The following is a 288,358-nucleotide window of genomic DNA, read 5'->3' as shown; positions in this document are numbered from 1 at the left end:
TTTTGTTTAATGAGATCATGCTTATTTCATGAGTAATACTAGAATTTTCTGTCCTAGTGTCAAGCCTGACACCTGTAGTCCAGGTTTGTTTGCCAAGATTCTAAATTAAGAGATCCCCAGGAAAACATCAAGCCCAGATGGCCCATTTGAGAATGGAATCATGAGATCTCATATAAACCAAATGATATAAGCAAGCACCAAAGAAACCTCCCCAAAACTGTACTAATATTGGGAACACATTTTTATCAATAAAATTTACAAAATTTCTAATTGCCCTCTATTGTTCAAGGGACAAATTCTAAATTCCATAGTTTACACATATTATTTCTTCTTTCATACTTCCCATTGATTTGAGGATTGTTCCTCAATCCACTGTAAACTAGCGTTAGTTCTCAAATATTTGGAACTGCTCTCATCACTAACAACATCAATATGCACTAATGATATAAAAACTCAATGGTAAGTAGGTCCTTTTATTCAGCTCTTACTTTCACTAGACAGTCTATGGAATTTAACACAACTGACCAGGCTTAAAACTTTTTACTTAGATTTTGAGGTGCTACTCCTCCATAGTTCTACTACTTATCTTCCCTGCTGCCTCTGCCAATTCTACTACTTCATATAGGTATGTATGACTATATGCACATGTGTATGTGTCTATCAGTCCCTAGGGTTTCAATATTGTGTTTTCTGTCAAGCTTTCTGTTTTCTTATTTTCTAGATTCATCCTATGTGATTTCATCTACTATCTAATATAGTTTGTATGTAAAGGCATAAAGTATTCACAATGACTCTTAACTCCACTAAGTCAACTTCAACTATCAATTTTCTAAATGGCAATTAGCCCTGTCCAATTATATTCATATGCATTTTTACTGGACAAAATGTACTTTCATGGGAATCAGTTCTTAATATTCATATAGGCTCACTAAACAGAGATTCTGCATTTAGTGTTACAACTTAGGGAGTTAGAAAAGGTTCTAGCATTTGTTTGGTTGGCTGAAACATGGACCAAAAGTTGGCCCACAGTGAGTAAACTGGAAATGCCAGATATGCCTTGGTTTAATGTAGAGGAAGGGAAAAGTGGTGACAAAGAAGTCCACGGAAGATGTAGACAGACCTCTCTGAATGGGCTAAAAAACATGAAGACGTTTATTTGTGCCCTATGGGAATGCTCACCAAAGGGTGACCTCCACAGAGGATTTTAAAAATCAATTGGATAGGATGACCCATTTTGTGGATACCAGTCAGCCTCTTTCCTCAGCCACCAATAGGCTTATGAACAAAGCAGCCATAGTGGGAGGGATGGAGGTTATGTGTGGGCTCAGCAACACAGACTTCCATTCACCGAGGTTATGGCCACTGCTAAGAGTCCAATCTGCCAGCAGCAAAGACCAACCCTGAGCCCCTGATGTGACATCATTCCCTAGGGTGACTAGCCAGCTATCTAGTGGTGGGTTGCTTACACTGAACTGCTTTCATCATGGAAGGGGCAGCATTTTGTTCTTACTGGAATAAATACTTTGGATATGGATTTGCCCTCCCTGCACATAAATGCTTTTGTCAAAACTACTACCTACGGACTTACAAAATGCCTTATTCATTGTCATGGTATTCCACAAAGCATTGCTTCTGATCAAAAAAATTCACCTAATATCAAAAGAAGTGCAAAAATGGGCCCATGCTCATGGAATTCACTAGTCTTGCCTTGTTTCCTAACATTCTGAAGCAGCTGACTTGATAGAACGGTGGAATGACCTTTTGAAGACTAAATTACAGTGCAAATGGCATCTTGCAGGGCTGGGGCAAGGTTCTCCAGAATGATGAATGTGCTCTGAATCAGTGTCCAATATACAGTGCCTTTTCTCCCACAATCAAAATTCACAAATACAGGAATCAAGAGGTGGAAATGAAGAATATATATGGAACACAAAAGATCCTTTAGAGTGTCTCTTAGTATTATCTTGCCCTGTGATTAAGGTCAATGAAAAATTACGAAGGATTACTAATGGCCCAGACTCCTCAGGAATGAAGGTCTCGGTCACCTCACCAGACAAAGAATCAAAACCAGCAGAAGTCCTTGTGGAAATCAAAGGGAACAGAGTGGGCAGTGGAAGATGGCAGTTATAAATAGTAGCTATGACCACATGACATAAATGTAGACTGTAACTGTCTTGAGTATTTCCTTCTAATTTTGCTATGAATATGTGTGTTTTCTTTCCTCTTTTATTTCCTTATATAAGATGCACTGACTCTATATCAAAGTATTTAACAATTGTTAATTTTACATCATAGTATTTAAGTTATAAGACATCAAGAAAACATCACTGAAAAACTTTAACTTCTGTTCTGGGGAAGGCATTCGTGCATTTTCAGTTGTGCACAGGCTAATCGTATCATGTTAGGCAGAATTATGACCTTGTTGTCTTCATGTGGAGACTAAGTATGGTTTAAGGAGATGCACATGGTTGTCAAGTTGTCAAAGGTTTGACTTATGATGGTTAATTCTATGTGTTAATTTGACTAGGCCATGGGGCCCAGATTAAACATTACTTCTGGGTGTGTCTGAGGGTGTTTCCAGATGACTCAGTAGATTGCCCTCCCAATGTGGGTGGACATCATCCAATCCATTGAGGGCCAGAATAGAACAAAAGGTGGAGGAAGGGGGGATTCACTCCCTGCCTGCCTGCCTGCTTGAGCTGGGATATGGGTCTTCTCCTACCTTTGGACTGGAATTTACACCATCAGCTTCCCTGGCTCTTAGGCCTTTGAACTTTAACTAGAATTATGCCACTGGCTTTCCCAGGTCTCCTGACTGCAGACGGCAGACGTGGGGCTTCTCAGCCTTCATAATGGCATGAGCCGTTTACTCTCAATAAAACTGTGTGTGTGTGTGTGTGTGTGTGTTTCCCCTACTGATTCTGTCTCTGGAGAACCCTGAGTAATGTACGATAAATTTTAGAAATAAGATTAAATTTAGTGATTTAGAAGTTTTATTATTGTCTGGGTTCTGGTCCATTTCAAATATGACCCATTAGAGCTTCTGCAATTGAATCCATTTTTGGTCCTTATTTCTACCATTTCCAATTTTCTTGGTTCAAAATTTTTTTCTTGGTTCAAATTTTTGCAGAACTAAATAGGAAAGTGATACTTCTGTCAACGTTTAGTCTATTAAAAATTTTGCCATGTCAGTTTGAGCTCTAAGCTTTGGTTTTTATTACTAGCAGCAGCCTGTGACATTTGCCAAGCAAGCTGGTAGAATAATAATAATGGAATAATGTTAATACTAATCCTAATAATAGGTATACCATTTACTGAGCAGTCACTATGTGCCAGGCATTACCCTAGAGTATCAATTCCCTCAAGTCCTAACAACCCTCTATTATACACAGGACAAACTACAGCACAAAGAGGTTAAGTAACTTGTCTAAGTACACACAACCAGTGAGTGGAAGAATTGGCATCAAAGTGACGATGTCAAAAAAATGCCGCTGTGCACTGTAAACTACCCGTTTCCATTTTTTTTTAAATTTTACACAGGAAAAAAGAAAGTGTTATTTATAAAACAGGGTGTTTTTTTTGTTTTTGTGAAACTGTTTAACTCACTCACAGTGGAAAAAGAGGTGTCAGGAAAGGTGATTGGTACCACAAAGCCCGAAAAAACCTGCAGCACAGGAGGGCACTGCCAGTTCCTTACCAGGACGAAGTGCCAGGAGGGGCAGGGGCCGTGAAACAGGTGAACACTGAGGAGCAAAAATTCCCAGTTCCATGTCTATTTAGGAGAACTGAATATGGCTGGTCTACCTCTTTTTATAGTTTTTCCAGACAAAACAGACAAAAAAACAAAAACAAAACAATCAAAATCCTGAAACCAACATTATAGCAAAAACTAAATACAAACCAAAACAAAAACTGGGCTTTTATGAGGTTGACTTGAGGTCAGGAAAAGAATGAGAAACTTTGGAGAGGAAGAAAGAAAACCATCAAAGCCAGGAGAAGCTCAGAGATTTAATAGCAGCTATCTCACTCACTGTGCCCAAACCTCCACCATTCCCGATGCTGCTGTTTTAAGATGTTCCTGTTCCACTCACTCTAAAACAGTTTTATTTTTTTTTTAAGTTTATGATGAAAATGACGATGATGATAGCAACTAATATCTACTGAGTCTTCATTACGTGGCCGGCACATGCTAAGTGCTTTGTACTCTCATTCAACATTCACCACAATTTCTACTCTAATAATAAGGAAACTAAAAAGACCTAGCAAAGTCACACAGCAATTGGCATCTCTGTTCAAATTGGCGTATGGACTAGAGAGCCCATGTTTTTAAACTTTTAAGCCATATAAGGATTGAAATATTATTTTTTAAGAGATTAATATACTGTTTTAATATGTACTGTTCTAAGAATTAATGGCATAGTATTAAAAATCTAAGCATCTAAAAATAAGCTAAATATCTCACATAACATTCTTATAATAAATTCTTAGAAAAGTTTATTTCATATTCACATTAGTAACCTGGACAAATACATGACTTATCATCAAATGAAAACTGCTACAATTATGATGGCTAATAAGCCAGCAAGGGATAATTTATTCAAAAGTCTACAAATAATGAATGACTTCCCTTAATATCAAATTCACTTGAGTCAATGAATCTCTTTTTTTTTTTTTTAAAGATTTTATTATTTATTTGACAGAGAGATACACAGCGAGAGAGGTAACACAAGCAGGGGGAGTGGTAGAGGGAGAAGCAGGCTTCCCACTGAGCAGGGAACCAGATGCGGGACTCGATCCCAGGACCCTGAGATCATGACCTGAGCAGAAGGCAGACGCTTAATGACTGAGCCACCCAGGCACCCCAAGTCAATGAATCTCTTAATGTTTCTGTGTTACTAGCAATCCCATTCCAATGAAACAAATTGTTTTTAGTAGGTGAAGTCTCTGCCTTTCAATCCCGTATGCTTTTCTGGTGTTACAAAAGTTACAAAGGTAAGATGAATAACGGTAAAACCCTTAGTAATCTTTCTTGCTTGTGTCTTGAGTAAAACAAAAAAATAAATTCTCACATTCAATATTTGAAGGATACATGAGTGATACAGTGAAAAGCAAAAATCTGTATTTGGAGAGGTTTCCTGTATTATGAAGTGAAAAAAAAAATCCAACTGGAAAAAAGGATTGTCTACACAGATGTATCCAGATATTCCCTGAATTTAGAGGCGCCTGGGTGGCTCAGTTGTTAAGCATCTGCCTTCGGCTCAGGTCATGGTCCCAGGGTCCTTGGATCGAGCCCCGCATTGGGCTCTCTGCTCAGCGGGAAGCCTGCTTCTCCCTCTCTCTCTCCCTCTGCCTGGGTTCCTTCTCTCGCTGTGTCTCTCTCTGTCAAATAAATAAATACATAAAATCATTAAAAAAAAAGATATTCCCTGAATATAATTATAAAATAAGCAACTAACTTCAGAACCTGATAATACGTCCTATTCAGGAATCCACACATTTCATGGAACTCTATATTCTCTTTTGTAGTATTTATCACAACTCTAATTAAATAATTAACCGTGCAATTAATTTTTAAAATATCTATCTCTATATATACAAGCAACGCCAGAAAGTTTGGCTGATTTGCTACTGTACTGTCAGAACTAAACTGTGCTTTTCATAGTAAGTGAGCAAACAATTATTTGCTGAATAAATTAGCTGGTCAACTCTTGGTTCAAAAAACAACAATATGGGGTGCCTGGGTGGCTCAGTCAGTTAAGCATCTGACTTTTTTTTTTTTGGTAAGATTTTATTTATTTATTTGACAGAGAGAGACAAAGTGAGAGAGGGAACACAAGCAGGGGGAGTGGGAGAGGGAGAAGCAGGCTTCCTGCTGAGCAGGGAGCCTGATGTGGGGCTCAATCCCAGGACCCTGGGACCATGACCTGAGCGGAAGGCAGATGCTTAACGACTGAGCCACCCAGGCTCCCCTCAATCAGTTAAGCATCCGACTCTTGATTTCGGCTCAGGTCATGATCTCAGGGTCATTAGACTGAGCTCTACGTCAGGCTCCACGCTGGGCATGGAGACTGCTTAAGATTCTCTCTCTCTCCCTTTCCCTCTGTCCCTCCCCCACCAAAAAAAGGAAAGAAAAAAACAATACAAAGTACAGTACAGGGAATACAGTCAATAATAATAACTTTGTATGGTGACAGATGATAACTACACTTATTGCAGTGAGCATTTCAAAATGCATAGAATTTTTGAATCATTATGTTGTATACCTGAAACTGATGTCAACTATGCTTTGATTAAACAACAACACCCCCTCTATTATATACTGTATGTTAAGCATAGGTAGTGGTAAGTGAATGTTGCAAAAATAACCTATAAAATCTATTTGTTTCAAAAATAAAATTTATAGTAGTATGGAATATGGTACATATCTATTGTCACATCTAAAGCACTTGAAAAAACTATTATTACACAAGGCAAGTAGTCCAGACTGGATTCTGTACCACAAAATAAAATCATAGCAGAAAAAAATTAAGTAAAAAATTGTATCTTACAACAACAGTAGCAACAGAGAAACAGACTCATAAATATGAGTGGTTGTCAAAGGTTGGGGGGAGAGGTGGGATGTGTGAAATAGGTAAAGGGGATTAAGCAGTACAAAACTCCCAGTTTTAAAATAAGTCACAGGATGAAAAAGAACAGCATAAGGGATACAGTGAATAATAATGTAATACACTTTTATTGTGATGAGCATTTTGTAATGTATAGAATCCCAGAAACACTGTTGTACATCTGAAGTTAACTTAATATTATATGTCAACAGTACTTCAATTAAAAAGTTATATCTTGCTCTCAGCCTCAGCATATGACCCCAAAAAGATGTCTGTAATCCTCCGTACCACATGCTCCAAATAGCTATTTTAAAAAGAATCCAAGCAATATGGATGTACTATTTAAAGATCTACCACACTGAATTTTTTTTGAAAAATTGGTATATCCTTTTAAAATGATTTGTTCCCAACATCTTAAAAATATATATATATCCTATAAGGCAGAAGGTTGTTTCTGCTTATTTATATACTCAAACTGCAAGATTTTTTTTTAATGCTGAAGAAAATGTTAAGAAAACAATTACTTCCATTAAAGTGAACACTCGTATACTTAAGCTGATAAGAAAAGATGACTACATATGAATGTAAAACGTTTAATTTTAGACTAATGTCAAAATTAGTTTTGGAAGAAAACTTCTGTCCGGATTTATAGGCATATTGATGAACAGTGTTAAAGTGTTTACAAAATATGTAAAGTCATTACTCAATTTGAATTTTTAGAAAGACTTATGTAAACTTACCAATAATTACAAATTAAATGGCTTTTTCTTGAAATGTCACTGAAGTAGAGCTAGAGGTTTAGAATGCAGGAGGATATGTTAAACATTAACTTCCATATTCACAAATACAAGCAATGCACTAGGTAAATCAGGTGTGGGGTAATTCCTAATGCTGCTGAATACTTTTTCTAAAATAAATTATCTAGATCTCACAACTTCCACTGAGAAAGGTTGTTTTTGGTTTATGAACCTTTACTTGTGTGTTCATTTTAAGATTAGTTTTTATTCCTCATATCAAATCCTTGGTGTTTTTTCTTTTTTTTAAGATTTTATTTATTTGAGAGAGAGTGAGCCAGCGAGCAAGCACAAGCAGTGGGGAGGGACAGAGAGAGAAGCAGACTCCCTGCTAACCAGGGAGCCCAACAATAGGCTTGATCCCAGGACCCAGAGATCATGGTCTGAGCTGACGGCAGATGCTTAACTGACTGAGCTACCCAGGTGCCCCAAACCCTTGGTTCTTAAAAGTATCACATAATTCTTTCATGTTTTCTTCTGGAATTATAAGAAAAGGAAGGAATGTCAGAAGAAATCTTTTCTAGCCTCCCCTTAAGTACTTCCTAGTACAAAGGTCCGGAGAACTTCAAAAAGGCAGTCATTTCAGCACTCAGCAGCTTTAACTATTAAAATTCTTGTTTATGCTTAATCCTAGCCAACAAACTGCTGGACAAACTGCTTATTCAGAATAACCTGAATGGCAAAAAAACTTTTATTAACTACATTAAGCAAGACTCAAAAACAGTTGGTTACCAGGAAATATTGTCTAAAAATATATTCATGCCCCACCATACTCAAAAGGGTCAGAGTCAAACATGCAACTACATGAAATATCATTGGATTATTTCTACTTCTGTGGGCTTCATGGAACATGTAAAACAAATACAGAAACAGTTTAATCTTAATGCTTGGTTTTATCTTATGGCTAGTTTAATATTTAATATTTACTGTAATACTACTAAATACTAAGTAGTAAATTTTATTTAGTGTACTAAATACTAAATTTGCTAATAAACTTACTAGATCATTTTTGAAAACCAACAATATCAGGTTCAAGCTATCAAGGTCAGCATAAAATGAAATCAATGACCTGTCAAACACAATCGTTACTTCTGACTGCAGAAATGCTTTTTAGGGGTGCCTGGGTGGCTCAGTCAGTTGAGTGTCCAACTCTTGGTTTCGGTGCAGGTCATGATCTTGGGGCTGTGAGATCAAGCCCCAAGTCAGCTTCTACCTCAGTGAAGAGTCTGCTTGAGATTCTTTCCCCTTCCTCTCCCTCACCCTCTGCTCCTCCCCCTACTGGCATGCATTTGTGCTCTCTCAAAAATAATTTTTAGGGCGCCTGGGTGGCTCAGTTGGTTAAGCGACTGCCTTCGGCTCAGGTCATGATCCTGGAGTCCCAGGATTGAGTCCCGCATCGGGCTCCCTGCTCAGCAGGGAGTCTGCTTCTCCCTCTGACCCTCCCCCCTCTCATGCTCTTTCTCTTCCATTCTCTCTCTCTCAAATAAATAAAATCTTTAAAAAAATAATTAAGAAAAAAGATTTTATTTACTTGAGAGAGACAGAGATAGCAAGAGAAAACACAAGTGGGGAAAAGAGAGAGAAGCAGGCTCCGTGGCTGAGCAGGGAGCCCGATGTGGGGCTTGATCCCAGGACCCCGAGATCATGACCTGAGCTGAAGGCAGACGCTTAACTGACTGAGCCGCCCAGGCACCCTCTAAAATAATCTTTAAAGAAAAAAAAAAAAAAGGAAATGCTTTAAAGAACATCAATGATCAAAAGTAATTAAAAATAAAAATTTACCTTTTAAAAACTGCTGCTCAAAAGTTAAATATATTATTGTGAAATAAGTATGGCCTATCACTGTAACAACAGCATTAAAAATCATTAAAAATTATGGAACATTAAACAAACACAAGTCCATGAATCTGGAGTGATATGATAGTCCACAGTGAGTGAGTATAATAAATTAAAGAGGAAAAAAGAGAAAGGTCTCTTTATAGAGGAACATTAGCTAGTATGGGTAGAAAAAATGAGAAAATATGAAAATCACCATTTTGGAAACCCAGTCAGTGGATGCGAAAACCATTAGGTAAAAGGTGAATAGAGGATAAGATATTTATTTGATACAAAAGTATTTCCCAAAAGATTACCTAATAGTTGCATAGAAGAAACCTTATCTTTACAAGGCAGAGAGGCTGTGATAACCAAACTCAGCATGGTAATCAAACTCAGTATTACTATAGTGGGAACAATTTATGTTATGTGCTTCCAGATTTAAAGCAAAATAAAATTCACAACATTATCCATCATCTAGATGTTAAAATTTTCTAACTGAATCTAATTTACAGGAAATATAACACCATGAAGAACAACTCCAGAAAACGAGACAAGACAACTTGGCTCCATCTGTCAGAAGTCAAAGCCATCCCTTACATTGGTTACTGTTTCTTCTCTCTTTAGTCAGTCTAGACAGAAGTTTATCGACTTTATTAATGATTTCAAAGAACCAGCATTTGTTTTCATGGATTTCCTCTATTTGTTTGTTTTTAGATTTATTTGAGAGAGAGAGCACGCGAGCACAAGCAGGGGGAGAGGGAGAGGGAGAAGCAGGCTCCTCGCTGAGCAGGGAGCCCGAAGCTGGGCTTGATCCCAGGACCCAGGTATCATGACCTGAGCCAAAGGCAGACCCTTAACCGACTGAGCCACCCAGGTGCCCCTCTATTTTCATTTTGTAGTTTTCAATTTCACTGATTTCTACTTTTTATTTCTTATTCCTTCTACTTGCTTTAGGTTGAATTTCCTCTTATATGTCTAGTTTCTTAACCTTAGAATATTGGTTTTGGACTTATTTCTTTTCCTAATATAAGCATTCAATGCTATAAATTTTCCACTACATACTGCTTTAGGTGAATCCTACAAATTTTGATAATGTTGTATCTTCATTTAATTCAATATATTCTAATTTCCTTTGAGATTTTTCTCTTTGATACACGGATAAAAATGCATTAATTTCCAAATATTTGGGGGATTTTTTTTAGCTATTATTCATTTCTAACTGAATGCTGTTAGAGTCAAAGAAGATACTTTGTATGATTTTGATTACTTTAAATTTGGTAACATTTTATGGCCCAAAATATGATCTTTTTAAGTGTTCTATGTGCACTTGGAAAGAATATGTGTTCTGCTGTTACTAGGTAAAGTGTTGCATCAATGGCCAAGCAGGTCAAGTTGGGTGATAACATTGCACAGGCCTTCTACATCTATAATGATTTTCCAACTACTTGTTTCATTCGTTACTGAGACAGGGATGTACTGAAGATTCCAACCATAACTGTGGATTTGTCTATTTCACCTTCCAGTTCTATCAGTTCAGCTTCACACTCCTCTATTGTTAGGAGCACATACATTAAGAGACATATTCCTAAATACATACAATCCTAAATAAGATAGTTAGATCTTCTTTGTGAACTGACCCTATTACTATCATAATTTTCTCTATTCTAGGAACTATTCCTTGTTCTGAAATATACTTTATGTGATATTAATACAGATACTCCAGCCTTCTGCTTAGTGTTTGCATAGTGTATCTTTTTTCCATCTTTTTCCATTTTTCTCAATTATAACTAGTATGTTGTATCCAGCAGTTACAGGCAGACCACCTTGATCCTTCACTCCTGAAAATTCACTGTGAGGGAGTCACCCTCATTAGCTATTATGCTATCCAAATTTCCAATATTCATCTCAATGTGACCACAATTAAGACATGCCCAGCCCCAGCCCCGGGGGGAGGAAGCTCCCATTCTTCTCAGGCTCCTCATACAAAGCTAGCTCACTTGCTTCTGGTCCTACCCTGACCTTAACCAATGGGGTCCAGCACTGTGATGTAATATATTCTCCCTTATTCCCACCTTCTACTGCAATCAAACTAAATGTACTGTGATGTAATATATTCTCCCTTATTCCCACCTTCTACTGCAATCAAACTAAATGTGTTATTTCCTTGAGCCTTATACATACCTTCATTCCTTCATTTCTGTAGTCTCTTTTTCTTTAAACAATTTGAGGCAAAATTCAAATAATCATTTTAAAGTGAACAATTAGGTGGCATTTAGGATATTCAAAATGTTGTGCAACTACCAATTCTACCTAGTTCTAAAACATTTCCCTCAGTCCAAGTAAAACCTCTTACATGTTAAGCAGTTTCTCACCCCTTTCCCACCCCAACCTTCCGGCAAACACCAATCTGCTGTCTGTATGGATTTACCGATTCTGGATACTTCATATAAATGGAATCCTATAATATGCAATTTGTGTCTGGCTTCCTTCACTTAGCTTAAGGTTTTAGAGGTTCATCCATAGTAAAGCACGTGTAAGTATTTCAATCCTTTTTGTGGCTGAATAATATGTCATTGTATGCATATACCACAATTTGTTTATCCATTCTCCCACTGATAGACTTTTGGGCTATGTCCACTTTTTTGTGGATGATGTTGCTACAAACGTGTGTACACATACTTGTTTGAATACCAGTTTTCCATTCTTTTGGGTACACACCTGGAAGATGAATTGCAGGTCATGTGATAATTCTATGTTTAACTTTTTGAGGAGCCACTAATTTCCACAGCGGCTGACCATTTTATATTTCCACCAGCAGTGTACAACGGTTCCAATTTCTCTATCTCCTTGCCAACACTTATTTTTTTTATTATTATTATAGCTATCTTAGTGAGTGTGAATTGGTACCTCATCATGACCTGCATTTCCCTAAGGACTAATGATGCTGAGTATCTTTTCATATACTTGTTGTCCATTTGTATATTTTCTTTAGAGAAATGTTTATTCAAGTCCTTCATTTAAAAAAATTTTTGAGGCCAACTGATATACAATATATTAGTTTCAGGTGTAAAATGTAAAGATTCAGTATTTATTTATATTGTGACATGATCACCACATTAAGTCTGGTTAACATGTCACTATAAGGTTACAAAATTTTTCTTGTGATGAGAACTTTTAAGATCTACTCTCTTATCTTTTAAATATGCAATACAGTAATTACAGTTGTCATGCTGTACATTAAATCCCCATGACTTATCTGTAACTGGGAATTTTTACCTTTTGACTCCTTTTCATCTCATTTCACCTCCCCCTCCCCATCTCTGGCAATCACCAATCTGTTCTCTAGGAGTTGTTTTTTTTTTAGATTTCACATGTAAGTGAGACCATATGGTATTTGTCTTTCTCTGATTTATTTCAGTTAGTATAATGCTCTCAAGGTCCATCCATGTTGTTGCAAATGGCAAGATTTCATTCTTTTTTTGTGGCTGAGTAGTACTCCAGTGTGTGTGTGCATACCCCCCCCCCACTATCTTTATCCATTTATTGTTAGACACTTTAGGTTGTTTCCACGTCTTGGTTACCATAAAGAATGCAGCAATCCTTTGCACATTTTTAAATTGTGTTGTCTTTTTGTTGAGCTTGAAGAGTTCTCTTTACATATTCTGGATGCTAAACTCCTATCAAATATGTAATATGCAAATATTTTCTATCATTTTGTAAGTTGCCTTTTCATCTTCTAGATAATGCCCTTTGATGCCCAAAGGCTTTAATTTTGATGAAGTCCAATTTACCTGTTTCTTTTTGTTGTCCATGCTTTTGGCGTGAAAGAATCCGTATCCAAGAATCCATTGCCAAATCCAAGGTCATGAAGATATATCCATGTGTTCTAAGAATGCTATATGACTTTAAAACCATAAAACGGTTATTTTAAAACTATAAAATCTCTATTTAGATCCATTTTGAGTTAATTTTTGTATATGGTATGTGGTGAGGGTCCCAGTTCATTCTTTTTCATAAGGATATACAGTTTTCCCAGCACCATTTGTCAAAGAGATTATTCTTTCCTCATCGAATGGTCTTGGCACCCATATCAAAAATCAACTGGCCACAGACATATGGGTTTATTTCTGGACTCTCAAAATTTCTACTCCATTGATCTGTATGTCTATCTTCATGACACTACCATATTGTTTTGATTACTCTAGTATTGTAGTAAGTTTTCAAATTGGGGAAGCATGATTTCCTCAACTCTGTTCTTCTAAGATTGTTTTTAATATTTAGGGCTCCTTGCAATTCCATATAAATTTCAGGATCAGCTTTCCCATTTTTGCAAAAGTTAGAATTTTGTAGATCATATTGGGTAGTATTGATATATTAACAATATTAAGTCTTCCAATCCGTAAACATAGGCTGTCTTTCCATTTATTTGTCTTCTTTCTTTCATCAACAGATGAATAAACAATGATTCACAGTTTTCAGTGCAAGTCTTTCACCTTCTTGGTTAAATTTATTCCTAGGTACCACAATGAAATATCATCTCCAATTCCTGGATGGCTATTGCTAAAAAACAAGAAATAACCGCCCCCCCAAAACAGAAAATAACAAGAGTTGGTGAGGAAGTAAAGAAATTTATTAGAACCCTTGTACATTGCTGGTGGGAAGGTAAAATGGTGCAGCCACTGTGGAAAACACTTTAGTGGTTCCTCAAAAAGTTAAACAGAATTACCATATGATCGAGCAACTCCACTTCTAGGTATATATGCCAAAGAATTAAAAACAGGGATTCAAACAGATCCTTGTATGTTAATGATCACAGAAGCATTATTCATAATAGCCAAAAGGCAGAAAACCAAAATGACCGTCAACAGATGAACAGATAAAGAAAACTGGTATAAACATAAAACAGAGTATTATTCAACTACCATAAAAACTAACTAAATTATTATAAATGCTACAACAGGGATGACCCTGAAGATACTATGCTAAGCGAAATAAGCCAGACACAATAGGACAAATACTGTATGATTCCACTTATATGAGTTGCCTAGAAGAGGCAAATTCATACGAGTGCCAGAAAGTAGAATACAGATTATCAGGGGAAGGAGAAAGGGGGAACTATTTTTCAATAGGTACAAAGCTTCTGTTTGGGATGAAAAAGTTCAAGAAATAAATGGTGGTTATTGTTCAGAGTATTGTCAATGTACTTAGTGCCAAGAACTATGCATTTAAATGGTAAATTTATGTTGTATCTATTTTACCACAATTAAGAATAAAATTCCCAAAAAGAAAAAAAGTGAGTGAATATGCTAACTGAAAGAAGCCAGACACAAAAGCCTCATACCTTAATGATTCCATTTCTATGAAATTCTAAAAAAGGCAACATTACAGTGACAGAAAGCAGAACGGTTGCTGGAAGTGGAAAGGTGAACTGCAAAGGGACATGACAAAAATTTGGGGGTGACAGAAATACTCTGTATTGTGATTGTGGTGATGGTTATACAACTAGATACATTTGTTAAAACACATCAAACTATACACTTACATTTGATGAATTTTATTGCATGTAAATTATACTTCAATAAAGTTCACTTAAATAGAGACTTGAGATGGTCTAGCCCTATGTAATCATTTTAGAGGAAAAAAAAAACTGAATCCTTGAATATCAAAAGTCACACAATTAGCAAAACAGTCTGACTAGAATTCAGTCCCACAAATGAAATCTAAAGCTCTTTATATCATATAAAATGACATTACTGGCAATAGAGGGTGATGGTGATGGATGATTATATTGGTAATTTAATATCTCCTCCTGGAATAGAGGTTTGAAACCTTTATTCTGAGTTCTGAAAAATTCATGCGGTTATATTGGAAGGCTGAAATCAAAACATGTAGCAACAGATGTTCACTTCCTACCACTCGGATGCTCACTACTCTGCAAAGCAACTACTCCATTTGTCAAAATTCCAATGAATAAGATTTTGTATCCTTGGATCTTAAACACATTCTGCCCTCTGAAGCAATATCAAAAAAGGCTACTCACTTTTCCATAAGATCACTTCTCAAATATTTGTAAATGACTGTATCTATGATGTTCTCATAAAGTCTTCTTTAGTACAGTCTAAAAATATCCAGAGCTGCCACAGTCTTTCCTACACTGGCCATAATACAGTGTGTAAACAATTCAAACGAGTTTCGGTTTTCAAACAAGAGACAAGACTACAAATTTTCTGCAAGCTACTTAGAATTAAATTGGATCATTATACTTCTAGGAAGACTACATGGGGTGGGGGGAGGAGGGTAAACTGTATTGCATTATTGGCTAATTCCTGATTTCCTGCCAATTAAAATTTCTAGGTCCTTGTTACATAAAGCATCACTAAGACATCTCTCTGAATTTGAAAATTAAGGACAAGGCTATAGATTTATTTCTGTAAAATAACCTTTTATTTTAGTTTCTTATTCTGAATATACTTTAAAAATATTTTGGAATCTTTATTCATTATGTAACATATTAACTACATTTCTTAAATATTTCATGTATAAAATTCTTAAACATACCTTGTATATCAGAGTTTAATAACATTAAAATACTTGGAAGCATAGGTTTAGGAGACAAAGACATCTCTGACATCTCTTTGTTTCAACATGGATAAACTCTTGATATAGTTAATCATACATAAAACCACTTAAGTTTACTACTTTCATCTATATTTCTCTCCCTTAACTAGAAAGATACTATGAGAGTGCCTAACAAACAAAAACTTTTAAAATTTCACTTAGGGCACAGTTTTTGTTTACTGCAGAAACAAAGTCAGTTTGTTTTGACTTATACATAGTAAATTCTCTTTTAAAGAGTAAAAGTTATTTTCTAATTGTTCACAAACCAGATGTTCTAGGAATTTTTAATGAAGTATCATCAAAGTCACTGGTTTTCTTTTCAGATATTTAACCATTATTACCTAAAGAGCTATGTTTTGCCCACCTCATAGCCCTTAGTATCTCTTATTTTCTAAAATCCTTTAAAGACAATAATATTCCTGTATTTTGCAAATTATTTTATTATCTAGAGATATGCATTTTGAAGTTGGAAATTTAACCAAGACTCTGTTACTTTCACCTGTTTTGTACATCACTGCTTTATATATTTGTTTTACATTTTATTATTCCAGTTTAGAAGAACGTCTGCCAAGTGAGAAAAAAATGTAAACAAAATCATAGAGATCTGCATTCTACTTGTTATATTTTAGCTCCACAATGTGAGTCTATCTTGTCCTTGAAACAGCACAGAGATTCTTTTGTTATATTTTATTTTCAAAAGCTTCAGCTCATTCCCATTTTCCCACCCATTTTACTTTTTTCATTATAAATGAACATTCTTATTTTTATGTCCTATTGGTCTCAATATTTGAAAAACTATACAAAAAAACCCTAAAAATTCATGATTCTAATGGATTATGACCGTAGCTCATGCTAAATGCAAATATAATACTATCTTTCCCTATAACAAAATCACATTACACTGATAACTCAGTTTAACCTAACCTAATCCCCAACAGGAACCCCCAATTCTGTTTCGTCTATTTTTATGCTTTGATATTGACACTTCATACAAAGGCAGGACAAAATATTTGCGTTCCCAACGTTTTAGTATTCTTTTACCACCTTTCTATTCATTTTTTGTAATGATCTTCATTTACTTAATAGAAAAAAATAAATTTATTTTATGGTTTTTTCAATTGTCAATTTCTTCTTTTTGCTTTCAGTTTCTGATATCTGTAGCCAGCTTATGATGGTGTTTCTTAATTTTACTGAATAAATGTAATGTCCAATTTGACATCATTCTATTTGCCTTCCTGACCTATATGGAGTTCCAGATTTACACAACCTTTTCTGCCTACCGTTACAATCTAACTCCTGAGAACAGAAAACTGAAACAAGAAATAATATCTTTTTAAAAATAAACAGTTGGCTTTTCTTTTTAGCCCTCATATCCTTGATTAAGATTACACTAGTTGAATTTGCCAGGTGTCTAAGTTGCAAAAGATATCTGAGAACAACTGTTTAGTAACTTGAATTAGTTAACATAATTTTTTAAAAGTTTTGAAATTTTTCCCTTCTTGAAAAAAATGTAAGCATATATCTTAAACCATAATTTGACATCTTGATGTAGGAAGTTAAGGCGGTAGTTTTTCACAAGACATAAATCCCCACATTATCGAAACATTAGTGAGATAATTACATATATTCTCTATGCTGGATAATATTTTATCTGCACAATTAACAAGAACTAGCTGGAGTTAAGACTCAAAAATAACCCATGGCAAAATACCAATATGAAACAGATTTCTAAAACCTAAAAGGCAGGTCTGACAAACATCACTTATTTTTTGTGGCTTAAAATATAATGTAAGAAAAGAAAATATTACCTATTTCTAACAAAACTGTGTGGACAGAGAAAGAACGTTAGAATGAAGAGTCTTTAGACCACACTAAGACCCCTAAGTATTAAAGAACATAAAACAGATTAAGAATTCAATTAAAGTAGAAAACAAAATTACTTAAAACAAGAGCACAGAAATTGTGCTTTAAAAAAAAAAAAAGTTTAAAGGGAAGGGGGATGAGAAAAGTGAGAAAAAGCACTACCGGACTCCTTACCCATTGTTGTTGGTGCTGGAGCTTCCTGATGGTATTTTCAGCTTGCTCCAGTTTAGCACTGGCCTCATCACTCTGCTGTTTGATGGTGGCCAGCTCCCGTTTTATGAGGTAGTTTTCCTCAGCCTCCTGGGCTCTTGTCACTTGTCCCTTAGGACATAATTTGTGTGTGTGTAAAGCAATTTAGGATAGATTCAAGAAAGACTGCCTTTGTGAGGTTTAGTTATTTACTGTGACATGTTAAAAAAAAAAAAAATCACCTCAGAGAACAGAACAGCCTAAGTAATTATTAACCAGCAGCTCATTATCGCTCCGGCAAATTTTGGGCAACTAAATTAAAAAATTTATCTGATAATCTTAAGAACAGTTCTTTGTTCAGTCAATAAAAATTCAATTCATGCAATATTACTGAGTCGTACATGCAGGACTAAAATTTTCGATGTATAATAGTTAATTTTGCAGAATCCACTGATTGACATTTTGGAATAAATACTTTAAATAAGGTTAGCTTTAAAACGTGCAAAAGGTGTTTAATAAACCAAGATAACACACTGTTATCAAAAATTAAGTTTACACGCATATATACCAGCCCAAAAATTATTTCTAGGAAAATGCATGTAAAATTGCATGCATTAAAATGTGAGTTTCTAGGTTTAGGACTTTCCTTAGAAGTAAGTTAGAGAAAATGCTAAAAAAAAAACAAAAACAAAAACAAAAAAACTATACCTGTATCAATCTATCTGCCAAGGAAGCACTTTCCTACAAAAGGAAAAATTCAGATAGAAATTTAAGAGAAAGAAATAAAATAAAGGTGCATAAAATTAGGAATAAGAAGAAACAAAGCATACCCAAATTCCATCTACTTTTCATTGTAATTAAAATAGACATTTAGATTTGGTTTCATGGCTATTTACTGTGTTTGTTATTATTCTTAACCCTTACGAAAAATATATCAAAATAAGGATAGACTGCAGAAAATCATATGCTTCTAGAAGACCAAACACAAATTCCAAGAGGTTTTTCATCATTTGAAACAAGCAAATAGCTTCTTTTTAAAGCATTCTTTTAGTCTTCATGTTTGGAGTCAGCCATATTGTCAAACCACTTATAGGAAAGGGAGAAGGAATTTGAGTACGCAATTCCACTTATAAAGTGTGACAGCAATTTGTACAACAGCAACTTCCAAAGAAGCAAAGCAAGGAAAATAAGACAAATGAAATTAATTAGCTCAACATAATAAACTCTAGCAATAACTCAATAAGTAAATATTTTGGTTACAGAATTTAACTGATATATAAGTATTTACAGAATTCTAAGTGCTAAAGGACAGACCTAGGCTATGTAAGCCAGTAGAAAGGTACTTAATTTTCTAGAAGTAAAAATCCAAACTTAACACTTTCCTATGGCACCTTTATCTTTCTGATGGTTCAGTGAAATAAAAATACTTTCTCTGTGAAAGTATCTCATTCCAAAGATAAAAGACCACCTAAGACAGATATTAAAAACTGAGTATTTAGTGGAAAAATACAATATGCAATTAGAACGACTTAAACACTAAATTAAGCTCAACCTTTCTGCAGTCACCAAAAAAGTAGAATTATCCTCAAAGCAACTCTAATAAGATGTAGGAAATACAGGAAAACTATTTTTGACTTAATATAATATACCTGAAATTATTACACAACCAAAAGACATGAAATAAACATCCTATCCTTGTGTGTGGTGTGATGCTTTCAAACAAAAGACAAATATCCAAACTATCCATATCTTCACATTTTCTTTCTTGATTATTGATCTGTAGATTTTCAGGGAAGATTTTAAGATAGTTGGCAACATCATTTATTAACCTACTTACTCTCATCTTTTGTTTAAAAAAAAAAAAAAAAGCCCTTCCAAACACTAAAAGACTTTGTGAATTCAGGTTTTTCTTTTAATAAACCCAAACTCTTAGACTATACTTTTATTACTCAATATATTCTATAGCATCGAACAAGACTACAAAAGACATTACATCAAAAGCACAGTATTAAAAATAATGCAAAACTTTTCCAGATTTGCCCAGTTATTTTATATGAAACAGAGAGGAAGAAATAGGTAATAATAAGTAGCATCAAAATAAGTCTGAGAACCAAAAGTTTAATTCCTCTGTGTTGAAAATCAACACCATGGTGAATTTTTATATAAGAAATCAGTCAGTCATTCTGACTAAACCTAAAGGAATCCTAGGCCTTAAAGGAATCACTGACACATTTATTATGTGGCTAGAAAGTCAGGGCACCATTTGAAAGTCATTTTTAAAATACTATACAGAATGAATTCTCAATTAGGTTACCTCTAAGGAACGTACTTTTTAGAGATTATATGTAAAGAAAATAAATTATATCAATGTTACTCTAGTAACAACCTTAATTAAAACTTTAACCTTAAAGTTCAAGTACTCATAGTGATCAGTTTTTATTAATGACAAGTTACTTAGTTAAGTAGTAAGCTAGGCAAGCTAAGCAGTTAATACCAGAACTTTGGAGATGTGATAGATTTCCTGAACCTTTAAATAAATAGAAAGTAGTGTGCATTCAACAGAAACTTGCGTAGTTATTTACTTACTTTTTCTAATGTTTCAATGCGCTGTTTTAAAAGTCTATTTTCTGTGCGTAACCTCTGCAAAAAAAAAAAAAAGAAAAAAAAAGAAACAACAAAAAAAAGAGGTTTTGTTTGCAAGCATTCCTGAGGAAAAGATACCTAAATCATAGTCCTTAAAATGTACCACCTTTTATAAATAGGAAAGGTCTAAGGAATGGTTACATTATTGTCTGTCAAACTCTTATAGGTTCAGAGTAGAAAATACAGAGTAAAGGAAATGACATTTATCACTCTAGCTTGATTGAATTTTAAATATAAGCTACAGCACATACAGAAATAACCCCTTTCTTTAAAGTACCAACCATGACTCATGATCAGTATTTTCTTATCTGTCTCAACATCCCCATTAGATAGGAAAGACTCTTAACTCATTTACCTCCTACAAAGACTATCTACACAAATAGTACTCAAATGTTTATCAAATAAACAAGTAAGAAATCTGAAAAATGCAGCTCATAGGATAACTACCAAATTGTCAGTTCAGAACTAGACTAGCCTTCATCTATGCCTTACATATGCAAAACTGCAAAATTCCTTACATTCTGAAAATATAAAGATTGAGTTGTTTTCATCAAATTGATTATTTATGAGTTGTTCTGAACTTAAAAAAATGGAGGCACCTTGCTGACTCAGTCGGTAGAGTATCTGACTCCATCTCAGGGTCGTCAGTTCAAGCTCCACGTTGGGCATGGAGCCTACTCAAAAAAAGATTAAAAACTTAAAAAAAAAATACCAAACTTAAAAAAAAATGAACAGCTCTGATTACTAGCATTTTCCTATAGTTCAAAAAGCAAAACCAGATTTGGGGTGCCTGGGTAGCACAGCTGGTTAAGAGACTGAATCTTGGTTTTGGCTCAGGGCCTGATCTCAGGATCCTGAGATCAAGCACTGTGTTGGGCTCCATACTCAGCAGAGAGTCTACTTAAGACTCTCTTCTCCCTCTGCCTCTCCCCACCTCCCCCCCACACACTCTCTAATAAAATAAATCTTTAAATTACAAAAAAAAAAGTAAAACCAGATTAAAAAAAAAAAAATCTGCACCTAACCATTCAATACCTGACTCCCCAAACCCTATCAAATTACTATTAAGTATTAAAACTAAAACACTCTACATAAAAAAATCATCTTTCTGCATATTCCATCCACAAATTTTCATATGAATCCTGATATAAGTTATCCCTTCATTTTAGAATCCTTCAAGTTACTTCTTCGTTTTGCCATCATTAGAATTTCAAATTCCCCTTACCTTTTATACAAATTTACCCCAGAACTTAATCCAGCCTTCTTCCAATCCTACCATCCTCTAAGTTCCTGCTTTTAAAAATGTTTTCCTCAGAAACTTCTATTAATTCAATCTATCATTTTTCCAGTAAAGACTAAAATATAGTTTATAAAACATATAAAGTCTCAGACCAAGGTAATAAAGATTCTATGAATTATTATATCTTATTAAGTGAACCACAAATCGGAACAAATAAATCCTAATTATTAGAAAGATTGGCAAATTAGATTTTCTTGTTCTATTCACTTAGAATATATTTAAATGATTTGAAATTGGTATTACTTTATGTGTGATTTCAGACTACAAAAAAGCTTGAATTCGGGAAGAAAATGTTTCTCATTTCTTGGCTATTCGTATTATGTGTAGCACAGTGGTCTAGACAAATAAGCAATTATTAAATGCTTTTAAAATCTGCAAATCCAAAGAAAACAAATGTGATTCTCAAAATGTTCTCAACATATTTCGTCAAAAAAATAAATAAAAAATTTTTTATCCTAAAGGACTTATTAGAAAGTTCAACCAGACAATTGAGGGAATATAGTTAATGTTACAATAGAAATGATGCTAAAATATTATAAAATTTAGAACTAAAAACATTTACCTGGGTTTCCCTCTCCATCCCCTTTAAATCTTCTAAAATTTTGCTATAAATAAAAATTGAAATTGATTTCTTCCCCAAACATCTACCCAAATGTCTGAATACCACTTTTTAAATAAACAAATTCTTCATTTATGTGACATCTATTTCATCATAAATTGATAAATATAATAGACTTTATCAGTTATTAAAGGCTATTTCAGGATCACCTATTAAATTTCAAGTATTTCTGTCTTTTTATTGTATTAGTACCACAATATTTGGTAATTATAGCTTTGTAATCCCCTTTAATGTCCGGTGGAGCTAATTTCCCCCATCCTTATATTGTTTTGTTTATCCTCCCCAAACGCTAAGTACTAGTATACTAAATTAGTTGAGAGAGTGGGTTTTGGAGTTAGGTAGGTTTAGGTTCAAATCCTCACTTCAAAATTAACACCTGTGTATGTTACTCAATACCTTAGATTATTCATTTCCTCATCTAGAAAATTAGAGTAATAAAACCTACAATGATATGGGAAGAATTAATGAGACAGCATAATACCAAAAACTTGATTAATGATAAGCATTGCTCATAATATTCTTGAAGTCAGGCCTGAATACTATTTTATAATTTTTGTCTTTTGTTTACAACCATTCTTTAGATTTTTTTAATGCTCTGCAAAATCACAAGGAATTAAATGACTGGATTTGTTAATGTGTATTTGATGGGGGAAACAGTAACTTTATTTAACATAGAGTTCTTTTCATCTCTCCCCTTTATTCATCCTTTTTAAATGCCTTTATGCAAAGTTTTTCAGTGATAATTTGTTAGGTTCTATCCTATCCTTCATTTAGGTGATTCCTAGATGCTTTTATTCTTATTTTAAGTGGAATTTCTTTTTCTAAGATATTTTTGAAATGTTTATTGCTGATACATAGGAAAATTAATGACTAAAATCTATCACTTGATTGAATTCTCATTAATTTTTGAGTACCTGTCTTCTTAATTACATTTGCCAGAGTGAATGAAGAGTGTTTTCTAAACTTTAAAGTGAAAACCATAAAGAGAAAGAGAGATACATACACTTAAAAAAAAAGGAGAGACTTTTGACCTATCAAATTAGAAAAGAGAAAATGAGATGAAGAGTGACAGCAAAAATGAAATATCTAATGTAGGCAAGGTGTTAGTGGAATGGAAACTCGCTGCCAAAAAGAACATACCCTGGAAACACTCTTTAGGAGGTTTACTTAGTGCATATCAAAAGTCTGAAAAATACTAATATCCTATAATTCGATAATTCTACTCTTTACAACTGGCTAAGAAAATATAAGGTGCTGAAAACTTTATATACAAACAAGCTAAATATACGTGCTATTTTTAATCATGAAAAATGATTAGGGGTGCCTGGGTGGCTCAGTCGTTAAAGCGTCTGCCTTTGGCTCAGGTCATGATCCCAGGGTCCTGGGATAAAGCCCCACATCGGGCTCCCTGCTCCACAGGAAGCCTGCTTCTCCCCCTTCCCCCTGCTTGTCCTCCCTCTCTCACTGTGTCTCTCTCTGTCAAATAAATAAAATCTTTAAAAAATAAAAAAGGAAGAAAAATGATTAAAAACCCTAAATATCCCCAAATGGGGGAATTTCAGTTTCTAACAACTCACTTTATTCTTGCCATTTTATTCTTACTCATTTTATGAAATAACTCAAACTCAATAATCTTCCTCATTGGGATAAGCCATTGATCTTATCAACTTTTCATTGTCCCTCACTCTGATGTGCTCTCGTCCCTCTTTACAAAATTTAATTTCCAATCATTATAAATATTCCCTTGCTTTTATCCTCCCCTCTGCCCTTTCTCCCTTAGGAGTCAGCATACTTGCCTGGTAAAACCACTATTCTGGGTTAACATACTGACAACTCTGGGTCTGCACCTATGTTGGTAAATATGACTGAAAAAAAAATCAATAAAGTTTGTTTAAATTAACAATCACTAAATTCAGTTGGACTACTAATGCGCCCTAACAGCAATAATGTATTTCCTTAGGCCATTCCTTCTCTCAACTCTCAGATCCCTATTTCATACTTGCTCCTCTTTCTTTAAACCAGGAACGCTTCAAATGATAATCTTGTTTCCAATTTCACTGAAAGAACTGAAGCATTAAGAACAAAACTTTGCAAGCTCCCACAACCATCCTACCTCTTACCTACACTTTTTCCCATATATTTTAGATTCTCTCTTGTTCTCATGGATTAACTATCCATGCTAAGAGATCAAATCTCCCACCATGCGCTAAATCCTAAACCGTGCTGACCCTAGCAGTTACCCCCTGCCATTCACACATCATCAGTTTTTCCTACTTGGTTATCACCATTAAAACGTGGTTATTTCTCCCACCTTAACAGAAAGTAAAGAAAAACCGAAATCCCCTCAACATCATGATCCTTTCTCTAAGCTACTGTCCCATTTCTCTCTTCTTCATAGCAAATTCCCTGAAAGATATCTATACTCCCTATCTCCAACTTTTTCTAGTTCATTCAAGTTCACTTCTCTGCTCTTTTCCAGCTTATCTCCATGCTGACAAATTCATTATTTCTCCATCCTCATCTCACAAGAACACTCTTTAGCACTGACACTGTAAAATCCTTCTCTTTCTGAAACTCTTTTCTCTTGGCTTTAGGACACTTATACTTCCCTAGTGTTCTCCTGCTTTGCTCTCATCTTTCTAAATGTTGGCTTATGATCCGGCTCAATTCTTGAACTCTCTTCTCTCATCTACACTTATTCCCCAGGTAATCTCATCCACTCTAAAAGTTTTTACTATCATCATTCTGCCAATAACTGCAAAATTTATATTTTGAGCCTGCCCTCTCTTAAATTCAACTCTGAATATTCAAGGCCCTACGTGAACATCTCCTAGGGATCTGATACTTAAAATACCTCAAACTAGGCTCCTGATATTCCTCCCCAAATCAGATCCTCCTGTAGACTCCCCCATCTCAGGTAGTAGGAACTCTATTTTTCCCATACTAAAGACAAAATGCTTAATTCCTATCCCTCTCATACCTCCACAATCAACTTGTCAGCTTTCTCTTTAAAATCTATTCAGAATCCAATCATTTCTTTCTTTTTTTTTTTTTTTGAATCCAATCATTTCTTACCACCTCAGTCCAAGCCACCATCATCTGTTGTCTGCAGTACTTCATCAGCCTCTATTAGTCTTCCTGTCCCCTGCAATATACTCTCAACACACCTTCTCTTCCACTGAAAACCCAAATGGCTTTCCAGGTTCAAAGTGAGAGTCTTTACACATGTTCAACAACACCCTACTCCTGTCACTTTCCTCATCATGTATACTGTCCCATCCACACGGTTTCCTTACTCTTGCTCCCTGGGCACACTCCTGACTGGATTCTACTCTCCTTCCAGATATCTATGTATCTAGCTCTTTCACTTCCTTCAGGTATTTATTCAAAAGTAATCTAGTCAACTTCTCTAAATTTTCAGTCCAAACACTGCCATTTTACTCTCCCTTCCCTGATGTGTTCTTTTCTCTGTTTAACACTTATCCTCATCAAAATATTATGTATTTTACTTTTCTGTTTATTGTTTGACTCCCATACTAGAATGTAAGCTCGATGAGGGCAGAAATTGGTCTATTTCATAAACACATTTCAAGTGCCTAGAATAGTGTTTGGACATGTAGTAGGTTCTACAAATACCTGTTAAATAGATGACTTCTTGAATAAATTATGTTATTGTACCCCCCCATTAGATATTATTATATACCATTAGTTTTTTAATGAAAGTTTGTGATGCCACAGAAAAACAGGCATCTGAATCCTTCTCACATCACAATGCATTGTCTTTTTTGGAAAACAGCACAGTATATATACACTGAAGAATATACACGGGTCTTAGAAAAACATAAATCAGATTTCAAATCCTTGACTTTTACCATTTTCTAGCAATGTGACCACTAGCATATTTTTTGAGCTTGCTGAAGCTCAAAAGAACAAGGATAAGAACCCTCTCATAAGGTTATGAGAAGAATAAACGTAGATGATGCGTGTAAATGACCCTTCACATATTAAGTGTTAAATAAATGTGTCAATACTAACACTTCACACTGACTGTTAAATATAACTCCTGGATGACTCAGATAACATTTGTCATGTTTTCCTTTTTTATGCCAGGCAGTGAATACACAAGTGTTTTTATATTATTCTCCGTTTTTCAACATATCTGGAATACTTCATAATTTTTAAATTAAAAAAAAAAAGAACTTCTGGCCTAAAAACCAGTCAGAATCTCTAACTTTTCCCATTTGCAGGGCTCAAATCTCTACATCCCAAAGCACAAAATTTAAATATGAGTATTTGATAATCAGCTCAAATGTCAGCCTTAAATGGAATGGGGGAATAAAGGTTTTTCTTTTTTAAAGATTTTTGAGGTAACCTAATATAATCTAGAATTTTAGTATTTCTTACCTCGTCCCCCTCAGGTGGAAGATCAATAGATTGGAAGAAGATACTGAGAAAGCTGTTTCTATTAATAAAAAATTTCACACAATAAAATGTAAGATTCTCCATACGAAACAATTTTTATCAAAATCTTTCTGTAACACTTTCAGAAAAGGGGTGGAAAATACTTAAAAGTTACACCTTCTTCAGGGAGCTTCCAGATATAATTCTTAGATAAAAAGGTCCACAACCCAAAGGTCTTAGAATTTTAAGTAAAAAAAAAGAAAGGAAACGTGATCAATGGCTGATTTTTTTACTTCCACATCAAAACATTAAATAATTTGATGATCATACCATTTGCTTATATAAAAAACAGTTTAATATTATCTCTCTGAAAGCTTTTGAGGAGGACTAAGGCAAGAAAGCATTAGTTTAAGAGACTCATTCCCTTGTAAAAGGGACCTTGGGGAGAAGGGAAGAGAGTGTGACTAAGGAAGTGGCATTTCCCATTTTAGAGAAAGCCTCCAATAATACATGGCTAACTATCCATAAATGCCGTGGTCATCTGATTATGACTGAGATGAGCTGCCAGGTCCAAGTGAAAAATCAGACATACCCAAGCTTATATAAAGTAAAAAAAGGTGCAGTCCCACAAAAATGATCATGGTTCTGTCCTTTTTGGTGGCAGGAGGAGTAAAGAAAGAAATGAAAATGGTTCGAGAATAAGAAAAAACTATGTGGAAACAAAATTTTATAAAAGGAACAAACTACCTTTGAGATCAGCAGATTTTATTTACCCCATGTGTTACTAACTTTTTGAACTTTCATTCCCCCCCATCCTCCAGTTTCCTCTCTATAAACGCTTTGTGCCATCTGTTTTCCCCTAAGACACATGGAGCTGGCATTCAAAAATACTCTGTGAGGTATATTAACTGTAACTTTCCCCCAAAACTGAAGTTTGAGAAAAACTGCAAATACAAGCTAAATTGTGCTAAAGATCTTTTCGAAAAGGCCTCTTGGTATTCCTACTATTCATGTGATTTAATTTTAGAAGAAACTTCTTTAAGAGCAAAGATTGTTCATAGAACTGTGACTTTTTTTTTTTTTTTTGCAATAACATAACATGGTGAAATGAACAGGATGGCTTCCCATCCTCAGATTCTTGATTTGCAGTTCCGAATATTCGTGGTATGCGATAACCCATACTCTCTCCCCACTCATCAGGTTGACGTACTTTTCCACTTTCAGTAGGTTGAAGTGGAGGGTATGATTTAATGTTACTCTTACTCATGGTACCTAAAAGAAAAGCAAATGGTAGAGCAGCAGTTGGGTGACAGAATTTTTAAAAAGGAGGGAAAAACATCCACAAGGGTCTTTTCTTTCTCTCTCTGAAAAATGTAGAAGTATCTATTTCCAATTAATAGGGAACACTGACAGAAATGAAAATAAAATCTAGAAAAAGGAGACAGAGGTCACACAAACAAAGGAGAGGTTGTCTCCGAGGAGGCTTTTGAGAAGGACCATGGCAAGAAAGAATACCAATTTCATAAAACTCATTCCCTTACTTGTAAAAAGGGCCCATGGATGTGAGTAGTGAAGAGGTACTTTACAGCAAAGGTGAAAAGACACGGCTAAATAATCATAAGGAAGGTGGTTATCTAATGTCTTGCCAGGTTCAAGTCAAAACTCAGACACATCCATATGTAGAATTTAAAAAAAGGGGGGGAATCACTCAAAACTTGTTTTATTTTTTTTTGTGGGTTTTTTTTTTTTTTGGAAGGGGGAGAACATAGACAAAGAGATAAGAAACTGGATCAGCAAGTCACTGAGTTTCTTCACTAACTCCTGCTTCTACTCATTATCCCCATCCTGAAATATCATCATAAAACCTATAGAACTTTTCTTAATTTCTAGCTGAACAATGCCAAAGATCATCAACTTAGGAACTTCTGGCCTACAGAGGGTACAAATAAGATTTTTAAGGTACACATAGGAATTTATATATCCCTGAAAATTGGCAATCTACCTGTTCCTGTGGAGAGTTCAAAAGTATAACCTTTGCTTAGAGATGAAAAAACTGAATTAGCCAAAGTTTCCTGCAGCTCTAAGGTAGCCATAATTAGTGCTGGTGCAATGATTTGCTCTACTTGGTACACCTCAGACTACACTGCTGTTAGTCTATGCACGTTACAGATTGACTTCTCTGCATTTTTAAAAATATGCATTTAAATGAAGTGGTAATTATCTTCCCCATACAGGTATTTTCTCCTGATGACGCACCAACAAATCTAGAAACAGAGCTGTTCTCACACTAGAATGAAAACCACTTGTTGCATTATTCTGGTTTTTGAAATGTCTATTTTTAACTATTACCTAGTGGGATGGTAAATAAATTTATCAGTAAGTAATAACAAACATCAGTGCTAAATTTGTTACAGGAAATAGATATGTCAACATAACCAAATGACTGACTTTAATAAATTTATGTTTGGCACTTTTAAAAGTTCTCAGATGCTTACTTTAATTTCAACTTGCTCTTCCATTTCTTTAGTTTTTATTGTAGTATATTCCTTTTCAAGCCTAAGAAGGAAAAAAAAATTAAAGATATGTTTTTACTCGGAGCGGAAGTAGTTACTAAATTATAAAACTTAAAACTACTTGCTAACACAAAACATAACTCCAGTAGATTCTTCCAACTTATAACTTGAGATACTTGATATCAGAAAAATCATCTGAATAGTTACATGGATACTTACCTAAAAAACTATTTCACAAATAACAAAAATGAGAACCAGACAAAAATAAACTTTAGAAAGTGAAATATACAGGCATCAAAGAACCGAGTTTACAGATTCTATTTAGCCCTAAACTTATAAAAAGAACTATCTATCATTCTTCATCAGATTAAAATAGTGGTAGTACTAAAAATTGTGTAAAATTTATAATGAGGAAAAGGAACAACTCTTTTTTATTTTTCAAGATTTTATTTATTTATTTGAGAGAGTGAGAGAGAACAAGCAGGGGGAGCAGCACAGGGAGAGGGAGAAGCAGGCTCCCTGACAAGCAGGGAGCCTGACGTGGGGCTCGATCCCAGGACCCTGAGATCATGACCTGAGCGGAAGGCAGACACTTAACTGACTGAGCCACCCAGGCGCCCTGGAACAACTCTTTCTAACAAAACAATTCCTAAACATAGAAAGAATGAGGCAAATATAAAAATCACCATTAAAAAATAATAACAAACAAAAATTAAATAAATAAATCAAAAATCACCATTAGAATTCCCCCACAGGCAAGAAAAATCAATGGACACTAAAATTAGTGAGTAAAAACTGTAAGCAGAGTGTTAAAGTATCTCTCTCAAAATATTTAGATATTACCAAGGGAAAAATAGTAAATTTGTACTACAGTATCCTGACAGCACCTGAGCCAACTAATCAAGGTTAACACCACCAATAATACATGTTGACATCATGCACTGTTAAGATTTACTGAGAAGGGTACCTCACCTCCATGATATCCTTCACAAGAATGTACATCCTCAGTCTAATCAAGAGAAATCATCAAACTCAAATCAGCAAACCCACTGACTGGCTCACTTCAGAAGTATCAAGGTCATAAAAGATAAAGACTGAAGAACTGTCACTAATTGTAGGAGAATAAGAAATGACAAACAAATGCAATGTACTATGTTTGTAACTCTACTGTAAGTGTAAGATTATCTTTACAAAAATTTATAGGCCATACAAAAGTTACTCCCACCAAGTTATTTTCAGATCTTACTCTGGGCCAAAATGTTAATAACAAGTTTAACTACTCCTAATACTAACAAACCTAGGTCCCCCAAAACTTACAGCTGCCGTCAAAAATCAAATTCTCCCTCAAAGGAGAAAAACCTATTTTTTACTATATATAAAATGTCATTTAACTCACAATAACTTTTTTTTTTACTGTGATAAAATACACATAGCAAAATTTACCATCTTAACCATTTTTGGTATAAAGTTCAGTGGTATTAAATACATTTATAATGTTGTACAGCCATCACCACCATCATGTCCACTGTTCTGTTCTTTTCATCTTATAAAACTGAAATTCTATACCCTTAAATAAAACCCCATTCCTCTCAGCAAGTCATGGCAACAACCATTTTACATTTTGTCTCTATAATTTTGACATATATATGGAATCACAAAGTATTTGTCCCATTGTGACTGGCTTATTTTACCTAGCATAAAGTCCCCCAGGTTCATCTATATTACAACTATGTTGAGCATCCTTTTATGTGCTTATCGGTCATTTGTATTTCTTCTTTGGAGAAATGTATATTCAAGTTCTTCGCCAATTTTTGAATCCAGTTTTTTGCTGCTGAGTTTTAGGGGTTCTCAATACACTGTGGATATTAATCATTTAGCCAATACATGCTTTGCAAGTATCTTCTCCCACTTTTGAGAGTGTCTTAGATGTGCAAAATTTTTAAATTTTCATGAAGTTCAATTTGTCTATTTTGTCTTTTGTTACTTGAGCCTTTGGTGTCAAATCCAAAAAGTCATTGTCAAATCCAATTCCAAGCTTTTGTCCAATGTTTTCATCTAAGAGTTTTACAGTTTTAGTTCTTACATTTAAATTTTTGATCCATTCTGACTTATATTTTGCACATGGTATTAAATAAGGGTCCAACCTTGTTTTTCTGCAGGTGGATATCCAGTTTTCCCAGCATCATTTGTTGAAAAGACAGACCTTTTCCTACTGGTCTTAGTACCCTTGTCAAAAATCATTTGACCGTATATGTGAGGGCTTATTTCTTGGGAGTCCTATTCTATTCCATTGGTCTAGATGTCTATTTTTATTCTAGTACCCTGTTCTGATTATGATAGCTTTGTAGTAAGTTTGGAAATCAGGAAGTATGAGTCTTCCAGCTTTATAGTTCTTTTTCAAGATGGTTTTAGCTATTTGGGTCCTTTGAGTTTATTTATGAAGTTTAGGATGGAGTTTTCTATTTCTGCAAAAAATATCATTGGTATTTTAAGAGAGACTTCAGTGAACTCCGTATATCACATTGGGTAATACTGATGTGTTAACAATATTATATTGTCTTCCAATCAATGAACATAGAATATGCTTTTATTCATGTCTTCTTTAAAATCTTTCGGAAATGTTCTACACTTTTCATTGTATACATCTTTCACTTTCTTGATTAATTCTTACATATTTTATTCTTTTTGATGCAATTGTAAATGGAATAGCTTTCTTAATTTCCTTAACTTCCTTTTCATTGTTAAGGTATAGAAATGCAACTAATTTTTTGTGGGTTGACTTTGTAATCTGCTACTTTGCTGCATTCATTTATTAGCTGTTTTTGGAGAAGGGTTTTTCTACATATAAGATCATGCTGTCAACTGAGATAATTTTTTCTTTTCTAATTTGGATGACTTTTATTTCTTTTCCTCTTTATTTCTTTTGCTACTTCCAGTACTATGTTGAACAGAAATGGCAATATCAACGATTCTTGCCTTGTTCCCGATCTTAGAGGAAAAGTTTTTAGTCTTTCACCACCAAGTATGATGTCTGCTGTGGGTTTTTCATATATGGATGGCTTTTATTATGTTGAGGTAGTTGCCTTCTTTTCCTACTCTGTTGAGTGTTTCAATCATGAAAGGATACTGAATTTTGTCAAATACATTTTCTGTATCAATTGAGATGATCCTGTGATTTTTTTTCCTTTCATTCTGTTAATGTGGTATATTACATTGATCAATTTTTGTATGTTGAACTATCCTTGCATTCTAGGAATAAATCCCATTTGGTAGTGGTATATAGTCTTTTTAGTACACTGCTGAATTTGGTTTACCAGTATTTTGTTGAGGACTTTTGCATCAATGTTTATAAGGGATATTTATCTGTAGTTTTCTTGTAGTGTCCTTACCTGGTTTTGCTATCAGGGTAATAATGCTGGCCTCAAAGAATGAGTTAGGAAGTATTCACTCCTATTTTTTAAAAAAGTTTAAAAAGATATTAGTTCTTTAAATGTGTAGTAGAATTCAGCAGTCAAGTCAACAACTTCAGGGATTTTCTTCTCAAGAGACTTTTGATTACTGATTCAATCACTTTACTAGTTATAGATCTATTCTGATTTTCCATTTCTTTGTGATTTAGTTTTGTATGCATGTGCACTGGTCATAATCACTTTTTAAGATATTTTTAAAATTTTTTAAATTTTAACTCCAGTGTAGTTAACATACAGTGTTATATTAGCTTCAGGTATACAGTATCTACTCTTAAATTATGTAGAAAACAAGATTTGGAATTACAAACAAAAATTACATTAATACTAGCTTTTAGACCAGTAATTATACTTTTTTTAAGATTTCATTTATTTATTTGAGAGGGAGAGATAGAGAGAAAATGAGCGAGCAGGGAGAGGTGCAGAGGGGGAGAGGGAGAGCATCTCAGGTAAACTCTGTGCCCAAGCACAGAGCCCAGTATGGGGCTCAGTCCCATGACCTTGAGATCATGACCTGAGGCAAAATCAAGAGTCAGACACCCAACTGAGTCACCCAGACACCCCAGTTTTCTTTAATGTATTAGTCTTAATTCATGTAGAAAACAAAAAGTGGAGTTACAACCCACTGTTACAATAATAGCTTTTATAATTGCCCATGTGTTTACCTTAATTAAGATCTTTATTTCTTTATGCAACTTTGAGTTACTGTCTAGTGTCCTTTCCTTTTACCCTGCATGAACAAGCAGTTCTTCCAATGCAAGTCTAGTGGTAATAAGCTCCCTCAACCTTTGTCTGAAAATGTCTTGATTTTTTTCCTCACTTTTGAGGGACAGTTTTGCCAGATTTGGATTCTTGGTTGACAATTTTTTTCTTTTAGCACTTTGAATATATTGGCCCACTGTCTTTTGGACTCAAAAGTTTATGATGAGAACTCTGCTTGTAGTCTTATTGAGAACCTCTTTTATGTGGTGACTGGCTTCTCTTTTGCTGCTTTCAAGATTTTCTCTTTTACAAGAGTGATTATAATGTATCTCAGTGTGGGTCTCTTTGACTTCACATTACCTGGAGTTCGTGGAGCTTCTTGGATGTTTATATTCATGTCTTTCAACAAATTTGGAAAGTTTTCAGCCATTATATCTTCAAATATTTTTTCTGACCCTTTTTCTCTTCTTCTGGGACTCTCACAATGTGTATGTTGGTCGCCTTTGACTCTGTTCAATTTTCTTTGATCTATTCTTTTTGTTCCTCAAATTCAGTAATTTCCAATATTCTATCTTCAAGTTCACTTATTCTTTTGCCTGCTGAAATCTGCTTTTTAATCACTCTATGAGTCTTTCATTTCAGTTACTGGACTTTCCAGATGCAGAATTTTTTTTGTTTCCTTTTAGGTTTTCTATCTCTTTACTAATATTTCCATTTTGTTCATCTATCTTTTTCTCAATCTTCCCCACATCTTACTTTAGTTCTTTGAGCTTCTTTTAAAGTCTCTGTCTACTTCATCTGCCATCAAGTCTCTTTCAGACACAGTGTCTATTTATAGCTGACCCTTGAACAACATGAGAATCAGAAGGGCTGACACCCCTGGACAGCTGAAAATCTGTGTATAATTTCTGACTCTCCAAAACCTCACTACTGTTGACTGGAACCCTTACCAATAGCATAGTCAACATATAATCTGTATATATTATATACTATAATCTTATGATGAAGGTAGCTAGAGAAAAGAAAATGTTATTTAGAAAATTATAAGAGAAAATACATTTGCAGTACTGTATTGCATTTATTGAAAACAATCTGCATATAAGTGGATGAGCACAGTTCAAATCCATGTTGTTCAAGGGTCAATATTCTTTTCCTTTGGGCCATACTTTCCTTTTCTTCACATACTTTGTTATTTTTGTTAAAAACTAGACATTTGAATCTGGTAATGTGGTAACTGGGGCAATCAGTCTCCCCTCTCCCCAGAGCTTGCTGTTTTTTGTTATTGATTTTGTCTTTTTGATTGTTACAGGCTATCTTTGTGCTGAAGATCAACCTGAGCTGTAAACTGTCTCAGGACTTTTCTGAGCCTTTCCCTGGGCACACACAGTCACTTTCTAATTTCCCCCAAATATGCAGTTGTTTTTGAATGTCCTAGTCTTTCCTGTCTGGCTCCCAAAAGGGGGAAAAAAAGAAAAATAAAGGGAAGAGAAGGATGACGCCCTTTAAGTCTCTTGGTAGTTATTTCAGCCAGAGGAAGAGGGGACTTGCAACAATGGAAAGTGGTGCAACACCAATGGCTGCTCAATTCCTTGCACCTGTGATCAGAAACAGCACAGCAATCACTGATCAGAGCACACAGATCTCTGATATCCAGAAGACAAGGTCATTTTTGCCCACCCTGGTTCCCACAAGCTGCATGAAAGTTGCTCTGGAAATAGAAGCACAGCTGCCTACCATGTGGCTGAAGGGTACAGGATGGTACTAAGGGGTGCTAATGTGCTAAGAGTTGAAATTGACCAAATTAACCACAATTCACCATCGTACCCTTCTCCTAGAAGCTACAAGGCTTCAACAAGCCCGAGAGTTCCAAAAGAGTCACATCAGATTCTGCCACTGCAATTGTTTTCTAGGTGGGAGACAGATTCCTGGTGCCTTCTACTCCAACTTCCCACAATCCTCCCACAAACCTGACTTTTTAATGCAGCTTGTTATGCCCATTTGGAGGCTTCGAAAGACTGAGAAACTTGCCTAAGGTCACACCCCTTGACTGTATACTACCATGTCTCTTACTTTAGTATGTCTAAAAGAATAGGATATCCAAAAGAATTTATAAAAGACTCCAAAGAGGTAAAAAATATTTTGAACAATGGCTGCACTGAAGTTTACAGTCTTCACAAATGCCTACACTTTGAAGTGAATATTTTGTTATGTGTTAGGTGATAAATGTTATCATTACTCACTCATGCACCTAAAACAAAACACTAGAAATCCTCATTTAATCCTTGCTTCCCAATTCAGTCATCAAGCACGTTCAATTCAACCTTCTTAATGCTCTAAAATATATTATTCCCTCTCCAACTGCACTGATAGTGGTTTTTAAATAAACTTTATTTTTGAGAAGAGTTTTAGATCTACAAAATAAGTGAGAAGAGCACAGAGTTCCCATATACCTTGTCCCCAGTTTCTCCTATGTTTTACATTTTACATTAGTATAGAACATTTGTTAACAATTAATGAACTAATATTGATACACTGTTAACTAAAGTCCATACTCCATTCAGATTTCTAAATTTTTGTCTAATGTCCTTCTCCTATTCTAGGATCCCATCCAAGGAATCACATTACATTAAGTTGCCATGTCTTCTTAGGCTCCTCTTGGCTGTGACAATTTCTAAGACCTTCCATGTTTTTGATGACTTTGATTGTTTGAGGAGTACTGGTCAGGTATTTTGAAGAATATTCCTCAATTGGGATTTCTCTTATGTTTGTCCATGATTGTATTGAGGTTATGGGTTTGGAGGAAGAAGACCACAGAAGTCAGTCCCATTTTCATCACATCATATCAAGGGTACAAATTATCACCAGGATATCACTATTGATATTGACCTTGATCAGCTGGCCAAGGTGTGCTTATAAGGTTTCTACAAAGCGACTTCAAAGTAGCTACAGAGCTACATCATTCTCCTTTTATTGGCAACATTTTTAGACCTTCATTATATCTTGCCTTACTTACTAAAGGAACCTCGTAATTGTTCTCTCTACTGCCAGTTTCATAATTCAGTATTTTCTGCACACTATTACTAGGAAGATATTTTTAAAATGTTGATTTGGATCATGCCACTCCCGGAGGCCAACTGCTTCAGTGTCTATCCATTTACCTTCAGGCTACATTTTAAAAGCTTACTAAAAGAAATCAAGGCTCTTTGGAGAAATGACTTGCTCCTGTGCAGGAGCGGGTAAGGGACAAGATGAGCCTAGAGCTTTTTGTTGTCTTAAAATAAGGAAATTCTCGAAGAACCATGGGGACATGTCAAAAGGACGCAAGAGCCAGCTTGAAAGGACTCCTACTGGACAAAGCAGGGATAACTGGAGAATAATGAATTATAATTCACCAAATAAAAAAAGAGCCCACAAATTCACACTTACATAAATAAGTGAATAAATATATTAGAGAAAAGGAAAAGCTCTTCCTTACAGTAGAATGCCAATTAATAAAGAAGGAATGGGAGAGTGAGAAAATCATAAATGGATGTAAATCTGGTGAGGGAAGGCGTCGTAAGAAACAGGATATTATATAATCTCAAAGCATCTGGAAACAAATAATAATAGAAGACAAAATAATTACTTTATAGTAGTTAAACTTGGCAGACATCACCTTAACCCAATGATTACAGATACCATCATCAATTCTGAGGTAAACCAATATCATGCACCCACCGCATGGTTAATTGAGAAGACACATCATTGGTATACCTGCCAAAAATGCACAACCTAAATCTACTCATGAGGAAATTTAAGAAAAACCCAAACTGTGGGATTTTCCACAAAATAACTAGCTTGTACTCTTCAAATATATCAAGGTCAAGACATACAAGAAGAGTGGAGGGAGTGTTTCAGATTAAAGGAGATTGATCTGACACAATGCAATACATGATCCTGGAGTACTTAAAGTGGATCCAAAACCCAGGAGGTGAGGGGTAGGGAGTGGACAGGAGAGAGGATTAGGCAGGGGTCTGAAAGGGGAGACTTACAAAGAGTATTACTGAGACAAGTGATAAAACTTGAACATGCTTTGGGAATTTGGTAATAGTACTGTATCTTTGATAATTTCCTGATTTTGATTAACTATTGGGTTCTGCTAAAAAATAAAAGTCCTTGTTCTTAGGAAGTACACATTCATTCAAGTATTTAAGAAAAAAGGGCACAGTAACCTAACTTACTCTCAAATGGATCCCCTAAAAATGGGTATGGGTTTTACTTACATACACACATATTATTTATAACTTTTTAAGAAGTTTAAAAGTATATCAAAATAAAAATTACAACAACAGGGACACCTGGGTGGCGGCTTAGTCGTTAAGTCTCTGCCTTCGGCTCAGTTCATGATCCCAGAGTCCTGGGATCGAGCCCTGCATCGGGCTCCCTGCTCAGCGGGAGGCCTGCTTCTCCCTCTCCCACTCCCCCTGCTTGTGTTCCCTCTCTCGCTGTCTCTCTGTCAAAAAATAAGTAAAATCTTAAAAAAAAAATTACAACAACAAAAAAACCAAAGCCTAAGAATGACTGCTTGCAAATTTCTTGTCTTAAAGGAACCTCTGAGCCTTTGTACATATTACCTTTCTGCCTAAAATGCCTGCCTTCTCTTCACTTGGCCAACCTCTACCTACTCTTCTAGACAGCAAAAGGTGAAATTTTGAAATAAGGTGATGTCACTTTTGTCAAAAATCTCTAATGGTTTCCCCTTAGACTTAAAAATGTAAGTCTGGTCCGTGAGGAGGCCAACATGTCCAACAGAACTTTACAACAGTGAAAATGTTCTAGATCTGTGCTGTCTAATATGGTAGCCACTAGCCAAATCTAAGTGACAATGAGCACTTGAAATGTGGCTAATATAACAGATGAATTAAATCTTCAGTTTTCAAAATTTAAATAGCCACATGTAGGTAGTAACTACCTTATAAAACAGCCCAGCTTTAAATACCCCTTGCTCCCTACTATGTTTTGGATTTCACTGGCCAACACACTCCTATTTACCTATGCTACAGTCACACCGGCTTTTTGCTATTCTTTAAACATATCGATCACAAAAAAAAAAAAAGAAAAAAAATTTTTTTTAATTAAAAAAAAAAAAGTATCACTCACATTCTGGCCTTAGTCATTACATTTACTGTTCTCTCAGCATGGAATACTATCACATGGTTTGCTCTCTCACTTTCTCAGGTATCTGCTCAAATGGTACCTTATCAGTCTATGTGCTCTATCCTTGAGTGCTCTACCTAAAATTGCACCCCATCACTCTATGTCCTTCATCCTGCCTTATATACTGAATACTGAAGGAGTGAAATGTCATGAATTCTATAATTTACTTTCAAAAAAATATAATTTTATCCACTAAGAAAACAGATGAAGTAAATCACAAAATATTAATGCTGAATCACTATATTGCATACCTGAAACTAATATAACACTGTGTGTTAACTATATTGGAATTAAAATTTTTAAAAAGATGAATATTAACTGTTTAATCTAGATGATAAGCATATGGATATTTATTATTCCAGGGTCTCTCTGTATATTTGAAAAATGTCCCAAATGAAAAAAAAATGGCATATGAAATATGATCTGGAGCTAATGAGTAAACTATTTTTTCCTTCACAAGTTTCATAAAAGGAGAATGAATGCTATGTTGAGGTAGGTTTTGTTTTGTTGTTTTTAAGTCAGAACTCAAAAATACCTTTGTACATTGAAGAAAATGAAACAGAAAGAAGGGATGAAGATAAAAGTAGAAACAACTAGTGGAGCAAGGACGTGGAGGAGATGGAAATAACATCCTGAATTAGCACTGTAAAGGCATAGAAATACTATATTCTGAAAAGGGAAGAAAAGAAATATGGCTAACTCTGTAAGCTGGAAATTATAGGAGAAAAAGTTCAGAGAGCTTGAAAAATGATGGCTGATGAATTAACAAGCAAAAAACCCTGCCAAAGTGTTAGGGCAAAATGGGCACAGAATCTGGGAAAAATGGCAAAGTTTGAAATAATTCCCCATTCCCATGGGGAATGGGATAATTAATCAAGGTCAATAAAAATACACATGAAGTGGCAATGCAGATACAACTTACTGCCAGCAATTTGTTTATGCAATGTTCTCTGACACTTGGCTACATGAACACAGGGTACAAAACATCAGACGAAGTATACTTATTTGGATCAGAGGAAGGCTATTTAACATCAGAGTAGAGATCTTAACGTGGAATAGAGATATTGTATGAGTAAGAGAGTGAAAGAACTAGAGGGTCATAAGTTTGACAAGTAAATAGCATAACCAGAATTTCAGAAATGGGATTATAATGGTGATAAATAAAATCTAAAAAGAAAATCAGTTATGCTGTTCTCTGTAATTAAAGTAAAATGAATTCTCTTTTTGGCTAGTGTGATTTAAATGTGGTTTTACCAAGAGCTGGAAGTTGACATGGCTCCTAAAGGTTTTATCAATTATAGAACAGAATTGCTTTTTGGTCAATAATGTCTCAACATCATGGTGTAATTTCACAAGTAATTTATTAATAATAATAGTGAAAGCTCATAAATTGGCTTGTTTTTGTGAATTAGATCTAATTTTATTTATTTATTTTTAAGATTTTATTTATTTATTTGAAAGAGAGAGAGAGCAAGCACAAGCGGGGAGGAGAGTCAGAGGGAGAGGGAAAAGCAAACTCTCCACTGAGCAGGGAGCCCGATGCGGGGCTCGATCCCAGGACCCCAAGATTATGACCTGAGCCGGAGGCAGATGCTTAACCTCAGACTGAGCCACCCAGGTGCCCCTAGAGCTAATTTTAATAACATAATTCTCACTCATATTCTAATATATTTCCTGGGTAGGAAGATCCATGGGAATATGTCATACATTTGAATGGAATTTTATGTTACAGCAGTGAAGATATATAGTATTGCTATCATTATAAAGTATCTTGTACCACAGAAAATAGTGTCAGGAATGGTAATTATGACCTCTGGCTAAGATTTATTTAAATACCGGAAGCTGGAAGAACAAGAGCTGTCATTCTTAATACCTTTACCATATTTCAAAAAATCTTTGGGGGCCAAGACTGCTTACCTTGGACTTTCATTAAATATATATCAAGAAAAGTTTCATTAGAAAATAATACACAGGGCGCCTGGGTGGCTCAGATGGTCAAGCGTCTGCCTTCGGCTCAGGTCATGATCACAGGGTCCTGGGATCGAGTCCCGCATCAGGCTCCCTGCTCCTTGGGAGCCTGCTTCTCCCTCTGCCTCTCTCTCTATCTCTCATGAATAAATAAATAAAAAGTTTAAAAAAAAAGAATATACAATAAAAAAAAAACTTAGGGCGCTTGGGTGGCTCAGTCGTAAAGCATCTGCCTTCGGCTCAGCATGATCCCGGAGTCCTGGGATTGAGTCCCACATCGGGCTCCCAGCTCGGCTGGAAGCCTGCTTCTCCCTCCCCCACTCCCCCTGCTTGTGTTCCCTCTCTCGCTGTGTCTCTCTCTATCAAAATAAAAATAAAATCTTTAAAAAAAAAAAAAACTTAAATTCTCAATCTATACCTCATGCCTACCTTGTTGGTTAGGCTAATCCTGAACTTAAGTTACAGTCTGGGGTTGAGCAGAAAAGAATGTCAGTGAAGTTGGATCACACCACAGAAGTGGTTTTCAAAATAACAGCACACTCACAGGTTCCTAATTCCAGTCAATGTGGAATGGGAAAGGGGAGTTTCACAGGTAATACATAATGGTCCCAAGCACCACTACTAAGAGAAGTATGAAATTCCAACTTTAATGTTACATTGAAACCAGTACCACCAAATAAAATGCTACAGTTCTATAAACTGAGGAAGAAAACTGCACTTATCATTGAACTGTTTTGACCCTTCTATTTAATCTCCTATATGCTTCAACAAACACCCATGACTAAAAACCAAAATATAAAATACTTACTTTTTCATTTTTTTTGAGTTATATTTGACTTGGTAAGCTGCCTGGATTAATTTGTCTGGACCACCATCAAACTGATGTGGAATGACCTTCTGAAAGTGCTAATAAAACACAAGCAAAGTATAAGAACTACTTAGTGCTGTTTCTTACTGACTAATTAACAGTAAAATCTAAAGACACTCAAGAAATCATGAACTGACCTACCTGTAACATCCCTTCCATGTCAAGTTGCATCAGTTCTGCCTGATTCATTTGAAGAAGTGCTAATCCTACTCGAAACACTATTTCTAAACCCTGTGGAAACACATTTTTATAAAGCCAAACTTGTCTTACTCTCCCATTGACAAAAACTAGTCATTCAAAAGAATACTAAGGTAAACATTTGTCTTACTAGAAACTGGCACACTTTTTTTGTAAAAAGTCAGATAGCAAATATTTTAGGCTTTGTAGGCTACGTGGTTACTGTCACAAATATTCAACTCTGCCACTAAGACCAAAAGCAGACAGAGATAACACAACAAATGGGCATGGCTATGTTCCAAGAAAACTATTTACAAAAATAACTGGAAGGACAGCTTTGGTACCTGAACCAGGAGGGTCAGTACACAAATCACAGTTTCCTGGCTCCAAACTAAACTAATTTAACTAGGTAATATAAACTAATCTTCCCAAGATGTAATTAACAATTAACACTGGGTTTGATTAAGATACTCTAGTTAGTTAGTTAGTTAGTTATTTTTAAGTAAGCTCTATGACCCTGAGATCAAGAATCACATGCTCTCCTGGCTGAGCCAGCCAGCCATTATTAATTCTAATTAATAACACTTTCAAGTGCTACCAACCATTTGTCACCTAACCTGCCTACCTTCTCCAAAATATAGAATAAAAGACAAAAGATGACTACAACATGACAATGACGATTACACCTGCAATATATTCATGGAATAGAAAAAAAATATATTCATTACTTCTTGCTCTTTGGGTAACAGATGCAGAGCAATAATATTAACTGTAAGGCAAATTTCACTTCTCACTAATTCTCACTAAATCAATCAGGAAGTGATACAGAGGTTTGTTTAAGAGTGTGGGCTCCAGATTTTGACTGCCTGTATTTGAACGATGGTTACTACACTACTTATGTGCTATGTGTCCACAGACAAGCTACTTAACCTTCCAGTAAGTCTCAGCTTCCTCATCTATCATCTGTTAAATGTACTAACAGTACTTGATAGGTTTATTTATTTATTTAGTTAGTTATTTAATTGATTTATTTTATTTATTTACTATTTAATAAATATTACTATTACTATTAAACCTATTTACTTATAGGTTTATAGGTTATTACAGGTTTAAAGGAGAATATCAAAGTAAGTAGTTCAGTATGGAACACATGGCTCTCCTTTACTGCTCTCCTCACTGCTTTGCACTAATGATTAACCCAATGATTCCTTTGCTCAGCCTGCCCATTAGCTTACCTCAGACATAAAGATATCAAATATCCTTGTTGCAATTGGTAATGGAAAAGTCGTAAGAAAGATAGTCAGAAACCAGGATGACGCATACATTGAGGTATGAAAACTCTGAGACTGAAAATGCACAAAGAGCTCTGGAAGATGCTCCTAAAGAGAGGAAAAGAATTAATTAAAACACAGTAAAATTGAGCATTTTAAACCAGATTACTGTGTGTATACCAGATAAGCCTATATCAAACACAAAGATCAGGCATCACTTAGAAAAGTTAAGATGTGGGGCGCCTGGGTGGCTCCGTCGTTCAGCGTCTGCCTCCGGCCCAGGTCGTGGTCCCAGGGTCCTGGATCGAGCCCCGCACCGGGCTCCCTGCTCCGCGGGGAGCCTGCTTCTCCCTCTGCCACTGCCTGCCGCTCTGCCTATCTGTGCTCACTCTCACTCTCTGTCAAATAAATATAATCTTCAAAAAATACATATATATATATTGCTTACTATATATATTACTGGTATATAATATATATGTATTAGTTAATAATATATATGTCTACTATATATGTAAATTAACTCCAGAAAGGTAAATATTCCAAAATATATTTTTCACTTGATTTTGATTCCTCTCCTCCTCTTCTGTATACCCTCACACAGTCACTAGACTCTTGGTCTTAAACTAGCAACATAAAAGCCTTATTTTAAGAAAAGATTACAGGCTAGCAAAAGAGTGAGATAAAAAGGGAAAGGTAGGAGAAAGGACTGAAAGAACCAGAACAGCCAAGTCTCAAAGGAAATGAACTGATGTCAGTGTCATAATGTCATGAGCTCCTATGAGAGCATACTCTATATAACAACAGAACACAATAGGGCATAAAAAGGAAACTCATGCAGTTAGGCAATGTGGCTGTGATAGATTTGGCAAAAATGCTTAAAGTCTGAATCTGAAAACTGCAGTCAAGTTCCAGGCTGTGATCTACCTGTAAACGGTATCCAACTGGGAAGTAGGTCTAAATTGTGTTAACCAATCAACAAATGATCACATCATTAAAACACTGATTTTTCAATTGCTATAATGCTTTTAACATTAAATTTGCTTAGCTGTCATTCAAACCAAGATGACACAAATATAAAGGCAATATGCCTTTTTGTTAACACTACAATTTTAGGGGCGCCTGGGTGGCTCAGTAGTTAAGCGTCTGCCTTCAGCTCAGGTCATGATCCCAGGATCCTGGGATCGAGCCCCTCGTCGGGCTCCCTGCTCCGCGGGAAGCCTGCTTCTCCCTCTCCTCTGCCCCTGCTTGTGTTCCCTCTCTCCCTGTGTCTCTCTCTGTCAAATAAATAAAATCTTTATAAAAGAAACAAAACACTACAATTTTACCTGTATCATGCATTCAAACTGGTACATACAAAGGCCCAATTCTGCCATACTTGGTTTAAAAAGTTCACGAAGTCTATAATCTTGCATTAATTTAACAAATACACAGAAAGCTTCTTCTTCTGGCATCTACATTAGGAGGGGAAAAAAAGCAACATAGGTTAATGTTCTGTGATACACAAATAAGCTAAATTCTATTTAAACTAAGTACCCATTCATCTATAAACACTGTTTTAAGTGACCATGTGATACAATGTTAAGTAGCAATCAAAAGGTTCCAATCTCCCATTCTCAGAATGAGAAGTTAAATCTTATAACCTCTGAGACTAACTGCCTCACTTCCCTAATTCATGAATTCAATAAACCAAGATTCATTTAGAGCCAGATACTTCTGTTTTTCTGGGTATATACCAGTGAACAAAATAAACACTCTACCCTCATGGAACTTGAACATCCTACTGCGGGGAGACAGACAATAAATGTAATAAATCAATTAGTATGTATGCCAGATGGTTTTGAGTGCTACAGAAATAAAATAGAGTAGGATAACAGGAAATTCTGGAAGATACACTGCTATTTTATGTGGGCAGATTAGGGAAAGTCCCTTGATAGGGGAGCATTTGAACAGAATACTGAAGAAATAAGGGAGGGACTGAGGAAAGAACAGTCCCGGGAGAATGAATAAAACAAGGCCTTGAAGTAGAATCACAATTGGCATGCTAAAGGAACAGCATATAGGAGACTACTAATTAGGAGGAATTCTACAAGTGCAGTTAGGTTATGAAGGAGAAATACAGGGAACCAAATTACATAGAGTTTTAGAAGCCACTGTAAGGATGTGGACTTTTACCTTATGTGCGATGGGAAAACTTTCAACAGTTCTGAGCAGAAATGTTAAACACATACACAAACTTGTAAAATAAATTTTCAAAGAATCTGTAAGCAAGGTTTAAAAGTACCAATTTCACATTTTATGTATAACTCACAAGAAAAACTCTACCAAATAAGATAATGAATGGAAGAGCTACACAGATATTCTGAATATTTTCTAATTTTCTAATGCTCATTCACTCACATTATATCAATGTGTTTTAAAAGAGGAAACTCAAAGGTTCTCTAGGTATTCTTCTTACTAAAGACTGCTTCTAATAACCTTTTTCCTGGCCTTGACACAGTCATGGATAGAAGTCAAGTGTTACTGTTGGTAAAACCTGTACTTCCTTCCTCCCCACACACACAGCCACAGTTCTGCCTTGGAGACTATTCCTATCAATCCCTTCAAGCCCTACAGCCCCACTTTTTTACTTCACTGCAAGAAGCCCAACAACCCAGAACTCTCATCCCATGTGGTTCTACTGCTCCTTAATCTAACCCTATATTCAGCCTTCCCTAAACCCTTTCCACAGCACTTTCTAGAACTCATAAACTGCCATCCACAAAATATCCTACATACATCCTCAATCTCTCTACCAAATGTTCTTTCACCATTTTCCTCTAACTGAAACTGAGTGTTACTGGAGTGGTTGGGGGTGGGAGGGATGGGGTGGTTGTGTGATAGACATTGGGGAGGGTATGTGCTACGGTGAGCGCTGTGAATTGTGCAAGACTGTTGAATCATAGATCTGTACTTCTGAAACAACGCAACATATTTTAAGAAAAAAGAAAAAGAGAAAAGGGGAGTATGTCAGAGGGGGAGACGAACCATGAGAGATGATGGACTCTGAAAAACAAACTGAGGGTTCTAGAGGGTAGGGGGGTGGGGGGATGGGTTAGCCTGGTGATGGGTATTGAGGAGGGCACGTTCTGCATGGAGCACTGGGTGTTATGAACAAACAATGAATCATGGAACACTGCATCAAAAACTAATGTAATATATGGTGATTAACATAACAATAAAAAAATAAAAAAAAAAAAGAAACTTGTCTCCGCTAAGGTGGCTGTTTTCTCTCCCATAGCACTGGAAGAAGCCAGGGAGTAGAGAGGTATATGTCCTTCCCTACACCTTACTGACTCATTGTCATTGCATTAACTCCCCCTTCTCTCTGAAACAATACCTGTACGTATTACTTATGACTCTTCTTTTTTGTAGTATCTACAAACCTCTAGGTCACTGACCCAAACCCTCCTCATTTTCATGAGGACTAATTCCCTGGCCTAGCAGATCTTTGCCTTCCTTTCCTCCAATGATCCTCACTCAGGCTCTAGAGCCACACCACTTAAGATGCAAATACCACTTAATAGAGTGGGAGAGGCTACGTTATCCCTAGCCCCTCCCAACTTCAAAGTATATAATGGGCCACTCCTCATGACCCCAGTGCAACTCTTTCTGCCCATGGGTTCTGTTTCTGTGACCTTCAGTAAATTACTCAACCTCTCTATTGCTCAGTTTCAACATATATCAAATGGGTAAATTAACAGCACTTATTTCATAGGGTTGCAATGAAGATTAATACACACAGAGTATTTCCAGCTATATGACTTTGCAAGCATATCAGTCACTTATAGCACACTACCTTTTTTCTGTTCCTGTGCTCTTTGCTACCTACCCTGTTACATTTATTCATTCACTTATATCCACAATTACTCTTGCCTTTCTCTCTCAGTAATAATTCCAACTCTACAACTACATCTAGATAGCAGAAAGTGGCTGGGTAAAAACAAAACACTTAACCATGCTGGCCGGTCTCACTTTGAATTCAGGACCACTAATGTCAGTGGGTATTTAATGCTTCTGGTATACTTTATTTCCCTAATTCAATCACTCTCATTCTCCTAGGCCACGATTTCAAACTTCTCTGTCCTCAAGCTTCCATTACCTCCTTCCCACTCAACTCTAAGCTAATGATATTATTTGGTATTTTTTTAAAAACTAGAAGCAACTAGAACAGAATTTTCCCATTCTCACACCACCACAAATACCATCCTACCTGCACTGTGCCCATTTTATAACCCCTAGACTCTCTCTTCTACTGGCCTGAACCTTTAGTTCTGGTCTCATATTTTCAAATGCCCTACTTACATTTCCACTTGGATGTCCAAAAGACATCTCAAACCACTTGTAATTTCCTACCCTGCCATTCCTTGCCCAAACTTCCACTCAAAATCCATATGCATCATCACAATCTCCTTCCTCTTTTACTCCACATCTAATCTTTCAGTAACTCCTGTTGGCTCTAAATTCAAATTATTTCAAGAATCAACCACCGCCGACCATTCACAGCTAGTCCAAACCACTATCAAAAGAGCAGCCCATTGTCTGGACAACTCCACAAGGCTCTTCACTGATGTGGGAAACAAAAGCAGAAGAAAAGTCTCTCCATTCTGCTCCACTGACAAGACCATGACACAGGCAGAGCAATATTCCTCCAGGAACTCAGCTGCCTCGATGTTAATATTTTGCTAAGGACAAAAGGCAATCTTAGCCCAATCCCAGGATCCTGTAAGTCTACTCTAACATATAAAAATTCCTTTGGAAAGTTCCTTTATCTCTACCCCCCAAGATACATGTTGGCAATCATCCCCCAAACATATGACCCACTGATAAACATCTGAAGGGTCTCATGACTAAGGTTTTACTAGACAGGAATAAATGACCTTTACCCAACAATAGCTAGCTCCCTCAAGGTTCTGGAAACGTTGTTTCCAAAACTCCTTACAGACTACAATATCCCTAACCCCTCCCAGCTTCAAAGTATATAATGGGCCACTCCTCATGACCCCAGTACAACTCTTCATGCCCATGGGTTCTGTTTCCGTGTTTTATTAAAAACCACCTTTTGCACCAAAGACATCTCAAGAATTTTTTCCTGGCCATCAGCTTTGAACTCGGTGTTTTTCCTACATCATTCATGGGTCACTCTGCCACCTCCCTGTGCTTTCTTCCTAACTGCCTCTTCCCCGTACAGCATGGAACTGCCAGAGTGATCGTTTCAAAGCATGAATTAGACCATTTCACTCTACAGCTCAAAACACTCTAGTGGCTTCTCATATCCTCAGTAAAAGCCAAAATCCTTACAAGATCCTACATTACATGACCCCTTACTACTTCTCTAACCTCTTCTCCTACCACTACCTTCCCCTTTGCATTCCACCTCTACCACCCCTCATTCTAGTCACAGTGGGAATGAATACATGTTTTTGTCTTATAAGAAATTCTTCTCTTCTGAACATATCAAAAGCAGTTTCATTCCCTTCCTCCTCTGCAACAGCACTGACATGGGAACTGACAATATTTTTTAAAAAGTGAGTTGAAGTAATTGAATAAAAGACCCCAAAGAAAAAAATCAGTGGGCCCTTCACAAAAAGACTGAAACAATGGTCACAAAATGAAAAAGTATGACACCAAGTGAAATATAAATATGAAGAACAATCACCTAGTTGTTTTATAGTCACTCCTTTCTATTAGAAATCTGGGCACTTGAATTTTAGAGCAATCGCGCTGCTACATACTTTCTCTATGACACTAACTTAAAGAGAATCCATGCCTTTTGCAAAGGTCTAATGGTGACAAAATCTACCTAATTTTATATGAGTTATTAAGATACACACAAAACATATAGCCAGCACTTTTAGCTATTTTAAAACAACATGTACTAATTAAGCTAACTCTGCAAAATTTTTTTCTCAGACTCCAAGTTGCGTTGCCAAGCTAGTATGTGGGAGGCAAGAGAGCACAGGGTGTATCAGAATAAGCTTTAGAAACAAAGAGAGGGGGCTTTCTAGCTTATGGCCCTGGGCTAGAAAATTATTATTATGGTAATGTATTAGGGGCCATTGACAATACTAGCTAAGTAAATTAATCACTAAATAAAAGAACCACTACCAGCCTACAGTATCTATCCTGAAGGAAAATGTGATGGCCCCTTTGGATTCCTACAGAGCTAGGTCTGCTGTTACGAGATGCCTAACTCAAGTAAGGAAAAGCTGCTCTTTAAATGCTCAATAGAAATGACTACTGAAAGGTTATTTTGGAGCTAATATGAAAGTAAAAGGCATAGAATTATGAAAAAAAATCACTGGATTGATAATAGGAATGCTTGAGTTCAATAGTAAAAATCCTACCAATACTAATCAATTACAAACTAGGAAAAAACACAATCGTACAAAACCGTCACACCTCGACGTTAACAAATCTAGTTTTGTTTTTATTATTTACAATCCAATGTCACCTAAAAATGGACAATTATCCTACAATTGGTAGTAGTTCTTATGTCATAAAACAAAATAAAAATCTGTCACTTTTATTATAAACCAATGTCTCTGACATCAGGTTTTTGCTACTCAGAAAAGTATGTCACAGTTATAGAGCTTTAAAACTCAGGCAGAACTCTAGGGAAACTGAAGCAAAGAATGGGGAAACAGTTTCAGATTCCTACTCTGCTTTTATCAACCAAGAAAAGTGATCTTGGGCAAGACACTGAACTTTTATTGCATGTCTACTATGTGGCAAACACTATGCTAGGTTTTTACATTTATTATCTCATATGACTTCACAATGAATCTGAAAGTAGACAGTATTACCTAATTAAGGCTCAGAGAGAGACTAAACAATCTAGCCGACATTCACAGAATTCAGTGTAGTACTGAGATGCAAAAACCAGTATATATGACTCAAATCAAGCTATCTCCAAGGTTTCTCTTCAGATTACATTTTAGTCTGAGAATAATATAGAGTATGATGGACTTGAAAAAAAAAACTTAAACAAAGGTGAAGAGAAAGCACTACTTACCATTTCCCTTCAAAGATATAAATGATGATCCTGTCCCTGACTTCTGAAAACATCCCACCCGAACCCACTCCAAGATTATTCGATGGTGATGGAAATATGTTATATCTCTGGGGCAGTAAGAATAACTGAGTACCTCTATTTTAGAGCCTATAACAAGGTAGGCGTAACATGCCCTCAACTCTATGACAACCAAAATTTCTGTGTAAATTTGCAAAGATGTATGATATTAATAAGATTTTCATATCAACACTTCAATCATGTCCTCCTTGGTTTGGAAAAGATGAGTCTTTATTAAATACTGACATATAAGTTAAGATTTAAAAGTAGATACAGGCTTTAGTGGAATATTATGGTCCAAATGTAGATACCAAGAAGTTGAAATTTTGTTTAGTGGCAGGATATTACTGCATGTGTTATTTTCAACACTTTTAATATTTTAAATTGCAAACTAAATATCCCTATTTAAATTATGCCTAGGGAAAAATTTCCAGTATCTAATGCTTAATAAAAACAAGGATGATTTTTAAATTCTCCAACTTCAATAAAGAACTTAATCAGATACTTAATACTTGTACAAACTTACCTGCATAAGCAACAATCCAACTATAAAAGCGCTTCCTTGACAGTAACCAACCTCACGATCCACCAAAGAATATGCCTAAAAAGTAAAAAATGTTCAGAATACTTTAACATGATATATTATATCTTCCTTCTCTAAAAACCTAAAAATCGTGAGATAGTGGAGTAAAGACCATGTATTTTTTTAGAAAAGCTTTTGCTTGCTTGTTATACAAGCTATCCTGTGTTTCAAAAGTAGGTGATTTATTATATAAAATTTTCTTTTGACAATTTCCCAATTAGAAACTGACAGCCCCTAAGGACAAGAAAATAAAGGAATTTGTACTCAGTGAAGTAACTAAGTTTAAAAAATGTTTATCTGAGCTAAAACCAGAGTAAGGTTAGGGTAAAGCACTGGAAAAACTGAGATGGTTTAAGAAGAAATTAATTCGCAGAGGTAGTTGAAAGGGAAAGGAATTATGAGAAGAAAAAAGGCAATATTGAAAGAAAAAATTACAATGGCACACACTTTTAAGGGCTAAGAATTTTTAACAGTGCTGGCCACAGTAAGCAGAAAACTTTGTTCCTAGATTGTGAAACTCACAGAAGATAAATTATCCATTTTCATAAATGATCTTTCTATGGTGTATAGTGATTTATAGGTTATTTGATTTCAACCAACTAGTACTATGCAAAGTGATGAATTTTCTAAGTTCTCTAAACTAGACAGTAATGTAGCATCAAAAATAAAGCAAAAATTTTTGCAGAAGAAACTGATTATTGTGCCAAGGGTTCATGCTTCATTATATGTATAATTTCAATCTTCTGAGAATTCATTTCAAAAAATGAATAAATAGAACTTACCTTCATTACATTAAATAAAACCTCCTGTCCAAGGCTATCTTTTTCCTTAAAAAAATTGTGTTCAGGATAAGTTCTAGCAATGTCCCTTCGGATCAATTTTTCACATGGTGAGGTCATTTTCAGGAGTTCTGAATACTGATCCTTAATTGGCATACTTTGTGCACTGCATAAAAGTTGCCAAACTATTGCTCTAAAGTGGTGGGGTATCCCTTTACGAACAAGCTCCTAAAAATAAAAATAAGTAAAATAAAATTTTAAAAATGAACCAGTTAAGTCTCTTACCTTAAAAGCCAAAGAAGACTTACTGGGGGTTGGAATGGAGTAGAACACTTTAACAAATTTATAATTCACAAAGCTACTCTGAATACTAGGGAACCTTTTAACCAAGGCTAAGACTGTATCCTATTCTGTTCAGAGGGTTACAATGCCATGGACAAATTCTTGACATTTCTCCCAAAGTATGGCCTCTAAAGCTACTAAGGAAGTAATTGATAATCTGCAGAGCTGTGAATGAAAGCACAATAACCATTATCTTTCAAAGGGTTGTTTTAGGCAAAAAAAGTTAAATACTGATAAGTCAAAGATATCAGATGTTATGACTTCATTCCTGAATCTATAAAATGTGAGGATTTAATTTCTAAAATAATTTTCAGCTATATATTTCTACCATTAGGATACATCTATAAAAACTGATATGTACAAGTCAAAACTTATATGGGCACAAATAAATGAAAACATATAAAGCAGAGCTCTATTACAGCACTTGGAAAGTACCAGAATCTGATTTTTTAAAATCTTCTATTAATCCATGCCTTGATGCCCCTTTGGAATAAGAGGAAGAACTTCAACAAAGAATACAAATACCTTAACTTGCTTTTCCTTCTTTTTGCGTACATCTTCCCATTCATTAACAATTCTTCCCCAAAGAATCCAAGAATCTTCTTCAAGGTGGCTGAGATTGCTAGAGGCTGATGAACTTGATACAAGGGAGGAGCCACTGTTTCTTCTTGACCCATTTACAGATCTTAAAGACTTACTATCCGTCTCTAACAATCTAAAACATAATTAAAAATTGCTCAAGATCTAATTTCACAGTGATACTTGATGAAGTAATGATGATACTTAGAGCTTCACTCTAGCTATGGTTTTAGAATATGCACAATTTCAATAATATCTGACTGGCATCTATAAAATTACTGCTATTTTTGTCATCTAAGCATAGCAATTTTAAAAAAATTTTAAAGACTATTTATTTGAGAGACAGAGAGAGCAGGGAGAGAGGCAGAGGGGTAGGGAGAGGGAGGGGAAAAGAATCTCAAGCTGACTCTGCATTGAGCGCAGAGCCTGCCACAGGGCTTGATCTCACATCCCTGAGATCATGAACTGAGCTGAAACCGAGAGTTGGATGCTTAACTGACTGAGCCACCAGGTGCCCCACAATTTCAGAACTTGATGGTAAATTATGTTAAATATTTTAGTGCTATTAGTCCCACTATAATTTCCCTTCATCTCCACTAACAATACAAATTAGGAGAAATCTCGTGAGAAAAATAGTTGGGAGGGCTTCAGGAAAAAAGAAACTACAGTTGGAACAGGTATAACAAATTCTATGAAAGAACTAATCCTAATATGTTTAGAATATGTCCTGCGCTAGAAAAAAGCAAGGCAAAGCCGTACAAATCATCCAAATCCCGTCTCTTTTTTAATTTTTCTCTACCCATGTATAAATCTACCCAGAGTGTTTTGTTTGGCCATGCAGTGTTTGTATAAATTGAACAATTATTAATATTAAAATTGGAAGATTTTACTTATTTGTTTATATACACATATATTTATATTTATTTACAATTCTGGGGTTCTCTTGGAGAATAAAAAGATAGGGCAAAACCAGGCCCATATTTCTGCATAGGAACAACAAGGTGTAGCAGAGTAAGAGCTTCTCCCTTTAGATAGAGGACTTTAATCCACTCAATCTCCATAATCCCTACTATCTCCCAAAAACTCAGGCCAACTAACAGCTGTTATTTATCACTGGGTTTGCACTCTCAAACTAAGACCTCTTCACTCTTAAGGCCCTATCGCCTTTGTGTTTCCTTATCTGTTGAAAGATGAATTAAAATAATTTCAGAGATCAATTCTATGACTCACCACAACATCAAATCCATTATTTCTTTTATAAAGACACAGACTATAAAAAAAGTTTGGACAATGTGGCTCCATCACTATAAAGATGTGAATTACATGTCATTCAAATAAGGGTCCTAAAAGATCTATTTGTGTTTTTAACATGACTTCTATTTACTTCCAGTAATTTCTTGAGTAAGTTATCTGCTTAGGATATAAGAAATGCTCCCAGTAATAATTTAAGATAAATAAAAACTAATAAAGGAAAGAAACATAGGTGTCAAACCCTACTGAACAGACCACAGAAACATCCTTTATATTTATAATTTACTCATCCTTATATCCCTGACAGCATTTAACTCAGTACAAAGTACATTAAATATTGACTGAGATGAAATAAAATCAAAATTCCCCTATTAAAAAAAACTTCAAATCCCAAATATGTCATATTCAATAATACAACACAATAACACAAACTGAACAAATTCTATCCTTATTCATGGGATAATTTAATACATTTCCATTTCAATAATTTATATAAAATATCCCAAATATTGCCAGAAACAGAAAAATTTATACAACCAGGCAAATTAAGGATCAACTATTTGCTATAAATATTCTTTATTAGAAAAAAATAATGTTTTACTTAAGTACTGTTTTTTCCACAGGTATTATTTCAGTAAGTCCGCAATATATCCTATGGAAAAATTAGTAAATATATGTAAATACTTTTATGTATGAGTCTAATCCCTCAGAATTCTAAATGGAATACAGAAACAAACTACTGAAACAACCTGAACCTAAGTGCTGTATTTCAGTTCATTATTCATTGAGTGCTTGCTATAGGCCAAGTAACTAAACTATAGCACTACCATCAATAGAGAGACATGGAGTTAAAAAGAAAATAATGGTATTTCCTAAGTTAAATGTAAGTTTGAGATACAATGGAAATATAGATGAAAAAATGCCTAAACAGAAGGCTTTTAGAGAGTCAGAAAGGTCTCAGAGATTGCCAAGTTATAACTTCTGGTATAAGCAGGAATGCCAAGTGCAATCATGGGTGAGTTAGAGAAGAGGGTAAAGCAGTTTATCTTCAAAGGATAGTGAAATAACATAAACAAATACACAGAACTGTAAGAAAAAATGTATAAATGAAGTATTCCAAATAAAGATACTACATTACTTAAAATACTGTCCCGGGGGCACCTGGGTGGCTCAGTAGTAAAGCATTTGCCTTAGGCTCAGTCATGATCCCAGGGTCCTGGGATCGAGCCCCACCTGGGGCTCCCTGCTATGTGGGAGGCCTGCTTTTCCCCCTCTCATTCCCACTTCCCCTGCTTGTGTTCCCTCTCTCGCTGTGTTTCTCTGTCAAATAAATAAATAAGATCATTAAAAAATAAAAAAAATAAAACAGGGGTGCCTGGGTGGCTCAGTCACGGGGCGTCTGCCTTCGGCTTAGGTCATGAGCCCAGGGTCCTGGGATTGAGCCCCGCATCGGGCTCCCTGCTGCGCGGGAAGGCTGCTTCTCCCTCTCTCACTCCCCCTGCTTGTGTTCCCTCTCTCTATGTGCCTCTCTCTCTCTGTCAAATAAATAAAATCTTTAAAAAAATAAAAAAAATAAAATACTGTCCCTACCATGACATATAAAAATGACACAAATGGTCAACAGCCATGAATATAAAAGTTAAACTATTAAAACTCCTTGAAGAAAACAGGAAAAAGCCTTTACCCCTGGAGGAGACAAAATGTGTTAACAAGACACAAGGAAACACTAACCATAAAAGAGAAAATTGATTAAAAAATAAAGTGGACTTCATCAAACTTTAAAACTCTGCTCTTCAAAAGATACCATTGAGAAAATGAAAAGGTAAGCCATACACTGAGAACAAAATGTTCTCAACATATGTATCTGACAAAAGATTAGTATCCAGAATATACAAAGAACTCTTAAAATCAATAATTAAGGCAAACAACACAGCTGTTTAAATGAGTAAGAGACTAAAACTGACACTTTACAAAAAAAGATAATCAAGCGGCCAATAAGCAATCAAAAAACACTTAACATCTTTAGTCATCAAAGAAATGCAAGTTAAAATCAAACTATGTAGGGGCGCCTGGGTGGCTCAGTCATTAAGCGTCTGCCTTCGGCTCAAGTCATGATCCCAGGATCCTGGGATCGAGCCCCACATCGGGCTCCCTGCTCTGCGGGAAGCCTGCTTCTCCCTCTCCCACTCCCCCTGCTTGTGTTCCTTCTCTCGCTGTGTCTCTCTCTGTCAAATAAATAAATAAAATCTTCAAAAAAAAATAAATATCAAAAAAAATAAATAAAAAAAAATAAAATAAAAATCAAATCAAATCAAACTATGTATACATTAGAATGGCTACAATTTTAAAGACTGACCATACCAAGTGTTCCCTGGGATGGGAGCACTTGTAACTGTCATATAGTGATGTCATACCTCAACAACTTTGAAGAACTAAATAATACATTTTCATATGACCCAACAAGAGAAAGACTTGAAGAAAGTTCATAGAAGCTTTAATTCATAATAGTTAAAACCTAGAAACAGCCCAAATATCCAGAAAAAATAAGTGATCAAATTGTGATATATTCATTCATTGCAATATTACTCTGTAATAAAAAGAAACAAACTGCTGATACATATAACATAGATGAACCTTATAAATGTTAGGTTGAGTGAAAGAAGTCAGATGCAAAAAAAGCATATACTACATGATTCCACATATATGAAGTTCAAGAACAAGTATAGTATAGGAAGAAAATATAGGAGTAAGTCCTCATGACTCAGGATTAGGTAAAGCCTTCTCAAAAATGACACCAAAAGCACAAGTGACTAAACAAATAAATACACATAAACACACACACACACAAATTGAATTCATCAAAATTAAAAATGTTTCATACCTTCCTGGATGCCATCAAGAAAGGGAAAAGAAAACTCACAGAATGGGAAAAAATATTTGCAAGCCAGAAGACCTATATCTAGAATATGTAAGAAACTCTTAACAACTCAGTGATAAAGACAAACAACCCAATTAAAAAATGGGCAAAGAACCAGAATAGACATTTTTCCAAAAAAAGTTATACAAATGGCCAATAAGCACATGAAAAGTTGTTCAACATCACTAATCATTTGGGAAATGCAAACCAAAACCATAATAAGACACCACTTCACAACCACTAGGATGGCTGTAATCGAAAAGGCTTAATAACAAATGTTGGTAAAGAAATGGAGGCATAGGACACTAGACACTACTTGTGGGACTATAAAATGGTAAAACCATTTTGGAAAACAGTATGGTAATTCTTCAAATGATTAAACAAAGAATTATCATGTGAACCAGCAATTCCAGTCCGAGGTATATAACCAAGATAAATGAAAATCCATGCCCAAGAAGGGACACGAGGTGACTGCTAATGAATGTCAGTTCCCTGTGGTGACAGCTGCACAAAACTTACACAACAAATGTTCATGGCAGCATTACTCATACTAGCCAAAAAAGTGGAAACAATCCAAATGTCCATCAACTGTTAAATGGATTAAAAAAACACTGGTATAGCCATATAATCGAGTATTATTTGGTCATGAAAGGAGTGAAATATTGGTACATGGACAAACCTTGAAAACATTATGCTAAGTGAAAGAAGTCACAAAAGGAAACATATTGGATGATTCCACCTATATAAAATATCTAGAACTCAGAAAGTAGATTTGTTGTTGCTGAGAACTGGAGGAGAAGTGAGAGGAGCAAGAAGGAATGGACAGTGACTGCTAATGGACATGTGCTTTCTTGTAGTGATGATTATACAACTCTGAATACTTGAAAAAACACTGAATTGTATACTTTAAACTGGTGAATTGTATGTATATGAGTTATAGCTCAAAAAAGTGTTATATAAAAAAAGAACAGGTAAAATGTTTCGATGACATTAAAAATCAGAAGAGAGATTTCAGGGGGGTGAGTTTGCTAGAAAGGGCACAAGGGAATTTTCTGGGATGATAGGAATTTTCTACCATGATAGAAATCATCTATGTGTTAATGGGCATGTGGGTTATACACAAATTTGTCCAAAATCAAACTATACTTAAGAACTGAGCATTTATTTCTGATTGCAAATTATATATCAACTTTATAAAAATTTATAGAAAATACTGTCTGTGGTTAATGACACTAGAAGTAGTGACAATTAGGTGAGAAACTACTGCTTTCTATTGTTGAGAGCCCTTTTAAACTTTTTTTAAAATAATGACTATTACTTTGTAAAGGACTATTTTTTATACATTAAATGTATCTATTTTGTTTTATTGTTGTTTTTTTAAAGATTTATTTATTTGAGAGAGAGAGAGACAGAATGAGTAGGAGGGGCATAGGGAGAAGGAGAGAGAGAATCCCAAGCAGACTCCATGCTGAGCACAGAGCCTGATGCAGGGCTGGATCCCAGGACCCCAAGATCATACCTGAGCTGAAACCAAGAGTCAGACTCTTAACCGACTACACCACCCAGGTGCCCCTAAATGTATCTATTTTGTAAAAAAAGGAAAATATGAACATTATTCCATTTCTTCCTTTTCTAATTTGTTAGTCATTCTAGCAGATTTCAGACTTTTCTAAAGATAAACTTTAGAATTTTTTTCAATGTTATAGGTATAATGAAGAAGTCTTTTCTGTTAGAGAGTTGGAACATTTTCCAGAAGTAATACTTGAACTGATACTGTTAAGACCCTCCCCACTGAGCTTCTAAGTCATGGTACACAGGAAAAGAATTTACACACTCATTAAGAAAATGTAGACTTGGGGCACCTGGGTGGCTCTTTTGGTTAAATCTGCCTTCGGCTCAGGTGATGATGTTAGGGTCCTGGCATTGAGCCCTGCATTAGGCTCCTGCTCAGTGAGGAGTCTGCTTCTCCCTCTATCTCTGCCTCCTTCCCCCTGCTCATGCTCTGTCTCTCTCTCTCAAATAAATAAATAAAATCTTAAAAAAAAAAGAAAGAAAATATAGACTTTACAGAATGTGTAGTTAGAAACAAGTATTTTTTTTTAAGATTTTTATTTATTTGGCAGAGAGAGAGTTAGCGAGAGCAGGAACACAAGCAGGGTGAGTGGGAGAGGGAGAAGCAGGCTTCCTGCTGAGCAGGGAGCCCGACGCAGGGCTCCATCCCAGGACCTTGGGATCATGACCTGAGCTGAAGGCAGACGCTTAACAACTGAGCCACCCAGGTGCCCCAGAATCAAGTATTCTTATCTCTCTTTGCTAAATACAGTGATGAAACAACTCAGGAAGACTCCTAAACAGGCTGCCACCTAGTTTCAATATAATTAAAGTATTCTGACATGGTAGTAGAGGGTGTGTACTACCTGAATATGTCAGCAATTTCCAAAGACTTGAGGCCAGCAACTGGGAAAATGGTAATATGGCATTACTCATAGGTCCTTGGACTACTGAGAAGTCTATTCAAAATGTACTTATTTCCCTCTTTCCAGAGCATGTGGGTTCACTGCCTTGCACAGATTTATTGCAAAAAAAGGAAACTACCTTTCTATTTCATCATAAGTTCCATATGACTAATAATAAGAAGAAATTTATCAGATTCAAGGAAAAGAATACTGGCCCAGCAGGAATACTGTATGCTACAATCAAAGGCATGCCCCATAGGTTTGGGTGGCCTCCTGGACATTTTTTATCTGCCACTGCTATACAGTAATTCACAAGCCCAAATCTATTCATCGTCCCAGAATGCTGCCAGACTAAGACATCAGAGGTTGGATCTTTATTGACTGGAGAATACATAATCCTCAGTCTAAGTAAGCAACTCCAAGTTTTTGTTAGAGTAGCTCCAGCTCTAAGGACAGCATTCAAAATGGCTATAGCCCCACATTATCTGAGATGGGGGTGCTAAAGCTAATTTTCAGTTGGACTTCACTTCAAGTAGCATCAAGGATGGAGCAAGTCTAGGTTTGGCTGCTTCCAGAAGCTTAGAAGAGTTGGCAGAGAAGTGAAGCCCACAAATAGAAATCTGGCAATTATTATAGTCCCCCCTTATTACACTATATGGCTGTAATTGTTCTACTGTATTGTTAGTTATTGTTGTTAACCTCTTACTGTGCCCAATTTATAAATTAAACTTTATCACAGGTACATATGTATAGAAAAAACAATACATACCGAGTTCAGTACTATCCATGGTTTCAGACATCCACTGGCATTCTTGGAATGTATCCTCCATAGACAATGGGAAACTACCACATTTGCGAAAAGTAGACAGTAAACTTTTTGAATACCCTATTGTACTCAGCATATTACTTCCCTATGGGTACCAGAACTAAAAGATCAGGATACAACAGCAACAGGTCATCATGCCATTTGGAAATGTGTAAACTGCTAAGATAATTTACAAAGAGCTAACGAAAGACCTAAGAAAAGCAAAGGTTAAAAAAACTGCTATATAAGAAAAACACTTGGAAAGCTAAATACACTGGCACTTACTGCAGGGGAATCAACTTTCCAAACAGGGATTCAAATATCTCTTGTAATGTTACATCAAAGAAACAGGATATGAATGTACTGGGAGAAAAACAGCAACTAGCAAGCTAGAAGAACAGCAAACCAGTAGCAGCAAAATACTTGCCTGACTCACAGAGTAGTCACTCCCTTCACATCAACATCATCAAGCACAAATTCAAGTCTCAGAGCAAGAGAAACAAAAAAGGGGAGAATTAAGAAAAAACCCAAGGAATTAGCACAGGAAACAATTCAGAGACAACTCACAGTGGGATGCCTACATGACAGGAATCTCTCCAGTTCTAAAAGCATGGGGGTTTTTATTTTGCTTCTGTTTCTTTAAGATGAGGTCTCAGAAAAGGCAAACACAGGAGACTTGTACCTCCCTCCCAAATAACCTGGCCAGAAACTGATGGTTTGGGGATTACTTTTATATAGACATTCCAGACAGACAAGCATAACAGACTTAACTTCTAAGATTTCTTAATTTAAAAACACAATGTGAAGCTAAGCTAGTTACAACAGAAAAAGTAGTTCAATAAATTCTCTTAATTACATCATCTAATTCCTTAAGAAATCAGACAACTAATGAAAAATGCAAAATAATCCTCAATGAAAAGAAAAAGAATAGTTTGTGTGAAGATCTTAAAGGCCTCTCTTATGATTGAAAATACATGAATTTTTTACAGAGAGACTTGAAAAGATTGGTTTTGCTCCCAAGCTTTTTAATTCTTTAATATTCTTGGTTGTATTATAGAGAATATCCTCAGGAAAACAAGGTAATGCTTTAGTAGTAAAATTATAAACGTAAGATGAAAGTTGGATCATCTAGATCAGCCCTGTCCAACAGAAATATACTGCAAGCCCCTTATATCAGTTTAAACGTTCTACTAGCCACATATAAAGTAAAAAATATATATAATTAATTTTAATAATTTTACCAAATATAGTCAAAATACCATCTTAGCATGTAATAAAAATTTAATTAATGAGATATTCTTTTTTTCAAATCAACTCTTCAAAATCTGGTATACATTTTACTCTTACAGCACATAACAATTCAGACCAGCCACATTTCAGGTGTTCAACTGCCACAACTGGCTTGTGGCTACCATACTGGACGGTATAGATCCAGATGTTGGTAACATAAAGATATATAAATTAAGGTTTCAAGGATTCCTGCTTACTATATTTAAAAATACATAAAATACATTTATTTTAGTTTAAAAGAACCCTTATCCATTTTCCTTATTCTCATACCTCACCGCCCAAAAATCTTGTAAAAAGCAAAGAATGTAAAAGGAAATAAACACTGTTCAATGCCAAACTTTTAGACCACACAAATAATGGCCCATTAAAAATTTAAATTAGCAACATTCCCTTCCTTAATTAAAATGCACTGCTATCACACTTGAACCTTACCTTCCTAAATTCATCTCTGCCAAAGCCTTGTATTTTTAAAATGAAAAACACATTTAACACATAGGAAAAAAATAGCTGTCCCATTTCAACTTTAAGGCTATCAATTATTAACTTTCATCAAACAGATCTTTGATATTGTATTGAACCATTTCTTCACATCTTTCTGGGGTTGCCACATGCACTGATACTTTAAAAGTTATCATTGCAGTAAAACTATGGGGAGGAAAAACTTTGATATTTGATATTTTCATGTTTCTTAAATTATCATTTTCTAAAATATTGCCATTTTAATACTTTACTGAATTAAAGAGAGTTAAGTAACATAACCAGAGACCCATTTATTTGGAGAAGAGAACAAAATATCCTAAATAAAAGCATTTTCCTTATATCCCTTATTACAAGTAGTAATTGTGTCTCATAATTTTTACCTTAGTTATGTAACTTACATATCTACATTATAAACCACAGAAGTGGTCAGAGAAAATTTAAGTTATTATTCTTATAATTTTTCCTTGGACTTAATATGTTGGCAGGATAGTAGGGCAGAACAGGGGGAGGAAAAGTTAGACCCAGTGTTTGCCATTTTATTTTTTGTTAGAGTCAGAAATGTGTTTTTCCAACCAGGATTGTTCTAAGGCAAAACAAGATGTCATTACATTCAAACATTCTCTACACATAAATCCTTCCCATGGATTTTGAGTTTTAATGACAAAATAAAAAAAAAAGAGAAAGAGAAAATGAAAGTCTCAAAATGTGAACTCGAAAAGAGTACAGATTTTGAGTAATCCACACAAGAACAAGGGTGACAACCTTCTGCTTTTATTTCTTCAAATTCTTACTTGTCAAAACCTCTTTTCTGAACATCTTTAAACTCTAGTAATTATTCTTTAGATATTAACATATACACAGGGCACATCTGGTATTCCCAAATAAACGGTGAATTACTTGGGAAAAAGTTCATCTATATCCATACCTTACTCACAACAATTTTTAATACAGTGGTTTGTATATTTTAGTTGTACAATAATTGTTGATCACAACCATAAAAATAAATTCAACTCTGGTCACTTAAAACTCAGCACCAAAAGTTATCTTTTGTGCAAACTACTTTTCCATGTAAGAACCAAGTCAAAACTTACGAATACTTTATATCCTTTAGCACTATCTATATAGTGCTTATTAGGCTATTAAAATTTACTGTGACTATATTTCTGTATGTTTAAAATTTAAGTACTTAAGGCATACAAACAACACTTGGCTCCAACGTCTAGTATATGTGCTGCCGAAGTGAGCACAACACTTGGCTCCAACGTCTAGAGATGAACCACAATGTGAGATGAAAAACACACTGGATCGGATTAATGGCCAATTAGACATGGCAGAAAGCAGTATTAATGAACTTGAATACATAGCAGTAGAAATTTTCCAAAAAATGAACAAAGTCTCACTGAGCTGTGGAATAACTTCAAGGCGTTTTAATATTTGTGTAATTAGAATCTCTGAAGAGGAGGAAAGCAACAAAAAAATTTCAAAGATAAAAATGGTCAAAAAGTTTCCAAATTTGAAGAAAACTGTAAATCTACAAGTTCAACAAAACCCCAATATAAGAAACAAGAAGAAAAGTACAGGGGCGCCTGGGTGGCTCAGTCAGTTGATCATCCAATTCTTGGTTTTGGCTCAGGTCATGATCTCAGGGTCCTGGGACTGAGCCCCACTTTGGGCTCCCTGCTCAGCAGGGAGTCTGCTTGTCTCTCTCTCCCTCTGCCCCTCCCCTCACTCACACACTCTCTAAATATATTCATTTAAAAAAGAAAAGTACAATAAGGCATCTCTCAAAATTAAACTACATAAACCAGAGATAAAGAAAAAAAAAAGTCTTAAAAAGAGACAGGGAAAAAAAAGATACATTATATACACAGGAATAAAGATAAGAAAGGATCAGATTTCCCAATGAAAACAATGCAAGACAGAAGTCAATGAAACATCATTAAAGTACTGTGGGGGGGGAAGAACTGTCAACCCACACACAGAAAAAATATCTTTAAAAATCAAAAGAGGGGTGCCTGGGTGGCTCAGTCAGTTGAGTGTCCGCCTTCAGCTTGGGTTGTGATCCCAGGGTGCTGGGATCAAGCCCAGCATCAGGCTCCTTGCTCAGCGGGAAGCCTGCTTCTCCCTCTCCCTCTGCCTTCTGCTCTGCCAGCTTGTGCGTTTACACTCTCTCTCTCTCTCTATGTCAAATAAATAATAAAACATGAACTTTTAAAGAAAGTCCTTCAGACAGAAGGAAAATTATATCAGTTGGAAATCTAGAGCTAAAGAAAGAACCAAAGAGCTCCAGAGATGGAAACTATGTATGTAAATACATGAGATTTTTTCTTATTATTTCAATCTCTTTAAAAGATAATTGGCTTGGGATGCCTGAGTGGCTCAGTCGGTTAAGTGTCTGACTTCAGCTCAGGTCACTGGGATCAAGTCCCACACTGGGCTGCTTGCTCAGCGGGGAGCCTGCTTCTCCCTCTGCCTGCCTCTCTCTCTCTCTCTGACAAATAAATAAAATCTTTATCAAAAAAAAGATAACTGGCTTGAAGCAAATATCATAATACAGCATGGAGTTTACAACATATATAAAAGTAAAATGCCTGACAAACCTACCATGAATGACTAGAGAGGAGAAATGGAAATGTACTATTCTAAGTACTTACACAACATGTGAAATACTATGAGATCCCTTTAAGGCAGATGGTGATAAATTAAAGGTATCTACTACAAACCTTAAAGAAACCAGTAAAAAAAAAACACAAAAAACAGTTATAGCTAATAAATCAACAAAGAAAGTAGACTCATTAAAAAATATTCCATTAAGTCAAAAGTAGGCAGAAAAATAAAAAGGAAACAATATAAAACAAAATGACAGATGTAAATGTAAGCCTATCAATAATCACATTAAATATAAATGATCTACTTTCCTTAAAGTCCAGAAAACACTGTGTTAAATGAAAGGAGCCAGTCACAAAAGACCACCTATTGTATGATTCCATAATGAAATGTCCAGAATAGGCAAACCCATAGAGATAGAAAGTAGATTAGCAATTACCAGTGGCTGGAAGGAAGGTAAAAAGGGGAGACTAATGGATACTTTCTTCTGGGGGGTGATTAAAGTGTTCTGAAATAGGATAGTAGTAATGGATGCACAACTTTGTAAATATACCAAAACTCACTATATTTTTACACTTTAAAATTGTGAATTTTAAACTTATAGAATAAGTTAAAAATACAGTAACAATATGATGAAAATATAGGAAAAAAACAGACGAAATATTAATAATAAAGTACATATCTTCTTGGGTCCATCCCTGCAAGAAGATTGTAATTCTCACTTCACTCCATGAGGTTTGAGTATGTGATTTGCTTTGCCCAATAAAATCTAAGTAGAAGTTATGTGGATCACTCCCTAACCGATACTTTAAGGTATTTCCACTCTCTCTCTTTTCCATTTGCTGCAAGTCTGGTTATTCCTGGATAGGGGCAGGTCGTTGGTCCTGGAATGAAGAAGTGTGGAACAAAGATGTACTCAAACTGCAGCTTGAGATGAACATGAAATATGAGGAAGAAATAAAGATTTGTTGGTGTAATTTTTTTGAAAGTAAATGGTCTAAACATTCCAATTAAAAGGCAAAGATCATTGGTTTGTATTTTAAAAAGCAACACCCAACTACATGCTGCCTAATGGACAAACTTTAAGGATAAAGAAAAAAGAAAGGATGGAAAAATATATAAAATTTTAACACTATTCAAAAGAAAGCTACGATGACTATATGAGATAAAGTAGATTTCCTTTCATAAGATTTATTTATCTTTTAGAGAGAGAGAGAGAGTGCAAATGATAACACGGGTGGGGTAGTGGGGAGGGAGAGAGATAGAGACAGGCTCAAGCAGACTTCCTGCTGAGCCCAACACAGGGCTCAATATCACTACCCCAAATCACGACCTGAGCCAAAACCAAGAGTTGGAACTCCAACTGACTGTGTCACCCAGGTGCACTGAGATAAAGAAAATTTCTTTTCTTCTCTTTTTTTTTTTTTAGGATTTCCTATAAGGAATTATTTTTTAATTTAAATTCAATTACTTAACATATATTACTAGTTTCAGAGGTAGAGGTCAGTGATTCATTAGTCCTATATAATAACCAGTGCTCATTACATCATGTGCCCTCCTTGACATCCATCCCCCAGTTACCCCATCCTCTCACCCCTCTCCCCTCTAGCAACCCTCAATTTGTTTCCTATGATTAAGAGTCTCTTATGGTTGAGCACAGGCTGCTGGGAAGATGGCAGAGTAGGAGGACCCTGGCTCACCTCCTGCCATGTAGCCACCTAGAGAACACACACATCAGCATAAATAACCCAGAAAGCAACCCGAAGACTGGCAGAACAGAGTCTCCATAGCCAGATGTAGACAAGAGGCCACAGTGAAGCAGATCCACTCCCTCCAACTGCTCTTGGCAAGATCCCACCAAAGCAGTGCCACATGCCTGGCAGTGTGCAAACAGCCCAGACAAGGGTCAACACCACTCCAAAGTGAGTCCTGCTCCAGGGAGAGGAGAAGATAACCACACACCAGTCTGACTGTGACTGCAACTGTGGGTTGGGAAGAGGCAGCTGGTCTGATTGGGGGCCCCACCCACCAAAAGCTTCTCAGGGCACAACACAGGGAAAGTGTCCTGCAGTTTGATGCTACTTCATCCCTGGCAAACACCTGGTCTTACTCAACTCAAGCCCAGAACAGCCCCAGATGAGCCCACTAACAACAGAGGCACCAGACTCTGCCCACAACAGGCAGAAAGCCATCGCAGACTGGACTGAAGGCAAACAGAGCTCCACCGCAATGGTAGGACACCCCTATAGCAACACACATAGGAGATACCCCTGAAGCACCATTTTCTGGTGAAAAGGAGATATGGTACTGCAGAGCACTACAGGACCTCTTCTTCATAAGCCACTACTTTCAAGTGCAGGAGATGTAGCTGACTTTCCTAACACATATAAACAGACACAGCAATAGACAAAATGAGGAGACAGAGGAATATGTCCCAAATGAAAGAGCAGAACAAAATCACAGCAAGAGACCTACACAAAATGGAGATAATATGTCTGATAGCAAATTTAAAATTATGCTCATCAAGAATGCAGTGGAGAAGTTGGCAGAGAAAAAAACAACTGTATCCATAACTTAGGAACTAAAATTTCTGGAGGAAAATGAAACATGAGCATGTCCTCATGTTTTTTTTATCTTTAGTTATCACTTTGCAAACACAGTCCTGGTGAGTTACCTAGAACCTTTTTTTTTCTCTTTCCAAAATAAAACTCTATGTCCTGAATTCCACTGGCTCTCTCTTAAAGCAGAGGAGCTTGGCATATTCAAGATTCTCAGTTGCAAGTGACAGAAAACCTTGTACCGACTGGCTTTAAATAAAAAGGAATTATACGGGTTTGCTTCACCAGAGCATCCAAGGGGTGGCACTAGTTTCAAACACAGCTTTTTGGGCGCTCAAATGCCTCCAGGTCCTGGTGTCTCCATTCCTCTTTGCCTCCTCTAACCCAGAGCAGCTGCAGCAACTCCAGGCGTACGTCTCCTAGCTGGGAGATCCCGGTGGAAAAAAGCTCAGTAGCATAAGCCCATAGGCAAGTCTGGGTCTGTCTCTGATTTCACAATCATGATGTGCTATAACAGTCAGGACACTTGGTTCTAGTTCTGACACTATTCCTAGAATTTGTACAGTGATGTTGGGAAGTCATTTGCTCCTCCCACGCCTCAATTGTCTCATTTGCCAAATAAAGGGATAAGATCTCAACAATAAATAAATAAAATGAAGTTATGTCATAAAGATACTTGCTAGAATTGAGAAAGGAGTGTAGGACCTCCCTGCCACCCTCCACCAAGAGATAGGGAACCTAAAAAAGAACCAATTAGAGATATTGAACTCACTAAATGAAAATAAAAAAGAGCATCAGCAACCTGGAGGACAGAGTAAAGTAATCAAGCTGAGCAGATGAGAGCGGGAAAAAATACTCAAAATGAGAATAGACCAAAGGAACTGAGCAACACTGTCAAGAATAACAATCACGACAGGGATCCCAGAAGGAGAAGAGCAAGAAAAGGGGGCAGAAGATTTATTTGAAGAAATAATAGCTGAAAACTTTCTGAATCTGGGGAAGGAAAGAGAAATCCAGATCCAGGAGGCACAGAGAGCCCCCAACAAAACCAACCCAAAGAGGTGTGCACCAAGACACAAAGTAAATAAGATGGCCAAAAGTAGTAATCGAGAGAGAATTTTAAAAGCAGCAAGAGAGAGGAAAGCAGTTATGTACAAGGGAAACCCCATAAGGCTATCAGTGAGTTTTTCAGCAGAAACTTGGCAGGCCAGAAGAAAGTGGCATGATATATTCAAAGTGCTAAAAGGAAAAAAATCTACAGCCAAGAATACTCTATCCAGCAAGGCTTTCATTCAGAATAGAAGGAGAGATAGTTTCCCAGAAAAATAGAAGTTAAAAGCAAAACCAGCCACATCCCTGTCACACACGATGTCATCGGCCTGTGGGTCCCAAATCCACAGTCCAGCCATCCTCCTGCCTGAGTCAGCATGCATGGCCTGCCAGCTGCTCAAGGCCAAGTCAATACACCTTCACCACAGATTGACAAGGATTCAAATTCTTCCCCTCAAATTCCAGCCCCTGTTCAAGTTTGTGCACAAAAGTGGGCATAATTATAACAGCACAATGAAGCAATCCAAAGAGTGACACTAATTCTGTGGAATATATAATGGATAAAAGGAGTGTGCTAGGCTGAGAATATCTCCAACAAGCACATCAAAGAACAATACATACAGCATGATTCTCGTTAGTAAAAGAAACAAACATGGGAAAAATAAAACAAGACGAAGTCAGAAAGGGAGACACCCCATAAGAGACTCTTAATCATAGGAAACAAACTGATGGTTGCTGGAGGGAAGGAGGCAGGGGATGGGTAACTGGGTGATGGGCATTAAGGAGGGCATTGGATGCAATGAGCACTGGGTATTATATAAGACTGATAAATCACTGAACCCTACCTCTGAAACTAATAATATACTATATGTTAATTAAGTGAATTTAAATTAAAAAAAAAAGAACCCCCCCCCAAAAAAAGAAGAGTCTCTTATGGTTTGTCTCCCAATCTCTGATTTCATCTTGTTTTATTTTTTCCTCTCTTCCCTATGATCCTGTTTTGTTTCTTAAATTCCACATATCAGTGAGATCATATGATAATTGTCTTTCTCTGATTGACTTATTTCACTTAGCATAATACCCTCTAGTTCCATCCATGTTGTTGCAAATGGCAAGATTTCTTTTTTTTCTTTTTCTTTTTTTTTTGGCTGAGTAGTATTGGTTTTGGGATCAAGGCAATACTGGCCTCAAAGAAAGAGTTTGAAAGTTTTGCTTCCATTTATATATATATATATATATATATATATATATATATATATATATATATTTTTTAGCTGAGTAGTATTCCATCGTATATATACCACATCTTCTTTATCCATTCATCTGTTGATGGACATCAGGGCTCTTTCCATAGTTTGGCTATTGCGGACATTGCTGCTATCAACATTGGGGTGCAGGTGTCCCTTCGGATCACTACATTTGTATCTTTGGGGTAGATACCCAGTAGAGCAATTGCTGGGTCATAAGGTAGCTCTATTTTCAACTTTTTGAGGAACCTCCATACTGTTTTCCAGAGTGGCTACACCAGCTTGCATTTCCACCACCAGTATAGGACAGTTCCCCTTTCTCCACATCCTCACCAACATCTGTCATTTCCTGACTTGCTAATTTTAGCCATTCTGACTGGCCTGAGGTGGTATCTCATTGTGGTTTTGATTTGTATTTCCCTGATGCTGAGTGATGTTGAGCATTTTTTCATGTATCTGTTGGTCATCTGAATGTCTTCTTTGGAGAAATGTCTGTTCATGTCTTCTATTTCTTGATTGGATTATTTGTTCTTTGGGTACTGAATTTGATAAGTTCTCTATAGATTTTAGATACTAACCCTTTATCTGATAAGACATTTGCAAAAATCTTCTCCATTCTGTCAGCTATCTTTTGGTTTTATCGACTGTTTCTTTTGCTATGCAAAAGCTTTTTATCTTGATGAAGTCCCAATAGTCCCAATTTTTGCCTTTGTTTCCCTTGTCTTTGGAGAAGGGTCTAGCAAGAAGTTGCTGTGGCCAAGGTCTCCGAGGTTGCTGCCTGTGTTCTCCTCTAGGATTTTGATGGATTCCTGTCTCACATTTAGGCCTTTCATCTATTTTGAGTCTATTTTTGTGTATGGTGTAAGGAAATGATCCAGTTTCATTCTTCTGCATGTGGCTGTCCAATTTTCCGAGTACCATTTGTTGAAGAGATTGTCTTTTTTCCATTGGACACTGTTCCCTGCTTTGTCGAAGATTAGTTGACCAGAGTTGAGGGTTCATTTCTGGGTTCTCTGTTCTGTTCCACTGGTCAATGTGTCTGTTTTTGTGCCAGTACCATACTGTCTTGATGATTACAGCTTTGTAATAGAGCTTGAAGTCCGGGATTGTGATGCCACCGATTTTGTTTTGTTTTGTTTTTAATAATCCTTTGGCTATCAGGAGTCTTTTCTGGTTCCATATTAATTTTAGGATTATTTGTTCCAGCTCTGTGGAAAAAAGTTGATGGTATTTTGATAGGGATTGCACTGAATGCATATATTGCTCTGGGTAGCATAGACATTTTAACAATATTTGTTCTTTGTAACTTCCTCAATTTCTTTCTTTCTTTGTATCTTTCCTCAAATATTTTAAAAGCATAGTTTTCTGAGTATAGGTCCTTTGTCTCTTTGGTTAGGTTTATTCCTAGGTATCTCATGGTTTTTGGTGCAACTGTAAATGGGATCGACTCCTTAATTTCTCTTTCTTCTGTCTCCATTGTTAGTGTATAGAAATGCAACTGATTTCTGTGCATTGATTTTATATCCTGCCACGTTGCTGAATTCCTGCGTGAGTCTAGCAATTTGGGGTTGGAGTCTTTTGGGGTTTTCCACACAGTGTACCATGTCATCTGTGAAGAGTGAGAGTTTGACTTCTTCCTTGCTGATCCGGATGCCTTTTATTTCTTTTTGTTGTTGTCTGATTGCTGTGGCTAGGACTTCTGTGTACTATGTTGAACAACAGTGGTGACAAAGACATCCCTGCCGTGTTCCTGACCTTAGAGGAAAAGCTCTTAGTTCTTCCCCATTGAGAATGATATCCGCTGTGGGCTTTTTGTACATGGCTTTTGTGATTATTGAGGAATGTTCCCTCTATCCCTACACTGTGAAGAGTTTTAATCAAGAAAGAATCCTGTACTTTGTCAAATGCTTTTTCTGCATCTATTGAGAGGATCATGTGGTTCTTGTCCTTTTGTCCTTTCTTTTACTGATGTAGTGGATCACACTGACTGATCTGCGGATGTTGAACCAGCCTTGCAGCCCAGGGATAAATCCCACTTGCTTATGGTGAATAATCCTTTTAATGTACTGTTGGATCCTATCGACTAGTATCTTCGTGAGAATTATTGCATCCATGTTCATCAGTGATATTGGTCTATAATTCTCCTTTTTGGTGCGGTCTTTGTCTGGTTTTGGGATCAAGGTAATACTGGCCTCAAAGAAAGAGTTTGAAAGTTTTCCTTCCATTTATATTTTTTGAAACAGTTTCAAAAGAACAGGTATTAATTCTATAAGGTCAATTTCTAAGCAAACAATATTACCCGGCATAAAGGCATTTCAGAGGGCATAACAATCCAAATGTTTATGTACTTAATAATACAACTTCAAATTACATGAAACAAAGACTAAAAGAATTTAAAGAGAAACAGACAAATCCACAATTATAGTTGGAGGTTTCAGTACTCCTCTGTCAATATCTGATATCACAAGTAAACAGAAAACAGCAAAGATATAGTAGACTTAAACATTATCAATCAAATTTAATTGATCAACATTAACAGAATACTCCACCAAACAACAGCTGAATATACCCTCTTCTCAAATTCACATAAAATGTTTACCAAAATAAGACCATATTCAGGGCCATAAAACAAGTCTCAATAAATTTAAACAGCTATTGCTAAAGCAGGGCTTGAAAATAAATGTACAGCACCAAACATTTATATTAGAAAAGACAATACGAGGACAGAGACATTACATAAAAATGTCAAAAATCCCAAGACAACTACAGATCAATATCCACTATGACCATAGATACAAAAATTCTAAATACAATTTTAGATCAAATCCAACAATATTTTATAAAGACAATATATCACGACCAAGTGGGTTTATCCCCAGAATGCAAAGTTGGTTTAACATTCAAAAATCAATGTAATTCACCATATTAAACTATAAGAGGAATACCACATGATCATTTCAATAAATGCAGGAAAAGCATTTGACAAAATCCAACACCTATTTCTTTTAAACTCTAAGAAAACAAGGAAGAAAAAGGAACTTCCTCAATCTGATAAAAGCCATCTACAAAAACCTACAGTTAACATATTTAATGCTTTATCGCTAAGATCAGGAAAACAAGAATGTATGTTCACCACTTATATTCTAATTTGTACTCGAGGTGCTGGCCAGTTGCAGTAAGGTAAGAAAAAGAAATAAAGGCACCCAGATTGGAAAGGAAGAAGTAAAAGTGCTTTATTCACAGATGACATGCTCATCTACATACAAAATCTCATGGAATCTAAAAACAACAACGTAACCTACCAGAACAACAAGTTTAGCAAGGCAGCAGGATACATAAGGCAATATAGTTCCAATCAAAATCTTAGGAAGTATTTTTGTGGAAATTAAGAACTTGATGTAAAATTCACATGGGAACGCTAAGTTCCAAAAGCAGCCAAAATGGGAGAACTAAGTTGGAGGATTAACACTATCTGATTTCAAGACATAAAGTCACAGTAATCAAGACAGTACTGTATTGGCATTAAGAGAGAAAACAGATCAATGGAACAGAATACATCTAGAAATAGGCCTATACATACAATAACCACTAATTTTTGACCAAAGCTCAAAAGTACTTAAGTGAAGAAAGGATAGCCTTTTCAACAAATGGTATAGGAATAATTAAATATGCATATTCAAAAAATGAATTTTGATCTATACTTTGCTCCATATACAAAACTAACTCAAAATGGATCAGACCTAAACATAAAACTTAAAACTATAAAACTTCTGTAAGAACATATGAGTCAAGCTGTGTGACCTTGAGTCATCAAAATTACAGTCCATAAAAGAACAATTTCAAATTGGACTTCATCAAAATTTAAAACTTATGTTCTTCAAAAGATACTATTAAGAGAATAATAAGCTGCAGACTGGGGAAAAAACATTTTAAAAGCATATATCTGATAAAGAACTATATCCCAAATATACCAAGAACTCTTCAAATACAATGGTAAGAAAGCAAACAACGTAATTTTTAATGCACAAAAATTTCAAACAGAGAAGATACGTCAGTGACAAATAAGCACATGAAAAGATGCTCAACACCATTAGAAAATGCAAATTAAAAATACAAGATACCAATACCTGTTAGAATGGCTAAGATTAAAGACTAACCATACCAAGTATCAGCAAGGATGCAGATGAACTAAAAATTTCATATACTGATGGTGGGAATGTGATAAAGTATAGGCCCTTTGACAGTCTGACAGTTAAATGTGCACCTATCATATAAACCAGCCATTCCAATCCTAGGTATCTGCCCAGAAGAAATGAAGCATACATCTATGTATATAAAGGTTTGTATACATAAATAATGTTCATAGCATTTCATAACAAAATGTGAACTACAATATATCCATACAATAGAATATTACTAAGCAATTAAAAATGAACTATTCATACACACTACAACATGGATGAATCTCAAAATAATTATTCTGAGTAAAATACTCCGTTTAAAAAAATACGTATTATTCCATTTCTATAAAATTCTAGAAAATGCAAACTAATCTATAGTAACTAAAAGCAGATCAATGGCTGCCTGGGGATGGGGAAGGGGATAACGAATATGTTCATTTTCTTGACTTTGGTGATTATTTCACAGATATATACATATGTCAAAACCTATCAAGCTGTATACCTTAAGTATGTGTACTTTATTATGTCAATTATATGTGAAAAAAGCTGTTAGAAGTTGTCTCTGTGGGGCGCGGGGGTAGCTCAGTTGGTTAAGTGTCTGCCTTCGGCTCAGGTCATGATCCCAGGGTCCTGGGATTGAGCCCCGCGTCAGGCTCCCTGCTGCGCGGGAAGCCTGCTTCTCCCTCTCCCTCTGCCCGCTGCTCCTACTGCTTGTGCTCTGTCAAATAAATAAATAAAAATCTTAAAAAAAAAAAAAAGAAGTTGTTTCTGTTATTACCCTTAAAGCCAGTGGTAGTATACTTCTTGACTGAACACAAAAGGGGACTCTTCCAATAAGTCTTTTATAGCTGATGGCCAAAAGAGCTTCTGATAATAATATAGTGAAGGGCACACAGGGCCCAGAGTATACATTCTCAACAAACGACTATTCTATTTCATTTCCATTAAGACAGAAGGATACTTCGCCTTCTATGAATAAACTGAATGAAGAGATTTCCCACTCTAAACCATAAATCAGGTATCTATCCTAAATTAAATTACTTTACAAATTAACCAAAGGGGACTAGTTTGAGAGTTTAAATAAAAAATGGTAGTTTTAGGGGCACCTGGGTGGCTCAGTTGGTTAAGCATCTCCCTTCAGCCCAGGTCATGATCCCAAGGTCCCAGGATCAAGCCCCATGTCTTGTCAGGCTCCCAGCTCAGCAGGCAGTCTGCTTCTCCTTCTCCCACTGTCCTTCCCTCTCCCCTCCCCACCCCCCCCGCTGGTGCTCTCTCTCAAATAAATAAAATCTAAAAAAAAGATGGCACCTAGGTGGCTCAGTTGGTTAAGCAGCTGCCTTCGGCTCAGGTCATGATCCTGGAGTTCTGGGATGGAGTCCCACATCGGGCTCCCTGTTTAGCGGGGAGTCTGCTTCTCCCTTTGACCTTCCTCCCTCTCATGCTCTCTGTCTCTCATTCTCTCTCTCTCTCTCAAATAAATAAATAAAATCTTAAAAAAAAAAGAAAAAGAAAAGAAATGGTAGTTCTATTTGCCTTAAAAAAATTCTAAAATTCAGGAACAATTTAGGGAATTTGCTATATTAAGAAAACAAAGCTCTAAAGCTATCTGAGCCAGAAGAAAATTTTAGTACAACTTTAAGACCAACTTCTCCAAAAAAGACTTGAATACTTTTGTTAAGTAATTTTCATAAACAAGGAGCCAAAGACTAGAAAATAAATATTCTTAATATGAGTAAATTTTGATTATGGCACATATATATAAATGAATGGTTGAACTCATATAACTACAGAGAAAGAAAAGCCAAGCAACCTCACTCACCTATTTTGTTCCTCCAGTTTAGCCAGGAGTTCTAAGTCGTCTGGACTCAACTGTGAAGGGGAAGATGGTGAAAGGGCTGGCGTGGATAGTGTGGTAGATGAGGATGTAGTGTGTAACGAGGCAGATGGACTTGCCACCTGACTGGCCATCTGACTGACTGTATGTGATACTGTGTTCTTCACCCATGAGAGAGTAGAACTCAGCTTTTCTGCAACCTTGTCTGTCGCCACCTATGGATAAAAATGAAAGTTGAATATATTTTAGTTTTATTGCATTCATTACCAAGAACATGATAACCCTATTAAGTTTTACTTAATAGCCACCATCACAATAGTTTCTTTGAGGTGATAAAGGTAAAACCTACTTTAGCAACAATTATCCTAACACCTGGCTTTTGGAAAATATTTCAGTTCTGCAACATGAACAAACGAGAACAGCATTTTCCAACTACAGGCTAAAATCCATCAGGCAGTAATAAAATCAATATGACACGTAACGCTAGCATTTTTAAAAATGAAAAAGAACAGAAAATATCAGTGTAAATATATACTGTCTTATGAAATCGTTGTTTCAGTTACATATATGCATTAAAACTATGTACTACCTGTACATATATTTATGGGTATATTTAGTTGGGATGTAAAATCTATTCTTTAGTCAAAAACATTTGAAAGCAAAGGTATTAAAACATGTCCACTGGGTGATGAGGATAGGGAAATGCTGTAACATGATAATTCAACAAAAACTGGGGCTGCTTAGCCTAAGTAAGATGTAAGGAGACCCACGATACCTATCTCCAAACAGCTAAAGAGTATTTTTATAAAAAAGGGACTTTTTCTAGAGGAACAAGATTATGATAAACGGTTGAGTTAGTAGAGTGGGAGAGATTCAAGGCACAATTTTCACATAGCTGGAACTATTCAGAAATAGAATGGGATGCCCAGAAAGAGTAGACATCCCCACCAATGGCTATACTAAAGCAGCTACTAGAAGAGCCAAATGTCAGAAGTTGAAGGTAACTTTCTGTTTTAAGTGGGCAACCAGAATTTAAAAAAACCCTTAAGATCCCACCTGTCTCTTAAGATTAAAGTGAATTACACATATGTCCATAAAGTCATCATAAATTATGCCCATCTCCTAAGCAGATATGTATACAAATGCAGCTGAAAAATAAAATATACAGAAATAATATTCAAACATGGCATTATCACTTCACTAATGAAAAACATAATAGCCATATTTGAATACCTATATAAAACTAAACATTCTTAATGATATGAGTTTACAAAATAAGGTGTTAATAGGCTTTTTAAGGGACTGTATTTTCTAAAAACTAGCATGAAAAGAGCTTCTTGATTGTGAAGTACTTAGATATATAAAAGCTAGAAACTATGACATGCTTTCATGAGCTTTGAGAAGATCTTAAATTTTATGTCACAGGTAAGTGGCTAAAGCATTGTAAATTATTTTCGGATTCAGCATACTCTCAGCTAATCTTAGTTATATACAGCAATTCATACACACAGAAATTAAAATACCAAGGCATACAATCCCACCGAGACTATTTCAGCAAACACTATTCTCCTCATGGGTTGCCCAAGGCTTTTTTTCTCACCTCAGGACATAGATGACTCTCTATCCCTCTGCCCCACCTCCTCCACCTCAACCCAGCAGGATACTTTGATACAAGCAAAGGATAAAGTGGAAAAGGGATTCTAAGGTCACAGTTAAGCAACTCAATATGAGGCTGGAACTTCTAAGACAAAAATTTGATTATAAGTGCTGAAAGGGCCAAAAGTTTTATTAACCTTACAGTACCTCTCATTTTCAGGAACTCATTTTAGAATTTACTTCTCTCGGAAACAGTAGTATAAAAGGGATATGGGGACTCTTACTGTTGAGGGAAGAATCCCCAAGAAAGACAAGCAGGCTACAGTAAGGGACCGAAGGAAAAGCAGCAAGGGGCAGATCGTTTAGGCTTCCAGGCAAAAGAAGTCCTCGCCAATGCACAGACCAGCAGCACAGCTCCTCAGGGCAAAAAGCCAGAAAGGAACCAAAGACTAGGAGCCAAAGTAGACCACAAAATAGCTTATTGATCTTTTCTACATAATTACAACCACAAATTCAATTATCAAGATGGCACTAATTTGCATCCCCAAATCACAGTAAATAGAAAACCTAACACATAAAATTACAGAAAAATGTTACCCCTTATTAATACCATTAATTTCAGATATGCTTACAACTTTCAAAAATTAATACTTCATATTTCCATTATATAAAAGTTCCTTACTAGAGTTAACTGTAGGAAAAGCAAAAGATGCCTACTATCTGCTTTCATTTATTAAAAGAAATTTATCATACCCCTTCTGCACACTGTAGCAACAGGCTTCCATTTAAAGAGTTTGGAATAACGAAGAGCACAATCCTGACATTCTTTCAATTTTGCTGAAATTCAGCTGATATGAGATTCAATCTAGAACTACTGAAGGCTCACTAACTCATCTTCATATGTTAAATACTGAAATATAACCAGAGTATTTAATTGCAGTTGCATTTTAATAAAGTTTAATACTCATAGTTCTAGAAATCCCATAGGACTGATTCATTTTTCATATATCATGACATGTTCTATTTTTCCTTTAACTCTACAGTACTTTTCCAAATCTCCACCCTTTCACCTCTAAATCTTCCCTCATCCTATGGTAAACTGAGGTCATGAAGACATAGTAAATCTGACAATGACATCACAAAGTTCCTGTCTACCTCATAGGGAGGTTATGCATTTATTTTTAAATATGAACATACTTTGAAAAGGTTAAAACCATTATTAAAAATGCTTAGTAATCAGGGGCACCTGGGTGGCTCGGTCAGTTTAGCGTCTGCCTTTGGCTCAGGTCATGATCTGAGGGTCCTGGGATCGGGTCCCACATCGGGCTCCCTGCTCAGCGAAGAGTCTACTTCCCCCTCTCTTCCCTGCTTGTGCTCTCTCTCGCTATTACCTTCACTCTCTCTCAAATAAATAAAATCTTTCAAAAAAAAAAATGCTTAGTAATCAGGCACAAATGACCACACATTGTAGGACTCCATTTATATAAAACGTCCAGAATAGGCAAATCCAGAGACAGAAAGTATATCAGTGGCTTCAAGGACCTAGGGGAATGACTGCTAACGCGCATGGGATTTCTTTTTGGAGTGACAAAAATGTTCTGGGTTTGGATTGTGGTGATGGTTACACAACCTTGTGAATATACTAAATGCCACTGAACTGCACACTTTAAATGAGTGGATGGATTTATGGTATGTGAATTACTATCTCAACTGTAAAAGGGCTTAGTCAACCTCAGGAAACTACATAATATATGATTCCAACCATACCAAAAAGGCAAAACAATCGAGACAGTAGAAAGAGCAATAGTTGCTAGGGGTTGGGAATACAGGAGAGATGAATCCTCTGCCTAGAGCACAGAGGATTTTTAGAATAGTAAAAATATCCTGTGTAATACCATCATGATGGATATGTGTCATTACACATTTGACCAACTCCATACAATGCACAACCAACACCAAAAGTGAACCCTAATGTAAACTACGGATTTTGGGTGATTATAACTGTCAATGTAGGTACATCATTGGTAACACATGTACCACTCTGGTGGGGAATGCATGTTGGGGGGCAGGGAGTATATGGGAAATCTCTGTACTTTCCACTCAATCTTGCTATGATTCTAAAACTGTTCTAAAAAAGTAAAATCTTAATAAAATAATAAAGGTTAGTAGGAATCTTAGATATTACTACAATATTTGAATAGGATCTCCTTTGAAAAACAATCATGGTTCCTCTATTGCTCTGTATTTTATAGTAAGTTATAAGGATGGTTTTAACTCCCAAAAATGACTATTTTTCTTTTTTAATTTTTAATTTTGTTTTAATTCCAGTGTAGTTAACACATAGTGCTATATTAGTTTCAGGTGTACAATATAGTGATTTAACAATTCTTTATATTAGTGCTTATCAAGACAAGTGTACTCTTAATCCCCTTTACCTGTTTCACCCACCTCTCAACCATCTCCCCTCTGGTAACTATCAGTTTGTTCTCTACAGTTAAGAGTCTGTTTTTTGCGGGTGTCGGCTGGTTCACTCAGTAAAGCATGCAACACTCAATCTCAGGGTCATGAGTTCAAGCCCCATGTTGGGCACAGAACCCTACTTAAAAAAAAAAAAAAAGTCTGTTTTTTGTTGTCTCCCTTTTTTCCTGTTTGTTTCTTAAATTCCATATATGAGTGAAATCATATGGTATTTGTCTTTCTCTGAGTTATTTTGCTTAGCATTATACTCTCTAGCTCCATCCATGTTGTTGCAAATGGCAAGTTTTCTTTTTATGGCTGAATAATATTATATATATATGTAATATTATGTAAATATGTGTGTATACATGTAATTTATGTGATTTACATTTTACATTTTTATATTAATTACATAATATATGTAAATATATATATATACATATATATATATAAATCACCTCTACTTTATCCATTCATCTATCAATGGACACTTGGGCTGCTTCCATAATTTGTCTATTATAAATAATGCTACAATCAACACAAGGGTACATATATCCTTTTCAGGTAGTGTTTTCGTATTCTTTAGTGCAATTACTGGATCATATGGGAATTCTAATTTTTTGAGGAACCTTCATACTGTTTTCCATAGTGGCTACACAAGTTTGCATTTCCATCCATACTGCAAGAGCGTTCTTTTTCTCCACATCCTTGCTAACACTTGTTTTTTGTGTTTTTGATGTTAGCCACTCTGACAGGTATGAGGTAAAATCTCAGTGTGGTTTTGATTTGCATTTCCCTGATGATGGGTGATGTTGAGCACCTTTCAATTTGTCTGTTGGCCATCTGTATGTCTTCCTTGGAGAAATGTCTGTTCATGTCTTCTGCTCATTTTTAATTCTATTACATGTTATTTGGGTGGTAAGTTGTGTAAGTTCTTTATATACTTTGGATATTAACCCTTTATTGGATATGTCATTTGCAAATATCTTCTCCCATTCTGTCAGTTGTCTTTTAGTTTTGGTGTTTGGTTCCTTTGCAGTGCAGAAGTTTTTATTTTTATATAATCCCAATAGTTTATTTTTGCTTTTGTTCCCTTGCCTCAGGAGACATATCTAGAAAAATACTGCTACAGCCAATGTCAGAGAAATTACTGCCTGTGCTCTCTTCTAGGATTTTTATGGTTTTAGGTCTCACATTTAGATCCTTACTTCTATTTTTGTGTATGTTGTAAGAAAGTGGTCCAGTTTCATTCTTTTCCATATAGCTGTCTAGTTTTCCCAACATTATTTGCTGAAGAGACTTTTTCTTAACACATATTCTTGCCTCCTTTGTCATGGATTAATTGACCACATAAATCATGGGTTTATCTCTGGGCTCTCTATTCTGTTCCATTGTCCTATGTGTCTATATTTTGTGCCAATACCATACTATTTTGATTACTATAACTTTGTAGTATATCTTAAAATCCGGGATTGTGACATGTCTAGCTTTTTCTTTTTCAAGACTGCTGTGGCTATTTGGGGTCTTTTGTGGTTCCAAATTTTAAGACTGTTTATTCTAGTTCTGTGAAAAATGCTGTTGGGACCTTGACAAGAGATTGCACTGTATCTGTAGATTGCTTTGGGTAATATGGACATTTATCAGTATCTTCCAATTCGTGAGTATGGAATGTCTTTCCATGTATCTCATCTTCAATTTCTTTCATCAATGTTTTATAGTTCTCAGAGTACAGGTTGTTCATCTCCTTGGTTAAATTTATTCCTAAGTATTTTACTATTATTGGTACAATTATAAATGGATTGTTTTCCTAATTTCTCTTTCTGCTGCTTCATTATTCGTGTACAGAAATGCAAAGGATTTCTGAATATTGATCTTATATTCTGTAACCTTACTGAATTTACTTATCAGTTCTGGTAGTTTTTTGGTGGAATCTTTAGGGTTTTCTATATATCATGTCATATGCAAATAGTGACAGTTTTACTTCTTCCTTACCAATTTGAATGCCTTTTATTCCTTTTTTCATGTCTGATGCTGCAGCTACGACTTCCAGGACTAGACTAAAAAAAAGTGATGAGTGGGGGGTGCCTGCCTGGCTCAGTTAGAAGAGCGTGGAACTCTTTACCTCAGGGTTGTAAGTTCAAGCTCCACACTGAGTCTATTCAAACTTTCTATTTCTTCCTGATTCAGTTTTGGGAGGTTGTAGGTTTCTAGAAATGTATCCATTTCTTCTAGATTGTCCAATATGTTGGCATATAATTTTTCATAATATTTTCTTATAATCCTTTCTATTTCTGTGGTATCAGTTATTTCTTCTCTTTCATTTCTGATGTCTTTTTTTTTTTTAATGAATCCAGCTAAAGGCTTATCAGTTTTGTTCAAAGAACTAGCTCCTGGTTTCATTTATCTGTTATACTGGTCTTTGTTTTTTTTCTTTAATCCATTCCATCACCCTGTATCTTTTGATTAGAGCATTAAGTCCATTTACATTCAGAGTAATAATTGATAGCTATGTATTTATTGCCATTTTGTTACTTGCTTTATGGTTGTTTTTTGTAGTTCTCTGTTCCTCTCTTCCCTTGCTCTCTTCTCTCGTGATTAGTTGGCTTTCTTTAGTGATATACTTGGGTTCCTTTCTCTTCTTTTTTTTCATACCTAATACTGGTTTTTAATTTGTGGTTACCATTCAGTTTGTATATAACATCTTCTGCATATAGCAGTCTATATTAAGTTGATGATCACTTAAGTTTGAACCCATTCTTTACTCTTCTCCCTCCCAACCCCCACGTTTTAGGTATATGGTGTCATACTTTCATTTTGTGAATCCCTTGACTGATTTTTACAGATATACTTATCTTTACTGCTTTTGTGCTTCCTACTTTTCTTACTTACTTATGGTCTTTCCTTTCCACTCAGAGAGTCCCGTTTAACATTTCTTGTACAGCTGGTTTAGTGGTCAGGAACTCCCTTAGCTTTTGTTTGGGAAACTCCTGATCTCTCCTTCTATTCTAAATGATAGCTTTGCTGGATAGAGTATTCTTGGCTGCAGATTTTCTCCTTTCAGCACTTTTTTTTTTTAATCAGACTGGGTTTTTTTTAATTTCAATACATATTATTTTTTTTAAAGATTGTTTATTTGACAGAGGGAGACAAAGCGAGAGAAGGAACACAAGCAGGGGGGTAGGAGAGGGAGAAGCAGGCTTCCTGCTGAGCAGGGAGCCCGATGCAGGGCTCAGGGCTCGATCCTAGGACCCTGGGATCATGACCTGAGCCGAAGGCAGACGCTTAACGAATGACTGAGCCACCCAGGTGCCCCTTCCTTTCAGCACTTTGAATATATCGAGGCACTTCCATCTGGCTTGCAAAGTTTTTCCTGAAAAATCTGCTGATAGTATTATGGGGTTTCCCTTGTATGTAACTGTTTTCTTTTGCAAATTTTAAATCTATCATTACTTTTTGCCATTTTCAGTATTACGTGTCTTGGTTTGGACCTCCTTGGATTGATTTTTAACTGCCTCAACCAATAATGTATATCAAAAATGATTACTAAGACTCACTTTTGGAACCCAGCCACCAAGGTGTTGAGAAACCTAAACTAGCCCACACAGGGACCACAAGGAGAAGTCAAGTACAGGCATTCTGGCTAATAGCGGGGGTCCCAGTATCAGCCACTGGACAGGAATGTGAATACACCATCAAATGATTCTAGACCCCAGATGAAGAATCAACCTCAGCCTCTGAGTCTTCCCAGCTTCTCTGCTTCACAGGCATTTTGAAGCAGAGACAAGCCCTTCTCCTAATGCTCTGTCCAAATTCCTGACCCACAGAAACCATGGACATACTAAAGCAATTATTTTAAGCCATTAAGTTTTATGGTGGTTTATTATACAGCTATAGTACCTGGAACAATATATTATCTCACAAAATTAAAATATTTAACAATACTTGAAATGAAATGAAACCACGAAATTAAAGTATAAATTATTAGTAAAGACATCATTCTGAACTTGTTTTTGAGGGGATCGAGGGCTGACACAGTTGAGAAACAACATCTTTTTACATACCTGTAGGGTGATAAAAGTAGATACAAGACAGTACACTAAGAAAATATAAGTAGACATTAGAACCAGAGAAGTAGATTTATGCTTCAGAGGCCTGAGAGAACAGCATTTAATTCAGTTAGGAAAATTTATCATTGATTTGTGGCTCAGAGTCAAATGCATTTAAACCACATCATTACTTTTCCACTGCTATTAAAATGGCATTTTGATTAGCATGCTAAAGCAATGCCAAGAAATAAGAATTTCAAGGAAGCCTTTTGTTTAACAAGTAGGCTGTTTAACAAGTAGCCTTTTGTTTAACAAGTAGGCTATTTTCTTAAGTAAGAATCTTATTTTGGGGGGCATGTGGGTGGCTCAGTCAGTTAAGTGTCTGCCTTCGACTCAGGTCACGATCCCAGGGTCCTGGGATCAAGCCCCACATGGGGCTCTCTGCTCAGTGGGGAGCCTGCTTCTCCCTCTCCCTCTGCCTGCTGCTTTGCCTACTTGTGCCCTTTCCCTCTGACAAATAAATAAAATTAAAAAAAAAAAATCTTGTTTCCTGAGTGATACAGGATATAATTTGAAGACTTTATTATAAATATCTATATTTTCACTACGAGACTAAAATAAAGTAGAAACATTTCAGTAAAGATATACAAAAGAGCTTAGTTCAATGGCAAAGCAGTTTGTAATTAAATTTACATTTTAAAAACTTGGGTCACAGCTATAAAAAGGAATGCAGTACTGACACATTCTTTAACATGGATAATCTTGAAAACGTTATGCTAAGTCAAAGAAGCCAGTCACGAAATACCACATATGATTCCATTTATAAGAAATGTCCAGAATAGGCATTATCTATAGACAAAAAGTTGATTACTGATTGCTTAGGACTGTGGAAGTGGAGGGACAGGGAGCTATAAAGGGTTCAAGGTTTCTTTTTGAGGTAATGAAAAACCACTGACTTGTATACTTTACATGGGAAATTGTATAGTATGTGAATTATATATCAAGGAAGCTTTTAAAAATTTAGGTATGAAAAAATTTCTCCATAAAATAACAGAGCAGATTACAATGCAGGGAGTCCTTGACAACCCTCTTCATCTCTAATCAAATTTGTGTTTTTGAACATGCCCACTTCAAAACCCTCTGATCTGCTCCCCTCTGGACTGGTTGCTGTCTGCTCCTGGTGCTCAACTGTCACCTGGGGGTCTCCCTTCACTGTGTTCCAGGTATTTCCTTCACCTCTCTTTGGGTCGGATAATGTTTCCTAAAACCCTTGTCTTTCTTTTTCTTGATACATTCTCTCATTTTGGTGGGATACCTCCTCTCACAGTTTCCTGAAAGGTAAATTTAAGACACTGCCTATGTGAAAATATCTGTATTCTACTGTAACACTTGAAAATCTGGCTGCATTATAAACCAAATGAGGAACAATTTTCCCCAATTTTTGAAGATATTGCCTCCAGTTGTCTTTTACCTTCCATTATTTTTGTTGAGTCTGAAACCACTCTAATTATGTTAATTATCCTATTTCCCTTCACCTCCGGGAAATTCTCCCTCTTCTCTTTGGTCCCTTAATTGTTAAAGTTTGCAATGAAATGCCTTGATGCAAATATCTTTTTATTTTATTTTAGTTAGCACTTTGATGGGCTCTTTTAACTTAGAAACTCATGTCCTTCAGTTCTGGGAAGTTTTCCTGATTTATTTCTTTGATGATATACTCCTTAGATTTCCTCTTTCTTAAATTCTTATTATTCAACTATTATATTTCTTGGGCTGGCTTTCTGATTCTACCTTTCCTCCCAATTTAATCACTACTTTCCACAAGTGCTCATCTCACACAGCCTTACTTGATATTGTTACCATGCAGGACCCCTCAGTGGTTGAGCACTGGGCTTTCACATTAGAGACCTGGTTTAACTCCAGCATCTCTAATTACTGCTGATATTAAGCCTCAGCTTCTTATTTGTAAAATAGAGATAATAATAATAAAATGTACACAAAGTACTTGGCATATACCTAGCATTCAAATGCAGCTATTTTCCTACTATCATTTTTTCTTCTCTTATTCTCTTCTCCTGGCTTTTCTAACATGTTCTTAGGGTTTTCCTTCTATTTCTCAGGAATCTTCTTTGTTGGATCCTTTCTATGCTTTATCAGATACTGTCCTCCACAAATCTATCTTTGGCCACTTCTTTTTTTTATTCTAGGCTGGATCAATATGAACTCCATACCAGGTTCTAGTCATCTCTACCACTTACTAGCTGTGTGACCTTAGGCAATTTATTTAACAAACTGACGCCTCAATCCCTCATCTGAAAAAAGTGGATTAATAAGCATATCAATTGGGGTGCCTGGGTGGCTCAATGGGTTAAGTGTCTGCCTTGGCTCAGATCAAGATCCCAGGGTCCTGGGATAGAGCCCACCCCCCCCACCCCCCGGGGGTACGCACGCACTCTCTCTCTCTCTCTCTCTCTCTCTCTCACTCACTCAAATGAATAAAATCTTAAAAAAAAAAAGCCTATCAATCCCCTATGCTTTGCATGAAAATTAAACATTTTATGACACTTAGAACACTACCTAGCATAGTAAGCACTCAAACGTTTGCCATTATTACATTACGACTACCTCTACTGCTTCTGCTGCTGCTGCTGCTACTACTACTACTATTATTACTACTAGGATTACCATTAAAAAGGCCCATCCACGTGCTCCTAACAGATCTCCTAAGCTTCTTCAGAGATGTAAACTAGAACTATACATTTCAAAATTATATTTGGAATCTTGCTTGTTTCTTGTCCCCATCTCTAACAGTTTACAAAGAATTATCTTCCTACTCCTCCTCCAGACCTGTTGTTATTGATGGTCTCATGATCAGTATATTACCAACTATGTTAGTCACCCTTTGTTTTCTTTTTATTTGGGGGGGGAGGGGTCCGACAGCAAAACAAAGTTTACTGAGTGATAGTAAAGCGACAGCATGAAGCTCCCGAAGAGGGAGGGGACCCAAGAGGGTTGCCCTCACCCTTTGTTTTTTTTTTTTTTTTTTAAGATTTTATTTATTGATTTGACAGAGATAGAGAAAGAACACAAGTAGGCAGAGTGGCAGGCGGAGGGAGAGGGAGAAGCAGGCTCTCCGCTGAGCAGGGAGCCAGACATGGGGCTCCATCCCAAGACCCCAGGATCATGACCTGAGCCGAAGGCAGCTGCTTAACCGATTGAGCCACCCAGGCGCCCCACACCCTTTGTTTTCTTATATACAGATGCACAGCTGTGTAACTACTGAAGGAAAAATAAAAATCAAAACTGATCTTTGTGACAAGCATCCTTCCTATAGAGGTAATTTCTTAAAGAACTTCACTCATAACTTAAGCAAGAGATACCTGAATACTGACTAGCATAATGAGCCGTATTCTGATAACCTCAGGACATTAAGGAATTGCCAAGAAAAATATACTGCCAAAACTGAAGGAACGGGTTCATTTACAAGTATTTTAGCACCTGTTACTTCTGAAGTCTGATACTATTTAAAATACCTAACTATCCCTACAAAAAAAAAGGAATAGTATAGAAAAAAACTGAAGGAAAGGAATAGAGGTAATGCTTTTTAAAGATTATTTACAAAACATGACAACTTTCAAAACTCTAGGTGATATAATACATGAGTAGTGTGTCAAACTATTAGATGCAAAGTTTAAGAACACACTGAAATGCAGGCTAAATTCACAGATTTTGCTTCATCCAATTAAATCTTAATTTCCAGGCATATACAACCAATTTCTTCAGCTTTTCTGCATATAAACAAAATTGGTACAACCCTTTATAGTTTATAAAATAGTTTCACATAGTTGATCCTTAAAACAGATCTGAGAAGAAGACAGTCCAGTGTTACTCATTTGACAAGTATTTATTTATTCAGAACCTACTCTGAAAGAGTACTTTACTGGGTGTTGAATACATAGGAACATATAGTCATATACAAAATAGACATGTTCTTTCTCAGGGAGCTAGTTAAAAAGTAAAAGACTGAACAAATGCAGAGAAAGATATATGACCTAAGGGCAACCAACAGTAACTTAATCTGATAGAGTGGTTAAGGACTGTCTTTCTCAAGAGGCAATATTCAACTTAAGATCTAGAAGATGAGCAAGAAGCAGTCAGCTGTGCAAAGAGCTAGGCAAAAAAAGGGGGGGTGGGGGGGCGGGGGGGCGGGGGGCTGGCATGTACAAAGGCCATGAGGAATTTAAAAGCTTGGTGGGTTAGAGAAGGGCTGCCCAATACAAATACAAGGTGAACCACAAATACAAACCACATTAGTTATTTTATATTTTCTAGAAGCTATACTTTAGAAAAAGAAAGTGAAGTTATATTTCTTATTTAACGCAAACATATCCAAAACATTATTTCAACAGATAATATTTAATAAAACATTTTACGTTCTTTCTTTAATACTAAGTCTGAAATTCAGTGTATATTTTACACTTATAGCACATCTCAATTCAGACTAGCTACAGTTCAAATGTACAATAGTTACATGTGGCTAGTGGCCTCCATATTGAACAACACAGGTTAGAAAAACTAAGAGGAGACCATAATGGCTAATACATAGTAATTTAAAGGGAAATGTAGAAAGATGAAAAGTCAACCGATGCCCCATCATAAGGGTCTTACAGGAAAGAAATATGGAATCTGTTTGGAGTACAAATGGAAGTCACGAGGGTTTTAAACATGCAAAGAAAAATTTAATCTTTTCTGTTTTATAAAAAAGAGTACTCTGGGACACCTGGGTGGCTCAGTCGGTTAAGCGTCTGCCTTCGGCTCAGGTCATGATCCCAGGGTCCTGGATCAAGGCCTGCATTGGGCTCCTTGCTCAGCAGGGAGCTTGCTTCTCCCTCTGCCTGCAGCTCCCCCTGCCTGAGTGCTCTCTCTCAATCGCTCTCTCTCTCTCTCTCTCTGACAAAAATAAAATAAAATAAAAGAGTACTCTTCTCTTTAAACAACAAATTACAGAGAATAAAAGCAGAAGTAGGGAGACTAGGCAGAGGACTTATAGAAGTCAAGGTGAGAAATAAAGGTTTAGGCTATGGTGGGGGCAGGAGAGAAAAAGAAAATAGATGCATGCAAGAAAGTCAAAACAAATTAACTTTTTGATTAAGTGAATGTAGCGAATGAGGGAGAAAGAAAAATCATGAGTGTAATCTACTCCCACTTGAGCAACCAGTTGTGCAATTTCTGTGACTGAAGGAACTAGCATTCTGTTGTTATCTGGCAGGGGATGCTGGAGTTGATGGAACGGAATCAAGAATTTTTCCAAATATAAAATGAGTTCAGGGGCGCCTGGATGGCTCAGTCGTTAAGCGTCTTCCTTCGGCTCAGGTCATGGTCCCAGGGTCCTGGGATCCAGCCCCACATCGGGCTCCCTGCTCCGCGGAAAGCCTGCTTCTCCCTCTCCCATTCCCCCTGTTCGTGTTCCCTCTCTCGCTGTGTCTCTGTCAAATAAATAAATAAAATCTTTAAAAAAGAATAAAATAAATAAAATAAAAAATAAAAAGAAAATGAGTTCAGAGAGGCTCACACTTACTAATAAATACTAAAAGACTCAAACCCAGATATTCTAAAATTAGATATAATACCCTCTTGCTGGTAATATATTACCTTTCCATAATTCAAAAACAAAAATAATCCATTAGGATGTGGGTAAGTAATGCCTCCTGTACATACACCAGTGAAGTCCTCAATTAAAAGGGTTACAAGTCTTTTATAATTCTTTCATATTTTGAAAAATGAAAAGAAAAAATTGGATTTAGTTAATATCCCTAGGAATCTAAAATTAAAATCTACAGATAACATTCTCTAACCCAAGCTCCAAAGAACAACAGCAAAGTAGAAGTCAAATATCACAGTGCCTAGGTGCCTCGGTTAAGGGACAGACTCTTTTTTTTTTTTAAAAAAAGACTGATTGATTGATTGATTGATTGATTTGACAGAGAGAGAGAGAGAGCACAAGCAGGGGCAGCAGCAGAGGGAGACGGAGAAGCAGGCTCCCTGCTGAGCATGGAGCCTGATGTGGGCCTCCATCCCAGGACCCTGGGATCATGACCTGAGCTGAAGGCAGCTGCTTAACCAACTGAGCCACCCAGGCGCCCCAGGACAGACTCTTGATTTCGGCTCAGATCGTGATCTTAGGACTGTGATAATGGACTGTACATGGGGCTCTGCATGGAGCCTGCTTAAGATTCTCTCTCCTTCTCCCTCTGTCCCTCCCTCACCCTCTCTCTCCCTCTCTTAAAAAAAAAAAAAAAAAAAAAAAAAAAGCAGCCAAATAGCATGACTTCAAAATCAGTGCCAAACCCCTACAGCCAAAGTAGCAGTAGGAGTTCAGAAGCTGACCATAACTACTTTTCAGAAGAAACAAGGTGGTCCTTACATGCTATCTGACAATGACTCAAAAATCTGGCTACCTCAGCTTCAGGAATTTAATATTCCCTCTAAGTTCTTTACTTCCAATACAACTCTATCAATTTCACTCAACAAATACTTAGTAAGGGTAAGTAAGGGGCAGGCATTGTGCAGGATGATGAGTAAGACACACAGCTCCTGTCCTGTCCTATCCTCAAGTACCTCATCACTAATGGAGTGTGAGGAGACAAACATGGAAACAATTACAATACAATATGACAAATGCCACAAAAAAGTATATACAGTTGACCCCTGAGCAACACAGGGGCTAGGGGTGCCAAACCTCCCACTCCCTGTGCAAGCAAAAATCCATTTACAATTGACCCTTTAACAACTCAGATTTGTGGGTGCACTTTATACACACTTTTTACAATACAGTACGATATATGTATTTTCTCTTATGACTTTCTTAATCTCATCTTTTATCCAGCTTACTTTATGTAGTATATAATATATATAACATACAAAATATGTTAATCAACTGTTTATGTTAACAGTAAGGCTTCCTCCAGTCAACATTAGGCTATCAGTAGTTAAGTTTTTGGGGAGTCAAAAGTAATACATGGATTTTCAACAGTGCAGGGGTTCCGCACTCCGTAGCCCCCATGTTGTGGAAGGGTCAACTATACTGTCATTCTTTCTGGCCACCCAACATCTGAATCCCCATTAGTGTTCTAGGATTTCCCACCTAGGTCTAAAAAGTACCATACACTCATTCTCCTGGTCTCCCTTGAAAATAATTCACAAGGATGGGACCAAGATTCCCACATCTTTCATCTGTTACCCTCAAATCTAGTAGCTTAATACACCAAATATTATCTCACAGTTTCTGCGCGTCAGGAATTAAGCTATAGTTTAACTGAGTGATCCTATTCAGGATCTATCATAAAGTTGCAGACAAGATCTTGGCCAGTGCTATCATCTTTGAAGGTTTGACTGCGGCTGGAAGATCTGCTTCAAGATGTCTCCTGCACATGGTTATTGGCAGAAGGCTTCAGTTCCTCACATGAGAACCTCTCTAGAAAGCTGATGAGTATCCTCACAACGTGGCAGCTGGCTTCCCCCAGAACAAATGAGCAAAACAGAAGATGTAATAACTTATATGACCTTGTATCATAAGTCACACTCTTTCATTTTTGCAATAACCTAATTATTCCACAAGTCAGTTCTATTTAGTGTGGAAGGAAACTATATAGAATGTAAATCAGGAGGTGGGGTTATCAGGAACCATGCTAACTACCTTACATAACATATTATGGCTATATATTGTATTGTTTATAAATACATACATATTCATGAGTGTAAAAATGTTATGTTTGGAAGGGGAGGGGGCACTATGGTTACAAGTGCATTTCTAATGTTTTGTTAAGGTGGGTGGTGGGAATATAGGCATTTATTATACTTTTCCTTATACCTTCTGAGTTTGAAATATTTCAATATAAAAAAATCAATGCTCTGCAAAAGTAAATGAATATCTTCAAACACATTATTGTGAGCACATACATTAGTAGAGCTGTTTTGAAGGACTATTTGGAAGTATATATAACAAAATTTACATATACATAAGCTGACTCAGGAATCTGTCCAAAAGAATTATTTGCCCAAATAAATAAACAAGGACGTATGTACTAAAATTAATCACAGAACTATTTCTAACAGCAAACAACTAGTGATAACCCCAATGCCCATCAAAGAATGAGCAAATAAGTTATGACACCACCATACAACAGAATGCAGCCATTAAAAAAAGTGAAATTCCCACTATGATGGAACCAATCAGTTTTTGGTGAAGAATAGTATATGCAGTATAATTTCATTTTTTGATGGGCTACATATCAAACTATTTACAACTACCTCAAGAGAGTGAAAGTTTAGCAAGGAAAATAAAAGCAGAGAAAGAAAACTTTCCTTTTGTGCTTTAAAGACCTCCATTCTCAAATTTTTTTTACTATCCTCTATAGGCATACCTCAGAGATATTGTGGGTTCAGTTCCAGACTACTGCATTAAAGTGAATGCTGCAATAAAGAGTCAAATGAATTTTTTGGTTTCCCAGTGCATATAAAAGTTGTTTACACTATAATTGTAGTCTATTAAGTGTGTAAAAGCATGTCTGAGAAAACAATGCATATACTTAATTAAAAAATATTTTATTGCTCACCATCATCTGAACTTTAGGCAAGTTGTAATCACTGATCACAGATCACCATGACAAATATAATGAAAAGGTTTGAAATACTGTGACAATCACCAAAATGTGACAGATACACGAAGTAATAAGCAAATGCTACTGGAAAAATGGTGCCAATAGACTTGCTTAGCCAGGGTTACCACAAACCTTCAATTTGTAAAAAACAGTACCTGCAAGCACAATGAAGCAAAGCACAATAAAATGAGGCATGCCTATACTTTTGTAATTTCTGTGGTCGTTTTGGTTTTGTGTTAAATAGACTTTATTTTTTAGAATAGTTTTAGGTTCACAGCAAAACTGAGCAGAAGGTACAGAGATTTCCCAAATACCCCTTGTGCTTACACATACATAGCCTCCAATACCAACATACCCCACCAGATAGAATATTTGCTACCACTGATGAAACTAATGACACACCATTACCACCCAAAGTCCATCACTTACATTAAGGTACACTTTTGGCGTTGTACATTCTACAGTTTTGGGGAGATGTGTAATGACAAGTATTCATCATCATAATACCATACAGAGTAGCTGTACTGCCCTAAAAACCCTCTGTGCTCTGCCTCCCCTCCCCTCAACTCCTGGCAACCACTGATCTATTCACTGTCTCCAGAGTTTCACCTTTTTCAGAATGTCATATAAATGTGTCTTGTGTCTAACCTTTTCAGACTGGCTTCTTTCACTTAGAAATAAGCATTTAATGGGAGCCTGGGTGGCTCAGTTAAGTGTCTGACTCCTGATCTCAGGGCTGTGAGTTCAAACCCTGCACTGGGCTCCACGCTGGGTGTGGAGCCCACTAAAAAAAAAAAAAAGTAAAGGAAGGAATGGGGAATTTAAGTATCCTCCATGTCTTTTTATGGCTTGATGGCTCATTCTGTCTTAGCACTGAATATTATTCCACTGTCTTGATGTACCAATTTCTTTATCCATTCAACTACTGAAAGATATCTTGGTTGAGTTCAAGTTTTAGCAATTAGGAATAAAGCAGGTTTTTGTGTGGACATAAGTTTTTCAAATTTAGGTAGGTAAGTACCGAGAAGCATGACTTCTGAATTGCATTCATATAAACTTCTGAATTTAGTTTTATAAGAAATTGCCAAACTGTATTCCAAACTGAGTGTAGCATTTTGCATTCCCACCAACAATGAATGAGAGTTCCTGTGGCTCTACTTCCTTACCAGCATTTGGTGTTTTCAGTGTTCTAGATTTTGGCCATTCATTCCACTAGGAGTATAGTGGTATCTCATCATTGTTTTAATCTGCATTTCCCTATGACACATTATGTGGAGCATCTTTTCATGTGCTTATTTGCCATTTGTAGATCTTATTTAGTGAAGTATCTGCTAAGATCTTTGGTCTATTTTTAAATCATGTTGTGCTCTCAATGTTGAGTTTTAAAAGTTCTCTGAATACTGTGGATACAGTATGCTATCAGATATGTCTTCTGAAAATATTTTCTCCCAGTCTGTAGCTTGGGAGACATTTTTAATTTTAATGAAGTCCAGGTATCAATTCTTTTATGGATCACGTCTTTGATGTTGCATCTAATAAGTCATCACCAGCCCAAGGTCACCTAGATTTTCTACTGTTATCTCCTAGGAGTTTTATAGTTTTGCATTTTACATTTTTGTGTTGGATCCATTTCGAATTAATTTTTGTGAAGGATGTAAAGTCTATACCTAGATTCATTTTTGTGCAGGCAGAAGCCTAATTGATCCAGCACCATGTGTTGAAAAGATGGTCTTTTATGCATTGTATTGCCTTTGCTCCTTTGTTGAAAATCAGTTGACTACATTTATATGGGTCTATTTCTGGGCTTTCCATTTGTCTATTCTTTCACCAATATCCTATTGTCTTGATTATTGTAGCTTAAGAATGTATCTTGAAGTCAAGTAGTATCAGTCTTCCACCTTTCTTCTTCTCCTTCAAAACTGTTGACTATTCTGGGTCTTCTGCATCTCCATATCAATTTTAGAGTCATTTTGTCAATAGCCACAAAATAATTTGCTGGGATTTTGACTGGCATTGTATTGAATCTACATAGTTGGGAAGAACTGACTTTTTTATATATTGAGTGTGCCTATCTATAAACATGGAATAACTCTCCATTTATTTAGTTCTTTGATTTCATTCACCAGAGTTTTATAGTTTTCCTCACACAGACCTTGTACCTATTTCATTAATTTATGTCAGACCTCAAACAGATTTCATTAGATTTATATATAAGTATTTCATTTTTTGAGATGTTACTTTAAGTGGTATTGTGTTTTTAATTTCAAATCCCACTTGTTCATTCCTATATACATAAGAAATCAGTTGACTTTGTGTGTTGACATTTTTTCCTGTAACTCTACAAACAGTCTCTTACTTACAATGGCTTGATTTACAATTTTTCAACTTTCTAACGGTGTGAAAGTGATACACATTCAGTAGAAACTGTATTTTGAATTCTAAATTTTGATCTTTTCCCAGGCTACCAACATATGGTACAAATGCTCTTGTGAAGCTGGGCAGTGGCAGTAAGTCCCAGCTGCCCGTCATACGAACATAAGTAACAACAACTGATAAACTTAAAACCATTCAATACCCATACAACTATTCTGTTTTTCACTTTCACTGCAGTATTCAATAAATTACATGAAATCTTCAACACTTTATTATAAAATAGGCTTTGTGTCATTATGCATATGTTAAATCTTTTGCGGTTGTCCCACAGTTACTGAATATTGTTCCATTTTTCCATCTTTTTTCTTTCCTTTCCAGTTTTAGCAGTTTCTATTGATATCCTCACGCTCAGAGATTCTTTCCTCAGTCCAGTCTACTAATAAGCCCACCAAATGGTTACCACGTGTTTTCTGTTACAATACTACAAAGTCTTTGATCTCTAGCATTTCTTTTTGGTGCTTTCTTAGAATTTCGATCTCTCTTCTAACATTGCCCATCTTTTCTTATATGCTGTCTACTTTATCCATTTAGAGCCCTTAGCATTTTTATCATAGTTATTTTAAATTATTTCTTGGTGTGATAATTCCAATATCCCTGCCATATCTAAGTCTAGATCTGATGTTTGCTCTAGCTCTTCAAACTGTGCTTTTTGTCTCTTAGTATGTCTTGTAATTTTTCTTCATAGTTGGATATGATATACCAGGTAAAAAGAATTGTTGTAAACTGGCCTTCATTAATGTGGTGGGAAGAGAAATACATCAAAATTAAAACCTGTTCTGACCAAAGAGAAGGACAAGTCTATAGATATCCAAGCTCTTCCACCTACATCTTATTTTTTAAATTATTTATACTGCTAGTCTGAAATTGATTATTTCAAGCATCTCAAGTTTCACCATAAGTTTCATAGGAATCCATAAATTCACAGAGAAACTGGCAGGTAGGTGAATGAGAGGATACTGTATTTCTGGGATCATTACTTAAACTACAACTCTGCTTATACAGTATTACAAATCCCAGAGCTCACCAACATCTAGCACCATGCTTTTTTAGTAGGTTTTTGTATAAGTGCTTGTAATGCCAAATGGATCCAGGGAGGTTTTTTCTTATTTGTTTCCAAGATAAACAGCAATGTATCCAACTTAGAAGTACATTCTAAAATGTTTGCTCAAATTTCAAAATAGTCTATGTCAATGTAAACATAAAAAATCATTAACTTTTACCTGTATACATTGTTACTTCTCTTCATTCTTCAAAGTTCTGGAGATTCTGAGCCCATGAAAAACTTGATATTCAACTGAATAAATGTGTGAAAAGAAAAAAAAATTATTTATACTCAACCTTGTTCCAGTAGGATTTAAGGCTGGTACAAATGTAATATACATCTTCAATCTTTTAAGCAGGTTATAACAAAGTATTTTTCCAGGGGCTCAGTCGGTTAAGTGTCCAACTCTCGATTTCGGGTCAGGTCATGATCTAGGGGTCCTCAGATCAAGCCCTGTGTTGGGCTCCATGCTCAGTGCAGAGTTTGCTTGGGATTCTCTCTCCCCTTACCTCTGCCCACCCCCCGCCCCCGGCTGGATTCTCCATCTCTAAAATAAATAAAATCTTTATTTTTTTTAAAGATTTTATTTATTTATTTGACAGAGAGAGAGACAGCGAGAGAGGGAACACAAGCAGGGGGAGTGGGAGAGGGAGAAGCAGGCTCCCCGCTGAGCAAGGAGCCCGATGTGAGACTCGATCCCAGGACCCTAGGATCATGATCTGAGCCGAAGGCAGAAACTTAACCAACTGAGCCACCCAGGCATCCCTAAAATAAAATCTTTAAAAAAAATAAAAATCAGGGGCACCTGGGTGGCTCAGTCATTAGGCATCTGCCTTCGGCTCAGGTCATGGTCCCAGGGTCCTAGGATCAAGCCCCGCATTGGGCTCTCTGCTCAGCGGGAAGCCTGCTTCTCCCTCTCCCACTCCCCCTGCTTGTGTTCCCTCTCTCCCTGTCTCTCTCTGTCAGATAAATAAAATCTTTAAAAAAAAAAAATCAGATCATGTCATAAAAAAAGTATTGTTCCAATTCTTTAAGCATGGGAATAAATATTATAAATAGCAATGTCTTGCGCATTTTGAATATTATCAATAAATATAGGGTATAGATTTTAAAACACAGTTTGTAAATATCCACAAAGAATATCAAACTATGTCCTTCATTTATGTAAGCTAATAGATGTCCAAGAGAGATGGAAGAAGGGAAGATATAGAGCACTGGCTTCAACAGGAATCAAAAAATAGAACAGATATTACAGTGAAAGGGAAAAAAACAGGAAATAAGAGCAACATTGCTGACAAGTAGCCTTCCTTTAAATGTCTACATGACAAATTTCCAAGTTAATTTATGTTCTGTAGGCATACAGTGCATTTCCATCTCTCTCTAATCCCTCCTACCTCTAGAGCTAAATTTCAAAAAAGCGAAATTTGTATACAATTATATACTACTTACTACTGTTGCCACCACCATCATCTACTATATACTTTACTATGTACCAAGCACTGTCACAAGATTTACGTCCATTATCTTATTCAATCCTCACAATAACCCTAATATAGGTTTTACTGATGTTTGTGGTGGTTAAACAACTTGTCCAAGATCCATTAGCTAATAAATGATGGAGCCAGGATACTAACCATTTGGCCCCAAAACAAAAACATCTTGACGAGTGTAAATCACTAAGAGTAAAGTGAGCTAAACCTAACTGTAGAACATAAAAGTAAAAAAATAGTACATCTGAACATGTCATGAGCCTGAGGATTTTGACCAAACAGGGCCTGCCCAAAACCAATCTGATTACCAATTTAACAAGTTAACTAAAATATTGAGATGGAAATTATATTTGAAAATGAAATTGTCAACATATCACATGAAAATTCCTACCTCCTTTGTAAATAACCTATTACAGACTGTATGTAATCTTTTTTTAATCCATGTAATACTAGAATAAAAAGTCTCAAAAGTATCAATAAAAACCTCTTTTATAATTTTTTATATTAACTGGACAGATCTGCATGACAGATCTGGAGAAACATTTGACATTTTCCTGACTTTAACATTATGCACAAAAGGAAACCTTCCCACTTTGTAAACTACAGCAATAGTTTCTAAAGAAAAAAGAAGAAAATGAACAGAGAATAGAAACCAATGGCCACCGCATCATAATTCCATGCCTACGTTGCAAGAAAATGGAATTTTACCAAGGCTACCAACTCCAACTAACCTGTTTACCAGACTTGAGTTTTTTTCAAAAAATCTTCTAAATATAAAATGTCAGTTTGTTGCTAATGTTTTATATTTAATGCTCCAATAATACAAGTTTATGATTTAATAATTGCAAATCTGTATTTATAGTCACTGTTAAAGGACTTTACTAAAGGGTACCACATGCACTGCTCTCTAGTCAACTAAATTCCCTTAATTCTACTGGAGACAGCTCAGAAATACCTTAAGCTACATATAAAGTTAACACACACACACACACACACACACACACACACACACTTCTTCCAACCCACTCCAAACATCTGAGTATTGCTGATACAGGTTATGTGATTAGAACATTTCAAGTGAATGAAGTACTATTCAGTTTTAGCATTTTAAATATTTAAAGTATCTGAAACTGTACTAGATATAACATGCAATTACCCTGAGGAATTAGCATTCATTTAGCGTTTAAAACCTAAGAGCTATACAAGTTCAATTATATTCAAAAATTTAATGAAATATTTTAACTGGCCATTTCAACTACTACCCAGTATTAAAATATTTTTCATGTTTATAAATTCATATATTAATTACAGGTTACACTTACACTTTCTTAAGAAATAGTGTCCCTTTAAACCATCTTGATCAAATAACAAAAATTACCATGAGCTATGGGTCTGAATTAAGTTTTGTTCACGCTAAAAAAATGAAGTCTTATTTAATGCTATACACTTCAGCAAAGAATCCATAAAAGATATCACACAAACCTAGAATCTCTCCTGCTACTATGCCAACCTAAACCATCCAAAGAACAAGATAATATTTTTAAGCACACACAATACATCAAACAACTATCATTGGGTAGATATTATCATTTACCACACTAACATACGAGAAAATTATCTTATAGGTAGTTTTAGTAATCCACTTAGCTATTTTGGTAATTCAAAACTGAAACTCATCTTGCTATCGGACAGATCTTCCTTATGTATTACCTTCCATATAAATTCCATTTGTCCTTCCTGCATTTTTTAGTCTTCTTTTAATAACATCATAATCACAAAATAACAGATGCTATTTATACTGAACATAAAACCCACGCCAGCTACTGCTCCAAGTTCTTTACATCTATTATTTGCATTCCTCATCATCATGCACAGTAAATATGAACACACATTTTCTGGTAAAGAAACAGACCCACAGAGGTTAAGTAACAATGAAAATGACAAGGCAAAATGCTTGTTCTACTACATCATGCCACATTTTTTGTTCCAGCCATCAATTCTTATAATGAAATTATTTATACAGAATTTTACTAGATTCTCAACAAAAACTAAGGTTGTTTTCCTTCACAGAAGGGGAAATTATTATTCTGTAAAATATTTTATTGTATTACCATACTACTGATGTAATTTCCCCAAAAATACTTTTGTATTAAGACTGGGAGGAGAGAATGCTGTCTAAAGTACGCTGAGTAAGGGGCGCATGGGTGGCTCAGTCGGTTGAGTGTCTGCCTTTGGCTCAGGTCATGATCCCAGGGTCCTGGAATCGAGCCCCGCATCAGGCTCCCTGCTCCACGGGAAGCCTGCTTCTCCCTCTCCCACTCCCCCTGTTGTGTTCCTGCTCTCGCTATCTCTTTCCCTGTCAAATAAACAAATAAAATCTTTTAAAAAAAATTAAAGTACACTGAGTAAGAGCACTAGCTAACTAAAATTTGATCCTTTGAGCTGCACCTAAAATTGCTATGGCTGAGGTGCTGAAGTTCACGGGTAAGGAACTAAGTCTGTTCCCTGACCTCAACCTTCCATTGTTACAAACACAAAACTATAAAAAAAAAAAAAAAGGATATATCCGCATACACAATTTTTTCCTGGCAGCAGCAAGAGTATGTACTAAAATACCAGTTTCCCTATGTTTCAATCTAGTCTGAAAAAAGCACAAATTCAGAACAAGTACCTCCTAAAATATATCATATATTACATGAATTTTTTATTTAGTATATACAATATATCAAGCATTATGTCAAGAAGTATGTTAAAGGGTGGCTCAGTTGGTTGCTCAGTCGATTAAGCGTCCGACTCTTTTTATTTCAGCTCAGATCATGGTCTCAGAGTTGTGAAGTTGAGCCCTGTGTGGGTTCCACACTGGGCATGGAACCTGCTTAATATTCTCTCTCTCCCTCTGCCTCTCCCCCCACCTGCTCATGTGCTCTCTTACCCTCTCTCTTAAAAAAAAAAAAGTGTGGGGCGCCTGGGTGGCTAAGTTGTTAAGCGTCTGCCTTCGGCTCAGGTCATGATCCCAGGGTCCTGGGATCGAGCCCCACATCGGGCTCCCTGCTCAGCGGGAAGCCTGCTTCTCCCTCTCCCACTCCCCCTGCTTGTGTTCCTGCTCTCGCTGTCTCTCTCTGTCAAATAAATAAATAAAATCTTTAAAAAAAAAAGCGTGTTAAGCGCTGTCACTGCATACCCAATGTGAAATAAAAATGAATTACCACTATTCTGAAAAATCCTAAAATGGCAATAAGAATCTTCAACATAATTCTCCAAATGGGTTAAACAGTACACAGATCACAGCAAAGTCTTAAAAATTCTACTTTAATTCTAGTCATGTTAATTAATTTAATTACATTGATACTAATAAAAGAAGAGTGATCAAATTATGAGGGAGAAATACATGTTAATCAAAACTGGATAGAAGAATACATATGAAAAATCAGGAAATCCTGGCACAATGGTAAGTATCAATGAAATAATTTTTTAAAAGGTCCTCAGCATCTCAGCAAGGTAAAAGTACCAGGTTCTAGTTACAAGATACATGTGGCCTCCACAAATTACTTAAGCTCCTCAAAAGTTATTTAAGCTCTTTTTCCTTGTCAGGAACTTGAAAAAAGGTTGAAGTGAATGTTATCTCCAATGCTTTCCTGTTGTAACATTCTAGAGTCAAAAGAGAAAACTGATACAAGATTATATAAGCAGATTTTTTTTTAAGATTTTATTTATTTATTTGAGAGAATGAGACAGAGATAGAGAGCATGAGAGGGGGGAGGGTAAGAGGGAAAAGCAGATTCCCCGCTGAGCAGGGAGCCCGATGCAGGACTCGATCCCGGGACTCCAGGTTTGTGACCTGAGCCAAAGGCAGTCGCCTAACCAACTGAGCCACCCAGGCGCCCCATAAGCAGATTTTTTTTAATGCAGTAGTTTCAATAACAGAAAAAAATCCCAAAATGTTACACTTAGAAAACTAAGGTCTTACTCCCTGAAACTCATATGCTAGGCTACAGAAACAATCAGAAGTTTTGGGGACAAACCAAAACAATGAGAGTATATTAGCAAGACTAAATTTACATAGTTACACAATAACCTTAGACTTTCAGAAGATGCCAAAGAAGCATGTAGGATTTTTTAAAAAACTGATAATATTGAATAAAAGAGTTTTTTAAATGTGATAATACTGAATAAAACTAAAATATATTTTTTGTATTTTTTTTTAAGATTTTATTTTATTTTATTTCAGAGAGTGAGTGAGAGAGAGAGAGCACGAGATGGGGGAAGTGGGAGAGGGAGCAGCAGACTCCCCCGCTGAGCAGGGAGCCCGATGTGGGGCTTGATCCCAGGACCCTGGGATCATGACCTGAGCTGAAGGCAGACGCTTAACGACTGAGCCACCCAGGCGTCCCAAAACTAAAATATTATAAACTTAACTACTATGCATAGCCACACCTCTCTAGGTCTCTCTCCCCTGCCATAAGCAAGTGGATCTTCAGCTTAATCAAGTCAGAAGACCTTAGGCCTCAGGCTCTTTGAATTATCATGAATTCAGGCAATCTCTCTCTTCCTCCCAGTTTTGGCTCTCAACTTTCAAACATGCTGCTCTGTCATATTTAAAAATCTCACTGGATCTTATTTAACCCTCTAAGTATCCCTGGTCTCACAGCATCCTGCCACCCCTCATAACTAAGCAACTGGAAAGATGTGTTTATCTTTTCATTCTTCCCTTTCTCACCTCCCACTTTTTCACTGCAATGTGGCTTCTATCCTATCATTTTAGTGAAACCACACTTATCAAGGATAGCTCACCAAGAGCCTCTTTGTTTATCTCTCTACAACATGTGACGCAGTATAATACTCTATCCTTTTATTTATTGTGATTTTTCTGATTAGAAAATACATGTTAAGAATTGAAATATCACAGAAAAAAATTAAAAGTTTAAATACTCTAATCCTACTCTCAAAGACTGCCTGTTAGCAGTACAGTCTTATCTCCATCAAGATTTCTTTTCTTTTTTTTTTTAAGTTTTATTTATTTATTTATTTGACAGAGAGAGAGCACAAGCAGGAGGAGCGGCAGGCAGAGGGAGAGGGAGAAGCAGGCTCCCTGATGTGGGGCTCAATACCAGGACCCTGGGATCATGACCTGAGCCAAAGGCAGATGCTTAACAACTGAGCCACCCAGGTGCCCCACAAGATTTCTTTTCTAAAAAAAAAAAAAAAATCTATACATACACTAACATTTAAGAATATATGTATTTTTTAACTTATAAATTAGATCATACTATATATATTTTTGAGAATTTTTTTAATGCACCTTGATCTTCTGTCGTTAGTATTATTTAGTAGCTTGATTAATGGCCTCCTAGAGAGCTCTTCATCATAATACCCAGAACCTATGAATGCTACCTTAAATGGCAAAAGAGGCTTGGCAGATTAAGTCAAGGATTTTGTGATGAGGAGGTTATCCGGATTATCTGGGTTTGGCACATCTGAAGATGCTAAACTGTTGGCTTAGAAGATGGAGGGAGGAGCCACAAAATGCATGCAGGAAATACAAGGAATGCAATTCCAACAGCTGGAAAAACCAAGAAAACAGATTCCACCCTTATAAACAGCTCTGCCAATACCTTGACTTTAGCCCAGTGAAACATTTCAGACTTCTGGCCTCCATAACCATAAGAGACTAAATTTTTGTTTTAAGCTGCTAAGTCTGTTAATTCATTACAGCAACAACAGGAAATATATCATATACACACATCATATTACATTAGCTGTGTAACTTTCTATCATAAGACTGTACCATATTTTATTTAGCAATCCTTTACTGATGGCTACTTGGGTTGTTTTCAACTTTTTATTATTATATACTAGGTGCCATGAATACCCCTAAACACATCTTTCTACATTTCTGTTTCTCCAAGGAGTTATTCCATAGAGTACACCTACTAGATCAAGAAATGTGAAATTTCAGCATGCCTGGCTGGCTCATTCGGTAGAACGAGCAGTTCTTGATCTCGGGGTTGTAAGTTCGAGCCCCACATTGGGTGTAAAGTTTACTTGAAAAAGAAAAAAAAAAACAAAAGAACTGTGGGATGCCTGGGTGGCTCAGTGGGTTAAGCATCTGACTCTTGATTTTGGCTCAGGCGGAAATCACGATCAAGCCCTGTGTCTCTGCACTTGGGCGTGGAGCCTGCTTGGGATTCCCTCCCTCCCACACCCCCTTACCACCCACCCTGGCCCCCCACCCCCACCGTGCGTGGGCGAACATGCGCTCACTCTCTCAAGAAAATAAAGTGATATTTTATTATTTCTTATTTCCAATCTTGTGTGTGTGTGTGTGTGTGTGTGTGTATGTATATATGTATATATATATATATATGCCTCCAAAAAGGCTCTACTTATTTTTACTCACAGTAACAACATTCAAGCCCTTCTCTCCTTCTTCAAAGTTCTCAACTTCTGTTAAATCAGTTTCCTGATTTATATTTCCTTCTCTAGTGGCTACTCCTTCTGTTCTTTTGCAGACTCCTCTTCATCAGCTCATTTCTCTAATGTCAATGGCTCCCAAAGTTCTCATTCCAGCCTGGCTCTCTCCTCACTACACACACTTTCCAGAGCTATCTCATCTACTTCCTTTTACCCCTACTTACTACTTACAAACAAAACAGAATTATTACCCTCTTTTCCCTCCAAAATCTACTCTTCAACTGTGTTCCCTCTATTAATGACTGCCACATCAATATTTAGCAGCCTATGACAGATACATATCCTCACCCCACATACCATAGCTCTAGAATCCCTAAGACTTTCTCCTTCCCTATCAATTTCTTGAAACAGGAATACATCAATTTTCAACTATATTACTTTACTGTGTGTTTTCCCTATCTTAAGTCCTGTGCCCCACTGTACCAGAATAATCTTTCTGAAACTCAATTCTGATTTGTCACTTAACTAGACCTTTCACAGACTGCTTATTGGACTGTAGAATGGTATAACCACTTGGGAAAATTGTATGGCAATGTCTTCTAAAGTTAAACATACATGTGCCCCATGACCCAGGAATTTCACCCCTAGTTATTTATCCAAGAGAAATGAAAATGTATGTCTATAAAGAGACCAGTAATCAAGCATTCATGACAGCTTTATTCATAATAGCCAAATGGGAGAATGGATAAACTGTGTTATAGGTATACAATGGATTACACACCAACTAAAAAGAACTATCAGTATGTGCAAAAACTGTTAAATCAGTTAAATCAAACTGTTAAAACAGCTGAATTTCAGAAACATTATGTTGGACAAAAGAAGCCAAGCATAAAAGAATACACACTAATTTATTCTATTTTTATGTGAAGTTCAAGAACAAGGAAAACTTATCTGTGGTAAAAAAAATAACAGAACAACAGGAACTAAAAGAACCCTGAGGGATGGGGGGGAGGGAGAGAGATTCACAAAGGCGTACACATTTATCAAAACTCACTGCATTGTATAGTTAAGTTCTATGCATTTCACTATATATAAATTTACCCCCAAAACTTTTTTTTGAGATTTTATTTATTTGACAGAGAGAGACACACAGCGAGAGAGGGAACACAAGCAGGGGGAGTGGGAGAGGGAGAAGCAGGCTTCCTGCGGAGCAGGGAGCCCGATGCAGGGCTCGATCCAATCCCAGGACCCTCGGATCATGACCCAAGCTGAAGGCAGACACTTAATGACTGAGCCACCCAGGCGCCCCTGAAGTAGGTTTTAAATCTTGATATTTGCTTTAAAAGTTTTTGGGGTGGGGTGCCTACTTCACTCAGCATTTTCCCTTACTAGTTAAAAAAGCCTCAAGATTTAAGACAGATTAATCACTTAATTACCCCCTTTTTTTTTTTTACAAAATTATCACCTCATTCAGAAGCAATATATCAACTGTGCCTTCCCCTAGTCTGTAAATTTTGTGAGAGCAAGGATTTTATCTATGTAGAATAGATCACCATTATCTTTCTAATACCTATCGTTATGTTTGACACACAGGAGATGCTAAAGATGTGTTATCTTTGGTGGTTCTTAATGACTTATGGATAATTTTATTTTTTTTAAAGATTTTATTTATTTATTTGAGAGAGAGAATGAGAGAGAGAGAGAGAGAGCATGAGAGGGAGGAGGGTCAGAGGGAGAAGCAGACTCCCCGCTGAGCAGGGAGCCCCGATGCGGGACTCGATCCCGGGACTCCAGGATCATGACCTGAGCCGAAGGCAGTCACTTAACCAACTGAGCCACCCAGGCGCCCGACTTATGGATAATTTTATAACTTCTTTAAAATTCTAGATCACTTACTGATTCATTTTTCCAATCTTGTATGTTACATGTAAATGTACTATCATGCTTGACAACCTTTATAAACCTTGCTCATCTGACACTAGAAAAGAAGCTTCTCCACAGTTTCAAAAAAGCAGTAGTCTTTAACTTTGTGCTCATCTCTTACATGTATTTCAGATAAATATTCAAAGGCATTAGACTTCTCACGGGCTTATTCCCTTAAATTCATTTTCAATTTACTTAAAGCTCTATCTTCTCACCACCATGTCTTCTAAACTATCCTGATTTCTGGTATACTTGAAGATAAATTTTTCTTCTTTCTCTCATGTATCTCATTTAAACATATTATACAATTGTTCATTAAAGCTTTACTTTTATCCAGTATCTATTAACATTACTACCGTAATTTATGAGAATGCTGGATTCATTTCTGACATAATAAAAGATCTGTACCAGGCCAAAAAGGACAGCTATTAATCATTTAAACATCAACTCAGTTAGACAAAATCCCCATCTTCACTTTTACATCAGTGCTTGCACTTTCCTATGAAAAACAAAGAGCAATGATCGATAATAAAGCCAGGTCTGTTCCTATCTCTCATCAAGGTCCCTTCGAACACAAGAACCATCAGTTCCTCAAGGAGAGAGCCCTAATCATGAACCCACAAGACAATGAAGACCCAGATAATAGCCAATTTGACCAGCTTTAGGGAACACTTTTCAGAGTACAACTGTGAGGGTTGAATTAGTACAAAGAACAATTAACAAGCACTAAACCCACATTATCTTTGGTCACTTAGAGGATAAACAGCAAACAGCACAGGCAGGGGAAAGCTCTTCAAGTACAGATACAATTAAAACAAGAGCTGGAAATGGCAACAAATAAACACCAGGCAATCTGAAATAATGAGAAATGGGATGATCCTTTCTGGGCAAACACATATGTCAACAGGTTCTATCTACAAAACATTAATAAACCTCCATGTTTCCAAGAGGAAGGACTAGCAAACCACCAAGATAGATAGTAATAACTGCCAATGTTATCTTTTATTTATATTTTAATTTTATACGCAAACAAAAGGAAAATAATTGGTAGAGGAGCAGAAAGGCCACTGAGAATTGTCGGCAGTGTTAAGCAGACTTTTATATTTCACAAAACTTGTCAAAAATTAATTTGAAGGGCAAAATGGGCTGGCAGCTTTTTATGTTGTCAAATAAGGACATTACAGAAAACAACAAACAAAAAAACCCATAATGTTCGTATGAAAAAGGACATTTTAGCACAGAAAAGGATGGATATAACTTAAAAGTAAGTACTTTAAACTGTATAAATTTAGCCTAAGAGAAAACAAAGAGATTTAAAAGATATAACCCACCAAGGAGGAGACAACAGTGAGCAGCAGATGCCAACACATTTTTGTATAAAGGAAAGCAGATGATGGACTTCCAGGTTAAGTTGGCAGACTGAACACACACAACTAATTTTCCTCCCTCCCCAAAACTCTACTAAAACAAGGATAAAGAAAATGTTGTGTTCTGTTTTTAGCTCATAAACCACAAGGACAGGAGAAAGGAGGAAGAGATGACAGCAATAAAATTTTGGAAGCTGAAAAGAAGATGGAGGAGTGGTAACTGACTTTGTAAAAACAGCCAAATTACAAACCAGCAGTGCTGGCAACTTCGAACAAGCCCAATTTATACCATACAATCCTCAAAAAGCTCGGGGATGCCAGAACAAAGAGGGGGAGGGGAGACTAAAGCAAGAAAGGATCAGGTGAAAGCTGTGAACAGTTAGAAACCTGGACCCCATTCCTCCTCCACGCTACTGAGTGGCCCACCCTCAATGCAGCAGCTGATTGGAGATTTATTCTCTCAAGAAGATAAACCATACATGGTAGAAGACACAGGTATCACAACAAAAAGAGGCAAATTATGTGACCTTATATACTAAATGTTGTACCGCTCATTATTCAGCCCTCTTTCTTGAGTTCTCAGATCACGGGCAACCAAACTTATATCCTCCAAGCACAAAACTGGAAGAGACTCTCTGGGAAATCCGCCCAGACCAAAACGAAAAAAGAGACACTGGAATAGCTTCAAACAGTCCACCTGAACCAATGGCTTCAATCTTGGCCACACAAGGGAATCACCTGGACGACTTTAGAAAATACTGATGTTAATCTATGGGGATAGAAATCAGAATAGTGGTTGCCTCTGGGCAGGGAGTGGGGAAGACAGAACAAAGGATATAAAGGAATTTTCTAAGGTTTTCACAATAGTCTGTATCCTGTGTTGGTGACACGGGAGTATACATGACAAAAATCAAACTACACCTAAAATGTGTGTATCTTACCGTATGCAATTGACAAGCAGAATCTGAAATTTATATAGAAATGCTAAGAGCCACGAACTGCCCAGTATTAAAAAACAAAGTTGGAGGTCTTATACTATCACATATCAAGGATTATACAGTTACATTAATTAATACAGTGATACTGGTGCAAGGATAACAAACAGACCAATAAAACAGAATAGAGTATCCAGAAACAGATACACACTTAAAAGTCACCCGATTTATGAGAAAGTGCCACACAGTGCAAAGGGACAAGTATGGTATTTTTAAAAAATGATGCTGGGTCAAAAAGATATCCACCTGGTTAAAAGTGAATCTTGACCCTTACAATCCATCTGAAATTTACTGTAAATTTTGCACCTTAAATGTGAAAAGTAGAGGCTCCTGGGTGGCTCAGTCGTTAAGCATCTGCCTTGGGCTCAGGTCATGATCCCAGGGTCCTGGGATTGAGCCCCGTATCAGGCTCCCTGCTCTGCGGGAAGCCTGTTTCTCCCTCTCCCACTCCCCCTGCTTGTGTTCCCTCTCTCGCTGTGTCCCTCTCTGTCAAATAAATAAATAAAATCTTTTAAAAAAAAAAAGTGAGAAGTAAAATAAAATAAAACTTCTGAAAGATAACATAGGAAAATATCTTCATATTCCTAGACTAGGCAAGATTTCTTAAATAGGGCACAGAAAGCAGTATTCATAAAGAAAAATAGTAAGTATATTTCACTAAAATCAAGAATGTCCATCTGTCAAAAAAAAACCATTAAAAGAGTGAAAGACAGAATGGAATAAGATAAATTATGTACAGTTTATAGATAGGTGTGTGTGTGTGTGTGTGTGTGTGTATACCTCCCAGAAAGGACTCATATCCAAAAAATTATAAATAAAAAAATAAGACTCACACATCTCACAAAAGACATATAAATGCCCTATAAAAGATAAAACCACAACCATCAGGAAAATGCAAAATAAAATTACACTAATATATTACTGCACCTCTACCAGAATAGCAAAAATGTTTCCAACTGACAAGCATCAGCAAGAATGTGGGGTAACTGAATTACCATTCCCTGCTAATTAGCACAACCACTTCAGGAAAATGTTCAACAGTATCTAATACTAAAGTTTTATTATTCACATACCGTACAAACCAACAATTCCACTCCTAGGTATAAACCCCAAAGAAGAAATATTCTGTTTCTTGATCTGTGATGGTATACTTAGTAAAAATTCTTTACCTGCACTCTTAGGATTGTGCACTTTTTCTGTATATTATACTGCAATAAGTTTTCTAAGTTTCCTTGACACAAAGTTCTCAGAGACCTTAAGTCTAACATTTTAGAACAGAGAAGGAATTTCAGGTTACTTCAAGAAAGTTTACTAATAAAATTTAAAAACAAAAAACAAAAAACTCTACTAACACGTATCAGTCCAGAACAAAGGTAAGTTTTTCTTGAACTTCAAGAAGCACTGGATTTCTTTCGGCGAAGAAAGGAGTTTATCATTCTACACTGTAAACCAAAGAAAAGATATCTTTGCAAGAAAATGCTGCTTTTCAAAGTCACCTCTAACAGCAATGAATAGGAGAAAAGCAAAGGAAACCATTGCAAAAGTTTTGGTTAACTCTTCGGTGAAAGGATGACAACTGGCTTGATCTAAGACGCCCAAAAAACAGACAGACACAAAGAAATCACGGCAATTCTAAAGCAAACGTCAACATCACAACCCAATCTACCGGAAATTCTGCGGTTAATTTGAGGCTTGCCCCGCTAATCATAAAGTGATTCAGTGATGGTTACAAACGCTCTCCAAGTGCATCCTTGGGACTCACCTAGCACACCTGGCTAGCCCATCACCTGCCTGGGGACTCTGCCTTGTGCAGAATCCCGGAGGCCAAATCAAGACGCCAACTTTGCAAGTAAAGGGAGCGGGCGGTCTCACTCCATCAGGACACCCAGAGAGAACGGACTTCTGGCCTCGAGGGCGGGGGTGAAAGGTCAGTAATCCCACAGGATTTGTGAGGAAGCACCCCCGAAGCTGCCCGGTCCCTCCACCTCCCTGGGACTCCACTGGAAGACCCACTGGCGAGTTTCCTCCCCAGCGCCCACGGGAGGAGGGTCCCGGGCCGCCGCGGCCTCAGGGAACTTAGGCCCCGGCGGGGCCGGGCACGCCCGCCCCGCTGGTGCCGCAAGTTTGGTGGCGGCCCCACTCGCCGCGCCTCGGCCCCGTCGTGCGCCCCGCAGAACCCGGGCTCGCGGCCGGTCCGGCCTCCGGGCCCGCCCGGCCTGGCGCGGCGCCCCTCACCTTGGAAACGTTGGGTGGACTCCGCCGTAAACATTAACTTCCCATCCAGCCGGCAGCCTCGCCGCCGCGTCTCAGCGCCTCGGCCCCGCTCCGGCTCCGCGGGCCGCCTTCCCCGCCCTCTCTCGAGCGCCGCGCTACCTCGAGAGCTCAGAGCCGCCACCGACCCTCACCCACCCTTCCGGGCGCCGCCGCTGCTTTAACTACTACCCGACCCCTACCCTGCCCACCCGCTGGCTCCTCCAGGGTCCGGCCGGCCGCGTCAGGAAAGCCCAAGGCGCAGGCGCGGCAGGGCCTTAAAGAAACCGGCCGCCTCTACCGCATAATGGGTTAGAGCAGGTTAGGGGCCGGGCGGCCGGTCGAGAAAAGGAGAAGCCGAAGGGATTGGGCCGTGGGGAACGGGGGCGGGGAAATCCCGCTCCCTCCTCCGCCTCTCTTTCAAAGCGCCGGCCCTCGGCCTTACGAATTGCAGACTTCCCCAGTATCTTGGGCCGCCCTTTGCATGTAAGAGCTGTTCAGGACACACCCCCTCAGGGGCCCGAGAAGACCCCCAGCTTGGAGCTGCTGGCCTCGCGCTACCGCATCGCCCACGCGACTCTCAGGTCGCGGGAACGCGGCGCCGACGCGCAGGCTTCCGAAAGGCCCTGCGAGCTCCCCGAGAGGTGACCTAGGTCACTCTCAAAAACAATAATCAATGTGCAAATAGCACTTGTGATTGCAAATCCCTCTACCTTCAGTCGTCTCGACGCACTGGGTTTATGCAGAGTCCGGCAGGGGGCAGAGCATGGGCACAAATATATGAAGTCCAGCCAGGCAAACATCCAAAGTCAACGAAGAAATTCTTAGAAGTACTTAGTTTGGGACAGAAACTATCTACTAATTCTGATCCAACCCCAAGAAAAACGAGCAAGAAAAATAATAAAGGCAATATAAATTACTTTCATTATACATTTATAAATTACAAAATGACTAATTATCAGCGCAAAAAACTCCAAAATTGTTTGCCTAGAAATTAGATAGCCCCTGGTTATTTTCTGATATAAATTTGCAATCTCCAGAAGGGATTCCACTGTAGTAAGCATTTCAGAAAAAGAAAAACTCTCCATTTTTTTAAAACAGGCTCAGGAAATACTAAAATATAGGAAGTAGAGCCATGCCCTCCACCCAGCTAAAAACTTTGAAACCTTGAAATTTTATGAGGCAAAACTTTTCATAACTTTTAGGTCATGCTGTTATTTAAAGTTAATTTCAATCAACAATTTTATTGAAACAATCCATTTTGTACAGGAAAGTTAAGAGACGCCTTGAAAATCTACTTTTCCCTCCTATATTACATCTATCAGCAAATTCTGTTGATTTTACCTCTGAAATTTTCCTTGAATCTGTTCTCTTATATCTCCTCCATCACCACTCTAGTCCAAGCTACCTGGGTGAGGGTGAAGGAGTGCCTAACCTACTCTTCTAAATGGCTTACCCATATGCACCCTAGCTCTTCTCTCATCTCTTCTCCACACAGAAGGCTATGCGACCTCCTCACTTCCCAGGTAAACCATTCTAATAGCTTCCCATTCTCTTAGACAAAACCCTTAACTAACCAAGCCCTGCAGGTCAGGTGCCTTGCCCATCTCTTCTCACTGCTCAGACTACTGCTGTCTCTTCCATCCTGCTCTGTTCCAGCCACACTGGCCTCATCCAATCCCTCAAAACTTCCTCCCTCCACAGAGCTTGTGCATATGCTTTGCTCAGTGTCTAGAAAGCTTTTCCAGCCTTCATCCTTCTGACCTCAGTCGGCTCTTGTCTCTACCTCTGAGAAGCACCTTCTGACCTCCTCACTTTGGTCCCTTCCTATCACACGGTGCTGAAACTGTAGTTTTATGATTATTTTGTTGAATTTTTATTCCTCCCCTCCACCACTGGACTATTATTACATCCATAAGTCCAGGAGCTTGGTGTTCTTTGGATCATGGTTGTATTTCCATGTTTGTTCAGTATTATTTGTTTAATTGATGAATGAAAATTATAGAATATTAGAACTTGAACTAGATGTGCCTTAAAGATTACCTAAGTCATAGAAAGGTAAAATGTCACAATTTGACATTTGGGATCAGAATCTAAAAGAACTCCAGTTATTTTTTAAACTGATTTTTTATTGTTTTACCTGGGCTGTCACAATATTCTTTGGGTAACCTTTAAAATGGAGTTCTCAGAGCTCCTGGTATAAACCCCTGTATTAATGATAGCTACGGGATAGGCCCACATGGAACTAATAACATCAGTTGCTTCAAGAGAGGAAAACTGGGTGCCTGGGAGACAAGACTTTTGACTGCCCTTTTGTACCTTTTCAATTTCCAATCATGTGAATATATTATCTATTTAAAAATAAATGACACAATAGAGTGCTTACTGTATGATTTTATTTATTTGAAGCTCCAGAAAAGGTAAAACTCAATCTGTGGTGGGAAAAAAAAAAATAACTGGTTGCCTCTGGCAGGGAATTTACTTGGAAGATACATGAGAGAAATTTCTGAGTGATAAAAATGGTTTAAATCGGGGTGCCTGGGTGGCTCAGTCATTAAGCATCTGCCTTCGGCTCAGGTCATGATCCCAGGGTCCTGGGATCAAGCCCCACATCGGGCTCCCTGCTCAGCGGGAAGCCTGCTTCTCCCTCTCCCACTCCCCCTGCTTGCGTTCCCTCTCTTGCTGTGTCTTTCTCTGTCAAATAAATAAATAAAATCTTTTTTTAAAAAATGGTTTAAATCTTGATAGGGATGTGAGTTACAGAGGTGTGTTCATTTTGTCAAAATATGGACAATTAACATTTCATTATGTGAATTTTACCTAAGAAACTATATAAAAATAAATGAAACTTACTAATTAAAAAATAAGCTAACACACGATTGAGTACTCTCCGGGTATGAGTATCAGCAAGGGCTGTACATACGTTATTTCTTTTAATCTTCGTAGTATGGTCATGAAGCAAGTATTATTATAACCTCCTTGCATATGAAAAAACTGAGACTTAGTAAATACCAAGTAATTTGCCCCTATGTATACAACTGGAAAATGGTGAGGCAGGGCTTTGAACCCAGTCAAATGACAGAAAGTAGTTTATGTATATTGTGCACTAGATCAAGAGCTTGGCAATGATTGAAATCATATTCTGTCTTAGGCTTCTCAGTAGCCCCAGTACTTTGCATAGTAGCTGTTCAATGTATTTTGAATGAATGATAAGAACAAGCTTGGTGTTGATTTTATTGGTACAAATTATATTTTTTAATTGGAACCATATATATATAGATGTACATACTTATATGTATATATAAGTATACAAGATGTCTGCTTCCTATATATATATAATGTACACACATGTATTCCAAATAATCTAATCACTGCTGTGTTAAATGCCTGAGATATTTTATCTTAAATGGCCTGAGGAGAGATGCTTATATACCATTAGCTCTGACCCTCTAGCAATCTCCCTGGTTTACCCCTTTCCTTCACTCAATTTATTTGATGAAAGAGCTTACACTTTAACTTTTCACTGAAATAGCTCAATCCAACTAGAGAAGTAGCTAATTCTGATCTTTCACACGTGCTTGAGCACTTGCGTAAGCGAAATTCTACTGTGTGAATTCCACACCAACACCACCTCTGCTTCAGCTCTCTACCTCTCCACTGTTCACACTCTGGAACTTCAAAACAGAGGAAGCATGGGTGCAGTGGGCAGTGGCACCCTCCTTGGAGACAGTTAAACTTGAGGGAAATTCAGTTAGCAAATGAAAAGTTTTCTATGTTCTAATGCTGTACACCCTTGGCATTGATTAGTGTCAACTGCACAGGAGAGGGCTTGAGTTCTAGTCTCTCTAAACCTGGCAAGAGTTAAATCTCAGAACACCATGCTCTCAACTGCCAAAGGTGTTTTATAAGTCAGCCATGTGAATCATTGCTCCCAGGAAGGAAAAGGAAAGGAGACATTCTCCTGAGAGGCAAAAACTACCCAGTATACAGAAGAGGAACTCACCAGGGAGTCAACCGCATCTGTGAACAACACCCACCCTCGCCCTGGGCAGCTGGCATTTGGGGTTTCCTTTGAAAACCAGGGCATCTCAGTCACATTCTAGGATTGCACTCTCCCATACAGCAGCCACTAGCCCCATGTGATTGTTTACATTAAACTTAAAATTTCAGTTTCCCATTGGCACGCACATACTTCAAGTGCTCAGCAATAGCCATATGTGGCTACTGGCTACTATCTTGGACAGCACAGATATAGAACATTTCCATCTCTCAGCAAGTTCTGGCAGCACTCTTCTAGAAAAAGGAGAAACAACACTCCATTGAGACTCCCAGCTAAAGTTCAAAATATCTTGCTTTGGAAAAATGAAGGCTCATGATGAAATAGGGAAAGCCTATTTTACTTGGCTCATTGCTTTCCACAACATGAATCCAAATTCACTGAAGCACCGAAGTTGTGGCCTCTCAATATATTGAGGTTATAAGAATGGCTTTAGCCTCACTTCTACCACATTCCATTGTTTGCAATGCACGTTATCCTAGAAAAGAACATTGTTAAGAGGCACACAACTCTATTGCCATCTCTCGGCTCTTTGTGTGCAGGTAAAGACTAGATCCGCCACAGGTGTGGTAGAGAACCAGCTCTCTGACTCGAGTTAGGATATCACTTTTATACGTGATATTAGACATTCACACTATCAATCCAACAACAGCTATTTTTTTTAAGATTTTATTTATTTTTTTGACATAGAGAGAGACAGCAAAAGAGGGAACACAAGCAGGGGGAGTGGGGGAGAAGCAGGCTTCCCGCGGAGCAGGGAGCCCCATGTGGGGCTCGGTCCCAGGACCCTGAGATCATGACCCGAGCCAAAGGCAGATGCTTAACAACTGAGCCACCTAGGCACCCCCAACAACAGCTTTTAAAATTGAGCCACCAAAGTGGGACATCAATAGAGGGCCAATTTCCATCCTACCAAATCTGCTCCTTTCTTGACTTTCTGAGATAACTGTTTTAAAGCAAGATAAAATTTGGTGCCGCTAAAATAGTAATTCCATGTAAACTATCCAATTATCTGGGAATTAGTAAGTTCTACATTCATGCAAGTGACTAGACTGTGACCTAAAATTTCAGCGTGCTTGCCAAAGATGTGCTTTAACCTCTTTGAGAGCCAATGTTCTCATCTATAAACTGGAAATAATGATAATCACACATACTTAAGCACTGAAGTGACAATTAAATGAAATAATATATGCAAGGCACATAAGCATTCAACAAATGGTAGCTATTGTAATTGCTACTATCCAAAGCCACAAAGCACTAAGGTGCAAAAATAAAAAGATTAAAGATTTTTTTAAAAGACTCTGAATTAGAAAAATTCTGACTCTACCACCTGCTAATTGGCCTTTAAATTCTATAGGCTTCAGTTTCTTCATCAGGCAAATAAGAATAAGAGTTGCCAAAGATTGATGTACTGTAAGATGTGTTATTTCATGTGAAAATCATCTAACAGTAAACTACAAACTTTAGCTAAAGTTAATTAACACTCTGCCCTCACCTCCACAAAAAGGATAAGGAAACTACATTAGGAAGGTATTGCTTTACAATAAAATTAATTTAGCTTTTATTACAAACTGCGCTCCTTAACAACAGAGAAGCAACCCCTGCTGAAGTCATCAGTGAAAGTCCACACAACCTTCAACATTGCCACCAAATGGAATTTGTGAATGAATACTATAGTAACCCAGTCATTTTTCTCAGCTATTCTTTCTACCTGAGAAATTTGAAGCCCTTATGGACTCATCAGGTCTCCCCTGAGAATGTACATTCAAAAAAGATAACCAGTAGCCAATTACAGCAAGGTAAAGAAACAGTATTGAATTACAAAAGTCAGTTACTAAAATACCTTTCTTACAGGTGTGAAATTAAACCTAATGCTCCATAAATTCTTGTTAATCCCTCGAATGGCCATAATACAATAACATTCTTAAAATAAAACTGAAGAAGTGTTAACAAGCTGTTCCTGTGTTTCGAAAACTAAGCAAAGTATATAAGCCCTAACTCAATAACAAAATATTTCCTGTTGCAGTGCTTACATTTTTATAAGTTTTGATATAAAAATCAAACATTGTAGACATTTACCTGTTTCCCATTAGCATTTCTAAAGGCAGCAATCATTTTGTGGAAACCATGATAAGCGGAGAAGACAGGGAGACTGGGGATTTGAATTGAATTTATAGCTGACTCATAGGGAGTGTTTACAATGACATTGCCACTGGGATCCACCCATTTAACACCCTTTCAGTTCCACCTTATACATTTGTTAGGTAGGACCTTTAGGGGAAACTGGGAATGTGGAAGACTGGAAACGCAGTAACCAGTGCTTTTTGGTCTTTTGAGAGACTAATTGATTTTGGTTTTTTCCACCTTTCCTTCCTTCCTCCTTCCCTCCCCACCTTCTCTCCTTCCTTTCTTACTTACTCCCTCCTTCCTTAAATGGCTTGACTTGTCTCAGAATGACAGCTGTCTATGAACTGTTACATTTGGGGTGCTGATTCTGAGACATGGGCTAGAAGCTGCTAAATATTAGGTGGTTTCAGCTCTTAGAATTTGACACTAGACAGTCATGGTAGGATTTACTTTTTGGGTTCTTTTTTAACTCTTTAGCTCTTGGAATACTGCAGGCTATTGTGTTCTATTAATAGATATTGCATTTCTATTATTCAGGGCTATTAATTGAGACTATACTGTGAAATACAGAAGCAAGTGATATGCTTTGTGAGAGAGATCTACATAGACATTCTATTCTCCATTATTCTCCCATTCTCTTGAAAGAGATCCAATATAATATGTTAATTTTAGAAGATTAGCTCTCTAAAATGATAGCTTATTTTTTAGAAGTCTTACCATGAGTTGGGCTTTGGAAGCAGTTTTCATCTATCATCTCACTTAATCTTCACCATAAGCCTATTGTGATCCTCATTTACAAGTGAACCCCAAGCAAGTCACTAAGAATGTTTCATTTATTTACTCATTCATTCATTCATTCATTCACTCACAAACATAATAAGTATATACAATTGTGTCAGGCACTTTCCTAAGAAGAAGGACTATAACTAACACTCACTTCCTACAACATGTCAGCAATAACATTATGTACTGCCACATGAGGCAGCCATCATTAGGCCCATTCACAAGATGAGGAAACTAAGGCTGATCCAAAGTCACAATGATAGTAAAAGGAAAAGCAAAAATGCAAGCACAAGTCTCTTCACTACAAAGCCTATGTTGTTTGGAGTTACAAAAATGTAGTACTGGTGTTCAAGCTCTAGTGTAAGAACATATAGTCTGATGTAGAAGACAGACATATGAACAAATAAATGGACAATAACAATATATTCTATCACATGGAGATATGTTATGGTGGAAACATACAAAATGAGGAGTATCTAACCCGGCTGAAAGAGTTGTACTATTTTTATCTGCTCATACCCCTTTCCATCTTCTATTAACAGGTGCCAGTACCTGACACAAGCTAAACCAATCATGTTACCCCATGACCACACTGACTGCATTAAGTCGGTAGGCCTGAGAGGTTATACCCTGGGATTTTTCAAACCAGACCTGGACAAGTAAAGGCCCTTTGCCTTCTCATTATGAAGCTCTAAGGGTATGAACACAGAGACCCTGGCCATATTCAGAGAAACAAAAATGAGATGGAGAACATCCTGAAGATACTAGAATCCCTGATTCCAGTCAACCCTGCTCTTCCTGAGCCTTATATATAATATATAATACTTATTAAAGCTGGTTATTTTGACAGGTGCTGTTCTAGATGCATGTGATAGCCATCCTCCACTTTGGCCCAGTGATTTTTGCTGCCTGTTCTTCATGCATTTGTACAGACCCTTGCACACTGAATGAGGGCTGGTCTATGTAACCACCTTGAAGGCTAGGTCATCAGGACACTGGAGTTTTTGTCTTGCTCTCTTGGACTGAAAGCTTTGGGGGAAGCCAGCCACCATGTGTGTGGAACTGTATGAAGAAAACAATCCCATCAGCACCCAGGACAAACCTGACAAAACTCACTGAGCCCCCGTGGAAGTGGATCCTTCAGCCTCCACAGGGAAGTTCTTCAAATGACATCTGTCTGAATCTCATGTGAAACCTCAAGCCAGGACCAGTCAGAAAGCTGTTCCCAAATTCCTGACTCATAGAAACTGTAAGAGAGGGGCACCTGGCTGGCTCAGTTGGTGCAGTGTACGACTCTTGATCTTGGGGTTATGAGTTTGAGCCCCACATTGGGTGTAAAGATTACTTAAAAATAAAATCTTTAAAAAAAAAGAAAGAAACTGTAAGAGATAATAAATGTTTATTGTTGTTTTATGGCACTAAATTTTGGGGAGATTTTTTTTTACCACAAATAGCAATAAATAGAATAGCAATAGATAATTAGCCTATCAGTGACAAAAACAGACATAAACCCTGCCTGATGGAGCTTAAAATATAGTGGGAATAAGCAGACAACAAACAGATATGTACTATAAGTAAAAAAAGTATAAGGGTGCCTGGGTGGCTCAGTTGTTAAGTGTCTGCCTTCGGCTCAGGTCATGGTCCCAGGGTCCTGGGATCGAACCCCACATCAGGCTCCCTTCTCAACGGGGAGCCTGCTTCTCCCTCTCCCATTCCCCCTGCTTGTGTTCCCTCTCTCGCTGTGTCTCTGTCAAATAAATAAATAAAATCTTTCTTAAAAATGCAGATAATGTAGATTGAGCAAATCTAAACAGGGAGCCTAAGAGCTTGCATTTCTCAAAATTGCCCAGGTGATGCCAATGCTGCTGGTCTCAAATCAGGAACAGGAAAAGAGAGAAGAAAAATAATCCTTTGCTGGGAGGTGGGAGATGAACTAATGAGCAAAGATATAGGTAAACATGTAGTTAGATCTAAAGAAATATCTGTTTAATGATAATTTGGAGGATTAAGAAAAGGATAAAACTAAAAAACTGGAATAATAGCATTTAGGTTGGGATGACCAGAGTTAAAGTATTCAAGTGCGTTATACTGTTTTGGAGGGAAGATATTAACTTTGGATATTGTTAAGAATGCTTTAAGGGTGATCACAGAAAGAACGGAAATAGACTATGCTATTTCTAAGCTAGTAGAGGGGAGAAAATGGAATATGATAATATATAAGTTAACAACGATTTTTTAAAACCTTAATGTAAAAAAACGAAAGGCGACAAAGAAGGAAAATAACATATGAAAAAAGAAAAAGAAAAAATAGAATTGGAAACAAGTAGAAATGTTACTAATTCAGTAAATGTAAATGGGTTGAACTAGGCTGTTATAGATTGGATTAAAAAATAGAAATAAAATCCAAGATAAACTTTTCACAAGAGACACACCTGAAACATAAGAACATGGAAAGGTTTAAAGTAAAGTGATACAAAAAAGGCAAATTATCAGTGTTAGTAACCTGGTTGTGATATACTACAGTATTGCAAAATGTTATTATTATGAGAAACTGGGCAAAACATAGAAGGGATTTCTCTGCATTATTTCTTATAATTGCATATGCAATTATCTCAATAAAATTATACTTTAAAGCAAATTCATTTCACTTACAAATATTTTTAAAGATATATTTAGGGGTGCCTCGGTGGCTCAGTCATTTGAGTGTCCGACTCCTGGTTTTGGCTCAGGTCATGATCTCAGGATTGTGAGATCAAGCCCCACATCAGGCTCTGCGCTCAGCATGGAGTCTACTGGAGATTCTCTCTCTCCCTCTCCCTCTGCCCCTCCCCATGCTCGCTCTCTCTCTCAAATAAATAAATAAAATCTTAAAAATATATTTAAACAGGGGCACATGGGTGGCCCAGTCAGTTGGGTGTATGGTTCTTGATTTTGGCTCAGGTCATGATTTCAGGGTCCATGGATGGAGCCCCATGATGGGTTCCATGCTCAGTGGGGAGTCCACTGGAGATCTCTTCTTCTCCTTCCTCTTCTACTTCTCCCCCCACCCTATGTACACTCTCTCAAATATATAAATCCTCAAAAATATATGTGTATCTCTATGTAAACAAAGTAATTAAGAACCTTGATTTATTACAGAAAGATAGAAACCTATATCCAATAATTTGAGAATACTCATTCATCTCAAGCACACATGGACCATTTATAAAAATTGACATGGAACATTTCTAAAACCTGATCACTTTTCAGTCAATAAAGCATGTCTCAACAAATTTCAAACAATTGGTATTATATGGAATATTTTCTCTGAACAAAATGCAGTTAAAAGTTAACAAAAATTTTATCTAACTTAAAGATAAAAAGAGAAATCAATTTTAATCCCCAGAGATCTCAGTATTTGAATATGAACTTCTCAGTGACCTATTTTCCAGGGATAACTCTATAGCATGGAAGTGTATGAACAGCTAGCCATCTGTGCCATACAGGTAGACTGAATTACTGCATAAAATGTACTCATTACTTGGGTTGCAGTGAAAAAAGCACAAAAGATATTGGCCTAGAAAAACCTGTACACATGTGTATTGGGAGACAGGTTTGAGAAAGTTCATAGTAGCACTGTTAGTAATAGAAAAAACTAAAAACAAACCAAATATCCCCTGGTAGGTGAATGTATATGGTATATTAACACAATAGGATATTATATAACAATGAAAATTACAGCTCCATACAACAATGTGGATGACCTTAGAGACATAATATTGAGTTACAGAAGCAACTTACAGAAAACATGATAAAGTATGATGTTATTTTTAGGAAGTTCTAAAAACAACTAAATAATACATTGTTTAAGAAAATATACATACCCAAAAAACTATTAAAATAGATACGGAAATGATAAATTTAGCTTAGTATTCTTTTTCTCTGGGGAGACAGGCAGGCGAACAGGACAGGAAAGGAGTGGTGCAAATATGTGTAAAGGTATTGGTAATGTTTAGTAACCAAGTGAAGTTCCAGGTTCAAGTCTGTTTATTTTAATCATTGAATTTCATTACACACAGATGTTCTTTTTTCTTTAAGAAATATTACATAATAAAAAAATTTTTTTAAAAAACTGATTTTGTAAACAAGAAGTAATACTATTGAAATTCCAATTTTAGGGAACAAAAGTATTCAGTGATGTTTCATTCTACTTCAAAGAAAATCCCAGAGTCTAAGATCCTTGATAGGATGGGATCCTTGAGCCTTTGGACGTTCCCATTGTCCTTCCGCAAGAGAAGGTCCCTCTCAGTCACTCGGCACCTAGGAAATATAATTAGGTCCCCTCCTGGACAGTGCAAGTCAGTTGGCATAATTTTTGTTGTCCAAGGCTTCTTTTCTCCCACCCCTAAGGGATCAGTACTCCCATCAATAAGTTACCCTAAATAAAACTCTGTGTAAATGGTATGAAGTGGCTTCAAACCTGCATGCTTCTCATTATTTTCAAAGTGTTCTGATGCTTTGGGTGGGAGAAGACTGTTTTAAAGTTTATTGGGTGGGGCATCTGGCTGGATCAGTCGATAAAGCATGATCTTGGGGTTGTGAGTTTGAGCCCCACATTGGGTATAGAGATTACTTAATAATAAAATATTTAAATAATAATAACAATAATTTAAAAATACAATTTAAAAATAATAATAGAGTTTATTGGGTAAGTCTGCATCCCTCTGGCCACGAGTCTTTTTTTTACCTGATTACAGAAACATTACATATTAATTGTGTAAAATGTGATTACAGAAAAGCAGAGATTAAAATCACTTGTAATCTCATGACCAAATGATATTCACCATTGGTTTTTTGGCCTATTTCCTTTCTGTCTCATTTCTGAGTGTATGAATATCTACCGTTTCTTTGTTTATTTTTAAAAATGAGACCAGACTTACTGATACTTTTAAAGCCATGAAATTGAGTTCAGGGAGTGAGCAGAGATGAAAAAGAGGAGAGGATCAAAGACCGACTCTTTCTTAGGGGAAGATTAAAGATTGGGCATAAGAGGAACTAATGAGAGAGACTGAGAAAGGGCAGCCAGTGAAGTGGAAGGGGAACCAGGAGAGCATAGGTCTGGGAAGCCAAGAGAAAAAAAAGTGTTTCAAGAATACTGAGTCGATTGCTATTGATAGGTCAAGAGAAATGACCATAGGATTTAGCAACATAGAACTCACTGGTGATCATAAGCTCTTTCCAGGAACAGTGTAGGCAAAAGCCTGACTGATGTGGGTCCAAGAAAAAATAAGAGGAAATAAAGTAGAATCAGAGAAACAGATAAATCTTTGGAAGGGAGTAGTCGAAGAAAGTGTTTTTTGTTGGTTATTAAAGCAAGACAAATACCATCATGTTTGAATGCTGAGGGGAAAGATTTCTCAGAGAGGGCAAACTGAGGGTGCATTCCTGGAGAGACACCATGGCATGGGTGAGAAGGGCTGGAGTCTAGTGCCAGAGTGGAAGAGTTAGCCTCAAATGGAATCATGGACAGTTCACCCACTGTTACAAGATAGAAGGCATGTAGATGGGTGGCTCATGGGAATTTGTGGACATTCTTTTCTGGTGGTGCTTATTTCCTGGTGAAATAAGAAGAAATGTCATCGTCTGAGAGGAAAGGTGGAAAAAAATATTGACAGTTTAAGGAGCCAAGAAAAGGTACGAAAGAGTTGTCTAGGAGAGTGAAAAAAATGAATTTACTAGAGAAATATAGTATGACTGCTAGGCATCATTGATGACCTACTTGAAGTTCCCAGTCATGAATTTAAAATGAGGGCATTTGGCATGGTTGTGTGTTTTACCCTAGGCAGGTTGAATCACCTGGATGTAGATACAGAGTAGGCAGTGACATAAATGAGATCAAAACTCAGATTTTGGTCAAATGAACAATAATTTTCAACAATTTTACAGCTGCATTCTCCCTCAAATTATTTCTTTCATGGAAAATAGGATGAAACAGATTTCTAACCTAGGAGTGCTGACAATGCTCTGCCATCTTTGGCCTGCCATCTTGTTCACGTCCACCCAGGGATCTTCCTCTGGGCTACGTGTTCCAGGCCTCTTGCAAGTGGATGTATGCCCTGATTGGAATGAAGGCAGGCTTGTTCTGATCTTCCCTAAAGTTGCTTAGATAACTAGTAGAGATAACGTAGTCTTTTCCCTTCCTTCCCCTCTGACTCTCAGATGGTGCACGAGGCCTGTTAAATGTTAAACCCTTGACCTCACCACAATGACCTCTGCATATCACTTCCTCTATAAAATCTGTGGATTAAGTTCCAGACTTTGAGGAGAGTAGCTGCACAGTGCCTGCATCGTTGTCTGCTTGATCTCCATCAATAAGTTACCCTAAATAAAACTCTGTATAAATGGTATGAAGTGGCTTCCTTAGCTCCTATCCACTGGCATTATAATGATCTTCTTGCTCCACTTTTGGAAAAAATTTCTACGTGGGAAGAAAGTTTCATTGAGTTTTAATTAGAAAATATAAATAGATACTACTGATTATGTACTTGAATTTTTTAAAAGATTTATTTATTTATTTTAGAGAGGGAGAGAGCAAGTAGTGGGGAGGGGCAGAGGCAGAGGAAGAGAGAAACTTACGCAGACTGTATACTGAACACAAAGCCCCATGTGCTCCTCGATCTAACAACCCTGAGATCAGGACCTGAGCTGAAACCAAGAGTTCGACACTTAACCCAACTGCACCAGCTATGTTCCCCTATGTACTTGTATTTAAATCAGAGGATGCTCATTATTTGTCTTTTAGGTTTAGTTATATTTTTTAAATAATCTCTATACCCAGTGTGGGTTTTGAACTCACAACCCTGAGATCAACAGTTGCATGCTCTTCTGACTGAGCCAGCCAGGTACCCCAGAAGAAGCTCATTATTAATCACAATCTGATAAAACTGGAATTTCAGGAAGGTAAAACTTAATGGCAGAACAGATAGAGGGAAAAAATGCTGATGGTAAGTTAGAATGTGACCCATGCTACAAGAAAATTAAGTGAGATAAAATTGGCCATATTTAATCACCTACGCACTTAATATTTATAATGAAAAAAAATGTTTCTCATCGAGACAATCCACACTGGTAGTATGCCTTTCAGGTTTTTGTTTGTTCAAATGGTTTTCAAAGCACAGTAATGTCTTGATTTTTAAGTAAACTTAAGCAATGTGTGAAACGAGTGGTTTTTAGGTCATTTGGCAAGTTGAATTTTTAAAACCTGAATCATTAATATGAGTAATGTCTGAACAAAATCTGGAGTAACTGCTTCATTGCCCAGGTGCAGCAAGTAGTTTGAGTTGTTTTTTTTTTTAAGATTTTATTTATTTATTTGACAGAGAGATAGAGAGAGAGAGAGCACAAGTAGGCAGAGAGGGAGGCAGAGGGAGAGGGAGAAGCAGGCTCCCTGCTGAGCAAGGAGCCTGATGCAGGGCTAGATCCCAGGACCCTGGGATCCTGACCTGAGCCGAAGGGAGCCACTTAACCGACTGAGTCACCCAGGCACCCCTATTTGAGTTTTAATTAACAGCTGGGCACCCCTTGGGACCCTAAAGCAGAGAATTCCAACTCTGATCCCAATCACTATGTTGTATCTATATTCATTTTGGAAACATATAACAGCTAGTACATGACATAAACCAGGAAAGAGTCCATCTTTGGAATACTTAGGTGTTGGAGGAGAATTTTGTTCCCATGCATTTTGTTGCCATTTACCTTGTGTCCAGAGCCACTGAGGAATAGGAGTCTGGGAGGGCCAGACTACCTGCAATGATTCTTTTTTTTTTTCTTGAGTAGGCTGTACACCCAGCATGGAGTCCAACACAGGGTTTGAACTCACAGCCATGAAACTGAGACCTGAGATCAAGAGTCTACACTTCAGGCACTTAACCAAGTGCCTGATTCTTGAACAACATCATTCAGTCTTCAGTCTTACTGTAAAGTCCCTGAGCCATGAAAAAGAAGCAAGTCTGATAGCTCCTCCCAGTGAGTCCCAGAGGGCCACAGTGGAAGGGGCATGGTAGAGCAAGCAACTCACAGTGGGAGAAGATCCTCAGTAACAGTGAAGTGAAAGTTCAAAAGTTCTCTCTCCAGAGGGACCAGGCCCAGCTTTGTGTAGACACTTTGGGTTACACACTAGTTGAGGGACTCCCACTTCCTGTGGAAATTTTAATTGGGTCTAGTAAGCTGTATAGAGGATCCTATTTTTCTTAGAACTTCTCTTGCCCTCTCTTCTTCTTCCACTGTCTCTAGTGGATTTTCTAAAACTTTTGTTTTGATCTATGGCCAAACTATACTACATACGTATACTATACTAGCTATATCAGCGTCCTCCAGAGAAACAGAACCAATAGGATACACACACACACACACACACACACACACACACACACACACACTTCCTTTATTTTAAGGAGTTGGCTTATGTGATTTGGGGACTTGGCTAGTCTGAAATCTGTAGGGCAGACTGGCAGGCTGGAAATTCAGGCAGGAGTTGATGTTGCAGTCTTGAGTCCAAAATTTGTAGGGCAGGCTGGCAGACAAAAAACTCAAGTAGGATTTTATGCTGCATACTTGAGGCAGAATTTCTTCTCTAAGAAGCCTCAGTTTTTGCTCTTTTTAAAAAGGATTTTATTTATTATTTGACAAAAAGAAAGAAAGCACAAGCAGGGGGAGTGGCAGGCAGAGGGAGAAGCAGGCTCCCTGCTGAGCGGGACTCGAGTCCAGGACTCTGGGATCATGACCTGAGCCGAAGGCAGATGCTTAACCAACTGAGCCACCCAGGAGCCCCTCAGTTTTTGCTCTTAAGGCTGATTAGATGAGGCCTACTCACATTATCAATAATATCCTTTACTTAAAGCCAACTGACTATAGATGTTAACCACATCTACAAAATACCCTCACACCAACACCTATGTTAGTGTTTGATTAAATAATTGGATACCATTGCCTAGCCAGGTTGACACATAAGACAAACCATCACATCCCCATAAAATAATTACAAAAATAGCTATACCTTATTCTGTACCATGTATAATGCTAGGCACTTTACATGAACTATACATATATTTTTTATTGGAGTATAATTAACATACAGTGTTATGTTACAGGTGTACAATATAATGATTCGACAATTCTGTCATTACTCATGGCTCACCAAGATAAGTGTAGTCACTATCTGTCACTAACCAATGTTATTATAATATTGACTATATTCCCTAGGCTGTACTTTTCATCTCTGTGACTTATTTTATAACTGGAATTTGTACGTCTTATTCCCCTTTATCTATTTCACCCATCCCCCCACCCATCTCGCCTCTGGCAACCACCAGTTTATTCTCTGTATTTAAGAATTTGGGTTGTTTTTTTTTTAAAGATTTTATTTATTTATTTGACAGAGAGACAGTGAGAGCAGGAACACAAGCAGGGGGAGTGGGAGAGGGAGAAGCAGGCTTCCCGCTGAGCAGGGAGCCCGATGTGGGGCTCGATCCCAGGACCCTGGGATCATGACCTGAGCCGAAGGCAGACGCTTAACGACTGAGCCACCCAGGCGCCCAAGAATTTGGGTTTTTTTGTTTGTCTCTTTGTTTCTTTGCTTGTTCATTTGTTTTGTGAACTATATTATTTAATACAACTCCATGAGGTATTATTAATCTTTCTTTTATAGATGAAAAAACTGAGGTTTAGAGCAGTTAGGCAACTTGCTAAAGTCACACAATGAGTAAGCCACTGAGTCAGGACTCAAACCTAAGCTTGTCTAACTCCTGACAAGTCCAAGATTTAGGAAAGCTCTTTGGTCTCCAACAGATCTCCTGTGCTTGCTCAGTCCCCAAATCTCTAGTGAAATCATGGAAACTACACCAAAGCTGAAATCATGGGAACTACGTCAAAGACCCCACAGGTCTGAGTGGGGCCACCACACTCACTGTGAGCCTCAGTTCTAACCCTCAGTTTCCAAGACCACATGAATTTGCAGAGAAACTAGCTAGATAATTCCAACAGCATGGTTAAGCAATCTAAGAGAGGCAGGTAGGCAAGCGTAACCACCTACTCTGTCTTCTAAGACAACACTTGCAGACTGAGTTTCCACTCTCCGTGTCGGCTTGTCTAACATTGCCCAGATTCATAATCTGCTACAATATCAGGATTTTGCAGATGGACTCTCTTAACTCTGACATTTTATTTATTTTTTTTTTAGATTTTATTTATTTATTTATTAGAGAGTGAGAGAGAGAGAAACAGCACGAGAGGGGAGAGGGTCAGAGGGAGAAGCAGGCCCCCCACTGAGCCGGGAGCCCGATGCGGGGCTCGATCCCAGGACTCCGGGATCATGACCTGAGCTGAAGGCAGTCGCTTAACCAACTGAGCCACCCAGGCGCCCCTTAACTCTGACATTTTAATCAGTAAATCTTTTCGTTTGCCTTTGGAACACTCTTCTCAGTATTTTAATTGTTTTCTCTTTTTATGCTTATCAGAAGTCCATTGCCCCCCATATTTTCTCCTTCATAATAATCTCATTCAAAAACCCCTCTTCTGGTTGCTGGAGTGGTGGGGTGGTGGGAGGGATGGGGTGGCTGGGTGATAGACATTGGGTAGGGTATGTGCTATGGTGAGCGCTGTGAATTGTGCAAGACTGTTGAATCACAGATCTGTACCTCTGAAACAAATAATGCAATATATGTTAAGAAAAAAAAGAAGAAGAAGATAGCAGGAGGGGAAGAATGAAGGGGAGTAAATCGGAGGGGAGACGAACCATGAGAGACGATGGACTCTGAAAAACAAACCGAGGGTTCTAGAGGGGAGGGGGTGGGGGGATGGGTTAGCCTGGTGATGGGTATTAAAGAGGGCATGTTCTGTGTGGAGCACTGGGTGTTATGCACAAACAATGAATCATGGAACACTACATCAAAAACTAATGATGTAATGTATGGTGATTAACATAACAATAAAAAAATTTAAAGAAAAAAAACCCTCTTCTTAGGAAAAGAATATCTTAGAATTATTCACCAGTGTTATGTTTCCCAGCAGTATTTATATTTGTATTTATATTTGAGCAAAATCTTTACCTAAGCAGCTAGATTTCTGATCATGAAACATCACCCATCAGCTGAGGAGGCATTTAATAGCTATGAAGCCTTCCAGTTGCAGTCCATCTGAAGAGTCCCTTTTATCACTTGCCTGCTTTGTTTATGTCTAACCCTATTCAAGAGAAACTCCCTTTGTGTTTAGGCCCTAACACTTCTAACATATTGATTTCAAGAGATAAACCTGAAAACTGAGAAGATGATGAAACAGTGTAAAAAATAGGCATAGGTGTATTTCCATCAATACTATTGATAAGAAAGAACAGTGAGTATTTCTCTAATCCTCACAGTACTCCTGGAGGTAAGTACTATTATAATTGCCATTTTCCAGATAAAGAATTTAAGGGTCAGAGAGGTAGTAAGTGGTGAAGCCATGTCAAAATTGAGAAACTGCTCACTCTAAAACCCAGGACTTAATTAGAACAGGTAAACATCCATCCCAGAGAACAAGATGCAACAGAATAGATCATGAAAACAACACAAATTAGCTTTCATACATATATCTGGGGAGATTTATCAAAGTTAATTCTTAGGTACTCAAAATTCCAGTCTTACATCCCATTTTCTAATAGTTCCCTACTTTATTTTTTTTAATTCTTTATTTAAATTCAATTTAGTTAACATATACTGTTATAGGGGCACCTGGGTGGCTCAGTCAGTTAAGTGTCTGCCTTCGGCTGGGATCGAGCCCTGCATTGGGCTCCCTGCTCAGTGGGGAGTCTGCTTCTCCCTCTTCTGTCCTTTCCCTCTGCTCATGCTCTCATTGTCTCTCAAATAAATAAATAAAATCTTTTTAAAAAGCACATACTGTATTGTTAGTTACTGGGGTAGAATTTAGTGATTCATTGGTTGCATATAACACCCAGTGCTCATCACATCACGTGCCCTCCTTAATGCCCATCACCTAATTATCCCATCCTCCCAACACCCTCCCCTCCAGCAACCCTCAGTTTGTTTCCTTGAGTTCAGTGTTTCTTATGGTTTGCCTCCCTATTTTCATCTTATTTTATTTTTCCTTCCATTCCCCTATGTTCATCTGTTTGTTTCTTAAATTTCACATATGAGTGAGATCATATGGTATTTATCTTTCTCTGATTTATTTAGCTTAGCATAATACCCTCTAGTTCCAACCATGTTGTTGCAAATGGCAAGATTTCATTCTTTTTGATGGCTGAGTAATATTCCATTATAGATAGATAGATAGATAGATAGATAGATAGATAGATAGATATAGATAAGTAGATAGAGATAGATAGATAGATAGATAGACCACTTCTTTATCCACTCATCTGCTAATGGACATCTGGGCTCTTTCCATAGTCTGGCTATCATGGACATTGCTGCTATAAACATTGGTGTGCATATGCACCTAGTAGTGCAATTGCTGTGTCCTAGGGTACATCTATTTTTAATTTTGGGGGGAAACTCCATACTGTTTTCCAGAATGGCTGCACCAGTTTGCATTCCCACCAACATCTGTTGTTTCCTGAGTTGTTAATTTTAGCCATTCTGAACCGTATGAGGTGGTATCTCATTGTGGTTTTGGTTTTGATTCCCCTGATGCCAAGTGATGTTGAGCATTTTTTCATGTGTCTGTCAGCCATTTGTATGTCTTCTTTGGAGAAATGTCTGTTCATGTCTTGACTGGATTATCTGTTTTTTGGGTGTTGAGTTTGAGAAGTTCTTTATAGATTTTGGATACTAGCCCTTTATCTGATAAGACATTTGCAAAACTCTTCTCCCATTCCGTAGGCTGCCTTTTAGTTTTGTTGACTATTGCCTTTGCTGTGCAAAAGCTTTTTATCTTGATGAAATCCCAGTAATTAATTTTTGCTTTTGTTTTTCTTGCCTCCAGAGATGTGTCTAATAAGAAGTTGCTACAGCCAAGGTCAAAGAGGATGCTGCCTGTATTTTCCTCTAGGATTTTGATGGATTCCTGTCTCACATTCAGGTCTTTCATCCATTTTGAATTTATTTTTGTGTATGGTGTAAGAAAGTGGTCCAGTTTCATTCTTCTGTATGTGGCTATCCAATTTTCCCAATACCATTTGTTGAAGAGACTGTCTTTTTTCCATTGGATATTGTTTCCTGCTTTTGTTGAAGATTAGTTGACCCCAGAGTTGAGGGTCTGTCTCTGATTACTCTATTCTGTTCCATTGATCTATGTGCCTGTTTTTGTGCCAGTACCATACTGTCTTGATGATTACAGCTTTGTAATAGAGAAGTCTGGCATTGTGATGCCACCAGCTTTGGTTTTCTTTTCTTTCTTTTTTTTTTTTTAAGATTTTATTTATTTATTTGACAGAGAGAGAGAAAGAGAGCGTGCACAAGCACGGGGGGGGGTGTGTGGCAGAGGGCAGAGGGAGAAGCAGACTCCCCACTGAGGAGTGAGCCCTATGCGGGCTCGATCCCAGGACCTTGGGATCATGACCTGAGCTGAAATCAGACACTTAACTGGCTGAGCCACCCAGGCGCCCCTGATTTTCTTTTTCAACATTCCTTTGGCTATTTATGGTCTTTTCTGATTCCATACAAATTTTAGGATTATTTGTTCCTGCTCTGTGAAAAAAATTGAAGGTATTTTGATAGGGATTGCATTGAATGTGTAGATTGCTCTAGGTAGCATAGACATTTTAACAATATTTGTTCTTCCAATCCATGAGCAAGGAACATTTTTCCATTTCTTTATGTCTTCCTCAATTTCTTTCCAAGTGTTCTATAGTTTTCTGAGTATAGATCCTTTGCCTCTTTGGTTGGATTTGTTTGTTTGTTTATTTATTTATTTATTAGATTTTTATTTTCTTCAAGTAATCTCTACACCCAATATGGGGCTCAAACTCACAACCCCAAGATCAAGAGTCACACTCTCTATCGACTGAGTCAGCCAGGTATTCCTGGTTACCTGCTTTAAAATAAGGTATATTTCTGCAAAAATTGGGGGATGGGAGAGGGAGTTTTAAAAAACAGAACCAGGAGGGCGCCTGGGTGGCTCAGTTGGTTGGGCGACTGCCTTCGGCTCGGGTCATGATCCCAGAGTCCTGGGACTGAGTCCCGCATTGGGCTCCCGGCTCGGCGGGGAGCCTGCTTCTCCCTCTGACCTTCTCCCCTCCCATGCTGTTTCTCTCTCTCTCCCTCAAATAAATAAATAAAATCTTTAAAAAAAAAGAAAAAACAGAACCAGGAGATTCTTTAAGGTAATACCAAAAAAAGCCAATTCTTATGATATGGGTTTTAAATTTCCAAATTATAAAGTTAGGCTGTAGTTACCCTTCCTTTTAACTTGGACTGTCAGGCTTGAAGATTTGTGTCAGGCAGTGCTCTACCTTCCCAAAATAATTATTTTTGAGGATTATTTCAGATTCAACTGGGGAACTCCCTGAGATCTATAAAATCCAATGTCCTAATCAGGGTTTTTATTAATTCCCACAGGCTTATAATTTCATGGTCATCTCTTGTCTTTGGGGGCTTGCTGTTTTTGTTCCTCTTTCATTAATACCTTCCCAGAACTCAGCCTTTCATGAGTTGTCACAAGAAATTCACTTCCAACAACTTCTTGTGAATTTTGGTAGACTTCACTGAAGATATGTGGAGCCATGTAGAGGGGTCAACCCACAGAAAGCCGTTGCTGTGGCTTCACGCTCCTCTGTGTCCCTCCCCCCACCCCTCTCTAATCCACCCTACTCCCTCCCTGAAGAAAAGCAAATTCTTCACCTGTCTTTCTGCATAGCAATTTAGCAAGCTTGCTGTTTGAACATGTCTTTAAGGTCTCACCCTTCACCAGCATTTTTACCAAGTATTTCCTCCAGTAAATACTGGGCTCTCCCTGAGAGGAATTCTAGCAGAGCGAGAGAGGAAAAAAAAAAAAGTATATAGTCTCTCATAGAAAAAAAAGGTTAACTTTGTTATGAGGAAAATAATTTATGATTCTTTAACAAATGTGTCAAGTAATGGTAACAACAAAATGTAAAAAGTCTGTCATCTAGAAACTCATGTTAATTTTACACTCTTGGTGGACAGAAAGTTATTCTAAACTGGTTGGTTTTAAAGTAAAGAGCCATTTTAGAAATTTTTTACCTGGGCCTTTATCTATGATTTAATGTTTTAATGATCACTGCCATAATTAAACAACCAAAGAAAGTACACACAGTAAAATAAAGGCAAACATTCCAGTTTAGTAGAGAAGTTAAAACTATACCTACTTTTACCCATACTGTGCTGATCAGAATCTGTTATTCCAATGTAAACATTGAAACTACAGTGGTTGTGTGAGACTTAAAGTTGGGCAAAGTTCAAAGACTCTCAATTGCATCTACTCAAAAACTAAAGATAAGACTATAACCATCAAGCCAAGACAGGAAGCCAAATGTTGTGGGTCACTGCAGATAATGAACTAGCAATGGGTTTAGGATTTCTACATAGCAGGGGCATGGGACAGACAGCTTTCTGAGTGGGGAAGGTAGGGTGAGGGAAAAGATCTTGAAGCTTCATTTACATGGCACTTTAGAGAAACTGAGAAAATACTAATTGTCTGTATCAATTACTGTGGTACCAATGATTTTGTGCATACTAAACCTCATTCTCCCTCTTTGATGCTCCTTGGCTCTGGGGCCCAAAATGGTCTAGAGTGTTTCTGGTTTGTTAGTTTCAAACTTGAAGCCATCTCAAAATTGATTCAGTCCCTTAAGGTCCTCAAAATATACAATTCACAACTACTGAGCCTCAGCACCCTGAGCTGGTCTTTGCCTCAACCAAAGACTGGCAGCGGGTGTTAATGCATTAAAGAGAGGGACAAAAATTAGGAGACAGTGGGGCCAGGAAATATCAATTCCATGCTAAAGGGAGTGTGTCCATCTGTGTGTTATAAAAGATTGAAATACAAAGGACAGTTGTGGCACACATAGAGATTGTCTCATATTTTAGGGCCAAACTCACAAATGTACATGAATATGATCTGTATAATGTCCATAAAGTCTTGTTCTTACTTCCTGGTTTTAAGATAACAGCACTTTGAATTGTAAAGTCATTTACTGACATCATTAACCACCTTCTCCTCCTGAGGCTTTCACCCCATCCCCCCAAAAACACACACACACACACACACACACACACACACACACACACACACACAGTCAAACTGACCTGCTCCTGCCCTTCTGTTACTGGAAATAAAAGAATCTTGACAAGCCTCTCCCAGCCTTTCATCTCTCTCCTCCCCTTCTATTTCACAGTTTGGGGGCCAGTAGCCAGTAGCTGCCCTCTTGTTCAGGTACACTTGGACGTAGAGGAGTTGGTCATTTGTTCATTTCCCTATTTGCCTTTTGCTTGTTGAAACACAGTTTTCTGTTCTGGCAGCTTTCTGGTTGCACTCCTCCTTCTGGTGCACAGAGGCACTGCAAGCAATACAAAATGAAACATGATCAACTGTAAACTTATATATGTCAACAAATACTTCACATAAAATGGAAAGGTGAACAACAACGGGGGAGGGGGAGAAATAATGTTCTTGTTACATAAAGAACACTTACAAATCAATAGGGGGAGACACTAACAAGCCAATAGAAAAATTGACAAAGACTGCAAATAAGTAGTTCACAAAGGTTGTTCAGGTAGTATTTGCAAAGGCCATGATTTTAACCCATGTTTATTCAGCTGCACAGAAAGAGGAATATTTGAAAACGAAGTCGGTTAAGAATTCGAACATTTAAGATGTACGGTCAGAATACATTTATCAACTTTTTTATTGGCATTTTAATTTTTATTTAACATAATTGTTTAATAATGGAGGAGAAAAAAGAGCAAGAATTCAGTCCTAGTTGAAGTCTGTTTGAAGAGGTGTTTATGGAAAATGGAGAAAAGCCACAGGAGGTAGCACTAGAGGTAAAGTCCGGCGAGAAATTGAATTTTTTTTTTGAGCATAACTAAGCATAACTTTTAACATGAGCCCAAGAAAAGTGCAGCTATTATACAGGACAGTTCCATACACACCAGTGTTTTTGTTGTTATAAATATTTTACAATTTATCAAAGACTGGCTTAATTAGCGAGCAGATTATATTTTTAAAAGATGGCTACAACAATATCGCCCATTCTGCATGTGCTTCTAGAATCATGCCACTCCCCCATTAGGAGGTGAAATCCATGTCTCTTTTCTCTTGGGTGGGCCTTTGTGACTGCCTTGACAAGCAAAGTACTATAGAAATCACACTATGCCATTTTACTTCTACCTTGTTCTCTTGGAACACTCAGTCTTAGAACTTAGCCATCATTCTGTGAAGTAGCCCAGGAAGTCATAGAGAGCCCACGTAGAGAGGAATCAAGCTGCTAGCCAATGCTGAGCTCCAACTTACCAGCCATGTGAATCAGCCATCTCGAATATGGATTCTTCCAGCCCCAGCTGAGCTGCTTTAGCTATTGCCAAATGGAGCTGAAATAAGCCTTCCAAACTGAGTTCTACCCAAATTGCAGATTCATGAGCAAAACAAATGAGTACTATTATTTTAAGCCTCTATGTTTTGAGGTAGATTATTACATACCAATTGATAAATGGAATGATTAGAATAAATGATCAGAGATTATAGTGTGCCTAACATAATATCATACTCAATGTATTTCATGACAAGCTCTGTTCTTCATTCTGAGATTACAGCAGTGATCACAACAGATAATGTCTTTTTTCTCCCTTCATGTAGTAGGAAGGACAGGCAGACTATAAACAAATAAACAGATTTATCATTGCCAGATGGTAATACACGCTATGGAGAAAAAGTAGGAAATGGGGAAATAGAGGACTATTAAGACCATCTAATTTAGATGGAATGGTTAGGAAACACCTTTATGAAAAAAAATAAGACAATTAACTAGAGAGTTGAAACAAATAAGGCAGCACACCAAATGAATATGTAGGGGATGTGCAGTCAAAGCAGAGGGAATAATTAGTTTAAAGGCTCTGAGAAAGGAGTGGCTTAGAGGCCAGTCAGTTGCAATAGAGTAAGAAAGGAATGGCAAGAGTAGAGATGAGGTCAGAGAAACATGGGGTGGGGGGCAGAGCATATGGGGCTTCATAGGCTGTGGTGAGGACTTTGGGTTTGAGGGCAAAAGTGACATATTCTTTTTTCTTCTTTTCTTCCCCCACCCCATCATGATAAGTGTGCCCTTTAATCCCCATCTCCTATTTCTCCCATCCTTCCATCCACCTCCCCTCTGGTAACCATCAGTTTGTTCTCTACAGATAAGAATCTGTTTCTTGGGATGCCTGGGTGGCTCAGTCGTTAAGCGTCTGCCTTCGGCTCAGGTCATGATCCCAGGGTCCTGGGATCGAGTCCTGCATCGGGCTCCTTGCTCGGTGGGGAGACTGCTTCTCCCTCTCCCTCTGCTGCTCCCCCTGCTTGTGCTCTCTCTCTCTCTCTGACAAATAGATAAATAAAAATCTTAAAAAAAAAAAAAGAATCTCTTTCTTGGTTTGTCTCTCTCTGTCTCGTTTTACCTTTATTCATTTGTTTCTTAAATTCCACACGAGTGAGCTCATTTGTCTTTGATTTCACGTAGCATTATACTCTCTAGATCCCCCATGTCATTGCAAGTGGCAAGATTTCATTCTTTTTTATGGCTAAATGATATTCCATCGTGTATATATATGCCACATCTTTTTTATTAATTCATCTATCGATGGACATTTGGGCTGGTTGCATAACTTGGCTATTGTAAACAATACTGCAATAAACATGGGGTGCATGTATCCCTTTGAATTAGTGTTTTTGCATTTTGGGGGCAAATACCCGGTAGTGTGATTCCTGGATCATAGAGTAAGTCTATTCTGTGAAGTGTGATATCTCATTGTAGCTTTGATTTGCTTTCCCTGATGATGAGTGACGTTGAGAATCTTTTCATGGGTCTGTTGGTGACATATTCTGACTTATATTTTTAAAAAATCAGTGTGGAGAATAGGTTGTAAGAGTACAAAATTTGAAGCAGAGAGACCTATTAAGAGATTAATGCAATGATCCAGGTAATAGATAATGGTAGCTTGGACCAGGACATGAGAAATAGTTGTATGTTCTGTGTATACATATATATACATATATATATATATATATATATATATATATAAAGTGTAGCCATGTACTTTGTGGATGTGGAACTTGATTAAAAGAGTGGCATCAAGGGCGCCTGGGTGGCTCAGTTGGTTGGGCAACTGCCTTCAGCTCAGGTCATGATCCTGGAGTCCCGGGATCGAGTCCCACGTCGGGCTCCCTGCTCTGCGGGGAGTCTGCTTCTCCCTCTGACCCTCTTCCCTCTCGTGCTCTCTATCTCTCATTCTCTCTCTCTCAAATAAATAATAAAATCTTTAAAAAAAAAAAAAAGAGTGGCATCAAGTATGACTCTACAGTGGGACGCCTGGGTGGCTCAGCAGGTTAAGTGGCTGCCTTTGGCTCAGGTCATGATCCCAGGGTCCTGGGATCAAGTCCTACATTAGGCTCCTTGCTCAGCAGGGAGCCTGCTTCTCTCTGTGCCTGCCACGCCCCCTGCTTGTGCTCACTATCTCTCTCTCTCTAATTAAAAAAAAAAAAGTATGACTCTAAGGTTTGTGGTGTTCTTTGCTCTGTAGCAAATGCATCTTAGGTACTTGTTCTGTTTCCTCCATTAGAGGAGGAAAGTGTACGCAAACACTCATTTAATGGCTATGGTGTCAATACCAAGTGCCCTTCAAGACACTGTGCCTTTAAGCACAGACTCTCCAAGATGCTGACCACACACAGAAATGCAGGAATGACTCAGACATTATGACCATCACTTTGAAGCTGTCTGTAACAGATATAATTACACCTTTTTAGTTTGCAGTCTTTTCTTAAAGAAGTTGGCCTGGGAGACAGGAAGAATCCGAAAATTGGCTTTACTGTCTTGTGTTATGGGGAGAATCAGCCACAATAAGTTATGACGTTTCTCCCAAAGTACTTGGTTGGCTTTCATTGGGCCTCCATAAATGCCCAAAGTAACTGAAGAGGGACACATACATTATGAGTGTCATTTAACAAGTGGAATCTCAAAGGGATGTATGATGTTAGTCATTAGTTATGTATTTTCAGCCTTAAAGAACAGGCAAAATAAAACTATCACTTTTGATGATTCCAGGAATGATGTTGACACATATTTTTAATTCCCAGGTAAGTTTCTTTCTTTCTTTTTTAAGATTTATTTATTTATTTGTCAAAAAGATTTATTTATTTATTTATTTATTTGTCAGAGAGAGAGAGAGAGAGAGAGAGCACAAGCACGGGGAGCAGCAGCGGGAGAGGGAGAAGCAGACTCCCCGCTGAGCAGGGAGCCTGACGCGGGACTCGATCCCAGGACCCTGAGATCATGACCCGAGCCGAATACAGACGCTTCACCGACTGAGCCACCCAGGCGCCCCCCCCCCCCAGGTAGGTTTCTTACCACCTAAAACACTCCTAGCCAGCTGCTTCTTCCCCCTTGTTTCATACCCCCCTTAATCTTGTGGCAATAAGAGATTTTTTTTAGGCAAGCAGGATAAAGGATAACTGCCTTTAAAGCAGCATTTCTAGGGACGCCTGGGTGGGTCAGTTCGTTAAGCATCTGTCTTCAGCTCAGGTCATGATCCCAGCGTCCTGGGATCGAGTCCCACATTGGGCTGCTTGCTCAGCGGGGAGCCTGCTTCTGCCTCTGCCTGCCGCTTGCCCTGCTTGTGCTCTCTCTCACAAATAAATAAATAAAATCTTTAAAAAAAGCATCATTTCTAAATTTTATCAATCTCTAGACATGTCTAACTTTTTCTTAATGACTTATAAACCTAGTCTTCAGGAAATCACCTAAGTATTACTGACTCATTCAAAATAATAAAAAATAAATACTACTGAATCATTTAAATATTCTGACTTTCATATATTAGCTAAGCCTCTAATAAAGTGGTATTGGACTTCCCAGATTTCTTCTGAGACTGCCTTCTTTAGGCTTCAAGTGTTTCCCTCTTAATTCTAATACCATAGGCTTTATCTGATGAACAAGACTATGTCTCTTAGTTCATACTGATCAGAGTTTTGTAAGTCTTCATTTTTTGGAATTTTGTAATGCTCCAGATTCAGAAAATGATAAGCAGTTTACAAGCTGCAGTTTCACCTTTACTTCTAAACAAAATTCATTGTAGTTAGTCTAAGACAAAGAGTGTTTACATCTTTGTCAAGCAAACAGACATCATGGAATATGTTCCAAAGTCAAATATACAGGCTTATGAATATTGAGAGCCCTTCTTTTAGCAAGTTTAAAGGCAGGCTCAGATCTGAAAATTACACTGATGATAGCCGCCTGTGTTCCACTGTGATTGTGGCAGCCACTGCTTCATTTTTAAAATGAAGGTAATAATCCTATCTACTGGAGTAGTTTTGAGATTAAATGAGATAATGGAAGAAATTCTCAGCATAGACTCTGGCCCACATCAGTAGATGTTTGCTATTTATATTATATCCAAACCCTATAGCCCCCTCCCTTATCCCCACTCACTAATCCACCGGTTGAGTCTGAGTCATTGAGATGATTCAAGTAGAAAAGTACAAGAGGGCCCTGGGTGGCTTAGTTGTTAAGTGTCTGCCTTCGGCTTGGGCCATGATCTCAGGGTCCTGGGATTGAGCCCTGAGTGGGGGCTCTCTATTCGGCGGGGGGCCTGCTTCTCCCTCTCCCTCTCCCCCTGCTTGTGTTCCCTCTCTGGCTGTGTCTCTCTGTCAAATAAATAAAATCTTTTTTTCATTTATTCAAGATTTTTATTTATTTTTTATTTATTCATGAGAGACAGAGAGAAAGGCAGAGGCAGAGGGAGAAGCAGATTCCCCGCAGAGCAGGGAGCCCGATGTGGGGCTCGATCCCAGGACCCTGAGATTATGACCTGAGCCGAAGGCAGACGCTTAACCAACTGAGCCACCCAGGCACCCCAAAATAAATAAAATCTTTTAGAAAAAAGAAAAAAGAAAAGTACAACAGGAGGGGCTCAGGCATTTCAGATCCTATGATCTTTGGTGGGCATGAAGTTTCTTAAGTTCCTCCCTTTGACCCAGCAAGAGGGGCCCTTACCTGAGCTCTGCCCTGGCCCTGCACTTTATAATACCCTGCACATCACAAAACACACAGGGAAGTAAATTTATTTTATGGAAAAGTAAATTTATGAAAGAATGCATGGCTATGTCTGCCTCTGTCACGTAGGACTTGACATTCACCTCTGACCAGAAACCCTAAGCATGGGCCTTGGTAATCAACACCTACCAGTCCCCAGGGAAATGCTACTCCACTTTTCTTGTGCTGTGTCCTTGAAACAAAAGGCAATTGTATCTGAATGTCATGAAGGTTTTGGGTTTGTGTTGCTGTTGACATTTGAAATAGACACTACTTTGCAGTGCAGGAGGATTTGAGTAATGGAAAATATTTTAGGAAAGAAGAAAAAAACAAATTAACTTGTCAAATCCTTTCTTTGTGATAATGTGAACCCTTCAAATTCTGGTATAACAAAGTTTCATGTCTGAGTAGAGCCCAAACTCCATTTTCTTGTTTATCTTTATGTTCCAGTTCCTGGTTCCAGAGGTATTAGTCATGTAAAAACAGATAGATTTGATTTAGATAAGACATGAGATGCTGTAGGAGAGTAAAGTGAAAGAATAGAAGGTGCTCAAATAAAGAGCAAATCAGAGTCTTTGGAAGAAAAGTGAATTTTGAATTTGTGCTATCTAGTTATATATATAGTATTGCTTGCTTTTAATTATATAGGTGTTCAAAACTCAAACACATCTAATCCTTTTTTAAGAAACGATTTTATTTATTTATTAGAGCGAGAGAGAGAGAGAGCAAGCATGAGCGGGGGAGGAGTGGAGGGAGAGGGAGAAGCAGACTCCCCGCTCTGCAGGGAGTCTGATGCGGGGCTCGATCCCAGGACCCCGAGATCATGACCTGAGCTGAAGGCAGACGCTTAATCGACTGAGCCATCCAGGTGCCCCCACCTGATTCTTTTTTAAAAAAAGATTTTATTTATTTATTTGAGAGAGAGAGAGAGAAAGTGGGGGCATGAGCAGGGGGGAGGGGCAGAGGGAGAAGCAGACTCCCTGCAAAGCAGGGAGCCCAACATAGGACTCAATCCCAGGACCCCAGGATCATGACCTGAGCCAAAGGCAGATGCTTAACCAACAGAGCCACAGAAGCACCCACAAACAGATCTAATTCTTAAAAGGATTAAAATTTTAGACAACTTTTTACTAAATTAAATAAAACTGCATGAGAAATATTCAGCAAATGTGACATTCTCATTAAATATAAAGAAATTAGAACAAGAAAACAAAAAAGTTTGCATTACTGTGACAAAGAAAATTCATATACAAATAAACCTGAAACTAATTTCTATGGAGACTATTTTCTAACCTTGATAGATCAGTGTGTAGTCTGATTGAAGAGACACTTGAACAAATTGAGCAATATAATATTTTTGTTGTTCTTTATCACACCACAGCAGTGAAATATTGGGAGAAGAATAGCAAAACCCGTGTGGGTGTGGATACTACTGTAAGAGTAAAAATCACAATAAAAGTAAGTGAGTTATATGACAATAGCAAAATATCTAGTGTCTAGTGTCTTGTATTCTATTAAAAACAATAATTTATCATATATGACACCATTACATTATGAGAATGTGATATGTAAAAATCATGGTTCATTTCCAAATTTAAATAGTGTATTGCTTCAGCATAACAAAATTTCTCCTAATAGAAAAGAACCTCAATGACCCAAGAAAGATTGTCCATTTTGGCATTACTATCTGTATAACACAAATGATGTGATATCTTAGTGATAACAACGTAGAAATTTTGCTGAAATGAAGATATGAAAAAGAACTTTTATGGAATAATATAATTTATTAATTGTGTATATCTTTGTCTTATTAGTCATTCAAATACCAATATCTTATCAACAGAACACCCAGACATAATTATGGTGATGATCATAATTATGTTTGGTTGTCTTTGATATTTTGCTGACTTTCAGTTCCATAAAACCCACAGATTTACACATTTTTTTTAAAGAAATGAAGTTTATTCTTTCATTGAGGAAGGGTAATTATTTTTTCTTAGATAAAAGTACAATGTTTCTAATGGATTAATATCAATGAAGAGGATCCAACCATAAGTAGTCCATACTATTTGCTATTCTTCAGTGTATAACCATAAATTCAAATAAAGCAAAAACCAATTGCAAAGAAAAAAATTTTGAAATAACATAGGATGCTTTTTGATCATAATTATTAAAATTGGTGATTTGAGTACAGAACCAGCTGATTAAGGCAGTAAGTAGTTATCTCAAAATCATAATACGTAGGTAACATCACAGAAATCTTTTCATATTTTGGTGTGAAATCATCAGTACAATCAAAGAAATTGCTGATTTATTGCCTATTTGTAATATGTTTGACATATTTGAGTTTGACAAAATTGAATTCACTTTCATTTAAAATAAAAATAAATATTTCCCACTCCAGCAAGAACTGTTTTATTTTTTATTTTGAAATAATTTCAAAATCACAGAATGGTTTTAAAAATAATACCAAGAATTTCTATATACCTTTTTCCCAGATTCCCCATTGTTAACATTTTAACCCATTTGCTTTATTATTTTCTTGCTCTTTACAAACACACATATATATGTCTATATGTGTATACACACACATATATGATTTTTTCCCTGAGCCATCGCAGAAATAATGCTTATTACTCCAAAATAGTTCAGAGTATATTACCTAAAAAACAAGAATGCCTACACATAACCATAGTGTACCTATCAAAATAAAATTAACATTGATCTATTACTACCATCTAATCCACAGATTCTTTTTTTTTTAAGATTTTATTTATTTATTTGAGAGAGAGGGAGAGCATGAGAGAGAGAGAGAGAGCACAAGCAGGGGGGAGGGGCAGAGGGAGAAGCAGGCTCCCTGCTGAGCAAGGAGCCCCCAGTGTGGGACTGGATCCCAGGACCCAGGGATCATGACCTGAGCCAAAGGCAGACGCTTAACCGACTGAGCCACCCAGGCATCCCTAATCCACAGAGTCTATTCAAATTTCATGGATTGTTCTGAGAATGTCCTTTGTACAAAAGAAATTAGTCTTCCTTTTTATCTTTTTCGTTTCCTGTCCACGATATAATCCAGGATTACGCACTGCATTCAGTTGTCACATCACTTTGGTCTCTTTTGATCTGGAATAGTTCTTTTGTGGTGGTGGTGTTGTTGTTTAAAGATTTTGTTTTTGGGCGCCTGGGTGGCTCAGTTGGTTAAGCGACTGCCTTCGGCTCGGATCATGATCCTGGAGTCCCTGGATCGAGTCCCGCATCAGGCTCCCCGCTCAGCGGGGAGTCTGCTTCTCCCTCTGACCCTCCCCCCTCTCATGTGCTCTCTCTCTCTCATTCTCTCTGTCTCAAATAAATAAATAAAATCTTTAAAAAAAAAAGATTTTGTTTTTAAGTAATCTCTACACCCAAAATGGGGCTCACACTCATGACTCCAAGATCAAGAGTCACACGCTCTACTGACTGAACCAGCCAGGCACCCCTGGAATAGTTCTTTACTCTTTCCTTATCCATCATGATTTCATCATTTTTGAGGAATAGAGACCAGTTACTCTATAGAATGTCCCTCAGTTTGAGTTTGTTTGTAGTTCATCATGCATCAGAGTAGTTAAATTATGTAATCAGATTAAATTACGTAGATTTAGTAGGAAATACTTCTTTGTTCGAATTTCTCAGTGCATCACATTAGGAGAAACACAATTTTGACTTGTCCCATTACTTTTTAATTTTTACCACTTGAGCAAGATTATGTTGGTCAAGGGTGCCAGACAAGTTCCCCTGGCTCCCGGTGTCATCAACTGTATTGACTGAGCCAGCCAATGCTAGCCAAAAACCCCCAGCTGCAACCAAGGGGAATAAGTACATACATTTTTAATTTTAATTTTGTTGTAAAGATTTATAAGTAAGAGGAAGAAGGATAAGGAGGATAAAACATGTTTAATTCAACAATGTGTTAGGTTGCTTCGTAACTTCTAAATATTCAGATGCATGCTATGTGGGCCTTCATACATACTCTTGCCCTAAAACATGCAGAAGTTAGGGGTGGGCCTATTTCCAGGTAGACTTTCTTTCTGATGCTTCCACCCTCCAGGGTAAGCAGGGCCTGACAAAGATATGTGGCGCCTTTAAATTGATGAACCACCAAAATGAAGATCTTTAAGTATTTTCTATAAATACAAATTATATACTTATTTCCTTATGCTTTCAACTGTTACTCAACAAAGACTGAACTACACTTGCCTGTGAGGAGTGTTTTTTGTTTCTTTTTTTTTTTTTAGATTTTATTTATTTATTTGACAGAGAGAGACCCAGCAAGAGAGGAAACACAGGCAGGGGAGTGGGAGAGGGAGAAGCAGGCTTCCCAATGTGCAGGGAGCCCGATGTGGGGCTCGAATCCAGGACCCTGGATTCGAATCCAGGATCCATGACACTGGGACCACGACCCCAGCCAAAGGCATACGCCTGATGACTGAGCCACCCAGGCGCCCCTCCTGTGAGGAGTGTTTTAACATTAATATTGGCCAGAGTGGACTTGAAATATATTTTTCCTGGGCACCTGGGTGGCTCAGTTCGTTGGGCGATTGCCTTCGGCTCAGGTCATGATCCTGGAGTCCCTGGATCGAGTCCCACGTCGGGCTCCCTGCTCAGCAGGGAGTCTGCTTCTCCCTCTGCCCCTCCCCCCTCTCATGTGCTCTCTCTCTCTCAAATAAATAAAATCTTTAAAAAAAAAAGAAATATATTTTTCCTGTTATATAAGAAGTTACATATTGAAACTAGAGGAAATTGGCATCATAATTCTAATTTATTCTAGTGGCTGTTTTTTGGAGCCCACTTAACCTTGTCATCCTGTTTGACAGACCCTTCTTCCTGCTCCGACACCGAGCAGTTTATGCACTGATTTTTTCCTGCTAGAGTAAACATAGGCATACTCATCTCCCAAGAGTAAGTTTAAATTATTGAACGATGGGGGTATATATAGAGTTAACATTCATTCTGAGGATGGGAATATTTTAAACAGCTGTGCCGGTAATTTGTCTTATTTTCCTGGTAGAGCCAGTAAATTCCATTATTGGGCAAAATAGGATTTGTTTTCTGCTTTCCTGAGACCTCCTGAATTGATTAAGATTGAGGCCAAATTAAAAACGCAGATTATTGGTCCCCAAACCAGCAAGTTTGATTCAGTAGAGGTGGGGGATATTCAGATATCTGCATTTTAACTAGTACCCAAATGACTCCCATGCAATAGCCCAAAGACCACCTTTGGAACGCTGTCAGGTAAGGGAATGCTTTGTCTTGAGGTGCTTTTTTTGTTTGTTTGGTTGGTTGGTTGTTGATTGGTTCTCCTCCTTCCGCCGTGTGGAGAAGGAGTCCGCTCATTCCCTGGTTACAATTAGTTTTAAAAGAATGTGGGGAAAAAGGACTTAACAGAGAAATGTTAAGCTGACTGGCTCAGTGATGGAGGGAGGGAAAAGGAATGAAGCTGTCAGGGGTCAGGGATCAGGGGGGTAAAGGGAAGGAGAAAGCAGAGCAGTAAGCTGTTCTTTTATCATTTAACGAACACGGAGCACTTACTGAACGTCAGCGCTTGTGCTAGGTGCTGGACATTCAAGGTGAACTGGGGCAGCAAAGCCCACCCTCAAGCAGTTTACCGGCAACAATGGGCTGAAGCAAGTTTGAAGGTGCTGTGGGGAGGCAGAAGAGGGGCCCCTCACTCAGGTTTGAAGGACTGGGACAAGGCTTCCAGAAGGGGTTCTGTATGCTCGGGAGCAGGATGAGTAGACCAGGAGGTGGTGTCCGGGAGGGGGCAAAAGGGCTCAACAGCAAATATATTTTATTTAAACTTTTTTTCCTATTTACAAAAGTCTTATATTTTTGTTACGAAACAACTTCTTAGCATAGGAAACTGAAAACCTCCTATAATCCTCCCTTCTACTGCTTACCGCCCATCTCTGTGGGAATGCCAGCCAGGAGTTTGGGGACTCAGCACTGAAGGCTTGTTACCGCCCGGCGAAGGCCGGCATCGGTCCTCCCGCCAGCAGGGGGCAGTACAACGCACGCCTAGAGCTGGCGCGCTCTCTCTTCCACACGTCGCTCGCGTGATCGTCAGTGCTACATACTGCGCCTGCGCACGGGCTGAGGCCTTTTCCCCCTAGCGGAGCGCTTCTGGGCCTGCTGGTCTGTGGCGAGCCGCGGACTCTGGTCTCTGTTCCGCAGGATGGTGAGTCGATTTCTGGAATCTGGGCTACGTTTGCACGGGGGTTCCCTGCCCTTGCCCAAACGCCAGTGTAGGGTCCGTCTCGCGCGGCGCAGGAGTTGGATGGCATTGGATTGTGGGCTCCGCTGTGGTGGGGATGCCGCTCCCAGCGTGGCCTTAATGGCTGCCGCCCGGCGCGCAAGCTTTGGGGGAGGGGTTGACGAAGATCAGGATCTAAGGCGGAGGATTGAGGAGGGGGGATGAGTTTAGTAGACAGGCCGCGGGATAGTACCGGGCTGGTCTGCCCGGGCACCGGCAGGCGGGGAAGATTGCATGCAGTTGGTGGTCTCAGACTAGCGGGGGGATGCCTGAGTGGAGACGGGCTGCGGCTCTTCGGACCCATCCACACCTGACTGTTCCTATGGTTTTCTCGGGAGAGTGTCGGTTTGGTGGGTCTTTCAGAAGTGCCTTTTAAACCTAGCAGTCAGCCTGGAGGCTGTGACTTCTTGGGCCCCGAAAGGAAGCTCATTTAGTTTGGTATGTGCCTCTTGTCTCTTTCTCTGGACTGTTGCTGGCAGCTTTTAATGATTTTTGGGATGGGGTGTTGCTTTGGTTAGTGGGGGACAGTGCTGATTTAATCGGGAGTAATTGCTAAATATGCTCTTGACCAGATTAGTTTCGTGGCAAGGGTTTTTGAAAAACGTGCGTGAACGGTGCGGGAAATACGAGGTTAGGTTTTCAAAATGGGACATACGGTGTTCAGAACGAACTGACGTTAGGCAAGATTGATTGTTGTCTAGACCAATGCTTTGGAAAAGTCACTGATGGAAGTAGAAAAGGTGATTCTTGACCCCCTGTGGTTTGAGAAACTGGACTCTATAAAAGTGACAGTTGCATGGGTTCACTCTTGAAGTTAAAGTGTTATTTTGTTACACAGTTAACTCAGATGTCAAAAATACCATAAACAATTAATCAAAGTTTTAAGAACATTCTTTTTTTCTTAAAGGGGTTTGTTAAGGTTGTCAAGAATAAGGCTTACTTCAAGAGATACCAAGTGAAATTTAGAAGAAGACGAGGTATGGTCAGTTACTCATGTTCACAGTATTAGAAGAATCTGCAGTGGAATAGACTTTAAGTTACTTTTTTCTTTCAGAGGGTAAAACTGATTATTATGCCCGGAAGCGCTTGGTAATTCAAGATAAAAATAAGTACAACACACCTAAATACAGGATGATAGTTCGTGTAACCAACAGAGATATCATTTGTCAGGTAAGTTATATTCTAAACTCAAGGAATGGATGGTAAACCTCACCCCTTTAATTCACTGCTAAAGGAGTTGGCAGTTTAATTCACTGCCAAAACATATGTATGGATTAGAAGGTCCCTCTAGTGCCTGGCATTCTAAAAACATTGAGTAGTACTTTTCCTTTTAGTAGGTCTGAAGTTGGGAGCTTGAGAGGGTGGTACTTGAAAATACTCTACTGAAAATCAGCCATGTCTGGCAGTCCTGACCAAAGTCATTTAATCTCATTTTCTAATGGGGGAAAAGAGGATTAGAGAAAGCTACTATGCTATTTTATAGGGGTAGGAGGATAAATTTGAGGCACACTAGAAGGTTCTTGCACATTGCAGTTCCAGTAGAATAATAGAATTTGTCATGGACTAAATCCTGACGTGCTGTACAGCCTTATGTGCCGCATAACCACTCCTCATTGAAGAGGTAGGTAGTTGTGAAGGTTTAATTAGGCTCTTAAGATTGTTTTTATTCCTGCTTATTGTTTGAAGTAAGTTTTGATAAATACGTATAAAGGTTTTTCCCACGTAAAAGACCTCCACAAAGTGGCAGTTTGCTCCTGGAAGCTAGTTTTCTGGGCTTTTACAACTAGAGAAAATTTTCACAGTTAAGATTTGCTCAGTCTTTGCAGGGGGCAGGCACACCTATTTTCTGGGCAAACTAATTTGTTGGTTGTGAAGACAGTGTTCCTTCATACCTAAATTCAGATAACTAAACACTGTCAGAAATATTGGACTTTGATATGCTTAGTTCAAAAGATAAGGTTGAAGTAGTTGGAGATTCCTTTTGACTTTTCACGGTGCCTCTAATTCATTGGCTAATGCAGCTAAGTCGTTTCGGTATTATTAGGAACAACAGTCTCTAACTTATTCCAAAGGCATTTCAGTGTTTACTGTCTATATGGTAATTTTAGCTCTGTTTGTGGCATTATTGTGACAAACATTTACAGAAATAGTTCACCAAGCCATAAACTCATTGATTGGGGTTAACAAAGATTCTGAGTGTTGTAGATTTGTGTCCAGCTTTTTTTTTAAGCCCTTTGAAGAAGAAGGCATCTAGGACGAGTATCAAACAGTTGAAAGCACAGATGACTAACCTGCTTTTTCTCCTTCAGATTGCTTATGCCCGCATAGAAGGAGATATGATAGTTTGTGCGGCTTATGCTCATGAACTCCCAAAGTATGGTGTGAAGGTTGGCCTGACAAATTATGCTGCAGCATATTGTACCGGCCTGCTGCTGGCCCGCAGGGTATGTAGAACATAACTTTTAAGTAATATATTTTGGAACCAGCTCATTTTTTGAGTTGTCTGCAAGATAGATGTTGATACATGAGTAAGATACCCTCAGCTGTGGCTTCTGGGGAGAGCCTACTGTTGAGCTGTTGCTTCCAGGGTCATCAAGGAGGACAGTTTTAAAAATAGAGAATTTGAGGGGGTGCCTGGGTGGCTCAGTCATTAAGTGGCTGCCTTCGGCTCAGGTCACGATCCCAGGGTTGTGGGATTGAGTCCCATATCAGGTTCCTTGCTCAGCAGGGAGCCCACTTCTCCCTCTGCCCCTGCTTGTGCTTTCTCTCTGATAAAAATACAGAATTCGAGGCAGCAGGTCTGTCTGGGGAGGTAGTTTTTCTGTTTTGTTGCCCGGTTGGGTAGATCTAGATCAGTGGAATCTAAACCAAAGAATGATAGCCACCAGCCACATGTGGATATTGAGTGCATGAAATGTGGCTGGTGCTGCTGAGGAACTGAATTTTTACCTTAATTTGAATAGCCGTTTCTGGCCAGTTAGTGGCTGCCTTGTTGGACAGTGCAGACCTTTGCTACTCAGTAGTATAGATCTTCTCTTTATCTGTCAGTGTACATTTAAAATGTAGGCTTCACTCTACCCCTTGGAATATATTTTAACAGGATGTCCACGTTATTTATATACATGTTAAAGTTTGAGAAACAATGTCTCAAATTTGGCAGGGGTGGGGGGGCAGGCATGGGTATGGGATTCAGTTTTTTAATCTTTGCCTCTGGGTGGCAGCATTTCCAGTAATATACAGAAAGATGAAAATGTGATTTTTGCCTTATTTTTGTTTTCTCAGTTACTGATCTTGTGCATTGGAATTGTTAAGCATGCAGCATTGTTAGGGACCTATATCTTCATTGATTATAAATATGTTTGAGTGAGGGTGGGGAACAATGTCATATATAAGAGCAACATGGTATACAAAGTCACACTGTTTGTGGTGAAGCAGTAGCTAGGTGCACTAGCAGAGCAGTCACCCTTACTAACAATGTAGTTGGAGAGTAGAGCCACAAAAGATGTTCTCTTATGCCCAGATGCTTCTAAGATTTTAATCAAATTAAAATTACATGTAACATTTAATATTTGGTTTTTGAGTTATGGTAGCCAAATAGGACTGAAAAAATTATGGAGAATAAATTCCTTGAATAGATATGGTATGGCTACATGTTAATTGATTACTACATAAATCAAGTATGGACATGTAGGAAAGACTCAGAAGCTATAAGACAAAGGTGTGAAATTGAATGTTTGACGTTTCTTTTTGTAGCATCTTAAAACTTAAATTGGTACAGAGGGATAAGTGGATTTTGAAGGAAAATTTTTCTAGGTGTCAGGTCATTAAAGTTGTGACTTGATAATGTTAGAATTGTTTGACTATATTTAGACTGGCTTTTTTGTTATTAGCTCCTAAATAGGTTTGGCATGGACAAGATCTATGAAGGCCAAGTGGAAGTGACTGGAGATGAATACAATGTGGAAAGCATTGATGGTCAACCTGGTGCCTTCACCTGCTATTTGGATGCAGGGCTTGCCAGAACTACTACTGGAAATAAAGTTTTTGGGGCCCTCAAGGGAGCAGTGGATGGAGGCTTGTCTATCCCTCACAGGTAATACCGTATTCAAGGCTTCATTGTTTGGACTCCCAGTATTTCCATTTCTAACTGGTTGGACTATGGAGATTACTGAATGAATCAGTTAAATCAAGTAGCTATCCTTGTGTACCTGCTATATGCTTAGTACTCTGCAAAAGGAACCTGGCAGGGCAGGAAGGAATTGTAATGCGTTTTATAAATGAGATTGAGGTCCAGAAGTAAAGGATTTGTTCAAGGTTGTGGAGCCAGTCGTGGAAGAGCCAGTGTTGAAACAACTAGCTTTTGTGTTGTGGCTTAGTTTTGGTTAGAAATGAGCAACTCCAGTCCACTCCCCTCCCAGTGTATTTTCTTTTCATTCAGAATGAATGTTAATGGAAAACTGTCGACTCTAGAAAAAGAGTTTGAGAAAAGGGTTATGAGAGTTTTCAGCTGGAAGTAAGATTGTAGACCATTCACAGAAGTTAAGTAGGTTTTGATTTGGTAGTTCCTGTGGTTTTGAGTCTATGATTTTTGTTGTTGAGTAGATGCATCTTTAAAAAGTGATTAATTAGCTTTTTAGGGATATTTTAGTGGTTGGTGAATCCCTAACAAAAATTTCTTCTGGCTGTAGGTTTTGGGGTTGGGGAGGTTAGCCTTTAAAATGTAACCTAACTGCAACTTTTATAAGGGTAGGGCTTATGTTTTTGAGGACCTGCATGTCTCTTCCAAGACACCTATCCAATGTGGTCTTGAACAAAATTACTTTTTCTCATGTGCCCTGAGGCAGCCCTGAGAAGGTCTAGGATTTGGAGGGAGCAGTTTTGAAACCCTTTCTTATGTTTATAAGGAGAACTAACTTTAGTGTTGGACACTTGGTTTTCATGGCTTTAAAGGTGTTCGTAGCATGATTTTCTCTTCCTTCCTGGAATTCAGAGATTAGCTGCTGAATGATGATACCCACTAACTGAGCAGTCAGTAGTTGGTCCTTTGGTTGCATATGATGCAATTAATTGTTTCAAGACGGGACTGATGGCAGCTACAGAAATGAATTCCTGCTAGTGAACTGATTTTAATCCTTAATACTAAAATATGAAAAACTTTATTTTAGTACCAAACGATTCCCTGGTTATGATTCAGAAAGCAAGGAATTCAATGCAGAAGTACATCGAAAGCACATCATGGGTCAGAATGTTGCAGATTATATGCGTTACCTAATGGAAGAAGATGAAGATGCTTACAAGAAACAATTCTCTCAATACATAAAGAACAACGTAACTCCAGACATGGTAAAAATTTTAACTAAAATTGCCTGTGTTGGTTAATTTATAGTCAGGTTTACTACTTGGTTTTGGTGGGTACATTAATAGTTTTTTTTTTTTCTTTTTTAAAGATTTTATTTATCCATTTGACAGAGACACCATAAGAGAGGGAACACAAGCAGGGGGAGTGGGAGAGGGAGAAACAGGCTTCCCACTGAGCAGTGAGCCTGATGTGGGGCTCTATCCCAGGACCCTAGGATCATGACCCGAGCTGAAGGCAGATGCTTAACGACTGAGCCACCCAGGTGCCCCACATTAATAGTTTTATTTCAGGTTAGCAGTTAAAAGTTGAACATGAGTATGTTAACAGGTATAGATAGACTCACATAAGCTGTTCTGAAAGTGGAATGACATGAAATTGGGATACTGGGTGAGGGTAAGTTAAAAGTCAGATAGGGTAATTATAAAGAGCTAGACTTACCAACATGCTTTTAGGCCTCAAGCATCTAAATCTAAAGCCTTTGGTGGCTTTTACACATTTGGCTATTCCGAATTTATAGACTTCATTCCTGTGGTCATAGTTAGAATCCTCTATCCTGATAGGAGATGCTAGTTACTAAACTTATTTTGAAGCCATGTGGAAGAAAGGTTCTTTATAGCAAATAAGTTCTATGTTCTGGACTTCCTGAATGTCTCAGGCATGCACGTGGAGAGTTGTACTGATTAGATCACTAGTTCTGCTTGATGTTGCAAATGGGAATTTAATGTTGGAAATTTTGTCAGCCTAAAGTTTTATCTTCAAGGCTATTAACACATTGTAGTAATGGAAGATAGGCATAGAACACAAAAGTAGCACTGGTTTTTATAAAACTTACACAACTATGGAGTTGTGGATAAGTTGATAGTTACATATCAAATGACTGTTCTGTTAGTGCATAATTTCTATTTTCACACAGCTTTGGTTATAAAAATTTTTTGAGAGCATGAGTGAGTGCATAGTGGGGGAGGGACCGAGGGTGAGGTTCCACACCCAGCATGCGGGGCCTCAGTCTCAGGACCCTGGGATCATGACCTGAGCCATAATCAGAGTCAGATGCTTAACTGATTGAGCCACCCTGGCACCCTGTAAAAATTATTTCTATTTCTTTTAAGATTTTACTTACATATTTGAGAGAGAGTGAAAGAGAGCGAGCACAGGCGGGAGCAGCGGGCAGAGGGAGGAGTAGGGAGCCCGATGCTGGGCTTGATCCCAGGGCCCTGGGATCATGACCTGAGCAGAAGGCAGACGTTTAACTGACTAAGCTACCCAGGCACCTGTGAAAATTATTTTTAAATAGAGTTGTAATTGGGAAAAGATCCTTTCTGTTATTTGTATGCTTAGTACACAGTCTAGGATAATAAACACGTAACTTGAGTTTTTGAGCTAGGAAAAGAGGAGTATTCCATTAGTTTATATTAGTAATGCAAATGCACGTTAATTTTCAGAAATCCATACTTTTATGTTACTATTGACAGTCGCCCTCGTTCCCTCTGGTAAATAGATCTTTTACTTGTGACTATAATTTACTTGGCCTGCATAGTTTTTCTTCCTAAGACATCTCTTCCTCTGGTAATGTTAACAGTTGTTCAAAACTTTTCAAATTCTCAAGCTGCTTTCAGATACCGATTTCCTAATGCTCTCCTGTATATGTGATATATTTATCTAGACCACTCTTAGGCTGATGTACTTTTCCCAGCTAGCTCATTAATTTGATCTTTGGAGGCCTTTTATGCATGCCTGCTGAAATCCTCTGCAGACATCTGACATGTCTCCAAGAGAAAGTGGTCTTTACCTAAACTCATGCTATTAGCTACATACATGGTTGTGTATCCTATTTGTCTGTTTTGGAAGGAATGGACCGAGTTGCTTAGATTTATTAAGTGACTACATTTGAAGTCGTCAAATGGATTTGTTAAATACAGTGGAAAGCTATAATAGAATGCTTAACAGAGGTAGAGAAATTAGTTTTCAGGAGGGATTTAGGTAGTTGAGGTCTCCTGCAGTGTTGGCATTATTTTCATTTGCTAAGTTTTACACCAAGTAATTTTAGAGTTGGATTACTTTGACTTATTCTTTAGGGGGCTGTAATTGTTCCTAGATTTAGATAGTGAACAGTCAGGTATTTTATAGCTGTTCATTGTCTTGATCTTCCATAGAATCAGGTGTCATTTGGAGGTGGTAATTGAAACAATTCGAGAATTTCAGCGTTGGTTTTTGATAAGTTTTAGAACAAAATTCTCATTCTCATTAAGGTCTAATTGGATGGGGTTTTCTGGGGAAATTGAAATCTTCTATTTCCACAGACACTTAGTAGTAGTAGATATAAGAGGTCCCTGGTGTGGCAATGCTGGGAGTAGCATTGAAAGACCTATCAGGTACTGATGGAAAATACAAATCTGGGCAATGTGGGAGAAAAAAAATGAATTTATAGCAGTTGCTTTTTGGCCCCATATAGTCTTCATCTTAACATCTTACTTTGTTTTGACACAAATCCTCACTTGAATAAAAGAATTTAGGTCAGACAGTATTTTAAATGAACATACATGTTTTTACAGAAACCCATGAAAATTTTTGAGGGTGACTGAGTTTTTTGAATAGTGTCAGTTTACATTGCCTATGGGTTTCTTAGGAAAATGTGGGCTACATGTAGAAATTTAAAAAGATAACCAGGGTTGACCTAGTTTAGTTCCTTTTGACAGTCTGGTTTAGAGACAAAATAGAACACAGTACACATTATATGACTATATAGGGCATGTGAAATGAAACCAAGTACTGTTTGCTTTGCTTTCTTTCAGATGGAGGAGATGTATAAGAAAGCTCATGCTGCTATACGAGAGAATCCAGTTTATGAGAAGAAGCCTAAGAAAGAAGTTAAAAAGAAGAGGTATGCATCTTACTATTGTCTTTTTAAGAGGTTGGGAGGAGTTCCTTGCCTTGTTTCATCTTACTCAGACTCTCAAGTTGTGCAAACTCGATCACTAGCTCTGCATGATGTTGCAGAAGTGAGGGGAACCAGGTTTGCTAAAGTAATTGTGGTGATAGAAATGTATAAGCCTCAGAAGGTACTTACTGAGCTGACCTATTCTGTCCCAGTACAGTATAACTACCAGTTCTAAAAAAGATTTATTTTTTTTTTTACCAGTTACTGCATTTTTAAAGTTAGATTAAGATCATAAATAAGTATGTGTATTGGAACTTGGATTGTTTTACCTGATCACAGTCTTTTTCAATCAGAGTTAACTATTTTCTATCCTCTATAGCTATGGTTTTTAAAAATTCCATTTATCTCTTAATTTTACTTCGTTTTGTAGGTGGAACCGTCCCAAAATGTCTCTTGCCCAAAAGAAAGATCGGGTAGCTCAGAAGAAGGCAAGCTTCCTTAGAGCTCAGGAGCGGGCTGCTGAGAGTTAATAAACCAAACCACAATTTTCTATGAAGATTTTTCAGATAAAGACAGTAATAAACTTATTCATCAAGCAGCTGTCTGTGTTAAACTCTTATTAATGAAACTGTTGGAAATAACCTGAAATAAAAAAGCAGAGGAGTTGACAGGTTTTTTTCTTTGAGAAACAAGTGTAACTTTACATATCGACTCAAAATTCACACCTGCTTCTCAGGCTTGTTTTCCCTGACAGGAGTTAATCCCTCCAGTTGTATGATGTGCAGCCCTCCCTAAACAGTGTGGCAAGCAACAGACCAACCGTCCACTAGGAAATATTTCTTCCATTCATTTATTGTAACCAGATGGCTGGTGGGAAGAAAAAGTACCTTCAAAGTACACAATTTTAAAATAAGCAAAACTGGTGCTAAATCAATGGCTTTAATTTTTGAGAGAAAGCTGTCCAGTGAAGTTCACACAACTAACATTTACTTAGGTGAAAACTTTGAGCAGAATATATTGGGTCTTCCTTCAGATAAGGTGTTCCATTTTATGGAGATGTTGAGAGGTACATGCCAGATCTTAATAAACATGAAAACATTAAAAGGGCAAATATTAACTTGCATATCAAGTTTACATGAAAAAAATTTACATGCCTCTTAAGAAATAGCCCTTTGGCCAACAGGAAATACTGTTCAAAAATGGAAAATTGTTATTAAAAAGTTCCATGATTTCAGTCTGGCTCCTAATGTCCCACTTCCCCATAGCTCAAATTCAGATACATGGATCTGGATTGGGTTTGATGGCCTTAATGTCTGTTTTAAAGGACTCAGCTCATTGACACTAAGAAGGACCCATCAAATCTAGGATGATGAAAGCTCATCCAGTTTCAGCCTCTTAAAATTGGCAGTTAACGAGGCTAATAACCATTCAAAACATTCTGAAGCCATATAATGTCTAAATGTTTTAAGTCTATAAATACAACAAACCATGCTATTAACCCAACATCTGTTTATAAAGGAGTAACTTTACCTGCTTTGCAGTCTTAATTTCTGTTAATGTGCAAACTTTACCATGCTAAGACTTTAGTAAATGTATAATTATTTTTTTAAACAGCAGCTTCAATGCAAACAATGTTTCCAGCAATGGTATTTTGGCTAACAAATCTACAAAATACTCTCACTGTTGATGTTTATGGAATGAGGCTTTTCACAGCATTATTTTAGGTCATTAGTTAAAATAGTTATACAGTGAATGTACTGGGAAATCTACCAGGGCTTCTAACAGCAGGAATGAAATCTTTGGACCTGTTCATCCTATACCTCCTGCCTTTACTTCAGCAGTCAACATGTATCTTAAGATGATGGCTTCTTAAAACCAGGGGGAAGGAGTTTTGTGTAACTGGCAGGGATTTGAATCAGAAGCCATTTTTTTTTTTTTAATGCTCAAAAATTTTCCTTAGAATTAAGTTTCCTATAATGGTCACAATGTCCAAATGAACTAAGAGTCATTTGTATAGGAAATTTTCTTCCACAGTAATGTTTTTAGGTTATTTAGTATCAAAGAATGTTCCATTTCCATTTGATTTGCTGTGACTTTGAGAGCAATACAAGAATAAAGTTGCTTTTCCAATTCTTCACGAATTTCACTTGGAGCACCACGCAGTAGGTAGTCTTTGAGTAACAGACAGGCTTTTGCTAGGTTTGGTTGTATCACTTCTGAAGTACACTTCATTGTACTCTGATCACAGCTAGTTCGACAATCCGTGCCATAAACACAGTCCAAATCAGACTCACAGTGACGATCCTTTATAATTTCTTTCAGGTTTGTCTCTGGCACAATTTTTCTCATGTCCACCATTTTCAAATCATACTTATCATTATATCCTAGGTTTTTGGCACTAATATCACACATGAGGAAGTTTCCATAGGGGCCGTGGAAAACATCTTCCACAAATTCTAGAAGTCCTATGGCTATTTTAGCCTTTCTAGGCCATGATGGTGTGAACAACTGATCCATGCTTCTTCTGAACCCAGATGGAATAAAAAGTTCAATGACCCATGGAAGGCTTATTCCATAAAGAGAGGTATATTCAACACTTTCCATCACATAGAGATCACCACAGAATCCCATTAATTTGGGGGTATGCTCTTTATCTTGAAGTATCACCATGAGAAGAAATTCATTTAGTTGAAGAAGTGCCCATGCTGACTTTGCTTCTCCCAAGGAAACCTGGCCATCTTTGTCTCCATCAGCCACCGTCAAGATGAGATTAACCAGTTCAGAGAGATTTCCTTGGTCACCCAACTTTGCCTATAAAGGTAAGAATTTAACTAAACACAGAAGCTTTGAAAAATACCTCATATGTAATATACATATTAATTTTATGGGGATTACCATCTTAAGTAATAATCTTGTTCCTGAGTCTCCATAAAGGAACTTAATACATCTCCAAATATATATGATGCTTACTAGGTTATTTAGAAGTAGGTTTTATATAATTGTAGTAAAACCCACTCATTAAGTATATTTAAGAAATGGGCCAAAAAAAAAAAAAAGAAATGGGCCAACCTAGCTCCCATAGCCCCCTGGGCCCTGTTGATACAGATATCCAACACACTAATTATTGTCTTATTCATACATTTACTTGCAAAATTGCAGTGTAATGTGCTCATATCCAAAGTTATAAGAGTCAACTGAATATTATTTTTTCCTATTTTGTAATTAACACATTAACAACTATTTTGTTTAAGTTGTATTATTCCAATGATGAAGGTTAAAAAGTATGTCCCTGTGAAGTTTCTGAGGATAAAACAGTCTGAAAATGTAAACTTAAAAGTAAGATTTTGAATGAAAATATGACACCAATAAAAAAAGATTGTTTCCAAAATGGTACATTTTTTATCTTTTAATATATTTAATCTTTGAATATTTCTTTAAATTTTTTAAAAGATTTGCAATCAGGGTATGAATACTAATTTTAGCCCTTCTCCCACCTTTTAAAAAATGTGTATCAGGTACAGTATCAAACTATAGAGCTGCTCATCTACTTAATGAACTCCCTTTTCATATCTGGACATTTTAGCTATCATAAATAATGTAAACATCCTCCACACATTTTGTTTGAATTTTTTCCTCAAGATGGAGTCCTGGATATAAGTTAAAGAATAGCAACATTTTTATGGCTTAGAATGAGGTCTTGCCAACTCTTCTAGAAGAATGTACCACTTCACACTAGCAACATGTGAATGGATATACTTACTTTAAAGAGACTATAGACCATTTCTTTGAATTTCTGTACAGTAGTTCCCCTTGTTGGCTTATCAAATAGCACTATTTCTTTCCTTGGTTCCAATTCAGTTCCAAAATCAAGATGAAGTGCTTGTTCCATTTGACATTTCACAACACCTGGTAGATTACCCCAAATCCCTAAATACATCTATGTGAAAAAAGAATGACAAATTACTTTTTAGGCTGAATAGAGAACTTTACCAATGTATTTTTAGTGTCTTCTTCCTCTTACAAAAACAAGTAACAAAATATTGAGATTTAGCTTTTTTATGTAACTTTTAGATTATAAAAGCAATTCATGCCTAAATAAATATATTTTTGACCATGATCAATTTTAGTTTTTCCAATTTTTTAATTGTGGTAAAATACTAAAAACAAAATTTACCATCTTAACCATTTTTAGTGTACAGCTCAATGGTATTACATTCATAATGTTGTGCAGCCATCACTACCATCCTTCTGCAGCACTCTCTCCATCTTGTAAAATTGAAACTCTATACCTATTAAATAATAACTCCCTTTCCCCCTCCCCCCGCCGAGCCCCTGGCATCACCATTCTACTCTGTCTTTAGAATTTTGACTACTGTAAGCATCTCATATAAATGGAACCATACAAAATTTGTCTTTTTGTAACTGGCTTATTTCACTTAGCAAGTGAAACTCAAGATTCACTTAGCAAGTGAATTCAAGATTCATCCGTACAGTAGCATGTATCAGAATTTCCTTCTTTTTAAAGCTGAATAATAGTCCACTGTATGGATACACCACATTTTGCATTTCTATTCACCTTCTGATGGACACTTGGATGCTTCCATGTTTTAGCTATTGTGAATAATGCCGACCTGAACTTGGGTGTACAAGTATCTTTTGGAGACTCTGCTTTCAATTTTTTTAGGTATGTACCCAGAAGTGAAATTGATGGATCATAAGAACAGTATATTTTTAATTATTTTGAGGAACTGTTTTCTGAAGTGGCTGTGCCATTTTGCATTCCCACCAACAATGCATAAGGGTTCCAATTTCTCTCCATCCTTGTCAACACTTGTAAATTTCCATTTTTTGATAGTAGCCTTCCTAATGGTGTAAAGTGGTATCCCACTGTGATTTTGATTCGTATTTCCCTAATGATCAAGTGATGCTGAGCAGCTTTTCATGTACTTATTGGTCATTTGTATATCTTTTTTTTTGAGAAATGCCTATTCAAGTCCTTTGCACAATTTTTAATCTGGTAGTTTTTGTTGTTGAGTTTTAGGAGTTCTCTCTCTCTCTCTCTCTCTCTCTCTCTCCCTCCCCCTCTCTCCTTTTCTATTTTTTTTAGTAAATTTTACACACATGTGGGGCACAAATTCATGACCCTGTGATCAAGATTTGCATGCTTTACCAACTGAGCCAGCCAGGCACCCCAGGAGTTCTCTATATATTCTAGATATTAATCCCTATTGGATATATGATCTGCAAATATTTTCTCTCATTCTGTAGATTTGATATTCTTTTGATGCACAAAATTTTTAAATTTTCATAAAGTACAATTTGTCTCTTTTTCTTTTGTTGCTTGTGCCTTTGGTGTCAGAGCCAAGAAATCATTGCCAAATCCAATGTCATGAAGCTTTTACCCTGTATTTTTTTCTAAGAGTTTTATGGTTTTAGTTCTTACATTTAAGTCTTTGATCTATTTTGACTTAATTTTTGCATATGGTATTAGGTAAGGGTCCCACTTTGTTCTTTTGTATGTGGCTATCCAGTTTTCCTAGCACCATCTGTTGAAAAGACCATCCTTTCTCTATCAAATGATCTTAGCACTCTTGTCAAAAATCATTTGACCAAATATGTGAGGGCTTATTTCTGGGTTCTCTAATCTATTGATCTATATGTCTGTCTTCATTCCAGTATACACTGTTTTGATTACTGTAGCTTTGTAGTAAGTTTTGAAATCAGGAAGTATGAGTCCTTCGGCTCTGTAGTCCTTTTTCATGACTGTTTTGCTATTTGGGGGCCTTTGAGATTCCATATTAATTTTTGAGTGGGTTTTTCTATTTCTGCCAAAAATGTCATCAGGATTTTGATAGGAATTTCACTGAATCTGTAGATCACTTTGGGAAGTATTAACATCTTAACAATACTAAGTCTTCCAATCCATGAACATGGGATGTGTTTCCACTTATTTATATCTTTAATTTCTCTCAGCAATGCTTTGAAGTTTTCAATGTAAAGTCCTTCACCTGCCTGGTTAAGTTAATTCCTAAGTACTTTATTCTTTTTGATGCTACTGTAAATGGAATGGTTTTCTTTCTTTCTTTTTTTTTAATCTTTTATTTATTTATTTATGAGAGAGAGAAAGCATGAGCAGGGAGGAGAGGGAGAAGCAGGCTCCCCAAGAGCAGGGAGCCTGATGTGGGGCTTGATTCCAGCACCCTGGGATCGAGACCTGAGCCAAAGGCAAACGCTTAACGGACTGAGCCACCCAGGCACCCCAGAATGGTTTTCTTAATTTTCTTTGTAGATTGTTCATTGTTACTGTATAGAAATACAACTGAGTTTTGTGTGTTGACTTTGTTTCCAGTTACTTTGCTGAATTCATTTATTAGCTCTCACAACTTCTTCCTACATAAAAAGGTTTTTCTACCCCCCCATAAAAGGTTTTTCTACCCCCCATTAAAGGTTTTTCTACCTCCCATGATCTACATAAAAGATCATGTCATCTGCAAACAGATATAATTTTACTTTTTTTTTTTAAAGATTTTATTTATTTGACAGAGAGAGACACAGCGAGAGAGGAAACACAAGCAGGGGGTGTGGGAGAGGGAGAAGCAGGCTTCCCGCCAAGCAGGGAGCCCAATGCGGGGCTCAATCCCAGAACCCTGGGATCATGACCTGAGCTGAAGGCAGACACCTAATGACTGAGCCACCCAGGCACCCCTAATTTTACTTTTTCCTTTCGAATTTGGGTGCCTTTTATTTCTCTTTCTTGTCTGATTTGGCTAGAACTTCCAGTATTATGTTGAATACAAGTGGCAAAAGTGGGCATCCTTGCCTTGTTCCTGATTTTAGAGGAAAAGCTTTCAGATTTTAACCATTAAATATATTAGCTATGGGCTTTTCATATGTGGATTTTATTATGTTAAGGTAGTTGCTTTCTATTCCTAATTACTGAGTGTTTTTATAATGAAAGTGTACTAAATTTTGTCAAATACTTTTCCTGCATCAACTGAGGTGATCCTGTGGGTTTTTTTCCTTCATTCTGCTGATCTAGTGTATTAAATTGATTGACTTTTGTATGTTGAACTATTCCAGCATTCCAGGAATAAATCCCATTTGGTCGTGGTGTATGATCTTTTTAATATGCTCAGTTTGGTTTGGTAGTACTTTGTTGAGGATTTTGCATTAATGTACACAAAGTCTGTAGATTTCTTTCCTTGTACAAGTGTCTTTATCTGGCTTTGGTATCAGGTAATGCTGGCCTCACAGAATAGTCAGGAAGTATTCCCTTCTTTTCAATTTTTTGGAAAAGGCTGAGAAGGATTTAAATGTTTGGTAGAATTCACCAGTGAAGGCAGCCTCAGGGCTTTTCTTGTTGGGAGACTCTTGATTACTCAACTCTTGATTAGTGATTCAATCTCCTTCTAGTTATAGATCTATTCAGATTTTCTATTTCTAGGAATTTGTCCATTTCATCTAGGTTGTCTAACTTGTTGGTGCACAACTGTTCATAGTACTTTCATATAATCCTTTTTATTTCTGTAGAATCAGCAGTAATGTCCCCACTTCATTCCTGATTTTAGTAATTTGAGCCTTTTTTTTTTCTTAGACCATCTAGCTAAAGGTTTGTCAATTTTGTTGATCTTTTCCAAGAACCAACTTTTGGTTTCACTGATTTTTCTTTATTGTTTTTCTATTCTCCATTTCATTTATCTCTGTTGTAAACTGTATTATTTATTTCCTTCTGCTAGCTTTGGGTTTAGTTTGTTCTTTTTCAAGTTCCTTAAATTGTAAAGTTAGCTTGTTGATTTGAGATCTTTCTTGTTTGTTAATGTAAGCATTTATAGCTATGAATACATTTTTTTAAAGATTTTTATTATTTATTGAGAGAGAGAATGATAGAGAAAGAGCATGAGAGGGAGGAGGGTCAGAGGGAGAAGGAGACCCCCCGCTGAGCAGGGAGCCCTATGCGGGACTCGATCCTGGACTCCAGGATCATGACCTGAGCTGAAGGCAGTTGCTTAACCAACTGAGCCACCCAGGCACCCGCTATAAATACATTTTTTAATAGTCTCATTACACAGAAAGATGAAAGGTAAAACTCTTCTGTTTCCATTTCCCTAATCCCATACCCCAGAATTAGTCACTATTAATAAATACAAGATCCATGAGGGAAGTAATCTTATCTATCTTAATCATCACTGAATTCCTAATAACTAAACAGTGTCTGGAATATACTGGGAATAAGAGATTAATAAACATCTGTTGGATGAATGAATCAAAGCATACAAAACTGAAGTATATAAAATTTCCTAATGTTCTGGTTCAAGAATTCTTTTAATAATGCTTTCATTTAAGGTAGAATTAGAGTGCATTATTCTGGAATGTTTATTCATAATGTCCATACCTGATTGTTGGGCTTGGTGGATAAACATTTCCCAAAGTATAGAGTTTCTGTAACACAAAGGCTATTACATGCAGGCCCATCAATAACTCCAGTCTTGTACTTGTCACACTAAAAACCAGAAAACAAAAAAGTAGTTAATAGGAAAATGTTTACAAGAAGAAACATAATGAAGACAATGTAAGGAGATATCTGTATTCTTTAAGATGAAGTTCTATGATGAAAAAGAACTCAGGCTCTGGATTTGGACAGACTTGAATTTGAATCCAAGCTCTGTTCTTACCATCTATATGATGATGGGAGATCTTGCTGGGACTAGGGTGTGCATAGAATTTGGAAGCTATTTTTCCCACTTAACATGGTCTGAAGTGGTATGGTACTGGCTCTGAGATTAGAGGCACTATTTTAAAAAAATGGTTCTGGTTTTAAAATAAAAAAATAAAGTTTAAAATACCAAAATATTGGGGTGCCTGTGTGGCTCAGTTGGTTAATCATCTGCCTTTGGCTCAGGTCATGATCCCAGGGTCCTGGGATCGAGCCCCACGTCAGGCTCCCTGCTCAGCGGGGAGTCTGCTTCTTCCTCTCCCTCTGCTCCTCCCCCTCCACTCATGCTCTGTCTCTCACTATCTCTCTCTCAAATAAATAAATAAAATCTTTAAAAAAAAAACCAAAATATTTAAAAATACCAAAATAAAATTACCTCTGTCATTTGGTCATCCTTGAGACTACCCCAAAACAAGAAAATAAGAAAAATAAACCCAAACTCCATCTTTGATAAGGTAACAAGGTAACCTTAAGGCACAATTAGTGAGGATGGCCTACCAAAGTCATTGAAAATTGCACCAGAGTCCACAGTATGTTGAAATTAAATAACTGCTGTGACTTTAGTTCTGTGTTGGCACAGCACCAAAGAGGCAGTACACCTGAGGAGTAGAACCATTACCCTAATTTGCAATGAAGGTTTAAAGGGGCACAAGCTGTGGGGACTTTCAAGGACTCTGGCATCATGAAGTAGCAAGACAAGGCAGTGCTGAATGATAAACTCCTTCAAAATGTTATCTGTGTTGGAGGCAGTCTGTTAATGAAACGGGTTGAGGGAGAGTATATTATGAGCATCTGCTGGGGAGATAATACTCGCTAAGCCAAAGATTTTTGTCTCTTTGTTCCTCCTTTTTTCTCTTTCTCACACATGACACACATACACACAAACTCTGGGCCATAGCCGAGTTTCACTCCTAGCACAATTCACTGCTCCAGTTGCTTCCTACAAATAGCTGGTTGAGGAAGAACGCTTTTCATTCAGTAATAAGTAATAACCAAAGGAAAATAAGATCTATACAGCAAATCTACAAGAAAAAGGAGGAAAGAAAATGAAAAGCTAATGTTATAAAAAGACATTTTCCAGAAAAATGTTGCCACAAAGCAGACCAAACATAATGCTGTGAATTCAAAGGACTTAATGAAACAGTTTAAAAAACAAGACCTCAAAGCAGAAGAATTGACGATGAGATAACAGAAGGAAATGTAAAATAAGCTAGCAGAATTCAGGAAGAAAAGGAAAAAATCCTAGAAATTAAAACCACATTATAAGTGGGGGCAGGGGAAGGAAGCAGAGAAAGATGACAACACAGTTAAACTTCAATGAGGGCTAGGTTAAGAAAAGTGAGAAAATGGCAATGGAAATTTAAAAAGAACTAAAAATAATCTGAGACAAAATTATAGATACAGAAGACAAAGTATATCCAGCATGTCTACATGAAGGAGAACAGAACAAGTGGAAATGAAAAAATATTCAAAGTACAATTCAAGGCAACTTCATGTAAGTGAAAAGACACTTTATAGATTGAAAGGACACACAGTGTCCCAAGAAAACTGACAGAATGACCCTTGTGACCTATCCCATTGAATTTTACTAGACTTCAAAAATAAATAGTCCTTTGAGCGTTCAGGCAAAAAGATCAAGGCATCTTTAAAAGGAAATAAGTCAGATTGGCCTCAGATTTCTCCATGGCCACATCAGTGGTAGATAATGGTGGAATGCCAGCAAAGTCTTTGAGAAAGGAAGTGTGACTTGCCTGGATCCTAATTTTTCATTTGTTAAAGGGGATATGAAAAATACTTGACTTAGAGCATAGTTATGAAGGGGGCACCTGGCTGGCTCAGTTGGTAGAGCACATGACTCTTGATCTCAGGGTTGTGAGTTCAAGCCCCACGCTGGGCATAGAGCTTCAGTTAAAAAAAAAACAAAACATAAATAATAAAATTATAGCATTATTATGAGATAAAATGATATAATAATGAGTGCAGATCACCTGTGATTTTAATAAGTGCTCAATAGTTGGTACTATTATTTTACATAGCTAAACTTTCAAGTAAAAGGCATCAAATGTTTTTGAACATATAAGGATTAGAAAATATAACTCCCATTAGTGTCTCTTAAAGAACTACCAGAGAATGGAATTTAGGTAACCAAGAGATGAACAAAGAACCTGAACGTGGAAGCCAGCTGAAATACAGGATTGGGATGAAAACAACCCTGGGAATCTACTTCATAATACTTAATAAAATATCTGATAATTACTAGATGCTTATTGTATGTCAGGCACTGTTCTAGTGCTATACTTTCATTATCATGAAAACAAACCTGTGGGGTAGAACCTATTGTTAAATACACTGTAAAAACAAGGAAACAATTATCTGTTAAGTAACTTGCTTAAGGTTGCATACCTAAAAAATGATAAAGCCAAGATTCCAACCTAGGCAGTCTGGTTCCAGAGCTCATTCTCATAATAACTACTGTACATTGTTCAGAATGTTAATATTATAAACTACATCAGTAAAAGTAATAAAATTAACAAAAACCAAGAAGAGAAGATGTAAGAAGATGGAAGGTGGCAAGAGGATTGATTTATCTTTAATATTCAAGGTCAAAAGATAACGTATCTTATAAATCAAGTAACAGAGATAGAAGAATATTCAAAAGTATACCAATGATCACTAATAATAATAATAATGTATTGATTAAAATTAGGTGGAGCAAAAGAGATGAACAGAATTATAATTTTGTCAATGCTTATAATAAGTAGATTTGGTCTAAGGAAATAGAGGATAAAGTACATTCTTAAAAGTTACAGCATAAAAAGCTAAACAGTAGAAGAGCTAAATATAGAATACAAACCTTCCTAATTATCAGAAGAACATGTATAAAATAAAGAAATATACACCATCTAGAGAAAGATACAAACCAAACAAATCCTTAAAAACAGAAAGTAGGTCATAAAATGTGCTAGAGAACTAAGGCATATCTATAAATGTCAGTGGGATAAGTTCATCTATTGAAAGAAAAATATCCTCAGAAAACAGTGTCAAAAAAGTTGAAAATAAAGGATAGTACAGGTATATCAGACAAATGTAAGGAAACAATTAAGTCACAATCTTACACCAGACAAGGTTGCAGTCAGAGGTGGAGAAAGCATTAAATAAGGTTTAAAAAAAAGAAGCCTCTTTATAATGATAAAACACACAATCCACAACAAATATTATTACTTTCGTGAGTTTCTATAAGGCAAAGTAGAATTAAAATTCATTAAACAAAACCTAAAAGAAATAAACAGAAAGGTATTAGAGTAGGAGACCCTAATTCACTTTTCTTAGTCCATGACAGATCAAGAAGTCTATGAAAAAACAATATAGAAGAACTAAAAAACCTGACTAGTAAAGTAGATCTAAATGCCTTGAGAACAGGGTGCCTGGGTGGCTCAGATGATTAAACGCCTACCTTCGGCTCAGGTCATGATCCTGGAGTTCTGGAATGGAGCCCCACATCGGGCTCCTGGCTCAGCAGGGAGCCTGCTTCTCCCTCTCCCTCTGCCTCTCCCCCTGCTCATGCTCTCTCTCTCTCTCACTGTATCTCTGTGTCTCAAATGAAAAATAAATAAATAAATAAATAAATAAATAAATAAATAAATAAATGCCTTGATAACAGCCCTTTCAAATGCCCACGGAACACCTATAAAATTAGACCAAAGCCTTAATACATTCCACTTAGTAGAAATGGCACAAGCAGTATTCTCTAATCACATTATGCTAAAACTTGGAATTAACAAAACATTTTCCATACATAATTAAATAATTCTTTTTTTTTAAAAGATTTTTTATTTATTTATTTGAGAGAGCGAGAATGAGAGAGAGAGAGCACATGAGAGGGGGGAGGGTCAGAGGGAGAAGCAGACTCCCCGCTGAGCAGGGAGCCCGATGCGGGACTCGATCCCAGGACTCCAGGATCATGACCTGAGCCGAAGGCAGTCGCTTAACCAACTGAGCCACCCAGGCGCCCCATAATTAAATAATTCTTGAAAGTCAAAGAGAAAGTCCAAATTGAAATTTTAAGTATCTAGGAAATAACAATAACAGAAACTGAAAATAAAACTAATAATAAAATCAAAGAACCGCTTAAAGAACTCCATCTTAATTATGTTCATAAACAGCAAAGAACAAAACAAATAAGTTAAAAATTCTAGAAATTCGAAAAAAATTAATCCAGAGAAAGCAGAAAGAAGGAATTAACCAATATAAAATAACAATACAAGGATATGGTATGTTCCTGTGGTTGGCAAAAATTCCTCTGACCTTCATTTCCCAATCTTTGCTTTAGATCTCTTGCTCTTTTCTGGTTTCTGCCATTACCTTTTGATGGTTCTTCACCAGAATTCTCCTTGTCTGTCTGGTTCCCTCAGTCTGACGACATGATGCTGCTCTCAGATTAGTCTTGCCCAGCTCTGGTTCTTGGGATCATGCAACCTATTAAGGGCCAACACTGGGCTTCTCTTGTGTAAGGATAGGGATTGTGGATAATTTCTTGAGCTTTTCATCTTGGGGGCTTAAATTTTTCATCGATCCCAAGGGAATAGCCAAAACACAGTCGAGTCTGTTAATTACTCAATTCCTGAAAGGCCCTCCTACCAACACTTTCTACAGTCTGCTGTGAGGATGAGCATAGCCTTGGTGGAGATGGAGAGCCCTGCCCATGTGAAGAAGTACGTGCCAACACCCAGAAGCTGTTGCTCTTCAGCTGTCACTACCAGAGAAGTTCCTGGGTAAGCCTTGACCACGCCTGCTTTCTCCTGTAGACCTGGCTGTAACCAAAACATGAGGTTTCATTCTCATAGGAGGAGCAGAGCAATCTAATTCCTAGACTCAAGTTTGGAGGGACCACATGGGAGATGCTCAATATTTTCTTCCCCAGGTCAACCTCTGGAGATTTTTAGGGAATGCAGAACCATCTGTTTGGTATCTCTGCTTGTAGCAGATGGCCAGCAATTTCACTGTTATGTGTCTTCACTGAGGCAAAGGTGGTGGGAGTTCTGAGGCCTGACTCAGGAGCTGGAGTGAAACCTCCTACAGGTACAGGTTAGAGTTTCTAGTGAATTTAGATCACGTAGACCACATCCTCTGACTACAAAGAAATAAGAAATCAACAATAAAAATAATGTAAACACAGACATGTTCAGAAACTAAAAAGCACATTCCTAAATATTTTTTGGACTAAAGGAGAAATCACAATGGAAATGCAGAATACTTAGAACTGAACAAAAACAAAAGTATACATATTAAAACTTGTGAGATGCACTAAAGCAGTTCTTAGAGGGAAATTTACAGCTTTAAATGTAATGATGAAAAAACAACTGACTGAATATAAATAGTAAGCACTCAACTAAAGAGGCTCAAAAAGACCCCAACAATAACAGAGTAAACCTCCTAAAGAAGTAGAAGAAAAAAAAAAGCAGAAATAAAAAAAAGAAAAAGATCAATAATACCAAAATCTAGTTCTTAAAAAACTTTAACAAAGGAGATAAACCTTTAACAAGACTAACCATGAGAAAAAGAGAAGGCACAAATGAAGATTATTAGGAAGAAAAGGGTAGTGATAGTGAATAATATAAACAACACTATGGCAATACATTTGAAATGAACAAATTTTCTAGGAAAATAGAACAATAGAAAATGATGCAAGAAGAAATAGAAAATCTAAGACCAGTAAACATTAAAAAATTGAATCCATAATGAAAAATCTTTCCCTCTAAAAATAGCAGGTCAAGGTAGTCTGGGAGGACCTCAGGGTGCCATCCAGGATGTAGTACTGTTTTTAAGTGGAAGATGGATAACAACACAAATGATCATTAACAGGAGAATGGCTGAATAAAATGAAGTCTAGTCATACAATGAAATACTATACAGTAATTAAAATGAAAGAACTCAGGCTTGGGGAACCCTCTTAGCACTACTGGTAGGAATGCAATTGGTGCAGTCACTCCGAAGAACAGTATGGAGGTTCCTCAACCAGCAATTACACTACTAGGTATTTACCCAAAGGATACAAAAATACACGTTCGAAGATGTACATGCATCCTGATGTTTATTTGTTTATTTTTTTAAAAGATTTTACTCATTTATTTGACAGAGAGATGGAGAGCACAAGTAGGCAGAGCGGCAGGCAGTGGGAGAGGGAGAAGCAGGCTCTCCGCAGAGCAGGGAGCCCGATGTGGGGCTCGATCCCAGGACCCAGGGGTCACGACCTGAGCCAAAGGCAGCTGCTTAACGACCGAGCCACCCAGGTGCCCCGCATCCTGATGGTTATAGCAGCATTATCAACAATAGTCTAACTATGGAAAGTGCCCAAACGCCCATTGACTGATGAATGGATAAAGATGTATGTGTGTATATATGTGTGTGTGTGTGTGTGTGTGCGCACACACACACACACACTGGAATATTATTCAGCCCTCAAAAAGAATGAAATCTTGCCATTTGCAACGACATGGATGGAGCTACACTGTATTATGCTAAGCAAAATAAGTGAATCAGAGAAAAATACTATATGATTTCACTCATATGTGGAATTTAAGAAACAAAACAGATGAACATTCGGGTGTGGAGAAAAGAGAGAAGGAAACAAATCACAAGAGACTCTTAACTACTGAGAACAAACTAAGGGTTGATGGAGGGAGGTAGGTGAGGGATGGGGATAGATGGGTGGTGGGTATTAAGGAGGGCACTTGTTAGGAAAAGCATTGGGTGTTATATGTAAATTATGAACCACTGAACTCTACTTTTTTTTTTTTAAGATTTTCTTTATTTATTTAATTGACAGAGAGAGAGAGAGAGAGAGAGAGAGACAGCGAGAGAGGGAACACAAGTGGGAGAGGGAGAAGCAGGCTTCCCGCCGAGCAGGGAGCCCGATGCGGGGCTCGATCCCAGGACCCTGGGATCATGACCTGAGCCGAAGGCAGTCGTTTAACTGACTGAGCCACCCAGGCGCCCCTGAACTCTACTCTTGAAACCAATATTAAACTATTATATGTCAACTACTAGAATTTAAATTAAAAAAGAAGAAAGAACTCAGGCTACATAGAACAACATGGAAAAATGTTGAAAACAATGTCAAGTGGACAAAGTTACAAAATGATATGGGCAGTTTAGTACCATTAATTCAAGTTTAGAAACACACAAAGCAATGCTATATATTGTTTATGGACCCGTATACACACAGTGAAAGTATGAAAACATGATGGTAGGACTCACACCCAATTCAAGATGGTGGTTACCCCTGGGGAAGAGGGAGGAGAATGTCAGGGAGGATAAAGAGAGCTTCAATTGTACCTGTAACGCTTTTTTTCTTTAAAAAAGAAACGAAACAAATGTGGCAAAAGCTTGTTACCTAGATGGTAGGTACACGGGTATTTGTCACACTGTTTTCTCTACGTCAACATTATTCTAAGAGCTTTTCGTGTTTATCCCTTTAATCTTCACAACCCCCCTATAAAACAGATACTACCATCATCTCCGCTTTATTGATAAACTAAGGCAAGAGAGGTTAAGAAATTTGCAGGGCAGATGAGTGGTGGTGCTGGACTCAGAAGTCAGAGGGTCTGCCTCCAGAGGCTGTGCTTTTAATTAGCCATTGAGGTAAAAGAACCAGAATTACTTAGTCTTGGAGAGGAACACGTAGAGCAGATTTAATAATGGCTGGGTCGGATGCCCATCCACAGTGTTCCTACTAAGAGGTTCTGGTCACCTTCATTCCCTCTGCACAAGCAACTCAAAGTAGGGACAGGACTTTCATCTTTGTTTCCTTAGGACTTGTACAATGCTTGACACATCATCAAATGTACATAAAAAGTACTTGCTGAATGAATGAATAAATGAACTGTATTCTGGGTATTTATGCAGAAATAGCACATTCTATTATGAACAGCTTCTGGAATAGGACTTGAAGAGCTATTTGCTTCAAATGTCCTGATTTTTGGCTCCTGACTCTTGAGGAACACTCTACTCATAACCCTGCCCCAGGTCAAGATTTAAACATGGCCCTTTCCACAACACCCATCTTTCTAGTGGATAATCTTGAGACTGTTTATTTCCTTCCTGATCCTACATTCTTCCTCCCTTCTTTCCTTATATTCCCAAATCTAACATCATTTATGTTCATGTTACCCTCCCTGGTGGAAAGTAAGATGATTCAAAGGCAGAGACAAGGTCATATTCATCTTTGAACCTCCCCTTGCTAGCACACAGAACAGAATTTAGTATTTTAAGTGTTCAGTAAATGTTTAGAAGATAACCATGATTTAAAAAACATAGTGGTTTTGATTTTAAAGCCTTACTGAGGATAAAATTAATACTTTTCTATAATGCATGAAACATTTAAATCTTTTTTTTTTTAGATTTTATTTATTTATTTATTTGAGAGAGAATGAGAGCAAGAGAGAGCATGAGGGGGGGAGGGTCAGAGGGAGAAGCAGACTCCCCGCTGAGCAGGGAGCCCGACGCGGGACTCGATCCCGGGAGTCTGGGATCATGACCTGAGCTGAAAGCAGACGCTTAACCAACTGAGCCACCCAGGCGAAACATTTAAAAAAGAGAATAAATTAGTGTCTTATTGGTAAAACGTTAAGCAATGAAGACAAGTCTGACATTCAGCTACAAGAATCAGATTCCTGTTTTGAGCTAAGGCCTCAAGCCAACCCTCCATCAAAGAGGTAGTCACAAAGAACAGGCTCTTCAACTTGTGGCTTCCATCACAAACCGAAAGCAAATTTCCCATATGCTTATATGAAAAGTATGGTTGGCCACATACAGTTTGGTTTGTTTTTCAGGCACGGCCATACACACAAACTATAATCACTGTTAGTAATCTGATCTCTTAATTAAAAAGACACAGATTATAAGGAAGTTCAACTTTACAATAGGATACTCAGCAGAAAATATTAAAGGTTTTTCCAGTACTGAGATTTTATTACTCTGAGGATTCTACCATACACCCTGCCTTTGTTTGCACATACCTGGTGGTACCAGAAGATGGCACTCTTTAGCTACATTTTACAAAACCCATTGGCAATGAAGGGGTAATTTCATGAACTGTGGAAACTGTACCTCAAGGGGCAGTAACAACGAACAGATGTGTAAGTGCTAGGTTTTAAATCATTTTCAAAGATCCACGTTCTAAAAATGTACTTTAGACAATCTTGCCAATTTTTTCCTTAGGAAAAAACAGGAGAGTTGGGTTGCCTGAAAATTCTCCAAGTCTGGTCAGCACCCTCTCCAATTCTCCACATTAGCTATTTTAATCTTCACCGTTCTCTGCACTCTCACTGTATCGTCAACCTTTCTTTTTTCCCCTCTTTCCTGAATTCTTCCTCTCAGCCACTAATTGTGCTCATCACACTCTTCCTCTCCCTACACACACGCATATGCACACACAGACGCACGCATATGCACACACACACGCACACACACACACACACACAAGAACCTTCTCCACTCTCTCCTTCCCTTCTATTATAATGTCTGTCATTTACTTTAAAATTCTTCAGCAGACACAGTGTGGTATTTGTGCGTTTATCGTCCAGGAATGCACAGGTGCTCTGCAAGAGTCCTAATCAGGTAATAAAGAAGCACATGCTCCGAGGCAACTACTACACATGCTTCTATTGTCCACAGCTTAATCAAGATCGATCCATTTCTGGGATTTTGTTAATTAGCAAATTAGGATTACATTGGTGAAATTTTTAGCTTGTTAAATATAGGGAATGTCAGAAATGGACTATCATTGCTGAAATTGAATGATTTAAGATATGTGGATTGGCTAAAATATGGGCTATCCCTTACCTTTTCCTAATGGAGGTATAAGAACCAGCTGAAGCTATAACCTTTCTCTTTGGGGAGATACTCAGAGTTAATCATTTTACAACAGAGATTCTCAAACTTTAGGGAGCTTCAGATCGCCTGAAGGTCTTGTTAAAACACAGAAAAATGGACCCCAGTGTCGGAGTTCCGGACTCTCTCTCTCTTTTTTTTCAAAGATTTTGTTTATTTTTTTGACGGAGAGAGAGACAGTGAGAGAGGGAACACAAGCAGGGGGAGTGGGAGAGGGAGAAGCAGGCTTCCCGCCGAGCAGGGAGCCTGACTCCGGGCTCAATCCCAAGACCTTGGGAACATGACCTGAGCCGAAGGCAGACGCTTAACCGACTGAGCCACCCAGGTGCCCCCTGACTCATTTGGTTTTAGGTGAGGCTGAAAATTTGCATTTGGAGCAAGTTTCCAAGTGATACTAATGCTGCTGGTCAAAGAGACCACATTTTGAGAATCACTGGTTCAGAATTTCTAGTTGCCTGATGCTAATTATGAGGGTAATAGAAGCTTGCCTCTGGAGCATCACTGCTTTTGCCTTAAGTAAATCTTTCATGCAAGTTGAAGGAACACCTAAAAGGACATAATTAGAACTTTAATAAATTTACAGACTGATTATATGAAAGGTGTTGTGACTGCTTACAAATAATGTGCTGAATAAATGCCTATATCTGTGGCAGACATCATTTTCATTATAACACAATAATAGGGTTGTGTGGGAGTAGTTAATACTGATACCAAACCTTTTCAGTAGCTACCATTATTTTTCAAAACAGAATCTAGGGAGTGTGCATAACCAAACTGGATGAGGTCAGTTTAAGACAATTTCCCAGGGGCGCCTGGGTGGCTCAGTTGGTTAAGCATCTGCCTTCGGCTCAGGTCATGATCTCAGGGTCCTGGGATTTAGCCCTACTCAGCGAGGAGCCTGCTTCTCCCTCTCCCTATGACGCTCTCCCTGCTTGTGCTCTCTCTCAAATGAATAAATAAAATCTTTAAAAAAATTTTAAAAAGTAAAACAATTTCCCAGCCAAAAGGCAGAATCTGCAACCCAAGGGTCCATCGATGGACAAATAGATAAACAAAATGTGGCATATACATACAACAGATTATTATTCAACCTTGAAAAGTAAGGAAATTCTGAAACATGCTACAGTGTGGATGAACGCTACGGATATTATGCTAAATGAAATAAGCCAGCCACAAAAAGACAAGTACTGTGTGATTCCACTTTTATATGATATCTACAGTAGACACACTCATAGAAACAGCAAGTAGAATTGTAGTTGCCACAGGCTGAGGGGTGGGGGAAATAGGGAGAGGTTGGTAAAAGAGTATAAATGTTCAGTTAGAGGATGAATAAGGTCTGAGGATCGAACGTATAAGATGGTGGCTGCAGTGGGTAACACTGTATTGTATAAATGCGATTTGTTGAGAGTAGAACTTAAATGCTTTCACTCCCATGTCCCAGAAAAGATAAATATGTGAAGTAATGGATGTGTTACCTTGAGGGAGGGAATCCTTTCAGAATGTATATGTATATCAAATCATCACATTGTACTCTTAAAATTTAAATCTTACAATTTAATTTGTCAGTTATACATCAATAAAGCAAAAAAAAGGTAATGACAAACTGAAAAACAAAAAATGATTAAGATGGTAAATGTTATGTATATTTTACCACAATTTTAAAGAATTTAAACCAAACCAAACCAAAACCGACTGATTTCCAGCTCAGCTCCTAGAAACAGTAGTCTATGCTTGCTTATATGCTTGACACTTATTTCCTCTTATCCAAACTTAATCTTTCTTTATTCTCTACATCATTAAGAGGTGCCATCAACCACCCATGCATCTGAGGGAAGAGACAGTGAGTTGTCTTAAACTTTTTCTTCTTCCTCATCCCCCCCTCCCACACTCAACTGGCAATCAAATTATTTCCTTAATATCCTTTGAAACTTTTTCTTCTCCTCCATTCCCACCACCAATGCCATGGTTTAAGCCCTGACTCCTTTGTGCCTGGATTACTATAACAACCATAATACTGGTCTCCTTGCCTCTGATGTCTCCTATCCAACCTACCCACCCTCCACAACTGATGAAATTCTTCTGAAACATTTATCTGACCACTTGCTTCCCTGCTTAAGGGGCGCCTGGGTGGCTCAGATGGTTAAGTGTCTGTTCTGGGACCAGGGTCCTGGGGTTGAGCCCCATCTAAGGCTCCCTGCTCAGTGGGGAACCTGATTCTCCCTTTCCCTGCCGTACCCCTACCCACAGCTTGTGTTCTGGCCCCCTTGCTTTCTCTCTCAAATAAATAAATAAATAAATCTTTTAAAAAAGAAAAGAAAAGAAAACTTCTATGACTCTATACTGCCCTGAGGATAAAAGGCAAACTCCTTAACAGGACATACGTGGGCTTTCATGATTTTGACTGTGCTAATGTGATCTCAGTAAACTGTTCCTCATGCTCTCTGCTCTGGCCAGGCGCTTCCTGGAATGTAGCATTCTGTCCTATCTTTGTGGCTACGGACATGCCTCCTTCTGCTTGTAGTGTTCCATTCCTCAAAATCCAGTTAAGATATAACCTCTTCCAGAAAGTCTTCTGGATGTTCTCAGTTGGACACCCCAGTGAAATACTGCATGGGACATACTTATATTGGAAAATTATTAGTTGCTTATTGGCAATACTTGAGATACACTAAAAAATAAACTCATTGTTTATTTTAAATTAAAATTTAACTGGGCATCCTGTTTTTGTGCATTTTATTTTGCTAAATTTAGCAACCCTACTCCCAGTCTCAATTATGTGCTTCTTGTTTATTTTTCCATATCCTCTACTAGTCTGTAAGCATCTTCAGGGCGGGGACATATCTTATCTCTGTATCTGCTGGTTCTAGTAACTACTGGTAAGCCCGTAACTAAAATAACATGGTGTTTTACTGTTGGTTTGTTTCTTCTAAACTGGCTTTAACCCTTAGTCTCTTTACTGCTTCTCAGAATTATGCTAATAGTAACAAGACCACCTGTTTCAGGATTACAATGACCATCACAAGATATAAGAGAGTGCAGCATAACACACAAAGGACACCAAAAATGATACTATAACCAGTAGCATTATTCTTAGAATAGGGTTTATGTTTGTTAAGATTTGAAATAAACTTGTTTAGTAAATATTTTTCTGTAAATTCACCAAGAAGAGACTGGTAATCTAATTCAAATTGGCATAAAAGAAAACGTTACCTTTTTTTTTAAAGATTTTATTATTTATTTAACAGAGACACAGTGAGAGAGGGAACACAAGCAGGGGGAGCAGGAGAGGGAGAAGCAGGCTTCCCGCCCAGCAGGGAGCCCGATGCGGGGCTTGATTCCAGGATCCTGGGATCATGACCTGAGCCGAAGGCAGACGCTCAAAGACTGAGCCACCCAGGCGCCCCAAAACGTTACTTTTCTTAAAAGGAAAAAATTAAGGTTTTACTCTGAAAACAGCAGGTTCCAAATGGATTCATCCCATATATATATATATTTATGTTTTTAAAGATTTTATTTATTTGACAGAGAGAAAGCCAGAGAGGGAACACAAGCAGGGGAAGTGGGCAGAGGGAGAAGCAGAATTCCCGCAGAGCAAGGAGCCCGATGCGGAGCTCGATCCCAGGACCCTGGGATCATGACCCGAGCGAGCCGAAGGCAGACACTTAATGACTGAGCCACCCAGGCGCCCCATATTTTAAAAACAGAGGATAATAGCACAAAATGAACCTCTCGAGTCAAATAATTTTGATTCTAAGCAAATGCAAAGCTAAATGAAATAATTATGTATTACTATCTAATTAAAACCATAGTTCTAAATTACTAAATTTAGTATATGTTAAGCTAGTTGTTTTAACCAACAAACCATTAGCTCTAGAAATCAGATCTTAAAAGAGACTGTAATAAAATTTAGGGGCTCTTTCATTTTTATTGCTTCCAAGTTAAGGCATGTGCTCTTTCTCTAAAGAAAAAAAAAAAGAAAAGGGGTGCCTGGGTGGCTCAGTCGGTTAAGCATCCGACTCTTGATTTCCACTCAGGTCATGATTTCAGGGTCGTGAGATGGAGCTCCACACCTGGCTTCATGCTGGGCCTGGGGCCTGCTTAACATTTCTCTCTCCCTCTTCCTCTGACCCTCCTGCCCATCCCCCAGTCTCTCTCTCTCTCTCTCATGAATGAATGAATGAATGAATAAAGCATGTGCTCATATAATACAAGGGTTCACTAGAATGGCAGTGAGTGATTCCTCATTATTATCCAGACAGACCCTCAAAACAAACACTCTCAATCATACGGCAACATGCCAGAAATATCACTACTAAACAATGTTGTCTTGAAAATTGTATATAAGAAAAACTTTTCTCCCTCCCCCCGCTCTATTTTTCTTTTTTAAAGAACCCAGCAAACTACACAGTCAAATGGTGCAAAATTTCTTTATGGTTAGGCACCAAAATAGGACTTGCTGAAATAATGAGTGAATTAGTGATTTCTATAATCAGGGAAAATGTACAATGAATTATACAACATATTATAATTAGCTTGGTGGATAAAAGAAAAAAGCACAACTAGAAAAAAATAGATCCTCCCAGCACATCTAATTAGTGGCTGCCCTCAGTTTCAGAGAAAGCTGCCTTTAAACAAAGAAGAGCAGAACACAGTTCTCAGTGCTTAAAACTTCCACAAGTTAACCTTGGCTTCCCAGCATACACCATCCCCACTGTATTTCTTTCTCAGAGTTTTAAGAACCTACTATTTAAAAGGCTATTATGCATTTCACTGGAATCAAGCTCTAAATGATGGATGTGACTATGGAAAGTATCATACTTTTATTAAAAACTGAACATAAAAAACTTTAATTCAAATTGTAAATCAATGTACGATGTATGGAATTAATCCCAGTTTTGGCTCCTAGCTTCCTGGAACCTAAATAAGTTAAGCTTTAAGCCCATTAACCTTATGATACTTTTTAATAAAAATTATCTGTTGGTTAGAGAAAACATCTCAGGTAAATAATACTAATGTTCTATAGTGATTTCCAATGTTGAAATTATGAGAAATATACTTGATTACTAAATTACACTAATTCACACACAGTACCTAATTTATATGAAATACATATCTGAGTTGATCAACATTCTAAATTTGTTTTTAAGACTTACCATAAAAAGACAAAAGAGGAAGATATGTTAATTTACAGGCAGCCAAATGGCCCACCAACCAAGGCTGTGGTTCAGTGGCTACAACTGCATGGTTCTGGGAATTCTCAGATCTAATGTTAGTCAGCAAATTGCTCTTTGGGATAAAAGTGCTAAAGCAAGCCTGGTTTGTAATTAAAAGGAGAAAGACGCTCCTCGAGAGCCTATCCAAATTCTTTCTATTCTCTAAGGCCTACAGAAATTCTATGTCCTCTATGAAGCCTTTCTCTGCTATTTTACCCACAGTGATCTCTGTGTTCATTGAAGCCTTCTTTCTTTAAATTTGTGTAGTACAACTATTTCTGGTACAAACTAAACCATTTTCATCTGATCTGATGGTCTTTGGATGTATCAACTTGGCTAGGCTACTGTCCCCAGTTAATAAAGCAAATAATAATCTAGTTGTTGCTGTGAAGGTTTTTGTAGATATAATGAAGTCCATGATCAATTGATTTTCTTTTAAACATTTTATTTATTTGAGATAGAGAGCGAGAGAGAGCACGAACGGGGGGCAGAGGGAGAGGGAGAAGCAGAATCCCCGCTGAGCAGGGAGCCCAATGAGGGGCTCGATCCCAGGACACTTAACTGACTGAGCCACCCAGGCGCCCCCATGATCAATTGACTTTAATGAGAGATTATCCTAGATAATCTGGGTGGGCCTTATTCAATTAGTTGAAGGGATTTAAGAGAATTACTGAGGCTCCCATGATGAAGAAGAAATGCTGCCTCTGGACAGCAGCTTCAGCCCATGCCCAAGAGGTCCAGCCTGTCCTCAACAACCTACCCTATGGATTTCAGCCTCATCTAGCCAGCCCCCACAATTGGATAAGCCAATCCCTTGCAATAAGTATCTGTGGCTCAGTCGTTAGGTGTCTGCCTTCGGCTCAGGTCATGGTCCCAGGGTCGAGCCCTGCGTCGGGCTCCCTGCTCCGCGGGAAGCCTGCTTCTCCCTCTCTCGCTCCCCCTGCTTGTGTTCCCTCTCTCGCTGTGTTTCTCTCTGTCAAATAAATAAATAAAATCTTTAAAAAGAAACTGCAATATAACTGACATATAACATTATCTTAGTCTAAGGTGTACAACATAATGATTTGATATTTGCGTACATTGTGAAATAATCGCTACAGTAAGTCTAGTTAACATCCATTACCACGTATAGTTACAAAATGTTTTTTTCTTGTGGTAACTTTTAAGATCTACTCTCTGAGCAACTTTAAAATATATAATAATATATAACATATTATAAATAATAATATATAAATAAGTAATAATACAATATATAAATAATAAGTAAATATAAATAATATATAATAATAATAATTTTTTTTTTTTTTGGTGGGCAGCAGAGCCAGGTTTATTGAACGATAGTGAAGTGATAATATAAAGCTCCCAAGGACGGAGGGAGCCCAAAGGGGTTGCCCTACAACACAGTATTGTTAGTTGTAGTCACCTTGCTGTACATCTTCATGACATTTCATAACTGGAAGTCTGTTCCTTTTGACCCCTTCACCCATCTTGCCTCCCTGCTGCCCCCTGCCTCTGGCCAACACCAGTCTGTTTTCTGTATCTCTGAGCTTGTTTTTCTTGTTTGTTGTTGTTTTATTTTTTAGAGTGCACATAGAAGTGAGATCATACAATATCTGTCTTTCTGTCTGACATATTTCACTTAGCATAATGCCCTCAAGGTCCATCCATGTTGTTAACAAATAACAGTAATAAAAATTTAAATAATAAATAATAAATCTCTTAATATGTATTTCTTATGGGTTCTGCTTCTCTGCTTGAATCTTGACTGATACAACTGATTGTATAATGTTGTGTGTGTGTCTTATCTTCCCGAGTCAGATTCAAAGACATAAACTTGAGAAAATAATGATTTACTGAGCACTTATTATGTGTCAAGCAGTGTTAAGCCTTTCAATACATGAACTCATTTTATCCTCACAACTACCTGATGAGACAGTATTATTAATCCCCATTTTACATAAGCTAAGACAAAGCTGTCTAGCTAAGGAATGGCAAAGCTGGAACTCAAACCTGAAGCTCATTTATTCCAATGCTTATGCTCTTAACCACCACAATAGCTATGACCTCATACACAAATGGAGAGAGAAGGAAAAAGATGTAGATATACCGAGAACAAGAAAGCTATGTAGGACAAGATAGACCATGAGTCTTAGACATAAGTAAACTGCTTATCACACTCTGCTGATCACCTATGATATCTGACTGCCATACAGTGATCTGGCTCGGAGGCAATGCTCGGAATGGGACAGCCATAGCAGTTTTCTAGGGAAATTTCTGAATTACAATGTTACGCTTACAGCAACATCAACTATTAAGGTACTTGCCATGGGCCAAGTGGAATCAAGTCAAAGACTTGAGAACCTTCTATATATTCAATAGATATGTGAGAGTATCATTAAGTGATAGAAAGCCATCGTAACTGTTCCAATTCTACTTTATCTCCATAAAATCTGTGATGTGGGCAGGGCCAGCAGGCAGGGATAGTTTTCCTACCTGTACAATGAACTTAACAGGAAGTCAAAGAAATGAAGTCACTTACTAAAAGTCATACAGTACATCACAAGAAAGTGTAAGTCTGGTGCTTTGACTCCGGTCTCGTATTTTTTCCAGTAGACTAACATGATATGGTTAAGCTACTTATTATCAAGAAGTTTTCCTTACTTGATAAATTGTACCTTCAATATCCAAGATTTTAAAATGTACATGATATGACTAAAGTAATGATACAGATTTTTATAAAATATTCATGAAACCAACCATATTTCCTAACCTCACTCCCCTCTTTGGACATTTACTCACTGTCCTTTCTCTTTAAATGCTTTTTGCCCAGATATTCATACAATTGCTTCCTTCTCAACAGTTTCTATTTCAAAAATGACATCTTCTCAGGGAAGACTTTCCCAGCCACTACGGTTCAGGTAGCATGCCCTAGCCATTTTCTACAAAATATTGCTATTATATCCTTTGTTATTACACTTCTTAGTCCCTGAAGTCATTTGTTTATTTGTTTCTGTTTTTATTATACATATTCCACTACAAGAATGTAAGCTCCTGAAGACACAGACTCTGCATATCTTGCTTACCATTATATCACCAGCATCTAGAATAATGACTGACATGTAGTAGGTGTTCAAAAAATACTTGTTGACTGATACTTCTTCTAAAATGGATTATACTTTTTATATGATTGGTATGTGATAGTAGTTATCTTAAAAATAAGTATTAAATGATTAAAAATAGGAAAAAAAAAGAACTAGAAAAAAGTTAAAAGTCAAACTGCCAACTTACAAAGGGAAGGAAAGAACCCACATTGTTAAACTTCAGCAAGTAATTTTTGTAGGGCCTCTTTGGGATCTTCTGTATTTCTTTACAATCTTCCTTAGTCCATCAAGATGAGGATTTTGAAGTAAATCTGTCCAGAGTTTATACACAGGATACTACAAATCCTTTGGCAAGCATGTTTTTGCTAAATGTGGTTTTGAGATAAGGCAGTTTTATATTTTTATATCCAAATTGAAAATCAGCCATCTTATTATATGCTCTGGTTCAGTTCAGCCCACTTAAATAAGAGAACAGACTATGTAGTAATACAGAGGGAGGAAGAAAATCAGTTTAGACTCTACATTTCATAACAGGAATTACCAGGGCCAAAAAAAGTATGTGTGGATATTGCCAACGTTTGTGAAAAGGCCAGACAATTACTTAGGCAGACATTGTAAAACTAAAACACAGGAGAAACAAATTTATTTATTTATTTATTTATTTATTTATTTATTTATTTATTTAATAAATCTGCTATTTTTTTTAAAGATTTTTATTTATTTATTGAGAGAGAGAGAGAATGGTAGAGAGAGAGCATGAGAGGGAAGAAGGTCAGAGGGAGAGGCAGACTCCCTGCTGAGCAGGGAGCCTGATGCGGGACTCGATCCCGGGCTCCAGGATCATGACCTGAGCCAAAGGCAGTCGCTTAACCGACTGAGCCACCCAGGCACCCAGGAGAAACAAATTTAAAAAGCATTACATTTCATGCCAGTAAGGGCTGATTTGGGCTTTAAAAAGAGGTATAATTTGTGTAATATAAAACTTACATCAATATATATATAACTATGGTTTTTCCTTTAAACATCTGCTCTTTTATAATTTGCATAGTTGCATGAATTTTTTTCCCATTCTTTTACTTTCAATCCATCTGCATCATTATATTTTAGATGTGTCTCTTGTAACTATAATTTTGAAAAAATTTTAGTACAGTCTGACAGTCTTTGCCTTTTAACTGAAGCATTTGGTCCATTTACATTTAATGTAATTACCAACATATTTGGGTTGAAATATACTACAGCCAATGCCATGGTAAGTCAGCCATATCTTGTCCAGAACTGGAGCACTCATTCCCTCACCTGTTGGGCATCTAAGTAGTCAACAGCTCTCAGCTGAATTTTTCTTTGGGACTTGTCCTCAGCCTACAATACAGCCTTACCCAAGGTCATGTCCCCTTAAGAGAGGGTGGAAGAGGGTAGAAAACTGTATCCAGTGACTGGTCAGTGACAGGGTATAAATGCCTGGACATTTGCAAGGCTACCCCAGCTCCAAAGTTCCCTGTAGAATTGACTGAGGTCTTTGTTACCACTGTAGTGCAGTTTAACTTCTCTGGTCTATCCTGTTTCCTCACTTCCCCACAGATGTTAATCTCAAGAGCCCAACCCAATAAACATCCTGCAGGCAAATCTCAGTCTCTGAGTCTGTTTACTGGGATTTCAATTTGTGACATCTATCGTCTTATTATGTATTTTGTAATTCTACTGCCTATATGTTCCTTTTTTTTTTTTACTTTCTTGCCTTCTTTAGAACAGAGTATTCTTTTATTATTCCATTTTTTTTATTAGTTTGGAGATGATACATTCTCTTTCTATTCTAGAGGCTATCCTAGAAATAACAATATGCATATTTCAATCAACAAACTCTAAAGTTAATTGAGGGACATTTTATTAATTAATTGTTATGAATAGACTAATTGATATTATCTAGTTGATACTTTTACCCTACTCTGCTATATGATGAGAATCTTAAATATTTTAACTCCTTTTACCATTCTCCCAACTTATCTATAATTGTTATTCTAGGTACCTCATATAAGTGGAATTATACAATATTTGTCATTTAGTGTCTGGCTTATATCATTTAGCATAATGTTTCTGAGGTTCATCCACGTTGTAGAATGCATCAGAATTTCATTCTTTTTAAGGCTGAATAACATTCCATGAATTTTGTTTATGCATTCTTCTGTTAATGGATGTTAGAGTTGTTTCCATCATTTGGTTATTGTGAATAATGCTACTGTGAACACTGGTATGCAAGTATCTGCTTGAGTTCCTGCTTTCAATTCTTCTGGGTATACACCTAAAAGCAGAATTGTTGGATCATGCGGTAATTCCCTATTTAACTTTTTGAGGCACTATCAGGATCATCTGTGGATCTGATTCTACTGTCCATATTTATCTCTTAGTTTTTGATCATGCCATCATGTCTTTTGCCATGTCCTCTAGTTTTTCACATAGTGCCTCCAGAGAGGGTTTCCCTTCCCTTGGGTAGACAGATAAAATGGTAGCTGATCATCTTAACCCAATCAGGCACTGTGCTGAATGGAGGGTGGGCTGCAGCTCTGGTAAAGCTCAAGCTATTTTTGGCTATTCTCCATTCCAAGAGCATAGCCCTCTAGGGTTTTAAATAGAGAGCCTGGGAATTCACTGGGGTTTCCCCCCATTGTCAGGTTCATAACTCTAGGCTGAATCTTGTGTGGCTGCCAAAATGTCTCCTCTGCTTTTCAAAGGCTTTCCAATGAGATGTTTAGGCTCCCATTCTGTAAAACCCTAGGATTTGGCAAATATCCCAACAGGATAACTGGCTGTATGCTTGAGGCTCTCTTACTTTCTACAAAAGCTTGCTAATTCTTGTCCCTAGCAGCAGCTCTCTCCTAGTATACAGTCCTGTTCCTCAGAGCCCTGCTCATGCCAAGTATCAGCAATATCCCTGAGTGAAAAAGAGGCTCCAAAATTCAGCTCACATCACTGAGGTTCTTTTAGTTTACCTTTACTGTTAGGGTTCAGCTCTTTAGGGTATCAGCCCACAGCATGGTGTACCAAGGTCCTACCCTTGGTAGGACCTGGACTAGATTTTTATCTTCCTAACCCCATAAAACTCTATCTTAGGTCATATACCCCAGGCAAACAAAGTCACCAAATCTAGGCTCACCTCTCTCAAATCTTATCCTCTCCCAGATCTGGACCAAGTAATTCCTCACAAGATACCTTGTCAGCTCTTTGAAGCTTTAATGTGTACTTAAGAAATATTTTTTCTGCTTGCTTTTTAGTTCCAATCACACAATCCCTATTAAATGTTAGTTCTATCTTTACACTACTGATCTTAATACTACCAGTTTTGGTAAGTTTTAAGAACACAATTCCCAAATGCAGAGAAACTACAATTTTTTTTTTAAGGCAAGTTTCAGGGAAAAGATATGTTTTAGGCTCAGAAAATGTTTTCATTATTTTCAAATTTTAGTAAGATAACCATTAAATTATGCTAGAATTATTATTATATTAGAATTATTAAATTATGCTAGAATTCTGCTTCCATTTCTTATATAGTGAAACTAAAGGAAAAATCATGAAAAATACTTTAATAATAAAATACTAAAAATAAATAAAATAAAAAATACTTCACAACTATAACTCATTTGTAACAGAATATTCACCATAATATGCCTTATAATTTGAATATTATTATATTAATACACAATAAAAGCATATCTATTTCATTTTGTTTTAATCTCTTATTACAGTATTTCTAACATCACCAGATGATGTTAATAGGTCTTCCTGAGAGTCGCGGGATGGATTTTTTCCTAATCAAATATATTTGCTTTTTCTGGAGATGCACAGTATATATTAGTATATTAAAGATCCTGGGAAGTCCTCAGTAAAGTCACCTATTTATCTTTGTTTAACCTGCTGTTTTCGAATATATCTGATGGCGGACAACTTTTATCCATGGGATACCTTTTAATGTGCCCCAAGACACCTAGTTTGAGAAAAGTGCCCTAGAAAAAGGAAAAATAGACATTTCAAATAGTTTTGGTTATTTTATGTTATTATAATTGATTATATAACTCCTGCTTCTTTCTTCTTCATTGAAGGTAAGCAGGTGAATTTTGTGGGATTTTTTTCTTAGTTTTATTAAACTATAATTTTGTTAGTCTTTTCTGACATAGGGTAGCAGAAAGAATCTGAGCTTTATATAGAGATAGAATTAGGAACAAATTCTGGCTCCACCATCACAACCAAATTCTCTCTCTTAGTCATATATATATAAATTATATAGATTTAATTAAAGTATAGCTGACAATGTTACATTAATTTCAGGTGTACATATTTCTTTATTTGTAAAATGGGCTTGGGGGACTTTCATAGTATTATTTTAAGTATTACTGACCAGTATGCAGTACATTGCCTGGCCCCAGAGGTTTCTATCTTAAAATTCTTTAAGGACTGGGGGCACCTAGGTGGCTCAGTGGGTTAAGTATCTGCCTTCAGCTCAGGTCATGATCTTGGGGTCCTGGGATGGAGTGCTGCATCAGGCCCCCTGCTCAGCGGGGAGTCTGCTTTTCCCTCTCCCTCTGCCCCTCCCCCTCCTCATGCTTTCTCTCAAATAAATAAATAAAATCTTAAAAAAAATTCCTCAATAATCTGGGATGGCCAACTGAAAGGGACATATAAGACTGACACCTTTGAACTTGATTTGGGACTCATTTTTACTAATTCATTTCCCTGATTTTTATATCAGTAATTCTTCCCTTTCCTATTTAAGAAGCTGTAAGACTCCTGGGGAATAATTTTTTATCTTAATTGAGAATGCCTAGAGTTAAACTGATTTTCATTTCCTTAGAACTTCAGGTCTTCCTGTCTTATGTTCCTGTAACACTTGCTATTGCAATCATTATCCTACCTTACTGTATTCATTTTCTTCCCTGCTAGACTCTAAGTTCCTAAGGTCATGATAGCTTGTTCCCTGCTATATGCATATACCTAGCACCATTAGCCTAGGTGAAGAGTAACTACTTAATAACTATAGAATCTTTAATAAGTTATAGTAATTGGGATCCCAACAATCATTATTATAAAAAATGTAATTCTCAGAGGCAATGTTTTGATATTACTTATATCAGAAGATATTAGAAGAAAATAAGGAGTTAAATTTACTGATCCTCAAACGTATAACCAATAATTACTATTAGAAATCTTCGACTGATAGAGCAATTTTCCTGAGATATATCCAATCATTAGGATAGAAATTAAATACAAAATATGTTATATGCTTTTCAGATACATTTTTGGTATTTGAGAATGACCCCATTTATTCAAAAGGTGGGTTCCAGAAAGGTTGCCTGTAAATAATACTTTTATACTCTAAACATTTAAAAACTCATCCGATGTGAGTGAACTCAACTTTTAGTATATTTTAAAAATAATCCCTGTCTGTAATGAGGATGCTCTCACACTAATCTAGTATTATATATTTAGATTTCTGAAGTGTAGATTTTTCAAGGCGTGGAACACTCCTACTAACTTGGTCACACTGAAAAGCTATAAAGTTCAACAAAACCCTAAGGTCGAATTAACTTTTACTTTTTGAAAACAATTATTAGTAAGTATATAAGCAGTAAATATATCATTAATATAGTTCTTCTACATAATCGGAAATCAAAAATACTTACTATTATTTTCTTACAGTCCTTCCCTCTGCATAGTTCTGTATAGGTAGAGTATTGCACATATATAATCCAGCTTCCAACAAAAACCACCAACCAGGAAAAGAAAAGATATTTCATCCGCACATATGAAAAGCGAGCCTGTGAGTAAAAGAGCACATAACAATCATTCGTTCAGCACTAAGTCAGCCTTCACTGTCCTAGAACATGATTTTTGCCCCCCTTCTTGGAAGAACTCAATATATACTCTAGGCTTTCACATGGCAATTCTCCTAGAACAAAGTGTACTTTCACTGAGTCCAAACAGCACTGGTCTTAGAAAAGGAAGCTCCTTGGTCCTGCCAAGGAAAAAGGGAACAAAATACCCTTTAAAATGTATAACCTTTCAAATACCACCAGCATCTAAAGCTACTTAGGAAGCACGAGCACGTGCACCATGCTACCCTGGGCACTCTGTGAGATCAGGTAAAGAGAAACAATTCCGATATACTACAAGCTTACAGAGGAAAATTTCAAATAAGAATCTTCAAGTTCTTTATGGATAATCAGCATAAAAATAATTTTGTTTCAAAGAAATAAGAACAGAGAATTTGGCTATTTGTTGAACGTCTCATAGTGAAGTGCAACCAGAATAAGAAATTAAACTTCCAGCTCATTCCTATTTCTCTGTTGTATTCACTAAGGCTTTACGTTCCTTCCATTCAACCAACCAAACGCTTCACCTAATGGGTACTCTGGAAGCTTGAGGAGCATGTTGTTACAATTATTAAAGGAAAAATAATTGAAGAAGGGTTAAGATACATAAAGAATAAATTACTCTTTGCATGTCAGCTTGGAAAGCTACACAGTGGGATCCTCTTTGCATTGTTTTGCGCCCAGTTCTCTGCTATCTAATTGCAACTTGGGCCAGCTACAGCCTTTTCTCCATCAACAACATAAACAGTTTAATCTTCAAAAGTGTCAGTGGGCAAGATAACTGGACATTTATTTTTTGAGTCTGGAACTCCAATGGTCTGGGTTTTATAAATGGTAAATTTTGGGGGTATGGAGATAATTGAACAGAACAAATTACAGATATGTAAACAAACAATGAAAAGCTACTTTTGCTTTTACAATCACCAGCCAGTTTCTCACACTGGGTAACAGTAGGATACTGTGAGCACTGTGAGCATGCAAAGAAAGCAGAGAGAGATGAAAGAGACCTAAGTGCACCTGCAGAAGACAATGAGTGCAAGGGAAAAACAGACTCAGGAAATACTGAATTCTGTTGGCCCTATTTACGATTTAGATATCTGTCTTTGTGAGATTAACAGATGGTGAATTCCAGTACCAAAAAGCTTTAGTATAACGAATTCACAGTGAAGTGACAGGTCTTTGAGCTTTATTATTAAAATATAAAAAATGCCTTTAATGCAAGCTATTTTTGTATCGCTCTAAAAGAATCCAGTAAAAAGAAAATTCAGACAGAATTCTAAATTAAATCACATAAATGACAATGGGGTATACACTGAAGGGTTTGTTTGAAAGACATTTAAGATTACTTGACCCTACTAAAGGAATCTAGTCATCAGACAGAAATTGATTTGTACCAGTATTATGAAGCTTAAATATGATTAAATGACATAATGCTTATAGAACATAAGCACTATGTTCTATAAGCATTGGGACAGTGATACCCCACATTTTGAGGCACATAGTTTGCAAGGCACTGAGCAAAAAGTCAAAAACACTGTCACTATGATTTGGCCACCACCTTGTTTTTGAACTTGCAAAAAGAAAACTGAATCTGAATCTGATTAAGTCTTTAGCTCCAACTCCCAGTTTACAGGAAATACAGGAGACAGAGGAATATAAGTGATACCTCAGTAAGTGACACTATTGGGATAAAATCAGCAAACTCCAGGCTGTGGAAAATGCTGCGATACAAACAACCCAGTTCCCCAACACGTAAATTACAAGGGAGAAAATAAGGAGAAGATGGGGAAAACTGAAGACTAAAAAATATTTAAGAAATATATCAAATAATCACAATCTGTGGATCTTTTTTGAATCCTGATTCCAATGAAACTGTAAAAAAAAAGATATTTATCAGACAATTGAAAATTTGAAGCCAGGATACCTGACGTTATTAAGAAATTGTTTTAATTTTTCAGGCACAATAATGTGATTTTTAAAGAAAAGAGCCCTAATCTTTTAGAGGCAGACACTGAAATATTTATGAATGAAGTGATATATTTGGAATTTGCTTTAAAACAACAGAGAAAGGAAAAGTAGGTGGGGTATACTTGAAGCAGGTTTGGCCATGAGTTGATAATTTTCAAGCTGGGTGATGGGGGCATGACTTCTTTTGTGTATGTTTTTCTCTACTGATGTAAAATTTTTTATATTACACAATAAGGCATACTTCTACACCAAGACACCTTCTTCCCATACATTCACTCAGCTGCTATTTATTGGTTGTCTATTATGTCTACTATTGTTACTGCCTTAGGCATTTTAAGACCATCTCCAGTTATTGGGGTGCCTGGGTGGCTCAGTCAGTTAAGTGACCAATTCTTGATTTGCACTCAGGTCATGATCTCAGGGTCTTGAGATCAAGCACTGTGTGGGGCTCTGCACTGGGCATGAAGCCTCCCTAAGTTTCTCTCTCTCCCTCTCCCTGGGCCCTTCCTGCCAACCTTCCCCCCCCACTGCTCACGCTTTAGCTCTCTCTCTGTGTGTCTCTCTAAAACAAAACAAAACACATCTCCAGTTGCAAGAACAAATTATAAATCTACCATACAAGTGTCCAATAGTTCAGAGGGTCACTTGAAGGACCATAGCATAGCATGATTTTACTTTCAGAAGTCCAATCTAGCATGAACATCTTATAGGAATTTTTTTGAGGCAGGGTTTTGTGTTTGTTTTTAAGATTTCATTTATTTATTTATTTATTTGAGAGAGAGAGAGAGAGAGCTTGCACACATGCACAGGGGGTGAGGAGCAGAGGGGGAGGGAGAGGAAGAGGGAAAACAATCCCAGACTCCATGCTGAGCAAGGAGCCGGATTCTGGGCTGGATGTGAGGCTTGATCTCCATAGTGACCTGAGCTGAAACCAAGACTCGAGGCTTAACCGACTGAGCCACCCAGGCACCCCCTGAGGCAGGGTTTTAAAACAAGATTAGTTCAATTCATTTTAAAAAGAATCAGGGAAGACATACTATTTCCTTTTTCTTCTCCCTGCCTTGCTCTGCAGCAGGTGTATGTCACAGAGTAAAGGAAAACACCACAGACCTAGTGAGTAGGGTTTTCTCCCAGCATCCAGGTTGGTCCTGTCTTCCCTTCTTCAAGGAGTCTCGTGATGTTAACTGCCCTCTATCAATAATTTCTATTCAGGTTTTTGTATACATGTTTAGTAAAGCTAAACACGTGAGATGTTTTCAAATGCATATGAAGCTTAATACGTGTAGGCAGCTAAGGCTTTTGTATATTTCTCTCTCCTGCATATTCAATTTAATAAAATTTGAAATCATTTTGCTTTTCTGTATCTCTCAAATAGATATATTTTTCGATTTTCTCTGGCATATATTTAAACTGAAAAACACCCTGTGAACCGGCTTGCCTGCTGAGTGCTCGTCATGATACCGAAAGCCAAAAATTTTGGAGAGGAAGTTAGATTAACGGCGTTCCCAGCAGGGCTCTGGGCATCACCTGTTGTGGACATAATGACAAAAGGAGTGAGACATTTTTATTCCAGCACGCCATGGAAAATCACTGTGATTTGGGGGTAACACAAAATAGTTACAAGGACCTTCATGTGTCCTCTAATATCTGCAGATCCTGCTGCTTCACATTTTAAAATAATGATTGAAGAAAAACAGCCATAAATGACATCTCTAGCTATTAACTAATTTTATTTCCCCTGTGTGGTAATCACTAAAATGTTTCCAGTGGTCTGTTCTGTACCAATTACCTAGACAACCCAGTCTTTGATTAAGAAATGTACTTACTGTTTCTGATCTTTTTATTTATGCTGAACTACCCAAAATACTGCCTAGCAGCTTTTCTGTTCTGATTTTTGTGCCCAACTACTAACGGTACACTGCTTTATTTCAAATTATACTCCTGAAAAGCTGATAAGAACTTTAGTAAATACACTATGGCAGTGATTCTCAACTAGAATTACTTTTGCCCCTTAGGGGACACCTGGCAACGTCTGGTGACATTGCTTCATGACTGGGGAGTGCTACTGGTATCTTGTGGGTAGAGGTCAGAGATGTTGCTAAACATCTGACAATGCACAGGAGAGCCTCCCACAACAAAGAATGATCTGACCCCAAATGTCAATATTGCTAAGGTTAAGAAGCCTTGCATTATGGTTACATTATAAAATGAAACCAAAAATGGAGAGAGTCAAAACTGTCTTACGTTGTCATTTTATATTCAATTAGTCTTTAAGGCATCGACTAGTACTAATTAGAAAAATTTAACATCTGCCTGGAAATAACAGTTAGAAGCAGTCTTTATGACTAAAGTAAATGATTAGTAGTATATTAGAGAAAAATCACTGGAGATGGCAAATCTATAAATAATGAAACAAACTTTCTCTACCAATTCCACTCTAAAGAATAGTGATGCTTTTTTTTTCTATATTGTTTGATCTCATTGTGATAACTTTTTGTTTCAAAAGAAATCTGAACACCTTTGATCTTATTTAAATAATTTTACATTAAGTTTTAAAAATAGGCATAAGGTGGCAACACATCAACATTTAAAGCTACTTCCATTGCTTATCTTTTTCATACTCAACATCTTCTGTAAACATAAAGCACGTGGTCCCATTTGCTTTACCCCTGAATACTCCCTAAACAGACGTTCTTAATTTTGAGAAGTAGAAAAAAAAATATCATTATCTTTACTTTTAAGCACAAATATTTTAGTTGACATATTTAGTGGACTTGAACATTCAAAAAACATAATTGATAAGGTTATGACTTACACAAACTCAAATACAATCATTTTATCGTTTGTCATGTTAAAGAAAAAGTTGAGAGACGTGTGTTTGTCTTTTTAGTTAAGTTTTTCGATTACCAGTTACTCTGAAATAATCTTTGAAAATTTTTTTTCCTTATTGTTATATTGACAACATTGTAGCTGGCTAACTTTTACTGCATATTTAGGACTAATCTAGCTGAAAAAAACTAGAGTTAAAATTAAGGATAAATGTCCCCAGATATAACTTTTACCCTTTCTTTAAATATATTCTATTTATAGTAATAGTACTTTTGAAAAATGTGCTAGCTATAAGAAACAGAAATATGAAGAAACCATTTAATAGGGTAAATATTTACTGTACAGCACAACACATGCAGATAAACTTTATTTGGAACGGATCCTGTACCTTTATTAAAAGGGTGTCTCACTACTAGTTGGAGGACTATTGAAAAACCATTAAGAAGAAAGTCTAAATGTACCAAATGTAAACTATCCTGGTGCTAACTTTCACAAACATCAAAAGACAGCTATGATATTCAAAGAAACATTAAAAAAAAACTTTTATGTCATTCCAAACAAGGAAAACCTTGGGTTTTTATGTTAAAAATAGTGAAAAGAAAGGTTCTAAAAATGTCCGTGCTCCCCAGCTTGTCTTGAGCATGAAAATGCTTATTTTTATGACAAAACTTTTAGAGAATTTCTTGTCAAACAGCAATATTAGACTAGTGGTCAGAGGGTTTTTTTTTTTCATCTTTGTAAGAGGTGAATTTTCACATTTATAGGAAGAATCCTAGCTGTTCTCTGACCTAAATTCTAAAAGTTTTATTTGCATGAGCATATTCTTTCTCAGTTTTGATTTTCTTGTTGAAATAAAATTCCAGTAAGGAGCAGATAATTTTCACATTTTCTCCGAATGTTGGTTCCTATTTTTAAAGCTCAGGGGCTGACGGCATCAAAAACGCAAGAACACCTGGGGAATTAATTGCATGGGGTGATCCTTAAGTCTGTGGCTAGTTTCAATAGTACATTACTATTTCAAAGAAGTGTCAAAGTATGGGAAAATGTTCATGATACAGTAAGTGAAAAAAATCAGTTTTCAAAACATGTAGGGTATGTTTCCAATTCTGCTTTTTAAAAAAGAGAAAAAGTCACCAATAGACTGTAGAAACTGCAAGGAAATAAACCAGAATGTCAAGTGTAGCTATCTCAAAATGTCAAGAGTGGTGGGATCATGAATGATTTTTATTTTTCTTCTCTATTACACAGATTTTTCTATAATGAATATATTACTTTTTTAAAAAGATTTTATTTATTTGACGGAGAGAGAGAGAGAGCACAACTAGGGGGAGTGGCAGAGGCAGAGAGAGAAGCAGGGTCCCCGCTGAGCAGGGAGCCCGATGTGGGACTCGATCCCAGGACCCTGGGATCATGACCTGAGCCGAAGGCAGACACTTAATGACTGAGCCACACAGGTGCTCCTGAATATATTACTTTTCTAATCAGAAAAAAACCTACATATTTGTATATAGGTGCTTAGCACATCCATTTAAAAATATATCTATAGGATCTACTGCTCTTTATGAATAGGTAGGCAGCCAGCATTTTACAAAGCCTTGGGAGGGAAGTGTAGCCTCCATTAGCACTCTACATAAAAGAAAAATTAACATTTGCAACAGCAAATGAACCCAGTCATGGGGTTCTTCAGCATACTAGGGCAGAAAGACAGGGGTTAAGAAAGCTAAGTATTCCAATTTTCTATTGCTATATAACATATATGCCATAACTTAGTGGCTTACAACAAGAATTTACATTTCTCATGGCTCTGAGGGTTGACTGACTCAGCTGGTCAGTTCTCTCAAGTTTTTCATGCATTTGTGATTAGGGCTGAAGGCACATGAAGGAGGACTGACATGGTTGGGTATGTCCAACCCCTCAGCTGGAATGGCTGGAACGGCTTCATGTGGCTGGCAGGACTTCTTCAGGGCCTGGTGTTCATGGTAGCCAGGCTTCTTACATGATGGCTGACTAACCCCAGAGCAAGTGTTCCCAGAGACCAAGATGGAAGTGGCATCATTTCTGCCCCACTCTTATGGTATCACAGGGCCAGATGAGATTGAATATAGGGGGTATTCCATAAGGGTATGAATAACAGAAGGCTCTCACTGCGGGGTCACCTCTGGACACTAGCTACTTCTGCAGGATAGAATCAGGAAAGTAGGGTCTAGGGGTGAGGAGAAAAGCAATATGGAGGTCCCAGCCGGAAGAGAGACAATTTTTCTGGCCATTCTGATTAAGGGTTCTTCTTTCTTCCTTAGTAGGGAAGAATTGGAAATTGCAGTTAAAATCCATTAATAGTTTGTGTAGTTGTGTATATTTATGTTTAAGTCGACTGAATATAGTTCTCATTCCATATCATGAGCTCAAAAACTATTGACAAATCTTTAGCTTATATACAAAAGTCTCAAGTTAAAGAACTACTTGAGATATGGTTATAGATAAGTTTCTATATAGGATTCACATTACCTTATTTCGGTTAAGATTCTGGCACCTAGAATGGGAAAATCAGGTGTGCGTTTTCCCCTTTTAGTAGGCCTAAGGCCTACTGGGTCTAGAACTTACTGAAACATACAGTAGTCACATACAAATCTTACATGGGAATCCTACTTGGCACCTAAATTCACTAATATTCACTTACTAAAAATAAAGGTTAGCTAGGTTTTACTGAAACCTGAAGATTAAAAAGCACAGTCCCTTTAAAGTTCAGATTCTGAAGCACATTCTAGAGCAAATTTTATTTGGAATAATTATTTCTAAGGTTGTACAACCCAATATTTTTTAAGATTTTATTTATTCACTTGAAGGAGAGAGAAAGAGAGCACATGAACAGGCACAAGTGGGGGGAGGGGCATAAGGAGAGGGAGAAGCAGACCTCCCACCAAGCAGGGAGCCCGACGCATGAGATGCTGATGCAGGGCTCAAGCCCAGGACCCTGGGATCATGACCTGAGCTGAAGGAAGACGCTTAACCGACTGAGCCACCCAGGCGCCCCTATACAACCCAATTTTTAACACAGTTTAGAATCCTGGATTCTCTCGGAGAACCCAGAGGCTACCTGATTATAATTTAGATGAAAGTTGATTATTGTAAAGGGTTATTAAAAAGAAGTTAATTTTAGTTAATATTTTGTGATACTGATGAACTGCTGGGTTTTCTAGCTTCCCTTCCCAGTATTTATTTTATGGGACTTCTAGGCACAGTGGCAATTAACTATTGAAACCTAACCTCCCTTTGATACATGAGAAAAGCGTTTGTGTATGTTCAAACACAGGGGTGGCCAGGGAAGGGGTGTTGCTGTTCACCTCTGTACAACAACATTCTGCCTTTTATCACTGAAAGGGCTGTGGCTGCTCAGGGAATGTGGTCTGAAAGGAGCTACTGTTCCTATGACCTGAGACAGTGTAGGGATTCTCTTCCCATTGGTTGGTACCCTGCCGCAGTTTTCTAGGAGCCCTAGAACAGACAACTTTTCTTTAAGTTAAAAATATAATAGGTTAGAAAAAAAAAATATAATAGGTTAGAGAGTGTCCACGTAGTCCCTTCTAATCAGACATCTCTGAGGGTAAACTCCTAATTTGTTAAGCAATTAAAATGTAACTGACATATAAAATAGAAACTACATCAGAGATAGAAGAGTCCTCAATAGAACCAGATTCTATTTTTTTGGCATCTCAGAGTACATTAATACCAGAAAACAGCACATGCCCAGTATAGGAAAAAAAAAAAAAGGACAGTAAAAAATTATGTAAATTCCAGTTATAAGATAAGTAAGTCATGGGGATGTAACGTACCGCATGGTGACTATAGTTAATAACACTGTACTGTGGGGCGCCTGGGTGGCTCAGTCGGTTAAACGTCTGCCTTCGGCTCAGGTCATGATCCCAGGGTCCTGGGATCAAGCCCCACATCGGGCTCCCTGCTCAGCGGGGAGCCTGCTTCTCCCTCTGCCTCTGTCTGCCTGCCTGCCTACTTGTGCTCTCTCTCTCTGTGTCAAATAAATAAATAAAATCTTAAAAAAAAAATAACACTGTACTGTATATCTGAAAGTTGCTAAGATAGATTGTAAAAGTTCTTATCACAAGATGGCGATTAAGGAGCATACTTGTGATGAATACTGGGAGGTGTATGGAATTGCTGAATCACCACATTGTACACCTGAAACTAATATAACACTGTATGTTAACGCTACTGGAATTTAAAATAAAATTTAAAAATTAATTAAATAATTAAAAGTTCTTATCACAAGAAAAATGTTGTAGCTAGGTGTGGTGGTAGATGTTAAGTAAACATACAGTGGCGATCATTTTGCAATATATACATATATTAAATCATTATGTTGTACACCTAAAACACCATGTTACACCTCAACTATAACCTGAAAAAACAAAACAAAACAAAAAGTAAATGATCCAATCAAGAAATGGGCAGAAGACATGAACAGACATTTTTCCAAAGAAGACATCCAAATGGCCAACAGACACATGAAAAAGTGCTCAACATCGCTCAGCATCAGGGAAATCCAAATCAAAACTTCAATGAGATACCACCTCACACCAGTCAGAATGGCTAAAATTAACAAGTCAGGAAACGACAGATGTTGGCGGGGATGTGGAGAAAGGGGAACCCTCCTACACTGTTGGTGGGACTGCAAGCTGGTGCAACCCCTCTGGAAAACAGTATGGAGGTTCCTCAAACAGTTGAAATTAGAGCTACCATTCGATCCAGCAATTGCACTACTGGGTATTTACCCCAAAGATACAAATGTAGGGATCCGAAGGGGTACGTGCACCCCAATGTTTATAGCAGCAATGTCCACAATAGCCAAACTGTGGAAAGAGCCAAGATGTCCATCGACAGATGAGTGGATAAAGAAGATGTGGTATATATACACAATGGAATATTATGCAGCCATCAAAAGGAATGAGATCTTGCCATTTGCAACGACATGGATGGAACTGGAGGGTGTTATGCTGAGTGAAATAAGTCAATCAGAGAAAGACATGTATCATATGACCTCACTGATATGAGGAATTCTTAATCTCAGGAAACAAACTGAGTGTTGCTGGAGTGGTTGGGGGTGGTAGGGATGGGGTGGCTGGGTGATAGACATTGAGGAGGGTATGTGCTACGGTGAGCGCTGTGAATTGTGCAAGACTGTTGAATCACAGATCTGTACTTCTGAAACAAAAAAGAAAAAGAAGAAGATAGCAGGAGAGGAAGAATGAAGGGGAGTAAGTCAGAGGGGGAGACGAACCATGAGAGATGATGGACTCTGAAAAACAAACTGAGGGTTCTAGAGGGGAGGAGGGTAGGGGGATGGGTTAGCCTGGTGATGGGTATTAAAGAGGGCACATTCTGCATGGAGCACTGGGTGTTATGAACAAACAATGAATCATGGAACACTACATCAAAAACTAATGATGTAATATATGGTGATTAACATAACAATAAAAAAGTAAATGATCCAGTTTGGTATATTCCTTTCCTAATTGTTTTCTAGTATGTATAAAAAATATATGTCTTTTAAGAAAAATAAAAGTTGGAGTCTTATGTTAATTATCATATCTCTTTTTTTTCACCTAACATACTGCAAACATGTACCTAGGCCATTAAATAGCCTTGTTATTTAAAACATATAAAATTTACATGAATGTAAAACATTTTAGAGTATGGGTGTGCCATAATTTATTTAACCCTATCTCTATTGTTGGACATTTTTATTATTTCCGACATTGTGCTATAATAAAAGTAATAACAACACTATTAATGTAAGTCAGTATTTATTAGTGCCACTCTACCAGGAACTGTTATAAGCACTTTCTATATATTAATTTCCTTAATCTTCATAAAAACTCTATGATCCAATGTGATAAATCGATTAGGGGTGAGAAAACTGTGGCCCATGAGGCAAATCCTGTCTACCACCTGGTTTTGTAAATACAGTTTTATTAGAACACAGCCATCCCATGCACTGATTTCCTGTATAAGGCTGCTTTCAGGCTCTAACAATATAGTTGAGTGGTTACAACAGAGACTGTATGACCAGCAAAGCCAGAAACATTTACTATCTGGCTCTTTATAGAAACAGTATGTCAATCCTTGAATTGCAAATATTCATCCCCTCCCCCTGCCCCACTTTCCCTGCCTCACTGATGTTGGGCTTGGCCATGTGACTTGCTTTGGCCAATGATTCTTAGTTGATGCCATGCAAAAAAAAAGCATATAATTGGACTTGCCTTCTTATATTTCAGACACTGTCAGGAGAAGATCAGTCCCTGGTAGGCCACCTGTCCCAGGAGAGTAAGTGATACTGTAGCTCACCTGAACCACGACCATGGGCTGGAGTGAAGCACAGCCCAGAAAAGCTGAACAGCAGCTGACCTGCAGATGTGTGACTCATTAGATGTCACTGAGTTTTGGGGTAATTTGTTATGCAGCATTGTTGTGGTAGCTAATGGATACTGGAGGGGATTATTATTCTCTCCTCACAAGAATTCAGTGAGTGGGGGACTATTCTTTTTACAGATGGAGAACCTCAGAAAAATACAGAGGTTAAAGCAAGGCTATACTAGGAGTAAGTAGAACCCAGGATGTAAATTGAGGCAACCTGGCTTCAGAGCCTGTACTTTGCTCTATTGCCTATTATATTAAAGATGTAAATATTTGCTGGAGTATCTGATTATTTATTCAGGAGAGATTAAAGTTAGTAAAACTTCTAGGTCAAAGGGTATGTAGTTTCTGTTTTTTTTTTAAATTTTATTATGTTATGTTAATCACCATACATTACATCGTTAGTTTTTGATGGAATGTTCCATGATTCATTGTTTGTTCATAACACCCAGTGCTCCATTCAGTACATGCCTTCTTTAATACCCATCACCAGGCTAAGCCATTCCCCCCACCCCCTTCCCCTCTAGAACCCTCAGTTTGTTTCTCAGAGTCCATAGTCTCTCGAGGTTCGTCTCCCCCTCCGATTTCCCCCCCTTCATTTTTCCCTTCCTGCTATCTTCTTCTTCTTCTTCTTCTTCTTCTTCTTCTTCTTCTTTTTTTTTAACATATATTGTATTGTTTGTTTCAGAGGTACAGGTCTGTGATTCAACAGTCTTACACAGTTCACAGCACTCACCATAGCACATACCCTCCCCAATATCAATGACCAATACATTCCAAAAGTTTTATAACAATTAACATTCACTGGTTTTCCAAATGCATTTATTTTACCTTCCCCCACATCCAATTTTATAGGCAAATTAAAGTTTTAGTTTCATTTCTTTGACTATGGCCTTGATGCTTTTTATATGCTCTCTGAATCTTTAGTATTAGTTGTGGCAAAAGCTAGTCAAATTTTAAAGTACCCCCAAGTTAGGGATGACCTCGGACAAATTCAGATATCTTAAGAGCTATCATGGTTGAATATCTTAGGCCTGACCTAAGTAAATTAAAGAATAATTAGAAGCACAGAGGAATCTAAGATGGACCTTCAGGTTATGTGAGTCCAACGAATGGGAAATGTGACCTTACGCTGTCTGTATCAGAGGACAGAGGTTACAGAAGCATTCCTTCTTGGAATGAACATCACTAACATCTAACTAGCCTCCTTTCAGTTTGATGGTAAAATGTTGATAGTTTTAAATTAAGTATTATTTTAGGGGCACCTGGGTGGTTCAGTAGGTTAAGTGCCTTTGGCTCAGGTCATGATCCCAGAGTCTTGGGATCAAGCCCCCCCGCATCAGGCTCCCTGCTCAGCAGGGAGACTGCTTCTCTGCCTGCCAGTCTGCCTACTTGTGTTGTCTCTCTCTCTGTCAAATAAATAAATCAAATCTTTTTTAAAAATTAAGTTTTTTTATCATTATGTTTTGTTAATTACCTTACATCATTAGTTTTTGATGTAGTGTTCCATGATTCATTGTTTGCATCTAACACCCAGTGCTCCATGCAGAATGTGCCCTCTTTAATACCCATCACCAGGCTAACCCAACCCCCCTCCCCTCTAGAACCCTCAGTTTGTTTTTCAGAGTCCATAGTCTCTCATGGTTTGTCAACCCCTCTGATTCCCCCCCTTCATTCTTCCCCTCCTGCTATCTTCTTCTTTTAATTTTTTTTTAACATATAATGTATTATTTGTTTCAGAGGTACAGGGTATGTGCTATGGTGAGCGCTGTGAATTGTGTAAGACTGTTGAATCACAGATCTGTACCTCTGAAAAAAATTTAAGTATTATTTTAGAATAGCCCTAAAAGTCTGTTTAAAATGGCAAGATTCTATTTTTAAAATATTACAAATCATGCAAACCAGATGGTCATCTCTAATTTTGGAGTTTCTCAGACAGGTGCTAATCTAAAATTGTCCTCCCATTTCTCTTTTTTAATTCCAGAGAAAGCTAAAAACAAAACAAAACAAAAACAAAGCAAAACCTATAGAAAATACTTTCAAGGTAAATGACAGTGATTTTGATCATAGCAATGTTCATTTACAAGAAAAGGAGTTGACTTATAAAGGGAATGCATCGAGACAGTTTCTATATGAAAATGTTTTGCTGGCCTTGTGGGAAGTGAGGCACCTACCTGCTGACAGTTACTTACTGCAACACAAGTACTTAGAGAAATACTTTGCTGGATGGGAAATGCTGAAAAGTAATTACCAAAAAATCCTCATGAAAATACAGTGTTAGAGGGTGAGGGGATGGGTTAGTCTGGTGATGGGTATTAAAGAGGGCACATTCTGTGTGGAGCACTGGGTGTTATGCACAAACAATGAATCATGGAACACTACATCAAGAACTAATGATGTAATGTATGGTGATTAACATAACAATAAAAAATTTAAAAAAAGAAAGAAAATACAGTGTTAGAATTACAATCTATGGTGCTTAGGATAATGGATAGCTTATAAATAATGTTTGTAGTAACTATTGCTACCAAACTCTTAAATAGGCAACATATACTCTAAACACAAAAATGCCAGTGGATTTTTAAAATTATACCAAAGACCAAGCTAACTTGACACTATTTTGAGTATTCAGTTTCTCTTCCACAACCCACTAATTCCTAAAATTCCTAGTTATTAATATGTGGACCATAATAAAGCCTATCTGCTTAGAAATATTAAATCCGAGATTATGTCCTAGATGGGTGAGTTTTAGCAACAGCAAAGAAGAACTGGTTGCTCAGAGCTAGAAAAGGCCTTGCAGATCACATAATTGGAATCTATAATTTTATAACTGAGGCCCCAAATGGTTTGGGATTTGTCAAATATCACTCAGTATATTATGTGACCTTGGGCAAGTTACTAAACTTCCCTGAGCTTTAGTGTCTTCATCTATAAAATGCAGATGTTGTGAAAATTAGACAAAATCACAGACAAAAAATACTTAAAAATTCCTATTCATAGAAGTATAAGTAATAATAATACAGTGACACATATCAGGGATATGTGCTCAAAAACATTTCCCAATATAAATGCACAATGAAAATTGTGGGGATCAGCAAAAAAAGGCACAGTACCTGGGACCTGGCAGTGTTCATTTCTCCCAAGTAAGTTCAGATCTAGCACCCCTGCTCTTTTCACTATGCCAGAGGTCTCCATCCAGAATCTAATAACCCCAAACCAGCCTAGCTGTGAAAGAAAAAGGGCTGAGTTGTCTGTATGGAGGAGCCTAAATTACCTCTTTTTTTTTTTTAAGATTTATTTATTTATTTGTCAGAGAGAGAGAGCACAAGCAGGGGGAGCAGCAGAGGAAGAGGGAGAAGCAGGGTTCCTGCTCAGCAGGGAGCCTGATGTGGGACTCGATCCCAGGACCCTGGGATCATGACCCGAGCCGAAGGCAGATGCTTAACCGACTGAGCCACCCACGCATCCCACCTCTTACTTTTAAAGATGGTCCCTCTGAATTAGAAATGCATCAGTGATGAACCAGTCTAAGCAAGCTCTCATTTGGGCTGCCTCCACTGTACCTACCCTGTGAATGACTAAACAAAAGAGATTAGTTTCCTGGCTCTGCTAGCTTCTTTAAATGTTTGATATTCAAGTACATGACAAAATAATTTAAGCTTCCTAATCTCTATATTTAGTTGCTAGGAGTTTAAGGTATGATTTAAACAAATTAATTGAGAAAATAGCATAATAGAGAAAAAATGTTGCATAGCCCATAAATACTAAAAATTTTTTATATTTTGGGGGAGATTTTTGGGATTCCTTTGGACATTTTATCTCAATAAATATGTAGAGTTCTTTGTAAGAAAAGTAAAAATAACCATTTGTACTGCTTTATGTACATGTATATATAAAAGATTCCCAATAGATATTGATATAATTTAAATTTTTTTCTGGACTCACTTTTCCCATCTCCTCAGCTTTAAGTATTTCCAAAGTGTAAAGGGTGTGTGTGTGTGTGTGTGTGTGTGTGTGTGTGTGTGAGTATACTTATATATAAGTATGTGTTAGTGTATTTATACATATATGTGTGTGTGTATAATTAGAATAGTGTTGAAATTCTAGGTTAACTTAAAAGGTTAGTCTAAGATATTTCTAATCATACTTAATAGGGTAGTTTAGATAGAAAATCAGCCATTATTTTCCTACCTATTTATACTGAACTTACAGTAAAAATTTTATCTTTACTATTAAGCTCCATGTCAAGTATTTTTCTTTAAAAAATACACTTAAGAATATTTCTAAAAATTAAACCAGATCAGTGGTTACTTGATGGGTGACTGATTGGGAAGGATCACCAGAGAAATTTCTAGGGAGATGGAAATGTTTTGTTTTAATAGGGGGTGAGGGTTACATTAGGTAAATGCATTTGTCAAAGCTGATCAAACTGTACAACTTAATATCTGAGCGTTTTGTTGTATATAAATTAGACTTCAATAAGAAAATTAAAAAAATAAATATATCAACTACTGAAATACTGAAAAATGTCTATCTCCTAGAGAGTCCAGAAGAAATCAGGAAGCAACCACACTGGAGTTGTGACCATGAGAAATGGTAGGAAAAGAAAAGGATTTGAAAGATAGGAGGTAGAATGATCAGGATTTCATGGTTAAATGAACATGGGAGTGATGGTGAGGGGGGGGATCAAGAAGGACTCCCAGGTTTCTGGCTTGAGCAACTGGATGGATCATGGTGCCATTTCCTAAAACTGGGAACAATGGAAGACAAAAATATGAGGGGAAAGATAAAAGGATGAGTTCAGTTTTGCGCATGTTGAGACTAACACGCCTGTGAGTCGTGCCAGTGATATTTAGAAGGCAGCTGGATATACACGTCTATGGTTGAGAAAACAGAAGTCAGAGCTGGAGGCAGAGGTTTGGGAGTCACGGGGAAGACTCAAGAGAAAGGCAGGGAAAGTAATAAAACCCATGGCAAGCTGCTATCACTTATAGAAAAAACTCAGAGTGAGAACAGGGTTTAGGGCTGAGCCCTGAGAATCTTCACTAGTTAAATGGCTGGGTGAAAAAGGAAAAGCTATAACAGAGAACATGCAGGAGCAGACTGGTTGGAAGAAAACCAGAAGGATGTTGTAATGTGGAAATCATGGAAAGAGGATCTCAAGAAGCAGAAAGCAGTCCAGTGGCAAACGTGGCTGAGAGGTGACACAGCTGGGGACTGAAAAGTATTCATTGGACTTATTGACACAGAAGTCAGTATTGACCTTGACAAGAGCAACTTCATGGGAGAGAGGCCAGACTGGAGTGAGCTGAAGAGCAGGAGGTATAAAAAATAAAGACAACCAGGTAGATAGTTATCTTTTTTTAAAAGAAAGTAGAGATTTTCTTTTTTTTTTTTTTAAAGGTTTTATTTATTTGAGGAGAGGGAGCAAGCATGAGCGGGGGAGGGGCAGAGAGGCAGGGAGAAGCAGATTCCCCGCTGAGCAGGGAGCCCACGTGGGGACTACACACCAGGACCTTGAGATCATGACCTGAGCCAAAGGCAGACACTCAACCGACTGAGCCACCCAGGTGCCCCCAGATAGATAGTTCTTAAGAGAAATTTGTCTATACAGAGCAGAAAAGCCATAGGGCATTGGCTGGGCTTGAGGCAGAAGTTTTTTGTATTTATCTATCTAACTATCTATCTATCTATCTGACAGAGACAAAGTGAGAGAGGGTACACAAGCAGAGGGAGCGAGAGAGAGGGAAGCAGGCTTCCCTCTGAGCAGGGAGCCCAATGCGGGGTTCGATCCCAGGACCCTGGGATCATGACCTGAACTGAAGGCAGACGCCCAACGACTGAGCCACTCAGGAGCCCTGAGGCGGAAGTTTTTTAAAGCTAAGGGAAACTAGACCTGTACCTCTGAAACAAATAATACATTATATGTTAAAAAAAAGAAGATAGTAGAAAGGGAGAAATGAAGGGGGGTAAATCAGTGTGGGAGACGAACCATGAGAGACTATGGACTCTGAGTAACTGAGAGTTCTAGAGGGGAGGGGGGTGGGGGGATGGGTTAGCCTGGTGACGGGTATTAAAGAGGGCACGTTCTGCGTGGAGCACTGGGTGTTATACGCAAACAAGGAATCATGGAACACTACATCAAAAACTAAACATGTAGGGGTGCCTGGGTGGCTCAGTCGTTAAGCGTCTGCCTTCAGCTCAGGTCATGATCCCGGGGTCCTGGAATCGAGTCCCGCATCGGGCTCCCTGCTCCACGGGAAGCCTGCTTCTCCCTCTCCCACTCCCCCTGCTTGTGTTCCCTCTCTCGCTGTGTCTCTCCCTGTCGAATAAATAAATAAAATCTAAAAAAAAAAAACAACTAATGATGTAATGTATGGTGATTAACATAACATAATAAAATAAAAAAATAAATAAAGCTAAGGGAAACTAGCACATACTTAAATGTCGACAGGAAGTCGGTAGAAAGAGACAGGCTGAAAGGAGTAAGGTATTGACAGATAAACAGCACAAGGTCCCTGAGATGGTTCTAAGGGAGGGGATGCAGAGTAGAGATAAAGCAACAACGGGATCCCCGGTACCCCAAGGGAAGAAGGACAGAATGCATGTACATGTGTGTATACGCGGGTGGGGAGTTGAGATAGTTTTATCAGATAAGTTCTAATTTCTCTGAAATTATAAAACATTTCACACATACAGAAAAAAGTCTATACAGAAAAGTTAGAGAAAATAACATAAAAGGCAGCTCTGTCTCCACCACTAAATGTAAACAGAGGTCAACAGTTTGCTGTATTACTTTAAAACTCTTTCCTAGAAGAAATAAAATGTTACAATCAAACCTAAGTCCTCCCCTTCCCTTCCTCATCTTTCCCTTCATCCTTAGAGGAAACCATTGTCTATAAATTGGTGTCTATCATTGCCATGTCTATTTTCATATTTTTACTAAATAAAGTACATATAATACACAATGCTATGTGCTTTCTGCTGTGAGGCGCAAAGATACAGTAAAAGCCACAGACCAGAGTAACTTACCTACAAAAAATTCACACATTAAAAGCTGCAAGGTCCAGGGCTGGCTCTGACTTCACCCCTGAGTCAGAGTCAGAGTCAGATCCAGGCTCAAGAGGAGGGAGGATCTGCAGGCGTTTCTCGGGAGAGATAATATCGTTCTGCTGTGCATACTCTTGAGAGAAAGGGATGGGGTGACCTTCCTTGCCTCCTACCACAGGAGAAGTCACTACCTCAAAGCATACACCCAGGAGTTTGGAAAGTGGCTGGACTGGACTCCGACATGGACCTGAGAATCTCCAGGTGAAGGTGCTCTGATTATCTGCTTAAGGTGGTGGAGAGGTCACTTAGATTTCAACTAGGTGCCAACTAAGCACCCCAAAAAGGTAGAACAGGATAATTTCTTTGCACCTGTTTTTCAATAACAATCATTTTAAGTGACTTGACTTCAGGCATATCTCATTTTATTATGCTTCACTTTATTGCACTTTGCAGATATTGTGCTTTTTACAAATGGATGGTTTGTGGCAACCCTGTGTGGAACGAGTCTATCGGCACCATTTTCCAAGAGCATTTGCTCCTTTTGTGTCTCTGGATCACATTTTGGTAATTCTCACAATATTTCAAACTTTTATTATTATTATATTTGTTATGGTGATCTATGATCAATGATTTTTGTAATTGTTCTGGGGAACCACTCTCATATAAAATGGTATATTCAATAAATGTTGTGTGTTCTGACTACTCCACAGAGCGACCAATTCCACTGCCGCCCCCCGCCCCCATCTTTCACCCTCCCCTGGGGCCTCCTTATTCCCTGAGACACAATATTGAAATTAGGCCAGTTAATAACCCTACAATGTCTTCTAAGTGTTCTAGGGAAAGGAAGTCACACGTCTCTCACTGTAAATCAAAAGCCAGAAATGACTAAGCTTAGTGAGGAAGGCATGTCAGAAGCTGAGACAGGCTGAAAGCTAGGCCTCTTGTGCCAAACACAGCGAAGTTGTGAATGCCAAGGAAAAGTTCTTGAAGGAAATTAAAAGTGCTACTCCAGTGAACACGCAAATGATAAGAAAGTTAAACAGCCTTATTGCTGATATGGAGAAAGTATTAAGTGGTCTGGCTGGAAGATCAAACCAGCCTTTACACTAAAGCCTAAGCCACAGCAATAGGCCCTAAATCTCTTCAATTCTGTGAAGGCTCAGGGAGGTGAGGAAGCTGCAGAAGAAAAGTGTGAAACTAGCATTAAGTCGGTTCATAATGTTTAAGTAACAAGCCATCTGTATAACATAAATGTGCAAGGTGAAGCATCAGGTATTGACGTAGAAGCCACAGTAGTTATCCAGGAGATCTAGCTAAGATAATTCATGAAGGTGGCTACACTCAACAGATTTTCAGTGTAGATTAAACAGCTTTATATTAGAGAAAGATGCCATCTAGGACTTTCATAGCTAGAGAGAAAAAGTCTGCCTGGCTTCAAAGCTTCAAAGCACAGGCTGATTCTCTTATTAGGAGTTAATGTAGCTGCTGACTTGAAGCTGGAAGCCAATGCTCATTTACCATTCTGAAAATCCTAGGACCCTTAAGAATTGTGCTAAATCTATATTGCCTATACTCTATAAATGGGACACCAAAGCCTGGATGACAGAAGATCTGTGTACAACATGGTTTACTGAATATTTTAAGACCACTGTTGAAAACTATTGCTCAGAAAAAAGTTTCCTTTCAAAATATTACTGCTCTTGGGTCACCCAAGAGCTCTGATGGAGATGTACAGTGAGGTGAATGTTGTTCTCATGCTTGTTAACACAACGTCCATTCTACAGCCCATGGATAAAGTGATAACGTCAACTTTCAAGTCTTACTATATTAAGGTCATAGTTACCACAGATGGTGATTCCTCTGATGGATCTGGGCAAAGTCAATTGAAAACCTTCTGGAAAGGATTCACTGTTCTAGATGCCATTAAGAACATTCATGATTCATGGGAAGAGGTCACAATATCAACATGAACAGGAGTCTGGAAGAAGTTGATTCCAGCCCTCATGGGTGACTTGGAGGGCTCAGGACTCCAGTGGAGGCAGGAACCGCAGATGCGGTGGAAACATTGAGAGGACTAGACGCAGCAGGGGAGCCTGAAGATATAGGCATCTCATGATTCATGATGGAACTTTCACAGATAAGGAGTTGCTTCTTATGGATGAGCAAAAAAAAAAAGGGGGGGGTTTCTTGAGATGGAATCTACTGGTGAAGATGCTGTGAAGATGGTTGAAATGACAACAGAGGATTTAGAATACGACATACACTTAATTGATAAAGCAGCAGCAGGGTTTGAGAGGACTGACTCCAATTTTGAAAGAAGTTCTACTTTAGGTAAAATGTTATCAAACAGCATCACATGCTACAGAGAAATTGTGAAAGGAAGAGTCCATTGATGCAGTAAACGTCATTGCTGTCTTATTTTAAGAAATTGCCACAACCACCACAACCTCCAGCAGCCACCTCCCTGACCAGTCAGCAGCCATCAACATCGAGGCAAGACCCTCTACCAGCAAAAAGATTACAACTTGCTGAAAGTTCAGGTGATGGTCAACATTTTTTAGCAATAAAGTATTTCTCAACTAAGGTATGTACATTTTTTAAGACATAATGCTACTGCACACTTAAAAGACCATGGTAGAGCGTAAACATAACTTCTATATGTACTGGGAAACAAAAAACTTCATTTGACTCACTTTCTGGAGCCATTCCCTTTATTGCACTGGCCTGGAATCAAACCCACAAGCTCTCTGAGGTATACCTGCTCTCGGATTTAGGGGAAAAACTAAGGATAGCTCAATTACTGTAGTTGGAACTTCATATACAAAAACTAAAGAATTAGGGGCACCTGGCTGACTCAGTTGGAAGGGCATGTGACTCTTGATCTCCAGGCCATGAGTTCAAGCCCCATGCTGGGTGTAGAGATTATTTCAATAAATAAATATTAAAAAAAAACAACTAAGGAATTAAGGAGTACATTAGTTTCAGAGCCTATAAAGTGCTTCAGCATTCCTCACCCTGTCAGAGCATTTCCTTTATGCAGTCTTTGTAACTAAAACAGGAGTCTTTGCCTTCTTTGTACAAATAAATCACAAGTGGTCAGGCAGGACCCCTTCATCACAAATAAGAACCAAGAGCAAGTTCCTTTCTGTTTAGTTCTTATTGATTCAGAGCAAGTACATAACTCAGTTTGGTCAAACATTCTTTTTCTCAACACGTGGGTGTTTGAAAAATTTTATCAGTACTTTGCTTTTAAAATTCTCACCTAACCACAAATCCTCTATGCCACAAAGGAATTTAAAGGGCTCCTATTTATTCACCATAAAAATTATAATTCAGTATTTCTCAAAGTGCAGCCCACTGATCTCTTGAATCAGAATCAGGTGATGTAATTTTTTAAAATGCTGGTTGCCAAGACCTACCGCCAGACCTAATGAATCAGAATCCTTAGTGAAGCCTGGGAATATGCATTTTAAAAGTTCCCCAGATTATTCATATTAAATTTAGGGGAAAACAGTTATGGACAAAAGGTAAATAAATAATTTCTCAGGGGAAACATCTTTCTAGTTTACTAAAATGAGATTATATTTAACAACTCCTTTACTGGCAATAGTGCCGGAACAGGAATGCATCATTCAAGGTCCTTTCCATTGCAAGATTTCATAAAATAATAAAGGATTTATTAGTAATACATAACTATTACTAAGAGGAATATGCTATAGTTCTTAAAAATTTGAACCAATAATCTAGTCATTTACAATTAGATTTCTATTTTTTTTTTTTAATCATTGAAGAACCACATGTAGTAGGTTTGTGTATCCTCTGCTACGGTCTAGTACACAGCAGTTTCATCACAACAAGGGTCTCCCACGTTGCCCTTTTATAAACACATCCACCTTTATCCTTCCCTTATTCCCTGGCAGCCATCAATCAGTTCTCCATCTCCACAATTTGAGGAACGTTATATAAATGGATTCACACAGTTGGCTTCTCTCACTGAGCATAATTTCTTGGAGTCTTGCAGGTTGTCATAGGTACCGGCCATTCCTTCCTTTTTTATTGCTGAGTCATATTCCACCATATGTACACACCACAGTTTGTTTAACCACACTTACTGAAGGACATCTGGGCTGATTCCAGTTTTAGAGTATTACAAATAAAGCTACCATCCACATTCCTATATAGGTTTTTGAGTGAAAATAAGTTTTCGTTTCTCTGGAAGAGATGCCCGAGAGTGTCACTGCTGAGTCATAGGGTAGTGACAGGTTTAGTTTTTTAAAGGAACTGCCAAACTCTCTCCCCGAGCGGCTCAACCATTTTACACCCTCCACCAGCAATGTGAGAGGACCTGGTTTCTCCGGATCCACACCAACTGTTGGTGTGGTCACTGATTTCACTTTGTTTTAATCCCTGCACATTTCAAAAATGAGAAGTGATATGTATCAATATAAAGATATTTATGATTTCATCCTGGATTTAGGATGAAAACATTTAGGCTCCTGTCCCTTTTCCAGCACTTACTAACATGGATAAACTTCAACTTAAAACTTATGATAGGTTCATGGAGGTTAGTTTTATATATAATAGTTTTATATATATGTGTGTGTGTGTTATAGTTTTATAGTATATATTTATAGTTTAGTATAGTTTATACTATAGTATAGATTTATAGTTTATAGGATGTGTTTATACAGTTTTATATAGGGTATATATATGTGTGTGTATGTATATGTGTCAAACATTCATGGAATTTTTATTTATTTTTAAGATTTTTAATTTATTTATTTGAGAGAGAGAGACAGAGATAGCTAGAGAGAACATGAGCAGTGAGGAGAGGGAGAAGCAGGCTCCCATGGAGCAGGGAAACCAACGCGGGACTCGATCCCAGGACCCTGGGATCATGACCTGAGCTGAAGGCAGACGCCCAACCAACTGAACCACCCAGATGCCCCCATTCATAGAATTTTTAAAGAGGACAAAACACCTCTCATTATACATCTCAAGAATTCCTTTAGACCTAAATGGAGAAAGAGAACAGAAGTATTCTATGAAAATATAAATGTAATTTTCAAAATACTATAGAATATTAGACACCTGTAAAAATGTTTCACCTACTTGAACCTTCAGGTCCCACATAATCTCCACTCCAAGGGTTGATGAGTTCAAAGGTCTAGAGTCCAACATCCTCATTAAAATTTTCTCCAAAACCCAAGTAGTCATGAAAAGCTACCAGTCAGAAGCTAGGTTTAATAATCAAAGCACATGCACTTTTTTTCCTGATATATCACCAGCCACAAATCATGTATACATATGTGTATATACGGAGCCACAGAGTTAATTAGGCCATTATTTCCAGTCACCTAGCTCATGCCAAAACATATCAGCTTGCTTGCTTTCCTTCCTTCTTTCCTTCCTTTTTTACCTTAGTGACTTGTGGTTTTGTGTGTGTGTGTGTGTGTGCTTTTTTTTTTTTAAGTTTTTATTTAAATTCCAGTTAGCTAACATACAGTGTCATATATTAGTTTCAGGTGTACGATAGAGTGACTCAACACTTCCATATGTCACCCAGTGCTCATTGCCACAAGTGCAATCCTTAGTAAGGGGTAAAATTCAATCTTGACTCAGCACAATGGTGATTTATACAGTTGATTCCCAACCTCCTCAATTGGTGTGTGAGATAGGGTTAGAGGTGGGTCAAGATACTGGTTGCGTCAACCTTAGGCCGGTCACCTCCAGTTGCCAGTAACCCTATCTGTTTGCCCTAGTGCTTTACAAATTATCATTCTCTTTTATGCCAGATGTGAAAAACATGGGGAAATACCATTCTATTCATTTGTTTCCCTTGTTGGAGAACATTTCTGTTCTCCAATCTACAAAGATGGATTCTGAGGCAGTAAATAAGGGATAGCAAAAATACCCAATTTATTCTCCCTATTATCAGTCTCTTTGTATTAATTAGGGTGAAAATGGGTACTGTGCATGCTCCCTAGCATACTTTTTATAAGAGAATTAAATAATCTCTAAAATTCCTTCTAGCTCCATGAACTGTAACTAACTACTTTACTGAACTGACAAATAAGGGCAACATAATGTAACAATACCATATATAAGGATATAAGATATCATATAGCCGGAGGCCTCCATCACTTCTGTCACAGTGGTTGCTGTCAGAGGCTTGCATTTTGCCCCTCTCTGACTATCTCCTCTAGCAGATATCTTTCTTTTTCCTCCTTCCAGGACTTCCTTCTCATTTTGCCAAACTTAGAAAATAAAAAACAAATCATTAGTGCCCTCCTGGAAAAAAGGTAAGATAATTGGCAGTAAGTCTTTAAATCCAACACACACACAAAGGGGATATCTTATCATACAAACTGAGGCATTCAAGCAAAACATACAATTTTTTTTAAATCAAAGAAAATCAGTGAAATGATTATAATATGCAGAGAATATAATATACATTGACACTCCATCCTACAATTTCTTTCATTTATCTTTCTGACTTCCAATTTGGAAAAGAAAGGGATTGAAAGGGTAGAAAAAGGTAGGAACAAAAAGCAATGGCAATGAACAGGTACCTAAAACAGTGCCTCACACATTCTAGGTGATCAATAAAATAGGTGTCAAATGAACTGGATTAATGGGCATGAAAGGTAAGAAAACTTAAAATGTGGCAGTGGGGAAAAAAGCATGAAGGTATTAAACAATGACTTGAACTAGGTGTTTGTATCATCAATACTTTAATTATATATACATGAAGCTCTTGAATATGAATTTCCATTAAAATAGGAATAGCAGGGGCACCTGCATGGCTGAGTCAGTTGAGCAACCGACTCTTGGTTTCAGCTCAGGTGGTAATCTCATGGGTCAGGAAATGGAGCCCCGCAAGGTCTCCGCACTCAGCAGGGAGTCTGCCTGAAGATTCTCTCCCTCTGTCCCTCCCCCAACTCGTGAGCACACAGGTATGCACATTCTTGCTCTCTCTCAAATAAATTTTTTAAATAAATAAATAAATAAATAAAATGATATAGGAATAGCAAGCATGAGGGAGGCAGTAAAGGAATGAGGGAGGAGGAATATGGCAAAGGAGGTCAGGACAGGAAAGAGAGATGGCACATAAGAAAGTGAGCACATGGGGCGCCTAGGTGGCTCAGTCAGTTAAGCGTCTGACTTTGGCCCAGGTCATGATCTTAGGGTCCTGGGATGTGGGGAGCTCTGTTGGGTTCCATGGTCAGTGGGGAGTCTGCTTCTCCCTCTCCTTCCGCCCCTCCCCCTTGCTTGTGCTCTCTTCATCTCTCTCACAAATAAATAAAATCTTTAAAAAAAAGAAAAGAAAAGAAAGAAAGTGAGCACACAACCCACACACTTCACTGGACTTCTGACCATGGTGATTCTGATGTTCAAGGCCCAGGTCTCTATTTTTCTTCTTCATCCTCCTTTGCTCTAACAGTTGGTGCTATGCCACAGAGCACCTGCAGCTCCGCCTCCACCACACCTTCAGGGCAGCAGGACTGGGGACACAGGAGGATGAAATGGCATGCCCAAATGTAGGAGTACATGTATTTACTTAATATTCACAGACTTTAGATCCATGTCAAAGTAGTTTACTGAAGGGAAAGAAAGAAATTCACACACACACACACACCCCACACACATTTATAATCTCTCCCTATAAAATGTGATTATGGGAAAAATATGTATCATTCATTACCAATTAATAAGCATAAAAAGAGCCAAAACACAGTCTAGTGAAGGAAATAAGATGGTCACTCCATTTTACTTGCAATGGATCTCAAAGCAATTTACAGTTTTCTCTAATAACAGTGATGACAATAACAGTAAGAATGGTTGGCATCTATTCGTTATTTTCACCATGCCAACTATTGCATTAAGAACTGGAAGAGGAGGCGCCTGGCTGGCTCAGTCAGTAGAGCATGGGACTCTTGATCTCAGGGTCATGAATTCAAGCCCCATGTTGGGCATAGAGCTTCCTTAAAAAAAGAAAAAAAAAGAACTGGAAGAGATATCACAAGATCACCAGAGAACTCTCATACGTTGCTGGTGGGAGTGTAAAATGGTACAGCCACTTTGAAAAACAGTTTGGCACTTTCTTACACATAGAGATGTCGTCTGACCCAGCAATGCCACTCCTATGTATATGCTCCTCAAAACCTGAAAACCTATGTCCACACAAAAATTTTTATACAAATGTTCATAGCAGCATTACTCACAATAGCAAAAAAAAAAAAATCTAATGTGCATTAATCAAGGAATGGATAAACAACATGTTGCATACTATACAATGGAATATTATCCAACTACAAAAGGGAATTGATGTACTGACATGTGCTTCAACATTGATAAACCTTGAAATCACTATGCTAAATGAAAGAAGTCAGACACAAAAGCCGCATACCATATGATTCCATTTATATGAAATGTCTGGAACAGGCAAATCCGTAGAAACAGAAAGATTAGTGGTTGCCAGCCGCTGGCAGCAGGGACGAATGGGGTGTGGTTGCTAATGGGTACTTGTAAAAAATGTTTTAAAAATAGATAACAGTGATAGTAGCTTTTATTCAACATGGTACTGTAAACCCTAGTCACAGCAATTACAAGACCAGTGCTCTAACCACTGAGCTATGGAGCCCAGTCACAGCAATTAGACAACATAGAGAAATAAAAGGCATCCAGATTGGTAAGGAAGAAGCAAAACTTTCACTATTTGCAGATGACATGATAATATGCATAGAAAACCTGGAAGACTCTCTCAAAAACTGCTGGAACTGATAAACAAATTGAATAAAGCCAGAGGATACAAAATCAATATGCAGAAATCTGTTGCATTTCTATACACCAATAATGAAGCAGCAGAAAGAGAAATTAAGAAAGCAATCCCATTTACAACTGCACCAAAAATAACAAGATATCTAGGCATAAATCTGACCAAAGAGGTGAAAGACCTATACTCTGAAAATTATAAAACATTAATTAAAGAAATTAAAGACAACACAAAGAAATGGAAAAACATTCCATGCTCATGGATTGAAAGAACAAATATTGTTAAAGTGCCTATACTACCCAAAGCAATCTACAGATTTAATGCAACAAGATTTTTCACAGAGCTAGGACAAACAATCCGAAAATTTGTATGGAAATGCAAAAGATCCCAAATAGCCAAAGCAATCTTGAAAAGGAAAAAGTGAAGCTGGAGGCATCATAATTCTGGACTGCAAGTTATATTACAAAGCTGTAGTAATCAAAACAGTATGGTAATGGCACAAAAATTGACACATAGATCAGTAGAAGAGAATAGAAAACCCAGGAACGAACCCACAACTATATGGTCAATTAATCTTCAAGAAAGCAGTAAAGAATATCCAACAGAAAAAAGACAAGTCTCTTTAACAAATGGCGCTGGGAAAACTGGACAGCTATAAGCAAAAGAATGAACTGGATCACTTTCTGAGACCATACACAAAAATAAATTAAAAATGGATAAAGGACCTAAATGTGAGACCTAGACAGCACAGGCAGTAACTTCTCTGACATCAGCCATAGCAATTTTTTTCTAGTTACGTCCCCGAGGCAAGGGAAACAAAAGCAAAAATAAACTATTGGAACTTCATCAAAATAAAAACCTTCTGCAGGGTGAAGGAAAAAATCAACAAAGAATAAAGGGTTACTAGCCAAAATATATAAAGAACTTTTACAACTCAGGGAGCCTGTCTGGCTCAGTCAGTAGAGCAGGCAACTCTTGATCTCAGGGTCATGAGTTCTTTGAGCCCCACATTGGGCATGAAGCCTACCTAAAAAAAAAAACAAAAACAAACAAAAAACAAAACTTATACAACTCAACACTAAAAAAACCCAAATAATCCAATTTAAAAATGGGCAGAAGACATGAATAGACATTTCTCCAAAGAAGATTTCCAGATGGCCAACAAACATGAAAAGATGTTCATCAGCACTTACCATCAGGGAAAGGAAAATCAAAACTACAGTGAGATATGACCTCACACCTGTCAGAATGGTTAAAATCAACAACACAAGAAACAACAGGTGTTGGCAAGGATGTAGAGAAAAAGGAATACATTTGCACTGTTGGTGGGAATGCAAACTGATGCAGCCACTCTGGAAAACAGTATGGAGGTCTCAAAAAGGTAAAACTAGAGCTACCCTACAATTCAGTAATCGAACTACCGGGTATTTACCCCCAAAATACAAAAACACGAATCCAAAGGGATACATGCACTGTTATATTTATAGCAGCGTTATTTACATTAGCCAAGATATGAAAGCAGGCCAATTATCCATCAACTGATGAATGGATAAAGAAGATGTGATTGATACACACACACACACACACACACACACACACACACAATGGAAGGTCATTAAACCATAAAAGACAATGAAAGCTTGCTATTTGCAATGACATGGATGGAGCTAGAGAGTATAATGCTAAGTGAAATAAATCATCCAGAAAAAGACAAATACCCTTTGAATTCACTGATATGTGGAATTTAAGAAACATAACGAGCAAAGGGAAAAAGAGAGAGAGAGAAACCAAGAAGCAGACTCTTAACTATAGAGAACTGATGGTTAGCAGAGGGAAGTGGGTGGGGGGATGGGTAAAATGGGTGATGGGAATTAAGGAGTGCACTTGTGATGAGTAGTGGGTGATGTATGGAAGTGTTGAATCACTAAATTCTACACCTGAAACTAAATTTATACTGTATGTTAACTAACTGGATTTAAATTAAAAACTAAAAAAATAGTGATAGTGGTACAAATCTGTAATTATACCAACCACCACTGACTGTGTGCTTAAAAAGGATGAGTTTTATAGTAAATGAATTTTACCTTAATAAAGTGGCTATTAAAAATTATCACATTTGAAAAAAATCAGATTTGATCCATCTTTAGTAATATGAATAAAGAATCAACCACAACAATTTTCTAATTTTTCTTAAAGATTTTTAAAAATCTTTTTTTTAAGTAATCTCTACATGCTATATGGGGCTTGAATTTACAACCCGGAGATCAAGGGTCACAAGTTCTTCTGACTAAGCCAGCCAGGTGCCCCAAGAATGTTCTTTTTTATAACTTCCTAGGGAAGTTAGGTTTCCTTCTTTCCTAGGGGGTAATTTCTTTGGCCAATGATAGAAAGAGGAAAAGGGCTCAGATTCCAGAATGCTTCCTTCTTTTTCTGTAAAAGTCCCAGAACAAGAATAATCTGAATTAGTTGACAATCTGAAACTTTTCAATAAAAAAAACTGGAAAAATTTGCAGAGACAGTTAATAAAATTTTAACATTCACCCATCATTCCACACTAGAACAACAGCTGTTTTCATTATTCTTTTTTCCCCTCTAGTCATCCACATGTAATTCATTTTATACACAGCTGTAATCAGTGTGTATATAATTTTGTATTCCTTTTCTCATTATACTGTAAACATGCTATGTTGTTAACATGGTTTTTTATAAATCATTTCCAGTGTTGCAATAGTATTTTATCCAGTTGATGTATCATTATTTTCCTAACTCTTCCCCTTACATTGATTTTAAAGTCATCTTTACCCAATTTTTCTGTGTGTAGACAAGCTGTATATAGATTTTTTATATTTCCCTTCTTTTGAATTATTTCCTTAGGTTGTTCCTCAGTGGTAGCATTTCTGGGTCATACAGTATGAACATTTTTATGGCTCTTGCTTTTTAAACTAGTATGAGTTTTTTAACATTATTTTGCGCTGTGGTGTGTATGTATGTATGAACATATAGACAGAAAGGTTAATTTAACAAACATGCAATGGAACTAAAGACTCTACTATTGAATTTGATTTTTTTTAAAATGGATTCACTTTTGGGGCACCTGGGTGGCTCAGTCAGTTGAGCGGCTGCCTTCGGCTCGGGTCATGGTCCCGGAGTCCTGGGATCGAGCCCCGTGTCAGGCTCCCTGCTCAGCGGGGAGCCTGCTTCTCCCTCTCCCTCTGCCTGCCTCTCTGCCTGTTTGTGCTCTCTCTCTCTCTCTCTGTCAAATAAATAAATAAAATCTTAAAAAAATAAAAAAATAAAATGGAATCACTTTTACATTTTAGTTACAAAAACAGCAAATGTTCATTGTGGAACTTAAATAATTTATAAAGGATACAGACAGAAAGGGAGAGGTTTCCTGGAGGACTGATAAAACACATCACCTCCTAAATTGGAGTTTACCTAAGTATGAAATGTGATATAATGATCAGAAGCTCTAGGATGCTCTGCATGGAAACCCTATGGCCTGACAAAAAGTCCACACTAGCTCCATGGAAAAAATACCAAGTAGAGGGCTGTGGGACGTGATGACCACGGGGCAAGGAGAGGATGTTGGGTTAACACATTCCACAAGGAAAAAGGCAGAAGCTACCGTCCATGTTAGAGAGTAAAGAGATGAAAGGGAGGCTAAGATAATCTCAGTGCAGTGTAGACTGAGGGGATTGGCAGAAACACAGCGACCTGTTTCATATAAGCGATAAACAATCTCTCAGGCAAACTGAGTATCTAGAAGTATAAAAATAAAATTAATGTTAAATATACAGAAAAATAAATTTGTCTCCTCTTTATACTATAAAGCTCAAAGATGAATGCTTGTTGGTCTAACTTAGAAGGCCAGTTCCTGAACACAGACTATAGAACATTAAAAAGTTCCTGATTTATAAGTCCATTCCTCAATTTTGCATTTTCTATACTCTGAAAGAAACTGTTTCTCGTAAGCCGAAAATCAGGTTGCCTCTTTGTAACCCTGCACTTTCCTAATCATTCCTATAACCCAATGTCAAGATTATGTTTACATACGGTCTTTATAATTTTAGTTCGCACTAGTCTGTAGTTTGCTTGGTAAGCGCTCTAAACCGTTTGTGTGGGTATATTCCATATCTTCAATAAGATTGTAAACTCCAGGAAATGGCTTCTTTTCATTCGCACCTACCAATACAACGAACATTAAAATGTAGCTAGGTGATCACAGAAGCTTGCTTAATGCTGTAAGGGAACAGGATGGCAAATAGAAATATATGGCTTCGCACTTGGATTATTAATACCACCAGCTATTCTGGATTCTACCAATCTCTTAACGAAACTGGTGCTGAAATGTTGAATACCTTAGTCCTGACAATATTGCCCATTATCTTTGCTTCATCTCCCAGCTCAGCTCACCCCACCCCACCCTATCCCCATTCTGCTGAACTTTATTAGGCAGAGATACCAAAGTATTAATGTTTTTGAAACACACCGTGCTTTTTCACATCTCTAGGCCTTTCACATGTTTTCTTCTCTCAGGAGTACCTTTCATCCACCTGAGCATCTGGATTGTCTTTCCATTCTTTATAACCCACTCTGAAGCCACCTCCTCCAGGATCCCCCATGTCTACCCCAGGAACTGTATGATGCATTCTTCTGTTCTATCTCTATATCTGGAACAAACTTCTATTGTTGCACTAAGTGTACTGTAATTAACCTACTACATGTATTTATTCCATTAGACACAATTCCAGGCTTAGTGAACATTTATCCAGGTAAGGAAGAAAGGGAGGAAAGAATGGAGAAATGGAGGGAGGGAAATGCAAGGAAGTTTCTGTGACCTCTTCTGAGCAGGAACCATGTCTTACTCATCTTCATATCTCCAGGAGTAGGGCAGGTCCTAGGACATACAGCACTCACCAAATGTATGATAAATTGTTTTGACATAAATCTTAAAGGAAAAAAAATAAACCACCTTGGCATGAAATTCTTAATGGAAAAACTGCCATTAATCAAAACGATGTCTTGTTTGAGCCAAATCAATTGTGGTGCACATAAGCACATTAAGGGCCCAGCTTGAGACTCTATGGATCTTAGTGCCAAGAACTAAGCCAGACACTTGGAATTCAAAAATGTATGCGACATAATTCTCTCCGTGAAAGGGCTCATATTTTAGATGGGGAATCAGGTTCATAAAAAGATAATTACCATATAACACGATAAAACCTATATCTAGGACACATTCAGCATATGAGGGTACAAGGAAGAATCGTTCGTTAGGTAGCTGGAGGTGATGGTGGTGGGGAAAGGGGGGAATTCGGGAAAGGCTTCCTGAAGAAGATGGTCCCTGGGCTCAATCTTAAATGACCAAGACATGCCTTCATATGTTTGGTTGGTGGGTTGGCCTGTGAAGGAGACTACTTGCTCTATGGCTCACGTATCCTCCTGGGAAATTACTCATTCATGCTAAAGGAAACTGAATCTTAGGTCAGTGTTGGGAGAGGCAGGCAATACTCTGTCTTCAACTGGAACCAACAGAACTGGATCTCAAAGGACATTATGCATCAGAGCATGGGGGTGGCAGAAGACTTTACCAGAGTAGCCAGGGTGTTAGAGGAAGAAAAGAGGTGTGGGATGTGATGACAGAGAGAAAAACACTCAGGGACCCAGGCCAGAGGAAACGGCTACCCATGAAGTAGCCCAGAAAACTGTATTCCAAGACAGATTTGAGCTGTCCCTGGGGACTCTGACTTAGTTGGGAAAGAGTTTGGAGGAAGCCAGAGTTTCCACAGTTGGGAGGCTAATGCAAAGCCAGAGAAATATTTACTTGCTGCTCTTATGGACACTTTATTATTATTATTTTAAATCCCAGGTTGCTTTGTCCTATGTTGCATAAGAAAAGTATGAGACACTATTCCAGCCAGCAAAGAGTTTCTCAACTGTGTTGAGAAAGCAACTGTTTTCCTTTTTAAGTGGTACAGAAACACACTCAGTATAGAAAAATTGTGAAAGATTTCCCAGAAAAGGAGGGAATGAAAGTAGAAGGCAAAGATGAGGATATCAAACCAAGTCCAGAGGATATTTACAGAAAACATATTTGTTAAAAAAAAAAAACCTGAAGTAAGTGGCGCCTGGGTGGCTCAGTCGGTTAAGTGTCCGACTCCGGATTTCAGCTCAGGTCATGATCTCAGGGTCTTGGGATCAAGCCCCGTGTTGGGCTCTGCACTCAGTGGGGAGTCTGCTTGAAAGGATTCTCTCTCCCTCTGCCCCCCCATCCCCCGCTTGCATGTTCTCTCCAAAATAAGTAAATAAATCTTTAAAAAAAAAAACCTGAAGTAAAATAAGCTGGCAAAAACAGGCTTACTAATTAGGAGAATTTGGTGGTAGAGAGTTAAAAAAATAAGACAGTGTGCTATATTCTAAGTGCCCTCCAGGATGGTAGGAGACTGGCAACCCAGGAACTGAACTCAGGTGGGACAGTGGCTGTGGGGTAAAGTCTCAAGCAGAATGTCTTGGGAGTAAGAACACAGTCCGGAGAAAGATAATGTCTTAGGGCTGGGCGGTAGGCAAGAACTGGATCCAAAGTGAAGCGCCTACTAGATTCTGACAGATGAGGTCAGGGGAGGTGTCTGGAAAGATTTCCTGAGTCAGAAGTAGCATATACAGAGAACTCAAGGAGTCCTCAAGCAAGAGGTGAGCTGTTAACAGTCCCCAGCTGGAGCAGACAGGCTCCCAACAAAAGTGCTCGAAGTTAATTACCTTGTGTTGCCCAGTGTTGGCAGGCAAGGAATGAACAAGTGGAACTAACTGTCCAGAGCCAGCAAGACAGTGGGCTTCTGCTTTTCTGTTCAGTTATCTGAGAAGCAGGGGTGACCTGGTAGGCTAGAGATGGTGCCTGTTAGGTGTGGGTGTGGCTAACGATGTATCCTACCTCCATTTTCAGATGTCAAAACAGGATAGTTGTTAAGAAGCCCAGGCAAGTCATTGACAAAAGGCACAAGGCAAAAGAATTCTGTTCTCAACCCCTTGACTCTCCAATTACCTGGAAATCCATCACACTTGAAGGTCATCAGAATGCCCTCTTATTGTTTACCTCAGGTTGGAAGACATTGCACAAGGGTATTAAGATGTCCCATTTGTCTTATGGTCTGCTTTGAAAATTAAAGAATTTTGAAAGTTGAAAAAGGTTAATATTTTAAATGTTCCCCTTTACACTGTTTTAGCTAATACCATATTTTGAATAACATTTGCATTCTCTCATTTAACTATTTCATGAAATCTTAATTGTTTTTGGTTCTTGTTCCACTATTTTTATGCCCTTTTTTTCTTACTTAGTAGTAGCATTTTCATCAAATTTTTAGTTTTTTTTTCATTGAAAGTAATACATGCTCATTTCAAAAGCTGAAAAATAAAAGAAGCAGAAGATTAAAAAATCATAGTCTCACAGTAATCATCTGTTTAACACTTTGAGGTATTTCCTTTCAGTCTTTTTTTCTGAGTTTATTTTTTCTTTTCTTAATTACTGTACTGTAATATTATTTATTTGAACTTCTGAATCTTGTGGTAAACAGTGCCTGAGGGAGAAGATTTTCTAGATGAATTGTTTGTGCCCAATTACACAATTTTGTCCAGTGGGAATAACAACTCATGAGGAAACTGTTTGCTTTTAAGTTTAATCCAGATACCACAAGATACACATTCTTTCAGACTCATCAGTGTGTTCTCTTCCATCTATGTAGTTTGCTAGGATGAGAACTATACTAAGAACCTGTGTGGCCTTCTGTTTACTGGTAGTCCCCCTTAGGAACTCTGCCAGGCTTTTTATAACATATAATCTGTTCTTAAGTTCTTCATTTTGATTTGTTTTTCAGTCAACTAAATGTTTTTTTTTTCCTTGAAGAGGTTATGTGAATTATCAACATGGTTTTGAACCCTGCTACACAGGAATGTCTGTTATCTTCGTGAATGAAACAAAACGCAGCTAGGCACCACACCGTAGTCACGATCTTCTCTCCTGAAAACTGGCTCACCTTCTGACTTCTGGTATCATTCATAGCTACCAGCTCTCCCACAGTTTTCATCTTTTATTTTTCCCTCTATTCCCAGAACATTTCTCAAATATGTTTTCCACATCATTGCTTCAGTATACTTCACTGTGAATTCTGCCTTTTACTCTCTCCAATTTATATTTTAATTCTGCTATTGCATATTCAGTTTACCTAGATCTATCCATCCTTACTGCCCCCTTCTCATCTCAGCCTTCTTGTTCCTTATGCTTCAGTTCAATACAGGACAGGTCTTCCTGCATCAACAAAGGATAACAGAAAAGTTTCAAAATGTCTTACAGTTCTTATACTAAGTACTATTCAAGAGTTCTTCTTCCTTTAAATCTTCATAATGATGTGCCCCTTCACTTGTTCTAAAAGTTTTTTAAATCCTGGGAAAGGGAGCTAAAATGGCATAGTAGGAGGACCCTAGGCTTGCCCTGTTCCTCGAACACAACTAGATAAACAGCAAATCATTCTGAATACCCAAGCAGTCGAACTGAGGACTGACGGAACAATCCGCACAACTAGAGGGAGAGGAGGCCACACTGTGGAAGGTGGCAGGTGCAGAGATGTGGTTTGGGGGAGAAACAGATCACAGGAGCTGTGGAAGGGAGAGAGCCCTGATCATGGAGAGAGAGAAGAGAGAGAGAGACAGAAACAGAGAGAAGCGCCCGGGGGGATCGCATGAGGAAACCACTTCCCCAAAGCGACTGCATGGGAAAAGAAGAGGGGCTGATTTTTGTGAGTTTTTACAACCAGTGGGGCTCAAAGACTGAAGTTTTAGAGGTCCATGGCGTGGTTAGTGTGGAGCCCTGAGGGCACAGCAGTGCTTCTGTGGAGAAGGGCACATAGCCCAGGGGCAGACGGCACAATCTCAGGATCTCCTGGGATGCACTGGGAGAGATGTTTCCCTCTTCTTGGAGTGTATCTGGGAGACGTGGCATTTCATTTCCGGGGACAAAAGATCCAGCAGGCACCATTTCCCTCCCCTGCCACTCAGCATAGGCTCAGAGACACCTGTTGAGGGCACCTAACCTGGACACTGGCTCTTTGCTGTGCTTTACTCCCAACTCCACACACCTGCACTTTGGTGCAACTGCCCTTCTGGGATAAACCCGCCTCAGTCCCAGCAGAGCAAGACCCTCCCCCAGAGACCAGTGAGGGTCTCCACCATGCCAGATCCCTAAAGTTTGGAGTTTGAAACTCAGCCAGGCTACCTGGGATAGAGTCCAAGGTGCAGTGCACTGCCTGGTGTGCAGATGGCCCAGCCACAGACAGGGTGAAAGCAGGAATCTGAGGGACACCTGGGACACCTGAAAAGGAGATTGTTCACTCTTCTGGGAAGGCATTCCAGATAGCAATGGGCATGAACTCCCCTCTCAGGGGATGAGGGAGGGGGCTGCTGCCATTTGTCTCCCCTGCCCCTCAGCATCAACTTACCGCAGTAAGCGGCACGGCGACAATGGTAGCAGTGGTAAACCACTTACACCAAGCCCCGGCCCCTGTGCTCTGCGGGGGCTGCTTTTCCCAGGCATGTGTGCCTGAGAATAAGCCTGTTTTGACACCTTATTTTAATTCGGGTTTTTTTTTTTTTAAGATTAACTGACCTATTTTAGAGAGAGAGCAAGATCCTCCCCCAGAAGACCAGCACAGAACCCCTGCATGTACTACGTCTACTGACCACAGAATTCTACAAAGCTGCAGCTCTAGTGGTAGTAGCATCAGGTCTCATTTAACAAGCAGACCAGAGCACACCTAGTTAAAACTTGCCACACTCTGGCCAAGGTCCAAACACTCCCCACTGCAGGCTGGAAGAAACTCTACAGACCACTGAGCTGAGGGACAGAGCAGCCAAAACACAGCCGCAGACTGCACACAGCATTTATGCACAGAGACACTTCCTGAAGTGCCGGGCCCTGGACTGTGTATGACCTCTTCTTCATAAAGCCATTACTCTCAGGAGCGGGACACGTAACAGGCTTTCCTAACACAGAGAAGAAGACAGAGACCTAGACAAAATGCCAAGATGGAGGAATTCATCCCAAAAGAAAGAACAAGAAAAGCTCACAGCCAGGGATCTAATCGAAACAGATATAAGTAATATGCCTGATCCAAAATTTAAAGCAACAATCATAAGAATACTAGCCGGGCTTGAGAAAACCATGGAAGATAGCAGAGAGTCCCTTACCACAGAGATAAAAGATCTAAAAACTAGTCGGGCCAAAACGAAAAATGCAATAACCGGGATTCAAAACCGACTGGATGTAAAGACCACAAGGATGGAAGAAGCAGAGTAACAAATCATATAGAAGATAAAATTATGGAAAATAATGAAGCTGAAAAGAAGAGGGAAAGAGTAATATTGGATCACGAACATAGACTTTGGGAACTCAGTAACTCCATAAAGCATAATAACATTCGTATCTTAGGAATCGCAGAAGAAGAAGAGAGGGAAAGGGGGCAGAAGGTTTGTTTGAGCAAATTATAGCTGAAAACTTCCCTAATCTGGAGAAGGAAAGAGACATCGAAATCCAGGAGGCACAAAGAACTCCCATCAAAATCAATAAAAGCAGGACAACACCAAGACATATTGTAGTTAAATTTGCAAAATATAGAAATAAAGAAAAAACTCTAAAAGCCACAAGACAATAGAAGTCCCTAACTTATAAGGGAAGACCAAGAAAGTTAGCAACACCAGATCTCTACAAAGAAACTTGGCAGGAAGAAGCAAGTGGCATGATATATTCAACATGCTGAATGGGAAAAATTTGCAGCCAAGAATACTCTATCCAGCAAGGCTGTCATTAAGAATAGAAGGAGAGATAAAGAGTTTCCAGACAAACAAAAACTAAAGGAGTTCATGACCACCAAACCAGCCCTGCAAGAAAATTAAAGGGGACTCTTTGAGTGGGAAAGAAAGACCAAAAGCAACAGACTAGAAAGGAACAGAGAAAATCTCCAGAGACAATGACAAAACAATAAAATGGCACCAAATTCATATCTAACAATAATTACTCTGAATGTAAATGGACTAATGCTCCAATCGAGACATAGGGTGTCAGAAGGAAAAAAAAAAACACCCATCTATATGCTGCCTACAAGAGACCCATTTTAGACTTAAAGACACCTGCAGATTGAAAGTGAGGGGATGGAGAAATATTTCTCATGCAAATGGATGTCAAAAGAAAGCCAGAGTAGCCATACTTATATCGGACAAACTAGATTTTAAACCAAAGACTGTAACAAGAGATGAACAAGGGCACTATATCATAACAAAGGGGTCTATCCAACAAGAAGATCTAACAACTGTAAATACTTATGCCCCCAACTTGGGAGCACCCAAGCATATAAAACAATTAATAACAAACATAAAGGAACTCACTGATAATAATACAGTAATAGTAGGGGACTTTAACACTCCACTTAGATCAATGGACAAATCATTAAAGCAGAAAATCAACAAGGAAACAATGGCTTTGAATGACACATTGGACCAGATGGGCTTTACAGATATATTAAGAACATTTCATCCTAAAGCAGCAGAATACATATTCTTTTCTTTTTTTTTAATTTTTTTAAGATTTTATTTATTTATTTGAGAGAGAGAGACACAGCAAGAGAGGGAACACAAGCAGGGGGAGTGGGAGAGGGAGATCCCAGGACCCTGGGATCCTGGGATCATGACCTGAGCTGAAGGCAGCCGCTTAACCAACCAAGCCACCCCAGGCGCCTCCACATTCTTTTCAAGTGCACGTGGAATATTCTCCAGAATAGATCACATACTAGGTCACAAATCAGGCCTCAACAGGGACAAAAAGAATGAAATCATGCCATGCATATTTTCTGACCACAACACTACAAAACTGGAAGTCAACCACAAGAAAAAATGTGGAAAGACCACAAATATATGGAGGTTAAAGAACATCCTATTAAAGAATGAATGGTTCAACCAGGAAATTAAAGAAGAAATTAAAAAATACATGCACACAAATGAAAATGAAAACATGATGGTTGGAAACCTTTGGGATACAGCAAAAGCAGTCATAAGAGGGAAGTATATAGCAATACAGGTTTCCTTCATGAAGCAAGAAAAATCTCACATATGCAAACTAACCTTACACCTAACAAAGCTAGAAAAAGAACAACAAATGAAGCCTAAAGCCATCAGAAGAGAATAAAGATTAGAGCAGAAATAAGTGATACAGAAACTAAACAAAACAACAGAACTAGTCAATGAAACTAGGAGCTGGTTCTTTAATAATAAAATTGATAACCCCCTAGCCACACTTAAGAAGAAAAGGACCCAAATAAATAAAATCCCAAATGAGAGGGGAGCGATCACAACCAACACCACAGAAATACAAACCATTATAAGAGAATATTATGAAAAATTAAATGCCACCAAGTCAAATGATCTGGAAGAAATGGATAAATTCCTAAAAACATACAAACTACCAAAACTGAAACAGGAAGAAATAGAAAACTTTAACAATCGATTAACCAGCAAAGAAACTGAATCAGCAATCAAAATTCTCCCAACAAACAAAACTCCAGGGCCAGATGGCTTCATAGTGGAAATTCTACCAAACATTTAAAGAAGATTTAATACCTTTTTTTCTCAAAAGGTCCCAAAAGTGGGAAATGAATGTTGGCTAATTGAATTTAAATAAAAAAGCAAAAACAAAATAGAAATGGAAGGAAAACTTCCAAACTTATCTTATGAGGCCAGCATTACCTTGATCCCAAAACCAGACAAAGACCCCACTAAAAAAAGAGAATTACAGGCCAATATCCCTGATGAACATGGATGCAAAAATTCTCAACAAAATACCAGCAAATTGAATCCAACGGTACATTAAAAGAATCATTCACCACCATCAAGTGGAATTTATTCCTGGGCTGCAAGGGTGGTTCAATATTTGCAAATCAATCAATGTGATATACCACATTAATAAAAGAAAGGTTAAGAATGATATGATCCTCTCAATAGACGCAGAAAAAGCATTTGACAAAGAACAGAATCCATTCTTGATAAAAACCCTCAACAAAGTAGGGATAGAAGGAACATCCTCAACATCATAAAGGCCATATACGAAAGACCCACAGCTAATAGCATCCTTAATGGGGAAAAACAGAGCTGTTCCTCTATGGTCAGGAAGAAGACAGGTATGTCCACTCTCACCACTGTTACTTAACATAGTACTGGAAGTCCTAGCCTCTGCAATCAGACAACAAAGAAAGAAAAGGCATCCAAATCAGCAAGAAGAAGCCAAACTTTCACTATTCACAGATGACATGATACTCTATGTAGAAAACCTGAAAGACTCCACCCAAAAACTGCTAGAACTGATACACAAATTCAGTAAAGTCGCAGGATACAAAAGTCAACATACAGAAATCTGTTGCATTTCTATACACCAAAAATGAAGCAGCAGAAAGAGAAATCAAGGAATCAATCCCATGTATAATTGCACCAAAAACCTTAACACACTTAGGAATAAACCTAATCAAAGGGGTAAAAGATCTGTACTTTGAAAACTATACAACACTTCTGAAAGAAACGGAAGATGACATAAAGAAATGGAAAAACATTCCATACTCATGGATTGGAAGAACAGATACTGTTAAAAGGTCTGTACTGTCCAGGGTGCCTGGGTGGCTCAGTTGGTTAAGCGACTGCCTTCAGCTCAGGTCATGATCCTGGAGTCCCGGAATCGAGTCCCGCATCGGGCTCCCTGCTCGGCAAGGAGTCTGCTTCTCCCTCTGACCCAACCCCCTCTCATGCTCTCTCTCTCTCTCTCTCTCTCTCATTCTTTCTCTCAAATAAATAAATAAAATCTTAAAAAAAAAAAGGTCTGTACTGTCCAAAGCAATCTACACATTTCATGCAAGCCCTATCAAAATGCCAACAGAATTTTTCACAGAGATAGAACAAACAATCCTAAAATTTGTATAGAACCACAAAAGACCCTGAATAGCCAAAGCAATCTTGAAAAAGCAAAGCAAAGCTAGAGGCATCACAATTTATATTACAAAGCTGAAGTCACCAAGACAGCACGGTACTGGCACAAAAATTGACACATAGATCAATGTAACAGAATAGATGACCCAGAAATGGACCCACAACTATATGGTCAATTAATCTTCGACAAAGCAGGAAAGAATATTCAATGAGAAAAAGACAGTCTCTTCAACAAATGGTGTTGGGAAAACTGGACAGCAACATGCAAAAGAATAAAACCAGACCACTTTCTTACACCATACACAAAAATAAATTCAAAATGGATGGAAGGTCTAAATGTGAGACAGGAAACCACCAAAATCCTAGAGGAGAACACAGGCAGCAACCTCTCTGACATTGGCTGTAGCAACTTCTTACTAGAAATGTCTCCGGAGGCAAGGGAAACAAAAGCAAAAATGAACTATTGAGACTTCATCAAGATAAAAAGCTTTTGCACAGCAAAGGAAATAATTAACAAAGCTAAAAGGCAACTTACAGGATGGGAGAAGGTATTTGCAAATGACCCATCTGATAAAGGGTTAGTATCCAAAATCTATAAAGAATTTATCAAACTCAACACCTAAAAAACAAATAATCCAGTTAAGAAATGGACAGAAGACATGAATAGACATTTTTTCAAAGAAGACATCCAGGTGGCTAACAGACACACAAAAAGATGCTCAACATCACTCATCATCAGGGAAATACAAATCAAAACTACAATGAGGGCGCCTGGGGGTGGCTCAGTTGGTTAAGCGACTGCCTTCGGCTCAGGTCATGATCCTGAAGTCCCAGGATCGAGTCCCGCATCAGGCTCCCTGCTCAGCAGGGAGTCTGCTTCTCCCTCTGGCCCTCCCCCCTCTCATGTGCTCTCTCTCTCTCTCTCAAAATAAATAAATAAATCTTAAAAAAAAAACTACAATGAGATATCACCTCACACCTGTCAGAATGGCTAAAATCAACAACACAGGAAACAATAGATGTTGGCAGCGATGCAGAGAAAGGGGAACCCTCTTACATTTTTTTGGGAATGCAAACTGATGCCTCAACAGCATGGAGGTAGTTAAAAATAGAACTCCCCTACAATCTAGCAATTGCACTACTAGGTTATTTACCCAAAGGATACAAAAATAATGATTTGAAGGGACACATGCACCCCGATGTTTATAGCAGTATTACCAACAATAGCTAAATTATGGAAAGAACCCAAATGTCCATTGACTGTTGAATGGATAAAGAAGAAGTGGTAAACACACACACACACACACACACACACACACAATGGAATATTACTCAGCTATTAGAATGAAATCTTGCCATTTGCAACTATGTGGATGGAACTAGAGTGTGTTATGCTAAGTGAAATAAGTCATTTGAGAAAGACAAATACCATATGATATGATTTCACTCATATGTGGAAGTTAAGAAATGAAAGAGATGAACATAGGGGGAGAAAAAGAGAGAGGAGGGGTGCCTGGGTGGTTCAGTCAGTTAAGTGTCTGCCTTCGGCTCAGGTCATGATCCCAGGGTCCTGGGGTCGAGCCCCACATCAGGCTCCCTGCTTGGCGGGCAGCCTGCTTCTCCCTCTGCCTCTGCCTGCCGCTCTGCCTGCTTGTGCTCTCTGTCAAATAAATAAATAAAACCTTAAAAAAAAGAGAGAGAGAGAGAGAGAGGCAAACCATAAAATAGACTCTTAACCAAAGAGAACAAAGTAAGGGTTGCTGGAGGGGAGGTGGGCGGGATGATGGGTTAAATGGGTGATGGGTATTAAGGAGGGCACTTGTTTGTGATGAGGACTGGGAGTTTTGTGTGATGAATCACTAAATTCTACTCCTGAAACTAATATTACACTATATGTTAACTAGAATTTAAATAAAAACTTGAAACTAGAAAAAAAATAAAAAGAAAGAAAGAAAAGTTTTGTTAAGAGTGGCTGTACCAGGGGCGCCTGGGTGGCTCAGTCATTAAGCATCTGCCTTCCGCTCAGGTCATGATCCCAGGGTCCTGGGAGAGCCCCATGTCAGGCTCTCTGCTCAGCGGGAAGCCTGCTTCTCCCTCTCCCACTCCCCCTGCTTGTGTTCCCTTTCTCGCTGTCTCTCTCTGTCAAATAAATAAATAAAAATCTTAAAAAAAGAGTGATGTACCAGCTTGCATTCCTACCAGCAGTGTAAGAGGGTTCCCCTTTCATATATACAATGGAATATTACTCGGCCATCAGAAAGGATAAATACCTACCATTTGCGTCGACATGGACAGAACTGGAGGGGATTATGCTGAAGTGAAATAAGTCAAGCAGAGAAAGACAATTGTCATATGGTTTCACTCATATATAGAACATAAGGAATAGCACAGAGGACCACAGGGGAAGGGAGGGAAAACTGAATGGGAAGAAATCAGAGAGGGAGACAAATCACGAGAGACTCTGGACTCCAGGAAACAAACTGAGGGTTACAGAAGGGAGGGGTGTGGGGGGTGGAGGGATGGGGTAGCCAGGTGATGGCTATTAAGGAGGGCATGTGTTGGGATGAGCACTGGGTATTATATGCAACTAATGAACCATTGAACACTACAGCAAAAACTAATGTTGTACTATATGCTGGCTAATTAAACATAATAAAAAAAGAGAAAAGTTTTGTTGAGTCCCAGTTAGCTCATTTAATACACAGGACCCTTCATGATATTATCTACTCCCTTAGTTTCACAACCCACATTCCTCCAGATGCAATCTTTCCCATAACTAAGGAAAGAATTCTTTGTAATTTCCTGTTCATACCATGCTGCTTCTTACCTCTATGCCTTTTCAGATGCTGTTTTATCTGTACAGAATATTATCTCCTCAAGATATTCATTCCCTAACACACAAACTTTTATCTAGTCAACTGCTACTCACCCTAAAAATCTCTGAGAGGCCTTTCCATCCACTCCTTCCTCCTCCCCAACCCAGAGTAACATGGTCCCTCCCTGAGTCTTGTAACAATCTGTACACACTTTTTTTTTTATTAAGATTTTTATTTCAGGGGCGCCTGGGTGGCTCGGATGGTTAAGCGTCTGCCTTTGGCTCAGGTCATGATCCCAGGGTCATGGGATCAAAGCCCCACGTTGGGCTCCTGGCTCAGCAGGGAGCCAGCTTCTCCCTCTCCGTCTGCCTCCCCCTCTGCTCATGCTCTCTCTTTCTGTATCTCTGTGTCTCAAATGAATAAATAAAATCTTAAAAAAAAGATTTTTATTTCATTTTATTTATTTGACACACACAGAGAAAGAGAGAGAGAGAGTGTGTGTACAAGCAGGGGGAGAGGGAGAAGCAGACTCCCCGCTGAACAGGGAGCCCAATGTGGGGCTCAATCCCAGGACCCTGAGATCATGACCTGAGCCAAAGGCAGACACTTAACCGAATGAGCCACCCAGGCGCCCCTACACACTTCTGACATAGCAAACATCACCCCAATTGTTTATTTACTTACCCCACTAGACTATACACTCTTTGAAAGAAATATGTCTTCCATAATTTAATATTTCTAGTACTTTACTCTTTAGCACATTGTAGGTATTTAAAAAATATCTGTTGAATGAATGGATTAAGAGACATACCCGTTTTTTTACTTTTAAAAAATTAATAGATTTCTTAGAGCAATTTTAGATTTACAGAAAAACTGAGCTGAGAGTTCCCTTCTCTCTCCACCCCCACCCCCATTTACATTAGGGGGTCACTCTTTCTGTTGTATAGGTCTATGAGTTTTGACAAATGCATAATGTCATACATCCACCATTACAGTGTTATACAGAATAATCTCACTGTCCTTAAAATCCTTAGCAGGAGAGGAAGAATGAAGGGGAGTAAGTCAGAGGGGGAGACGAACCAGGAGAGATGATGGACTCTGAAAAACAAACTGAGGTTTCTGGAGGGGAGGAGGGTGGGGGGATGGGTTAGCCTGGTGATGGGTATTGAGGAGGGCACATTCTGCATGGAGCACTGGGTGTTATGAACAAACAATGAATCATGGAACACTACATCAAAACAAATTATGTAATATATGGTGATTAACATAACAATAAAAATTAAAAAAAAAATAAAGCCCCTGAAATGATAAAAAAAAAAATCCTTAGCTCCACCTAGCCATCCTTCCCCACTTCCAACCTTGGATAACCACTCTTCTTTTTACTGTCTCCATAGTTTTGCCTTTTCCAGGATGTCATATAAGTTGGAATCATGCAGTATGTAGCCTTTTTGGATGGTCTTCTTTCACTTAGCAATATGTATTTAAATTTTCTCCATGTCTTTTTGTAGCTTGATAGCTCATTGCTTTTTATTGCTGAATAATATTCCATGGTAACATGTACCATGATTTGTTTATCCATTTAGCTACTGAAAGACATCTTGGTTGTTTCCAAGGTTTTTTTTAAAGATATTTATTTATTTACTTATTTATTTGAGAGAGAGAAAGAAGAGTGTGCATACAAGGTGGGGGAGTGACAGAGCGAGAAAAACTCAAGCAGACTCCCTGCTGAGTGGGGAGCCTGACACGGGGCTCCATCCCACAATCCTGAGATTATGACCTGAGCTGAAATCAAGAGTCAGACACTTAACTGACTGAGCCACCCAGGTGCCCCCAAGTTTTGACAAGAAAGAAAGAAGGAAAGCAAGCAAGCAAGCAAGCAAGCAAGCTCCTGCAAACATCTGTGTATAGAGTTTCAAGTGGACATAAGTTTTCAACTAATTTGAGTAAATGCCTAAAAGCATGACTGCTGGATCATACGGTAAGGGGCTATGTTTAGCTTTGTAACAAACTAACGAACTATCTTCCATAGTCACCATAGCATTTTGTATTCCTACAAGCAATGAATGAGAATCCCTATTGTTCCTCATTCTTACCAGCATTTGGTATTGTCAGTGTTTTGCATTTTAACCATTCTAATAGGTATGCAATGGTATCTCATTATTGTTTAAATTTTCAAGTTCCTAATGGTCTATTATACAGTGCATCTTTTCATATGTTTATTTGTCATTTCTATCTCTTTTTTAATGAGGTGTCTGTTCAGGCCTTTTGCCCACTTTTAATTTGGTTGTTTTTTTGTTGTTGAGTTCTAAGAGTTTTTTGTATATTTTAGATACTAATCCTTTATCATATATGTGTTTTGCAATTATCTTCTCCCAGTCTGCAGCTTGCCTTTTCATTTTTAAAGTGTCTTTTGCAGAGCAGAAATTTTTAATTTTAATGAAGTGCCACTTATAACTTTTTCTTTCATAGACTATGCTTTTGGTGTTGAACCTAAAAACTCATCACAAAACACAAAGTCACCTAGATTTTTCTCCTATGTTATTTTCTAGCTTTATAGTTTTGTGTTTTACATTTGGGTCTATGCATATCAGAATGCAGTAAAGATAAGTATAGTTAGTAAGAATTTTGTTTCAGTTGTGTGTGTGTGTGTGTGTGTACTAGGTTGTGGTATAAAAGGTATGATTCTGAGTTCATTTTTAGTAGAAGTGTGTGTGTGTGTGTGTGTGTGTGTGTGTGTGTGTGTGTGTACTAGGTTGTGGTATAAAAGGTAAGTATGATTTTGAGTTCATTTTTAGTAGAAGGTGTAAGGTCAGTGTCTAAATTTACTTTTCTGCACACGGATGTCCAGTTGTACAACACCATTTGTTGAAAAGACTATCCTTTCTCCATTGGATTGCCTTTGCTCCTTCATGTAAGATCAGTTAAAAGAGACATACTCTTGGTTAGAGCTTTTCAAAGTAGAGATATTTAGTGGCCTACAGCCAGCATTTTATTTTTTTTTAAGATTTTATTTGAGAGAGAGAGTGCAAGAGAGAGAGAGAGAGAGCACAAGCAGGGGGGAGGGGTAAAGGGAGAGAAAGAAGAAGACTCTCCGCTGGCAGGGAGCCCGACATAGAATCTGATTCCAGGACCCTGGGATCATGACCTGAGCCAAAGGCAGATGCTTAACCGACTGAGCTACCCAGGCACCCCAACAGCCAGCTTCTTAAAAAATGAAATGGCCTAGACTGAAGAATATCAGAATGCAGTAAAGGTAAGTATTGTTAGTAAGACTTTTGTTTCAGTTATGTGTGTGTGTGTGTGTGTGTGTGTGTGTGTGTGTGTACTAGGTTGTGGTATAAAACATATTTTTTACTACAGGTTGTGGTTGAAAAAGTTTGAAAGTCAATTGCTCTAGAGAATCTAGAGATGAAAGGACATAGCCATTAGACTTAAATAACTATCTGCCATATTCACCAGAAATTTTCAGTTATATATCTAAGATGTGAATCTAATGGCATTCTTCTGCTTAAACCCTTTAAGATCAAACCCTTAAGATCAACCCTTTAAGCAACAGAAAGTAAAATGTAGTGATGTAAGAATAAATGCAGCAAGGCCATTCAGAAGACTGTTGTAATGAGCTAGGCAAATTATGATAAAGACCTAAAATAAGGCAGTGGCTTTGGAAACAGAAAGGAGATGATTCTAAGATCTGGAGACGCAGGGAGCAGAGATGAGGATATACTGAAAGAGGAAAGGTAGTGATATTTATCAACCCAGGAAATATAGAAAGTGGACCAGTTTTATAGTAAAAGAAGGTAAGTATGGTTTTGGATGTGATCAATCTGGGGTGGTGACAGGGTTTCCAAGTGGTAAAGTCCAGGAATTATTTGAATATTGAGACTTGGAGCTCAGCAAATAAGTAGTAGTGGAAATTGTGAGTATGAATAAAGCCATCTAGGACAAGCAAATAGAGTAAGAAAAATAAAAGGCAAATAATAAGATCCTGGGAATCATAAGCATTTAAGTAGTGAAGAGGAAATGCCCCCCCCGCCCCACATACACAAATAAATACTCAGAAAGGTGTGAAGAGAATCAACACAGTAGTATTACATAAACTAAAGGAAGCAAAACAAGATAGATTTAAACTCAAACAGATCAGTAACAACATAAAATATGAACAAAATGCTGTTAAAAAACAGATTTTCAGCCTGTTAAAAGACAAAGATTCTCAAAGAAAAAAACAAAACAAAATCCAATGATGTGCTATTCATAAGACTCACACCTAATTTAAGAATACAAAAAGGCTGAAAGTAAAGAATGGAAAAAGCTACACTAATCAAATACAAACTGAAAGCTGGTATAGCTTTAGCTGGTACTATAGGTGACAATATAACTATATTGGTACCAGCCAAAACAGACTTCAAGGGATACATCCTAATGATAAAATGAGAAATAATCATGAAATATGGCATTTTGGAATTAACAGGTTCCAATTATACAATCTCAAGATACATAAAGTAAAAATGACCAAACTATATTAGGAAATTGGCAAATTCACAATAATGGTGGGAGATATGAACACCTCTCTCAATAACTGGTAGAATAAGTAGACCAAAAAAATCAGTAAGACTGGAAAAGATTTGAACAACGTGACAACATGATTTGGAAACTTGACTTAATACAGAATATTTCACCCAACACTGCTACATACATGTTATTTTCACACATACATGGAAATTTTTTTTTTTTAGTGCAGAGGTATAAATTTTGTCTCAACAAAATTCAAAGGGTTCAGGTCATATAAATAAGCAACTAAAGCACTAACTGGGAATCCATAGCCTTAAATGCACAGGTCAGAAAAGAAGTTTGAAAATTACAGAGCCATATGATCAGAAGACACCTCACCAAAGAACATAAAAAATGGCAAATAAACATATGAAAAGATGTTCCACATCATATGACATTTGGGAATTGCAAATTAGAACAACAATGAGATACCATTATGCATTTATTAGACTGGCTAAAATTCAAAACACTAACAATACCAAAAACTGGCGAGGATATGGATCAACAGGAACTTTCATATTGCTGATGGGAATGCTAAATGGTACACTCACTTTGAAAAATGGTTCAGCAGTTTCTTACAACATGAAATATACTCTTACCATTCAATCTACCAGTCATGCTCCTTGGTATTTACTGAAAATTAACTGAAAACTTATATCTACACAAAACCCTGCACACTATGTTTAGAGCAGCTTTACTCACAGCTCCCAAAATTTGGAAGTAACCAAGATATCCTTCATTACAGGAGTGGGTAAATAAACTGTGGTACAGTCAGACAATGGATATTATTCAGTCTTAAAAAGAGATGAGCTATCAAGCCATGAAAAGCCATGGAGGGACCTTAAATGCTTATCATTAAGTGAAAGGAGCCAATCTGATTGATTTCAAGTATATGACATTCTGGAAAAAGGCAAAATATAGAGACAATAAAAAGAACAGGGGTAACCAAGGGTTAGGGGGTAGGAGATAAGAATGGGTGGAGCAGGGCGCCTGGGTGGCTCAGTTGGTTAAGCGACTGCCTTCGGCTCAGGTCATGATCCTGGAGCCCCTGGAACGAGTCCCGCATCGGGCTCCCTGCTCAGCGAGGAGTCTGCTTCTCCCTCTGACCCTCCCCCGTCTCATGTGCTTTCTCTCTCATTCTCTCTCTCTCTCAAATAAAGGAATAAAATCTTTAAAAAAAAAAAAAAAAAGAATGGGTGGAGCACAGGGGATTTTCAGGGCAGTGTAACTATTCTATATGCTATCGTAATGGTGGATACATATCACTATGTATTTGTCCAAACCCGTGCAATGTACAACACCAAGAATGAACTCTAACGTGAACTACAGACTTTGGGTGATAATGAAGTATCAATGTAGGTTCATCAATTTAACAAATGCACCACTCTGGTGGGGGATCTTAGTAGTGCGGGAGGCTGTATGTGTGTGGGGTATATGGGAACTCTACTTCCTGATCAATTCTGCTATGGATCCAAAATGCTATAAAAATAAAGTCTATTTTGGAGAGGGAGGGGCAGGGAGAAAAGGGGAGAGAGAAAATCTTAAGCAAGCTCCACACCCAGCACATAGCCCAACTAGGGGTCAGATCTCATAACCCCGAGATCATGATCTGAGCTGAAATCAAGGGTTGGATGCTCAACCGCCTTAGCCACTCAGCTCCCCCTAAAGTCTATTTTTTTAAAAAATTAAATAGTTAAACATACACCTCAAGAAGTTAGAAAAAGAACAGGAAAAAAAAAAAACAACCAAGGAGGTAGAAGGAAAGGAAGAATAGGGAAACTAATAAAATAGAGAACAACCTAAAATAAAGACTAACAAATGAAACTTTTTTCCTTAAAAAAAATAAAAGTTCCGGGTACCTGGCTGGCTCCACCAGTAAAACGTGACTCTTGATCTCAGGGCTGTGAGTTCAAGCCCCACCTTGGGTATAGAGATTATTTAAAAAAATGTTTTTTTTTAATTAAAAAAAATTCCAAGGAGAAATAGAAAATGTGACTAGTTTCTACACTTAGAAACTGAGGAAGGAAAAGGTGTCAAGAAAGCAGGCCTGGTCAACAGTACCCAGTGGCATAAAAAAGTAAACAATTACAATGGAAAACTGCCTGATGACTCTGGCAATAAGGAGATCACTGATTACCTTAGCCAAGAACAGTTTAAGTAGAATGGAATGAAGTAGAACTAGTTTCTAAATGGAAAAAAAATCCTGGAGATGTTAACATCAATGCTAATATTATACATCTGCAAGAAGCTAGATTTTATTTATCTTTACCTTTGCACAGTGTCTCCCACATAGATGCTCCAAACATTATTTGCTGGATTAATTCAGTTGGAAGAGAAAGTATTCCACGTAGAGGGCTCTAAATGCCTGCCAGTAGTGAGAACTGAATTAAGAAGCCTTAAGATTTCTGAACAGATATATAGAGCCTAGTAAAAGTGATGTTTAAAGACTGATCTGGATTTGAGCTTACTTTGTGAGAGGGAATACCGAAGGCAGGGAGCCTACCTGGGATGCTGCTGCAGCAATCTAGGCCCGGCCTTGATTAGGACAGGCCAAATGCAGTAAGGCAAACAGTGAAATCCGAGAGACATTATGAAAATAAAATGATCAGGATTTGTTAATAAGTGGATATGGAAGTTAGGAGAAAAGGATGTTAAAGCTATCTGAAAGACTGAAAAAAATTAAGAAAATGAAGGATGGAGGTCATTGGTGACATACAATGACATTTTAACTGCAGATGATCCCCAATGTCAATGGTACAACCTTACAATGGTGACAAAAGGACATACATTCAGTAGAAACTGCACTTCGAATTGTGAATGTCGATCTTTTCCCAGGCTAGCAGTATTCAGTACTGTCCTCTCTTGTGACACTGGGCAGTGGCAGCCCCAGCTCCCAGTCAGCCACCCAAATATGAGGGTAAACAACTGACATACTGACAACAGTTCTGTACCCATATGACCAATCTGTTTTTCACTTTCAGTACAGTATTCCATAAATTACATGAGATATTCAACACCTGATCATAAAATAGGCTTTGTGTCAGATGATTTTGCCCAACTGTAGGCTAATGTAAGTGGATTCAGCACCTTTCAGGTAGGCTAGGCTAAGCTATGAGGCTAGGTGTAGTAAATGCGTTGTTGACTTACTACAGGTTGATCAGGATGTAACCCTGTCATTAAGTCGAGGAAGATCTGTAAATGCAACTTCAACTAGATTTATTCCTATAGAACAAATAAATAAATCTTTAAGAAATTGATATTTAATTTTCAGCATTTATCTTTTGGTTACAAACTTTCTCAAACAAGTGAATTTTAAATCCAGTTGTTAACTGGGATCTTTACAAATGAATAAAAACCAGTGGAAAATTTATTTAAATTCAAATACTTTTATCTTTATTTCCAGAAGGCAGATAATGGGATAGTTTTGAAATATCCATGGGAAATGCCACAAATAAAAGGGAAAGTTTTTTTTAAACAATTTAAAGCTAGGAGACTAGTTCAAAATAAAAAATTAGCACAAGAAAGTCAAATGACAAATCTGCAAAATATTTAATATTACCTACATATATCAGAAGTTTTCAATATATGTAATCACACACATTGCTCATACAGTTCAAATTCATTTCCAGAATCAGCATACACTGTGGAAGGTTTCTTGCCTTCCTCTTTCCATTTCATTTGGGCTCACCTCTACCCTCAAAACATCTTGAAAGATAGATAGTATTAAACAAAGAACAAAAGCTGTCTCTGAGAATATTTAGAATGAAATAGCTCAGCATTCCTTTTCTTTTTCACTAAACCATGCCCTGCACCACAAAATTAAACAGACATCTCTAGGGATACAGATTTGCCAAGAGTGTTTCTGGCAAAAATAAAATCTGGCCCTTCTCCAGACTTCTATACATGGACAACAGTGGCTGCCCTACAGATGGAGATTGATTGCTGGCTGGCTGGTCTGTGGTTACTTAGTAGTGTCAAGATAAAGAATATTAGGCACAGATCATTTTCATGTCTAAAGACTTCTGACAACAAACTTGCTCTGCTTAATTTCTCACATTCTGCAATAATGAGAGTTATTTACTGGAGAGAGAGTTACAGTTCTAGCCCTCACTCCTTAGTGTACAGACAAGCAAACCAGCGCCCAGAGAAGGTAGGTCATTTGCCCACAGTCACACAGCCAGTTGGGGACAGTACAAAACGGAGGTCTTGAGACTCCCAGTTCAATAATCTTTCCACCTTTCTATTAAGCAGTACTGTCTTTCTAAATAATATTTAAAAGAGCGTGTTGCTTGCATCTTAAACTTTTTATTTAATCTAAAACTTGAATGTTATAGGCTCTTCCTCAATCAGTATTTTACTAGAAATGGCAATATACTTTTATTTTGTGACCCTGTACATAACAGTTTTTAAAAGGACTGTGTATTTTAAGTCCCAGAGTCACCAAAGTAAAATGAGGCTAGAACTGGATTCCAAATTATTAAAACACATCTAAGAAATCCTGTATCTTTAAACTTGGAAAGATTCTTTAAAAATTATGGCCCAATATATTTAAAAGTGCCAGATCACTGGAATCAGGATCATAAGATTAGGAATTAAATCTTAGCTCTGCCAGTGAGTAGGTGTGTGACTTGGGCCTTGTTTCCTCCTTACCTATAAAACAAGCAGATTGGATTGGGATCATTATATTTAGGAATTTATTTATTCCATCATTTAAAGAGTGATTTACTTATTTATCTTAGAGAGAGACAAAGTGTGTGTGCACGCGCGTGCGTGCGTGCATGCGGGTGTGTGTGTGTGTGTGTGTGTGTGTGTGTGTGTGTGTGCAGGCAGGGGGAGGACAGACAGAGAGGGAGAGGGAAAGAGAAGCAGACTCCCTGCAGAGAGTGGATACTGATGAGGGGCTCAATCTCAGGGCCCTGAGATCACGACCTGAGCTGAAACCAAGAGTCAGATGCTTTACCAACTGAGCCACCCAGGCGCCCCTATTTCATCATTTAAAATACAATTCCAGGTAACCTGACGATAAGACCTTTATCTAATCCTTATTATCTTATAACATTGAAACAACAGAGCAAAGAAATAAACACATCGATCCATACTTGATTAACTAAACAAGTTAGAACACAGAAGATAGCTCCACTATAAAAAAGCAGTAGATTTGGCTCTGTACAGAGTCAGAGAGGACACTATCATGAGAAAATGGTAGTACACAGTTCAATTTATGGTGATTTAGATCCCATCTTTCTGCATTCATTTAACCAAGTAGATAGTTTTGAAAACCCAAGTCTAGTTTTTCTGAAAGGGGAACAGAGAAGAACATAAAAGAAGCTCAGAGGGGCTGTTCAGCCTAGCTCTGCCAAAACCACCATGCAAGTACCATACACTCTATCAGATACGAAGAACCCTGATTGATGGCTTTGCCGAATGCGGTTACATATGGCCCTGGATGATTTATGTTCTAGCCTTTTAATGAACAGGTCATTTAGATCTTCTTTTTTTAAATCTACCATTAGGAGAAAGGGCTTTTACCTTCACTTTTCTACTTGAGACAACTGTTAGTTCCTACAGACTATAGGTGTTCAATAGGTGCAACTCACTGTTAGCTACTCCAGGGAAAACCAAAAAGTATAAACATAGTCCCTGCAACCACCAGTTTCCAGGATTTTACAATTGAGTAGGATCATACAAATTTGATGACCTCTGAGTTATACCTATAAAATTAAATTCTCACCAGTTTTTATGTCCAGTTTAATTGCATTTAGGTCCTATGTCTCTGTGCTAACAGACATCAAACACAAGTTCATTTATAAGGTGCTAGAGAAAGGGACTAAGGCATCATAAAGAGCTAATCCAACTGATGGTTGTAAAGAGGAGACAACATGAAAATGTGAGATTATCAAACTATGAGCTGAAACCCCTCCAAGATCCAGCTCATTCGTCAGACCAAAATATTTTGTTTTGATTAAACACTGAAGCTTTATATTCCTTTGAGAGAATAAATCATATCTTGGGGCTATCTGTATCTCTGGTTCAATTTGCCTAGAGCAGTCTGGTAAAGGTGGTTGGGGCAGAGCAGTAAGACTACTGGGTTATCAGTTTTATCAAATTATTTATCAGGCTAATTAACTGATCTGAATTTCTGGGTTTTCCCCTCTGTTAAACTGGGATAATAATACCTGTCTTGAATCATTGAACACTACATCAAAAACTAATGATGTACTATATGCTGGCTAGTTGAACATAATAATAAATTAAAAAAGAAAAAGAAAAAGAAAAAAAGAAAACCTTGCAATCCTCGTTACCATAAGGATCAAAATGAAATACTGTAAATGAAAGTACTCTGCCAACTGTTTTATAAATGTAAGGTGATATTATTATTGAGCTTAAGTTTTCTGAACCTTTCATATAAAGTCCAAAGCTAGATAATGTCAGATCAACATCTTTCTCCAATCACTTCAACTTCCTTGTAGCACATTTACCGGTGACTAACCCATCATGAATGACTTGCAAGTATTACTTCACAGTTACAGCATATTATACTTCTAACTCTCGCAGACATGACTTTCAGCCTATGGGAATCTCAATAAAAATCCATACCTGCTTTATCGTGCTGAAGATCAAACAGCAAATCAGGAAAGAAAAACAGGTCTTAAAATGCTCCTTCCGTCTCTTTTGGGGCTAGGATTGGAACTCATTCTAGCAGTGAATGACGCTGCTTTGTGAAAAATATCAGCAAAGGTCATCTGACCATCCAGTTGGGGGGAAAAATGTCTTAACCTCTCATTACACCACTTACAAAGATCAATCCCAAATGGACTACAATTCTAAGTGTGAACGATAAGACAATAAAGCTCAGAGAAAAACATATCTTTGTGACTTCAGAGTAAATGAAGTATTTGTATCCTCTTAAATAGGACATAAAAACTTCAATCACAGAAGAAATCATTGATAAATTTGATTACATTAGGAATTTATGTTCATCAAGAGACACCATCAAGAGACACCAGCAAAATGACAACCCACAAAAAGGAAGAAGATATAACAATAATATACCTGAAAATGACTCATATAGATTTTACATAGAGAATTTCTGTGAATCAATAAGAAAAATACAGACCATGCAACAGAAATGTAAACAAAAGACTTGAACTTGTGTGACTTTCCAAAAGAGGCTATCCAAATGGCAAATAAACCTCATATCAGTGAGGTCAATCGGAGGGGGAGACGAACCATGAGAGACGATGGACTCTGAAAAATAAACTGAGGGTTCTAGAGGGGAGGGGGTGGGGGGATGGGTTAGCCTGGTGATGGGTATTAAAGAGGGCACGTTCTGCGTGGAGCACTGGGTGTTATAGACAAACAATGAATCATGGAACACTACATCAAAAACTAATGATGCAATGTATGGTGATTAACATAACAATAAAAAATTTAAAGGAAAAAAACCAAAAACAAATGGCAAATAAACCTGAAAAGATGTCCAGCTTCATTAGTCATCAGGCAAATGCAAATTAAAACCACAATGTGATATTATTCTACACACATCAGAATATCTAAAATGAAGATGTATAATACCAAGTATTGGTGAGGATATGGAGCAATGTATGGAATACTCATACACTGTTGGTAGTATAAACTGATATAATCTTTTTCAAAAACTGATTTTAATTATTTGTTAAAACTGAATGTAGGCTAATCTATGACCCAGCAATTCCACTCCAACAGAAATGCTTATAAATATTCACCAAAAGACAAGTACTAAAGTGTCCACAGCTTCAGTATTTGTAAAAGCTAAAAACCGGACGCAAACCAAACATCCATTAACAGTAGAATGGATAAATAAGTTGGAGTATGTTCACACATAAAATACTACACAGCAATGAGAGTGAATATGTATAATTATATGTGACAATAAAAATGAGTCTCACAAATATAATGCTAAGCAAAAGAGGTTAGACCCAAAAGGCATGAGTCCATATATATAAACCAAAACAGTAACAGACAAAACTAATCTCTTCCATGAGAAGTCAGGATAGTGGTTACCATTGCAGGGGGTGGGGGTGACAACATACAGGGGGCTTCTAGAGTGCTGACAAGGTCTATTTCTTTTTTTTTTTTTTTTAGGGGGGAGCAGCAGAGGGAGGGGGAGAGAGAGAATCTCAAGCAGGCTCCATGCCCAGCACGGAGCCCGACAGGAGGCTCAATCTCACAACCCTGAGATCATTACCTGAGCTGGAATCAAGAGTCAGATGCTTAACCAACTAAGCCACCCAGGCACCCCTCAAGGTCCTATTTCTTTTTTTTTTTTAACTTTTAAAAAAAGATTTATTTATTTATTTGAGAGAAAGAGAGAATACAAGCAGGGGGAGAGGCAGAGGAAGAGGGAGAAGCAGACTCCCTGCTGAGCTGGGAGCCCAATTCCAGGACTGGAGATCATGATCTGAGTGGAAGGCAGACAACCATCTGAGCCACCCAGGCACCCTCAAGGTCCTATTTCTTGATCAAATATGCATTTTTCCGTATTCATTTAAACTTTAGTAAAAAGTTAAGAAGCAGTACTTTTTCTTGCTAATTTGTGTTAAGGTTCTAACCTTTCACATAAAAAATCAGTCCCTCCTGAATAAATGCCAAAATAAACTGTAAGGCTTAGTAGCCAAACTGATTTTAACCCAATGGCAGATTAACCTTTAGCAAATTCACAGCTTCACAGAATTAGAGATCTAGTAACAGTCTAGGGTAGGGAATTTGCTCTCTTAGAAAGGCGTTAAAGGGCACCTGGGTGGCTCAGTTGGTTGAGCGACTGCCTTCGGCTTGGGTCATGATTCCGGGGTCCTGGAATCAAGTCCCGCATCGGGCTCCCCTTGCTCTGTGGGGAGTCTGCATCTCCCTCTGCCTCTGCCTGCCACTCTCCCTGCTTGTGTGCGCTCTCTCTCTCTGTCAAATAAATAAATAAAATCTTATATAAAAAAAAGGCGTTAGAAAAACAACGATTTTCTTATCCCTTATCATTGTTCTTTTATGAGCTATAAGAGCAAGGTGCACTACATACATTTTTCCATTTCATTCTTCTAACTCCATGAAATAATTTTATCATCTTCATGATTTTCAGCTAAGGAAATGTAGGCTGAGTATGTTGTCTAAAAGTAAACAGCACAAATGTGGTCGAGCCAGGAACTAAATCCTGGTGTGTCTGACTCCCAAGCTGACGTCCTTAACCACCATTTTATCCCTGCCTCATTGTTATGTCATCCCTGGGGGCTTTACAGCATGGGGTGATGATAATCTTCTTTGGCTTTTGCTTAATCACTTTAGAAGGCTATATATGAACAGAACATCCTCCTAACCTTCTGCCCCCAACCGCCCCCCCACTTTTTAAATAAAGACTCATAGAGGGGATGGTGCCCAGGTGGCTCTGTCTGTGGAGCATTTGCCTTTTGCTCAGATCATGATCTCGGGGTCCTGGGATCGAGTCCAGCGTAGGGCTCCCTGCTCAGTAGGAGTCTGCTTCTCCCTCTCCTGTACTCTCTCTCTCAAGTAAATAAATAAAATCTTAAAAAAAAAAAAAAAAAGACTCATAGAGGGACTGGGCTGTTAAGTGAAAAATGGGTGTTAAGATAGAAAACGCAAGCCACCAGTAGACATACAATACAAATGTATTCCTCTAGAGAATATTATTTTCAAAAGTTATGCTGACAAGTATTGATTATTTAATATGGATGCTAGTAAAGCTTTAATAAAGTTTAGGTTGGCAAAAGAAACATGATTGACTGGACTATTGATCTGTACTTAGCTTCTAATCTCCAATCAGATACTTCTCTGCTCAGAGCACTTTCCCTCATTCTTCTTTGGAAAACCCTAAATTTAAAAAGTAACTGTCAGTTTGTGTCAAAGGTCTATTTCAGGGTTAAAAATCACACCTTGACCTGAGGGTGGTTCCATCATTCTTCATTTATAAGGAATTTCAAAGTTTATTTTTGAACTATTCAACATGAAGATTATTTAACCTTAAATGCCATACTTTATAATAGAGGTAAAAACATACTTGCCAATATTATAGAACTGTATACTTAATGAGTATTAGAGTTTCTCATACAGAGTCATAATCTTAAATCATGAACGAGGGCTACTCCTTACTTTCACCTCTCCCCACACCTAGACTAGGTGAAGCAGCCTCCCGATGGTGCTGTAATCCATACCACTTCCCTATGGAGGCGGCCTGGTGTGAGAATCTAAGCTATACCCACCCGCTTAGATGAAGGGCATCCCTTCATGTCCCTAGACATACATTTAGTACTTGCCCCTTGAAAGTGTTTATACATACAGGAAGACCGTGCAGCCCTCTCTAGCACACGCAGATAGCATCGATCTATATCTCCACTGTGTTATTCTGTCCAGGCCCTTGACTCAAGTAAAAATGTAAACTGTTTTCTTATTTGAAGTTCTACAAAAATATTAGAAGAAACTTTTTCACATTAGGTAGCATAAATATGCCATTTTAAAATTGAAAATGAAAAAAATTTTCTGCAACTTTGTAGTTTGTTAAAGCATTTATCATCATACAACATGACATTTTCTATATTCAATATGACAGAATTTAAAAACAACTGGTCTATCAATTTTGAGAAATCTTTATGTAATGGATATAGTAACAGCTCTCAGTAAGAAAAAATATATTGGGGGCGCCTGGGTGGCTCAGCTGGTTAAGCGACTGCCTTCAGCTCAGGTCATGACCCTGGAGTCCCAGGATGGAGTCCCACATCGGGCTCCCTGCTCAGCAGGGAGTCTGCTTCTCCCTCTGACCCTCTTCTCTCTCGTGCTTTCTATCTCTTATTCTCTCTCTCTCTGAAATAAATAAATAAAATCTTAAAAAAAAAAGAAAAAATACATTGATTTCTTCAAGGTAGTCATAAACATATGCCAAGAGAAATAGTCTGAAGGGAGAAATTGGCCATGTTACTAATCTGACTTCAAAAAATAGGCAAGCACACAACGTAGATGGCCATAATATGCTTTTTAAAAGCCATTCAAAAGTTTATTCATTTTTGGATATCATAACATTTTATGAGGAAGCTAAAGCATTCCTCTTTTATTACTGAAAATACTGTTACTAGGGAGGTAAGAAAGAACTGTCCTATCAACCATCATTATCATCTCACCAGTAAATGAAAAAAATAAGGCTAAGAAAGACAAAGGAGCTTGATACAAGGCAAATCACAGGCTTGAAATGCTAAGGCATATTACTCATCTTAATATCTTGTAACATTAGAATTCTTTCCACTTTTAAGTTCAAAATCACTTCAATAAAAACACTTGCTATATAAGATATTTATAACCCAATACTATCATTTTGTATGGTTAATTTCTATCACCTTTGGGGAGGGAAGTCTACACAACATAATGACTTTCAAATTTATTTGATAGATCTAGCTATGGGCCACTTTTATATTAATCTGATTTAATGGGATCTATTTTAGGTTAATTAATCCTCAGAGATATAAATTCCTTAATAAAGCAGTCAGCTGTATTTTTAAATATTAACCAAAATATACATAAATCATGTTAAGCAATCCATTAGCAAGACCAAAATACCTCACTTTCTGCTTCTATTTGCAGCTTTCAAAGCATAACTCTGCTTCCCTATCTTCCCAAACACCCCCTTCTATTCCATGATATCCCTTTCCTTCACATTCCACTCCTCTATTAACTAGGAAATGATCAGACTAATTTATATATATCAAGTGACTGCAGTTAATTTACACTATAACATTAGCTAAGCCCAAAGTACTGGTATATATTAATTAAGTCAGCTAATGGTGAAATGAAAAGTTTAACCCCCTACTTAAGACTTTATGTCATCAAACATAAAGAGATTTTCTTTTTGGGAGGTGGAAAGGGGACGTCTGAAATCATGCATCATCTAATAGTAGTAGTCTTTTTAGTCCTTTTTAGGATGATGTAGTCCTTTTAGGATGATGAATATCCCTGTCCCTCTGCCCTCCCGAACATAGTCTGCTAAAAACACAACGCTCCGCTGCCTCCCTTTCCTTTTTTCTCTTGCCTGTTTAGAACACAGCAACTGAACTCACCTGTACTATTAAAAAAATAGGCATTAAAGGCCAATGACAGCATCTAAACACAGTACAACACTTCTTCCTTTTTAATCCTACCCTGAACTGGCAGCTCCCAGGTTCTTTAATATTTATTTCAACTACCTCTGGCAACTAAGATTTTGACTTTTTTTTTAAGATTTATTTATTTTAGAGACAGAGAGAGCATGAGTAGGAGGGGCAGAAGGAGAGGGAGAAAGAATCTCAAGCAGACTCCACACTGAGCCTGGAGCCCAACGCAGGGCTCCATCCCATGACCCTGAGATCACAATCTGAACCGAAATCAAGAGTCAGATACTTAACCAACTGTGCCACCCAGGAGCCCCAGATTTTGATTTCTTCCAAAATATAATTTTGGAATGTAGTCCCTTCATCAATAGGGGTAATATATTATTGAAATCAAGTTTTATTTGCAGAACCCCAAGAATATTTTGAAAACCATACATCCCCTCACACATTCTTAAATTGACATCTAAAATTTTTCACCATAAGTTTAAGTAGTTGCAAAGGACTAACTTCTAACATATTGTAAATATCGGTATTTTAAAATAAAGCTGTTACATCACCTTAAATGTATCATTCTATCATCCTATCATGAGGGCCCTGCCTTGTGACCTCATCTAACTCTAATTATCTCCTAAAGGCCACATCTCTAAATACCACACATTGGGGGGATTAGGGCTTCAACATGTGAATTTGGGGGAGGGCACAGTTCAGTCCACAGCAGTAAGTTTTCATTTCTCTGGGATAAAGGCCCAAGGGTTTAATTGCCAGGTTATATAGTAGTTGCATGGTTAGTTTTTTTAAGAAACTGCCAAACTGTTTTCCAGAGTGCTTGTATCATTTTATATTTCTACAATCAATGTATAAATGATTCAGCTTCTCTGCATCCTTGCAAACATTTGGTGTTGTCAGTATTTTTTATTTTAGCTATTCCAGTGATATCTCATTGTAATTTTAATTTGCATTTCCTCAATGGCTAATGAGGTTGAATATCTTTTCATGTGCTTATTTGCCACCTGTATATCCTCTTCAGTGAAATGTCTCTGCACGTCTTTTTCCCATTTTCTAATTGGATGGATTGTCTTTTATAGTTTTGAGAGTTCTTTATATATTCTAGATACTAGTTCTTTGTCAGATATGTGGCTGGCAAACATTTTTTTCTCCATCCGTAGCTTGTCTTTGTATCCTCTTAACAAGGTCATTTGCAGAGTAGATGATCTTAATTTTGATGAGATAAAATTTATCAATTTTTCCTTTTATGGATCATGTTTTTGGTGTCAAGTCTAAGAACTTTTTGCCTAGTTGTAGGCCCCGAATATTTTCTTCACTTTTTTTCCAGACGTTTTATAGTTTTATGTTTTCCATTTATGTCTATGATATATTTTGAGTTCATTTTTATACAAGATTTAGGTAAAGGTTCTTTTTTTTTGCCAATGGATGTCTAATTGCTTCAGCACCACTCATTAAAAAGCTATTCCTCCTCCTTTTGAATTGCTTTTGGGTTCTTTGTCAAAAATTAATTAGGCATATTTATGTGGCTCTATTCCTGGGAACCCTATGCTACTCCAGTGATCTGTGTCTGTCCCTCCACCAGTACCGCACTGTCTTCATTAATGAAGCTATACAGTAAGCTTTGACAGAGGCTTGAGGAAAGGTGATTCCTCCAACACAAATTATTTCTAATGTAATGTATTTTCTGTTTGAAAGTCTTTGGACAGTGTTACATTTTTCCTGAAAAAAATCTGTCTATAAACTAAAACTAAATTTCTCTTTATTTTCTGTTTATTTTATAAATTTCTCTTTATTTTCTTCTGGTTTGCATTTTCTTTACAATTATTACTAACCAATCAATTAAAATATGAATATATTGCAAATTTTGATTTTAAAGACTCTTAAACATAATAAAACCGTATTAAAGAGATGGGTGAGGGGAAGTCAGGTGGCTCCTACCACCAAGCCACCAACGCCCGGTTTGCTGCCAGAAGGAAAATGGCAGATCTGGAGGAGCAGTTGTCTAATGAGGAGAGGACGCATAGAGAGCAGCAAAAATCATTATTCATGCCCCTCCTGGAGAATTTAATGAGGTGTTTAATGATGTTTGGTTACCGCTTAATAATGATAATCTTCTTAGGGAAGGAGCAACTGATGCATTTGTACAGTATAACTTGGACCAGTTTACTCCAGTAAAATTGAAGGTTATGAAGATCAGATATTGATAACAGAACATGGTGACTTGGGAAATGGAGAATTTTTGGATCCCCAAAACAGACTCTGTTTCAAATTTGATCACTTAAGAAAGGAAGCAACTGATCCAAGACCATATGAAGCAGAAAATGCAGTTGAAACATGGAGAACTTCAGTAGACACTGCTCTGTGAGCATATATAAAAGACATTGGGGAGGGTATGTGCTATGGTGAGCGCTGTGAATTGTGTAAGACTGTTGAATCACAGACCTGTACCTCTGAAACAAATAATACATTATATGTTAAAAAAAAAAAAAAGAAGAAGAAGAAGATAGCAGGAAGGGAAGAATGAAGAGGGGGAAATCGGAGAGGGAAACGAACGATAAGAGACTATGGACTCTGAGAAACAAACTGAGGGTGCTAGAGGGGAGGGGCTGGGGGGATGGGTTAGCCTGGTGATGGGTATTAAAGAGGGCATGTGGGCACCTGGGTGGCTCAGATGGTTAAGCGGCTGCCTTCGGCTCAGGTCATGGTCCCAGGGTCCTGGGATTGAGTCCCACATCGGGCTCCCTGCTCAGTGAGGAGCCTGCTTCTCCCTCTGCCTCTCTCTCTGTCTCTGATGAATAAATAAAATCTTTAAAAAAGTAAAATAATATGAAGAGGGCACGTACTGTATGGAGCACTGGGTGTTATACGCAAACAATGAATCATGGAACACTACATCAAAAACTAGTGATGTAATGTATGGTGATTAACATAACATAATAATAAAAAATTTTTTTTAATTTTTTTAAAATTAAAAAAAAGAACATTATCCAAATGGGGTCTGCATTGTTATATGGTTTAAAAAAAAAAAAGATGGACAGAAAACCATTATTGTATGCATAGAAAGCCATCAGTTCCAAGCAAAAAATTTTGGAACGGTCATTGGAGGTCAGAGTGGAAGTTTCCAATCACTTTTTCAACCACTGAAGTGGTTGGCATCGTGAAAATTCAGGTTCATTATTAGGAAGATAGTAATGTTCAGTTAGTGAGTCATAAAGATATACGAGATTCCCTAACAGCATCCAATGAAGTACAAACTGCAAAAAAATTGATAAAGATTGTAGAAGCTGCAGAAAATGAACACCAGACCGCTACCAGTGAGAATTATCAGATGGCGTCAAACACTACTTTCAAAGTTTTACCTTGACAGTTGCCAATTACACGACTAAGATTGGTTGGAACAAGATCCTTAGCTACAGGATTGGCAAACAGATGCAGAATGCATAAGATGAACATTGTATGACCAGATCATTTAGTGTCTTCATTTTAAGAAAAATCATTGCAAAAGTATTCAAAACTGTCAAACTACCCAGTCAGGTGGGCTGTTGCCATTTAAAATCACCGTTATTAATTAGTTTGGTTAGAGCACAAAGCTTAGCTAATTAAACGTTATTTTTCATTTCTTTTGTTCAAAGAGGATTAAAAATCAGTTTACCTTAAATGTCTTTTATTTTCTCTTATACCTCTCTTTTTTACAAGTAAGAGATGATTCCTCTAGTTTAATGATAAAGTTTTTGAAGTGTTTCAAAAATATTTTACTTATTGTAACCCTAAAATTGTTGTCTTCTGGTTTATGAAGTGGGTAACTTTTGATATTTGCCCAATACTTTTTAATGAGATCAATAATGGACATTCCAGTTTAAGGTGGTTGATAGATTTAGCCATGTACGCTGCTGAAGAAATTGTCCACCCTTTCCCCCGTCACCTCTTCCATTTATGTTAAATTGAGATTAGAGGGAAAGCACTTTCTATATCAATTGTGTTTCAACCTTTCAAAAAGAGTTTTTAGCTAGCTTAGTGTTTAAATAAACTTTTTAAAAACAAAACAAAAAAAATAAAACAAGGCCAACATCTAATGCTGTTTTGAGATTCTGCAATGAAATGAAAATACTTATTTCAGAAATACATTCAAAGCTTTTTTTCTTGTGACAGTTACATATGTCCCTGAGTTATTTTTATCATAGAGTCACAAAGGTATTATAACATGGCATACTGTAATATATATAATCCTGAACTCATTAAAAAATAAAGTTAAAAAATTAGAAAAGAGATGGGTGAGGTTTTTCTTCTTCAATTAGTTCACATTTCCATGCAGTGACTATTATTTATCGTCAGGATGAAATAGTGCTTGGCACTAATTCTATCCCTACTTTTAGTTTTCATAAAGGTAAATGGTGAGAAATGCATTTCACCTAAATGAGAAGAGGAGAACGGAAATCTTGTTAGAGCAATTATCTCTCAATTCTTCAAAAATTTTTGAATGATGTTTAAAAAAAGATAACAGTAATATACCATCAAAAATATACTTAATAGTATATTAGTTAATCAGCAAACAAATCAATTAGGTTCTTCGCTCAGTTTTGTGAGAGCAAAAAAAATGGAAACTACTTGAATTGCAAAAGGAACTTTTATCCATCATTACGTGAAATAGTGTCACTTAGTCATCCACTATCTTCACACAGACACCAATCTTTTCAATTTTGCCCTTTGGTGCCCTGGTATTTTTACATCCAGGGACCTTTGTGAGATCTGAGATAGAGCAGTATGCCTTTCTTTCTTAATAGTGTGACAAGGGCAACAGTGAACAAGAAGGGGGAGAGCAGACCCTGCACCTCCATCATAAACACATTCTCAGGCAGAACAATGTTAGGAAAAGTACATGGGGAATTTAAAGATCTACAAATTGGCTCCCTCAAACCATCTATGCCCCATACTCCTGGAAAAGTATACCCAATTTAAAGATAAAAGTTAATGTGCATCTGTAGCCCACCATATCAACACCAGCACAGGGATTCCATGGAAGTGAGCAGTAAATGCTTTTTGATGAGAGAAACTGCGAGAGCAAAATGACAAGCACAAAAATAGCAACACGATATGTCAAAGGACGAACTCCACTTACAAGCTAAGAATTAGCCTGAAGCAAATTAAGTTGTTGCTTAAAGCATAATAATTAAGGCCTTATATTTACCAAACCACTCTGCTATCAGAGTATAAAAAGGCTTGTTTATTCCTCCTCCGTCCTAGGGGAATAAATTATCTCATGAGTCTTTTATTTCATCCAAGTGCTATTTAAAAGCTATGAAATGTTTAAGCAATTCATTACATTAATATAAAAATCTTTATAGGACAGAAGTACGATCAAAACCAAAGGGTAGGAAGCACTGAGTAAAGTGGAAAGGATATGCTGTCTGATGGTAATGCCAAGATCCCAGTTTTTGCCAGGCTATCCCCTGCGCTTTAGTCAGATCTCAGATAACCATCCCTTCCACAGCAAGGTTCTCCAACCAGCTGGCCAAAGAGATGTCCTGACACTCATTAGCAGGTCACCTATTTTCTTATTTGCATTGTGCACATAGCTGCCCAATGTTTTTGTTGCTTATTTTTAAAATTCACTTATTACGTAGCCATCAGTGCCAAAACAACTCCTGAAACTCCCCAAAGCAACACGTGAATTCTGAGAGCAGAGATCTATCAAGTCACTGCTACAAGTTCAGCACTTACCTGATAGAGAGCAGGTAATAGCCTTGTTGACAACAGCCTATAGAAATCAGGCTAGGGCGCCTGGGTGGCTCAGTTGGTTAAGCGACTGCCTTCGGCTCAGGTCATGATCCTGGAGTCCTGGGATGGAGTCCCACATCGGGCTCCCTGCTCGGCAAGGAGTCTGCTTCTCCCTCTGACCCTCTTCCCTCTCGTGCTATCTCTCATTCTCTCTCTCTCAAATAAATAAAATCTTAAAAAAAAAAAAAGAAATCAGGCTATTTTTCAAAACTGATGCTAATTTTAAGACTCATCTTTTTTTTTTTTTTAGATTTTATTTATTTACTTGACAGAGACAGAGACAGTGAGAGAGGGAACACAAGCAGGGGGAGTGGGAGAGGGAGAAGCAGGCTTCCCGCTGAGCAGGGAGCCGGATGTGGGACTCGATCCCAGGACTCTGAGATCATGACCTGAGCCGAAGGCAGCCGCTTAACAACTGAGCCACCCAGGCGCCCTTAAGACTCTAATCTTTAATTGAACAGTTTTCTCTCTTTTTTTTCCAAAATAAACTGTTGCTATTATACAAGACTTTCTGAAAAATTGTGCCATTAGATCTTTATCCCTCTGAAGTTATTTACTCTCATTCTCTTGCCTTACTTTACTGAAATAATTTATAAATTATGCAATGCTCAAATAGACACTGCAGCCATGAAGATAAACAGGTTAGGTAAATATTCATAAGAGAGATAGTTTAAAATTCATATCAGGACTTTTAGTTCAAGATGGTAGGTTGAGGATGTGTGCTTACTACCCAAAGCTTATAAAATCACACTCAAATAAGGGAGACAAAAGAGGCAATAAACCTATGATAGCAAAAGGAAAGAGAAGTTAAGGGGTTCACCAGTGGATGAAGGATACAACAAATTTCTAGAATTCAAAAAGCAGATGGAATTGTGGTGATGGATGAGACAGGCAGAGAAAGACACAGTCACAAGGCGACCTAAGAGTACTTGGAAGCCAAAATGCTTGTTGGAATGCTAGAAGGAATCTAGATAGCCAATCTGCCCAGGGACACCTGATGGCTCTGGGCTCCAGGCCAGCAGGTACAAGGGAGGAGAGAAGGGAAAAGTGGGGCTGAAGACAGTGGGAATAATTGAAGGTCTGTACTTGGAACTGCACTGGTTGGCATCCCCATCTGCTTCCCCCACCCCCACACAGATCACAAGCAGCCTGGCATTAACTGTCGGTCCAAAAGCCCAATAGCTTGAAAGAACAAATGACCTGGGGAAAGCCAAGGCATCTAGTGGGAGTACAGTCTACCCGCAGTAGAGCACTCCTCTAGCACAAAGGCAGAGTCCGAGCACAGGCCTAGAGCAAGCAGGCCAGCCAAGGCCTCTCGCTCTACACAGAGGGCTCAGTCAGCCATCCACACAGGTGATGGGTCTAGCGGGGGGGAAAGAGACCAACTTTTTAAAATGGCATAGAAAATCCACACCAGTTCCTCAGTCCTTCTTTCTAAAATATGAATAGACAGGGGCGCCTGGGTGGCTCAGTTGGTTAAGCGTTTGCCTTCGGCTCAGGTCGTGATCCCAGGGTCCTGGGATCGAGCCCCGCACTGGGCTCCCTGCTCAGCAGAGAGCCTGCTTCTCCCTCTGCCTCTGCCTCTGCCTGCCTGCCTGCTTGTGCTCTGACAAATAAATAAATAAAATCTTAACAAAAATTAATTAATTAAGTGAAATACAAATAGACAACCAGGGACTACCAGGCACATGGGGAAAACAATCAGCAAGAGAAACAACTAAGAAAAACACATAGAAAAAATAATAGCAAAAAGAACCCTGGGGAGAACAAATATAATTAAGGGACATAAGACAACATTTAAGGAAAACTACTATAATCAAAAGATTCAAGAGAGTATTGCACCCATATAAAATAGGAATAAGAAACCACAAAAAAGGAACAAAGAACTTGGAAGAACTCTTTAAATTAAAAATTCTTAGAATTTAAAGGCTGATTAGAAAAGGAAAGTAAATCAACAGATGGTCTGGAAAGCAAAATTGAGAAGTACAGAATGAGAGCATATGGATAAAAATACGGAAATAATAGAGAGACCATAAGAGACATAAAGAGCCAATCCAAAAACAGAAAAAAAGAGGGGAAAACTATTTAAGAAATAGTAGAATTACCCAGAGCTGAAGAAAGACCCAAGTCTTAAGACTGAAAGGGCTCAGTGAGTGCTCAATACAACTAACTGATAAGATCCACATCTATACATTTCCTCATAGAATTCCAAAACAAGTATAAAAAGGAGACCCTGAACAGGAAACACAGGTCACCCAGAAAGGACTGACAAATGGCTTCTTGTCAGCAACAGAGGATGTGAGAAGACAAGGGAACCACGTCTTCACATTTTCTGAAGGAAATTATTTTCAGCTCCGAATGCAAGGTACAATGTAGACAGTTTTAGACAGGACTCAAAGTTTATTTCCCACATATCCTTTTAAAGAACTCATTTCAGGATATATTCCAGTAAAATGATGGAATAAATCAGGATGGTGGAAGTGGATCCTGTGGGAGACACGGGATCCTGAGAACAGTGATTCCGACCCAGGAGAAGAGTGGACAGAAATCCATGGAAGACAGCTGTGCGGTCGCCTAGAAAAGCATTTGGGTACAAAGGGGGATTCCACAGAATAAATACAACTGAGAGTAGAGAAGAACTGAGGCCGTGAGAAAGATATATTTTGCCCGAAGAAGTAGAAGAAGGGGAGGAGGAGGAAGAAGAAGAAGAAAGAAAGGCACTGAGAAATGCCCTGGGGGACAAAAGCACAAAAAAGCTACATTTCAAATATGAAGCAACATGTACCCCGATTATGAGGAATTAATGGAGTATGAGAAAAGAGGACCTAGTTGTTACTAATCACAGAATCTTGAGAGTCCAGGCTTCATTACCCCAGTCCTAGAGAGAAGAAAATGTAACCCTAGCACACAAATTGGCTCTGCACTAAATATTTATAGAATCATATTTTAGGGGATACTATAAATAGAGATGCCCTTCATCTTAGGCCAGAACTAACTTTGATACTTTGGCTTCAAGACATAAATTTCAGGATCCTAAAAGAAAGACTGGCCAAAAGTGTTTCACTCTTATTTTCTATAAATGTGGCACCAAATGATGGCCCGTTCCTACCTGTTCTACTCTCCCTAAAGATGATCGTTTTCTCATTATTCAAATGGTCCAGCACTCCAGAACTAGCTCAGTTCACTTGGATTTGGGGGCAGATGTCAGAACAAATGTCCGCTCCCTAGAGCTGAGCAGGTAACCATCCAGAAAAACAAGGTATATTGACTGCTCAGGGAAGAAATTGTGGCCGATGGTAATCACAAATTATAAGTCTTGTTACTTCATTACAGATCCCAAAGGCTAGGCTTTGAATTTTTACTCTTTAATTGGAATATTAAAAAGTAAGCAAGCATAATTTCTAAGCAAAAAGGAACTTTTTATAGAGAATGTGCAAACATCACGTTCTCTTCCCTCCTGGCAGAAATATGATTTAGCTTCTGGAAAAGGACAAATCCTTGCAGTAATCTGCTTAATAACAAGAGGCATTTGTCCTTGTCTGTTAATTCTACCTGCTTTCCTGACAAGGAGAAAGTAACTTCAGGCTGCAGTCAATGGGTCTCAGGTTCATAAGGGAAACCTTCCTTTCTGGAAAAATTGACAGGTCATGACAGTACGATACTATTTATAGTTTCCATCTTTTAGGTTCAACTTATATGGAGACTTGGTTGTCCTTGGTAACAGGACAAAATATAAAAGTTATCAAACTTGACAATGTAAAATAAGTGTCGCTGACAGAAAGTGAGAAAAACAGATGGAAAAAGCAGCACATGTTCTAATGCCCCTTTTTAAAAATGGAGGAGTTGACAAAGACTGTCATAAGTGGATGAGATGAGAAATAGAGTTGTCCTTATCTAAAGTTACTAAGTTAGGCAGCAGAGGAAGGAAAATTAACTACTATATCAAACACTGGAAGAGAGAATGAGATGACTGTAGTGTTAGAAAGCTAAACATTAATTTTTTAAGTGGAAAGTCAATAGATAATATCTAAAGTTGATCAATCAAAAAAGCAGATAAGGGGCGCCTGGGTGGCTCAGTAGGTTAAGCATCTGCCTTCGGCTCAAGTCATGATCCCAGGATCCTGGGATCGAGCCCCGCATCAGGCTCCCTGCTCTGCGGGAAGCCTGCTTCTCCCTCTCCCTTTGCCCCTTCTCCCTAATTGTGTTCTCTCTCTATCAAATAAATAAATAAAATCTTTAAAAAAACAAAACAAAACAGATAAAAGTCTATTATTTGGAGGAGCGGCCCCAAATCTTTTTGATTGTACAACCCTCTCAGGAAAATATCTTAGAGCCCAAATCCCTGACATTTGTATATTTACTGATTTATGTTCCATGTAAACTTACGACTATACTAATCCATTACATATACATTGTGACTTACATAAAATAGACATTAAAGGTGTATCGGAATAATTTTGAATGAATTTTTATGTAGAGGGAACAGTTATAGTAATAAACCAGAAACAGAAAATCACCAGTTATTCTGACAAAAATAAACATTTTAAGATATAAAAAAGTATATGAGAACAAAGCACCTCCTAGGATGTGTACAGTTTCTAGACACAGAGATATAGCCACCAGGAAACCCCAAAAGACAGAAGGTTCAAAGAGGCTACCTTTCAGGAGTAAAGCTGGGGAGACAGAGAAGTAGAAGGGGAGACATCATTTGCATCATAAGCTCAGCTATATTAGTTTACTCGTTGTATATGTTTTCTTTTGTATAAAGAATTAATCTAGGGGTACGTGGGTGGCTCAGTTAGTTAAGCACTGGACTCTTGATTTCAGCTCAGGTCTTGATCTTTGGGTCGTGAGATCAACCCTGTGTGGCTTGTGGTCTCTGGCTCCTTGTTCCGTGGGGAGTCTGCTTTTCTCCCTCTCCCTCTGACCTCCCCTCTCATGAGTGCTTGCTCTTTCTAAAATAAATAAATAAGAGGCACCTGGGTGGCTCAGTCATTAAGCGTGTGCTTTGGGCTCAGGTAATGATCACGGGGTCCTGGGATCAAGCCCCACATCGGGCTCCCTCCTCAGTGGGGAGTCTGCTTCTTCCTCTTCCTCTACCCCCCCTCCTCCCCACCTCCACTCATGCTTTCTTTCTCTTGCTCTCTCCCTCAAATAAAATCTAAAATAAATAATAACTTCATTAAAATATAATAAAATATTTTTTAAATTAATCTAATCAGCCCCATAAAACTGTCTCTACCAGTGTTTATGCTGATTCATTCATTCAACAAACATTTACTGAACACCTGCTCTGGGCTAGGCACAGGGGATAGAAAAGGGCAACTGACATCTTGGCTCTCAAGGAAATCACAATCTGGGGCGGAAGAAAGCTATGAAAATCAGTGATGACAAACCAGTATCATAAGCGCAGCAAGAGGAGTATGTGCCGGCTATCATGCACACAGTCTGGGGCACAGAAGTGGCACATAATAGTGTGTGGGGTGTTAGGGAGGGATTGCTAAAAGGTCACTTCCTCTTAGAGTTGGCACCTGAAGGACAAGTAGAAAACTGAGAATAAACCAGGTAGAGAGGAATGCAGGGAAATGGGGGAAGGGCATTCTAGGGCAAAGGAGAAAAGGTGGGGGAGGGTAGACAGGCTGACACATGAGCATGGTGTGTTGGTAAGCTGGAAGTTTTTCAGGATTGCTAAGGCAAACGGTGCATGAGGCGGTGGTGGCAGGAATGAAACAGCGGGACAGGAAGGGACCAGAAATGAAGGGCCATGCTCAGAACTCTGCATCGTCTCCTGAAGACGGTAGGAAAGCCACTAAAGGATTTCACTAGCAGGGAGGGAGACTAGGTCAGATGTGCATTTGGGGGAAGATTACTCTAGAAGCAATGTGGAAGATGGAGCTAAAAGGGGTAAATGAGGCAGGAAGGCCATTCTGGGGGCCATTATAGTGGGTCCAATGAGACAGGAGAGAATCATGGTACCAGCAGGAGACAGATGGCCAGTGGGTACAGGAAAAGGTACTCATCATTATTAATCATCTGGGAAATGCTCTTGAGTAACTGGAGAGTATCACTAACTGAAACAGGGAAAGAAGCAAGTTTCGAGGGGGGTGGAATTTAGGTTAGGACATGTTAAATATGCAGTGCCCCATAAGAGACTCTTAATCATAGGAAACAAATAGGGTTGCTGGAGGGGAGAGGGGCAGAGGGATGGAGTAACTGGGTGATGGACATTAAGGAAGGCATGTGATGTAACGAGCACTGGGTATTATATATAAGACTGATGAATCACAGGCCTGTACCTCTGAAACCAATAATACATTGTAGGTTAATTAATTGAATTTAAATAAAAAATGTTTAAAAATATGAAGTGCCATCTAAAGGTAGATATCAAATAAGCAGCCGGAAGTGCAAATCTAAAGTCCTGGGGGAGATGTTTGGCCTGGTGATACAACACTGAGACTCATTAATATTTGGGTTGTAGTGAAACCCATGTGAAGAGCTGCAATTACCCATAGAGACTGTACAAAATGAGAAGCCGGAGAAGGCTGAAGTCCTGGGGAAAGCGGCGAGCAAAGGACTGAAGAGACTAAAGGAAAGGGCAGGAGTACAAGGAAAGAATGAAAGAAGCTCAGGGCAACAAGGAGTTGGTAAACGAGCCAATGAAGAGCAGCTGAAATGACAGGTCATGGCATCCTGACTCAGTAGGGAAAGGAGGGAAGCCAGAGGGGGCTGGCAGACTGGAAGGCACGGGAGTGGCAAAGGCCTCAATTATGAAGACGGTGATAAGGTGGTGGTGGTGGTGGTGGTGAGAGTAAAGAACAGGAATGCAAGAGAGACAGGAGTGTGTGCTACCAGAGCTCAGAATCTCAGAGTGGTTACAGAATATTTTTGAATACATGTAAATACATGTGTACTACACTGCACAACCTGAGTATATGCTCAGGACAAAGGACAAGACAAGGGTAATAAATAGGCTCTGCCTTCGCTGGGGACAAATTTATTTCTACTGGATCAGGTGTGCCTGAAAATGTTGTCAGCTGGCACGTTAGAAACAAAACAAGGGGATAAAGAACAATTCTAATTAATTATGTAATAAAGGGAAGTAAGTTACATTTTAAGAAAGTTTTCTTAGAGTTCATAAAGTGAAATTCTTGTGCTCTTTTGTTTGTGTAAGGGTACAAAAGTTTTAAGAATAGTATGTTGTAAAAGCAAATATTTTTGCATGTGATGTTCAGCAGCGATTTGCATTTTCTTCTTTATTAAATATCCATGATTCTTCCCATAGTAACTGTTGGAGGGATAAATACAAATCTCCTGGGGTGCCTGGCTGGCTCAGTCAGAGCAGTATGCAACTCTTGACCTTGGCGTCATGAGTTCAAGTCCCACGTTGGGTGTAGAGATTACTAAAAAAAATAAACTTAAAAAAAACACAACTCTCTTATAAAATCTATTTTGACAACATCCATCTTTAAACCTAATAGTAATGAGAAAGACACAAATAAAATATTTTAGGAAATAATTTATTTTTTTAATTGTCAGAATTCAGTTGTATTCTTTTTGTGGTAGGCAGAATTCTAAAGATGTCTCCCAAGATTCCCACCCCCTGGTTATTGAATCAAACACTAATCTAGGTACTGCAATAAAGGGACTTTGCAGCTGGAATTAAGGTTACTAATCAAGCGACTTTAAAGTAAATATTCTGGGTTATCTGGGTGTACCCAATGTAATCATACAAGCCCTTAAAAGCAGAAGAGAAAGGCAGAAGAGCCAGAGCATGGGGCAGAGAGGAAATCAGAGAAAGCTGAAGCATGCAGAGGACTCTACCACTCTTGCAGGCTTTGAAGATGGAGAAAGGGAGCCATGAACCAAAGAATGGAAGTGGCCTCTAGAAGCTGAGAACCACCCCAGCCAACAGCCAGCAAGGAAATGGACACCTCAGTCCTACAACAGTGTGGAACTGAATTCATTTTTTTTTAAGATTTTATTTATTTATTTGACAGAGAGAGACACAGTGAGAGAGGGAACACAAGCAGGGGGAGTGGGGGAGGGAGAAGCAGGCTTCCCGCTGAGCAGGGAACTATGTGGGGCTCAATCCCAGGACCCCGGGATCATGACCTGAGCAGAAGGCAGACTCCTAACGACTGAGCCACCCAGGCGCCCTGGCACTGAATTCTGACAATAACCTGAAAGAGTCCAGAAGCCAATTCATCCCCAGAGCTCCAGAAAGTCAACCCTAGTGACACCTTGATTTTCAACCTTTGAAACCTGGAGCAAAGAACGAGCCAGGCCAAACTGTGCCCAGACTTCTAACCTGCAGAACTGTGAGATAAGGCTACAAATGGGTGTTGGTCTAAGCTGCTAAATTTGTGGTAATATGTTCCAGGATCACTGGAAAACTAACACACTTTCTTTAATTACTGACTTGAGATGTGCTCTATCAAGTCTCATTTTCTTGACCCTTAATGTAACTTTGGCCAGAATTCACACCATCTTCCAGTAATACTCAGTTGTTACGAAATCCAGTCTAATTTATTTTCCCCAACCTTTTATTTTGAAAATCTTTAAATCTGTAGAGAATTCAAAAGAATAGTATAAAAAATACCCTATACCTACATTCACCAATTGCTAACACTGTCCTATATTTGCTTGCTTTCTCGTTCTCTCTCTAAACATACATAAATATCTCTACCTCTCCTGCTTTCTTCTTCTCTGTATCAGTGGTCCTCAAACAGGAACAATTTTGCCTCCCAGAGAACATATGGCAATGTCTCGAGATATTTTGATTGTCACTATTGGGGGGTGTTACTGGTATCTAGTGGGTAGAGGCCAGGGATGCTGCTAACCATCCTACAAAACAGAGCCCCACACAACAAGGAATTATCCAGCCCAAAATGTCAATAGTGCTGAGGTTAAGACACCCTGCTCTTTATATATGCATATACAAATAATTTTCCTGAACTATTTATTTATTTATTTTAAATATTTTATTTATTTATTTGAGAGAGAGAGAGAATGAGAGATAGAGAGCACGAGAGGGAAGAGGGTCAGAGGGAGAAGCAGACTCCCTGCTGAGCAGGGAGCCCGATGTGGGACTCGATCCCGGGACTCCAGGATCATGACCTGAGCCGAAGGCAGTCGCTTAACCAACTGAGCCACCCAGGCGCCCTCCTGAACTATTTATAAGTAAATTATCAACACTATGGTATTTTTTACCCTAAACATTTCAGTTTACACCATCTAAAAATAAGGACACTCCCCTAACACAATTTAACAATGATACAATAATACTATCCAATAGTCCATTTTCAAATTTCCCCATTATCTCAAAAAAGTCCTTTAGCACTTTTCATTCAAAAGCTGGATCTAATCAGTGGTACAGACGTTGGTATGTTGATCAAGATTTTAAATTTAGGGGCACCTGGGTGGCTCAGTCGTTGGCCGTCTGCCTTCAGCTCAGGTCATGATCCCAGGGTCCTGGGATCGAGCCCCGCATCGGGCTCTCTGCTCAGCTGGAAGCCTGCTTCTCCCTCTCCCACTCCACCTGCTTGTGTTCCTGCTCTCGCTATGTCTCTCTCTGTCAAATAAATAAATAAATTTTTAAAAAGATTTTAAATTTAATATAAACAAGAAGCTCTAATTTTCAAGCAATTGGGGGCAGGCAGTAAAACTTGTGGTGCCTCTAGGATCTTTAAGTCTGTGACTCTGACACCATGCAGGTCTGAAATGGATGCAGTAATTAATTCAGAAGGTTGTTAGCATATTATAAATCTCTCTTGCAAGAATATCCTCAAACATGATTACTCAGTTCTTAGGACAGAAAGGGGAACTTTGTTTATAATAACCCATAACCCCATTGAAAAGACATCAATCTGAAACAAATCAAGAAGGAACTTTTTCCAAAGAAGACATGAAAATGGCCAACAAGCTCATAAAAAGATGCTCAGCATCACTCATCATCAGGGAAATGCAAATCAAAACCACAGTGAGAAGGGCGCCTGCGTGGCTCAGTTGGTTAAGCATCTGCCTTCAGCTCGGGTCATAACTTCAAGGTCCTGGGATCAAGCCCTGCATGCAGAGAATCTGCTTCTCCCTCTCTCTCAAATAAATAAAATCTTAAAAAAAAAAAAGACCAACAACAAGAACACAGTGAGATACCACCTCACACCGGTTAGTATGGCCACTATCAAAATAAATAAATAAATAAACAAAACAGAAAAGAACAAGTGCTGGCAAGGAGACAGAGCCCTTGTGCACTGCTGGTGGGAATGTAAATGATACAGCCACAATAAAAAACAGTATGGAGTTTCCTCAAAAAATTAAAAATAGAATTACCCAATGATTTAGCAATCTCACTTTTGGGTATATATCCAAAATAATTGCAAGCAGGATCTCAAAGAGATATTAGCAGTCCCATGTTCACTGCAGCAGTAGTCACAATAGCCAAGTGGTGGAAGCAACCTAAATGTGCAGGGACTAATGAATGGATAAGGAGAGGCATGGTATACACATACAGTAGAATATTATTCAGCTTTTAGAAAGAAGGAAATCTGGTCATATGGTACAAGATGGATGATTCTAGAGGACACTATGCTAAGTGAAATAAGTCAGTCACAAAAAAAAACATACTGTATGATTCTACTTATATGAGATATCTAAAGAAGGCAAACTCATAGAAACAGAAAGTGGAATGTGGTTACCAAGCTGGCAGGGAGGGGGAAATGGGGAGCTGCTGTTTGATAAACACAGAGTTTCAGTTTTGCAAGATGAAAAAGTTCCAGACAGCTGTTGCCGACAATGTATGTGTGTGTATATGTACATATACAGATATGTATAAGTTTTTTTATTTCTTTGAGAGAGACAGAGATAGCAACAGAGAGCACGAGCGGGGGAGGAGAAGGAGAAGCAGGCTCCCCGCCCAGCAGGGAGCCCAATGCGGGGCTTGAACCCAGGACCCTGGGATCATAACCTGAGCCGAAGGCAGATGCTTAACGACTGAGCCACCCAGGCGCCCCAAAATGTGCATATATTAACACTAACGTACCATACACTTAAAAATGGTAAGATCATGAATTTTATATGTTTGGAGTCACAATAAAAAACAAAAGGAAAAAATAATCACAATATCAGAATCACATCTAAAACAGATAATTATTGGGGCGACTGTGTGGCTCAGTAGGTTGAGCCTCTGCCTTTGGCTCAGGTCATGATCCCAGAGTCCTGGGATTGGGCCTCACATTGGGCTCCCTGCTCGGCGGGGAGCCTGCTTCTCCCTCTCCTCCCTGCTCATGCTCTCTCTCTCTCTGTCTCTCTCTCTCTCTCTTTTTTTTTTAAAGATTTTATTTGACAGAGAGAGACAACAGCGAGAGAGGTGACACAAGCAGGGGGAGTGGGAGAGGGAAAAGCAGGCCTCCAGCCAAGCAGGGAGCCCGATGCGGGGCTCGATCCCAGGACCCCGGGATCACGACCCGAGCCGAAGGCAGACGCCCAACTGACTAAGCCACCCAGGCGTCCCTCTCTCTCTCTGTTAAATAAATAAAATCTTTAAAAAAATAAAAATTAAAATAAAAAAATTAAAAAGATAATTATTTAATTTCATGAAATATTCAGTCAACTCCTCCCCCCCAAAAGAAATACTTATTTCTAAAGAAAAATTCATCTACTAATATTTTGGGTTTTTTTCCAAATATGTTCACATTACAATATCCTAGTTTTTCTAAATTCATATACTTTGTAGATTAAAATTTTAAAAAATTATTCACAAAATATTTGAATGTCTAGAAATATGTTAAAAATGTGAGACATTTAGCTTTTCAACCAAATGATGTAAAAATATGGTCTTTGACAGAATAAGCAACTTTGAGAAATTAAAACATTGGGGTACCTGGGTGGCAGTCGGTTGAGTGCCTGATTCTTGGTTTCGGCTCAGGTCATGATCTCAGGGTTATGAGATCCAGCCCCTTGTCGGGCTCCACACTCAGCACAGAGTCCGCTTGGGACTCTCTCTCCCTTTCCTTCTGCCCACCGCTCCCCCCGCCCCCCCCGCCGCTCCCTGCATGCACACTCACTCTATCTTAAATAAATAAATCTTAAAAAAATGAAAATATTAAAATGTGACTAACTGCAGAAGGAAGGAAGGAAGAAAGGGAGGGAGGGAGGGAAAGAAAGAGAGAGAGAGAGAGAGAGAGAGAGAGAGAAAGAAAGAAAGAAAGAAAGAAAGAAAGAAAGAAAGAAAGAAGAAGAAAGAAAGAAAGAAAGAAAAGAAAAAACGAACGAACTACAGAGAATACAAAACAACTCTATAATCCATGAAAATGAAAACCAGGGCAGCACTGGAAAGATGACAATGAAGAAACCAACACTGTTACTGTATGCTACAACCTGAAAGTATGGTGAGGATGCAGTTTGTCTGAGAATTTATCATTTGTTTGAGTTCCTAACAGAGGTAAAAAGCAAAAAGCAATTAATGGTAATATAAATGGCTACATTATAATTTTATGCTTGAATTTAAGACATTATGGAATGCATATGCTCTCAATATACAATATACTGACCAGTCTCAGGAAGCTAATCATAGTTTTAGAGATTTAGTTTCAGGCAAACACAAAAATTTAGCTCTGAACAGCAGGTCTAACAAACATGATGAGAACCACACCACCTATCGCCTTTCGGGAATAGGGAACCACCACCTGCTCTAATTATCTTTAGATTTAAAATAATCCTGGAGGCTGAAAATGGGCAAGAAGCCATAACACTCTTAGTACCGTATTTGTCAACATCATCACTTACTTCCAGTTAATCTAGATCAGTAACCCCATCTGGCATTAAATCCCACAAAATAGCCCCACTAAGCCATAAAGAAGCAAACCATCTACAGCAGTCATGTTTGAAAAACAGTACTAGTATAAGCCAAAGAGCCTGGTATCAGAAATGTTAAATAAGAGCCCACACCCTAATTAGAACATGCTATCTATCCATTCCTCCATGACAGACCTACTGATCATATAACTGAAACTGTTAGTCATTTTTAAGAGGATGCCTCAAGAAATATAAAACTTTTGCAATCTAAAGGGCTTAAAAACCTTTAGAAGTACCCACATATCTCAAACTTCAAATTCCATTAGAATTGCAGCAGCTTCTTCAATGCAACAGGGCATGCAGACAGAATGACTAGAATGGAAAATGTGTATAATCTAAATATAGAGAATTGCTCTAAATTGTCTTCACTTTCATTCTTCCAGAACCTAATGATAGTGAGAAGGAAGAAGGTATTCTAAACTAAAACCAAGGAATTATAGGGCTGTGTTATCAGTTCCACTCAGACTTGAGTAAACCCTAAACAAAGTAGATCCTAATTTGTAGAAAACACACTGCTAAAAACAGATACATGCAGGTGTCATTCTGCGTCACTACACCCAGCAGGCCACAAGTAGTATCATAATGGTGTGTGGAAGAAAAACTGCCTGAAAATGGTCTGAACTGGTTAATACACCCACAGTTTCCGATCTCTGATGCAGGACTCTACTCAATGTGCCACAACGGTTAGCCAGCCCAGGAAGCACCGTTTCTCCGGTAAGGTTTCAACAAACTGGCTGGGAAGGATGGAACTCTAAGTTAGTATGCTCTGAGAATGATGCCTGGCCATGAGAAGCTGGTTGCGCAGGTAAGTGTTTGCAAGTCGCAAACCCTCCTGGCCGACAGAGAGGCCCCACAGACAAACAGCACACCTGCACCGCTTCTCTAGAAGAAGTACTCCCTGCATCAAAAAGCTGGCATTGGTCGAATCTGCAACAAGGGTCAGAGAAATGGACCGCATCAATGAGATAAACTCAGTTCCTTTTCTTTTTTTTTCACCGCTTTATTGAGATATGATTCACAAACCATACATTTTATTCATTTAAAGTACGCAATTTGATGGTTCTTACTATATTCATAGAGTGCAACCATCACCAGTCGCAGTTTTAGAACATTCCTATTACCCCCAAAATAAACCTCATATCCATTTCCCCCCAACCCTCCCAGCCCTAGGCAACAACTAATCCATTTTCTGTCTTTATAGAATTGCCTTTTCTGGAGATTTCATATAAATGGAACTATACAATATGTGGTATTTTACAGCTGGCTTCTTTTATGTGTTTAATATTTTCAAGTTTCATCCATGTTACTGTATACATCAGTTCTTCATTCCTCTTTTTTGCTGAATAATATTCTACTATGTGGATATACCACACAGTTCTTCTTCACAAGCCATAGAATCTCTTTTGTTATATAAACAAAGCTTTAAACAGTGATTAGGCCCCCACACTAGCCCATAAATGCCTATTTAATCCATATTATAGCTGAAAATATATCATTAATTGCATAATGCTACAGTTCTCTAGAAGCATTATCAATTACCACAGTGTTATCTGGATCAATAAAAACACTGGGATTGAAAGTCCTTTATAATTAAGTCAACTGCCTAACACTTTCTTCCCCTGTAAATTGTAGGAGGAAAAGAACTTGCAAGCCCTGAAGCATCAATACTTCAGGACATAACTGTTTTTTTACTTCACCCAGTTGAAGACAAACAATAAAATTACAACTATATAAAGCTGGTTTCTGCAACCTCCATCTCTTCTTGCTGGGCCCTTCATCCCTTCCCTCCATCTTTGAAATCCAATTCCTTCTGTACTCTTCACTCCATCCCCTATCCCCAAAACAAAGCAAGATCTTTTACACCTGTTAATTAATGCATCCTCATTCTAAATAAAATAATACATTTACATGAAAATGTTACTTAAACCAGACATTTATTTTCTAAGACATTCTCCCAAAACACAAAATGAAAATTAGTTTCCCTAGATGAACACTTTCCAGCATGAACAAGCTGGTGAGGGGGTAGTTTTTTGTTTTGTCTTGTTTTTGCCGAGAGACCCTCTTGAATCACAGTACGCCCACACCATAACATATTTAGTCAGTCCTCTCAGGGTAATGCATATCCAGAAGGAGGGCAGAGAAAAATAAGGAAGTGTTATCAAAGTTGTTAGGTATGATAATTGTATTGTGATTATGTCTGAAAATATCCTTATCTGTTAGAAATGCATAATAAGGTATTTGGATGGAATGATGTGATATCTGAGATTTGTTTCAAAATACTTTAGTTTGTTGGAAGAACAAGTATTATGAAAATGTCCTTACTACCCAAAGCAAATTACAGATTTAACACAATCCCTAACAAAACACCAAAACCATTTTTCACAAAACTAGGACAAATAATCTTAAAATTTGTATGGAGCCACAAAAAACCCTGAATAGCCAAAGCAATCTTGAAAAAGAACAACACTGGAGGTATCACAATCTCAGATTTCAAGATACACTACAAAGCTGTAGTAATCAAAACAGTATGGTACTGGCACAAAAATAGACACATAAATCAATGAAACAGAACAGAGAGCTCAGAGAGCATGATTATATGGTCAATTAATCTTCGACAAAGGAGGCAATGGGAAAAAGACAGTCTCTTCAACAAATGGTTCTGGGAAAAGTGGACACCAACATGAAAAAGAATGAAACTGGACCACTTTCTTACACCATACACAAACATAAATTTAAAATAGATTAAGGACCTAAATGTGAGACCTAAAACCATAAAAATCCTAGAAGAGAGCACAGGCAGTAACTTCTCTGACATCAGCTGTAGCAACATATTTCTAGATATGTCTCCCGAGGCAAGGGAAACAAAAGCAAAAATAAACTATTGGGACTATATCAAAATAAAAACTTCTGCACAGCACAGGAAACAATCCACAAAGCTAAAAGGCAACCTACTGAATGTGAGAGAGTATTTGCAAATGACATATTTGATAAAGGGTTAGTATCCAAAATACATAAAGAACTTATAAAACTCAACACCCAAAAAACAAATAATCCATTTGAAAAATGGACAAAAGACATGAACAGACATTTCTCCAAAGAAGACAAATAGATGGACAACAGACATATTGAAAGATGCTCAACATCACTCATCATCAGGGACATGCAACTTAAAACCACAATGTGATACCACTTCACATCTGTCAGAAGGGCTAAAATCTAAAACTCAAGAAACAACAAGTGTTGAGAAGGACGTAGAGAACAAGGAACCCTCTTGCACTGTTGGTAGGAATGCAAACTGGTGCAGCCACTGTGGAAACCAGTATGGAGATTCTTCAAAAAATTAAAAATAGCTTTTGGTCTTTTAGTGATGCTGCAGGGGTGGCCGCTGTTCTCTGAGCTTTGCAATGTCGCCCAAGGATGATAAGAAGAAGATGCCAGAAAGTCAACCAAGAAAGACAAAGACCCAGTGAACAAACCTGGGGATAAGACCAAAAAGAAATGATCCAAAGGCAAAGTTCAGCACAAGCTCAATAACCTGGTCTTGACAAAGCGACATAGGACAAACTCTGTAAGGAAGTTCTCAGCTATTAGCTTATAACCCCAGCTGTTGTCTCTGAGAGACTGAATATTCGAGGTTCCTAGCCAGGGCGGCCCTTCAGGAGCTCCTTAGTAAAGGACTTATTAAACTGGTTTCAAAGCACAGAGCTCAAGTAATTTACACAAGAAATACCAAGGGTGGAGATGACCCAGCTGCTGGTGAAGATGCATGAAGAGAGCCCACCAACTATACATTTTGAAAAATAAAACTTTATTAAATTAAAAATTAAAAATAGAATTACCCTATCATCTAGTAATTTCACTCCTGGGTAATTTATCCAAAGAATATGAAAACACTAATTGAAAAAGATATGCGCACACTTTTGTTTACTGCAACATTATTTACAATAGCTATACTATGGAAGCAGCCCAAGTGTCCATCGAGAGATGAGTGGATAAAGTGGTGTGTGTGTGTATGAGTATTATTCAGCCATAAAAAGGAATGATATCTTGCCATTTGCAACAACATGGATGGAGCTAGACAGTATAATGCTAAGTGAAATTAAGTTGGTCAGAGAAAAATAAATTCCATATATGGAATTTAAGAAACAAATGAACAAAGGAAAAAAGAGACCATCCAAAAACCAGACTCTTAACTACAGAGAACAAATTGATGGTTACCAGAGGGGAGGCAGGTAGGGGGACAGGTGAAATAGGTGATGGGGATTAAGAGTACATTTATCATGATGCGCACTGGGTAATGTGTGGAATTGTATCACTATATTGTACACCTGAAACCAATATATAACACTGTATGTTAACTATACTAGAATTAAAAATTCTAAAAAAAATCCAAAAAAACCCCACTTTAATTGGAAGGAGGACAATGGGAGGAGAAATGAAATAAAATACTGATAATTGTTGAGGGCAGGTGATAGGTAGGTGAGAGTTCATTATTCTTTCCTGCCTTATGTATGTATAAAAATTTCTATAGTAAAACAGTTTTAAAAAGAGCAAGAAATTGTTCTCTTCCTCACAGGTAGTCTTTTGCTTCTTCCCTTTTCCTTCATCGCACTTACTGTTGTCATTATACATTTTTGAGATTATTTAATGATTGTCTCTAACTAGACTTTAAGCTCCATGAGGATTACAAAGATGTTTGCTTAGCTCTAGTAGAATTGCTACCACCTCACAAAGTTTCTGGCATGTGACAGGCCTCCAACAAATATTAAGAAAATGACTTAGTCAATATGATAAGTCATTGTGCACCTGGGTCAATACCAATAAATGCTCAATAAATAAAATGGGGGGGGACCAGGAACCTTTGGATGAAGGAATTCAACATATTTACCTGTATGTACTTACCATTTAAATTGACATGCTTTTCTATTTAAAGTGTAGTAAAAATGTCACAAAACGGATTTAACTTCATCTAGCTTGTCCTCACTTTACACATGTGATGTATTCAGTTAATAACTATAATCTCCACTTTATGATATGGAAACTATGGAACTAAAAAGTTTGGAAACTTTTTCAAGGTCATGATGAAACAGAAGCACAAGTGAACAAAGCTCAGCTCTGTTCTCAGGCCTCATGCTGTTCCTAAAAGAACATGATTTTAGTCTCAGGAAAAATAAAACAATAAAAGAGGAAAGGGAGTACTGTATATATTAATTCAATCTTCAGTGGCTGAGAAACTTGAGTAGTATGACAGTCTCAGTTGGAAATATTTTGACTTTGCCCAAAACAATTTCAAGGTTGAAGCACCCTGTAGTAGAGGAATTCTAAAAAGCAGAAGGTGAGGCATTTAGACAATAGAGAACAGAAAAAGATGACACTTAAGCAATGTTTTGTTTTGTTTTTTAACTGGTTAAATTGAAATAGTATAGTGAGGGACAACTAATAAGAAAATTCATATAGAGAATAAATACTAGTACCAAGGCATTAAGACACAAGTCCCCTGGGTTCCCAAATTTTAAGTTTATTTATCTCAAATATAATACTAGAATTAATAATGTTTCTGTTTAATCATTATTTTATATAGAAGTAGCCTACTAAAATATCACTATGCTCCCAAATCCTTTTGAAATGGTTAAAATCCAAGTTCACCTTAATTTAGTAATAGATAATGATGTGCACATTCAGAAAGGCAGAACTGCAAAATGTTTGCCATTAATGGAAACATAACTATTTGTAAAACTAATCTTAATTCAGCCAATCTGAAAGCTCTTGAGCTATGGTGCCAAAACATGTCACAGCCACATTTTTGGAGAACATTTAGAGACAAACTAATCAAAGTCTAAAATAAAGTCCGCCACAAAATCTAAAAAATTAAAATACCTAGTTTTAGCAAAAAACATTTTAAATATCCCAGTAAACTTATTGTGGGGAGAAAATCTGGAAAGATTTTTTTTTTTTTTTTTGGTTCACATAGAGGGTTACAAAGAGGTATCTGGCCTGGGTTGAATTCTACACTAGGTTACTCTACTGCTACTCAAGCATAATTACTACTCTTGGAGCTGCTACAAGGACTCAGGGCGTTCAGGTTTACTCCTGTACTCCTGTATCATGGGTTGTCAAATCATGTTTCCAATTTGCAGTACATCATTCACTGCAGGGTAACGATTTACATATGCAATTTCCAAACAAGAATGAAAGATTTACTTGCCCCATGATGGCTTCTTCTCAACTTTTAAAATAATTTATAAAAGCGCCAGCTGAGCATGAATTCGCATCCCCAGTCTATCAATACCCTCAGCCCTTTAATGTAAGCAGTAAAAGGAGTACTGTCCTCTGAAGGCAGACAACGCTGCTGACCCACGCGAAGCATTGATTTGTAGTTGTTTTTCCACTGGGGTGATGGATTTGCGCTCAGCTACTCACGGTGTCTACTAGGTCCCCCTGGTGACCGACAGTACATGAAAGCAGTAGTAGGGTTCGAAGACACAGACTGGCAGCGGCACAGAGGGTGGAACGGGGAAATCATGAAAGATAAACACGCGAACAGTACACATGACATGACTGAGAATTACGTTTGCATTGCTGGGGTATTTGAGATCGGCACCAGACACTGTCCCCTTTCCTTTTAGAAAGCAAACACCCATCCGCCTCTTTCGGGCTTCGGAGTCCTACCTCCTATTTAAATCACGAGTGTGATGGAAAGACCGAACCAAGAGGCTCGCACTAGACACACGTCGCTTCTCGGGTATTTGGGGAAACACTGATGTGACAAATTGCCATAATTTTCTAAAATATGGTGGAATGACACACCACCTCTCCTACCACCGAACGAAGACACAGAGTCGTGAAAAGCCGACCTGCGGGGCCCACAGGGGAGGGGGAGGAGAGCGCCAGACCAGGGAGCAGCCGGCGCACGTCCCGAGCCCAGGCTGCCGAGCCTCAACTACTAGGGGCGTAGGGTCGCACCCGGGTCACGTCTCGGGGCTCTCGGGATGCTAGGGGCGCTAGGGCGAGCCCGGGCGGGGAGACCCGGGCCCCGGAGCCCGGCGGCCAGGGCGCGAGAGGCGCCGGGGCAGCCTTAGGGGGCGCGGGCAGCGCCGCCGTGGGGTCTGCGGCGCCGGGGCTGCCGGGGAGGGCGCGCCGCCAGGTGCCGGACGGCAGGGGGCAGCGGGTTTCGAGCGGGCGCCGACCCAGGGAGGGAGGAGGGAGGCGGGCGAGTCCCGCGCGGCAAGGGAGGGCGCCCGGCGGGCTCGCCGCCGGCCTACCTGGAGGTAATAGGGTTTCCTTAGCCAGGCCCCCGGACAGAGACTCCTCGCCATGGTAATCACACATCGCCCCGCCGCGCCGCAGTCAGAGGCGGACCCGAGCGCTGGCGACCCGGCTCCCCGCCTTCCCCCTCTTCCCCGCCCCCAGCCCGCCCCTGCCCGCCCACTCCTCCGCCCCTGCCGCGGCGCGCGCCTCGCTCCCCCCGGCCCAGCTGCGGTGACGGCGGCCGGCTGCCTGAGGCTCGGCCTCCTGCTCTGCTTGCCCGGCCGCCGCGGCTGTCAGAGCCGCCGCCGCCGACTCCACAATAAAGGGAAGTCGCGCCTTGCCTCGGCCGACACAAATCCAACTGCGCCTCGCGCTTAAAGGGGAGGCGTGCGGAGGAGGCAGAGGGCGCCGTGGAAGGCCGGGTGTCGCACGCTCCACGCGGGGAGGGGCGGGTCGAGCAGGGTGTGTACCGCGCGGGCCAGAGCGCCGACCCTTCGGACCTTGCGGACCCAGCCGTCGGCTGCCGGCTCCCAGCGCTGCTTCCGCCGCGCCTTCCGCCAGCCCCGCTACTCCTCCAGCTAGGACTGACGTTCCCTTTGGACTGTGCTCCTTCAGTCGGGACGTGTCTGGGCGGGCTGCATGGAAATTTAAGGGAAGCTTGGGGTTCCTTGCATGGAGACGGGCTCGTTCTTCCTCGCGCGCGGCGGGGGGTGCGGCCGGGGCAGGGGGCGTCTGCCGCAGCCCGAAAGGCCTAGGGGCGCAGCCCCTGAGGACTGGGCTCTGCGCTTTGTGGCGGAGCGAACGCGGACAGGGCTCCTCTCCGCTGAACTGAGAGTGCCCCCCAAAGCCATTTCTTCTCTTAACGGCCTTAAACTTTTTTTTAAAATGTACTTAAAAAAAAATTCAAACTTTAAGTTTGTATTGTTTTCAAACATCTTCAATTTTCCTGGCCCCACCCAGGAACCCTGACTCAAAAGAAAAAAAGAAAACTAGTACTGAATTAAATGCAGTCCTGAAGATAGGAGACCTGAGACGTGGCATAACTACTGAGTGAAGGCTACATAACGAAGGGTGTGGTGTCTCTTTTGACAGTGAAGTCCAAATAAGGGAAAAAAGAGCCACCCTAGTGGGAGAACATCTGTTGTTCCGAGAGACGCGAGAGATGCGTAATGAAGGACGGTGCATTTTTTGCTTCTTTTACCCCACAAACTACCTTTTCACGTGATGCCAACACAGTTTAGGTAGCCAGTTAGAACTCATTCTGGCCTGTTGCTCTGAGCAGTGTTTTCTCCAGAAGCCAGTCTTTACTCAGTCGCTGTGGTTTTTACCTAAACCTCGTTCTGGTGTTTTGCATTTCTGGAGGGAGAAAAAAAAAAAAACCAAAAACTTTGCACCTGCCCCTCCCCCAACCCACATACAGACACAGATTTTTAAACCAGGGTGTGTGTGATTGCTTGCAGATAAATCCATTTTTCATTGATTTTCAGTTTGGTTTAAGAGAACAGTAATTTCCTGAGTTAGCTAAGAACGAATGCTCCCTGTTTCATTCATTCATTCATTAATCCAGTAAATACTAACCGAACACCGGGACATTGTTCTAGTTGGTTGGGTTATAAACCCGAACAAAATGGAAATACCCTTGTGAATATTACGTTTTCGGGGTGAAGTAACAAGCAATAAATAAATGTAGCAAATGAAATCAAATAGGGTAATAAAGCTGATAGGGGATATAAAAAAAGAAAACATCAGGGAAGATGAGGGGAACTACAGGTGGTGTAGGTTTGAAGAGAAAGATGGGGAGTTCAATTTAGACATGTGACATTTGAGATCTATTAGAAATCCAAGTGAAGATCTTGAGTAGGTACTTGTAAATTTGAGTCTGGGGTTAAAGATAGTGGCTCAAGCTAGAGATATTTGAGAGATACTAACATTTAGATGATATTTACAGCCATGAGACTGGACAAGATCACCAAAGGAGAGAAAGTAAATAGAGAACCAAGGATGAAGCTAGCAAAGGAGACTGAGAAGGAGCAGCCAGTGAAGGAGGAAAACCAAGAGAGAGGTGCCTGGAAGCCGAGTGAAGATAGTGTATCAAGGAGCAGTGAATGCTTATATGGAAGGACTGAGAACTAACCTTTGGACCTAGTACCATGGAGGCTATGGTAACACTTGAGTGGAGCAATGGGAGAAAATTTGATCCGTGTGGGTTTAAGAAAAAATGGGAGGAGGGAATTAGGATGTCTAATACACACAATTCTTTTGAGAAGTTCTTGACAAAGGGGAGCCCAAAAATGAGCAGTAACTGGTGGTGGAAGTAGAATCAACAGCAGAATGACAAATTGGGAAAAATACTTGTTTTTGATGAGAATGATCTGGAAAAGATCTGGAAGATGAAAAATCAATGTAGGATCAAGAAGGGAAAATTGCTGGAGCAGTGTCACTGAGTGGGAAAGAGTTTGGAATCTAGCACACAAGCGAAAGGATCTTCTGTAGACAGGAGCACAGGCTCTTCTATGGGAACAGGCAAGCAAGTGGATAGGAGGGGTAGTGGGAATCTGTGGAAGTTCTCTTCTGATCATTTCAGTTTTCTCAGAGGCAAAGGAAGTAAGGTCATCAATAGAGAAGTGAAGAAGAGTAACAGCTTTGAGGAGAGAAAAGGTGTGACGTAGTTATCTAGGAGAATGGGAAGATGAATGGACTAGGGAAAAATCATATGCTTACTGAGTGCCATAAGGACTGACTTGAATTCATGGTCATGAATTTAACGGAGATAAGTCAGTGTGGTGGTGCCTTTTTTGTCCACTAAAAATTGGCTACCAGGATGCAGGCTCAGAATAGGCTTAGAATTCTTTTTAATCATGTTTTACCAAGGGAAGAAGAGCAAGGAAGTTGAGAATACAACTAAGGGAGTGATTATGATTCTCCATGGAGTTTAGGATGAGGGAAGAATGAATATGGAGAGATCAAGGACAGAGAAAAGGTGGTAGGATCAATGAATTGCAAGTTTTTGAGGGACTGTAGGAGTCAGAGAATAAAAGGGAATGAGCTGGAAAGATAGATATATAATAAAGAGTCTGACTCCATTTTTAAAATATTCATTGACAGCTTTCAAGCTCCACCTCTCCTCTTTTCCCTGTGCCCCACATCCAGGAAAATTGATAAGATGACTCCTTTGGTGCTGGTGGAAAGTACAAACCATGCAAGACCCAGCCTACTCGAGGGAACCTTCATCCTGATCCTACCCCTCTATCACCATAAAACCCTAAGACAGTCTCCTTTCTCTGCTCCCTTAGACCACATTTGTACCAGCTTAGGAGCCTGCCCTGTGCTCCACAGAAAGCTGCTTTTTGCGAGTAGTATTTTTTAAGATTTTATTTTTAAGTAATCTCTATACCCAACATGGGGCTCAGACTCACAACTCTGAAACCAAGAGCCACACACTCCACCGACTGACCCAGCCGGGTGCCCCATACAACTTCTCATACTCTCTTTGTACGTGTGTGGCATCATCAGTATCGACATCCAAACCAAATCTGAGGTAGAGGAGTCCATCCTACTTCTGCAGAGTGACCACAGGAATATGGTTATTAGAGTGGGATGCATGAAAACAAGATTATGGAGAAGTGATGCAGTCTAGAGTGGAATGCAACGATGGCAGTGAGTGCCTAAGGAGTGTGGAATGCAGTGTCGTTGGAAGAGACTCAAGGAGAGTAGGTAATCATAAGGATTATCTACGTATATGTTGAAAACAAGACTTGGAATTAGGAAAGGTGCTAGAGAGGATGCCAGTAGCCAAAAGATAAAGTCCTTGAAAAATAAGGCAGAGTGATATATGAGTGAATAGGTGACTACCACAATGAGAAGGGTGACAACATCAGAGGACATGAGTTAAAAAACAAAGCCAAGCAAATACTGGTTGGGGGAGAAATTAGAAAAGGGAGAAGAAGAACAGCCTGAAAGAAGCAATGAACAGCAAGGAGGATTCCTATCCCACCTCCACGTCCAGCGGAGTGAGGTCTCTGGAAAGCCTGCAGGGACAATTGCATCTACAGGGGGTGAGCCAGGCTTGCTTAGAACAAGGTGAAGGAAATACTCAGGGAAGAGATTGAGAATACAGAGGATTTTGCTGGTGATGGACCATGGATTCCAGAGGACACAGTGGAATAGTCTCAGAAATTGGGGAATGGTCAGAAAAGGATTCAAAATAGGGGCTATGAAGAGCCTTGAGGTGGGCCAGTGGGTGGAAGATGAAGGGTAACCTGGAAGTGTGGAATTTTTCCTGGTGAGGGATATAATAAACAAGAATAACAAGGAAAAGTTGCAACCAAATGAGGAGAAATGATGATTCAGCTTTTATTTGGAGTCAGCAAAGCTTAAATGTAGTTAATATTTTCTTATTTGGAAGGGGGAAATTAGTTTAGATCATTTTATTTCAAACTTGGGTTGTTTTCCTTGTCATCACATATTCCAGGAGCCTGAGAGAGAAACGTGGGGCTAGGGCAATCTCCCATGATCCACATTGGGAGCCTCAGTATAGGTGGGTTTGATGAGTACCTCATACCCCTGGACTTGTACTTTTGGTTTTAAATAGCCCTTATGTGTTCCAAGATGGGCCCAAGCATGTTGGCCTATGGCAAATTTGAGTAGGAAACTTTTTGCCTCTTGATTTGGCCATCCTTTACACTCTCATTACATTAGCTCTGCAAATTCTTTTTTTTTTTTTTTAAGATTTTTATTTACTTATTTGACAGAGAGAGACACAGCGAGAGAGGGAACAGAAGCAGGGGGAGTGGGAGAGGGAGAGGCAGGCTTCCTGCCAAGCAGGGCCCGATCCCAGGACCCTGGGATCATGACCTGAGCCGAAGGCAGACTCTTAACGACTGAGCCACCCAGGCACCCCAGCCCTGCAAATTCTTGATCTTGTATGTTGGACTTGCCTTACAAACATCTAAATTTACCTGTTTACCTGGCACTCATTCTTACGAAACTTAAAAGTTTTCTGTTTTTTTGTTTTTTTTTTAAGATTTTATTTCTTTATTTGACAGAGAGAGAGAGACAGCAAGAGGGAACACAAGCAGGGGGAGTGGGAGAGGGAGAAGCAGGCCTCCCGTGGAGCAGGGAGCCCGATGTGGGGCTCGATCCCAGGACCCCAGGACCATGACCTGAGCCGAAGGCAGATGCTTAACCAACTGAGCCACCCAGGGGCCCCTAAGTTTTTCTGTTTTTCCAAGTAAAAGCTAGCTAATCCAAAACTAATCCATATGATACTGTCCAGAGGTGCTAATTTGTCATCATGTAGCATAATTTTGGCCTTCCATGGACAAAGGTGTGACTCCAGTAGTTCAAGTACAAGTGACCCTTGAACAATATGGGTTTGAATTTTGCAGATCCATTATATGCAGATTTTTACGGTATAGTACTGTAAATGTATTTTCTCTTCCTTATGATTTTCTTAATAAGTTTCCTTTCTCTAGCTTATTGTAAGAATATAGTATGTAATACATATAACATATAAAATACATATAACATATAAAATATGTGTTAATCGACTATTTATGTTATCGGTAAGGCTTCCAGTCAGTAGTGGGCTATTAAGTTTTTGGAGAGTCAAAATTATGCACAGATTTTCGACTGCATGGTGAGGGTGTTGGCACCCCTAGCCCCCGTGTAATTCAAGGGTCAACCCTATAGGAAAATCAAGATCAGTAATCTTTGAACTTGGTTTATATAACCTCAAAAGAACTTTGAAAAATACATCTATCCCCTTCTCATTTTTATATCAGTGTCCAAAATTTTTATCATAAAATAAAACAATTGTAAAGGAAGCAATTTCAATATTGCATTGTAAATATTGGCATTTAAAAATAAGAGCCACACAAGTCTTAAGTATGTTCAGTGGACTATAAATACCACAGCAGTTTGATACCATTTTTTTTTAAAGATTTTATTTATTTATTTGACACAGAGAGAGAGATCGCGAGAGCAGGAACACAAGCAGGGGAGTGGGAGAGGGAGAAGCAGGCTTCCCGTGGAGCAGGGAGCCCGATGCAGGGCTCGATCCAGGACTCTGGGATCATGACCTGAGCCGAAGGCAGACGCTCAACGACTGAGCCACCCAGGCGCCCCCAGTTTGATACCATTTGAAGAGTAAATTAAAAAATTATTTCTTTAGCTATCCTAATTGAAACATTATTCCTTTTTCTTCTTCTTTAACTTTTATAATTCCATTTCCCTTATAGAATTTTGTCCTGTTATATATTTTTACGGATTCTAATTTATTTTTCAACCTGTCATACTTCCCTGCAATAAAAAATAATTTGGCATGTTAATGCCATTTACTTTCCTTTTAAAAATTTGATTTTTGAATACATAATACTCTCATCTGTTTCAAAAAGAGAAACTAACTTAAAAGTGTAGATTGAGAAGTATTATTCCCACACTCATGCCTTTCTACCTTATCCCTACCCTACAAAGATAATCACTCATTAATTTTTAATGTATTCTTCCAGTGCCAGCGTTCCTTTATAAATAAAAACAAAATTGAATATGTATTTTGAGTTGAATATATATTTCATCCCCCTTATCTTACATAAAAGTTGGATTGCTTTATTACAGTTTTAAAAACTGTAGAATGACAATGTACTGATTAGATTAATGAAAATGTACTAATTAGACCAATATCAAATCACACCCCTGATAAGAATTCTTCCTTTACCTTTTTACCTTGAGTGTGGGGTTGGGTCACCAATTCAACTCACATTCTTCAAGGACATTTCAAAAACCTATGGTGCTTTTAGTTTTTTGGGTTCAATACCAATAAAAGCCAAGGTTGCAAATGGCAGTCCTAGGCAGGCATGTTTTGTTTGGGTGGTTCAGCATTTACAGATTGGGACATTTTACATAAAGATCCAGATTTCTGACTCTTGTGAAAATTGGATGATCAGCTAACTCAGCGTTTCATTCACTCAACAACAATGAGTTGGCGCCTGAGTACAGCATCCTTCTCTTTTCCTGGCCTGTGCTCTACAGTTTGCCACAGTTCCCCCCCTCACTCCCTAATGTTTCTGCCTCAGCCCCCAGCACCTATTTCTCTTTCCAGGCTGCTCCCTACAGGCATCTGAATTTGTTTTTTTGTCTTTTTTTTAAAGATTTTATTTATTTGACAGAGACACAGCGAGAGAGGGAACACAAGCAGGGGGAGTGGGAGAGGGAGAAGCAGACTCTCCGCCCAGCAGGGAGCCCGATGGGGGGCTCCATCCCAGGACCCTGGGATCATGACCCGAGCTGAAGGCAGACGCTTAACAACTGAGCCACACAAGCGCCCCAAGGCGTCTGAATTTGTGACCTCTGAGTTAACCTCCTTGTGAGTGATTTGGGAAAGTATACACAATCAGGAGTTTCTTTGAAGCTTCAAAATGGGAATCAGGAAAGGGACTAGTGGAGAGAATAGAAGGGAGATTAGGCTCTGAACTAGTGATTCAATTAAAAAAGAACCCCTGGTTTATGTGAAATTCCCCAGAGAACAGAATAGACAAATTATTTATTTACAGTTTCCTGGGCTACAAATTCAGTCACCACCATCCACTAGAATGAATTTGCACCCCAGGGAAAAATGAAGTCTGTTGTGACTTAGTCATGAGAACATAAGACTAAAATGAGAGACAGGGCATTAAAATAAAAAAAAATTAATAGAAAGAAAGGAAGGAAGGAAACTAAAATGAGAGATAAGGCACACATTTATCCTCTATGAAAAGGCAAATTGAATATTGATTTTTAAAAATACAATGATTCTCTAATTGCTGATATCACCACCAAATATTATGAATCTGTTGTGTGCAAAATATTAAAAGATGATGTTAGGAGTATAGAACACAAGAAATTTAAAAGGAAGTAAGGCAGGCATTTTGTGTCTGGTTTTTTAATATTTAATTTAATGTAAAGGAATGATTAGAATTTGACAGTAAATTCTAATTCATTATTATGTCCTTAATACCTAGCACAGCACCTGGCATATAGAAGGTAATCCATAAACATTTGCTGAAAGGATGAATGAATAAATGAGGCTGCCAGAAGGACAAAAAATACAAAAAAGAATAGGTTTTAAAGATGCTTTTAACTTAAAAGCAACATTCAAAATCTGAAACAGAATCATGAATGACAATCTATATTACATTGTTTATTCTTATTGGTACATTCCCTGAAGAAATATTGTGGGTTTTTTGGAATAGTTCCTCAAGAAAAGAAACAGCCTATAATAATTTGATGCTAAGATTTTGTCTGACTTGAGGCATAACACTGTAATTCTGGAAATTGAAATTCCCCCAATGAAAACATGGCACTGATAGACTTCTATTGAGAATTCACGATGACTATAGCAAGCATGTCAGAAATTATCATATAAAACTTGTCACATGCCTGTGATGATGGCATTTCTTAGAACACCTTTGGATTAATCATGAAAACAACTATTCTCTCAGCAGCTGCTGGAGGAAAAAAAAACTTGTCACATGGAAGTTATTGAAGGGTTTACTTTGTTATGGTGGGTTGTGGTCTTTAGCAAGATATCAACTTGTCCTGAGACAGAATATTTTCAGCCTCTGGCAATAGTCTCAGGGTCTCCTATAGAATAACTGTCAGTGTCATAACATTCAAATAGCATTTTACAATCTGGTTTCCCTATTTTGTGTATAAGGGTATGCCATGCTCTCTACAGAAGGGGGAAATTGCATAGAGACTTCAGCAAGAGGTGACCTGGTAGCACACTCCCAGAGCCCGGCTTATTAGGGTGATTTGTAGTGCTGTCTTCCCTCTGAAGACCAGCCCTAAATATTTCCCAGTTCTCTTGAGCACAGGAATAACCATCCAAATCCAGGAAACATCCAATTCTCTCAGATGACAGCAGAGATCTTAGAAGACCCAGATGTTTCCTCACTGATTACCCCCAATAAAATCCAACCAGAACCAACCAATTCAGAAGATGTAATAAGGGTCCAGATTTCTCGTGGAGCATCTTCCTTATCTCTTTCCAAGTTCCTTTTTTTTTTTTTCTCGTTTTCTTCAGTGTTTATTGTTTTCCATGTAGTGATTAGGAGCTATCTGGAGACAGATAGATTTTTGTCTGTCTGGTTCCAGCACTTTCTCGCTGTGTGACCTCCTGGGGCAAGTTATTTAAAATCTCCATGCCTTAATTTCATCTTTAGTAGTAGGTCAATAAACCTGTGTGACAATTAAATTAAGCTGTATGTTATAAAGTTCTTAGCATAATACCTCACGCAGGGTAAGTACTACACACACATAGATGCCTAAAATGCCGTGCTGGAAAACCATGGGCAACAACTTTTCTTTAAGTGAAAAAAACAATAAAAGGAGTTTTTCACTTCAAAAGCATAACTGGGTAAATAGACAAATTTACAACCATTCCTGTGAAATTTGTTATTGAATAAATTCATGGAGCACCAGCATCTTTAACAAACCTTCCCCAAAAGCTTTAGGTAAAAATCCATCTTTGAGTTTTAGGGGAATGAGCTTTTCCACACAAATTAATTTCCCTTTTTTTTTTAAGATTCATTTATTTTAGTGGGGAAGGGGCAGAAGGGGAGGGAGAGGGAGAGAGAGAATCTCAAACAGCCTCCCTGCTGAGCACAGAGCCTGAAATGGGGCTTGATACCACACCTTGAGATCATGACCTGAGCTGAAATCAAGAGTCGCCCACTTAACTGACTGAGCCACTCAGGTACCCCCACAAATTAATTTTCTTAGTAAACAAAACTAGTCCCTTAGTACCAACTAGTACTAGTACCAACTCTTGTAAAAATTTTGACCATTGTTACATTAACAGAGACCTTTATGAACTGTCACCTATGTCCCTGTCTTATTAAACAAATTATAATGAACACAGTTTAACAATTTCTTGATGCTATTTCTTCATACTATATAGAATCACATATCTGGCATCTTGAGAGTAGGCTGGGTATGGCCCAATGATAACAGAGAAGGGAAGCGAACCAGTCTTGAACACATCCACTGGGATAGGATTGGAACTTGGGATTACTGACATATTAATAGGTATTCAAAATATTTCAAGGTATCAGGCCATAGTTCATAAAAGCATTTGTCAGTGGGTGGCCCAAGGCAGCAGTCGAACACATAGTCAAGTTGACACAGAGTCAAGTTGACACAAAATCAAATAGCTCAGAGGGAGATAGTTCTCTGGGATTCACACCAGCAGACTGGAGGTGGTAACTGGAAGGTCTGTCCAAAGATTGTCAGGTTCTATAACCATGACCTGTGTAAAGGGCAGGGCTCCAAACCTAGAGGTGACGGCTGTGCTGGGCAGGCAACTGGAAGATAAATTGTGGAATAGAGACCAAGGGAAAGGTTTAATTATAAGAGTAGGGACACAAGAAGAGAGTTGAAGTCTAGGATATTATCAAGGTGAAACCAGTACAAGGATGACTTGACCCTAGGTCATAGACTGTGGGGCTGGAACCAGTTAAAAATCTTTCTCAGGTAAGGAGATGTTGGGTAATTTGCCCAAGCTCATGTTATGAAGCTGCATAGCCAGAACTGTACCACAGGATATCTGACTCCCTACATATTTCTGCTGCTTTGCTTGGTTCACTTTACAATAAAACAAAGGTTATACTATTCTGGAAAATATAGAAATGACTGGATTTGTTTTTCTGATTCCAAGAAAAATTCCAATGGTAAAATTCTGGCGTCACATAATTAATTTATAATTTTTGATGGGACAAGAGTGAGTTGCCCCTTTATTTTTTTTTAAAGATTTTATTTATTTATTTATTTATTTATTTGAGAGAGAGAGAGAGAGAGAGCACAAGAGCAGGGTGAGGGTCCGAGGGAGAAGCCGACTCCCCACTGAGCAGGGCTTGATCCTGGGACTCTGGGATCATGACCTGAGCTGAAGGCAGACGCCTAACAAACTGAGCCACCCAGGCACCCCTGCCCCTTTATTAATAAGAAAAATATATTGATGATATGGAATGGCTTGCTACATGTGTACCTTAAGAATTAATTCTTTTAATAAAATAAAAAGAATTAATTCTTTTAAATTCCTACAACCTAAAATTAAACTTTTTTTAAAGATTTTATTTATTTGAGAGCGACAGAGCGCGTGCACAAGTAGGAGGGAGGAGTAGAGGGAGAAGCAGACTCCCCGCCGAGCAGGGAGCCCAAAGTGGGACTTGATCCCAGGACCCTGGGATCATGACCTGAACTGAAGGCAGGTCACTTAAACTGAGCCACCCAGGTGCCCTAAAATTAAACTTTTCGAAAGGAGCCTGTGTATCCTTATGAAAATAGCACAATTCAATTAGATTTGAAATTAAACACTAGTTTCAAATTTGGTACTCTAAAAATACATTATTATAAGTGTTTACGAATGTTAAGATATTTACCCATTAAAAAATACCTAAATTCACATATTCAAAATTTGGTAATAAGCTAAAAGCATTTAGTTCAAAGGAACAAAATTTTCTTGACATGAGAAATAGAATATTATTAAGAATCAATGATCTCGGGCGCCTGAGTGGCTCAGTTTAAGTGACCTGCCTTCAGTTCAGGTCATGATCCCAGGGTCCTGGGATCAAGTCCCACTTTGGGCTCCCTGCTCGGCGGGGAGTCTGCTTCTCCCTCGGACCCTCCCCCCCCATGCTCTCTCTCTATCTCATTCTCTCTCTCAAATAAATAAATAAAATCTTAAAAAAAATTTTTTAGAAAAAGAATCAATGATCTCTCAGAGTTCTCATTTTAAATTCTTCTTAGATGATTATTATTTTATTGCCTGTATTACCAACAATAAATATCTCTCTTTTGAATCCAGATCTTTTTAACTTTATGTTCTCTATTACTGCCTTCCTGAGATTCAGATCTAAAGGAGGCTAGTAACCCTCCGCTCCAATCCTGCATTTCCTTTTTCCAAAAGGGTATTTCCTCTTGATTGCTCCACCTAAAGCTCAAAAAATGTCAGTTCTGGAATTGTGAACAATGGTGGTGCTTTGCAAAAACAGGTTAAAAAAATCAAACAGGTAAGGGAAGCTGGAGGTGGATATCTGCTAGGCAGTGGACGAGCGGGCATGGAAAAACAGAAGTCGAGAAGTACACAGAAACCAAAGGACAGGAAAAATCAGTATCCAAGAATCAAAGACAGGTGGAATTCAGAGTGTGCCAGAAATCAGGCAAGGACACCAAATTGACCAGAAATCCCAAAAGAATGCTTTAGGAAACGAGGAATGCCAAAAAGCCAGGCAGATAGGAACCCAGTGAGCAAAAGGGTGATCAGGAGCTAAGAGCACAGCCTCTGCCAAGAGGTCTGGATAACAGAGCCAAGCACCTAGACAAAGAAGTCAATAAGGAAACCTTGATTCTCCAGCCAAACGGTATCCAGCTTGGTACTGTCAGGAGAAGTAGGGAAAAGGAAATCTAGTTGCTCAGGGAAGACAGAATTGGGCCAACCAGAGCAGGTCCTCCTTTTTTCCTTTTGTTAACACAAGATTTGACTGCATGACTAGAGAGCCGGCTAATTTTCTTCGCTTTCGGACACTTTTATCCAAATAAGAATTCACAGCACTCTGTTGCTCTCTTCCTAGGTGATGTGGCATTCTTAATTGGTTCTCACAGATGCTACACCGATTCAAGTCTTGGCAAGAGATTTATAGCATCTCAGAACAAGTTGAGAACGGAAAATAGATCCTGTCCATTGACTCAGCGGGATTGTAGAGCTTGCTTCTTAATAATCCCACACCAAGTTAGAACTCGTGTCTGAGACATCCTACTCCATCCCAGTGTTGGTCTGATTTTGTTCCAAAGGTAGTTTTCTTATTAAAACAGAAGCATTGACAGCTGGGACCGTGTTATGTTCTCCCTCTTCGGAGAACGCTTGCCAAATTCTGCAGATACAGAAGTCGGGTGACAGTTCCCTCCCCTTTATAAAGTACAGGTCTTGCAGAACCCACTCCCCGTCAAGACCAACTGGAGAAACAGAATCTTTAATCTTCATTGGCAGAAGGGTTTATCTATTTCATTTCCTTCTTTTAAGCTGGGGGACCAGTCCCCCCCCATATGTGGTTTCACTTCCCACAGTTTCAGTTACCACGGTCAACCACAGTCCCGAAGTAGATAATCCTTTTCTGACGCATTCTCAGAGAGTCAAGAGTAGCCGAACACTACATCACAGTGTCTTTGTCATTCACCTCACTTCATCTCATCACGTGGACATTTAATCATCTCACAACGTCCTAAGAAGGAGGGTGATGTATAGTACAATAAGCTGTTTTGAGAGAGAGACCACATCCACATAAGTTTTATCACAGTATATTGTTACAATTGTTTTATTATATTATTGTCACTAGTATCTTACTGTGCCTAATTTATATATTAAACTTGATCATAGGTGGGTGTGTATAGGAAAAAACATAGTATATATGGGGCTTGGTACTATCCCTGTTACCCACTGGGGGTCTTGGAACATATACCTTGCAGATAAGAGATAGGGAAACTACTTTGATGGATAACTGACTTTCTGGACATGACTTATCTCATGGGGGTTGATAGCAGAAGTTGAGGGCATTTCCTCAGGAGATAAGATTTCTTTTACATGAGGTTCATGGAATGAGGACTGGTGGATCCAGTTTTTCCTTTCCCTCCTCATTGTCACTACAAGGTCTGACAGGCAGCTCTGCACCACATCCAGTTTTGTTGAGGTCTCTGTGGTGAGTGATAGTTTTGTGAGTTTGGATCAGACTACCTGTGTTTGAATTCCAACTCTATAATTTTCTAGCTGTATGTTTTTGGGTAAGTTACCTAATCTCTCTGGTCACTAGTTTTCTCATCCCTGAAAGATGAAAAATGATACTTAAGTCATAGGCTTCTGGTATGGATTAAACAAAATAACATATCTGCAAGTGTTTTGCATATTGGGAGTTTTCTGTGAACATGAACAAATCCGTTAAGGAAAAGTTTTGGTACCTGAAGGGGATGGGGCATACACTGTTCTCTCTTGGCCATACATCACAAGACTATTTCCATGTGAGACTGTTCTTTCACAGTGCATAATTTGATTAAAAGACAAAAAACAAAAAAATCTCCCCAAGGGCCTTTCTTAAAAATAGATGGCTTGTCTCTTGGGCAAATGGAAATTTCCAGTATGCTGACCCCTAGAGAAAGTTTAGCTTAAATCCCCTTGTAACTTTTTAACGGTAGCTTGTTAGGTAGCTCAGCATCACCATGCGCTTAAAGATCCGTGTTCTACAGCCAAGAAAACAGGCTTAGAAAATTTAGATCATTTATCATAGCTCACGCAGTTAGTCATTTAAAACGGTTCAGTGGTTTAGTAGGTTGCACTTGCATACTGCTGTAGCCTCAGCTAACACCACTGTCCCACAAATGTTTGCATTTAGCCACATGGTTCTTCTTTCAGTTCCTCCATTGCACTGTGCTACCCTGCCCCATGGCTTTTGCATATTCTGCTCTCACTTCCCAAAATGCTTCTGCCTCTCCTTCTCCTCTTCCCAAACTCCTCACTGTCCTGCAGATATCAACTCAAACAAGTCTTCCCTGATTCCCAAGACAAGTTCTGATCCCACATCACATGCTGCCAAAGCCTGTTCATGACCTGTAATGACATTTGTGGGATTATATGATAAGTGCCTTTTTTCACTTCTAGATTATAAACTCTTTGAGGGCATAGGCCATGTCTGTTTTTTGGTTACATTGTATCTACAGAACTTGACTGCATGCCTGGGACATAGTAAACTAGTAATAAATATTTAAATAAATGAATAAATTCACTGAGTCTGGAGCTCAAGTCTTATGACTTTTTTTTTCACTAACCAAAACACAATAGTTTGATCTAGACAATATTGGCTTCATAGGGGTCTGTGACTCTCATGGTCACTCTAGAATTATGACAACAGGGTCTGATGTTGACGTTGAGAACACTGGCATTAATATGGTATAACCAGAAACCTTGTAGAAGACTTTGGAATCCTAGCTTGAATCATGAGAGTTTTAGCACATTACATGGTCCAAAGGGAAAGTGGATCCCTCACTACCCTTTACTCAACAAAAGAAGGGGGAGGAGCTTTGGAATCCTTTATAGAAATACATACAATATAACAAAAATATACTAACATAAATGAGGAAAGGGGTCAAAGGGAAAGTTAAATGGTAGAAAAATATAATACCTAAGGTTTAAAAATTAATGTAATGTAATATGTAATATAGTACAATACATAATATCCAGGCACTAAAATTCATCCATGAACTTCTGTATAGGCACTGGGAAGCACACAAATTTGGCTTAGTGTTTCCTAGTGGCCAAGGGAAAACAAAGCTACCACAAGATTCGTGGTGTAAATAGCGTAAGGTAAAAGAGTACCAGATGCTCAGGAAGAAACACAGCTTTTTCTATATTGTTGTGATGTCTAGACAATGTTCTCAGTAACAGTCCTACAGTATGTACAATGATGGAGGTAATGTGGTTGTTCCTTAAAACACCTCTCAGTGTACACTCAAGGCAAAATTATAAAATGTAGGGGCGCCTGGGTGGCTCCGTCGTTAAGCAGCGGCCTTCAGCTCAGGTCATGATCCCGGGGTCCTGGGATCGAGCCCCGCATCGGGCTCCCTGCTCAGCGGGAGGCCTGCTTCTCCCTCTCCCACTCCCCCTGCTTGTGTTCCTTCTCTCGCTGTCT

At 38.1% G+C, this 288,358-nt stretch overlaps 3 protein-coding genes, 3 non-coding genes and 2 pseudogenes across 22 annotated transcripts in view; 6 read left to right on the top strand and 2 right to left on the bottom strand.

The window, feature by feature from the left end:
• The window catches only part of EVI5 (ecotropic viral integration site 5), a 196,548-nt gene extending 86,492 nt beyond the window's left edge, over positions 1-110,056 (bottom strand). For 4 of the 13 annotated variants that reach the window (XR_003208420.2, XM_073896299.1, XM_073896300.1 and 1 more), the window contains exons 1-13: positions 109,732-110,055; positions 75,065-75,294; positions 52,350-52,539; positions 51,486-51,710; positions 50,647-50,721; positions 44,338-44,463; positions 42,977-43,120; positions 41,706-41,795; positions 41,505-41,602; positions 29,346-29,406; positions 20,474-20,527; positions 18,596-18,628; positions 17,873-18,019 (exon numbers count right to left, since the gene is read on the bottom strand). Coding sequence is in view for 12 of the 13 variants with exons in the window: in XM_073896299.1 (XP_073752400.1) it covers positions 17,873-18,019; positions 18,596-18,628; positions 20,474-20,527; positions 29,346-29,406; positions 41,505-41,602; positions 41,706-41,795; positions 42,977-43,120; positions 44,338-44,463; positions 50,647-50,721; positions 51,486-51,710; positions 52,350-52,539; positions 75,065-75,213 (1,392 nt within the window). In the remaining variant the exon portion in view is untranslated. Of the gene's footprint in view, positions 1-17,872; positions 18,020-18,595; positions 18,629-20,473; positions 20,528-29,345; positions 29,407-41,504; positions 41,603-41,705; positions 41,796-42,976; positions 43,121-44,337; positions 44,464-50,646; positions 50,722-51,485; positions 51,711-52,349; positions 52,540-75,064; positions 75,295-77,428; positions 77,753-95,488; positions 95,563-109,731 lie in introns of those variants that run through there. The other 9 variants (XM_025872197.2, XM_025872199.2, XM_073896298.1 and 6 more) reach the window with 6 other exon arrangements.
• A 34,949-nt stretch (positions 110,057-145,005) lies between these two features.
• RPL5 (ribosomal protein L5) lies at positions 145,006-154,047 on the top strand. Of its 3 annotated transcripts, none has more exons than XM_025872206.2 (8): positions 145,006-145,137; positions 146,120-146,189; positions 146,267-146,382; positions 147,522-147,656; positions 149,103-149,305; positions 150,378-150,555; positions 153,364-153,452; positions 153,880-154,047. In XM_025872206.2, exons 1-8 carry the CDS (start codon positions 145,135-145,137, stop codon positions 153,977-153,979), a joined length of 894 nt encoding a protein of 297 aa, XP_025727991.1. In that variant the 5' UTR covers positions 145,006-145,134; the 3' UTR covers positions 153,980-154,047. The 3 variants fall into 3 exon arrangements, with proteins under 3 accessions (XP_025727991.1, XP_073752394.1, XP_073752395.1); XM_073896293.1 differs by having other exon boundaries at positions 150,378-150,556; positions 153,368-153,452; XM_073896294.1 differs by lacking the exon at positions 147,522-147,656.
• LOC112824707 (small nucleolar RNA SNORD21) lies at positions 150,212-150,306 on the top strand. The gene has a single exon (XR_003208507.1). It is a non-coding gene; the product is annotated as a small nucleolar RNA SNORD21 (small nucleolar RNA).
• LOC112824710 (small nucleolar RNA SNORA66) lies at positions 153,532-153,668 on the top strand. Its single transcript, XR_003208509.1, has one exon. It is a non-coding gene; the product is annotated as a small nucleolar RNA SNORA66 (small nucleolar RNA).
• A 322-nt stretch (positions 154,048-154,369) lies between the features above and the next one.
• DIPK1A (divergent protein kinase domain 1A) lies at positions 154,370-272,788 on the bottom strand. 3 transcript variants are annotated; one of them, XM_025872203.2, is made up of 5 exons: positions 272,663-272,788; positions 186,037-186,171; positions 161,842-161,949; positions 157,210-157,386; positions 154,370-156,260 (listed from the first exon to the last, which is right to left on the bottom strand). In XM_025872203.2, the coding sequence occupies exons 1-5, from the start codon at positions 272,714-272,716 to the stop codon at positions 155,448-155,450; spliced, it is 1,287 nt and encodes a 428-aa protein (XP_025727988.1). In that variant the 5' UTR covers positions 272,717-272,788; the 3' UTR covers positions 154,370-155,447. The 3 variants fall into 3 exon arrangements, with proteins under 3 accessions (XP_025727988.1, XP_073752393.1, XP_073752392.1); XM_073896292.1 differs by lacking the exon at positions 272,663-272,788 and adding an exon at positions 206,345-206,473; XM_073896291.1 differs by lacking the exon at positions 272,663-272,788 and adding an exon at positions 189,632-189,716.
• Positions 248,751-250,337, top strand: LOC112824382 (F-actin-capping protein subunit alpha-2-like; annotated as a pseudogene).
• LOC112824383 (small ribosomal subunit protein eS25 pseudogene) lies at positions 268,805-269,397 on the top strand (annotated as a pseudogene).
• An 8,275-nt stretch (positions 272,789-281,063) lies between the features above and the next one.
• On the top strand, positions 281,064-281,129 carry LOC112824709 (small nucleolar RNA SNORD58). The gene has a single exon (XR_003208508.1). It is a non-coding gene; the product is annotated as a small nucleolar RNA SNORD58 (small nucleolar RNA).
• The last annotated feature ends 7,229 nt before the right edge of the window (positions 281,130-288,358 follow it).

Source organism: Callorhinus ursinus, unplaced genomic scaffold, assembly GCF_003265705.2.
Source record: "Callorhinus ursinus isolate GAN/ISIS: 27379988/994484 unplaced genomic scaffold, GSC_fseal_2.0 scaffold9, whole genome shotgun sequence".
Taxonomy (NCBI): Eukaryota; Metazoa; Chordata; class Mammalia; order Carnivora; family Otariidae; genus Callorhinus; species Callorhinus ursinus.
Note: the sequence above shows the minus strand (reverse complement) of the source record. Positions and strands in the feature narration are given on the sequence as shown.

Coding starts and splice junctions, on each gene's coding strand:
- RPL5 (XM_025872206.2), top strand. Junction 149,306..150,377: donor GGCTTGTCTATCCCTCACAG/GTAATACCGTAT, acceptor ACTTTATTTTAG/TACCAAACGATTCCCTGGTT. Junction 150,556..153,363: donor ACAACGTAACTCCAGACATG/GTAAAAATTTTA, acceptor GCTTTCTTTCAG/ATGGAGGAGATGTATAAGAA.
- DIPK1A (XM_025872203.2), bottom strand. CDS start 272,716: ATGGCGAGGAGTCTCTGTCCGGGGGCCTGGCTAAGGAAACCCTATTAC. Junction 186,172..272,662: donor GGAAACCCTATTACCTCCAG/GTAGGCCGGCGG, acceptor TTTTACTCACAG/GCTCGCTTTTCATATGTGCG. Junction 157,387..161,841: donor CCACCAAGCCCAACAATCAG/GTATGGACATTA, acceptor TTTTTCACATAG/ATGTATTTAGGGATTTGGGG.